This window comes from Scardinius erythrophthalmus, assembly GCF_964197995.2.
Source record: "Scardinius erythrophthalmus genome assembly, chromosome: 7".
NCBI classification, from domain to species: domain Eukaryota; kingdom Metazoa; phylum Chordata; class Actinopteri; order Cypriniformes; family Leuciscidae; genus Scardinius; species Scardinius erythrophthalmus.
The window spans coordinates 23,524,174-23,737,512 of NC_138227.1; the positions used below are offsets into that span (position 1 = coordinate 23,524,174).

The 213,339-nt window shown below is 37.5% G+C and overlaps 6 protein-coding genes across 8 annotated transcripts; 4 read left to right on the forward strand and 2 right to left on the reverse strand.

The window, feature by feature from the left end:
* Positions 1–11,171: 11,171 nt before the first annotated feature.
* hmgb1b (high mobility group box 1b) lies at positions 11,172–14,466 on the reverse strand. 2 transcript variants are annotated; one of them, XM_081370139.1, is made up of 5 exons: positions 14,318–14,466; positions 12,581–12,736; positions 12,278–12,423; positions 12,021–12,195; positions 11,172–11,927 (listed from the first exon to the last, which is right to left on the reverse strand). In XM_081370139.1, the coding sequence occupies exons 2-5, from the start codon at positions 12,725–12,727 to the stop codon at positions 11,802–11,804; spliced, it is 594 nt and encodes a 197-aa protein (XP_081226265.1). In that variant the 5' UTR covers positions 12,728–12,736; positions 14,318–14,466; the 3' UTR covers positions 11,172–11,801. The 2 variants fall into 2 exon arrangements, with proteins under 2 accessions (XP_081226265.1, XP_081226266.1); XM_081370140.1 differs by lacking the exon at positions 14,318–14,466 and adding an exon at positions 13,775–13,882.
* A 3,848-nt stretch (positions 14,467–18,314) lies between these two features.
* Positions 18,315–23,695, forward strand: tex26 (testis expressed 26; the record flags this gene model as incomplete). Its single annotated transcript, XM_081370854.1, is given in 9 exon segments — positions 18,315–18,357; positions 18,360–18,420; positions 19,659–19,676; positions 19,678–19,718; positions 19,852–19,903; positions 20,803–20,936; positions 22,218–22,267; positions 22,271–22,379; positions 23,562–23,695. Coding segments are annotated over 9 exon segments (642 nt in total).
* Positions 23,696–24,657: 962 nt separating this feature from the next.
* On the forward strand, positions 24,658–45,091 carry wdr95 (WD40 repeat domain 95; the record flags this gene model as incomplete). Its single annotated transcript, XM_081370855.1, has 28 exons — positions 24,658–24,966; positions 28,156–28,209; positions 28,303–28,386; positions 28,556–28,621; positions 29,152–29,382; positions 29,495–29,580; positions 29,925–30,017; positions 30,322–30,367; positions 30,453–30,499; positions 30,797–30,914; positions 31,129–31,198; positions 31,960–32,182; positions 32,367–32,472; positions 33,394–33,545; positions 33,704–33,806; positions 34,572–34,678; positions 34,767–34,846; positions 40,235–40,289; positions 40,379–40,424; positions 41,434–41,493; positions 41,602–41,770; positions 41,906–42,004; positions 42,084–42,142; positions 42,253–42,391; positions 42,467–42,506; positions 42,651–42,739; positions 44,694–44,872; positions 45,008–45,091. 28 exons carry the CDS (start codon positions 24,658–24,660, stop codon positions 45,089–45,091), a joined length of 2,994 nt encoding a protein of 997 aa, XP_081226981.1.
* Positions 45,092–46,484: 1,393 nt separating this feature from the next.
* On the reverse strand, positions 46,485–77,430 carry hsph1 (heat shock 105/110 protein 1; the record flags this gene model as incomplete). The annotated part of the gene is given in 30 exon segments (XM_081370856.1): positions 46,485–46,640; positions 46,929–47,090; positions 51,485–51,555; positions 53,424–53,530; positions 53,901–53,991; positions 53,994–54,009; positions 54,335–54,381; positions 54,384–54,460; positions 56,809–57,116; positions 62,921–63,058; positions 63,274–63,319; positions 63,321–63,376; positions 69,847–69,977; positions 70,099–70,208; positions 70,301–70,407; positions 71,991–72,216; positions 73,180–73,196; positions 73,198–73,200; positions 73,204–73,317; positions 73,321–73,437; positions 73,523–73,551; positions 73,554–73,652; positions 73,735–73,830; positions 74,145–74,231; positions 74,234–74,270; positions 74,273–74,298; positions 76,378–76,439; positions 76,767–76,871; positions 76,873–76,939; positions 77,409–77,430. Coding segments are annotated over 30 exon segments (2,730 nt in total).
* Positions 76,883–172,719, forward strand: b3glcta (beta 3-glucosyltransferase a). 2 transcript variants are annotated; one of them, XM_081371272.1, is made up of 15 exons: positions 76,883–77,866; positions 92,018–92,064; positions 121,927–121,966; positions 137,777–137,886; positions 145,013–145,089; positions 146,186–146,297; positions 149,238–149,374; positions 149,734–149,797; positions 151,389–151,520; positions 157,272–157,341; positions 158,105–158,218; positions 161,972–162,071; positions 162,199–162,318; positions 163,607–163,751; positions 171,659–172,719. In XM_081371272.1, exons 1-15 carry the CDS (start codon positions 77,632–77,634, stop codon positions 171,815–171,817), a joined length of 1,662 nt encoding a protein of 553 aa, XP_081227398.1. In that variant the 5' UTR covers positions 76,883–77,631; the 3' UTR covers positions 171,818–172,719. The 2 variants fall into 2 exon arrangements, with proteins under 2 accessions (XP_081227398.1, XP_081227399.1); XM_081371273.1 differs by having other exon boundaries at positions 162,199–162,270; positions 171,659–172,707.
* A 3,150-nt stretch (positions 172,720–175,869) lies between these two features.
* On the forward strand, positions 175,870–203,548 carry rxfp2b (relaxin family peptide receptor 2b; the record flags this gene model as incomplete). Its single annotated transcript, XM_081370857.1, has 18 exons — positions 175,870–175,963; positions 179,404–179,541; positions 184,388–184,465; positions 185,508–185,613; positions 187,897–187,968; positions 191,371–191,442; positions 191,847–191,918; positions 192,897–192,968; positions 193,202–193,276; positions 194,488–194,559; positions 194,804–194,875; positions 194,998–195,069; positions 195,202–195,273; positions 195,524–195,595; positions 198,239–198,468; positions 199,620–200,030; positions 202,857–203,075; positions 203,304–203,548. The coding sequence occupies 18 exons, from the start codon at positions 175,870–175,872 to the stop codon at positions 203,546–203,548; spliced, it is 2,244 nt and encodes a 747-aa protein (XP_081226983.1).
* Between the last annotated feature and the right edge of the window lie 9,791 nt (positions 203,549–213,339).

Sequence of the window (213,339 nt, forward strand, 5' to 3'; positions counted from 1 at the left end):
ATTATTATGTGCTTTATAAGTACTAATAAACAGCCAATATCCTAATAATATGCATACTAATAAGCAACTATTTAATAGTGAAAATTGCAACCAAAACTAAAGTGTTACCAAGTGAATTTAGGCATCACATCATTATAATGTACGGTATGAAAAATGCCTTTGTTTTTTATATTTAACAGCATTATTAAATTATTCATGTTTTTGAAGATTAACTGAATGTAAGATGATGGCGAAGGTGACGTTAATAATCATCAGATCTGCATACAAAAAGTTTGGTAATTTAGTAAAAGGCTTGTAAAAAGGACAGAACTTCAATCCCTGAGGCGGAAAGCAATTGTTTTGGTGTTACATCTCCAATAAAGAGCATGTCTTTCTCCAGAACAAATGAAGTGTCTTTTCAAACACATCTCAATAATCTTGGTCACTCTTGTTGCTGTTAAAGCTTGTGTGTAATCCTGAACAACTTCCTAAATGGATTTAAAGGAACAAAAATGTGAATTTCATTGTGCACTTGTATGTGGAAGGAATACATAATATGCTTCAACCTGAACCTGAAATAAGAGAAGCCAAGACAGGGTGTTCTCCATTATTAGCAGTAGCCAGCATCCCCGAGAGAGGACCCTATTCATCGTCTCAGGACACTTACAAAGGAGAAATGACGTAAGATTTAATGAGACCACTTAATGAGAAGCTTTTCAAACGTGTGAACCTGGAGGTTTTGTGCTTAAAGGAAAATAAAAGCTGACCGGTACCATCCATTGTGCTAGTTCTATATTTACTAGATTTAAGTATTGTAATACATCCACACATTGCTTGAATGTCTCAATTTGGGTAATGAAGGAGATGTAAAAACCAAACGAAAAAAGAAAATATTTTCGAAGACTAGACTTAAACAAGAATCTTATGAACACATGATCAATAATCGTTCATGCAATAATCTCTTATGCTCACAAAGGCTGCATTTATTTGATCAAAAATACAGTAAAAACTGAAATATTATTACTATTATTAATAACTGTTTTCTATTTTAATGCATTTTAAAATACTTTTTACTTTAAAGGACTTTATTCCTGCAATGGCAAAGTTGAATTTTCAGCATCATTACTCCAGTCTTCAGTGTCACGTGATTCTTCAGAAATCATTCTAATATGCTGATTTGCTCAAATGACCATAATCAGTGTTGATTATGTATTTTTATTGAAATCACAGTGCATTGCTTTCAGGATTCTTTGGTGAATAGTGGTGAATAAATGTTTTACTGTCACTTTTGATCAGTTTAATGCATCCCTCCTGAATAAAAGCATTCCTTTCTTTGAAAAATAAACAGTAGTGTAGTGCAATGTTACCTTCATCTGGATCTGAAACATTCAGACTTAGGAAGCACATTCCAACAGGTGAGTCTTCTGGTACAGAGGCAGAAAAGGCTTTCTGGTTGAACACTGGTGGGTTGTCATTGACATCGATCACATTGAAGTACACCCTGACCCTGCTGAGCTCACTGTCTCCCTGCTGAGCTGCAGCAGTCAGGATGTAGTAGCGTTCCAACTCAAAATCCAGAGCACGGGACAGGAGGAATTCGCCAGAATGTGGATTGAGAAGAAAGAGGCCGTCGCCATCATCCTCCTGAACAGAGTACACTGAGGTTTCATTCTCTTTACTATATACTGCCTCCACATGTCCCACAATTGTCCCTATGAAGGTGACAGACAAGGCTGAATTTATGTAATATTAGAGAAATATAGAAAAAAAAAGTGTTTGAAATGTGCTCACAAACAGATATATATATATATATATACAGTCCTGGTCAGATTATTGGCCCCCTTGGTAAATATGAACAAAGAATTCTGTGAAAAGATATCTGCATTGTTAAACCTTTTTTTTTTTTTCACAAAAATCTAACCTTTCATCAGAGCCGCCTTAACCTAATGTTAGGCCCCGGGGCTGAGAGGTTTTGTAGGCCCCCCCATCCCCTCGATTTATAGAGTCTCATTTTAAAAAAGTGTAATATCTAGGTCATCTACATCACATAATGCATTAGTTTCTTTCGAGACCTACAACAGTGAGTTTTTTTTTTTTAATATTGTTTTCAATTTTAATATTGTTATTAAAATATCACTGAGCAAATAAACACAAGAAACTTTATTTAACAACCACACACAGCAACTAAATTTCAACTTTATGCAAATGAGAAGCGATTTTCGCGAGCGACAACCAATAGGAAAGAAGCCTTAAGTGGAGCTCAGCTCCCGTCACCGTCTCGAGTGCAGGAGAGACAGAAGAGTTCGAGGGCGATTTCACTGTTTTATATGATTTGACAGTAACTAACCACAAGCATGGATATAATAAAATGATGCATGGAAAAGAAACTGTCGACAGTCAGTGAGTTTATTCTGGATTTAGTGCGTAAATCATTTTGTTTACAAATGAGATGCTTTGCAGTTGTTATATAGCCTACATGTTAAAGATTTTATTTTGGATGTGTTCATTGTGATTATATTGGCTGGGTTTATAAAAGTTTATAAAATTGAAAGGATCATTGCTTGGTGCATTTGGAAACAAAGCTTGTCTATTTCTAAATGTAATCGCGTGCATCGCTGATGATTATAGGCTACTGTGTGTTGAAAAAAACGTCGATTAAACACACTCGCAACAGACACCCCAAAGCGGAGACGTTAGTGGCACTGAGCGGACACGAACCGCAACGACTCATTCGCGCCGCGGGACCTCTAGACGCGCGTAAACGCGTCTTTGCATAGACTTAACATTGAAATCACTCGCGCCAGACGCTCTTTTCGCGTTTGGTGTGAACGCACCATAACAATAACATTAGAGCGACAGCACTACCAACGTCCACAAGCGACTAGCGACATACAACGACAAAATCTGACAAGTTAAAGGTGCATTGCGCAAGTCTCTGAGTTTTTGCAGAACTATGCCCCCTCTGGCGACAAGCGAAACTGCAACACTGCAACTGAACGCGCATGACGTCACGCCCAGTCTCAAATTCCGACCCGAATCCCTCTTATTTACCAGGGGCGTAGCCAGAATTTTATTTTTGGGGGGGCCCAACTTAAAATGAGGGGGCAACTAATATAGCCTACAGTAGGCTATATATATACACATTATAGCCTATATATATATATATATATATATATATATATATATATATATATATATAGCCTAGGCTATAGCAGCCTACGACATAGCTCGGCGATTATTATCTTTTACATGAAGTAGGCCTACAAGGGCGATTATAAAAAGTGTCAATGATGTCATCTTACTCCGCAAATAAGAGTTTGGTTCCAAAACGCGATAAACGTTAAATATGTAGGCTATATATATTTTTTTAGTTCCCCCAAAAATCTGTATTGTAGGCTATCTGGTCGGTGTTGAAAAGTCCATTTTTAATTTTACGTAAAATACGATATCCGCGCAGTCAGCGCACCATTCCACGCTTTGTAAACCGCAACGGCGGCGCTTTGAATAAACCCGGCATCCTAGTTTTCCTTCTACTTTGTGATCCACAAAAAAAAATAAAAAATATTAATAATAATCATTTTGACGGCATTGGTGACCCTGTGGTGGGGAAGAAACGTGAGCCATTGAAATCATTTAGGCTATTTGAGGAGATTAAGAAGATGACTGAGGGAGGAGGAAAAATCTCGACTGTTGCTTGTTCTCACACGACAGCGTCAAACTTCTGTCACGCTGACACTTTAACCCCAGGGGATCTTTTGAAAAACTTTCAATTGTTTTACTCAAAGTCAACGAAAACCGAGCAGGACCAAGCCATTTTACAGCTGATCGCCGTAAAAAAAAGTTCAGGAGGTATTTCTTAGCGATGGTGATTTTAATGTCGGCTATTTTTAGTCCAGTGCCTGTAAGTTATATAATTAGTATTGACCAAGTTCAGAGGCTGTCATATGTGGATCAACTTACTTTGTTGTGTATTTCAACAGTTAAAATATGAAAAATAACTTTTATATTGATTCAATGGATTAATTGCATTTTGGGGAAAAAGTGTCATGAATTTATTGCATTTTGGGGGGAAACTAATCCTTTTTTATAATAAATATTTGAAAATCAAAATATGGATTTGAAATTGTTATGTTATTATAACCTAAATATGCTATGTGAAAGTTTGAAACAAAAAATAGTGGTTTTAATCTTTCCACTCTCTTGGTAAAGAAAACACATTATTACTCAAAATTAATCATAATGAATTTATCGCGTTTTAAAACCAAACTCTTCATATACAACAGATATAGGCTATACAGGAAATGTGGTCATCACTGGTTGTGAAGGCGGTTCATCAATTGCAAACAAGTCATTGCGCATTATTGTGCCGATCTGAGTCGAAGTCTCACCGCTATTCCTGTGATGAAATATACGTTTCTGTCTCCTAGCCGCTTCACTCGCTGTCGTCTTGTAGTAAGCTGAAGCAAACTCAGATGTAGATGGCTTTTCTCCTTCTCGCTCATCTTTTCGTGCGTAATATTGTACTTTGCACAAAGCTGCCATTCACCGCATGAACTCTCACGCGAAGATGACAGCGTAGGTTATGCACAACAAGTCAAATCAAGTTTGAAAACAGCCGCATTTTACCGCGCAGTATTTTGATTGGTTAACCTATTAGTTAGTTCAATAATTTCTTATTTTTATTAATTTATTTTAAGCCATCAGAAATCTGAGGGGGCCGGACATATAAATGAGGGGGCCTAGGCCCACCCAGGCCCCCTCGTGGCTACGCCACTGCTTTACTGTACAGGATTACAGAGGCAATCGCAGTGATCAGAGAAGGGCTCATTCAGCCCATCAGGCAATTGTTTAAGCATGTATGGGTTAGAAAAACGGGTATTTTTAACATGAAATGTTGCGCAATGCACCTTTAAAACAATATGACCTTTTCAGCTCATCATAAACCTGAACATGGGAGGCCCCTGAACTTGGGAGGCCCCTGGGCTTCAGCCCAGGTAAGCCCGTGCATTAAGGCGGCCTTGCCTTTCATTGAAGTAAAACAATTAAAAATGGGGAAATCTCATTATGAAATAAATATTTTTCTCTAATACACGTTGGCCACAATTAATTGCACCCTTTTATTTAATACTTTTTTGCAACGTCCTTTTGCCAGGATAACAGCTCTGAGTCTTCTCCTATAATGCCTGATGAGTTTGGAGAACACCTGACAAAGAGATCAGAAATCATTCCTTCATACAGAATCTCTCGAGATCCTTCAAATTCCCAAGTCCATGCTGATACACTCTCGTCTTCAGTTTTCCACAGGATTCAAGTCAGGGGACAGGGACGGCCATGGCAGAACCTCCATGTTTGTGTTGATGTTTGCTTTGGATCATTGTCCTGATGGAAGATCCAACCACGGCCCATTGTAAGATTTCTAGCAGAGGTGGTCAAGTTTTGATTTTTTTGACAAGATTTCCAGGACTTCCAGCAAAATAATAGGCTCACAACATTAATGATCCAGCAGTATATTTAACCGTGGACATGGGTTACTTTTTTATCCCTGCATGTGAGCACCAAAACCATCTGGTGGGTTTGCTGCCAAAAAAAAAAAAAGCTATTTGTTTGGTTTCATCTGACCATAGAAACCCCGTTTAAAGTTCCAGAAGTGTCTGACAACTGAATATGCTGGAGTTTATGGAGTTTAGATTCCGCAGATTTGTAACATTTCCTATTGACTGGAACTTTTGAATCATTGGCCTGGCTATTTTCTTACAGCCACTCTCTATTTTGTGAAGCTCAACAATCTATAGCTTCACATCAGAACTATATTCTTTGGTTTTACTCATTGTGATGATTCATTAAGGGAATTTTTTCTTTGTGTTACCTCATATTATACTCTTGTAAAACTAGAAGTCATGGCAGCATATCATGTTCCTAGTAACCCTGGCGTGCAAAAAATTGTAAATGTGAAGTAGAATATACTTCAGAGATGTTACTCGAATTTCTAGGGGTACCAATAATTGTGTCCAACGTGTATTAGAGAAAAACATTTCTTTCATAATGTGATTTTCCCCCCACCTTCATTAGTTTTACTTCAATGAAAGGTTAAGTTTTTGTGATTTTTTTTTTTATTAAATATCAAAAGGATCAACAATGCAGTATTATTTTCACAGCCTTCTTTGATCATATTTACCAAGAGTGCCAATAATTCTGACCATGACTCCATATAGAAAAGAAATGCTCACCAGGGGGTGTGTCTTCCATCACTTCAAAGGAATATACAGATTTGGAAAAGGATAGCTGTGAGAAGCTTCTACTACGAACTGGAGCTAAGCCTGATTTGCTCATAGATGGCCGTGGTGATATGTTGAACCAGTTCTTCTCATTACTATTACCTATCTCTTTTCTTGTTGAACTGGTACAGCAAGCACCATAAGCAGTAAACCTGAAGAAAATCTGTGGGATAAAAGAAAAAACAATAACTTATAAATTAGCCACTGCAGAGAAAAACATCATATCAAAGGTGTGGAGCAAGAAACATGGAACAGTTTCAGCCATTAAATCCCATGACATACAGGAAAAGGCTCTTTATAAGAGACCTTTTCTAAAAGCGGCAACAGTATACCTTGATTTGTGTAAGGTCTGTGCTTTGAGAGCTCTTGTGGTTCTCCCCTTACCACAGTGTCCCACGCCAACCTGAATATGTTTCTTTATTTGGGTTGCCAAGGTACCTGCCTTTGTTAAGCTCTAAAATGTCAATTTAGATCTGGACAATCTGGTATCCAATGAGTGGCTCGGTGAATAAAAAGGAATGTTCTAATCCTGTTTGGCTGAACGGACTATAAATTTAAACCATCAGTTCATTTTTCATTTTTAAATTGTTTTTATTTGTTTGTAATATTTGTTATATTGTTTTATTTTGTTTTATTTCGGTCCTCTTGCAATATGTCAAGTAACTTACACTTTCATTTATTCATTTGTTTTATAGGTACATTCATTTTTCACATTATAATTAATTATATCAATTTTATATATATATTTATATATACATAATATATAAAGTATATGATTTACTATGCAATTAATTATAGGCTAAATACATGATATAAATATTTCATTAAATACATATCAACAGATGTATGCATGCATGTTCATATATAATTATTAATATATTTAATAAAATATTAATATTACCTATTTAATGTGTAGGCTATTTAATTAAAAATTACATACTAAATCAATGTGTTCACAAATTTTATCACGGACATGCAGACCATGATATTTAGGAAACTGTACATATCTTGAGCACTTTCGCAAAACTTTTCACAAAAACAATAGGCTACAAGTTTTTTAATTGTAAAAATAATAATAATAATAATAATAATAATAATAATAATAATAGGCTACTCACCGTCGCGTGAATGAAAAATATACAGAGATGCATTGTTCCAAACTTGTTCATCTTTGCTCGTATCCATTTACCAAAATATGAACATTTCTCGGACATAACACATATTCGAAGAACTTTGTGTGCACCATCTCTCTGTCCACTGTGAAGTGGTGGGCAGTGTGTGTGGGTGTAGATGTCCCGTGACGAATTTTATTGGCGCTGCCGCGCTTCCAGTCCAAATACACCGCCTCCAACTGTAACGCCAAAACGCGCAGGTAACGTCACTAAACTAAACTTTAATAGTTACTTACCGGTATATCAAACAAAAATCCCTAAAGTTATAAATAAGTTCCCCTGGTACATGATAATAATATTGTCTCTATTATCTAACTTAAGTAACAAAGACTTTAACATGTATTAAGTTTTGAGTGACGCAAGCTGTGTTTACAAGTCGGTTGGTCTTCCAGTGGCTTGATGCCATATCCTATGCCCACTTTTAATGTGAACTGACAATGATCTATTTAAATGTTCCCCCTCTCATGCGGCAGCAAAGAGATCATGTGTACTGTTTCTGTCTCCATTTGAATTCACAGGATGCCAGCATGGCACTCGCCCAAAAGGTGAATGAATGGAGTGCCGCTGTAAAAGGGGAGCCACCAGACAACCATTAAACAGTACAACAAAAGACAACTACAATTTCGGGAATATTAAGATTGGAGCAGCTTCGAACCCTTTGCGAATTTTGTTTCGAACCAGTGATTCGGAACTGCCAAAGTCACGTGATTTGCACTGAGACTGAGCACCAATGACTGTTTCGAAATGTTACGAAATTTCAATGGTTCATGAGATCTCTGTGAACCCATGAACCAGTGTCTATGTCTGATTTTTTTTTTTTTTTTTTTTTTTTGGCTGAGCAGTTGCTTCAATTGATTCAAAGTTTCAAAAAGCTAGTTTCTTCCATCAGGTTTGTAAATACTGGTTTTACCCTGCTGTATTTTGTGCAGTCGAGTAAATCAGTTAACAAAAGGCTTGAGTGCAGGGGATACTTTTTTTCCCCATTCCAATAGTTAATAGCCTAGTGTCTGGATGAAGGAAATTTGGACGAAGGAAATTTGTTTAACTAATGCCCCAACGCTTGCGCGCATTGAAACTTTTCTTCGTCTTCATCTACATAGCCTACATAATTGACATTCTGCTAATTGTCCGAATTGCTCTGCGTTGTTGGTGGCAGTGTCACTGCGACCAAACTGCCGCCTGTTGCCTGTTATATATTTGCCATAAAGGTGCATTCATTTCACGCCATGCCATAATACCGTAATTCTGACTTGTAAAAAACATTCACGTGATTGTAGAACTCGCAATTACAACTTTAGATTCTTAATTTTCTGAGAGCTATGACTTTGTACCACGTGAGTTAATGAGAAATGTATAAGTCCGAATCCAAGGACATGAACAGCTCCAAGTACAGTGTCCATGTTGTCATCTCTTATTTACGGTAATTACGACATAAAGGCTTGTTCGACTTCATGCAGTGCTGCGCAGACAAATCGGTGGCTGACTGAAGCAGTGCATGCCGGTTAGAAATTGTGTCCAACTTGAGACAGTGCCAATGCCACGTGATTGTGACGTATGCCATCAAAGTACCACGAGAGCGATAAGACTCTAGTAGTAGTAGCAGCTAAGCTAGTCATGAGATGTCAACATGGCAGAGCCCATGAGTACACTGTAAAAAATGAGCATGTGCAGTTGTTGCTTTAGGAAGGTATTTCTACTTGATTCTACCTATTCATTCTAATTTTGTTGTTGTAACCTAATTCAATCAGGCGAATGTAACATAAAACAATGGAATGCTGTTTTAACTTAATTGAGTTACATTGACCCAATATACAATTTCCAATAAAGCTCAACACATTAGACACATGCGTATAAGGCAGTATAGTCGTGACTCGTGTCAGCTACTGTATACGAGACATCTGCTCTGAAGCACAAGGAAGAAAATGGGTTTGTGTTTGGCAGCTTCTTGCTGATCGGCGAATTTTGCTTCAATGAGAAATTCTGATTTGAGGTTATTATTATACACATTATGTTGCAACAACGTGAAAATCACAATTGTAAAACAAATATACACTCAATTTTTGTTCAGTTTAATTAATTAAAATGAGCTTAAGTAACACAATTTAACATTTTGTCCCAACTTAATTTAATTGTGTTCGATCAACCTAATATTTAAATGTGAAGTTTACTTAATTAACTTGTGTTAAAACTACATGAATAATTTTTATTGACATTAAATGGGCAGTAGATCTGTAATTCCCAGCATGCTTTGCAAGGGATTAAGTGTTATGTGCTTTTCAGTAAAGGGAAAGATGTTTATGTTCATGTTTAATATTCAGTTATGTTGGACATTTAGAGTTGTTTCTGTTATTTAATTTTGTGGTTACCATTGTGCTGAAGAGTAGCCCTTGACTGCTTACGCTGTGGGCACTCAAAGTTTTATGCTCAGCTTAGTGGTTCATTTTATACATTGTGAACATTGATGCATGACATTTCATGATTGATAAGTAAACCCTAGTAAATCAATTTAAAAAAATAGATTGGACCAACATAAATGTAAAAAAGTTAAGTAAAACATACTAGAGTGAATAAAGTTCACATAAACCAACTAATTTGTGTTGACCCAACTAAACTGATTTATTTTGAATTAACTAAATTAAATTGTGTGTAAAACATTTCTTTAATTAAATTAAGTAAGTGTAATGGATTCAGTTTTTGGGTGTATTTACATCAAGGTGGAAAAGGACTTTCATCATTATTAAGTAGCTTTACCTTGCCGGAGAAATCAGGTTATATCTACTGACAGTTATGTTTCAGTAAAACCTTGTTTTTTTCAGGTTGGTTGAAATTCAGTTATAATAAGTAATCTTAAATTATTTATTTCATTTCAACAAAACCACTTTTTGCTTCACAGCTTTGTCAACTACAATCAAAATGCTCCATTAGCCACAATATTTAAACTGATTGGGGTTGCAATTAACTGTCAACGGCATCCCTAAAGCGCCCTCTGGCGGAACTAAACAGAGTCTGCGTTATTTTTTATGGCCTTGCGTTGTTTGTTATTGTCTTTTTCCATCTTCCAGATATTTGTCTTCAGGTCAAGTAATTAAGTCAATTATGCAAACAAGTACTGTTTGATTTACAAATGCGTTGTGGCAAATATGAAAGAGTTAAGTGCTTGTCTCTTATGGACTTGTGATCTTCCCTTTATCTTGAGTAGGGCTAATCATTATCGCAACAGATAAAAAAAAAAAGAAATATCAGACGTCATTTAACCCCCAAAAAATGTAGATACAATGCTTTAAATGGGTGCTTTAGCATACTGTTATTTTGTCCTTTCTTGCAGTATTGGACCTTGTAAAAGACGTCAAGGTGAAACCTGAATAAGATGACATCATCTGTAGTGTGACAGTAAACATAGCAGTTACACATCACGGCCACAGGGCGTCGCTGTATTTACGTATTCCTTAACATAGTCAATGCTCTTGTTCAGTCACATATATAGCTTATTTCAAGTCATTAACCAAAACATTTAGATTTTTAGGTTACCTTCATGCTGTCTGATAAGAGTGAGTGTCTAAATTTCCATTACCAAGTAGGCTACAGTCTTCTCTTCATTTTTGATGGCACACTCCAATACACTGAATTAATTCATGCCAGACCACGACTTCATGCAACACTGGGTAAGGCTTTGTGTGAAGCAACATTATGAAATTCATTTATATTGTACATAACTGGAAAATTCAAAAACGTTTAGAGTCTTAAATGTGCTGCAATGTTTAATTGGCTGATGCAGATAATTTCTTTGTTGATTTTGCAATATTAATTAACCAGTTTATAATACAATGCATACATGGACCGATAACTTCAGATATTAAGTATAATATCCAAGAACTCTGTCACTACAGTAGCTACGGAAGAAAAAAACAGGACAGTTTTCTAAAAAAAGAAATGTTTACTTCAGACACATTCTTAAATGTCAAACAAAGCTGTATTCTTGTAATTAGAGTGGTATTCAAAGTACAGTTAAAGGACCTTATGACGGCAAATACGAAAAATATTTGTAAAAACTAATATGATAGTGCACTACAGATCTACATGAACCAGATACTTGTGCTATGCACCTTCAGAGAAACAGTTCAAATCATATTCAACCTTACGCTGTTCCTGGCAAGAACTACCACTAACGGAAAACAAAGATAAAAAAAGAAAAATGTAAAGACTGAAGACACATAGTGTTAACTTTACAAAAGGAGAATAACACTGTACATCTTAAAAACGTCGCATATACACAGCCTAACAATTCTTGTTTCCGCTGTATTACGTTTGAAGATGTGAATCGTGTACAATTGGTTTTATGGCATGAACAAGAACTTAGGCTATATCAGGAGCTAATCTACTCATCATCATCCTCATCTTCCTCCTCCTCCTCCTCCTCTTCGTCTTCGTTCTCATCATCATCCTCCCCACCATCTTTTTTGGACAAGCCTGCAATTCCCTTTGTGCGGTATAGGGCAATATCCTACAGAAGATTCAAAAAGTTAACAAATAGTTTGAGAGTTTGAGAATATTAAAGAGTACTCAGGGAGGAAAGAAAAAGGAAACTATACACTACCTTGTCGTACTTCTCCTTAAGCTTCGCAGCTTTCTTCTCATAGGGCTGCTTCACCTCAGCCGCTGAGCCGTTCCACATTTCTCCAAGCTTCTTGGCAATGTCTCCGATGGAAAGACCTGGGTTCTCACCTTTAATCTTAGGGCGGTAGTCACCACAAAAAATGAAGAACGCCGACCTTGGGGGGGGAAACATGCATTCAAACCAAACCGTCTTGAAAAATGCTTTATTTTCAAAAGCAGTGCAAAGCTTGAACATACGGTGGTCTCTTGGGCGCGTTGGGATCCTTAAATCGCCTCTTCTTCTCTCCCTTCGGTGGGATGTAGTTCTTCATTTCTCTCTCATAGCGAACCTTATCTTGCTTGGCCATATCCTCAAACTTACCCTTCTCTTTGGCAGACATTGTCTGTTCAGAACGAGAAAAGGCTGTATCAAAACATGCAAGTTACATTACAAAACAGATTTTTTACAAAGATTTTTCTAAGTAAGCCTGAAAGCACAACAAATATAATATTTATGCAATATAACAGCATAATTTGCATCCACGTTTTTCAGAACAGTACCTTCCATCGTTCTGAACACTTCTTGGAGAATTCAGAAAAGTTAACGCTGGCTTCAGGGTGCTTCTTTTTGTGTTCTTCACGACAGGTTTGCACAAAGTAGGCATAAGAGGACATCTTTCCCCTGGGCTTCCTTGGATCTTTACCCATCTTTACTCTCTGTGAAAAAAGATATTCTTAACTAAATGAAGGTGACAAAAGCTATACTCATTTTATAACTTGTAATCTTGTATAATTATATATTATATAATTATTTTTATATATTCAATTATATTATTATCTAGTGCAATAGTTAATGTACTTCTAAAATGTATTTGTTCACTACAATTTAAAATGAATTTATATATATATATATATTATTATTATTATTATTATGTACTGTGAGGGACATATTTGCACTAACTAAAAAAATGATTATCATAGTGAAAATCATATTATTGAGATGGACGGTGAGATGCACAAAGACCCCCTCAGGTTCAGGGTGAAAGACAAGGACATCCTCCATTTCGTGAATAAAATAACATATTTAATATTAATTCCCACTATTTTATTTTCCATTATGTGTATTTCTCATTAACGGAACATTGATAGCAGCATCGATTATGTGCGGGCAGACAGATTACATAGGGCCCGCCTTAAAATGCCTAAATGCTGCAATAATAATATTTCTTCTTCCATTTTGAAAAAGCCGTCTTCATGAGAGAAAGTCCCCCTCAATTGTCTCCTCCCACATTCCTGGGTAATTTCTAGGACCTAAAATCGCCGCACTTTGTCCGTTTTTCGCCCCTGTCCCGCCGCCTTCCGATATTTCGCCTCCCCTATGGAAGAAGTCGGTCGGTCTGGACACAGTGTCTGTAACTATAAGCGCAATGCAATGGGAGTTTAGCTCTCGTAAGGCCGCCGTTCAACTGGAGCCACATGAGCACAGCTAGCAGAGCCAACATGGCTTCCTCTCGCTCTCTCCCTTTATGTCTGCTAGCCAGAGCCGCATACACACACACACACACACACACACACACGACACTGGCGGTGGGAAACAGTATAAATATAATTTTATCCCCTTTTTCTCGCTCGAGTTCTCTTTGAAAACACCGGAGTTCCCTGAAATAGACCCTCGGGCTTTTGTGCGAGTTGAAAAAGCAATGCAAACGAGCTCGGATGAATTTCATTTTATTAGTTAAGTTGAATGTCGCTTACACCCCGTCCGTCTCCATCCCCCGCCACTCACAGGCAAAACGCAGAGTATATCCTCCGCAAGCCAACGACCATATTATATTACCGAACACGGCCGCACACGTCCCGTTCAGAGAGAAAAATGCACAAAATGACGAGTACATTCCCTCGGGACTGGTAAATCTATCCGAGGTGTTATTTTAGTATTTTTGTGTCAATGCCAAGCACGTCACTGACTGACACAATAACACCCCAAAAAGACCTCAAAAAGCTAACTGCTTTAGCTGGGATGGCTACCTGACAAATATTACAGCCCACCCTAATAAAGACTATTCTAATACTGTCATTTCACATGAAAAATGCTATAATTTTTAATCTTCAGACGATTTTTCCATTCAGGACATTTCACTATGACTGAATGACTGGCGAATAGATTCTGACAAAGATTGCTCGCCCTGCGTTCACGAAATTACCACGCAACTACCAAGGTAAATGTGTTGTAATATACGACGCAATTTAAAAAATAGTTTATTAAGGCCTTGACAAGCATATTTTGACAAAACTCACCAGTCTTCTCTATTTGCAGCTTCTGTGGATGTCTAGATAATGGGGCTTTGAAGTACAATAACACCGATGCGCGCTCTTCCAAGTGCTTGCAGAACCCTCCGCTCACGAGAGACACAGTATACAGTCACGAATCCTATTGGCTACCACCAAGTCCTGAGCGCCCGTGATTGGCTGCCGGCGCACTATAGTCCCTACGAGAGCTGAAGTGTGGTTGGCTGTTCATCGGCAAAACGTCACATTTTTTCAACGGCGCGTGAATATGAAAAACCATACATTGGTGCAAGTGCAATAGTTTCAGACACCGTTTTGTACTGCTGTGAACAGACTGTAGCATATGTAAGCACACCTTTGTCGTTGAAGTAAAGGTTTCAAATTGTATTATAAATATTTGCTTTAAAAGCAAATAGTATTTCAAATATTTCACAGCACAACCGCACGCTGATAACTGTCGGAAGAGAAAAAGAAGAAGAGTAGCCTATAGGCTATACTTTCTACCAGGGTGCAAATTACAGGAGTTTGGAGGGGTCTGGACCCTTAATGACTGTTTTAATCCCCCTAGATAATTAACACAAATTGTTGTGAGTTTTACAAAGCATTAAACACATTTAATTCTGTATATTTGGTAAGGAACGCTTCAATAGCATTATAAATTATTTTTGCCGCAAACAAAATGTATTGCCTACGCAACCATACAGCAACAGTGGCCTACGCTCCGCCAAATTTTCTGATGAGAACGCAAAGCATATATTACTGTCAATATTTATCACTCAATTGCATATTCACATAGGCTATATTTATTGGCATGCCTGTTTTGAAATCGTGCAAATGCAAAAGCTGATTTAGATCCCTAGTTGCACGAATTTTACATTCAACAAACTAGTGAAAAATGTTATTACAATAATTGATCATGCATTAATTCATTGTTCATTTTGTTTCTTTTAGAAAATTGTTATATAACACGCGGATTTAATAAACGTGACATAGCCTAGATGAATCACAGGCAATGTTTTAGGACTTTATATTTTAATGATGTCATCGTTGTTGGTTCTGAGTTTGTAATGGTAATCTTTAAAGTATCTGTGACATGAATAAAACAAAAAAAACACTGAGTATTATTATCAATCTTTCACTGCTCCTTGACAAATCTCACAAACATCGTTGTAAATTCTCCAAGAACTCAAGACGGTAAACCTGTGCTGCCTTTTTAATTTATTTTGATAAAGGATGCAATATATTTTGTCAAGATATTTTTATATTTTATTATTGTTGCTGTTATTATTATTATTACTATTGTTATTATTTATAATTGGTGCTTTTTATTCCTCACATGTAACCTACTATATTATTATTACATTTCCATTCCTTATTCGTGTATGTTTTGTGAACCCTGGCAATAATAATAGGCTAATAAATTTTTTTTAAAAATCTTGAATTGCATTATATCATGTTTTCCACTGAGCGGCGCTATATACCCCCAAATAAAACCGAACTGGCTCGATTCTGGGGGAATTTAATGATTCTGTTTCTTTAACGGTTACGATTTTTTAGTATTAAGAAACGTGATAAAATAAATAGCCCACAGCTTGTAGACTATATAATCCTAATGCATGAACATCCTTTGCATGTTTTAATATTTTGTTTTGCATAGCTAGTATAGGGCAATTTTTTTCAGTCAAAATGTAATCATATACCTGGAACATAGACTTCAGTGTGCTGTCTCTCCAACCTCTTTGGACGCTTGACACTGGTTTGTGGGTTTCCTCGTACGTGGAGAAGGACCATAGAAGGACCCCTGCGGAGCGTCAATTTGCTCTCGCGCACCCGTTGCTGTGCGTTTCCTGTAACAACGCCATAGATAACATCTGATTAGATGGGCATTCATGCACATTAATATGCTAAAAAGTTTATCTTCTTGATTCTCACTGTAAAACGACGGAGATACTGGAACTGGACACATTAATGTCGTTTGGACAACAGTCAGATATTTCACATCTGTCAAGACAACCATTGCAAATTATGGTTAGACACGTTTATTGTGATTTTAATAGGCTTTTTTTATGTGTTTTTTTTAGTTCATTTTCAGTGTTACTTCAGTTTTTCTTCATGTTTTTTCACTGTGCATTTTAATCTAGATAGTAACAAAAAATGGGATGTGTATGAAACTTCTCATAAAAGATATTTCATCAATAGACTTATCTCATCTATTCCAATTCTAATATGGTGAGTTTTCTGTTAACAGAAATGATGCAAAATGTCTGAGTTTAGAATCATCTCTTTTTTTTATCTGTTTCAAACACAATATCATCTGGCAATATCTAGAAATGCATGCATTGGATGATCCAATGGGAGCAGGCACGTGCACAGGTAGGGCTCAACCTGTGCAGAGCACATGCCCTTTTTGCCCTTACACTCCAAAGTGCCCTTTTTTTTTTGGTGGTGTTTTTTATTTTTTTACTTTTTATTATTAATGCTATTGGTCACCCTTTACGCCTGTCTGTCTGTTTTACAAATATTTAGCCAATGAAAGTTCTTAAAACGAGCTTGTGTAAATCTTATTCGATCCTCAAGCTGTCAGTAAGCTGATAACTCCGCCCCCTCTATATTCACTGAATCAACTGAATTTCCGCAGCAGCCGCACAGTAGACAGCAGCTGAACGAAATTTTGCGAAGGGTTAATAAATATCTTGTTGTTTGAATAAATACTACAAAACACTATGTCTATAAAGGCTCATATTTTATTTATTTGATGTCTGACTCACTGACTGAGACATGTGGGACGTCGCCTGAGACTGAGAGAGAGGTCTAGCATTTGCCATCTAGTCATAGCCAATACATAGCCTACACTTAAATAGCCTGTGCATACAGTAGCATTTCATCTTTTATAAAATGCGATTTTGGCCAAATGTATTTTACAACAGGATAAACTGAGCGCCCGGCCTATATACGTTAGCTACAACAAACTAGTTTGTAACCTGTTGATGAAAATGTAATGTGATGCCGCCGGCGCCGTTTTAATGACTGACAAAAAAAATGCACATTTGCACACATTCGCTGGTCAAAAACTATATATTGATAAGTAATACAACAACATATAATTTGTTTTTTTACCATCGGAAAATCATAACAGGTGCGCCCCCTGTACTGGAACTTACTCAAAGCGACGAGTGATCCTTGTCACCTAGGTAACATATATTTCTAAGAGGTAAGAAATTTCTTCTATGATTTATGATTGCTGATACACTTAATTTATTAACATTTAGGCTAATCATGTTATGGTAATAATATTAAATTATGGTTAATTCAAGGCTGTTAATATGCACGTATTTGCTATCTAGCTAATTTTTTAATCGAATTTTAATAGAATTCTATACTCTAGTCCTCACATATAAAATGTTTTTACTACAGTAATGTTGTAGTAGTAACAAACATTACAGAAGATCACTGTGAAATCTTTATGTTATCATGCAGAATGTAATTCATGATTTAATTCATTCCAAGGCTTCATTTATTTGATCCAAAATACAGCAAAAACAGTAATATTGTGTAATATTTGTACAATTTAAAATAACTTTTCTATTTTAATATATTTTAAAATGTAATTGATTTATGTGATCAAAGCTGCATTTTCAGCATCCTTACTCCAGTTCAGTACTCTTCAGTGTCACGTGATCCTTAAGAAATGCTTTTCACTGCAGCTGTACTTTTCACACTATTTTATATATTTTTGTTCAATGCTGGCTTATTTTAGGGAAAGTGTAGTGAATAAAGAGATTTTCAAGAGACCAACATCCCTGGCTCACAGAAGGTTGCTGTTGTAATTAGATTTAAAGAAGCCCTTAAAACCCTGTTTATCTATATTATTATTATTATGGTTGTTATTAATCATGAATAAATCTAAAGCTTTTGAGACTATTATTTTGTGTTATTGAAAATGGGAGGGGGGTGCCCTTTTTCAGTTTCAGCACATGCCCCTCAAAAGGTCTGTGCACGGCCCTGAATGGGAGCAACTGCATACAGTGAAGACTTCTGCTGGAAGCCTGTGTCAAAGACTGTATAAGGTCTGCCACAGCATCAGGAAACCGAAGGAACAACCCACACCCAAGGTAAATGCCACATTTTGTAATTTGCTGTGTTTGTATCATATAATTTGAATGTGCGTAAGCCTACTGTTAAACTTAAAAAAGCACAGCAGCACTATATTTGTGTGTTCTATGTCAGACATCTTTGGAAAAACATTAGAATGTACAATCTTAAAAATAAAGGTTCCAAATGTCTTTATTTTCATTTTATTTTTTCAAAGATTCCATATAACAATCTTTGGTTCCACAAGAACCTTTTTAGTGAATAGTTCTTAAAATAACCATTTTTATTTCTTAAGGCCCGTTCACACCAAGAACGATATGCTAACTATAACGATAAAGATATCTAAAAATCGTTCTCTAAATTAAAGAATAGCAGAGTTCACACCACAACTGTAACGATAAAGTAGGAGGAACGATATCGTTGGGATCACTTTTAGAACGATTATTTTTCCAGCTGTCGAAAGATAAAACATTGACAGCCAATCAGAATCCACTCGAATTCAAAGGGCTCGTGCATTTAAAATGCAGACATTGTGACATTGTGGGGAAGTTAATCACCAAGGTACAGAAAAATCCAAGTCAAAACCCCTTTTCAATTTAAAAGAAAAATGGATATATGGATTTATACCCTTGTAGCCTACCCTTGGAATAAACGGTGAGATCATAATGCAGGCTAGCAAATCCTAGTGTAACAAAATTACCTCAGGTAGCCATATGCAGCGCTAGTTTCGACAACATTGTATTGTTTCCTTTGAAGTTGCAGTGAAAAGGGCGTGGTACACACACACACACACACACACACACACATATATTAGCCTATATATATACACTAGCTAGCTAGATATCTGCTGCCTGGTAAAATACGTGTAAACAAACTGATATTGATTAATTCGAAAGTATGAAAAAAAAATACATCTTCAAAAGACGACAACTCTCTAATCAGAGTGACGGTGTTGTGCCGAATTTCGACCCCCTGCCAAATTATCGTGTGCTTAGAATAAAAAATCTGTTATCGTTCGTCGGTGTAGACGCAAATATAGCCTAGTTATAGTTAACATTCTTGGTGTGAACGGGCCTTAAAGGGTAGTGTGAAGAACATCTTAATCTGAAGAAACTTTTTCCAACATTGGAAAGAGTGTACCATATTTGTATCTCTTTTATCACAATTGGAATTCATGGTGTGGAGACATAGGCCTAATGCAGATCAAATTAAACAGTTTGATGGTAATTCCTCTCTTCAACTTTCTTTGACAAATCCAAAAGGCTCTGAGTGCCCAACAGGTCAACCTACCAGATTGACTTTATTGGATTACCTCAAGGTGAGTTCTAAGAATTACATTATAGGTGTATACACTGAATCTTATTTAATTTCAAGGTATTGTGGTTCCAAAGATATCTTATGACTGAAGCATCTCAATGTCTTTGTTATATTCAGTCCGAATTCTGTCACAGGGATTATGAAGAACCATGCAATCTTTGCTCCTTTTAACCACAGTCTGTCACAGTTCTGCAAGAGATCCAAATGCAAATGAGCAGACAGGGTTTTTATTTTATTTTATTTACAAGACAGAAGACTAGAGACAGCAGGGAGAGTGAAGCGTGAACCACAGCTCAAACAGTAGGGCAGGGCAGACAACGACAGGCAGGATGGGTGACCACTGAGACCGTCAGTAAGATGGTGATGACGCGAGTGAAATAGAGGCAGCTCCAAAGGAAAGACCAGGCAGGAACTCGCAGCTTGATGTAGACCTCAGATGTAGCAGTCTTGCCACCAGGTAGAGGCTCACAGAACCAGAGGCTTGACACAGGGGTTAGATAGCTGCACCAGTCAGGCTGCCAGGCAGTTAAGAGTCATTGGCCAGGGAACTCGGAATACAGGGCAGGAGCTCACAGAAAAACATACAAGACAAGACAGAGATATAGCAACAATTAAGAGAAAAAAATTAAACTGATAAGATCAATGACTAGAGGAACAAAAAGTTGAGAAATAGATATAACAAAAGCAAACTAACGAAAAAAAGTAAAAAAAAAAAAAAAATAGCAACAAAGATATTCTGATACTGGGAATAAGATACAAAACTAGAGTAAGCGCTAAAATAATTTCAAGAGCACAAACCAGAGAACACCATAAAGTAGCCTACATACACAAAACAAACCAGCAAATAGGCTACATGAGGGAAAGAGGCACAATATAAAGGGACCAGAGCACATGAGGATCAGGTGAGCACAATTAGTGAAATGAGGGCAAGACATGGACTAAAAAAGGGGGCGTGGTATCAGGAAACAAGGAGCACATGGCAAACATAGACCAAGACAGAGCTATGTGCTCAAACACAAGACAAACGTAGAAACATGAAGCAAAGACAACACAGACAAGGCTGCCAGGGCAGAACCCTGACACAGTCATGCTGTCCACTACTATACCCAGACTGAAATGAGACATAACTACCGCCCACCTCAATCAAAACCTGAGCTTCTGGGGAACAACTCTCGCTATGGGTGCAATAAGCTGCATGATATAGCAGCAAGGGGTATTGGTAAGCTTTGGCAAACCTGCAGCACTTCTGTTTCAACTAGGCTAAAATACCAAACTACATTGTTTGAAATTTAAGACAAACAACCCTGTCGGTAGCCAAGACACAATGCAAACACAAAAAGTAGACTAGACATGCAATGAATTACAAGTTGAATTGCAACTTAATTGACTTAATCCATCAGTTAGTTGACAATTACAAATTACACTATAATAATTCAATTATTGTTAAATAATTGCCTTATTATTCCCTTTTACAAAGTCTTGAGGGTCTTAGAAGGGTCCGGTTTTCATGGTAAAAAAAAATAATTGTTTTTCACATATTTTACATTGTTGTAGCACCTCTCTTCCCAGTCTGTCAGTAACGCACTATTTACTTCCTGTCTCTATGAAACCCCTCCTTCCGAAAAGTGCAATGTGCTCTGATTGGTTGGCTGGACCATTGTGTTGTGATTGGTCAACCAATTTGAGCATGTTTCAGAAATATCACACCCCTTACCATAACTGCAAGTCTCAACACACTATTACTCAACCAAATCAACCAGGCCAAAGTCTCTTTCAAGGAAAGTCTGTTCACTTTGCGGCCATATTTGCAACGCCTTCGGGCAGCTATTTTGGGCATCCAAGACCAAGTCCTATCTATTTGAATAGGAGGACTATTTGAATTATTTATTTGTATATTATTTTAATACACAAATAAATAAAATATTTCAAATCAATCAACAAAATCTGACACGAACTGTCCCATAAATGTTGTTTCTTATAATCAAAAGCGTTAAAAAAGCTTATTTTCAGGCTAGAACAGCCAATGCGCATGTGCAGTCATAAGCGCGAGCTTCTAACAGCAGCTCCAGTGACGCAATGACTTTATCAATCAGTGATAGGCTCTTTTACTTACAAGGCGGCATGTATTCCGCCATATTGTGCATTGCAGTTTCTCCCATTCATAAGTAATAGGAGTGAACTGTCTTTCTATATCTATAGTCTTTGTAAATGAGGGACATTGTGACGTGGACGTTTCTGGAAGAAAACTCAAAAGTATAATCGAGGCATTTCAGGAGGGAGTTCAGAAATGGTCCTTACTGATATAGAGAATAATTCCCTTGTGGACTTTGTGCTTTGTATCTTTGCAGACCTTTTTCATTCTCAAACAGCAACATTTACACACTAAAGAAAGCTGAAAATGTTCAAATAAAAATGAATAAAAAGAATAATAGGTCATCTTATGGCACCAGTATGGCACACAGATTAGAGAAGAATGACACATTTTTCTTTTACATTTTAGTCCCAACAGTGATTCACAGCCACATCAATCATCAGGAAAACAGCAAACTGTAGACCACCTACAAAAAGCATTTTGGAAGCAGACATACAGATGTCTCCTCAGTGCTCAAATCAATCCCACCTCAGACGTTTCTACAGATTTGTAAGAAATTATCTGATAAAGGTGAGAAAGAGTGATGCTGTGTGTTCTTACTGAATCTTTAGAGTACTAGTTCAACTAAATTATTAAATTACATTTTTACTATTAGAAATGTATATTTCCCCCCCCCCCTGATTTTAAGATTTCTGTGATTTTAAAACTTCACACTAAAATCAAACAAATTAGATCAGTCATAGCAAAAGTTGTTATACTTCATTATAATATTGTAATTATATATCCTTCTAGAAATCCTACAGATCTTGCTTGAAAAGCAGAAATAAATAGCCTACAATTCGTACAGTGTAGCCTGTTACTGTGTTAAGTGTTGTATGTTTTTTATTTTATTTACCAGAAAAGAAGAATGTGAAGACATTGGACATAAGCAGCTCTAGATGTAAGGTAAAGAATATTGGTGTATTCATGCAAACCCCTTCCACACTGGAGAGGATGTCTGCCTGGCCTGGGCCTTTATAAACATGGCATTTTGAATCATGAAAAGCTATATGAATATTTGTGCAGTATTTTTTTAGGGTTCTGATTTTCTTCCAGGAGTCAGAACACTCCTAATATAATGATATGCCTTAATGCATCTTTAATGATGTGCTTAATAAAATACTCAAAATAAACTGAAAACAGAAAACACAATCATTTTTTACTGTACACAGTTCTTTTTTTGTTGTTGAGATTTTTACTACGATGAATATACATGGAAAAAAATATCATTAATCATTTGTCTCTTGAGAATAATAAATCTCTTGAGATTTTGTACCGGAGAATAAGGCCCTATAGTCCTCCTGAGATAGATATTTTATGTATTTTGACTTTATAAAATAATAAAGGTATAAATCAATAACATCAGGTGAACTGATTTATTATGCAGAGCACAATAAAGAGATAGGGATATGCACAGCAAGCTGTAGAAAAGACACACACAAAAAACAAACATTTAATTTCACTTTAATCTTAATACCACGGGTATCTTTCTCATTAAGTTCAAAATTGAAAACCGAAGAGTGAAAAGTTTTCTTCCCCCTGAAAATTAATAAAATTAGTTTGCTGAACAGACGTTCAGCTTAAAAGGTATTTTTAACATTATGAAATTTAAAAGTGGTTTTAAATGTGTCTCTCATCACAATGCATGCGTAGCCACTCCACTCGGATGTGTGTATCAGGTAACCTGAGACTCAGGTGTGCTGTGTCTCTAAGCTCCTTTGCAAAACAAGCAAGCAGTCTCTAAAGAGAACGGAAGCCAAGCCGAAAAAGACGAGATACTCTCAGATCTCTTCAGTTATGCCGCTAGGCAAGAAAATTCGGGCCTCATCTGCTGGAGCCCAACTTGAGACTCATAACAAGCCCAGGTAATCTGCTTTATGTTTTTCATTTATCTATATCTTGACATGGCTTCCAGTTCCCATATTTAAGCATTTAATTTGCTCAGCACCACTTTGAAACAGCTCCTGATACAGAGACTAATTTGTTCTGCTTCATGACTTTCATTTCAGTATGAGGACTATGTTTCGTACCACATTGGTATTCGGTTATTTTCCAGCTCCTGACCTTGAGTGTCACTCCTCCTGTTGTTCATGGTGTTTACTGTTGCTAGGAAATATGGATAATGCTTTTGCCATTCTGGAACCAGCTTGTGTCCTTGAAGCTTAATTAATTTATGTTTTGACAGACAAATATGAAGATATTACTTGACTCTAATTTGATTTGACCTAACATACACTTGGCTTTCGCTTTGCAAAATTTAATTTTGGAAGTGTAAAGTTCTCCCTATAAAAACAACAACAACAACAACAACAACAACAACAACAACAACAACAACAACAACAACAACAACAACAAAAATGGGCAGCTGTGGTTGACAACATAATTCCGTAAAAATACAGTAAAATGTACAACTACAATTTTATTATTTAAATCTGTAATTTACACACACACACACACACACACACACACACACACACACACACACACACACACATGTTGGGTTTTCATGTTTTATGGGGACATCCCATAGACATATTACTTTTTATACTGTGCAAACTATATTCTATTCCCTAACCCAACACATGTGCGTGTTTGTGTGTGTGGTTACTCATGACACATAGCAACACAGCTAAAAGGATTGCTAATATGTTAGATCTTTTATTGTAGTATCCTACTTTTACCTGTTGAGACATGTCGTCACAAGCACCTGTAAGAGGTATATGCGATGTTTGAGTTTGCTGTTGGGCGATGCGTGATGCGCGAAAGGGCCATTTGCAAGGTTGTTTTTGATAACTTAAATGAAAAAGAAATGATAAACAAATTATTCAATGCAACACTCTTATGCAGTATTTCGACAGATTTTGGACCAGTGTATGGAGCGGCTGGACTGAACCAGAAGCAGGGCACGCGGTACAGACAGCAGGCTGACGGGGTTCTGCATTCTACGGGGTCCATATTAGACCCTACTGAGAGGAGCCAACAGCTTCCAGCCTGGCTGGAGAGAGAGCTTTTGAGGCAAGAACCCAGACGACACTCTTTTGCCCTGGGAGACGATGTTAAACTTAGCATGCGAAAACGCTACAGAGCAGATCCTGCTGGGACCCTCTATGAGCTCAAGGTAAAAGTCAAAGGGTCACACTTGTGCAGCATCTGCTGCTTTGCTGCATTTCCCAACAATTATTTTCTACCTAGATTGAATGCAATGCTTAGATTGGGGCAACTTGCCCCAGCATCATCTCTCACTGGTCAGGTATGCAAATGTTATAATGATAAATAAGGGAGTTGGGCAGCTGGACTGATGCACTTCGTAGATCCATAATATTGGATATGAAATTAGAGTCTAATATAATGTTTATTATTTAATATATTAGGTTATATTTATTGTGTAACCCCGCCCCCTCCAGCACAGAGCCCGCCTTATATGTTCTAATCTTGTTTTGAATTTTTTTAACTGATCTGCTCTAACCGACCAGTAAACAGACCACTGAATTCAGTTTTACATCAACTTTAGGTATGTACAGAATATGTTTCTTTTCATATCTTTTGTCTGCTCTAAATCATATCATATTTAATTCTTCAAAAAGCTATTTATTATGTCCCAGGTTTTGATGTAGAAGTAACCAACCAAATTGTAACTGCTTTTAGCCAACCATCTTTCAATCTTAAAATCTAGAGGTGTCAGTGTAACTGTTAGTATAAGAGGTCACTCTTCTCATACCAAAGCTTCATTAAATTTGCCAAAACCAAATCATTAACTTTCTGCAGGACAAAATTGTTGTCTTTTTTCAAAAATGACATTTTGATTCCCATTAATTCATTAGCTGGATGACCTTTGGATGGGCATGGGCAACCATTGCAGGGTAATCTGTCATGACTAGCGATTGACTGAAATGACACAGTGGACATGCATTATTTATTTCAACAGAGTACTTGAACTTGCTCCCCAGAAAGCAAATCAATTTTTTTTTCCTTATCAAGCCCAAATTTGTTTGTGCTGGATGTAATTTGCCATCTGACTGCACAGTGAAATAGGAATGAAAGTTATAATCTGTATTTATCAGTAGGAGAGCAAATAACTAAAAGTAAGAACACCTCTAACTACATTTTTCAGTTGTGTAACGTTAACCGTAGCTCAGCTGTTTTCAGTGTTCATTTTGCTGTTTAATGCTGTCACCCTAATTGAAATCGTAATTGTTTTTGTGGCAGATGCAGTACTTATTATCAATTCCTAGGCCAGACGGGAAGGCTAATTTACCTTGGGTTCCCTCTGCAATTTCCAATGGATTTTTAGTGGCGATTTTCAATTTGTGAGTAAATTGAGGTCTGTTGTTATTCTAAAGAGACTGTTGTATATCACAAAATACAGTCTCAAACATGAACTTTAAAAACTTAAGTTGCTAAAAATTTGCAGAGATTTTTTAATTTATAATTGCAGAGGAAACCCAAGGTAAATTAACCTTATAAATAAAAAATACTAATCTAAAATCCTATTAACAATTGTAGAAGAAACCCCCTATCTTAGACTGGGTAAACCCAGCCCGATCTGTCGGCGATTTGATTTCGGCCTGCAGCTCAGGCTGGAAATCTGTACATTCTTCTGTCCTGCTTCCGTTACAAATTTGCGGGGACCAATTACAAACTGGCTTATCCTCCTGGCGCGCTATTGGTGGGTTTAATCCAATCCAATTTCTTTTAACCTCTCGACGATGCCCAATGGCTTCTTTAGTTTAGCAAACAAATCGCTCGAGTGGGTGTAAATACCACTCACTTTAAAGGAGAACTCCGGTCAATTTTAACATTGAGCTCATTTTTTTGTAAATTTGGAGTGCTGTCAGTACAGAGAACAACAACAAAAATCGGTGTTGCCTACACCGTGTTATCCTCTTTTTAAAATTTGCACCCTGTTGACTTCAATGGGGCAAGTTTTAAACCTGCTTTTAGCCTCTTAACATCCTTGATGTGTCATTACAAGTGCCTAGGTCATGTGAGTGATTCCTTCGGGGTGAACGCGGGTTAATCTGACTGCAGTAGATGTGAAAGATATGAATAAAAATGATGTTATTTGAGCCAGCGCACATACCTGTATTTACATCCTGTTTTCGGTCGAAGTCCACAGTAATCGATTGTCGAGTTCACGCGCGTGATCATAGGTACTAAACCTATGCGAGTGAACTCAACAATCGATTACTATGGACTTCGACCGAAAACAGGATGTAAATACAGGTATGTGCGCTGGCTCAAATAACATAATTTTTATTCATATCTTTCACATCTACTGCAGTCAGATTACCCGCGTTCACTCTGAAGGAATCACATGACCTGTGCACTTGTAATGACACATCAAGGATGTTAAGAGGCTAAAAGCAGGTTTAAAACTTGCCCCATTGAAGTCAACAGGGTGCAAATTTTAAAAAGAGGATAACACGGTGTAGGCAACACCGATTTTTGTCGTTGTTCTCTGTATTGACAGCACTCCAAATTTACAAAAAAATGAGCTCAATGTTAAAATTGACCGGAGTTCTCCTTTAATGTTTTTTCTTTTTGCACAACCTGCAAAAATCGCTCAATGCTATTGCTGCTTCTGCAAACCGCTGATCAATGCTCCAAACCAACACGCTTGTTGACACATTTCCTGCCTGGAGTTTTTCGCTACAAAGTACGTCACCCGGATCGTTGGTCTGATTGGTTGAAGGACTATCCAATTGTGTACAGAGTCATTTGAACTATGCCCGTTGATCACGCCTCTTGTGCAGTAGAAAATACAGAGCAGACTCCCCAGACTAATGTTCAGTCTTAAAAGATTGAGCTTGGTCTGGTGATAGCCAGACTACCTATATCTTATATCTTTCATCAATTCATCATATCATTCCTTTATTCATGGTAGATGGTTTGACTGATTTGACTGGCATGTAATCTTGTCTGCAGACTGATGAAGCATGTGGGTTTTTAATTCACAACAAAGTTTAAATTACATCATGTTGCAACGAAGCCATTTAAATTTCAAGTGAATTTATTATTGTAAGGAGGAGCAGAACATGTGACAGCAACCTGTCGAAATCCAGCAGCTGTGTAATTTTTTGACATGCTGAAAGATGTTTGATCATCCAACAAATGTCAAACAACACTTGTCGATTTATACTATGTTGAAATAGCATCCGTCACAGTGACTTTATGATGTTAATCTTTGTTAATCTTTTTTCTTACAAACCTCTCTGTAGAGACTTGCACATTTAATACATGCTCCTTCCAACTCACATGTTCTGTGAGATTTTTGCCTTTTTTAATTTATTTTTGCTGTCCAACCTAGATTGAGAAGATGGTGTCCATTGATGATCTAAAGCACATTAAGCTGGCCTATGATGTAAGTATTCAAAATGTGTAGATTATTTGGAAATCTAATTTAAATGATTAATTAGACACAATATGATTTTCCTAATTCCGTTCTCTTCAGCAGGAGTTTGCAAAGGCTGGCATCCATATGTTGGATTATTCACAATTCAAATCTGTTCTGAAAAACTGCCCAGGTTTGAAAGGAGTTGTAAGTACTGTAAAAGTACTGTAAGAGAGGTTTATGTATTCAGTTATTTCCTGTTGCTTGTGTAAATGGATTAACGGAGACCTAAAATCTTAATATGATTGTACAATCTTTTCTCTCTCACTGTCTTCCAACCCATTACTTTGGACTAACACTTTTTGAAACGTCACAGAAAGAATCTCACATTCACCAGCTATTCATGAAGATCGATTACACTTGTGATGGCAAAATCAAATGGGTATGAATAATTCACTGCTTCCTCTTTAAATCTCAAACTTGCTCTCTTAGATGAACTGACAATTTGTTAAATGCACAGTTGCATCTGTTTTTGAGTCGATTTTTTGCATATAAAAAACCTTTGCGGGCAAGTGGTCAAAATGGGTCTCATTCAGTAACTTTGAATGCACATATTTGTGCAGGAAATTGCTTGCAAACATGTTCAAATAGAAGCCATGATTGAAATAAAGTTTGCAAGTAAATTTATCCCTAATTTCCAAACGTGTATGCAAAAATCCAACTCCTGATGACCTTAATGTTTTTTTTTTATATATAAATTATATTGTTGTATTACATAATGATTACATACTATACTAATTTCATTATGTTATATATTGTATGTTTTCATAATATTATAATATGGATATCAAAATACAAAAATATGTGTATTTACATGATTGGTGAATGAGACTCATAACCTTTACATTAAATATTGAACACACTTCTATAACAAATTCTATTAAAGTTTAAGTCTTACTCTCTCTATTTTAGCATGAGTTCTGCACATACATATACCTGGAGTACGAAGCAAAGGAAGAGACTGTGCGTCGCAGTAAAATGGCAGCTTTTATATTGCCGGCTAACATTAAGTTTCTAAAACGTGGGAAGCCTGTTGTGAGAATCCACTTGCTTTCTAATGGAACCGTTATGACTCTAAGAGAAGATGGGGTTGTTAACTTCTGGACCCCCAAGCTTTATTTGAAGAGCAAGAAGAATGTGTTTGTGGGTAACATTTACATTTTATGTGTTTACTTCTGTATTCCTGTTCCTGCTCTCCTCCATTTTTCAATCAACCAATATTTAATTTGAATAATTTCTCTGTTTCTATATCCAGCCCGAGAGATCCATCAGTCGAAAACAAAAATGGTCTACTGATTTTGTGCCAATGTCAGAGTACAACAAACTGATCATTGGAACTGGGTAAACTGCTTTTAAAATACATTTATTTTTACATAACAGTCTTTATAATACACTGTAGTGTATATAACTTTCTAATGAAGATTTTTCCCTGTGGCATGCTGTTTCAAATGAAGATGAAGTAGTCAATTTGCAGATGCTTTTATCCAAAGCAATTTACATTTATTACAGTGAAGATTCCCTTGGAGCAGCCTGGGGACTGCTCTGTTATTCTGCTCAAGTATAGGCCTACCTTGTAACTTTGTAGTGTTCTTGGGGAAAAAACAGTTTTATATATAAAACAGCCACATCTGATCTCTGCCTTTCCTTCAGTCAATCCAAACAACATATTTTCTCCCACTTTACAGATCCAGAGAGATCCAGTTTTATGAGCTTGCCTCTTTGGAGCCTTGCTGTCAGTTGAGTGCACTAAAAACTGTGCCTTTATACCTGGATTACTGGTGAGCAGACTTGATTCATGTCAGACATGTTGATGTGATTGCTGTTTTGTGAAGTTTGGGAGTTTTATTCACGTTCAATGTTTTCAGATATGATTTTAGTTTAAAAAACAACTTAATTTGCTCTGCATTTACAAAGTAACATTAGAAAACAGATCAAATAAAATAATAAGGGTATGTTATGTTGGCTCTTGCATTTTTTTGTGTGTGCACTAATATATTTAAGAACAAGAACACTCAATGCTCTTTGTTGATATGTCAATGTTTGCTTTTCTTGTAATTAAAAAATATACTCTGGTTTTGTTAGCTCTACTGGCCCAGATGAATGTATCATTGTATATGGTGATTCTCAGGTAAGTAAACGAAGGCAGTCCCACACATATGAATTCCATGAAATACAATGTGTTTAACTAATCACAAAGCTTTTTGGCACTCTAGGGCTGTGTGAACATCCTATTAATAACATCGTTCAGGGATAAACTGAGGTAAACAAGGTTTCTTAATAGTACAAATTTTCCATGTGCAGTTTTGTAAAATAAAATTACAATAGCATGTCATGCAGGCGTGTTCTAATTTTCATAAATTAATGAATAAATTAATTAGGAAACATTGATTCTGTTCTCTGGAGAGATGTGAAAGATAACTGGCATGTTAAGAATATTATATTACCTTGCTCACTGTCTGACACTGTGCATGATATTCATCTTATTTATATATCCTTTTTATAGTATATTTTATGCATGGTTTGTAAGCTTTTTTTTAAGAATGCATTTATGCCCTAGATTGTGGAAAAGATTGCCGATGGTTGACAACATTCCAAACATAAGCCTCGACCGTGCAGTTCAGTCTCCAGAAATTACATTTATCAGATGGAAAGTCCACCAAGACTGGGTGTCAAAGGTTAAAAATGTGTTATTATTATTATCATTATTAATGTATGTATTTTTTTTTCTTCTTCTCATCCTATGTTGTTCTATTGCTGCAATGCACATGGATATACATTGCAATCAATTGTAAATATTATCAGTGCATTAGTGTAAGATACTGACTGTGAAATATTTTACTAAATTAGTATTTTATAATTTTATGTAACAATATTTTATTATCAATTCAGGTGAAATATTTTCAAAGCTTCCCTGCCATTGTATCCTCATCAGGACATGACGACTCTGCCCTTGTTATAGGTAACATTTAAAAATGACTTATATTGGTTAACTTTTTGCAGGACAGTGGGATAATTTTGATAATTTTATTTTCTCTCATTTAATAGGATTATATGTCACCCCAAAATCAAAAGGAAACATTAGAAATCATATTTTGCCTGAATAAAATTAAGTCTAATTTTAGACTATTCAGTTTTTTTGTTTGTTTTGTACATTTTTTTTTTACATTATTTCATGGCACTTAAGCACATTGTCTTCCTCATTATTGTATTACAGTAATGAGAATCATAATTAAAAATAATGAGAAATATAAGCAAGAGGGAAACAAGGAATAAGATAATGAGAATAGGGGTCGAAATGGGCTTAGTTGAATGAAAATAATGTCACAGAGCAAAACATCTTATTCATCCTAAAAATTGCGTTCATTTTATTTATGCAAGATATAATTTAAGATAATTTTACTATTGATTTTAGGGTGAAATCTGACCTAAACATTGATATAAACCCATGTGTAGAAAAAAGTGTGTCCTCCTTTCTCACTTCTTTCTCAGTGATGTCTGTTTAACATGGCAGAAGGAAGAAAATAGCTACTCTGGCGTCTTGCATGTTTAATGCCAGATGAGAGATGTGTCAAAACTCTCAGTGCAATGAAGCTTTGGTTAAACTCATTTGAATAACACACCATGACTCAGAAAGAGGGGAAACGGGATCTGAATCTGTCAGCTGTGATCTGTTTGAGTGGATATGCGTGTATGAAGGTTTGACAATCTGTTTTTAATTAGGATTCATTCATCCATCAACCTACATGCGAGAGCAGATGAGAGAGATGGCAGAAGTGAGCGAAAAGGGAAAGTCTACGAAAGTCACACAGAGGGCAACCGACAACCAAACAATCTTCACCGTTCCTAAAGGAGTCATGACCTTTGATTTCTGTGAGAAGCGTAATCTTTTGGTCACCGGCGGGTTGGACAGGCTGTTGCGCATGTGGAATCCTTATGTGCCTAAGTATGCCTTATATCTTTAGGGTATCTTCTTCATAAGTGGCATCTCTCTGATTTTAATTATTTTGGACAATTTCTTCTCTGATCTATATAGGTGTCAGAAAATATGAAATATACATAGATAATACTGTGTTATCAAATACTGTTGTTAAATGCCAGGCTAGTAATTTTACATTTCGAAATGGCAGTAGACCAACAGGGATTTTGAAAGGTCACGATGCCCCTGTTTCCTACCTCTGTATCTGCTCAGAAGATGGGCACATTTACTCAGTCTCCACAGACAAGACTGCTAAGGTGAGGAATTGATTCATCACTTAAAATCCAAAGTCAAATCTGGATTTATTATATCAAAAAAGTGTTTTAAATCTTCTCAATATGAAAAAGCCAAACATTAAACTAAGCTAAAGTTAAACTGAATGTTCATAATTAGTAAAACCAAATGCAACATTTATAGACTGCACCACTTGTTTATTAAGGGATAGTTCACTCAAAGATTGAAATTAATTTACTCATTCTCAAGTTATTGTAAACTCGAATGACTTTCTTTCATCTATATCCTGAACACAAGAGGGGGATTTTTTAAGCAAATGTATATCACTCTTGTCAGTATAATGAAGGTGAATAAGGACTAGGCTGTCAAGCTGCAAAAAGCACCACAAAAAAAGAAATAGTTAAATCCACACAGTCTCTCCTTGATGCATTCATGAGAAAAGCAATGTCCAGTGTGTGAAGGAATCATCCTTTGAGTTAAATTGTTCTTTTCTATGAATCAGTTGATCTAGTCAACTAAACCTGTCTGAAAACCGGTCTGAACCGGACTGATCTTACAGACTCAATGATCCGGTCACAGTAAACAGCCCACTAAAGTGAAGATTAGCATGGAATAGTCTGTTCATCACGCAAAACTATTCAGAAGACTTGCAATGTGGTGTGTAATTCACAAGGACCACTTTTATGAAACTATTACTTTTGAATCCGTTTCAAAACTTGACAGCCTCAGTCCACGTTTACTTTCATTTTTTTGACAACAGTGGGCAGAATATTGTTTAAAATTCTCCATTTGTGTTTCACGTTAGAAAGAAGGTTTGGAACAACATGAGAGTGAGTAAATGATGACAGAATTTTCATTTTCTGTGAAATATTCCTAGTTATGTGCAACCATAAATATGAAAGTGTATTATTTTTTTTTGATGACATTTTTATATTTTTTTATAGATATGGCACATTAAGGATGAGACGTGTCTGTTTACTGCCGATCCAGAGGCAAGTAATATCCAGGGAGAATTGTCTGTGTGCCTCTACTCCTCAGCTGTGAAGGGGCTCTACATCGCCACAGATTCTCTCGCCTTACTATCCCTTCAGACAAAGTATGTATCTTAGATGTTATATAACAAAGATTTCAAAGCCTATTACGAGTATCAGTTGGCTGTAAGACATTAGATTGTGTATTTAGCTACAATTTTCTTGTCATTTTAGTTGTCATGCATTTTTCTTCCTTTCTCCTTTCATATACCATCTGTTGTAGACCACAGCCTAAGGGCAATCAGATTCTGTCCCATGAAGAGCCAGTGTTGTGCTGCGCATACAGTGAGGAGTTTAGGCAGGTGGTGAGCTGCTCTAAGGGCTCGGTGAGTGCTTTTGACAAGTATCTGTTTGAAATACATTGAGGACACAGATGCTCTGTTCCTCATGCTCATAGATCGGTTTTTGAAAGAAGTCTCTTGAGCTCACCAGGGCTGCATTTATTTGATTAAAAATACAGTAAAAACAGTACTATTGTGAAATATTATTGCAACTGAAAATCACATTTTTCTCTTTTAATATATTTTAAAATGTAACTTGCTCCTTTGATGGCAAAGCAAATTTTTCAGCAATCTTCAGTGTCGCTTGATCCTTCAGAAATCATTCTAATATGCTTGATTTGGTGCTCAAGAAACATTCCTTATTGTTCTCAATGTTGAAAACAGTTGTGCTGCTTAATATTTTTGTGGAAAACATGATACTTTTTTCAGGATTCTCTGAATATAAAGTCCAAAAGAAAACCATTTATTAGAAATAGAAATATCTTGTAACAGTGTAAAAGATTTGACTGTCTCTTTTGATCAAGTTAATGTGTCCTTTGCTGAATGAAAGTATTAATTTATTTAAAAAAACAAAAAGCTTACTGACTCCAAACCATACATAAAAACATACAAGTACTTCATACGTCTTGTGTGCTATATTCCAGTTCTTATAAAGTCATATGATAGCTTTGTGTGAGTAACAAATTGAAATTTATGGGTACAGGTTTGTTTGTCTTTTAGTAGGGTTTTTGGTTGAAGTTAGCTAAATTGTGACTAAATTCACTTATTATTCAAATTACTCAATAAAATACTTATTATTATTCAATTCAGGTTGTCAAAGTCTGGGATGTGGAAACTGGATCTCAGATGTTTGAGTTTGGAGGTGCTCATGGAGAGTCTGCAATTACCTGCATGGCTCTTGACTCTAGCGGAAGGAGGTTGTTAAAGCTAATTTAAATATATGACATTGCATAATATTACTGGTTTGTGCAGGTTTTTTTTTTTTCTTTCTTTTTTTTTCACCAGGCTAGTGACTGGTGGAAGAGATGGCTGCCTTAAGATGTGGAACTTCAACAATGGCCAGTGCGTGAAGATATTCAAGAGAGGTCAATAATTCCTTATAGTTCTTCATGTGCATTTGATTGATTTGCTTTGCTCCTGAGTAGGGTTGGGAACCGAAAATCGGTTCTTATCCAGAACCGTTATGCCTGGTTCAGATTACACGTTTGTTTTGTCTTATGCGATAGTCGCTGTGTCAGATTACACGATTTTGACTCCTAAAATCTTGTCGTGTCGTGGACAAGAACCATGTCAGACTACACGTTTCTTCCAGTCATCACGTGCCGTCTTTGAAGACGCGCGTGAAGGCTAAACTAGTAGCGCCTGACTTCCGGAAACGAATGTTTCAAACAATGGATGAAGCGGCGATTTTCGTATTGGCTGTCTTGTGTTCAGAAAAAAAAAAAAAAAAAAAAAGAAAACCCGACAATGGACACCTTCCTGGATTGCACGAAGAGGACAGTATGGACTGTCAATCCTTCAAAGAGAACTTGAGGTAAAATATATTTTTTTTATATAACGTTAGGCCTATATTTGTAGGCTACTTTTAGCCAGTAAAAAAAGTAATTTAAATGTTGCTAGCTTGCCACAACGATAAGATATTTCAAAAACAGACTGTTAAAACAATTATTTGTTCACCAATTGTCACAGGTGATAGAACCCGTTGTGGAGGACCGAAAAAAAATTAAACATGCTAGTCTTTTTGTCGTGGTGTCGTGAAGCATCGCAGACGCAACGTAGGCTGTCGCCCGCTATGACACACTATACGAGATGAAACGATCGAATCTTGCGTCCCGACTCCCGACGCCCGTTGTCGTATACGAATTCCCACGACACTCTAAAGGCGGGCATACACTGTGCGATTTTCGTCCGATTTTGAGCCGAATTCTGACTTGTGCGACTCTTTTTCGGGTTGGGCCGATTTTCAGCTTTGTCGTGCGTCGTTTGTCGTGCCGTGTTCGTGCAGTGTACAGGGGGAAACGAGAGGCGATTAACCTCTCACGACCGGCAATCGGATGGTCGGATGAATTTCAGGCATGTTAGAAATTTTGGTCGCTCCTCGTGACTATATCGCACAGTTGAAGCAGAGCTACGAACCGATTGCCCTAAACTCAGTGTTTTTTCCCTCACTGCGCCTGCGCGAAAACAGTTTTATCTGCAGCAAAAAAAAAAAATAATAATAATAATAAAAAAACGAAAAAAGGGAGATCTTTAAGTTCTGTAGTTCAAAGCTATTACTGTTGCTTACCTCCAGTTCGTGTTGCAAAATGGATTAACCATTACCCACTTCTTCCAAGCCACCTGCGATGTACACTTTGCCTCTTTTATTATTAAAAAAAAATTTGAAATAAAGCTGTTTTTAATTTTCATTGATGAATTATTGCAGTGTTCGGACATATTATAGAGTCTATAATATGTCCGAACACTGCAATAATTCATTGTATTGTATTTGTATTCATTGTATTCATTGTTCATGGTTATAGACTGTTAATAATTAATTATATGTATATAATTCATTGTAATCGACCTAAATGTTTTAGACAATTTTTAATGAGCAGAAGTAAAGCTTCTATGTAGGCTAATATTTTATTATCCTCACAGCGCGTTGGTTATGCGGTGATGCGCTATGAAATTTGTTGCATGGCTATTTAATTATAATAGCCTGTCAGTTTAATAATAAAAGTAGCCTTCCCTAATAATAATAATAATAATAATAATAATACAATAATACTAGCCTACTAATAATTTAATATATAAATTGGAAATGCTAAATCTTCTTGATATTGATAGCTGATGCTTGTTTTGATAATATCTCTGGATAGGCTACATGATATCGTCCATAGGCGCAACCCGGCACGAGGATTTATCGCGCTGATTCGCGCATATTTCACACGTATAGTGTGAGCAGTCAAGTCGCAGCTCGACGTTCGGACCGTACAGTTAAGGCGAGCATACACTGTGCGATGTCTGTGCGATTTCAGCAAGGAACCTACTCACACTGAACGAGTAGATCGCATGCGATGTAAAGCCAAAGCTCAGGATTTATGTGCTCACACTGTACGGTCCGAACGTCGAGCTGCGACTTGACTGCTATCACTATACGTGTGAAATATGCGCGAATCAGCACGATAAATCCTCATGCCGGGTTGCGCCTATGGACGATATCATGTAGCCTATCCAGAGATATTGTCAAAACAAGCATCAGCTATCAATATCAAGAAGATTTAACATTTCCAATTTATATATTAAATTATTAGTAGGCTAGTATTATTGTATTATTATTATTATTAGGGAAGGCTCCTTTTATTATTAAACTGATAGTAGGGATGTTGCGGTGACGGATTTTTTCCACCGGTTAATCGACGTGTAAAAAAACCGGTAATCCCGGTGTCACCGGGGTTGCGTGTCGGGGATTTCGGGTGGCCGAAAATGCGCACGTGCACACGTCTCAATTTACTTTCACTTTAATTAGCGGCAATTCAGTAGCATTTGTTTGAATTAATCATGGGTTAATTTATTTTATTCTTAATAAAAATACACAAAACAATAAGACACTCGCTTGTATTACACACATCTTTATTGCAAAATGAATAATAACTTAACACACCATGTAAAAACTAAACAAAAGCACTTATGAAACACCTTTAAAGTGCATTTATTAACAAAACGAACCACTGCACACATCGTGCAAGTATCAAACAAGAAATTATATATAAAAAATCACTATTCGTTAAATAAAGTGCCTGCCTTTTTCAGCTAAAAAAAAAAAAAAAAAAAAAAAACACCGCACAACCATCGAATATGAAACGAACGAACATCAAAAACTTCGTTAAATAAGGTAGCCTACCCGAATAATCACTGGACACTTAAGTGCAAAAAAAAGCTAATATAAAAATTAAACTCACGTTTGCATTTCTCTTTGAAACCAGATCTTCCGCCATCCTTTGCCAGTTAGCTCGCCTCACTCTCCTCAAATGATAAATGAAATCGGACACCTGCTGCTTTACTGCGGCGCTCGTTCCGCTTACGCTAAATTAAGAAGGCACATAGTCACTAACTGAATTAAGTGCTTTATTACTATAGGCTAAAACTTCAACACGATGGGGACGGTGACGGTGGTCAAGTGCTATGACCGGTAGGTGGGTTAAACACCGTGTATCACCGGTAACACCGACTATCGCAACAAGCCTAACTGATAGGCTATTATAATTTAATTATAATTAAATTAAACGCAACAATTTCATAGCGCATCACCGCATAACCAACGCGCTGTGAGGATAATAAAATATTAGCCTACATAGAAGCTTTACTTCTCCTCATTAAAAATTGTCTAAAACATTTAGGTCGATTACAATGAATTATATACATATAATTAATTATTAACAGTCTATAATATGTCCGAACACTGCAATAATTCATCAATGAAAATTAAAAACAGCTTTCTTTCCAAACATTTTTTTTAATAATAAAAGAGGCAAAGTGTACATCGCAGGTGGCTTGGAAGAAGTGGGTAATGGTTAATCCATTTTGCAGCACGAACTGGAGGTAAGCAACAGTAATAGCTTTGAACTTAAAGATCTCCCTTTTTTCGTTTTTTTTTTTTTTTTTTTTTTTTTTTTTTGCTGCAGATGAAACTGTTTTCGCGCATGCGCAGTGAGGGAAAAAACACTGAGTTTAGGGCAATCGGTTCGTAGCTCTGCTTCAACTGTGCGATATAGTCACGAGGAGCGACCAAAATTTCAAACATGCCTGAAATTCATCCGACCATCCGATTGCCGGTCGTGAGAGGTTAATCGCCTCTCTTTCCCCCTGTACACTGCACGAACACTGCACGACAAACGACGCACGACAAAGCTGAAAATCGGCCCGACCTGAAAAAGAGTCGCACGAGTCAGAATTCGGCTCAAAATCGGACGAAAATCGCACAGTGTATGCCCGCCTTTAAGCACACAAATCCTTTGCTTTGGCTTTACATCGCATGCGATCTACTCGTTCAGTGTGAGTAGGTTCCTTGCTGAAATCGCACAGACATCGCACAGTGTATGCTCGCCTTAAGTCAAACGGATCGTGGCAAAATCGGGCTAAAATCGTGTAATCTGAACCAGGCATTAGTGTTTTTGAAAAATACCGGAACCGTGCGAAATTCCTAAGTTTCAGTTCCGAAAACGGTTCTGGTGCGATGTGTGGGCGAAGTGCTGGGAGCTTATCCTTTAATAGCAACGTCTCAGCTCATGAATATTAAAATAGTAATGAATGCACTGGCCCTCGCACTACTCATATACGTTTTGCGTCAGATATCCACGCAGAGAGAGTATAAAGACAGTAGAGCTGCACGATTAATTTTGAAACGATCTCTATTCAAACACCCACGCGATCTTATTCCTAAATGACAAAAATTTCACACCAGAACATTCAAATCTGTTTGCGCTGTCGTTCAGAGAGCAGTTGTCAATATATATGAAACAGCTTTACTTTCACAGTCTTTTCAACCACACAGTATCGATATTTCTGTGTAACAAATATTCAAATGATCACAGAAGTACTGAGATAAAAGTTTATAGTCGAGTAAATCACCTTTTGAAAGTCGTTGCCTTCAAATAACGAGTGTATCGATTACATCTGATGCTTCAAAACATTCATAAAGACGACTGTTAAAGCTGCAGTCTGTAACTTTTTTAAGTTCAGAATTTAAATTTATATAATGAGCGAGTACATCATGAATGCCTTTTTTCAAACCGTGTTTTTGTCTTATCCTGATTCACCACGCCACGGTAAGCCTGTAATAAGACTCGGTCTTCTTTACACCGGTCGAGTCGGCAACAACTGCGGAGTAGCCCAGTGCCTGCGTGACTCACCCGCATCATAGACATAAACAGAGAGAAATAGGTCCGGCTACAATGTTCTTCCGCAAGACGCATGCAGTTCTGTTTATTAACTGCTAGAGCGCTGATTCATCGGTCTGGATCTTACATGTGTTCAAGCATATTCTACCCTTTCTGAGAGGGTATTCTCCACTGCTGGAGATACAATAAACTATAGGAGAGGTCCCAAATTATCCTAGAGAATGCAGAATTGTTTATTTTTCTTCAGATTTTTTTTTTTTTTTTTTTTTAATTGCTAAATAATATGTTGAATTTGTTGACATTACCAGTCTGTTAAACTCATTTGACAAGTATAAGAAATAAACTCAAAAAGGATTGTGCATTTTCCCCTTACTACTATTTTTTATTAGTTGTTTTAATAATTGTTATTGAATGGGAACTGGAATCGAAACCGGAATCATTTGGCGGAACCGGAATTGGAATCAGAACCGAAAAATTTCTTACGATTCCCAACCTTATTCCTGAGTATGACTGATTATTCTGAGTATATTATATCCCACATTCCCTATAAAGCTGTTGTGAAGCAAAGCCCTTCATTATGTTTTTTCCCAGATGGAAAATGTGCAGAGATTTGTGACTGCCTCTACCTGACACTGCACATGAACGCGTAAGTCTGCTGACTGCAAGCGCCATAATCTTCATGGATATTATTATCCTCATTTTTTGGCTGATTCACTTTTTTATTTCTTTTGGCAGATTTGTGATTTCTGTTGGTTGGGACCACAGGATAGACATTTACTTGGTGAGTATAAAGTGACCAGCCTGCTTCCCTTATGACCCTTTTTTTATATCAGCATAATTCCCCAGATGGCTCTCATAAAATGGTTGACTGCCATGACCTGTTTCTTCCCCCTGGTACTCTCGCCTTTATTGCTGTTCACTCCATTTCCATATTTCATTTACTTCAATGTTTCTCCCTCCTCAAAAGTGCTTGAGTGCTGTTTGGTGTGGTTTATTCTCCATTCCCTTCTGACAATCCATTATTCCATCTATTACAAGAGCTTTTGTTCACTTTAGAAAAGAGAATCCGAGCTTTGTGAAAAAAGATACCCTAAATACATGATTTTGACACCACTTTGACAATACGTATCTCATTTTATTAAAAACTTTCCCTCCCCATCTATTGTCAATTCTGTATTAAGTCTTCAGAGTACTATCTATCTATCTATCTATCTATCTATCTATCCATCCATCCATCCATCCATCCATCCATCCATCCATCCACGATTTTGGTGATTTTATTGCTAAATGGCATGTAATTAATGAAAAAATATTGTATGGTTATCACGGTTATGAAATATATATAACATTGTTCTAGTTGTTTTTGGATATTTTAATCCAAAAATCGATATTGTGCCTTTAAATGAATTAATTAAAATTATTCTCCAAATGAAAAATTTATTATATTAATCCCATAACTAACAAAATACATGTACTTGCCGAGGGACAGTTTATGACAACAAAAAAAAATATTTTAAAACGTTCAAACATTTTCTGAACTATCTTATTCTCGTCACCAAATTACATAAAATCAAGGATGTGTAATTAGTACTTTAACTTGTTGGTCAGGTTGCCTTATATCTGAATGGACCATTCTTTGCCAGATTAAGCCACAATATGGACCAAATTTAATGCCAGTGATTTAATTTAATTCAAGAGACTGTGAACAGAATAGTGCAGAATTGCCAGTGATTACTTTTGAAGCTAAACACGTTATTTATTTATTTATTTATTTATTTATTTTTTGACAGGACTCCAAAGAGAAAAATCTGTACAATCAGAGACCAAAACCTTCTTGGCAGGACGATGTGGTATTAGCATCCTCCACAACTCACACCCATGTCTACACACATGTACTTTGAATCCCCTTCAAATATGCAGGGGCACTTTGGAAAATGTGTTGAATGTTTCACACACAGAGGAATGGGCACAAAGCGGATATTCTGTGCACTGCTCAATGCACACCACACTTCCTGGCCACTGGCAGCTACGATGGGGAGATCATCGTATGGAATGTAGTGTCTGAACGCATACTGTCTCGCTTCCAGACTCCTCAACAGACCCCTCAACAGAGCAGCAGTTATCCTGGTATTCCAATCTTCCCATGAATTTTCAGTTAATACTGATTTCAGATTTGCTGGTCCTCAATCAAATCTGTTATATGAAAACTTGGTATATTATGCACAACTCATATGGATTACTTTAAATTTTTTTTATTGATAGTTCAATGCACAACTGTGCTGAGCCTCATCTTCTTAAAGACCCGGGCGTTTGTTCCTGAATTGTTGTCTTCTGCTTGGCTTGTATCTTCAGATACTGAAGGTAAACTGGTCCTTGCGATGAATAAAATGATAGAAATCAGTTCACATACAATTTGCAGAACGTATTTCATCTTTCAAAGGTTATGTTCATTTCTGGAGTGTTCTGAATGGTGGGAAGTTCATCACATCTTTTCAGGCTGTGAGTAGTATATTCGTATATCTTATATATCATATATTTCCTCAAGTTTGATTATAAATTCAATGTCAACAGAATGAGACAAAGGTTCTAATTGAAATCGTATGTTTAAGTCTCAGCATCAGCAGGCGATTATGAAACTGGCTTCAACGCAGGATGACAGCATGCTTTTTACAGCCGATCATGTCGGCTTCATCTACGTTTATGATGTCAAGCAATACGCCCTGGGGCCTGAACAAAACCCTCCTGAGAGTAAGGACAGTCCTCATTTTATTTTTATTTTTTTATGTTTATGTTGAGTCTTGATGTAGTGTTATTCATTTCTAGAGGTGAACTTCTGGCGTGCACACATCAGCAGCATCACTAGGTAGGTTCAAAAAGCAAATAAAAAATGTTTATTCAATATTCTTACTATTATTTTATGTATTTTCCTGTCATTTTTTGTTTAGTATTTGTTATAAAAAAAAAAGACATCTCATTAACATTATTACCATAATTTCCTCTCCTCAAGTTTGAAGATAATTGACAAGGACCAGTTTCTGCTTACCTCCTCATTGGACTTCTCAGTGCGGTTGTGGAGTGTCCATGGGGAGTTTATAGGTACATCTACAAGTTGCTTAGATGTTTTTTTTTTTTTTGTTTTTTTTTCAGGAAGTAATAGCTGTGGCATGTGCATTCTTTTGCCAATGTGCATCATACTAAGTATCATATTAAAATACTTGGACAGCATTTCCTGCGATACTTATTCAGCAGTTCAACAACGGCACTACTAATTCTACGTAACCAGTGTAGTCCGATTCCGGAATAATGACTCTTGAGTTGGTTCTTTTTAAGTGAATCAAAAACTTTCAGGTCAACCAGTGCAGTCCAACACCTGAACGAATAACGCTAATAAATTGGCTCTATTTTAAGCTGCGATCTGTGGGGTTAAAATCACTGGTGGACGAATCAAGTACTTGAGTAAATGTACAGTGTAACAAATTATCTCAAAAGGGAAATATGAATAATTAATCATAACTTGTTATTATTTATTATAAATATTTGGATCAGTTAATCGAATTAACTTAATGTAGCTGAATTAATATTACAGTCAATTAATCTGTTCGTCCAGCGAACACTCAGTATTGATAATCTATCAATTCTCAGAAAGGATTTTTTCGTGGCCACAGAAAAATAACTCTTTCTTAGCATGTAGCAAGCAGGGAGCAGAATCAACACTCAGCTAAAAAAACTAAATCACAAACACATAACTAATCTAACCAAACACATGCACAAACACGCATGCATGGATTAAATGGAAAGTGAAAGTAAATGAAACCAGAAACAGAAACAGGGAATGAAGCTATGGAAAAGAGTAATTTAACCATCTAAAAGAACCAACAGTTTCTTAGTTTAAAAGCACCTGGTTAAAGGGATTTACCGCTTATACTGAACCTCTAGTTAATTGTACAATACTTGCAATGACTTAGCCATTGAACGAGCATCGAGATGCAGTCCCAGGAGAAAGTCTTGATGATTCCATGAATCTATGGTGTTGAAGATGCAATCAGTTTTAAAAATCAAAATTTATGAACTTTTATCACCAAAACTTATTATACATATGTATTATTATTGTTATTGTACACTATTACTGCAGATTTAGATCACAAATAACTGACAGTCATGACCTAAATATGATTTTCCTTTACAATAATAATGTTAATATTCAGAATTAGTGACTTATTGCGTCAGTCAAGCTACAACGGTACAACATTTTGACCAGATCACTGAATCAGTGAGTTGTTGATTTAAGAACAGCTGCAGTTAGATTAGTCAGATTCATGAATGAATAGTTCAGTGCAATTTGTGAACCAATTCAACAGGTTCATTGGAAAGAATTGGCTTGTTCATGAATCAATCTATCGCGTCTCAGCTTGGGTATCAGGTGGCGATTTCTTCAGTTCAAAGTAAAGAGGAACGATATATTTTTATGAAATGAGGTAGAGTAAGTATGATATTTTGTGAATGTGGTGAAGTAAACATTTCCCAAACGAAAAACAAAATACTCAGAAAAAGTAGATACTTGAAAAATGTACTTGTCAAAATCAATTTACAAAATTTGTCACGTTGACCACATTGCTACAATACTTACAATAGATCTTTTTTTTTGTCCGCAAAATTTTGCTAATGTGACTGCACCTTTAGTAGACCTACAGACTACTACACTGTAAAAAGTGAACAGTTGGTTCAACTTAAAAAAATTACTTCAATTGGTAAGACCTAAAGAAATTAAGTTTTCTCAACTTAAATTATCACATTTTTCACGATAAATTGGGATAATTTAAGTTGAGAAAACTTCATTTCTTTAGGTGTTACCAATTGAAGTATTTTTTTAAATTTGATCCAACTATTCACTTTTTACAGTGTACTTGAAATGATAAAATCAAAATTTTCAATTTGTAGGTTCACAAGACATACGCTTTATGTGTTTGATTTACTGAAAAGAACCAATTAATTAGAGTCATTTGTTCAGGAATCAAATGTATGACAACCTAAACTACATTGAACTCTACAGGTACATTTGGACAAAATGAGAGTTGGAGCATTGACACACCATCTTCTTGGAAGCACCCGGCTGTTCCCTCGGAAATCCTCATAGATCCTTTAAGCATGCCTTCTCAACCCATACTGGATAGAGAGACCGATCTGTCAGATGTCTTGGACTCGGTGGAAACTAAAAATAAAAAGAGTGAGGTAAAATATTTGGATGAAGCCTGGTGTGGTCGGGGGTTGTTTCATAAAGCTCTGTTTTCCCCACGAATGGATCAGGTGGTGTTTCTGAGATTGAAAAATGGCTTCTAAAACAATCCTAATGTGCTTTAATTGCAGCTGGATGTCCTCATCGATGAAAGTGTCCATCCATCAATCCTCAAAGAAAACGAATCTGCACAGAGCAATTCCAGGTGTGTCTGAGCCTGGCAAGAGGTTAGTGTATATTTTCATTCAGACCAAGCACACATCTAAATGTTAACCAAGTCGCCTTATTAAAGAGTAACAAATTGGATTTTCTCCAATTTTTTGGATCGCAGACAGTGCCACACAATATTCAAACGGATCAGAACTTCAGACAGAATGGGTCTCAAGGACTACCACACTTTTGAGGACTCATACCTTGTTATTAACCTTACAAAAATTAAAAATACAGATCTCTCCAAATTCCAATCCAACAATGCAGATGACTAGTCACGTCAAAGTCAGCGTGCTAAGATAAGGACAAATAAATGACATAACAGTACTATCAAAGGAGTGAAGAGTTGTTTTTTCTTTAGATATCATCTCATGATTTAAAGACATGCACTTTTCATGTTTATTTTCATGACAGTTCAATTTTTTTTTTTTTTTAACCATTTTGAAAGCCTTTAAGGGAAAGTCCAAACCTAAAGAATACCGTTCCAATTCTGAAGAATGTTTAAACTCTTTTTCTTTTTGTCCATACAATGGATGTCAATGGGGTCCAAAACAACATTTTACATCATATATTTTGTTCCAAAGAGAAAATTCATTAAGGTTTGGAATGACATGAGGCTGAGTAAATGATGACTGAATTAAAAACATTTGGGTAACCTATACCTATAAGAGATTTGCTGAAAAACATGGATTAGAATTTTTTTGAAGTGTTTATTTTATTGCGATTTCAGCAAAAGTTTCAGGTACAACACAAAGGAACAAACAACAATTCACTGCATCAACAAATTTCACAAGGACAGCTGGTGCATTTCCACCTGCACAGATTGTCAGTGTGCGCTATAAATAAATTGCGAATTTAACATGACATATCCTATTGACTGCACAGCGAAAATAAAGCGAAACGCTCAAGCGTATAGCAGCAGCCCTTGTACATCAATTTCTGAAATTGCAAGCTTTCACTTTAGTGCCATAGTTTCAGCATGAGCTTTCTTTTAGTCACTGCTAGGCAATGGCAGTTTCAGCTCCTTTTGCTGTTCTCTTAATATTGTTGTTAACTGCTATTACATCTACATCTATTCATTTCTTAATCCAAAACAGCAATATCATTTTTTTTTTTTGCATTCATAATCAGCCAATGGTCTGAGTCAAAATTTTAGAAACCAGACTGAAACTGTGGAGAGAAACAGTGGGAGCTTTAAAGATTTCAAACTAGAGATGCTACATGAAGATTAACTAAAAGTTATCATATCAAAATAAGAAACAAGGTTCAAATGTGCCTCTTAAAATCAAATATAAGAAACAAAAAAGATGAATTTACCTCTGTTTGCATGACTGAATGACCAGCAACCACTATATTACATGCAATACAGCTATATTGAATTTCCAATATCACAAGCTGCTAAATATTGACATGGTTGTTTTTTGCTTCATTTTGAACAAAATCAGTGTATTCCATCGTCACATCTTCTGGACTTTGCTTGTTGTGTGGCTGCTCTGGTTGAATGTTGTCGTCCATTGGAGAGTCAACCCATGGCTTGGGTTTGCTGTTGAGTGACTGGAGAATTATAAAAAAAAAGAAATTTTAAACACTATTGCAAACAAATGCAAATATAATTGAATTATTTATAAATTAGGTTTAATAACATGCTCACTAATTTAATAACATGCTCACTATGACTTTTTAAAAAATCTTATGAATGTTGAAGCATGACAGAGAAAAGACAGCTAACACCACCCCTGTGTGGGTGTTCGTACATAGTAATCAATACTTGTTACATAAGGTTATTCTTAGATCTGTCTCCCCCAATGAATTGCTTTCATGATGCTTTTAGGCTTACCTCACCTGTAATTTCGCCTGGATCTGAGTGCTGTGTATGGCAGGATCATGATCAGGTGTGTATTTATTCTGAGAATCCTGTATGTTTGTCATCCACACTTGAGTATCTTCAACATATACTCTGACCTTGTCCATGTCTATGCCATCAATATGACAGTAACTGTCACTCTGGGAGACAAAAGTGTGCAATATATAATAAATGCACAGGGTTTCTGCACATTTTTTAAAGTCAAATGTATAATGCTATATATCTATAATTTTAATTTGGCAAAGTATTTATATACATCTAAGCCAAAGTGTCATCTAAAATGTATGTCATGTAAAAAGACTTTTTAAGACTTTTTATGGCCTTAAATTTAAAAAATCTAATTTAAGACTTTTTAAGGATTTGCGGGAACCCTGATGCACTTAGGAGTTGTTAAACTGGTTTTAAAACTACCTTAGATTTTAAGGTGGGTTAAAGGTGCAGTAAGCGATTTCTGAGAAGCACTCTTGATATTTGAAATCAATCCAAACAGACACGCCCCTCCCTCCATTGCTCCGCCCCCAAATGGACAGACAGGCAATGCAAGAGTGCATGTCCCTTTATCATTGATAAAGGGAAGCAAAATAATGATTCACGAAAAATAAAGACAGAAAATGACACTCAAAACTGCGTTTGTACTATAGCTAACATTACAAAAACAGCATATCTTGGTTATGTGAAACATAACAAAACCAATGTTACTCACGTATGGAGCAGAAACAACGCGGCCTCAGCGTCCGTTTTCAGGCTTTCCCACTTAGGTCTCTCCAGCACTGGAAAGCTTTTCTAATATCAACGCGGGTCCTTAAGCTCTTGCCTGATCATAACCCCCCCTTTTTCCATAGATATTCCTTTGACCTTTTATCTTTTGTAATGCCTCTCAGCCATCTCTCTTTCTTCTTTCCTCTTGCTCACTCTGTCTCCTCCCCCATCATGAGTGTTTACACCCCCTACTGCTGATTGGCTACAAGTGTGTTGTGGCGTTCGGTCCACTTTAAACAGTGTTTCCCAGAAATCGCTGACTGCACCTTTAAAACAGTGCGTTTTTTGATAGGGATGCAATGATTTTAAAATTAAGATATTAAAATTCTATATATCGGTCTAAATTAATTAAAACATTAATAACTAAAATCAGTAGTTTTAAATTCTACAAGTAAATTTAGGCATCACAACATAATATACAGAGATTTGCTAAAGATTACATTTAACAGTGTTTCAAAATATCTCTTTAAATATTTACTGTGAGCAAGATGATGGCAAAAATAGAGGAAATAAGTATTAAATATGATTTAAAAACCCTCTAAAATTGTTCGGTGACCGATATGGCAACAATATATTGTGTAGGCTATATACATTAATTAGGGCTGGGGGGAAAAAAATATTTTTTAGATTTTCTTCTCCCTCTCTTCTATATAGCGTACAATACATATTTTGCATTCGCCAAATCTTCCTTCAGGGTTTCCGTAGAACTGCGGCGCAGCCCTCGATGCTTCACGATATCACGACAAAAAGACTAGGGGACTGTTCGTTATTTATTTAAGGGGCCACCGGAGAAGTTTTGAGATCTGTTGTCAAAAAAGACATTACCCTCCCTTCGCCAGCAATAATTTTTTCTATGACCCTCCAAAATGATTGTGAAAAAAGGCATGACCCTCCCCGATAATTTATTGATTAGCCTACTTCTGTACTGGTTTGTGCTTGGCAAAGATGTTCAGATAGCCATTGTTTGTTTGTTTTTTAAACCATAAACTCTTGCTTTCTCATCTTACTAGGGCTGTAACGATAGATCAAACCTACGATTCGGCGCTTATCACGAAAAAAAAAATCATGTTTTCGGTGCTGATGCGGTGTGACGCGTTCAACATGTGGGTGGCGTTGCGAATAAAGCATCTAAAAGCTGTCACAAAGAACCGGCAAAAGTAATGATTATTAATATGTCATAAATAGCTAGGAGACATTTTAATTGTTTATTAATAAACAAGTGTTTTCTGTGTCTACTGCAAAGATGAAGTTGACGATGCGTCGCGATCTTCTCAGGACGCGCCAGAGAGAAATGCACATTTCATAAGCAGAGAGCAGTCTGTTTTCTTTCGTTATGAATTGTTCTGTTTAAAAGTAGACATTTCAAGCTTTCTATATATTTCTCATGTCTGTGAGGCAAGTAGCATACCTTACGCTGAGTTTCGGTTCATTTATGAGACAAGAGTCCAGTTCACTCGCCCGCGCCTCTGTGTCATGATTATTTATTTTCTACTATATTTAGACTACTTCTTATTTATTAAATCCAGATGAAACATTGATTAAAATTAAGATAAAATTAATAAAAAAACGAAATTCACTTTAAAGAAAGACTTTGTGCTTTCTGTTTGAGGTCTCTGTGAAATTTTTAAAGTCGCTTCAGAGCAGTCATGTTCGTAATGGAGAACTGTCACGCCCGTAACATTTTTTTTTTCTTTTTTTTTTTCTTCACATAAATGCGAACACGAAAAATAAAATAAAATAATATAATATTTTATGTTCTGTGGAGGCCGATCTTTATTCATCCGGTGGGTATATATTTTGGTTTGCACAGTGTAATTTATAGAATTACTAAAAAATATTTTGCTACCTAAAAGTTAAAGATTTTTTTTGTGTCACGTCACATGTGTATTTCCCCTCATATTAAATATAAAACGCATGTGTAGACTGATATTTTTCTATTGTTTGACTCCTTTCAGATGTTTCAAATAAATGCATTTTCTGAGAATTTTTATTTTAAGTTTTGACTGCAAATGTCACGTCCATAACACTGGAATCGCCCAATTTTAACGAATTTATCCTCAACTAGTTTTTGTGGTGTAGGTCTATGTATTTTATGTTAACTTAAATAATACTAATAGTAATTTAAAGATGTGGTAGCGCTGCGAAGATCGCGAGTCGTCAACTTCATCTGTCTAGCCGACACTGACATAAAAAATAACTGTTTTATTAGTAAACAATTAAAATGTCTCCTGCTATATTGAACATATTTGACTGTTCCTTACAAAACACTGACAGTGGGGTTTTTGACTGTTTTTTTTTTTTTTTTTGAGCAGCTGCGGACAAATTATTTCGACACACACACACACACACACACACACATTATAAATAAACATACATAAAATGTTAGTATATCACTTGCTAATCATTTATGAATTCATGAGTTCATCATTAACTAAGCATAACTTACTTACAACTGAGCGTTATAAGTGTTACCCTCACTATAAAAAACTAGACAACACCACTATACACAGGTATTATATGTTAAGTCTCAAAAATCTTAATTTCAAATTGTAATAACAGTGTCTGTGTCAAAGTGTTCTCAATATTTTGTACATATACACCAAAATCATTACCTGGTTTGAGAGGAATATTTAGATAATATACAGATAGTTGTATTCATACACATTCACATCATGGTATGTAAGGTCATAGTTGTATTCATACACATGCACATCATGGTATGTAAGGTCATTTTTTAGAAAATGATCAAACTTCATATGGGCATTTATTTATGCCAGAAAATAACATATATGACCTCCGAATTACGGGGACACTGAGGTGTCCTCATAAACCTAGGTGTCCTCATAATGCTGGTGAGTAACCTGACATATTGTCCTTGTAAACCATAAACACAAGCACACACAATATTGATAAACAGGATTTTTTTTTTTTGCTTTTTTAATACAATAAAAAATTAATTTAATTTATTGTTTAATAAAATTATAAGCCTATTATTTTTAGTTTATTAACAGCAACAACAGCTGTAAAGATGAAGTTGACGATCGCCATCTCCGTAGTAGTGAACACGCCTATAGAGAGAAATGCACATCATTATTTCTTTTCGTTTTAAATTGTTAAAAAGACATTTCAAGCTTTCTTAAGATATATTTAATGTCTGTGAGGCATACGCTGAGTTTCGTTAAGTTGAGATGCGCTCCTGTTTACGTGCAGTGCAAGTGACCACGCGGGCGCCTCTATGATTGTGTTGTCTGCTATATTTGGTATTTGGCAATTGGTTGATATTTTTTTTTTTAAATTAAGATACAATTTATACAAAACGAAATTCACTTAAAAAAATCGTTTTCTGCAAAACAAAACTTAATTAAGTGGTCAAAATCATGTCTGACCCGCTCCATGTCTCTCGATATTGCGTACTCGTGTGTGCGGTTCACTTTTCATAATCAACATAGATGAAAAAATAACATTATTATATTTTAACAAAAATGAAACTAAATGAGCTTAATTAATGGTAACAACACAGTAGGCCTACAGACTCTGTATTTGTACAAATTGCTGCACATTCATTTTATTCTGAATTTTGCACACACAAGTTGAAAGGCATTTGTTTGTGCATGCATGTAAAACATATCTGCAACATTTATCAAGTTCACTGATAATTATGCGTGCATTTATTAATTATTATCTTAATGAATAATGTAACAAGGACGAAGCATGTAAATTGTTTGTTTAGAATTTGGATCGATCATCGCAAATAGATCCGAATGAAGAAACGTACAAAACCATAGTAGAAAATGGGTGGGCCCGGACCTAAAATGCCCAATGGTAGCGCCGCGGCTGGTGGTAGCCCTACATTTTACACATCGTGGAAACAAAATAAGAATGGAAACTAAAATATGCAGTATCGCCCTACAGCGCACATTCTATCAGCAGTTCTGGCGCCTCAGTCCCAATAGCCTACTGTTAAACTCGACGTACGTTCACATCACATGTTAATGCAGCGGTAGAGTTACACTCACAGGACACTGTGCACTTAACAACAGTTCATTATTTGCTCGTGTTTTAAGTCTTTGCCGGGTAAACATTTCTTTGGCATTCTGTTCTGACATGATGCACTTTTTCTAAGCACGAACTGAAGTGCGCGCGCACTGTCAAACAGCGCCAAACTGGATTTTTGTTGGGTCAGACCCATCTGATATCGAAGGGGGGCTGATAACGCGAGATCAACATGGAGCTAAATGGAAAAAAATAGCACCAAACAAGCCACTTTGAAATGTTGCTGTTTTAATGAATATAAAAGTTGGGTGACCCTCCCCCTAGACTAAAAAAAGTTGGATGACCCTCCCCTCAACAAAGAATAAAAAGACATGACCCTCCCCTATTTTCCTCCGGTGGCCCCTTCCATAAATACCGAACGGTCCCTAGCATGTTTAATTTTTTAACGGTCCTCCACGACGACGGCGCGCGAGTGAGAGAGTGAGTGAGAGTGTGTGTTCGCGAGTGAGTGAGTGTGACTGTGTGTGCGCGCGAGAGTGTGAGTGTGTGTGTGTGTGTGTGTGTGTGAGAGAGAGAGATTGCGTGCGTGCGTGTATGTGAGTGAGTGTGTATGTGCGAGTGAGTGTGCACTGTGTGTGTGAGTGAGTGAGTGAGTGTGTGTGTGTAGGCTATGTGAGTGAGCTTGTGTAGCCTATATGTGCGAGTGAATGAGTGTGTGAGACGGCTCGCGATGACTGGTCGTAAAACAACGTGTAGTCTGACATGTTTCTTGTCCACGACATGACAAGATTTTTAGGAGTCAAAATCGTGTAATCTGACAGTGACTATCGTAACAGACAAACAAAAATTTGTTTATGTTGATGCACTTTAATTAAATACAATAAATATATATTGTATTTATAAAATCGCAGATTTTTTTATGGGAAAAAATCGCCCAGCTCTAACATTAATTGACATATTTAAAAAGGTTTCTCTAGGAAAATATTCAAATTTTTGACTATAAGACAACTATTGATGCCTTGCTATACTTACAAACTCTAGTGTTTCACTGGCTCGTAATTTTCTAGTCAGTTTAGAAACTTAAAAGTATTGTAGCATTTCTGATATTAGTCTCCTTAGGATGAAGTGCGGTGTTGTTGCATCCCTCATTTGTAAGGTGCTTTGGATAAAAGCATCTGCTAAATGAATAAATGTAAAAGCAGACATTCTTTATAGTCAGTGATTTCACTTATGACTGAAATCTGACTGCATAACTGCATGGGATCCATTATAATGTAAAAAACAAATTAGCATAATTCCTCCCGATGCTATAATGTTCCTTGCAGAGCATCATTGTTTTAAATAAGATGTAAGATATGACAGTAAATGAGAGCAAAAACTTACTCCATGCTTGTATTCCTCCACAATAGTCATTTCACTAGTTCACACTTACAAATAAGTTAGATAGAATAAATGCGTATTTGGCGTGCTGTCCGAGGAGAGGGCTCCGGGCTCGGTATTCGGCCCGAACCCAGAGTACTCCCCCCGTATTCCTGGCTGTAAAGATTAAGCCAAGAGTGAGGAGTCGGGGTGGTGGAGGGATGCTGAAAAAACTGTCAAGGAATATTAGGTGAGTTGACAGTGTGGATATATATATACTTCTTGTCATGCTGATTAGGGTAGACGTAATTGTTTGATGACGAGTAGATTGGATTGCTTATTTGAACGTGCTCCTCCCGAACTTTGTTTATAAAACATCATATAACTCTGTATTTTGTCTGACAGTTCCTCAAACATTGTGGGTCTCCTTATGGACTCCTGGTTTCTGTTTTGCACAGGCAAACCCAGTTTTCGTTGAATAAAACAAAAGGCTTTAATTCATCACTGTTTGCAAGCATGAATGCTTTTGTTTGGTTTGCAGTACACAGCATCCAATTAGTGCTCTTCCTAAAGTGCATCAGAAGGGTTTTGAAAGCTACACAAATGACTCGCCCTGCCTTTAAGCGAAGCACATGCCATCGCAAACGCTGCGAGCTGTCAAGACAGCGCAAGTCAATTAAACCACAAAACTGTGGTCGCATATCAAGCAGAGTGTAATGTTAAACCTATTGCAGTGTACAAGTCTGGCTATCTCTGAGAGAACACAAAATCAATTTGTCATGGCACACAAAGGCTAACCTATGATCAAATGTGTTTGTTCATCAAAAAGGACAAACGACTCATGTATTTCTGCCAGCTTGTTAATGTACGTCTGCTTATCTTGGTCTGCTCCCTCATCATACTGCCAGTTCTCTGTGCCATTCAAAAGGCACAGAATGTCTGATGGTCCTAGAGAAAAGCAAAAACCAGCGCTTGTTTAGCAGTATTTTATGCCGCATTTACATTTGTGGTCCATTCAACTGCATTTCACCAAAGAGCTCATATGAACGACAAACTAATTTGAATGAAAGTTTGTTTCATTTATGCATGAGCTGAAAATGGCCTTTAGAGATTCAGCAATCAGGAACAGGCTTCTGAAACATGAAAACATTAAACGAGCGCTATGAATAAATCACAATCTGTTGATAACAGTTCTTGTGAGCTAAATAGATTTCATGTCACTCTACAGGTAATGGCGTGTTATCTGGGAAAAGCTGCACGGAAGATACATTACTTGAGCGTTCAGAAACGTCTGAAAGGTGCCCTCCAGGTTGTGTCTGTATAATAGACATCCTCCTCAACTGCGTTTTTAGCATTGTTACGCTCTTTCTCCTGGCAGTCTTGCTGTATCTTTTTCGCTCTGTCAGAAAAAACGAAGAGGAATTTAAGAGAGTGCCAGATGGTGAGAATGACTGATGGATTTTTGAATAGCTTTGATACTCAAAAATCTACCAGAATGTCTTTATTTATGTTTATGGCTTCATACATTGTCAAGATACCAAAATTACACTTCTTAGGCTAACAAAATATCTATCACAGCTTTTGAATCATCTTTTGAGCTTTACTGAAACAATCTCATACAAAAAAGAGAACTATATTTGTTTTGCTTTCATCACTTAAAAACTATTACATGTACAGTGGGGGGTAAAAACTATTTAATATGGCTTATATAACTATGCATTTTATTACTAGCATTACAATTAGACTGAAATTTTTAATTAAAATGAGTTTCAAAATGGCTTAGTGTGATCCTCTTTTCAAATATCACATGACCTATATACTAACTTTCAAAAATATGGGGTCAGTAAGATTTTTTTTCTAAATATATATAAATGAACACTTATTACATTAATTAAAAGTGACAGTAAATGTTACAAAATATTTTGTTTTCAAATAAACACTTTTTCAAACTTTGTTCAAAGAATCCTGAAAAAACATATCAGTTTCTACAAAAATATTAAGCAGCACAGCTGTTTTCAACATCGATTATATTTGATCAAATAAATGCAATCTTGGTGAGAAATGAGAGATTTCTTTCAAAAACTTTTTTTTTTCACTAACCCAAAAAATTGTCTATTTTTTTTTTTTAAAATCCATTTGCGACCTAGGAATAGCGCTGAATCTTAAATATTTCTTACTCATTTTGTTTCGTAAAATGACTTGTTTTAAATGTTTCAACATCCTAAAACTTTATCCGGAAGGATAAAAGGAGCGACTACAATGGAAGACAAGACAAGACCTGGGACTTTGCGTTGATGTTTTATAATGTTTATATGCAGCAGTCGTCCGTGAGGGGCTATTGCTTAGTTTCGTTTGGTTTATTTTGTTATTAAAGGGATAGTTCACTTTGAAAATAAATTTTGATATGTTTTAGCTTACCTCAAGGGCATCCAAGATGTAGGTGTCTTTTTTTCCGCAGTACTTTCAATTTGGATATTTTTAGGTCAAACCGTTCTTGTCTGTCAGTCATATAATGCAGGTCGATGGTCACTGTATCAAAACACAAGCACAGAGTCCAAATTAAAACAATTCCCCATCGTCCAAATTAAACAATTCCCCATCGTAAGTACACATTGATGGCCTAAGACACGAAACGAGCGGTTTTTGTGAGAAAATGAACAGTATTTATATCGTTTTTACCTCTTGTAGCACAGCACGTCCAAATGATCTGACGGCGCGGGCGGGTATAGATGTATACATAGATGTCGCCTTGGCTACGGTTCTCTTACGAGAGGTTCTCTCGTATTGCGTAGTTGCTTACGCTACGGGAAAGCCTTTCTTTCTCGAGATACTGAAGCCAAAAATTATCCTTAATTTTTATAATCTTGTCAACGCAGTGCGGCAGCCTGCAGACCTAGGGCAAGCTAACTAGCGTGCCCATTGGCTGCCCTGCGGCAACTGCAGCAGCCTACCGCTGAGCCCTTGGCGTGACGTCACGACCAATGAGCGCGCTTGGCGCGCTTAATGCGTCACAGCCCGCGAAAAGGGGTGTGGCTTAGCGTATATAAACAGGGCTCGGAGGCTGCTTCTCTGATTTCTGTCTTTTCAGCGAAGCTCTTCGCATCGCTGCTCTCTGAGGAAGCCGCCGTCGAAACAAGCGACCAGCACGCCGAGGATCTCAGCCTGAGGACGCCGGCCGCCTTCGCCGCCTTCAGCTTTCCCTGCCTGCTTCGCTATCCGGCGATCATATCCTTTACTGCTCTGTTTTGTATGTGTTTGCCCCGCGACACACTTTTGCATCTAAAAGAGCGCGAGGCGTTGTTGCAAATGCCTCGCTCATCCTGTGGCTCGTGCAGAGCCCCGCTCAGCGATGGAGACCGCCACGTGGTTTGCGCTCTCTGTCTGGGCTTCGACCACGCAGCCCGCGCCCTCTCCTCGGGCGGCTGCGAACAGTGTGAGGACTTGCCGATGTCGACCCTGCGGGCTCGACTCGCCATGTTTGACGATCCTCCACCTTCCCCGGCTGCCTCTTCAGGGCCGCGTAAGAAGAAACGCCGCTCTCAAAGGCCTCCAGAGCCGGTGGTTATAGCTGAGCGCTCGCCGGAGCCCCTCCCGCGAGCCTCGCTTTCTCCTTCTCCCCCGCCCTTCACCGACGCGCAGCGGCCGGCTACTGCCCGCACTGCCGTCGCCTCAGGGGATGAAGCAGATGACGCCGCTGACAGCTGCTCTCTGCTTGCTTCGGACAGCGAGGAGTGGTCGGGCTCTCACCGCTCCGCCTCCTCGACTCCTGAGTCTGGCAGGTCCCGCTCCAGTGTCGACGCGGAGCTTATCCGCCTCCTCACCAAAGCGGTTGACCGACTGGGATTGGACTGGTCCCCACCCAAGGAGCCTGCGCCTAACCGACTCGACGGGTGTTTTCTGCCTAGCCGCCGCCAAGCGCCAGCCTCTAGGTCAGCACCCTTCCTGCCTGAGCTCCACCAGGAGCTATCGAAGTCGTGGAACGCGCCCTTCTCCGCTAGACTCCGCTCGTCTGTCTCCTCGGCTCTCTCCCAGGTGGACGGGGCCGCCGAGAAAGGCTATACCGGCATCCCTTCCGTTGAGGAAGCGGTGGCAACGCACCTTTGCCCGCCGTCTGCTAGATGGCGCTCAAAGTCTGCCCTGCCGTCTAAAGCCTGCAGGACCACATCAGCTCTCGCCGGCCGCGCATTCGCCGCCTCCGGCCAAGCTGCTTCTGCCCTGCACTCGATGGCTGTTCTTCAGATCCTGCAAGCCGACCTCCTCCGCGAATTGGACGAGAAGGGCTCGGATCATACAGCCTTAACAGATCTGCGCAGCGCGACGGACCTTTCGCTCCGTGCTACTAAGACCGCTGCACAAGCCATCGGCAGATCTATGGCCGCGCTCACCGTCATCGACAGACACTTATGGTTGACGCTGGCGGATATGAGTGAGTCAGAACGCGCTGTCTTCCTCAACGCCCCGCTCTCGCCCACCGGCCTCTTCGGCCCTGCGGTCAGCGGGATTGTGGACCGCTTCTCTGAAGTGCAGAAGGCGTCGCAGGCTATGAATCTCTTCCTGCCTCGCCGCTCGAGCCCAGCCGCAGGCCGCTCTCAAGCTCAGCCTCCTGCGCGCAGCTCCACACAGCGCTCGTCTCGGCCACCAACCACTTCGCAGCGACGCCAGGGCGGCCGCCCTAGGTCGCGCTCGACCAGCCGTCACAGACCGCCGCCCCCCCGGGGTCCGCGTCCCAAGATAACGCTGAAGTCTGAGCCCGCGAAGTCCTCCTAGCACCCGCAGGGAGGAAGAGATGGCTGAGTCCCGCTGCGGCCGGACCGCCATCAAAACGCCCAGCTCTGTCAGTCCCCTCAGTGCAGGCTACTGCAGCAGCTTACACCGCAGCCAACGAGCCAGTAATACCACTCGCTCGCCTGCACACAAACGCCGTTTTTACGGCGGCCCAAATAAATCTCAGAAAGAGTGTAAATTCGGGCTTTCCGGCTCCGGCCGAAGGTGTTGTAAGTGTAGAAAATGTGCCCACTCCCACGTGCTCACTGCTTCACACAAACACGATCCCCATGGTAACGCGTTCAGAGCGCTCTCTCATAAAGCGGTCACACGCCGCTCGAGTAATAAGTGTAGTAAATGTGCCCACAACTCTGTGCTCACATCTACCTGTAACTCGCTCTGCCACTTGGTTACCCCGGGCAACAGCGGCTCAAGCCGAGGGTGTTATAAGTGTAGAAAATGTGCCCACTCCCATGTGCTCACTGCTTCACACAAACAGGGTCCCCATGGTAACGCGTACAGAGCGCTCTCTCATAAAGCGGTCGCAAGCCGCTCGAGTATTAAATGTAGGAAATGTGCCCACAACCTTGTGCTCACACCTACCCGCTGCTCGCTCTGCCAGCCAGTTACCTTGGGTCACGGATCCTCTAAAGCTCCCAAACACTGGCCGTGTCATAAGTGTAAACCCTGCGCCCGCTCACGAGCACGCGCACTCACTTGTAGACATGATAATCCCCACGCCTCTCTCGCGCCTGGGTTGTTTGACAGCAAATCACGCTCCATCCGATGGGACCGAGCTACTGAACGCTGTACAGTCGGCCAATACTGTTTACCAGCCCCCGTGTTCGAGCACCAGCGGCGCGCGCGCCGCGCCTTTCTCTCTGATACAGGCTCCCCATCCCGCGCAGCGCGGCGATCTGAGCCCAGAGACCATTCGACCCCTAGCTATGCATGCGGAAGCATGGGAAGCGATTCAGGGCGCGTCAGAATGGGTGCTGAAAACTATAAAACACGGCTATTCGCTTCAATTCGCTCGTCGCCCTCCGCGCTATACAGCACAGACGGAGACGAGAGTGAGTTCAGAAGCGGCGCACCTGCTTCAAGCAGAAATAGCGAAGCTGCTGCGCAAAGGGGCTATAGAACAGGTTCATCCTTCTTTGAGCGAGTCGGGCTTTTACAGCCGCTACTTCCTCGTGCCCAAGAAGGACGGAGCGTTCAGACCTATTTTAGATCTGAGACATCTGAACAAAGCCCTCATGAGACGGCCCTTCAAAATGATCACAACCAGAAAAATCCTCGCGCAGATTCGCCCAGGAGACTGGTTTATCTCTCTCGATCTAAAAGACGCATACTTTCAGATCCAGATAACTCCCCGTCACAGGCCATTCTTGAGATTCGCCTTCGAGGGTCGAGTATATCAGTACACAGTCCTGCCGTTCGGCCTGTCTTTGGCACCCCGTACATTTACGAAATGCATGGACACGGCCCTCGCTCCCCTGAGGAAACAGGGAATGCGAATACTGAATTATCTGGACGATTGGCTTATTCTAGCGCAGTCAGAGACGGAACTTGTGTCTCACAGAACAGCGCTTCTCAGCCATCTGGAGGAGCTGGGTCTCTCGGTCAACTGGACCAAGAGCTCGCTATCACCCCGTCAGTCAATTTCCTTTCTTGGAATAGAACTGGACTCGGTGGCTATGACGGCCAGACTGTCGGAGCAGCGCGCGCGCCGCATCCGCCTTCTCGCCGCATCCCTCCAAATAGGCAGCCGGGTTCCGCTGAGGACATTCCAGCGTATCCTGGGGCATATGGCCTCAGCTGCAGCAGTGCTCCAGCTGGGTTTACTGCGCATGCGCCCGCTCCAACGCTGGCTGAAAATGCGCGTGCCCCACCGAGCCTGGGCGGCCGGCGGCTTGCGAGTCAGAGTGAATCAGGGATGCATTTCAGCCCTGCAGCCCTGGCTGGCAGCCGATTGGTATCACACAGGAGTGACTATGGGAGTGATTTCACACCGGAAAGACAGACGCTTCCAACCTAGGTTGGGGAGCGCTCTTCGAAGGCAGACCGGTCTATGGCCGCTGGTCAGACCAGGAGAATCTCCTACACATAAACTGTCTAGAGATGCTCGCGGTCGAGAAAGCGCTCAAACACTTCCTCCCATTCCTCCACGGTCACCATGTTCTAGTCCGTACGGACAATACATCGGTAGTGGCCTACGTGAATCACCAGGGCGGTGTCAGATCAAAGATGCTCTGCACCCTGGCGGAACGCCTCCTCGTGTGGGCTCAGCACTCTCTGCGCTCGCTGAGAGCCGCGCATGTGCCTGGCCACCTGAACGAGGGCCCCGACAGACTGTCCAGGGACAACGTTCCCCCTGGGGAGTGGTCTCTACACCCCCAAACAGTCCAGTCACTGTGGCGACGGTTCGGCAGAGCGAAAGTCGACCTTTTTGCGTCAAAAGACAACGCTCACTGCCCAGAGTTCTTCTCGAAGAACGAGGACGCGCTGGCCCAGATCTGGCCCAGCGGCCCGTTGTATGCTTTTCCCCCGGTCTCTCTGCTGCCTCAGGTCATCGAGAGAATCAGGGAAGCGCGCCACTCAGTGCTCCTCATAGCCCCATGCTGGGAGAACCAAGCTTGGTTCCCGGATCTAATACAGCTGGCAGACTCAGCCCCCTGGCCGATACCGGTGAGGAGAGACCTCCTCTCTCAAGCACGCGGATCGATATGGCATCCCCATCCAGAGCGCTGGTCTCTGCATGCGTGGAGCCTCAACGATTACACGCTAATCTGCCAGACGGGGTCATGAACACGATCATACAATCCAGAGCCCCCTCTACGAGGCGGCTCTACATGTCGAAATGGTCAGTGTTTAACACATGGTGCACTGCTAAGGGGCTCGATCCACAGACATGTGGGGTATCGCGAGTACTGTGTTTCCTTCAAGAGCTACTGGACGCGGGCAGGTCCCCCTCCACGCTCAAAGTCTATGTTGCGGCCATTTCAGCGCTCTCGGTTTCGGAGCAGGGCCGCGCATTAGGAAGGAACGAGCTCGTCATCCGCTTCCTTAGGGGAGCCAGGAGGATGAACCCCCCGCGACCCCCCTCGGTTCCTATGTGGGATCTCTCTCTGGTCTTGGAGGCCCTGAGAGCGCATCCCTTCGAACCCTTGGAAACTGTGGATATGAAATACCTCACGCTCAAAACCGTTTTTCTGATAGCACTGTCGTCAGTCAAACGAGTGGGAGACCTTCACGCGTTATCTGTTAACGCCGCGTGCCTCGAGTTCGGACCTAATGACTCCAAAGTCATTCTCAGACCGAGGCATGGGTACGTTCCAAAAATTTTGGGCACTCCCTTCAGAGCACAGGTCATTTCCCTCTCAGCCCTGCCGACGCACGGCAGCGAGGCCGATAGTAATCTCCTCTGCCCGGTCAGGGCGTTGAGAAACTACATTTCACGGTCCGCCGCTTTCAGGCGCTCGGATCAGCTCTTTGTTTCGTTTGGTGGGCGCACCAAGGGTCTCGCCGCCTCGAAACACAGCCTGTCCAGATGGATAGTGGACGCTATTGCTGCTGCTTATGCGTCTAAAGACCTGCAGTGCCCATTGGGCGTTCGAGCTCATTCCACTAGAGGCATGGCCTCGTCGTGGGCATGGTCCAGCGGGATTCCCATTCATGACATTTGTGCAGCGGCAGGCTGGGCCTCCCCCTCCACGTTTGTTAGGTTTTACAACCTGGATGTTCCCGCCTTGCAGGCGAAAGTCTTATCAGTCTAAGTCTCGCGTATGCCAGCCCACTATCTGTGCGCGGGCTACGTTGTGTGATTTAGCTCTACTGGTTGAGCTGCACTATACAGGGAATTGGCAGTTAGGACCGGCCGTGCCGCTCCTAACCCCCTAGTGTGTGCTTATGTACGGCGCTAGCCCTCTTCGGGCTGCCCGGCTCTCCGCTATCACGTTCCCCGGGCTCTCCCTGGGACTCATTCAGTGGATGCTGGGCGCGCACGGCGTTGACAAGGGCGTTCCCGTAGCGTAAGCAACTACGCAATACGAGAGAACCTCTCGTAAGAGAACGTTTCGGTTACTCACGTAACCTCTGTTCTCTCTAGAAGAGGGAACGAGTATTGCGTAGCCCGCCGTGCTCGCGCCACGAGCTCATTTCGCTTCATGCGACAGAAACCAGAGAAGCAGCCTCCGAGCCCTGTTTATATACGCTAAGCCACACCCCTTTTCGCGGGCTGTGACGCATTAAGCGCGCCAAGCGCGCTCATTGGTCGTGACGTCACGCCAAGGGCTCAGCGGTAGGCTGCTGCAGTTGCCGCAGGGCAGCCAATGGGCACGCTAGTTAGCTTGCCCTAGGTCTGCAGGCTGCCGCACTGCGTTGACAAGATTATAAAAATTAAGGATAATTTTTGGCTTCAGTATCTCGAGAAAGAAAGGCTTTCCCGTAGCGTAAGCAACTACGCAATACTCGTTCCCTCTTCTAGAGAGAACAGAGGTTACGTGAGTAACCGAAACGTTTCATTCCAATGAACTGCAGTAGCGAAGGCGACATCTAGTGTATACATCTATACCCGCTCGCGGGTGGGTATAGATATATACACTAGATGTCGCTTGGCTACGGTTTCGTTCCAATGAACTGCGTAGCCAAGGCAACATCTATGTATACACATCTATACCCGCCCGCGCCGTCAGATCATTTAGACGTGTGCTGTTTTCAAGAGATAACAACGATATAAATACTGTTCGTTTTCTCACACAAACCGCTCGTTTCGTGTCTTAGGCCGTCAATGTGTACTTACGATGGGGAATTGTTTAATTTGGACGATGGGGAATTGTTTTAATTTGGACTCTGTGATTGTGTTTTGATACAGTGACCATCGACCTGCATTATATGACTGACAGACAAGAACGGTTTGACCTAAAAATATCAAAATTGAAAGTACTGCGGAAACAAAGACACCTACATCTTGGATGCCCTTGAGGTAAGCTAAAACATATCAAAAATTAATTTCAAAGTGAACTATCCCTTTAAAGTTACGCTTGCTGGTTCCCGCCTCCTTCCCCTATCAACGAACTTAGTTACTTTTAGTCACTGATGTAATACATGTGGCATTAAACAAACATTTAGTCAACAGTTGGGTAAACATCTCCTCAATAGACAGAACAACATGCTTGACCTTCATCTTGGCTTTTTTAGCATCAGGGGGGTGATGGTTTACTTCTCCATTCAACTGTAAATAACAGACAATGTCTATTTGCATAATGGTGTGACAGTCAGTCAAACTGACAGTCAAAATGTCCATATTAAGATATGTAACAAGACATGCTGTGAATAACGATTTTTTATATAAACTAGATAAACATCATCATGTCCATTTCATATGCACATACAGTCTAAAGCTAAATGTACTGACCAAGCAGCAAGTGAGAGATGTAGCTCACTTACGCTCAGTGCATCTCTTTGATTCTGCTTTTCCATGGGGGGAAACTGCTATTGGCATGTTTTCTTTGTCTACCAAGATCTGAAAATTTGGCTCCAGTATATTGTCCTAGAAATCACAGTACCAGGGTTACATTAGTTGCATTCAATGTTACTGCATCACACAACAAGGAGCCAATCTCTCACTGCCACCCTCATAGAAACCCAATCAGTCAATGTTATTGATCATATAAATCATGAGAACCACACATTTTAGCTAAGCTACTGTAAATTAAAAAAATATATACAGTAAATATATTCCCACCACTGTGTGTATGTATTTCATCACTAAAAGGTTGAGCTGTTCAGTCATGATGTAAATTTGTAGACCATCCTGGAAGGCTAATTTGCTTGGGTTCCCTCTGGAATTTCTAATGGGATTTTAGAATGGTGTACTTTTAAGTAAATTAAAGTACGTGGTTACATTCCTTGAAGAGACTTTCCTGGTTTGCTACATATATTAGAGTCTTGCCTTTAAATCAATCAGGGGGCCTCAACAAACTTCCAAAGGGGCCTCGAGGTGGCTTAAAATGATTTAAATCAATCAATTTTATCCCTTAAAACTCATCCCCAAAATGACATATTTAAATCTTTTTTTCCTGTGAAAAAGAAATATTCCTGCCTTAAAATAGCTTGAATGTAACTCTACACCCTTGCTTCCTTAAGTATACACAGATCCATGAATATGCAAATGAGCCCTGCTTCCACTCACTCATACAGGGTCGTATATAAGTCAATGTATCAGAATGGTTAAATGTGTTTTATGTATCGCTCTCTACAAGGTCGGACACATAACGGTAATTAATATAGTATTTTGTTTGACTACATTATCAAACAGCTAATAATGTTGCTAATTTTACACAAACCATGTTCCTGTTCACCATCTCAGTCTGCCTTCTAAAAATCAGCATCCTTAGAAATGCTTTGAACAACTCAGAACGTCAGTGGAGAAAGGCACAGTTCATCATAACACCATATACATAATTCATCTGCTACACTGCTAAATGCACACGATTTTTCATATCAACAGAAAAATATACCGCGATAACCTGGCTTCTCTTGAGTCCTCCCTGCTTCACAGTTAAAGATATGTTAAAGCCACATGATTGGTTACAAGGTAGTTTGTGGCGTAAGAAACACAGTCGATTTCAAACTGCATTTTTGAGACTGTCTTTTTTTTTTTTACTGCAGTTGTAAGGAGAAATTACTCCGCAATGGTGTTGACTTATGAATTTGCACATGGTTTGTCTTAAAGGTGCACTGTGTAGTTTTTTAAGTATTTTATTAGCTAAAATCAATGTCTTTATTCATATGTACTCATTGGTGTAAAATTACCTCTGCCTATGATCTGACTTATCCTCGTAAGCGAGGAATTTCTTATCTTTATTTACATGGGGCGGGTAAGTCCATGGAGGATTCCATGTCGTTCTGCCATCTTGAAAAACTATAATAGCAGAGAGGGACAGAAAGCACTAGGCTACCTCAACGCGTTTTCGTTCGGAGCCAGCGTCACATGACTGAAACCAGCTGAAAAGGACAAGGAGATCAGTGAGAGGCGTAAAAGGAAACGTGACCGGCGATTTAAAAAAAAACGTGGGTTAATGTCGGGATAGCTTTTCCCAGGTGGAAAGAGCTAATGAAGGAGAAAGACTTTGAAAGGGATGCTGAAGCCTGCTTTCTTCTCGACAGGTAAGTCAATGTTACGGTCTAAATTACAAGCTTTTTTTCATTGATTGGTTGTGTACTTTATTATATAGGCAGCATAACAGTAGAACATGTATAGTTAAAAGCTAAACAGGCTCTTTGATGAATAACAGCATAGACTGTTTGTAATAAGAGTTGCATTTCATGCATGTGATTCATACTGTAACATTCGTTTGTTCGCTGTGTGTCAAGTTGCAGTTTGTTTGAAATAACAAACCTCATCACCTGAAAGAAAACTCGATGAAGTGCTATTGGAAGACATGTTGTTATAGCTTCTTGGTACATAATGGCTAGTTGCAACACACATTTGAAAAAGTGAGGCGCTAGAGAGCACTATTCATTTTGATGCAAAATACAATTTCACTGTTAGGCCGTGTGTCCACCAAAGCGTTATTAGCCAGCTGAAAACGCTAGGCGCTCTGCTACAAACGCTCAGCTGTGGGCGCTTGAGAGCGTTTTGGCAGCGCAGCGTTTTTTCAGTTGAGACGGTTGAGACCGAGACACTTTGCTTGTTATGATACGGAATATCCGCGAAAGTCTTACTAGTATCTCATTTCACACATATTTTGTTTCTGTGTTGATTCTATATTAAAATGTCAATACAATGTAATGTATTTTATCTGGCTCTTGATTTTGTTCCGTTATTATGCTTCTTGTTGTCATCTGTTGACGTTGTACAAGCAGAATCATGTGGCGGACGCGGTTGGTCGGTGTGGTATTAGTCCCGCCCCTCCTTCACTGTGATTGGACGGTTGGGTAAAAAGTGACAGTGATGAGCGCTGCGTTTTACCAAAAGTTGAACATTCTTCAACTCTCGGCGACCAGTAAAAAACGCCGAACGCTCAGCGCTTCAGCGTGAAAAAGACGCTCAGCGCCTCGTTACGCTCATGGCGTTTTAAAAACGCGGCGCTCCCATTGAAGACAATTGAAAAAACACGCCAGCCGCGAGTAAAAACGCTTTGGTGGACACACGGCCTTAGATGGGAGACATTTCTACACAGTGTACCTTTAAAGCATATTAAAAACACCACATAGACATATACAAAATTTAAAAACTTGATTTTCACCACAGGGGGTCTTTAAAATGGCAAAACAAGCATGACAAGCTAAAACAACTAAAAATCTATATATTTCTTATTATTTGGTTACTTTTATAAAAAACACACATCTTTCTAGTTATGCCAAGCTCTAAAATATTTAAATAGGTAGAAAGTTGTAAGTGAAGAGGTGCCTTCAAATATTGTTATGGATACACCAGCTCAAAATTCACTATAGTACTTTTATAGCAGTCTTTATATTTTAAAAGTTAGGTATGATTGTGTATAAAACTAAGCTCTAGTGACTTTATCTTGACATGTACAACCATTTTTACAAAAAAGAAAAACCATCAATAGAATACGTTTTATAACATCCTCTTGTTTATAATTGAATAACATCTGAGAAAGAAAAGTATAACAAAAACATGGTTTGCAACAATACAATGTATTTGGAGCTGTTGAGTGCTTGTTATAGTGTGTCACGACACAGAAGGGAACAGACGGTGGATGTAAAATAAACAGTTTATTGACAGAGCGGGAGCAAAACACAACAGGTGAAGATGGTATTACTAGACAACACGTAGCACTTAGCTGACTGTAATGCAAATGAAGATGAAGGAAGTGAGGTTGATGATGTAGATCAAGGAACGAAAACACAGGGAGGTAATGAGGATCTGCAGACAGATGAAGATGAAGAATGCTGGTAATCTCTGGTGAGCAGGGCTGGACTGGGACAGAAAATCGGCCCTGGCATTTTGGCCCAGACTGGCCCACTACATATGATCATAAACACCACCCATCTTTGCACGCCTTTGAATATGTTTTTGTTTAACTCCTGTTCATTAAAACCGCTAATGCCATGTAATGAGTATAAACGAGTGAAAGTTAACAGATGAAATAAGTACAAAATTGTAATTTATTAATACAGTCGAACTATACTCCACAGTGATGAATCCAAAAAACAAGCTATAAGCTGCATTGACAGTGTTTCTCAAAGGAATTTTGGTAAAACTGTGGTGGGTGGACCTCTAGGGGGGTTTGGGGGCATGGTCCCCCTAAGAATTTTTTTTGCATTTTAATGTTAAATTCATCAATCTGGTGCAGTTTGAGGGTTCAAAATTAAAAGCTCCAACCCATATTCAGTGTGCAAGTATAACAAAGAAAACAAATCAAACCTCTTTTAATAACAGTGTCTGTCTATATTACACTACTACATAATAATAGTTATAATATTAATCTCATGATAGTAGCCTATATATTGTAAAAAATAATGCACCGAAAAATAAAGAAAACTTTCATAATTAGTTTTGTACTAATTTCTAAACTTGAAAGAGATAAGCACATGATCTTTTATTTTGACGGAAACTGCATCGAGCTTTTATTTTGGCGGAAAACATGGATACAAACGTGTCTCATTAAACTTCTAGTAAATTGCTGTAATTGTCAACTATGCAGATGTGGAAATAATCTGTAACTGGGTTATGGGTTCCTACACTCATAGCCAAAGTGTTTTGAAAGTAGTTCTGCTTACCGCGGACTCTACGTTACACTTTCTCATCTCTCTCTCCTGATCCTCCTCACTATCCTCATCATCAGCCACTGGAGCTGATGAAGGTCCTGCTGCTGCAGAAAACATATATATCTTGACACATTTTACAGCGTCTGCTTGAAGGGCCTGTATCTATTTTTCACGCTATTTCTCTGCACATTCCTTGCGTTTCCTCTCCATCTCTCAGACTATTTTGACAGATACACACTTGACACTGCACGCTCGCTCAGAGCCCAGAGGGGGAGGTGTTTAATGATGTGATTGGGCCAGCCCAGTGTCAATCAAGATAACAACCAATGGGCCGCTGATCTACGCGTTTCATGGGCCGGTCTGTCAGTGGAAAAAAAACCTAACGCTTACCTTTTTTTTGACCAATGCATTACACCGGCACTAACCCAGCGCTGTCAATTAAACAAAACAAAACGAATGGGCCGCCGATGTACGAGTTTTATGGGCCGTCAAAAAAAAAAAAAAAAAAAAAAGTATGAGATGTATCGGCCCAAAAGCACGTCGGCCCACCGGGCATTTGCCCGGTATGCCAGATTACCAGTCCAGCCTTGCTGGTGAGAGCAGGAAGAGTCTGTGTAACGTGCGACAAGACCAGACAGTGAACTGAAGGGAGTGTAGGCTTGATATATTGAGGCTGATGAGGGTGAACAGGCGCAGGTGTTTAGAATGGGCGGATCTGGTGCTGATGGCTGAGTGGATGGTGTGAGTGACTCCGTGACAGTGCTTATTTAGCAGTAATTATTAATATTAAAAAATATATATTTTTCAAATTCGGTATGAATGTGTGTACAACTAAGCACTATTGACTGTTTTTCTTGACATTAGCTTGTACATCAATTTTACATAAAAAAAGAAAAAAAAAGAATGATTATATTATAGAACATCCCCTTGTTAAAGGGAACGTTTACTCTAATATGAAAATTAAGTAGTCATTTATTCACCCTGGTGTTGCTCTAATGTCGTGTATTTCAAGTGTACTGAGGTATACGATAGGGTTTGGTGAAAAACAACACCAGGCTGAATAAATGTAGAGTAAACTATCACTTGAATTATTGAATAACATCTGAGAAAGAAAAAATATCTATAACAAAAAGATGACAAGAATTAAATGGCAAATAAATTTAGCTTTTGCTGTTACCCATGGTTATGGAACACAAGCCCAATGTGGTACCCACCTCTATTTCAATATCATCAGAGCCACTATGACTGCAAATCTCATCTATTTCTGTGGTTTAAAGGGGTCATATAATGCCATTTTTGTACAAGCTAATATGATTCTTTAGGGTCTAAATTAAAAGTTTGTAATATACTTTAATTAAAAATTCTCATTAGTATTGTAAGAAAACACTAATTTTACCTGGTCAAAAACAGCTCTGTTTTTAGCACGCCGTTTCAGTGCATGTGTCTTTAAAAGATAATGAGCTTTGCTCACCCCGCCCCTCTGTTCTGTGCATACACCGTTTTTAACACAATAACCAAGCGTTGTTCATTATAAACGTGGGATTATGAATTATATTAAGAACGTCGTACATAGAAAACATGCCGTAATGTACCCTGAGTGTAAACCTTAGACGCATTCATCGTGAAGCCTGCAGCAAGGTTTGCAAATTTCGCAAAGATTAATATAAATACTAATATAAAGGTTATTAAAACATTACACTCACATCTTCTGGAGGTTCAGCAGGAACAGGTTGGTACCGATCCGTTTTTTCTCGTTTGTAAAGCTGTCTGGTGTGAAATGATTCGCGTAAACATGAAAGCATGGACGATTGTGGGGAATCCCCGTGAGGGAATCCCCGCGTCAATCCTTTGGGCATATCGCTTCAAAAACAAAACTCAGCCACTGCATCTTCAACGGCTCGGATTTAGGAACATCCAAATGACTGCTGTGTTCCTTATTACATCTAAGAACTGAACACCACAATCGCTTAGACGCCATTCTGCTCCAGCATATCAACAATGGCGGACTACTATGACGACAGCTGTCACAGCTCGCTCAGGGCGGGTCTTTTGTTGAAACACGGCTGTCACTCAGCAATCGCGGGAGGGGCGTTGGATATTATGACGTCACAATATCGAACGGCTTGATTTCAGAGAGGATCAAACATATAAGGAGATTAAAACAAAACCACTGGATGGATTTTTATCATGATAGGATGGTTGTGTACAGGCACTGCCAACAGACATTTCAGTGCAATCAACTTGTAAAAGTGCATGTACCATTATATGACCCCTTTAAGATTTGTCTGAGCTGATCCTCAGGACCATAGTAGCTGAGCTCACACTGACTATACCACTGGTGTTTACTTGAACTTTTACTTTTACCTTTTCTTCATTCTCCTGAGGTTGAATGTTCTGCACTTTATATTCACCTGTGGAAGCATTGCACACATGCATAGCATTAATTCACTTTCAAAATATGATTTCAGTTTCATCTGTATGCTGCAATATAAACACTATTATGGCCTGAAGGCCAAACCTTTTGATTCTCACCAATCTTCGCCTCAGGAGAGGGCAGAAAAGCTTGCAGAATCAAAGGCTTGTTTCTGCAAAACTTAATCATTTTGGTTGATGGACAAGGATGATTCCTGCCAAGGATGATACTAAGCAAGGTTAGTATGTGAGATGCACAGTACAGCTTATGAAAACAATATGCTTGGTTCTGATAAGTGAGGTAGTTAACTGAGAGGCTTACAATTTGCCTTCATCTGCTTCACTTGTCCAGGAAAGAGAAACAGGGAATGGGATTACATATGTGATGGAGAACTTGCACACTCTGAATGCAGGAGAGAACATGGCGCACTCTGGAAAAATCATTATACAACAGATTAACTTTTCATTCCATCAGTATCATTATTTTTGTATAGATTCACACTAATTTCAAATTCTGTATGAAATTTACTGTGCAACATGCCTCAAAACACACTACTGTTCAAAAGTTTAGGGTCAGTAAGATTTGTTATTAATGAAATTACAATTTTACAAAATCTTCTTATTTGAAATAAATGCTGTTTTGAACTTTCTTTTCACCAAACAATCCTTAAAAAAGGGTTTCCATACAAAAAGCCACACATCAGTTTTTTTTTTTTTAAAGTTGATAAGAATAAGAAATATTTCTTGAAATCAGTCTATTACAATGATTTCTGAAGGATCATGTCACTGAATGATGCTGCAAATTCAGCTTTGCCATCACAGGAATAAATTAAAGTAGTAATTTACAGTATTAAAACAAAACAATTTTTATAGTAAATTGTGATCAAATAAATTCATATTTAGTGAGAATAAGAGACAAAAAAAAAACAACTTACTGATGCCAACATTATAAATGGTAATGTACAACATTCCATTTTAGGATTCCAATTCATCTACTTTTTAAAGGGGGGGTGAAATGCTCATTTTTAGTCAATCTCCTGTTAATCTTGACTACCTATAGTATTGCATCCTTCATATCTCCAAAAAGTCTTTAGTTTTATTATATTTATAAAAGAAAGATAGGCTGTACTGAGTCTTTCCGGAAAAAAACGAGCGTCTGGAGGCGGGCCGTGTGGGCGGAGCTAAAGCTGTGCTAACGCACCGAGCTAACAACAACACTAGACATTTGAAGCTTTGAACTTGAAGTTTTACTCACCGCATGCGACCGCGAACCTTTATCATTGTGACTGCTCCATCCTTAAGCATTAGACGATCTGCAAATCCGTCGATCTGGGCTTTGTTTATAAAACAATCATCTTCGAAATGCAGGGAACAAACAGTCTTGCACAAAAACAAACAGTCTCTGAAAAAACAAACTCCATCCACGGGTCCCTTAGCGCTGGGTTCTTTGGGAATCTGTGCAGGGTTGTCTTGCCCTGGCAACCAAAAACACACTTCTTTGGTGACATTGACTTCCAAAAGCCGAGCAGAGCGCTTTGATGAGGAACTGCTTTCGCTCTCTTCTCTCTCTGCCCGCGGAGAAGTGCCCTTAGGACCCATATAAGGAAATTCCGCCCCATCTTACGTCACACAGACCCATACTCGAAAAAAAACTTTCCGAAACTTGTGACAAACCTTAAGGACAATTTTTGGCACAGAAATACTCCTTCAAACGTACAATTTAGTTTTTGAAACTTTGTCCATATTTAGCATGGGAATCCAACTCTTTAACAGTGTAAAAAACTCAGTATGCATGAAATAGCATTTCACCCCCCCTTTAAGAATTTCTGGTTCTTAAAGCTGAAGTGTGTAATCTCTGCGCTACTAGCATCAAATTATAAAAAAAACTTGCAGTTGTCTCTGCATATTCAACTAGGCAAGGAGATAGCATTTTAACATAATATTATGTGCTTCAGCTTTAGATGAACCACATTATGCTATCTGTTATGTATTATAAAACCCACTTACAGTACGTGTAATGCACAGCCTCTGGCCACTGCTTCATCTGCATTTAATGTAGTGTTCACATCCCTCTTGAAGAACTTACTGATCTGGGCCTTTACAGCAGGGATCTGTGTGGCTCCTACAATCTCCACAGAACTGATGTCCTGAAGCCGCACTTGAGCCTGTTCTAGAGCCGCCATCAAAGGAACCACCATTCTCTCGAACAAGTCAGCACACAACTCCTCAAATTTGGCCCTGTGTGGAAGAGGAAAGCATTTACTTATCTTGGCTTCTCCATTGAAGCCCAATTGCAGTTCTGCAATAACATTATTGGTGCTTTGTAGACATGCATTTAGTAGCAAATAAGGACAATTAAATATGACTTGTGTAAACAGATTAAGATGTGAATTTAAGCATGTTACAAACACAAGCGGGGGACTCTTAAATTACAGAATTAGGGGGTTGGGAAAACCATAGTCACTTAAAACTTGCATCAAATTGCCTACTATTAGAATACAAGCCTGTGTCACTTAAGCAGATAAGACTGCTCCCAATATAACATGAATCTTATGCAATGAGTATTTGATTATTTATTAAATAATAGAATCATTATGAATGTACTTTCAAAGTAAAGGTACCAATATGCAGATAAATATTTTATGATTTGTATATTATGCCTGATAACTGATGAACAGTCGATATTAAGATTCTATACTATTTTGTTTAAATAAGTAAAAATAAAATTAATCATTCAAAATGCTAAAAGTAAATTTAAGCATCACAACATCATAATGTACAGTACAAAAAATATGTCCATATATATGTCCATGTTATCCCTGTTAACCAATAAATAGCTGATATTAAAATTCTACACTATATTAAATAAATTACAAATAAAACACTAAAAACTCATCAACAACAAAAATCAATATGCTCCAAGTGAATTTAAGCATCACAACTTTACTTACTGTATGAAAAAATGAATGTTCATTCTGAACTTTGATAAAGACTACATATAAAGTGTTAATAAATTATTAGTGTAGGAGGAGTGAGGAAATGTAAATGTAAAAATTTAGGACACTGAGCATATACAATTAAACATCAATATCGACCAATAACAATGAAAAAACAATTTGGACAATAAACTAAATGGAACAGATATACTGTGCACCCCAAAACAGACTTCTGCGCTCTACGTAATACTAAACAGTCACGTACCTGTTCATTTTCCCACATAGGCTACGTCTTTATGTCTTTATCATCCATAAAGCACTTGATGTTGAGGGAAATGTCCGTAGAGTTGCTGCTCATCGGTTTCTTAAGTTTCTGGCACTTTTGTGTCAGTCGCAACAAAGCTTAAGCCTTGGACTTTACATCCATCTTGTACCTGGACTTAAATCCGGCACAGAAATATTCCACCAGCCTCTGATCAAAGTCTTTCCCTCCCAAATAAGGATCAAAGGCGGTAGACAGCACCTGCAAAGAACAGAGCATGCACTGATGAGCGTGAAAATGCAAAGTTGGTAATCTACACAGACGTCTTACTTTGACTGAGACTCACCTTAAGTTTGCCTTTGTTGAATGCACAGAGACCTGGAGGAATGAGTGGCCCATGTCCACAAACGCCACTATCTTTGGATTCTCATCGCAGCCTGGAAGATCTTCCTTATATATGCCGTAGTTTAAAGCCACTGGAATGATAAATTATACTGTGGACATTGCTTTAGACGAGGCAAAGGCAGTTGTAGTGAGTTTCATTAATTCAAAGGATACCTGCAGTGTTGTCATTCATTAGCTTTAGGCAGTTCAAGCCAGCAATCTTGGCAGCATCCAGACCGGACCTCCTTTCTGAATCAGTGAAGAATGAGGGATCATGCGAAATCATTTGTATGACCAAAAAAAAAATAACACAAACAAACAAACCATTGGATTGGTGGCTTGCACATTAGTGATTTACATACAAATTAAAAAAGGCCTGGTTAAAATTTCCTGCTGTATGAAAGCGAAGCAAGGCCTTTTCTTTAATTTATCATGATGACAAGCCTATAAATTACTATAATATATATTATCATGTGGGAGAATTTCTAATGAACTAAAACCTCTATTTCTGGTACACGCCTCTGGTGGTATCTATTAAATATAAAAAAAATATATATATTTTCACAAGGCTCCAGTGCAAAAACGTATAGAGATGACACACTCCACCAGTTTCTTCTGCAGATTTGCCTCTGCGATGTCTTTCATTTTGGTCAGCAACATAGCTGTGACTTTACCTTGACTCTAACCTTCCCATCATTTAGTGGTACCAGACCAGTTCATATGGTAAACTAGCCTTCTCTGCACAACATACGGTGGCCGAGAGAGCTCAGCGCGCTGCAACTGAAGAAAACACATGCAAGTAGAAAAAAAAACACCCGCAAATTAAGAAAACATCTTCATCAGTTTCACAACACACGTGTGCTCCAAATACTCACAACACAACCCAAATACAGAAACACGCTGCAAAAGTTCACATCACTACCAATTACAGAAAAGCGCTGCAAATAGCACAGACCATGGAAATGTTTCCAGGGGACCCCAATAAGTGACAAACCTGGCTGGGACGTGCTTACAGCTCAACATTTTTACAAAACATACAGAGATGACATGTTTATGACATACAAAATTGTATACAATATACAAAATGTAAAAATGTATTAACAATATGTTCAATGTCATCAGAATACAAATGAGAAAAGAACAATGAGCTGAAAACTAAAATAAATAAATAAAAAGATAGAGAAAAAGAACATGAGTGAAAGATATTAATCTATACATAAGTTACATTGTACAAATTTTGTCATGTTATGTTTAAATTTTCATAAAGAAGTGTTTCATAAGAAATTATAGGTAATGCAGGGTCCAAAGTTTTAAAGTTGAGACACTCACACACAGCTATATAACGCATATTTTAAAAGCTTTTTTGTAAAAAAAAAGAAAGAAATTTTATATTTATTTGCAACCGTTATGTTAACAGCATTAATAAGATATTTCTGTCCTAAGAACAGCTATTCAGCTGATGGACACCGTGCTGCGTTGTCATGGGAACCATAGATGAGAACATCCGAGGTGAAAATAATGAGGAAATTATGTTGTCTTTCATTGCTCCCTTCATCAAGTGTGGTCCAAACGGCTATATAATGGCACACAAGTGCCGTACTCCCTCCAAAGTCCGGCTCTGCCGTCTACCCTTCGAAGGGAGTAGGGCATAGAGATGCTCACGAGCAATAAGGGCCCTGTCCCAACTGGCACACTCCGGACTTGTGGACTTCCTCAGAGTCCACACTTTGGTGACGTCATGTAGTGCAGACCTATAGGGCCCTTGGCGCAAGTCCACAAGGGCGCATTGAGAGGTATTTTTGGGACAGACTCGATCATCCCGCCGGAAATAACGGCCTGGTTGTTGTTGGACAGGGGAAATCACATTTTTGCGCTCCGACGACTTATCTCCATGTCAACTTCACAGCCTGCTTTTACAGTTCTGTATTTTGATATTGTGTATATCACCTGGGCATTAGACAATGGATACATCATGCTTATTTAAATGATGTATACAGTTGTACATAATAATACATAATGTTCCAACGTACAACTGGTAAAATGTACATCTAGGTCATAAAAACCGTAATATTTTCTTCTCAGCCATGTCAACAATTATCCGTGAGTGAAATCTCCTCCCATCCGTTGTCTGATTGGCCTTTCGCAAGGATTCCTGGGTAGTTAAAGTGTGTGGAGCCTGCATCTATGTGGGCTTTGCGGAAGACCGCTTCAAGGGTACAAAGGGGGCGCTGCTGAGCACACTTCAGAGCATTAAAATGCTGAATGGGACGGCCTACGGACTCGTAGACTCGGCGAGCACGCGCAATTTAAGTCCACGAGACCGAAAAAAGTCCACATGAAGTGCGCCATTTGGGACAGGGCCAAGCACGTCCCAGCCGGGTTTGTCACTTATTAGGGTCCCCTGGAAACATTTCCGTTGTGGTCTGTGTTATTTGCAGCGCGTTTCTGTATTTGGTTGTGTTGTGAACTTTTGCAACGCGTTTTGGGTTGTGTTGTGAACTTTTGCAGCGCATTTCTGTATTTGGGTTGTGTTGTGAGTATTTGGAGCACACATGTTTTGTGAAACTGAAGATGTTTTCTTAATTCGCGGGTGTTCTTCTATTTGCATGTGTTTTCTTCAGTTGCAGCGCGTTGAGCTCTCTCGGCCACCGTAACAACATGATCCTGAAACAATCTGCCATGAGGTCTCATGAGACTCATGACGAGACCGTGCTTGCAGGATTGGTTATCATCTAGAACAAGTGAAAAAAAGACTAATGGTGTTACATGACGCTAGATCATTTTCAATTCATAATCATCAGATGAGAACGGGGATGCCTACCTGGTTTCTTGCAGCATTACCAATGATCCTGTTCTTTGAACTAAATGATACAACAGCTCTAAAAGAAAACCGTTCAGGCATATTCAATTCTGAGGGGCCCAAATTGACAGATAATATAGGTTTCAGATGTTTGATATTGACAGGTATATGAGGAACCATGAGTTCTGATATTTTGTGATGTATTTTTATTAAGACAAAAATAACAGCTTATCAATTAGACTTTAGATCCTAAAGTGTGACTTATGCTTGACTAGTAGTCTTTCAGCCTGGGTGGATACCAAATGTAGAGTCAACATTCATCTGATACGTTACATTGATGATTCATGCAACGCAAGCTCTGTGTATTTTTATGCATTCAGCAAGAACAGAATCAGCATCCACTTACGGCCTGCATCTGTCTGAAAATTCATTGGATTCGGTCTCGATGCCCCCGCTTTTGACCACAGCTATACAGCAGTTTTGAAATCCCACATCAAAGCCCACGACAGCCATCCTGGACCTTCCTCGGTACGCGAGCGGTGTTAAGATCAGATAAACAAACGAACAAACCCGCCTGTGCTTGTCAGTCCAGTCAATGTTGGTAATCCAAAACCGTATCTCTTTTCGGCGAACTTTCCAGAAACTTCCAAACGCAGCAGCAGCAGCAGCCAGCGGCGCAGCTCGGTCCAGTCCGCGCAGATTGCGTTGACATTTCCAGAGCTTTCGGCGCTCAACTCAACACGGAGCGTCCGAAGGGTTGCTGTGGTAACTGGTAACCGCGAGAGAGTGTTCTGCTCTTCAGCTAAATATAGCACACATGTATTGATTTCTTGTCGTTATTTTAATGTTACAGAGCGGTACGGCTGGATATTGTTATCTACATAATTTGTTCAATCGGTCAGTTCGTATATTAAGCGTGAAAAAGACTGCATACATGTTAGTGGAGGTGATAGTCATGACTCTCTTGACTATTAAAAATGTGTTTTAATATATAGCCAGATTTTAGGTGATTTCATAACTGAAGCCAAATTATGACGTGATTGTTCACATGTTCTGTCATCATTTGCCATCTTTCAATGAACGTGAATGAACTGTCGTTCTGCCGTTCTGTCTTTCACGGAACAAATTAAGGTTTTGATCAACGAAGATGATGGCTGTTACATTTGTTGTCATTTTCATCTGGCGATTCTGTCCAACTATCCCTTTAATAAACATTTGAATCGCACTTGTTATGTTAGAGACAAGTACTGCCCCTTTTGTTGTAGTTAGCGATGTGGCCACTAGAGGCCGCAGCCGAGGCGCGCGTTCAACAGGAAATGTCCTCGCAAAACAAAAGCTGTGTAATGATCGGCGGGCACTGTAGTGAGTGTTGGATAGAAGATCAGTGCAAACATTCTGCTACAGCGAGCTGGCTGCCTGCGCTATCCGCGCTTCGTATTACTATGCTTCCCATAAACTCTCAATACGGATACAGTGTTGCCCAGTATTTCTTGCTTTTGTCGCTTGGTAAGTATTTCTCTACTCATTTAGCCTACCAAAATGAAGTTTTTCAGCTCGAGAATCTTACATTTATTTCTTTTGCTATTTGTTTGAGAAAGGCAGCAGTCTAAAAGGATGTTTACTTCTTTTACTTATGGAAAAGCATATGCTGAGTATAACCGTTATTAGTAACAAGGGTAAAGCTATTTTAAATAAGCTGCCACAAATGACACTTCCTTCTTTTTTTGTAACAGCTTTGCTGCTCTGTCAAGTTATGGGGAATGCTTGAGACTGATCTTTACAACTCCATTTGACAGTTGAATGAATTAAACTCCCAAATATTTGAAGGATACGTGCCTTTTCAAACTTATTTGTCTAATAGATTGAATGAATGGCTGAGCTGGCTAGGCAACGTTTTGGCATCATATGTGTGATTGGCCGTTTCAAAACCTAGAGAGCTGCGTGTAGACAGCATATCTGTGCATTGTAGATATCATTGATTGTTCCTCGAAAACCTAATGAGCTGCCAATCTTGACGATATTTTTTTGAGCATCATAGGTGTGATAATCTGTCACAAAACCTAGTGTGCTGCTTGTCTTGACATCATTTTTGGGCAACATGAGTGTAATTTACTTTGAGTAAGCTGCCTTAACCAGAGTATCTGGTTGGCATTGTTAAAAATGAATTGAAGAGAAGGACAACAGTTTGGAGTAGATGCGTGCAAATGTGAAGTATTGTTTAACTGAAACCTTTTTCTTCTCCCCCTTCCTAGTTGAGGTCTATGTGCCAGGCAAATGAGTAATGTTGCATGTTTCATACAGAGCACCAATGCAGATAGAGCCATTTTTAATGTATTGATCAATGCCTATAAAGACAGTTAAAATGGACTTTTGTGGATATTGGGGTCATAAATCAGGCCTAACCACCCGATTGCATGAATTGTGTGTTTCCGATGCAGTTCATGTAAGATTGCCCTACATGCCAGTCACGTAAATGCAATTCAGATTGTCGGACTGAGGATGCCATCCATTTGTATTGTGTGTGTATATATAGAGCACGTGGGTCCTAATGGGTCTGAACACCTGAACCACAGGCAAATGTGCACTGTCTGATAAGAAGTATTGTCATTGCCCTATATTTAGTCAATTTTGCTACTGAGGTATAATTTGCTACTTCTCAAAGTGCCTCAATTTGTTTTGGCAATTTGTTGAGATATGTAGAGAAAATAAACTCCTATTGAGGGCTTCTTTTAAATTCAAGAAGTAGGCTATGCTGAAAGATCTCACATAACTGTTCATGGAATTATTGATGTGCATTGTGCACGTAAGATATACCTCGTTGTTCAAGAATGAGACTTGTTGTGGTTGCTAATATCTTGAGGACTGACCTAGTTTTAGTAGTACTCGCACCTGCAGAGTTCAGCAGTTAGGACGACCCCGCTGGTCCGGGGCACATGTGAGAGAGTTTCCAGGTCAGTTGACAGAACCGGCATCTGCTATTTTGGGCTAGAGGTACGTTATCACTACATCTTACATTTTCCGATCTTGCCCATATGATTTTAGATCTGGCGGATTTAAACATATCATATCAGTTTAGCTAAGTGACATGCGGTTTTGTCAAAATTGCAAGAATTATTATGATGGTCTCGAAAGTATAATTTGGAATGTTAATGTTTTTTTTTCATTTGCCATTGTTTATCAATATAGCCATCATGGAGTTACATTATAGCTCTATTATTTCTGTTAGAAAAACAAAATAATAAATTCAATATTGGACATTTTGTGACAAAAAAACTAATGGAAGACATTATCACAGCAAGATTTTTATGGAAAAATGGGAAAAAATACAAAAATAAATATTTTATAAATATAGAATACAAATAAAATAATTAAAAAATAAATTTCATTATTGCAAATCAAAAATTTTTTTTTTTGTGACGAAAATGTAAAATTTAAAAGAAACAAAAATACTATTCCCTGTAAAATTTCCCTGTAAAGAACTTTTTGTGTAAGGGTTTTATGAAGATATGTCAAGATTATATCAGCGCTGTCCTGCTGCATTATTTATGATGTACAGAATAAAACCTTGAGAAAACATAGGCCTACCTTTTGTGTGAACCTGCTGGCAGAAAGAATGATCAGTCACAGATAAAAACAAAGCCATTTAAAATGCGCAACAAATATGTTTTGTTATGATGAGTTATACTGCAAGATTTAGAATAATTACAGGTATTTTAAGTCTTTCCCACAGATGTTATTCTGTTCCCATAGAAGTTAGTCCATTGCTTGAGTCAGGAGGCAGTTTAAGCTAGCAGTTTTGAAAGATAAAAGTGCTGTTTACACCTGACAGTTAAAAAGATAAACACACTGACTGTCTGGAAAAGTGACTGTCAAATACAAATCTTAAGGTATGCAGGGAGCGCATGAATCCATGGACGGCATGAAATCACCTTGGCGGTGTGAATACTTGCGCTCTGTTCTGCTTATCATTGAGAGGCAGTCTTAGGATTTGGCTTGGGATTGAAAGCCATGGGAGATGGAGACAAATCGGCATTTATGATGAGCAAATAAATGCCAATGCATGCTCGTTTTCTTTTCTCCCAACTTTCTATCTTGTGCTAAAAGGACATCTCTTCTCTTGCTGTGACGTCTCTCTTCTCTACTCTGATGACGTGTTTACTGGCGTGAGGGCGGGACAACCTGTCACTCACATGAGGTCATAGACAAAATCAAGTCCTGCCAGACATTTTTTGCTGTTGTTCGAGAAGCCGTTTCACTCACATAAATGTCACAACGGGGAAGAAAAGACTATCGCAACTTGCGTTTCATGTCGACTTAAATACTCAAGAAGTCTAAGTCCCCCCTGTGGAAGAGAGAAGTCTGTCATTTCACCGGAAGGTTGAGTTACTGTATGACGTTTTAATTGAAAATTACTAGGCCTATGTGTTGCAAAAATAAACTGAAACATGCATAGATGAATCGATCACAATAAGATAAAAAAATCAATGAATTTTAATTTCATGCCCACTTTAAAAGCCATTCTCAGTTCAGTTTTGAAGAGTGCACAGCCAGAGACATCGTCACACAGTGGGAGATCTTTTTAATAATGAAGTTGTAGTCTGCTCACATCTTGTTGTCATCTAACTGCACTTTCATCATGTTTCGATCTTTTGAGTGATCAATATTTGTCTATTTAGAGAACTGAAGACCCGTCATACACATTTAACAACAAACTCTTGATGTGATTATCAGGCCCGCCGAGTGCTTTTTGACAGCTTCTTCTCCAAAGTTTTCCTATTTGTTCTTAGACTGACAGGTCATCAGAAAATCCTTTTCTCTAGCCACCCGCTTCCAAAGTGAGATAGTGAAGTGATGTGAAAGATGAAGAGAGGTACTTTTTATTCAAGAGAGAAGTCATGCTCCTTTCAGGTCATATTAGTTTCATAGTGCCATGGAATTTTGTGTTTTAAAAGCATTCACTCATCCACTTTGAATGAAATGTCAAGAGAGGGTATAGGTTTAATACAGCTCACAAGCAATAATTTAAAAGGGATCTCTGATTGACTCATGTTTTCGATTGGATTTGGATTTTGTGTAGTGCTCCTACTGTTTGTGGTACTAATCATCATCACAGCAGGGTCTAGTGCTCAGCATAAGAATTAATACACACCAGCAGAATACAGAAGCAGATAACAGTCTATAGCATTCGATGTTATCATTTAATGGCTGTAACACCATTCAAGTGGCAGTGGTTGGTTTGCAAGTTTCTAATAACTAATGCATTACATTAATATAATTCTCTCAGAACAGCTTTGAGGTCTCCTCTGAGTGCCTATTTGATAAATATCAGTGCGCCTTTGTGATTTATGGAAGGAGTAATGACTAATAACTTGCTTTGTTTGCTTCACACTTGTGAATTTCTGACACTTTTTATACATTCTGTCTTTTGATTAACACTTATAGGTTCATTATCAACTTGCAGAGTATATTGAGTACAGCAAATGACTTCTCGCACACTCTAAAAATGTAATTAATTAAAAAAAAAAAAAACGTATTAATATTATCATGTAATTTGTGCTGCTAACCACTTGATGAGGCAGTGAGCATAATGTGCAGGAAAGGTTGTGGAGACCTGGTAATGAAAAGAACTTCAGACTTCAGACACAAAACGGCACGCATGCATGAACAATAAATTTGGCTTCCGGAACCAAACCAAAGTGACTGCTCTCATTGTGACTCTGAGACTTTGGAATCCCATTTCCTTCATATAAAAGCCAATGCTGACAATAGTTTTGTTTCAAATAAGTGCCAGTTACAATTCTGATTCAGGCAAAAAGTGGCTAAATTTGGAAATGGTTTGAGGTGTGGTTGATGGAATGAGGCAAATTAATGCGTTCTTGATGAAATTCAAAACTCCATGTTCACCATCCAAAGCTAAGTAATGCAAATTCCTGTACTTTCAAAGTACATTTTGAGTTTGAGGGAGAACTCAGGGATGCACAATATCATCAGCATCAGCAGCAGCAGCAGCAGCTGGTTATAAAAATTAATTAATAAAAATACATTTTAACAGACAATATTGAATGTTTTTTGTACAGTTGTTTTTTTTTTACATTTTTTGTGAACTCTTCTTCAAAAGCTTGAATAACACTAAAAACACTGTTAAATGTAATCTTTAGCAAATTTCAAAATTAATATCCATTTTTCATACTGTAGCCTATATTATAATGCTGTGATGCCTAAAATTACTTGTAGCATATAAAGGGGTTATATGTAGAATTCAGAAACCCTTGTCATTAGCGACACCGGTGGCTGTAAAGTAAAATGCAGCCAGCAACCTATTACTGAGACAATGTGATTCAAGGCCACGATATACTTATGGCGAAATTCTTTGAATTTCATGATCGTTTGAATATAAAGTATATGGCAAATTCCATGTCAAAACAAACAAATTTTGGAAACTTCCCCGGCTCAAATTTTGGATTTTGGTCATATTTTTTTCTGAAGTATTATATTAATATTAAATGTGATGGATGTTTGTTTACTGAGTAATCCATTATTTTTTAGAGGGGGTCAAAATGACAATTTTCACCTGAGATTTGGAGCCAAATTACAGGGGAGTAAAAATTACTTTAGAAAGATGGCAGCGTCAGTATTTTATTTTTACACAGAATTGGTCTATTAGTTAAATCTGTTGTCTTTAGCAATCTTTGTTGCATTATAGCCTATGCCAACGGTGAAAGTCCCAACAGAAATGGGGAAAAAGCACTTCTTTTGTTTTTTGCCCCAAATTTGCATGCCTGTAACTCAAGAAGTAGGCTATTAAAGTTAATATCCTTTTAGATTCTGTTTTTTTTTTTTTTTTTTTTTTATCAAACTTTCCTAACCGTCACATCCTTTGGATTTTCCTGCTGAAACCGGCCCGAGTCCTTCACATAAAAATCAGTTTACAACCTACGAAGTCAGGGAAGGTTTTTCGTTGCAAGCTGTTCACACATTGGCAATACAAAAAGTGTAACATACATTAAAACTAAAATGAAAATGAGTTGGAAATAACTTAGATAGTTATACAGAATAGTAAGAAAAGATGTAAATCCATGTATTAGGCTATTTATTTATTTGTTATTAATTCATTAATTCCTCTAGCTGTATCAGCCTCAATTTTTAATAGCCTAGTGCTTTTTATAGTAACATTGGTCATTCAGTTATTGTTTTCTATTGTGTATATGATGAATACTGAGTATTCAGGCATGCTGCTGATTTGACATACTAATTTTTGCAAACTGTGTAGCAGGCTCAGGGATTAAAGTTCTCCGTTGCTACGACGGATTTCCGTTAATTGCAGCAAGTCTATGACGGATTTCCGTCAATATGGTTCCAGTCTGTCCTTAATGTCTTAAATTCACTTTTAATAATTTTAAGGCCGTAAATAGGCTTTCGTTTCTCAAATAGTGTAATAAATGTCTTAATTTTAGTTTGAATAGGTCTTTAAAGCTCCAGTATGTGATTTTTTTTACCACAAGAGGGCGCAGTTTCCAACAATAACAAAGGCGAAGCTTGATGACGCTATGAAGGAGGTGACGATGGGAGATGTCGTTTTTAATGCGTTTTCACCATCTAGCGATATATCTAAATGAAATTAATGAATCATGATCACGGATGAGGTAATTTATTCGTTTTTGTATTACCTGTATGTCTGATCGTATTATTTTATGTCATCATAATTAATGAACTGCAAGGAACGTGAAATGTTATGCTATATTATCCCGTTACAACTTACAGCTATTTGTCAAATGAATTGTTGTGCAGTTTTACGTTTTTATGGTTAATGCCGTGTTGTTTAACGTGTTCAAACCAATATCTAAAAGTAAATTTGAACGAACATTTGCAAGTAATGACTAAATATATTTTTTTAACAACACATATCCGATTGTATTTAATTGTACTGCCATAATCTCGGTCACCACACGTGATAAAAAGCCTTACCGAAGTACAAAGAGCAATATAACTTTGTTTATAAGTGCTATTATTGACAGTTGCATGTCTTACCTGTCTATCAATACACTCGCGAGAGAGTCTCTGTCAAGTCCAAGATAGTCGCGCAGCTCTCTCCATCTCGAAAACGCCTGGCCGATATTTATCCAGGTTTTATTCCTTCGTTTGTCACACAGTCTGCGTGTATCAGAATATGTACGCTTTCGTTTTGTTGGCACTTCAATACTCGCCAAAGAGTAATCGTGATCCATAACAGCTATAACCATCTATAACCACCACTTCCGCATTTGACCATGTGATATTCCGGTGTGGTGGGTCATATTTTTTATTTTATTTATTTTTCTTCTTTGTCAGACGTCGTTATTGTTTATTGTGATAAGAAAAAAAACTCAATAAAGTTGTTGTAAAAAAAAAAAAATCCGGTGTGGTGGAATATCCGATCACATGGTCCACACGGAAAACAAGGATAGAGCGGACATTGCGTCACTGAGAGGCGACGTTTCTTTTCCGGGACGGCCAGTTATTTAAAATCGGAATTTCTCTGAAATCTTTGGAGACTTTTGAAATATTGTAAGTACACAACTGGAGGAAATATATCACACTGTGCAAGTTATTTTCGGAAATTTTATTACAAAATTCCTACATATTGGAGCTTTAAGGAAAGACGAGGTGTATTCACCCTGCTGAAGGGGATGTGATCAAAGCCTGGAGTGGAGCAAAAGCACGTTCCTCTCTCCACTTGAAGCGTTCTGTAATCACTTCGCTCATGGTCCACTCCGGGTTTTCAATTACCGCTCACGGAAAGTGCATGTCAGGCTACAGCTGAATAGGTAGACAGGTAGAATGGAGACACTTATAATGCAGGTAGGGCTGGGCGATATCGATATAAAAAAAATATATCGATATATTTTTTAAATGCGATATGGAATTAGACTATATCGCATATATCGATATAGTTCAAATTTGCGCTGTGATCCTTGCTCCCCGCGCCCCCGCTCCTCCTTTTCCACTCTGCGTGCGTGTTTATTAGAGCATGTTGTGTTATGAGAGGCGAATCATGACTACTTCAGAAAACCCAGCACAATAGGAAACCAGGCAGTGACATAAGTGTACGCTGAAAAAAAGTTTTTCACCTCAGAAAAACGGACTTTCTTGTCCTATCAGTTCTCGTAGCGCACACTCAATTGCACGCGCAAATGCAGCGGCGCGCGTTGTATCGCCTCACTGATCAAGCTAGTGCAAAAGAAACTACGAGCATGCAACGCCGTTACGTTGTAAATTACCCGAAATAAAAGTAATGCAGGGATGATTTTCATTATATTCACCAGGAGCAGTTTCCATGTTTCATTAACAGTTATTGTTAATATTGTGTATTCACCATGGTAACTGTCGTTTCCATATTAACCCCAAAATGCCACTATTTTTCTTTGTATTATTTTTTATATTTTTAAATGACTGTAGTGGCTCATACCAACATTGTATTAACAAAAACTAGTTTGGGACTGCTATTTAATGGCTTTCTAGCACCATTATAAACATTAGCATAGGCCTAATGTTTATAGTACTAGTCTTTACTATTAGTCATATTCTTACAATTTATGTCAAGTAAAGGGGAAAAGTACTTGTGTGTGTTAACAAATTTTGTGTAAACGTGTTATGATTTGCCTATATATATAAAATATTTTCCCCTTTACTTAACGAAAGTTTAAGTAAAGGGGAAGGCTTAGCGAAATGGGGGGAGAATGGCAAGCCTTTTAGTTCGTGGACTAAAAAAATCAAACAGCCAGGTACGTGTCTTTGCACAGTATGTCACAGGAGACTTCAATATGGCAATAATGGTGCTAGAAGGAATAAAAGTGCTAGGTCACCATCAATCAGAAGCTAGTCACAATGCTGCCGTTCGTGCTCTACAGTGTACAGTACACATGCTCCCTGTCTGGTTTTCATAGATTAAAATAGCTTTTAAAATACGCCTACTGGCAATATTAAAGTGGTTTAAAACGTCTCCCCTTAAAATGCTATTGGTCTCGACTATGTAAAAAGTTAAAGGAATATGACTTGGCCTAAAAAAAATTCAGTCAGAAGAATTTGTTTCACTTTAATCCCTGAGCAGGGAAGTATTCATATTTGTTCATAGGAACTGTGCATCAATCTTTCCTAGCAGACTTTGAAACACCTTTAATTACACAAGTACAGCTTTCATCCAAAGCTTCTAATTTCACTAATTTTTCCCATGTTGTTTTCCTTCATCTGAAGGAGCATCTGTTCTTTGCATTTCTCTACTCTAGAAGACATCTGAAAAAATTGTACACAGATGTCATCAGTTCAGGCAAATGATTTTCTTGCAGTATTTTATCAAGAATATAGCCAGCAGTTGTTAAAAGCAACACTGGCAATAAAGAAGGGCACTTTATAGTGTAGTTGTCTCAGCGGCCATGTGCAAGCAGAGCTTACAGAGCTGGTAAATGGCCCTCGTGTGTGTCTCTCCCGCCCTATAACATCCTCAGGGGACCGGCATGAAAAGATTGAAAGTTTGCGACAGATGCCAGAAAATGAGGAGTGAACTTGAATGCGTTCCTGCAAGAAGCCAAGGTTTTCAAGCCAAATGTTGCATATTTAATCCACTCTGACAGACTCCAGTCCATGTGAGAATAGCCTGCCTTGCTGCTGAGAGAACCACTCTTTTCTTTGTTAAAACCCATTTTCTTATTTATGTGGAATTATTTATTTAAAATTCAAGATGGATCCAACTTTTTTGCTTGAATATGTTTGCTGAGTGAAACAGTGCTAGTGAATGCGCTCGGCTCTTAATATTAAACACATATTTCTTGCATTTTTACAATCGCTTTAATGGCGCGCTCAGGGAGATGTAGTATTATGAGCCTCCCCTATTGCTTTTCTTTTGTGATCCTGTCAGAGCACTAATATGGAATATTAGATTTGAGGTGAAATTGTGATCTATCTTTTTCCGCTATAAAACTAGTGAACATTAGGGAAGCTATCCTGATGATAGGCAGTACCAATGTTCATTTTTCAACCGTAAACAGCCCAATGCTTGGGTGAAACTGTTAAGGGAATTATCTGACAGCAACAGTAGAATTATATATCAGCTCTGGCCTCGGCTCATCCTGCCCACTGATATGATATGAAAATGCCTTGGTTCTTTATGATTCAGCCACAGTGGGAAAGATAATGTTCAGGGCAGAGCAAATCCATCCACTCATGGGTTATTTAGTATTAATGGCTTACATTTTGTAAGAAAGAGGGAAAGTGATGTCCCCCTTTAAAATGTGTTGGAAGATCATCTTAAACATTTGGAAGTTGTTTAACATGAATTAAGTTGTGTGACCATGGTGGTAAACACGGACACCTTTATTTAAATATTAGATAGATAAGCAGGTTAGTTAGTAGTGGTCAGAATGTTGACCACTGAAATGTGGATATTTAGAGATCATAGGGCCAGATTAAACATACTATATGGGCATTTTGCCACATGCCTGTGGGCACTATCAAATTGACACAATGCATTCATAATTTTTTTTATTTATTTATTTATTTCGGCTGCGCAATGGCAAAATATGTATGGTATGGTATATGTTTACTAAGATATTACCCACTACTGTTTAAATGTTTGAGGTTTGGCAAGATTTTAAAAGAAATCCCTGATGCTCACCACGGCTGCATTTTTATTTGATCAAAAATACAGTCAAATTTTATTGCAATTTTATTACAAGGATCAGTGGCCTGGACCTGGGGGACCGCTGGGGGGTTAATTTTTGTTTTGTTCATTGTGAAGAAACCTTTGGGCAATTGTATGTGATCCTGTCTATGAAAAATCCATTCAAACAATTGATCAAAATATAATAAATAAAAAATATTGTAAAATATTATTGGGATTTAAAATAAGTCGTCTACTTTAATACATTTTAAAATGCAATTTATTCCTGTGATGGCAAAGCTGAATTTTCAGCAGCCATTATTCAGTCGTCAGTATTACATGATACAGTACTTCATAAGTAATTCTGATGTGTTGATTTGGTGCTCAAGAAATTCTCAGTGTTGAAATAGTTATGCTGCTTAATATTTTTATGGACATTGACAATTTCTTTCAGGATTTTTATTTGATGAATAGAAAGTTTAATAGAACAGCATTTATTTGAAATGTACATTTTTTGTAACAATGTCAGTTTACTAGGCTTGTTGCATTAGTCAGTGTACCGGTCTTACGCAGTGTTCGGCCGTACAGTGATTACGTTACTTTGCCCACCATGGCACCACCTCTACTGTCGTTTTGCTTTTTTCTAGAAATAAAAAAACATTTAGTTCAGTTAGACAACAGACACTACAATTATAAACTGAAATCATCTGCTCTGCTCCACAAAGCATTGGTCATTCATTGACAAATATCTTGTAAAATGTGCGGTCAGTACCGCCGTTCCTTATACTCAGGGTTAGGGCTGCAACTAACGATTATTTTGATAATCGATTAATCGGTCGATTATTTTTACGATTAATCGGTTTATGTACTTATATTTTAGTTTTGCCCATTTTTTTCCCAAGTAAATTATTAACAAAGGGTCTTTATCATTCAACATAGACCTTTTAGAGATTTTAACCATTTTGCATTGTCATATCCTCATCAAAAAACATACCTGGAGTTGTGTTTTATTATGTGTTAGTAATCCTTTGTCGAACTCTTCTGCAATCAAAACACTGACCCATACGTACTCTAGCAAATTTCACAAGGAGATTTCAAATAATGTTTTCACCATGGCTGTCCTTAGGGCTACTAAAGTAGTTTAACATCCCGAACAAAGCTTATTAAGGAATCTTTCAGAACATATTTTCACGAAGAATAAGAATAAAACACAATAAAACTGCAGTAAAAAGCATTTTATAATTTTTTTCCTGTAAACACACAGCTTATACCTGGGAAACAGCTTTATAGCTTAGTTATGCTGTGAAATTGTAAACAATCCTTCGAATAGTGCCAATGGCATGAAACCTGAATGGAACTCACATTTTAAAGTAAAATTTAAAGTAAAATCCATCAGAAGGTTGTCCAGAAAAAAAATTGGACACACACAAAAAACCTGCTGTGTGAAAAAGAGACGTGCATACTTAGAAAAAAAAAGTGCATTTCAGATACATTTACCCGCTCTCATTCAGTCATAATTAGGCTGCAAGACTGAATTATGAACTGGTAAACCACAAACTGATCACAAAACATGTTTGTAAAGCTTTAAACAGCAGTGTTATCAGCTTTTACGACTAAACATTTGCAAACAACATTGTACTGCAGAATCTGCGTATCAATTGATTTTGATAAATATGCGCGAGGGAGAGAGAGCAAGACAGCGCTCGGGTGAGTGCGCGCGCGCGGCCGGGGCGCTCTCTCTCTCTCTCTCTCTCTCTCTCTCTCTGCTCGTTCATATGCCCTGTCAAGCGCGCCCTGTTAAACTGGCAGGACTTAAAAGCACATGGAAATGATACACTGAGAGAAGCCAGCTTCCATTGAAAATGAATGACTTCCGATAACTTTGGAAGCTCAAGTCGGTAGCGGTGTGAACGTACAGTTACTCCACTGCCGCTTGGCTCCGCCATCTCGCTGAATGCTGCAGAGACGCTGTGCGGGAAGCACGTGACATAAAACGAGGCCAGCTATTGGCTATTCGCTACTTCTCCTGCTGTACTGGCTGAGTAAAACCTCCGGTGGCTCATTGCTGCCACACTTTGGTCACTGCAGATTTAAATTATGCACGAAATGAGCCGCTTACGGTAAATAAAAGTTATTTAGCAACTAATCGATGACTAAATTAGTTGACAACTATTTTAATAATCGATTTTAATCGATTAAATCGATTAGTTGTTTCAGCTCTACTCAGGGTACACATGATCTCGAATTCGCAGTGAAACTACAGTGAAACCTACGCATTCAAAAACGTTGTCAGTAGCCCACATATCGTTAGCGGCTCCCTGATATATACGTAGAGTTCTCGTGCAGCGAATTCTCAAGTTTATTTACCGGTGTAAACATTTCCTCATTGTGACATCCCTAGACTTTACTGTTACTTTTGATCAATTTAATGTGTCCTTGTTGAATAAAAGTATTCATTACTTTGAGGAAAAAACAACAACTTCTGAAGTGTGAACGGAAGCCTAATGTATTTGACAACAAATGAAAATAATGATAGCAATTGAAACATACATAAAATTGCTAATATTATTAGATAGAGAGAGTAGCATTTAACTAAATACTTTTTTTTTTAATAAAAAATAACTAAAATGCTGCACAGGGACTTTTTAAGCTTGGTTTATTCATAATAAGCATTCAAACAAACAAACTTCATACATTTATTTTCCAATGATCCATGAAAAGTTTAAGTGAGTGTGTCAGTTTGTTCCCTGAACTCTGCAAAGCTGTTTGTGCAAACAGTGTGGCATTAATAAAAATAAAAAGACAACTAAGCACACATATAAAATTATTTATATAATTTTTTTCAGCAGTATTAATTAGATCCACAGAGCCACTCGTGCTGTTTAGGTCTAATGAGCTCACATGACCTTTTGGTTCCCTTCATTTATGATTTTGCTCAATGTTTCCTCATTTCAAAGTTAACTTGGAATTTTAATGTTGCCCTGTGCCCTGATTTCTTTCCACTTTTCTCTACGGCTATGTTTACCCATCATCATCTTTTTAACAAGTGTAGCCTAGTTTTCATCGATGTCTACATTAATGAATTTAAAGATGTTTTCACTTAAGCAGCCATCAGATATTTCTAGCATTGAGCCATTCATTTATGCATATTTAATTTACTTAGCATAACACTAGGCCAAGAAATAAAACTTATTTTCCCCTATTACTTTTGGATCTTGCCATCATTTCTATGTTTATACAATTTTTCTGCAGGCTTCTCAACAGTTTTTTTGAGCATCTACAGAGAACTGGACTTCATTAATAATTAAGTTACAACTTACAAGCATACTGGGCCAGGGATAAAGAAGCTAAATAAAATTCAAACCAACTATTGGCCCAGAGGTGTAAACATCAGCCTCATTAAAGATTTCACAGGTTGCAAATGGACTTGTGAAGTAGCAACAAGCAAATGCCTTTTAACCCTCACATGAGTTAATCCAGAGTTTTAATGCACACTTTCAGGGCTCTGCTCTGATAATGTCACCCGAGAAGCGGATAAGTAAAAGGAGCAATTATGAACTGTTCCAAGGACAGCATAATGGCCAGAAACCTGTGGTATTCTCAGAAGCCGAAACTCACTCGCAATGATCTCACTGGCACGGAAAGTCATCTCTGCATCTGCCGTTTTGACGCTCAGTATCGATTTTGAGGCTCCTCTCAAAGCGACTCTCTTCTCGGGATCAATGGATATGTAATTTGAGAGAAGCTTCTCCAGCTCTAATGAAAAACTTTGCAAAATACTTGTGGTGCAGATGTCCCTAAAGGCTGGTACAGATTAAAGGGGAAAAGATTCTCTTCTAATCAGCTGGCTTTTAACTCCCTCCTCTAGATCTTAAAGGAGCAGCACTTAGCCTAACATTTACATTATAAAGTCATGGGCATTTAAACTATTGCCTATGTGTTGCAGTTTTGCCAACATGTTAAATGGATTGATGATGGAGCCCTCATTGTTGTGACCTGATGTTTTCTGTTTGGTTTTATTCCAGTGCCCCTCATCACTGCAAAAGGAGATGATGTGGAGAGTCACCAAAAGGTAAGGGTTGACGGCATGTGACAGCAGTTTGATTTTAAATGGCAGATCTGTAATCTCCTGTTGTTTGCTTATCATACATGGCTCAAGACCTTTGTACAGGTTTTGTATCTCCAGCACCAGAAATGCAAGCTACAGCTATCATTTTTTTCTGCTGAAAGTGCACCAATTAAAGCCAAGCATATATATAAGTTTTCCACAGCATGCATGATGATTTTTATCATAAGCTTGTTCTTTGTAAGCTTAATTTTAAAGTGGCCTGTCAATATTATAGTAGACATTTTTACATAAATAATTGCATTTTGCGACAATTAGGGTTGCGCAATATTGGGATAAAAAACTTGACAATGCAATATTGTGATTTTCTGCAATATGGAAAACATACAAGAAGTTTCACCACATGAATTGAATAACTCCATTTGAAAATTATTTATTCTAAAATGATTGAAGTGATTTTGTTAGGGAGTGCATCGGCATAGAAAAAAGAGCAGAAAAATGACTTTTTGTGTACGTATGTGTGCGGAAAGGAGGGGTTTAGACAGACTGGATCATTGGACGATTCGTTTGAGAATCATTGAAAAATGTGGTGATGTGCAATGTATATTATGAGAAAATGTAACTTTTTTGACATTTGATGCATTTAAACCCGTTGTAGGAGACCTCCAAAACAAAATTAGGAACCTTTAAAATAGCACAATGGGGCACTTTAAATCACAGCCTGCGCAATTTGACAATGGCAGTAAGCCATATCACAATATTGATTTTATATATATATATATATATATATATATATATATATATATATATATATATATATCGTGCAGCTCTATTGTGCATGACTGTTAATTCCCTATGATGTTTTTACAGATTTCAGATTTGATTATTAGCATATTTCAAAAATTACATTTACATTTATGCATTATCCAAAGCGACTTGCATTGCATTCAAGTTCAAATATATTTGATCAGTCTATGAACTTGGCGTTGCTACTGTAGCTCTTTGCTCTACTGGAACGGTCTTATGCAAATTATGAAAACCACCAATATGTCAGTCAATTAAAAAGCAGTGGTTATGCTTTGGTCAAATCCCATTGTAATGTCCATATTCTAGAGTTGAAAGGGTTGCAAACAGAAAGAAAAAGTCAATTTATCAGTTATCTGCCATAACATGCTGTTTATTATCGGTTATTATTGGTGCATCCCTGAGGTAATTTAGCCTCTGCATTTTAATCAATACGTGTTTCTTATTTGGTTCCAGATCCATCTTCAACTTGTCAGGCTGTGTCGTTGTCTTGCAATAAGCATTACATTGAGTTTGTCTAACTCTAAGGGACTTTGACGGGGGCCTTCACAGCTGAAATGCTGCGCATATGATCCTCGCTGCAAGTGACATTTTTCTCTTTTATTGCGTCAACCGTTTCTGCTTTCCGCCGATAGGTTTCACAGTTAATGCATTCATTTTCTGGTGTAGCTTTTGTTGAGTTTTAACCAGAAAGGCCACTGACATTCTGGGTCAGGAGAGGGAACAAAGGACAGAGAGCAAGAGGAAGCGAATACATTAGAACGCATAGGACGCTTTAATATGCTTGTATTTAGACCTTGGACAGGGTTCAGATGTGCTTGTACATCTGGGTTTTTTAGCAATTTTCCATTTCTTTGTTGATATTTCCTTCTCCTTTTTACAATCGATGAAATTAAAAGTAAAATAGTACAGTTTGTTAATGTTACCCTCACTATGGTCGAGGTTCACACGGTTGATTGAGTGTAAAAGTGGACATTTTGATGAACAGATCTCTCTAGGTCCTTTCAGACGCATGGAGAGGAGAAGAAATAGACATGAAATAGTGAAGATGCCTCTCTTGATATGCACAGCAGGATGACAGGATGGAAAATTGTGCAGTCCCTCCTACTGTTAAATCAATGCTCTTCAAAGACAGCACATCCTTGTGCTCCTGGGGTGAGAGGATTGACTGGTTCCAATCAAGGATCCAAATGAATGTTGCTGTTGCTGTCATTGAAGTTTATCTTTTTCTGCCATTTCTTTTTGTGCGTTTAGTAGGACTGTCATTCGCCTACAGTACCGGTTAAATGATTGAAAACATTAGGCTACTATTTTTAATGGTTTTGAAAGATGTCTCTTATGCTCATCAAGCCTGCATTTATTTAATAAAAAAATAAAAATACAGAATACAGAAAAAAACATTAAGATTGTGAAATATTACTACAATTTGAAATAAAGATTTATGTGATGGTAAAGCTGAATTTTCAGCATTGTTACTCCAGTCTTCAGTCACATGATCCCTCAGAAATCATTCTAATATGCTGATTTGAAACAAGCAAATTATCAATGTTGGAAACTGTTGTGCTGCTTAATATATATATATATATATATATATATATATATCTCAAAACATTTCAGTTCATCACAGAAATAAATTATATTTTAATATATTAAAACCTTTATTTTAAAGAGTAATAATATTTCACAATTTTTCTCTCTTTTTTTCTGTATTTTTGATTAAATAAATGTAGGCTTGATGAGCATAAGAGAGTTCTTTCAAAAACATAAAAAATAGTAATGTTTCTAAACTTTTTACCGGTACTGTACAGTGAATCGTATATAATAAAAGTAGTTACATGATGTTGTAATTAAATAAATCACAATTGAATGTGTATATCAATATTTGCTAATACATAATTAAATGACATTCAAAGCATTAATAAGAATAACATAAAAATGCGTCCGTAAAACCCCACTGGACCTCTAGCTTGAAAAATCGTCAATGCAAGTGAATGTGAGAAAATAATTATTTTCTGGTCCCGTTTGAATTGTGTCATGAATGTGAACATATGTTGTCTGTGAATTTTTTCTATAATTTTTCATGTTACGAGTTTGACAGTATATTGTATGATTCTTTGGCTAGCAATTGTGGAAAAGACATAACGAGAAAGACTACATGTCGCCTATGTGACGTCACCCCCCATAACACATTTTCCCTCCACTTGTCAAATCACGGCGCTAATGCTGCGATAATCTATGGAGACAGATCGAGATGCCTGTGTGTTTTGTACCCAAATGTCACCATTCAAACAAAATGGGCTGTTCTTTCTTCAGATTCTCGTCTGATGTAAAAACTATTTGTAGTCCACAAAGTGCTCTCACACAAAGTCTAACCGTATCAAACTTCTACCCGCTAAATTTTAGCATTCTTCACACGAAAAATTATATTAAAAATTCACAGACAACATATGTTCACATTCATGGCAAAATTCAAACGGGACCAGAAAATAATTATTTTCTCACATTCACTTGCATTGACGATTTTTCAACCTAGAGGTCCAGCAGTGGGGTTAGCGGAAGGGGCGGGACTTACCAGCTCTATATTGACTCAATATATAGATTTTTTTGTATTTCCATATCATTGAACATAGACCTATCATGAGTGTTAGATAAGCATTTGTTCTGTAGCATCTTGCACCAAAATGCTGAATATTTTACACTTTTTTTTTTTTTTTTTAGTTTTGATTTTGGCTTTGTGTCAAGTTAAAAACCAAAATCAATGCTGTTGATTCTGTTTTATTATTTTGCAGACCTAACAGCTGTTTTTTAATCACAAGAGCGTGTTATGTGTGTAACAGGCTCTGTAATCTCATTCCATGCTGAATATTCTCAGTCAGGAGATATGTTTAAATACATTGGTTCATTTGAACATACAGTACTGTGCAAAAGTCTTAGGCATGTTAATACCCCCCTAATAATACCCCCTAATAATGTAGTGCAGGGGTGTCAAACTCAGTACCTGGAGGGCCACAGCCTTGCAGAGTTTAGCTTCAACCCTAATTAAACACACCTGATCAGCTAATCAAGTCCTTTAGGCTTATTTGAAAACTGCAGACCGTGTGTGTGTTGAAGCAGGTTTGGAACAAAACTGTGTAGGGCTGTGGCCCTCCAGGAACTGAGTTTGACACCTGTGCTGTAGTGTGTCAGTAGGAAATATCAGTTTACATTTCCAAACATTCTTTTTGCCATTAATTGTAATAATCCAGTGAGATTTGTGTATGCACAAGGAGTCTGACAAAAGCCGGTATGATCTGATCTCACCATCATCGAGTCCGTCTGTGATTACATGAAGAAACAGAAAAAACTGAGACAGACTAAATCCAGAAGAACTGCGGGAACGTCTCCAAGATGCTTGAAAAAACCTTCAAGGTCTATGTCCCTTCCCTTCAGGGTTTCTCTGTAGATTGCTGCAGTCCCTCCGCCTCTTTTTCCGTTTCTAGTTGAAAATGAATAAGTAAAGTCGGGAGGACAGGTCTCAATCAGAGAGTTTTGTGTTTACGTCCAGTACCTTAGCTCCGGGAAAACAGTGCACTGCTGCTTTACTTCCGTGGGAATTGAGTGAAAGTCCCCGGATGATAGAATCACCGATCACCACCGTAGAGACAGGCGATGGCAGTGTACTCACCACGACACTGTTGCAAAGCATGTTGCACAAAGTCCTTTTCGAGGCTTCTTTCAGGTGTTAGGAGGTTTTTATTATAAAGATATCCTAGTTACAGGTTAGGTGCTTTACAAAATCAGATTACTTTATGGAAGTTTTCTCCATAATATTAGAAATTAGATATTTTTTTCTTCCATACAGTGGAAGTCATTGGGGACCAATGTTGTAAATTTGTACCCTATTAACTTTCATTATATGGACAAAAACGGTTCTCATTGTATTGTTGTATTCTTCTTCAGAATGTAATTTTTTTTGTGTTTCCGGATGTAATTTTGGGGAATTTTTTGGTAAACTCCCTTTAAAGACCCATAAGTCTTGGGAGACCCTAAAGACCCCCTACATTTTCATTTATTTACAAGCAAGGTCACTAGGCCTATGCGGTACACATGACACCATGTTTGTACAGGACAGTGGCTGCATGCAAATTATGATGTTGGGCTTTACACTTGTCCTTGATCTTGGATACAGGACAGGGATTACAGTTTGGCTTGAAATATGGAAAATAATCTACAACCTACAAGTCATGTGATTTACAACACATCCAAGGCCTCATAAAAGATACACCAAGGTGCCGGTTTCATCTTCAGCTTTTTAGTCTTGCATGACCTTTGCTGTCGACCTTTTTCTCAATAACCGGCCACATTGGTCATGCAGCTCGAGGAGAGGCGCTGGACTCGGAATCTCAATGGCTCGGGGAACAGAGGCCAAATGAGATTCAACTGGTCACTGGTGTGTGCTGGAATACTCTAGTCTACCATATATCACAAGGACAGAGAGAGCGAACCAACCTTGGTCTGTGTATGGAAAAATGAAAGGCGGGTACAATCAAGGATTTTTCTGAAGATTTCCTTGATTGAATTGCTCTGGAAGCCAAGCACACACATTAAACCCAACTCCAATTAAGCTCGGCCCTGTAATTTCAAGCAGCTTTTCCCATGTGAATTGACTGGTGACTCATTTTTACCTCTTCAAACAGGTTCAGTCCTGTCAGTGCTATAGCTGAAGGATATCGAGAGCCAGCTGGCAAATGTCACTCAAGCTAGCTACTTGCATTCTCTGCGTGTTTGTATTGGCAGTTCTAGACTTTGCCATTTGTGCCAAACTGTCCTTTCTGAAGATTTCGCAGAATCTCGCAAAAGAGTGTTTTTAACGCACTTCTGGGCTTACATGGTTCCTTCTCTTGCAGGAGGATGAGAAATGGCAATCATGAGGGATTATCATTAGACTCGTTCCTCAGATCAGGGACAAACAGGCTCCTCCAATGAGTTTTGTGACAACAATTCCTTAAACTTCAGGATATATATGGGACAGGATGGGAAGTTAAATCTTTCTCTGCCATTGGCCATTGAATAGTAATTGGTTCATTGACAGTTGTACCACTGGCGAAAGAGGCTCCCGGCAGCCCTGAGATGCCACAGTGTGTAGAGTTTATGATGTTCTCGTATGACCTTGTGAAGCAAGAAAAAAGATTTTCTGAGTCCCACATGTCTTGTGCTTTTTATTTGATATTCTTAGCAATGCCCACATGCAGCCATTCTCTTCTGGTGCATTGTTTTTGTCTCTGATAACCCCGTGTTGGTGGGTTGAGTTTGTCCTTCATTCTCTTTCAGTTTTGTCTGTTGACTATAATTTTCTTTATTTTGTGTTTAAAGAACAAACCTTCCTCTGAGTTCTTTTAGGGACGTCCTTACTGGTAAAAAATAAATGGTAAATAAATAGTATTAAATACTAATATGTAGTTTTAATCATATTTTGAATTGGCTTTTATTTATTTTTTTATTTTCAGCTTTCATTTTAGTTTAGTTTTAGTACTTTTATGTGCTTTTTTAATTTCTATTTTTTTAAACATTTAACTTTATATTCGCTTTAATTTAACTTTAAATTTCAGTTTTAGTAATTTTAGTAAATTAGTTACTTAAACTTAACATCCCTAAGGCAGCATTTCTATATTATCTAATATTAATATTTTAATATTTTAAGTCAGCTTTATTTCAGTTAACAAAAATGTTTTTTTTAACAATTTTAGTCATGGTCCATCCAATTGGCCCAGTGATGGTGTCCAATGGTGTGGTTGAAGGTTTCCTGCATGTTCTGTCTTTTTGGTGCAGAAAGTAATTAAATTCCATTTAAACTTGTATTAGCCTACTTCATTTTGTCATGACCTCGAATTCAGGCTGGAATGCCAATTGATTATTTGCCATTTATATAATCATTTATGTAGACATTTGATTATTCTATTTAACTCTATTTAACTCGGCTTCAAAGCATGATATGCTAAAGACCGCCCTCACATTGATGTTATTGATTACAAGGTAGTTTGTGATGTCAGAAGTGCCGTCAATTTCATATCACATTTTTGAGTCCTGTCATTTTTTTCACTGCAGTTTTAAGGAAAAAATACTCAGAAATGGTGTTTATTTATGAATTTGCACATGGTTTGTCTTAAAGCATATTTAAAACACCAAATAGACACAACATTAAAAGCATGATTTTTCACCACAGGGGGTCTAAGCTGCCCATGCTCGCAATTAATTAAATAGTAGTACCATAATCAGAGGTTATGGCTAGTACTATAAAGTATTTTTGTCTGCCAATACCAAATAATACAATACAATACAAAACATCAAATGCTCAGAAATAAAGAGTAAAGGTGCATATCTGACATCTGAAAGATACATAATGCTGAGTGTATAGAAGACTCTCTGCATTACTGGATAATCTGGCTACAGAATCAGAGCCTTTTGCAACATTTAAATACCCAGACCAAGACAAAACATCCTCCAAATGGAGGAATGAATTAACAATTGAAATTTGCATTAATCAAGATCCCAGACCTGGGTCAGAGCATGTGAGTGGACTGGAATAATATTTCCTTTCTGAAGATTCCACTCCGCTCGCTGAGTCCGCTCAGGGCCGCTCACTCAAACCAGAATAATCTTTGTGATATGCTGGTTCGAGAATATGTGAAATAAGCAATAGGTCTAAGGTTATGGAGTTCAAATATTGTTTTAATGAAGTTGTGAACCTTATACATACTTAGCCTAAATGCACACTTAAACATCAAAATTAAGAACGAAGGAGAAGAAATTGAAAGGAAGTGTGAAGGAACTGAGTTTGCAAAGATTCATATATACTAACAGCGAAGTTCTTTATCGTTTTTCACTTATGGATTAAAAGTTTGAAATACCTTTGCAGCGCTACTGTTAACAAACATCCCGCAGCCACATTGATGAGAGCTGTTACTGTAATTGAGACATTTATGCAAGCGTTACAAACAAAAGGACGTCTATAGTACAGAGAAATTTAATGAACGGGATTTGAGCAAATATCGTTTTACCGGTAAGCGTGAGCGGTGCATGAGTGGAGCGTTCGCTCGGGCCGTGAGTGATTGAGCAAAACGCTTTGGCATAGTGCCGAATATTAAGCAGACCGTCACACCACTTTGCTCACATGCTCTGAACTGGGTAGTTTACACCTTTTTGGGGACAGAAGGTAATTTACATTGAAGACCCTGGGAAGCATCTCAAAACTCTCTAACTTGTATTACCTTTTGGTCTATTTCACTGGACATGAGACCATTGTACCAGTGACACTGAGACATTTCAAATGATAACGAACATGACTGTTAATTCAATTAAATTGACATAGAAGACTATATTTTTTTATATAATCATTCTGAGTGAACTGAGTAAAGGGAAGAATGGGCATAGGAAAGAAAATGGGGGAGAATGAACCAATGTTGAAGGAAGGACAAGAGGGAAAGAAGCTTTTCCACATCTTCACTCTGTTGGGTGTGGTGAAAAATGCCTGTATGTGTCCGCATTGTCTGTATCTCAGGAGATCAAAGTATCTGATGTTCTTTCAACCTTACAACACTGGGAATGAACAGCACTTTTCAGATTATAACTAATTATAAAAGCCCTGATATACTTCAAGTGAAATTGAAGAATGACCTGATGTGAAACAAAATGAGGCCAAACAGCTTACCAAAACAAACTTTCTGGAAAAGTTTTCTCTTGCTAGTTAACACCTTTGTACTACCATTGGTTCGTGGCGATTACGTAGTAGGTAGGTGTGCACTGAATCTCCTCCTCCCTTGATGTGGAAATCTTCTCTGGTTCATTTCTTCTGTTCAGTCTGTTGAGGTCGGACGTCCTCGAGTGAAAACATGAACACATTGGAGAGCCGCTTTATAGTACAAAGTGAAGTTGTAATTCTGATTAAATGAGACACTGGCACTGTTTTTCATGTTTAATACTGTAAAGCTGCTTGCTTTTAAGCAATCTATTGTATAAAGTGATATATAAATAAACGTCACATGATGTGCCTTTACAAGACTGCCGAAATGCAGAGCTTGTGCAAACATATCACAATGCTATGATCAGATTTTTATGCTTTATTTAAATAAATGCTTGCTGTTCTCTGATTTTTGTTGTGTGTTTATTTTGTTATTGAGAGGAAAGCGTTCAGCACATATTTATATATTCATCTAAACTCCGCTCTTAGCAGTGTGGGTGGCTTCGGGATGTTTGCTAACAGTATATCGCTGCTATGTAACTTCTTTTTACCCCTAAGCGAAGAACGAAAAAGAACTTGCTGTGAGTATATCAGGGTCTTAACTGAAGCCTATCCCTAAAAGATAACATCTTTAAATTTGAAGTTGATTAATAATAAATTAAATTAATTAATAAACAATTATTAGACAATTTATTACACTTTATTTATGTATTAATGGGGACAATTTAAAAGTCCCCATTTAGACATATGTGTATGGAAGTAAAATAATGTCAAATGTTTTTGAAACAAAAAGCCTGTTGAATTGCACTACTTGAAAAAAAATAGGCATTGCATTAATCATGCTTGCATTTTAATGCATTGTATTTTTAGGGCTTGCATTTTTATGGGCTGAAATTCAACATGGTTGAATATTTAAGATGTGAATATTTCAATTAAAAACATTTCAAACACATTTTCATTATTAAAAATTCAATAATCCATATTCACCTTTCATATTTCACTTCCAAAATATTCAAACTGTTTAAAAATACAACCTATAATATTCAACAGGCAATTTTCGGTCCATTTTATTTCGCTTTGCAAAATTCGCTTCCACAAATTCAGTGGTTCAAATTCGACAGTAAATTCAACGGAACTGCAGGAAAAGCAATAGACTACCGAGATACTCTCCATCTGCTGTTAGTCGACCTCACCAGCAGGGGGTGCAAAAGCGCTTGTTGTTGACGAAGACAGAGCAACAGTTAGAGCAAGCCATTCATTCATAAAACTCATTTAACAGCAATGCAAGTGTATTTGTGATTATTATGACGGCGGTTTTATGTTAAATTCAGTGTCTTCACGGTTACTCTCCCTGTGTAGCCTACAAGCATCTTTCTCTACCGTGAACAAGATTATAATGTTATTCCCCGATGCGGATATACAGATCCAATATTACATTTTTGAGATTGACATATATTTCTCTTGGTTGTTTAGTTGCCTTAACTTTATATTGTGGCGATGTGCTGCATGCAGGCTATTAGGGTTTCCCTCAATACTTAAGGATTCCCCTGCTGGACATAAACGCTTAACGTATAGCTTAATGGACTAATTACAGTGATATAAAAGACCAAACTCGCAGGCAAGCAGATTGACTCAGAATAACGCGCAAAGTTTAATGCTGAGCGTTTCCCCAGTGATAGACTGGCATTGACGTTGGACATTCGCACATTTAGGGACCGTCTCTAAAGTGTATACTACTTTGGTATGTACGTTCCTAACTTCAATATCATTTGAATAGAACGACTTACAGTCATAAAACCAACTGTAAAGTGTTCATGTAGTGTCAGGCATAATGCGCACCCTTTGGATTTTTGATATTTATTCAAATAAATTAAAGTTTGCTATTGAAGTTAGAAACGTGTATGCCAATGTTTTATGCAACTTTTGAGACGGTCCCTAAATGTGCGAATGTCCAATGTTAAGCCAATTTTACATTTATTAGGCTACATTTGGTCATTTATTTAGCAGACGCTTTTATCCAAAGCGATTTACAGTTAAACTAACAATAGGAGGACAACAATATCCAAGTGCTATGACTCTTCCCAGTTTAAGCTAATGCAATACACGTAGGCATAGCCTATTATATATATAGGCTATATGTAACCCAGGTTACCAGTGGACAGAGACAAAATGCACTTCAAATTAAACAGAGTTAAAGTATGAAAGATCATACTTTCAGATCAAATATAAGACTGCAAACAAATTAATTAAGTATATAGAAATGGATAAATATAAAATATTGAATGTTATAAATATGTCCAATAGCGTTATCTCCCTTTACATAAGCCTCCAATGAGATCGCATTTTAAGTGACGTCATGGAAAATTCCGCTATCGCGGCACTTTTAGAGAGCAGCGCCTTCTAGAACTTTCTTTTTCTCCGTGACCCTCTGACGCGAGCAGACGCTTGTTTTGCTCCGGGAGATTTGAAGCTCCGATTGAGTCGAGAATTGACGTAAGAGTTGTATAAATGCTTCTAAATCATTTATATGATGACGATGTAAAAATAAGTTGCAGTAAAATGAGTTGAAGTGTTATGTTTGTTCACGTTATGTGTTGACCGCATGTCAATGACGCAATATTAGCACTAGTTTAAAGCTAATATACTGTGTATGTATATTTATCCCTAACGAAGGATTCAGAGAGGAGCAGTTTATGCTCAAATGACATTTTGAGAACGTGTTTCATCTGGAACTTCCCTGGTTCTTTCGATGTACATGTAAACGAGTTCCTTGGTGAGTTAATATAGTTTCACTAAATTCAATATTGTTCAATAAGGTTCATTAAGGATCATATTAAGTGTGTTACATCAAATAATTGTTTATTTGTTGCAGTATTAATGGCAAATACAGCCTTAAGTGTAAAATGAAAGATGTAATTAGGCCATTTATGTGAAATGCCATGAAATGCAATGTGTGTGTGTTAAATAAGATGCAAGCAAGTATGCAAACAAAATGTATTTATTGCACAGAAATTTATTGCATACAGACAATTTATTGTACAGATTCCTATAAATGAACATTAATTGCTGTGTTTTATGAGAGTTGTGTATAATCTGAATTGATTTGTATATAGTGTCAAATGCTAATTGTTTTTTTTTGGCCTTGTGTCTTCAAGGCCAGGTTTTTTTGTTCTTCTGCTTTTGTTTCCACGTGAGTGCTGTGATGTCCAGCTGATGAGTGTGATCCATTCTGCATGTGAATCGAACGAAGTGTGAATCATTCCTGAATTGTGGATTGTCTCAACTCTTCCTGTGTGCGTAACGGTGGGGTTGGACTGGCGAGCCGCCCATTTAGCGAATCCTTTGATTTCCCTGTGAAAGAGAAAACTTGCTCATCTTTGAACGGTAGGATTAGAACCACACATCAAATTATTCTGTTCTATCCAGAGCAGAATAGGACGACTGAATTAAGTGCCTCACGAACTTTTGGACTGAGTTTACGAACTGATCTGTTCATTGAGAAACATCCAACTTTTGGACTTTCTGAGTATTTACATTCAAGAGTGAATGAAATTTTGTTTTTTTTTATTTGTTTCATTTTCTATTGTTTTCCTTACGCCTGTGTGAGGTTATATGGGTCCATGTTCAACAAATTGATTAATCATTACAATCTAACAACAAGGTGAAAAGAAAGAACATATTCAGTAAATTCAAACTTTTCCTTACCTCATCCTTTTGTTGAGTATTCACTGCTGCTGTATCATCTCTCTCCCCGGACGAACCTAATCTTTTGAGCCCACTGGTCCGTTTATAAAGTTGACACAAATTTATCACGTGTACGGGTTACAAGTGAAAGTGGCGAGTGCCAGCCAGGAGAGAGATTGGCCTGCAGCAATAGTGACAATATAAATATATTATTAATTATTTATATACTCAGCAGAATATTGACAACATGGATATTGTAAAAAGAGAGAATATAGATGTCTCAAATGCCGTAATAGTCAGCGGCTTAACATTAACTGAAACAGATCAGGACTTAGAAGCATGGTTGTTGAGATATGGCAGCATTAGTCGTAACCTTCTCATTGATGACCCAAACTCCGAATTCCATCAACATGCCATTATAGAGTTTACTTATAGCTCCGCTATGAAAACACTAATGCCCCTTCTGCCCGTAACAATGGTCAGTACATCAAACCCAGATACAACTTTCATAGTACGTGCCTTAAGCCATGTCTACACTCAAGTAGCTAGTGACAGTGCCACTAAGCTGTATTTCGAAGAACTACAAACTATTGCTAGCGCTAGTGGAAAGTCAATTGAAGAAGTGCTCCAGGAGGAGTTAAAGAGGATGAAAGCTGGCTGTTCTGTTGCTGAGCCCTTATCTGCTTCAGGTGAAAGAGTTAACTATCCACATGTTGCAGACTCTCAAACTCGTGATAGCAGCACCACCAGCTCACTGGATGGACCGTCGTCCCCAGCCAAATTACAGAGAGTGACCACAGAACAAGTAGCCCCTCCCTCAAATGAATCTGAGACATCACAAAACCTGTCCAAGGAAAGACCCAGCAGTAGAACTAGCCATCCTGCACCTACAGTGTTACCCCATCCAGTACTTACAATGGACATGATTGATCCACCCAGCGTGCAAAAAGTTGTAGTTGAACACATCGTCAGAACCAACGACACTGCTACATTACAACCTACCTCTTTCCGTCTCAGGTCTTTCTCTGGGAAAGTTCCTAGGCCAGTAAACGAGCCAGACTTCGACACATGGCGGGCAAGTGTTCAATTTCTTTTAGATGATCCCTCCATTTCGGACTTGTCTCGCACAAGGAGAATACTTGATAGTCTGCTCCCCCCGGCAGCTGATGTCATTAAACATGTGAGTCCCCAGTCTTTACCTTCAGTTTACTTGGAGTTACTAGAGTCAGTTTACGGATCCGTGGAGGATGGAGATGAGCTGTTAGCAAAATTCATGACCATGCTACAGAACCCAGGGGAGAAGCCCTCCAGTTATTTGCACCGGTTGCAAGTTATGTTGAGCACTACTGTAAGGAGAGGTGGCATTGCGGAGAGTGAGCAAAACCGCTGTCTGATAAAGCAGTTCTGTCGTGGATGCTGGGATAATGGGTTAATTTCCAGCTTACAGCTAGAGAAGAAAAAGATCCACCCACCTTCTTTTGCAGAGATGGTAGTGCAAATTCGCACAGAAGAAGACCGACAAGCCTCAAAAGAAGACAGGATGAGAAATCATTTTGGATTGAACAAACAGAGTAATGCCCCCAAAATGAGAACTGCTACTCATCAAATGTCAACATACTCCCATGATGCAGTTGGTGGAGCAGCTGAAGAGGTGGATACTATGAGGGTTCAAATATCTGAAATTAATGCTCAGGTTGCTGCTATGCAAACCTCAACTTACCAGAAGTGCAAGCCTGATTATTCCAAAAATTCTGAATTGATCCAGCTAAAGAAAGAGCTAGTAGAACTACAAGCAGAAGTAGAGGCTATGAGAACATCCATTTCTGGTAAAATGCCAAAAGAAACCCCAGCAGCTAAGGAAATAGCGGGACTGAAGAAGCAAGTGGCAGAGTTAAAGGCTCAGTTGTCAGCCCCTGACATACCACAACATCGGTCAGGCAAGACTGCAAAATTCCAGCATAGGCAAACTGAGAGGGATGAGAACAACCAATTCAGAAGTGGTTCAGTGACGTTCACTCGTCCTCGTCCTGGATACTGTTTTAGATGTGGTGAGGAGGGACACCTTGCCATCAACTGCGAAAATGAACCGAACCCTTCTAAGGTAGATGAGAAGAGGCGCCAGTTGAGAGAAAAACAAGCCCAGTGGGACCTAAAGAACCAAACCACTACTACTCAGTTAAACACCAGGCAGTCTCTGTAGCAGGGCATATGGAGACTTGGACAAAGCATCATTGCCCTAAAAACCAACTGCCAAAGGGACTAATTGGAATGAAATGTACTGCCCAAATCTATGTTGACGAAATCAAAGTGAACTGCCTTTTAGACACTGGTTCCCAGGTGACTACAATCCCCTTCTCATTTTACAAAAATAATTTGTCTCATTACCCCATGAAACCCCTGGAGTCTTTGCTGGAAGTGGAGGGAGCCAATGGACAATCCGTGCCTTACCTTGGGTATGTGGAGTTAACTTTAATGTTTCCCAAAGAGTTCCTAGGAACAGATACTGAGGTTACCACACTAGCACTGGTGGTTCCAGATTTGGTAAATGTACCACAAGTCCTCATCGGTACAAATACCTTGGATGTGCTTTACTCCAGTTACGTTCAAAAAGAGACTGTCAGCCCCAAATCAGCTTCTAAAGGGTACGCAGCTGTACTGAAGACACTTGATGTGAGGCATCGACAATCATGTGCCAAAACCCTTGGGTGCGTGACATTAAAAGGGGCAGTCCCTGAAACAGTGCCAGCAGGATGCACTACTGTTCTTGATGGAGCTGTCTGTCTGAATTACCTTCCAGCAGAAACACTGACTGTTATAAGTCCTCCCACCATATCTTCTCTGCCAAGTGGTCTTTTAGTTGCTAGTGGATTGCACGCCTTACCTGTGAAACGTTTCTTCTCCTTGCCTGTGGTAGTCAAGAATGAAACCCAGACTAACATAGTAATCCCTCCCCGGTCTGTGATTGCAGAAATGCATGCTGTCCAGCAGGTGATAAACAAGCCATTAACAAGTGATGTTTCTGAAACACCAGAAAGTCCTCAGATAACTCTCGATTTTGGAGACTCCCCACTTCCCTCCGAATGGAAAGAACGGATATCAGCCTTGTTAAACTCTATGCCTGAAGTTTTTGCTTTGAAGGAAATGGATTATGGACACACTGATAAGGTGAAGCACCGAATTAAACTGAGTGACGAAACTCCTTTCAAGCATAGAGCTCGTCCCATCCACCCACAAGATATTGATGCCGTCAGGAAACATCTACAGGAGTTGTTAGCAGCTGGTATTATACGAGAGTCTGAGTCCCCATTCGCATCCCCCATTGTAGTGGTCCGAAAAAAAGACAACTCAGTGCGGCTATGTATTGACTTTAGGAAGCTAAACTCTCAAACCATACGAGATGCATATGCACTCCCAAACCTGGAGGAAGTGTTCTCCATGTTAACTGGTTCCAAGTGGTTTTCTGTTCTCGATCTAAAATCCGGGTATTACCAGATTGAGATGGATGAAGCGGACAAGCAGAAGACAGCATTCGTATGCCCCCTCGGGTTCTGGGAGTTTAACCGTATGCCGCAAGGGATAACCAATGCGCCAAGCACCTTCCAGCGGCTCATGGAGCGCTGCATGGGTGACTTAAATAGAAGAGAAGTCTTAGTTTTCATCGATGATCTCATCATCTTCTCCGAAACCCTTGAGGAGCATGAGCGCCGACTGATACAAGTCCTAAATCGTCTAAAAGAATACGGATTGAAGCTCTCACCCGAGAAATGCAAATTCTTCCAAACATCTGTGCGCTACTTGGGCCACATTGTCTCCCAGAACGGTGTAGAAACTGACCCATCAAAAATTGAGGCCATTAAAACCTGGCCAAGGCCCCAGAACCTTCGGGAACTAAAATCTTTCTTAGGATTTACAGGATATTACCGTAGATTTGTTAAAGATTTCTCCAAGATTGCAAAGCCGCTCAACAATCTTACAGCTGGCTATCCTCCGGTTCGAAAGGGAAAAAGGAAAGATAAAGATCATACTTACTTTAATCCAAAAGAGTCTCTGTGTGACAGATGGACTACCGAGTGTCAACAGGCATTTGAAAGCCTCGTGGAAAGGTTAACCTCTGCTCCTGTCTTGGGGTACGCAAACCCGTGTCTGCCTTACCTATTGCATACAGATGCTTGTGCTACAGGACTAGGAGCAGCCTTGTATCAAGAACAGCAAGGACACATGAGAGTCATAGCATTTGCCAGCCGTGGATTAACAAAGTGTGAAGCCAAGTATCCTGCCCACAAATTGGAATTTCTGGCTCTCAAATGGGCAATCACCACAAAATTCCATGACTATCTGTATGGGGCAGACTTCACAGCGGTCACTGATAGCAATCCCCTCACCTATGTCCTTACGTCTGCCAAACTAGATGCTACTAGTTATAGATGGTTATCCAGTCTCTCAACCTACAATTTTAAGATCCAATACAGAGCTGGAGCACAAAATCAAGATGCGGACGGATTGTCTCGTCGTCCCAATGGTGAACCATCAGATGATTGGGAATCTAAAAAAGAGCAAGAACGAATCAGACAGTTCACTCTACATCATCTTGGGGATCTTGAAGGCAACACCAAGACAATCTTACCTGAAGTAGTGGAGGCCATCTGTGAAAAACATCAAGTCAATCAATCCCATGATTTTCAGTCTTTCCCTTTGACCTTGGTAGAGTCTCTGAGCATGAATGAAAAGGCATTACCTCCAGAAATCCAGGAAGAAGATGGTCATGGTCTCCCAGAGATGCCTTGCCTGTCTGAAGAGGATCTGATCAGGAAGCAGCGAGCTGACCCTGAAATTAAAGAGGTAATTGAGTACTTGGAGTCTAACAACAAACCTTCAAACTTGAAATTCCACTTACCTGCAGTAACCTTGTGGATGAGACAATGGAACAAACTTGAGCTGAAGAATGGGTTGTTATATCGGAAGAGGATGGACGGAGACAAAGTGTTGAACCAACTGGCTTTACCTGAAGATCTTCGAGGAATTGTACTTACCAGTCTTCATGATGACATGGGGCATCTGGGTCTGGAGCGAACTCTCGATCTTCTCCGTTCCAGATTTTACTGGCCGAAGATGGCGGCTGATGTGGACAAAAAAATCAAAAGGTGCGAGCGCTGTGTTCGTAGGAAGACTCCTCCACAGAAAGCGGCTCCCTTGGTGAATATTCAGACTCATAGGCCATTAGAACTAGTTTGTATGGATTTTCTGTCGCTGGAACCAGACAACAGTAACACCAAGGATATCCTGGTCGTCACAGACCATTTTACCAAGTACTCTGTTGCTATTCCTACCCGTAACCAGAAAGCACAAACAGTTGCTAGATGCCTGTGGGATAATTTCTTTGTCCATTACGGTTTTCCAGAAAAGCTGCTCAGCGATCAGGGGCCAGATTTTGAATCTCATACCATCCAAGAGTTGTGTAGAATTGCTGGCATCCGAAAAGTGAGAACCACCCCCTACCATCCTAGAGGGAACCCGGTGGAACGCTTTAACCGGACCCTCTTACAGATGCTAGGCACCCTGGAGAACAAAAGCAAAGCTCATTGGAAAGATCACGTCAAACCATTGGTGCATGCATATAACTGCACCAGGAGCGATGTAACGGGATACTCACCATATGAGCTAATGTTTGGGAGGCAGCCTCGACTGCCGATCGACCTTGCTTTCGGACTTCATACCAACTTCCCATTTCAGTCCCATTCGCACTATGTGAAATCCCTAAAGAGTAGATTAGAGGAAAGCTACAGAGTTGCTTCTCACAATGCATCCAAAATAGCTGACCGGAACAAAAGACGTTTTGACAGAAATGTAGTTGCCTCTACACTTGAATCAGGTGATCGAGTCCTTGTGCGAAATGTCAGATTGAGAGGGAAACACAAGTTGTCAGATAAATGGGCCTCTGAGATCTATGTGGTAGTCCGGAAAGCAGGTGACATGCCAGTATATACCGTCTGCCCAGAAGGGAAAGATGGACCAGTCCGCACACTACACAGCGATCTGCTACTACCTTGTGGGTTCCTACCCCTGAATGAAATCGAAGGAACAGACCCTCTGAAAGTTAGTCGTAAGCCTAGAACCAGATCCCACTCTGCACGTGAAGCAGTTCCTCAAGAACATCTGAGTGGTCAATCTGAATCAGAGGATGACTCTTATATTGGAAATTCAGGACGCCAATTGGAGTTTAGTACAAAAATTATTTCACCTCCAGAACATCCTATGACCGTAGAGAACTTACCTGAAACTGAGTTTCTCGATTCCCCTGCTGCTGTGGTAGAACCTGTGAAAGAAACCTTACCTGACACTGGAACCCTTCCGGCTGCCGTAGACCTTGTAAAAGAAACCTTACCTGACATCAGACTAGAAGAAGACTCCACAGATAATCAGTCAGAACATGAAGAAGAAAATTGTATACTTGTTCAAGATGGAGACACGGTTGAAGTGGAGAACTGCAGAAGCAAGTGCATTGAAAGTACTGAGCCCCCAGAGTTGTTAGCACCTATGAATGGGAATGTGCTGGAGTTTTCAGGTCGGTCGGACCCTGTGACGGAGGAAACACAGTCCAATGACACAATCTCACCTGCCCAGGATGTTACAAGTAACCAGCCCGTTGCAGATGATGACCTTGGAGCTATTGACCCTAGACGTTCCAAAAGGCAGCGTGGGCCTCCTAACAAATTCCAGTATCATAAACTAGGAAATCCCCTAACACTAGTTATCCAGTCCTTACTGCAAGGGTTAAGTTCTGCACTTACCACTTCCTTGGAAGACTCCACATCCATCAGTGATCAGTCCCTGAATATGTCTAGTGCTTTTCCTATAGTGGTGACAAGTCAACCCCAAGCATGCCCGAGGACGTGCCTGAATTCAGAGGGGGAAAGTGTAACCCAGGTTACCAGTGGACAGAGACAAAATGCACTTCAAATTAAACAGAGTTAAAGTATGAAAGATCATACTTTCAGATCAAATATAAGACTGCAAACAAATTAATTAAGTATATAGAAATGGATAAATATAAAATATTGAATGTTATAAATATGTCCAATAGCGTTATCTCCCTTTACATAAGCCTCCAATGAGATCGCATTTTAAGTGACGTCATGGAAAATTCCGCTATCGCGGCACTTTTAGAGAGCAGCGCCTTCTAGAACTTTCTTTTTCTCCGTGACCCTCTGACGCGAGCAGACGCTTGTTTTGCTCCGGGAGATTTGAAGCTCCGATTGAGTCGAGAATTGACGTAAGAGTTGTATAAATGCTTCTAAATCATTTATATGATGACGATGTAAAAATAAGTTGCAGTAAAATGAGTTGAAGTGTTATGTTTGTTCACGTTATGTGTTGACCGCATGTCAATGACGCAATATTAGCACTAGTTTAAAGCTAATATACTGTGTATGTATATTTATCCCTAACGAAGGATTCAGAGAGGAGCAGTTTATGCTCAAATGACATTTTGAGAACGTGTTTCATCTGGAACTTCCCTGGTTCTTTCGATGTACATGTAAACGAGTTCCTTGGTGAGTTAATATAGTTTCACTAAATTCAATATTGTTCAATAAGGTTCATTAAGGATCATATTAAGTGTGTTACATCAAATAATTGTTTATTTGTTGCAGTATTAATGGCAAATACAGCCTTAAGTGTAAAATGAAAGATGTAATTAGGCCATTTATGTGAAATGCCATGAAATGCAATGTGTGTGTGTTAAATAAGATGCAAGCAAGTATGCAAACAAAATGTATTTATTGCACAGAAATTTATTGCATACAGACAATTTATTGTACAGATTCCTATAAATGAACATTAATTGCTGTGTTTTATGAGAGTTGTGTATAATCTGAATTGATTTGTATATAGTGTCAAATGCTAATTGTTTTTTTTTGGCCTTGTGTCTTCAAGGCCAGGTTTTTTTGTTCTTCTGCTTTTGTTTCCACGTGAGTGCTGTGATGTCCAGCTGATGAGTGTGATCCATTCTGCATGTGAATCGAACGAAGTGTGAATCATTCCTGAATTGTGGATTGTCTCAACTCTTCCTGTGTGCGTAACGGTGGGGTTGGACTGGCGAGCCGCCCATTTAGCGAATCCTTTGATTTCCCTGTGAAAGAGAAAACTTGCTCATCTTTGAACGGTAGGATTAGAACCACACATCAAATTATTCTGTTCTATCCAGAGCAGAATAGGACGACTGAATTAAGTGCCTCACGAACTTTTGGACTGAGTTTACGAACTGATCTGTTCATTGAGAAACATCCAACTTTTGGACTTTCTGAGTATTTACATTCAAGAGTGAATGAAATTTTGTTTTTTTTATTTGTTTCATTTTCTATTGTTTTCCTTACGCCTGTGTGAGGTTATATGGGTCCATGTTCAACAAATTGATTAATCATTACAATCTAACAACAAGGTGAAAAGAAAGAACATATTCAGTAAATTCAAACTTTTCCTTACCTCATCCTTTTGTTGAGTATTCACTGCTGCTGTATCATCTCTCTCCCCGGACGAACCTAATCTTTTGAACCCACTGGTCCGTTTATAAAGTTGACACAAATTTATCACGTGTACGGGTTACATATATATATATATATATATATATATATATATATATATATATATATATATATATATATATATATATATATATATATATATATATATATATATATATATATACATATATACTGTAGAGAGAGAGAGAGAGAGAGAGAGAGAGAGAAAAGAGAAGAGAAAGTGTTAGTATTGATCAAGTGTTGATTTTATGCCAGTATATCACGAAACGCTCAGCATGAAACTTTGCACGTTACGTTCATATTCTTAGTCCATCTAGCCTATATAGTAGCCTACAGCCTACATCCCCAATAAGGTGCAAGTTTGGTCTTTTATATCTCTGTATTAGTCCATAAACTACGTTAAGCGTTTTGTCCCGACAGAAGGGGAATCCTCGAGTGTGAGGTATATTGAGGGAAACCGATTATAATCCTGTTCATGTAGAGAAAGCTGATGACATGCTACACAGGGAAAGTAACAAGTTATTGAATGAAACATAAACACAGCTTTTGTGTCTTTATCATCTTTTCCGTATATGGCCCAATGACATGACGTGCAATTTTGATGTCCAAACCCCTTTATGAAGTCAAAATAAGGAAATATTTAATAAAAAGCACATTTATTGAATCTATTGATCTCTGTTTATCAAATGATATGAACATATATTGAGGGTATTACAAAGTGTAAGAATTATTAGACATTATAGTCACATAATGTCATACCGGATAACTGTCCGGACCTTAGAGTGACATACAAAAAAGCCAAACAAACTGTAAAAAATCTAATAAACCCTAACATCTCTGCCACAGGCATTACTGTATGAGTCTTGACAACAATATATTTAAATATTACAAAGAATATGACATCCAGTTAATTGTTATGCTTTGGAGCATTCTGTCCCAAAACTGGCTGTTAGCCAATGTCATACGGGATAACAAGCAAACTGGAGCAATTTTATTGTGAATTTTATTTTGACACGATGTGAGACAGCATGTTAAACAATCAGGAAGACCCTAAAGGGCCCCCAAACAATGGTGAAAGGTAAGTATGTCTTTCATAAAATGTGTTTAACTAACCCTTTTTCCTCACTAGCACACTATGTAGTAAAATCCTGTGTCATATGGGATAACGCTAAAATAACATATATAATGTGGATTTTATGTAAATATGTTTATTTAGCATGAATTTACATATTTGGAAGTTGAGGGTAAAGGTTGCAGATTTCTATAGGTAGCCAAAAATACTGCCTGATTAAGATTTAAACTGAGTTTTGTCATACCGGATAACAATTTTGTCATATAGGATAACAGTTATTTTCTGTTAGCCCATAATGTCATCCGTTATCTTGGATGGCATGTGTTTGACAATATATTCTTATACAGTTTTCAGCTTTAATTTGTATCATTTCCATTCAAATTGTGATATTAACATATCATTAACATTGTTTAGTTGAATAGGCCTATTAGCAAATTATATAATTCATAATAATATTTAATTACAATTGCATTTAATTATTGTCCAACCTGTAATATTGGGGAATCCGCCCCTTTAAGAACAGGCCATCCACTCTAGTGACATCAACATGCATTTTTGCTTGATGGGCATGTTCGACTCATGGCCCAAGAGGTATGTAAGAATTTTGAAAGAAATCGGCCACTAGTTGGCGCTAACGAGTTTTACGGCTCTGTAATCACGTGGTGTTGCACACACCCACACAATATGCATATCATTTGATAGATCTCCTCATGCTGAACAACTTTGCCTCAAGAACCACTGCTGTCAATCAAACCGTTCATTAAATATTCGTGAATATGTTTAAAAAAACTACTTTTGCGAACTAGTCCTAGGTTTTTTGCCCGATCGGAACCAGACCAGTCTAGGACAATTCTCTGGACACTCTAGATCAATAATTATTGAAAAAAAGTTTAACTTTTGCATTTGGGTGGCTGTAACAGGGTAATTTAGAAAAGGGGCTTGGCAAAATACGCCTATGTGACATTTTAAAAAAAGCAAGCAAAATTTTATGGAGATCGGACCATAGGTGGCGCTATAACTGTCAAAAAGCTTTGAAAACCACATATTTCCTAGTAAATTGCCTGTATTGGCTGTAAATGGACTTTTCCATCTATTTTTTCAGTGGTTAAAAGCTTGCTAAATAAAACTTAATGTCTTAAATGCTTATGTGCTTAAAGGCCTTAAATGCTTGAACCCCAATAAATGCTGCTTGCAGCTTTAATTCTAAATTCTGTTATTTTAGACAATGTCTATAAAAAATGTAGTGTTCATTTAATGAAATTTAGTGATTCAAGGTATTTCAAACCATTAATAAGATTTTTCTTTATAAATATGTTGTTCAATAACATGCTTTTGTAAATTTGTTGTTCAAATAAATGATGTTCAGTGAAATGAGTGAAGATCGCCTATACTCTAACCTTTACATTATTTATGAATATTGATGTAGAGTGACTATGATCATCAATAAAATGGTTCAAGGTACATTTCAGTACTAAATTAAACCTAATGTTGAAAAGGTGTGCTGTTTTGATATTCATAAACATGACAAAAATTGTTTAAATGTATTTGTATACTTGCCAAATCTTGGAAGAAACCACACTGAGTTTGTGTGTAACAGTTTACATACTGAAAACCACATCTGTATTTCTTTACAGCCTAATTAATTTCCTTAGAAAAACATTGCATAACATAAACATTAATTATTTATGAACATTATTATGTGTAAGTGTTGTAAAAATGACAATTCATGTGTTAACTCATATGGTGTCATACCGAGTAACAATTTAAGTCAGGCGGGATAACGCTGTTTTTTTCCATTGAAATGCATAATTTCACTTCATGGAGTTGAGGAAACAATAATAACATGTTACCAAGTCCTGTAAAACATTTTCAGACATTTTGCATTTTAAATCACATTGCAGTGTTAAAATGTGGGTTAAAAACTTGAACAAGTAGGGTCACATTTAAAGAAATCACAATATAATGAGAATAAAAAGTTGTGCAAATTTTTTTTTTCTGAGCTCTAAATATTGTTTACTGCATCACTTTATATATTCATTAAGTATTATTGATTTGAAAAGTTTTAATATCATAATATTTAGAAAATGCATTAACGTTATCCCGTATGACATTTTGACTGGTGTCGTCACATGATTCTCAGTTAAACTGCTTAAAATACATTGTTTAAAATTGAGATTTTAGTAATAAGTAAAAAACATCCCCATAAAGATAATAACTACTTTGATGTGCAGTTTTAACCTATTTGAATTTTTTATCAGTTGAAAACCTTATTTGTCACTGGCCCATATATACTGACACAGCTCATTTTCATTTTATGAATGAATGGCTTGCTCTAACTGTTGCTCTGTCTTCGTCAACAACAAGCGCTTTTGCACCCCCTGCTGGTGAGGTTGACTAACAGCAGATGGAGAGTATCTCGGTAGTCTATTGCTTTTCCTGCAGTTCCGTTAAATTTACTGTCGAATTTGAACCACTGAATTTGTGGAAGCGAATTTTGCAAAGCGAAATAAAATGGACCGAAAATTGCCTGTTGAATATTATAGGTTGTATTTTTAAACAGTTTGAATATTTTGAAGTGAAATATGAAAGGTGAATATGGGTTATTGAATTTTTAATAATGAAAATGTGTTTGAAATGTTTTTAATTGAAATATTCACAGCTTAAATATTCAACTATGTTGAATTTCAGCCCATAAAAATGCAAGCCCTAAAAATACAATGCATTAAAATGCAAGCATGATTAATGCAATGCCTATTTTTTTTCAAGTAGTGCAATTCAACAGGCTTTTTATTTCAAAAACATTTGACATTATTTTACTTCCATATATGTGAGTGTAAAAAATAGAGAGCTAGTAGATGATATAGTGGGAATGTGAACGTTATAATTTTCCAGCTCAGAAGTAGAATTTGGATAGAATATATATATATAATTTTTTTTGTGCTGTAGACAATACAAGATCATGTTTGTGTAAACCACAAGTAGCATGATAAAGCCACCTCCACTTGATTGTATTTAAACTGTTATCCAGACGACAACAGTAGCAATGGCCCATTTTCTCCTGTTTAGTCCGCTTCAGAAAGTATGTGACGAGGAGAAACCCTTGAGCTTGATAAACCACAGAGCCTAATTAAGTCAGTGCCTTCTACCCACCCCTGGCACTGATTTAAATCAGTTCTGATGTGGTCCTTTCTGCCCATGCATAAATTTTCCTCTCACTGAAATCAGATCAAAAAATTTGACTAACCATGCAGACATTTTGCCTGGCATCCTGTTATCCACTTACTTCAAACAGATTTATATTCGTCCCCTGTCGATTATATGATGAAAATGAGAAAGCATGCGTGTAAATCAGAACTTTCTGTGTGTGGAAATATTGGTGCTGTATGGCACAATATAAGGTGGCGTATCTCTATGGTTGGTGGCAGAAGATGTGTTCAGTTTGACATGCCTTATGTTATGTTACACTTTCATTTTAAATGAATATGCAAAAATAGGAAATTGAATGTTTTTTTTTTCTCTACGTGGGTTGAATTTAGACGCGTAACCTCTCATAAAGGCTTTTAGCATGCTGACAGTCAGTTAACCCTCTCCAAAAAGTTGCGTGACTAAATTCATACCCATTAAACCACCACCTCTACAGCCAGCAAGGGCTTTTTTTTTCTTCTTTTTTTTGTAACAAATTCACCAGCCTCAACAGTTATGTCAGATTTCAAATGTGTGAGCAGAGTTTTTTATTATGCATGGTCTCTAGGAGTTTTTGTTGTTGTTGTTGTTGTTGTGAGGACTAAGGTTATAATTAAAAGTTATAGTTAATAAAATGTTATTGTTATTATTTTGCCTATATTTGTTCAATATCTGTCAATTAACCTATTTGAAGTCTGCACTTAGCATCCATTTATCCACAGAAGCACATATGATGGTGTCTGCTGGACAAAAACCAGCCTAATTATACAGGGCTTTTTGTCCAAGTCATTCAGACAGCCCACTGACTAGTCGATTTTGAAGATATGTAATTTTGAATATCTTTTGTGAGGAAGGAAGCAATTTTTTTCTTGTCAGAACCCACTTACTTAAAGAGGTCATGCATTTTTCTTTTCTTTTATAATGTTCTCTGAGGGCCACTTATAATTTTGTCAGGATGTTTACATAAAAAAAAATCCTAATTTAGAAGTAATTATTTTCTATCCTGTTTTTTGACCCTCTATATGAAACACACTTTTTTGATGGGCTATGATTGGGTAACAGTTTTACATTTTAAAATAATTTTCAATGGCCTGCCATTACATCTCGAAAACTTCCGATGTTGAAAATATCTCGTTAGATTGTTGAAACATATGCCAACAATGTGAAACATTAATGCGTATTGTATATGTTTTGGTTAAGTCTTGGTTGTGACAAATAAAGTTGAAGTACTTGGAGTTACCACAGTTATAATTGACAAAGGATGACTTAGTGTTTTGTGTAAATGGAATTATGAATGAATGAATGTGCCATTGCTAGTCACCCTGTCATTCTTATAGGCTATATTCATCAGGCTATTCATTCAGGATTACAGCGAATGGCTTGGATCAAAACAATAACAAAAGCAGCGATCTCAACATGCTTTCTTCCGTACCCGGCAATCTCCCCCATTAACCCCATAAATGCCGAAGCAAAGGAAAGAACAGCCAATCACAACAGCATATCACATCTATTCACAGTTTGACTGCGGCGCTACAGTATAAATAATATAAATCAGACTCCCATTTTCCACAAGTTGATATGATTCTTTAGGGTCTTCATGTAAAGTTTGTAACATACAAACCAATTCCTCAATGGTTGTGTAAAACAACATCCTTTTTACCTCCTCAAAAACAGCTCTGTTCACAGCGACCCTTTCGGTGCATGTCTCTTTAAATGAAAATGAGCAACTGCTCACCCCACCCCTCTCTTCCATGGGGGGTGTGGACACAAGACACATAAAGTGCTGCCTTGGCAGACAGTTTACAAATGGCTGAGGGTGGAAATATGCTAATACGGGACAGTCCGTCAGTGGTCATGGGCGGAGCATGAGCAATATTGCTCAGAAAATCGAAACGCCTGAATTATTGAGTGTTTAGGCTTTTTGAGGATAAAAAAAAGGAGAGAAAGGATTTTTTTCATTGTTTGGTGGTTGTGTCCACACACTGCAAAGACACATTTATATGCAAACACCATATAAAAGTGAATTTTGCATCCGATGACCCCTTTAATGTTAGGATCACAAGGAAAGCAATGCAAAGACTGTGTTTTTCCGCAACTTGGCACTTCAAAACGTCTTGTAATCATCAGAGGCATCACTATGGTTTTATTGCAGGAGTAATCCTGTGTTTGCTCTTTCTCGTATTTACTACTACATGACGTGTGAATCGGTGGGCAGGGCTAAAGAGGCAATGATTTAGAAGTGGGTGTTGATCTTCTTCTGCAGAGGCAGTCTTTCGTCGTACTATAACGTAATAATAACGTAAATAATAATTTTAAGTAATTTTTTGATCATGGTTTCAATAAAATCTGGTTTTGGACTAACAAGGAAGTTTTGAGTTCTGAAAGGATATTTTTACAGTACAATGACCTCTTATATGTCAAAAGATGAAGGAAAATTTGATTTCTCAATTAAAAAAATGACTGATTGACATTTAAAACTCCAGTTTATTTAGTTTGTTAAATCAGCGCAGAATGCGGAGAGAAACCAGCGCACATTTCACTGACTCCTACGCAGCTAGTGAGCTCCAAACCTTATTAAATAGGTTTAAGACAGTGACTTACCGCCACCTACTGGCTGTTTTAGTTTCATATTTAAATGTACAATTTAATTGATTCCATCATTTCATATTTCTATATTCAAATGCGCTGGTTTCTCTCCGCATTCTGCGCTGGTGTGCGAGTCTCATCGACAATAAACGCAAGCCAAACGCAAGCTCTTATCAGCCCTATCCACCGCATTTACATTGTTATTAATAGTGGATACTTTCATGCGCTTCCATGTCCAAGTGTCTGCTATCAGACCCGTTGAAGTGCAGTTTCTGTTCATGTGTGCTATGTGTTAACCCTATATAGCCTACCCTACATACAGTTAGGGTGATATTACATGACTTAAAATGTGATATTGTCCGCACACCTCTTGCGTTTCGTTTGGTCACACCACAAGGTGTCACTGTGGCCTCAAAGCTTCAGCACTGCCACTCTGAGCTCGATTGCTGATGTCTGAGGTAAAACACGCCCCCCTCATTAGCATACGGACAAAGAAATGTAGAAATAAATAAATGTGGAAATAAATAAATGTGAAAATAAATGTGGACATAAAAACATATATACATAAATGTGGAAATAAATAAATGTGTGAAAAAATACAATTATACATAAATAAGGAAATAAAAGTATAAATACTCATTTATTTGTACTTTTTTTTACATTTCTTTGTTTATGTATTTATGTACTTTTGCTTTTTTACATTTCTTCGTATATTTATTTATGTATTTATTTATTTATAATTAAGTCAGCTTTGGCATTCCATACCTTTGGGGTTTCAGAATCAATGTTTTTCTCCTCTTCGGGTTGCCGTGGATTGAATCTCTAACCGTGCCATGATTCACTACGTCACCTTGATGATTCAGCCTCTCCCTCTCACTGTAATGATGTGCCACTCTCTGCCCGGTGTAAAGATATATGACTTGTTTCTCGAAGGGCTGCTTGGAGCTCAGGACTAGAGTAATTGTTAGCAGAGTGGTTGCAATAAATCAAAAGCCATCTCCTTTTTTCCTCGTTATCCTTTAATATACCACAATACGAGTAGGGAGAGCATCGAATATTGCTCGAATTTGCTCTCTTCTCTCTTCATGTCCCTGAGGACGTTAGATTTGGTTTGAGTGGGGAAGGCTTGTTCAAAGTTCGCAACAGGAACTGTGATCGATTCGCTCTTTCCTCCACAGTCGACTGGTAGCACTGACAGCTCTGGTGGCAGAATGAGTTTTCTAATACCCTAATTGAGCTGAGCACTCAGGGTTAGAACAGCATCAGCTCTGGGCACCGAAACCACACAATTTGCAGTGAACTAATGACATGGTGAATCATGTCTTGAAACTTATGCTCTTTTATTTGTGGTTGATGATAATTTGTTTTACATAATCAGAATTATAAACAGAATATAACATGAAATAAACCGAAATAACAGAAGAAATATAATAAATGGCAAAAGTGTAGGGCAGGGGTGCCTAATCCTGCTCCTGCTGATCGACTGTCCTGCACAGTTAATCTCCAACCCTAATCAAACACCTTTAATTTTCAAGTGATCCTGAAGACCTTTTATTGGTTGCTTCAGGTGTGTTTGATTAGGGTTGGAGATGAACTGTGCAGGACAGTAGATCGGCAGGAGCAGGATTTGGTACCCCTGGTGTAGGGTCATTCCATGTCAAATCAGCCAAATTTCGGAAACTTTCCCGGCTCAAATTTTTTATTTTGTTAATGTTTATCGGAAGAAAGACAAACATAAATGAAAGCCAAAATATTAAATGCAATGTAATATTAAATGTTATTCAAATATCATGAATTCATTTTGAAATTTTACATTTCATTATAATATTAATAAATTAAAAGATTTCTGTTTATATTTTTGTTCTATTTGAAGTCCCCGATTTTCAGTGTAATGTCAGACTTTTTGACCCCACTAAATGTCTGTATTTTGTGTTGCCTACAAAAATGTTCAAATGCAAACAAATAAATAAATTTGCCATAGATGCCCATTGCATTGTAATTTAGATATCTGATCATGTCAGTAAGAACTTCCCAGGAGGACTTGATGACAACATTACATTTAGAATAACCATTAGTTTGTTTAGTCTTGGGAAAGGTTCTGTCTCATACATCTCTCTCCCTTAGTGTTTAGGTTGTACTTATTTGCTTGTTTTAATAGTGCTGAATTTTCTTGTCAAAACGAATGATGTTAAGAGTGCCTCCAGGTTGGACTTTTATTTACTTGCTGGTTAATCTGTAAACACTGCCTCTAATGTTGTCTTTCTCTCAATTTCTCTTCTCAGATCCATGACGCTGACAAACCTTTCTCTGAGAGTCAGCTCGGTGAGTATCCAAGCAGCTTCTGTTTCCTTTCACATCCTGCAAAAGTCAACCAGAGTGTGAGGAGCTTTCAAAAGACACCAAAATCCTATGGAAATAATTCCTGTCAGAAACTTCAAGTTGTATTTTAGTACCTTTTCAGTTTGGTAACACTATGTTCTTATCACATTTCATATTGTGTTTCTTCAGACCTACTGTAAATATCACTGATGCCTCATCTAAACAGAAAATGCTAAGGTTTATTTTAGATGGCTTTAGTTGATGTGGCTCTCCGTGCCGCAGGATTGGATTTTAGGGCACAGCTAATTGATTTGGGTCATCGTTTGCAGTGTGCTGTACGTGTGTTTGATATTTCAGTGTAGCGAGGCAAATGAGAGTAATCCGGCATGGCGTGGTGGAATGATCAGATCATAGGGGTTTATTACAATACCCGTAATTTAGGTCCTCTTGAAATTGCCACAGTAAAACATTCGAACAGAAGGTGCGAAAAGTTTTGGATGATAAGAACGTCATTATTTGACCTCTTAATTCCAGCAACCATTACAGCTAAATTGATACTGGTGTTTTGCTTTTCTTTTGTCTTTAAAAGGCCTATGCTTGAGCAATCAGCATACAAATGACTCTAAAGGTGCAAAGGTCAATTATGATTGGCTGTCGCTGCTTAACAAAGGAAATCTCAGTGGATGAGGCAGAGGAAGAGAGAAATGACAAGGGCATGTTAAAAGATGAAAGTAGATCAACAATTATGTACAGGCATGAAATTAGCCTTTATAAAAAGCAGAATAGAGTTAAACATGGTCTTTTTGAAAATTTTCTTTGTCTGACTCAAAAGCAGGCAAGTACGGCAATTAATCAACTTCATGAAGTGGATGTGGAGTCTGTCGAAATGTAATGACTTTCATACATCAAACAGTTGAAGGAAGCCTGAAGTGCAAAATTTTCACAGAACTCTCACTTTCAAAAAAAGTCCTTCATATGCTTCAGCCTATAGTATGATTACGAATATTCTCAGAGCCTCTTTTTGCACCAAGCGTGTGACGCAGAACAATAACCTTTATGGTTTTGAAGTTCTCTTCCATAGTCTCCCAGAAGTGTTTGGTTGCCTGAAGCGCTTTATGCGTATATGTCAGAGAGGCATTCTTTTGAGCTTTGTTTTCTCTTGTAATGCACTCTACAGATAGCGAAAAGTCAAGCGCACTAGCATAATCTCTAAATTATTTCTGGATATTGTCTGTGCAGCTAAAAATACTGTACTTCAGACCAAAGTCGACATCATATGGGAATGTTGAGAAGTTAGAAGTAGTTTGAAATGCATCATTCCTCCCAGAATAAGCTCATATGGAATATTTGAGTGTGTTTAATCTTAAATATTGTTTTTTAGAATGGTTTGAAGGCCTGTATGAATTTGATTGCAGTCGAAGCAAACCGAGGATGCTTCCCTCATCCACCACTCCAGAACTGTAGTACCCGATGCCTCTTCATCCCTCTGCATAACAGTCACTTAACACAGTCACGGTTGCCATGGTGGTGACTTGACATCGGCCCTGTCTTATCTTTTAGAAAGTCAGGAGCCTTTTTTTATGTAATGAAGCATTAAGAAGAGTTGGATGGAGTGGTTAGGAAAAAAAGGATGATTTGAACATTCGAAAAGGGATAAAAGGAAAACTATCTGATTGAATTTAAACTGGTTCAAACTTCTTTTTTTAAACGTGCCATTTGTAAATCATCTCAAAACTCTCAGTTGGTGCATTAAGAAGATATCAGAGGCTTTCAAGAGCCTCAGGAAGGGCGAGATAACAGTTCCTCTGAGTTTCATTTTCAAATTGGAGATTTTTCAAGGGTTTTTAAATGAGGCTTTAATGACTACAGCTTCTGAGTGCGAGAAAGAAAAAGGATATAAATCGAAATGACACCAATTGGTGACTGTTTTATTAATAATAGCACAATAACTGATATTTATAGCAAATTTTAATGGACTAGTTATATATACTGTAATGCCAAACAATGAATTATGCCATTACTTACGCACATTGCTTTATCCAAACTCTGTATGATTTCTTCTATGAAACTCAAAAGGAGATGTTTTTCAGAATACCCAAGCTGCTCGTTTACATACATTGAAAATGGACAGAGATTCACACTGTTGCTCCAAATTAAATAGCAATTAAATAGTTTTCTCTCCTGTATTGCCTCGTCTTTTAACATTAAAACCGACACAGCTCGGACATTCTGCCTAACATCTCCTTTGATCGACAACATGCTTCAACAGGGTGAGTAAATGTTGACAGAATGTTTTTTTTACCCTTTTAATAAAAAAGTATGGGTTGAAAAACTCTAAGTGCATCTCAAGTCTAAAATGAAATGCCTAGAAGATTTTCAAAGACTTGTTTTACTTAAAAAAGGAACCTTGCCTCAGTATCAGTGACTCTTTTTTTTTATTATATTCTTTTATCAGATACTCTCTTCATCGTGGTTACTCTCTGGACCATCTCCTAAAGGATCATTCACATGAAAAATAGCTTATGTAGATACAAGCCAAACTGTAATGCTTAATTAACCCAGCTTTACTTCTGCTTTATCCAGCACTGATGACACTTAGGTTTCATAACACAACACCTTGGATGTGCTGCTGTGTTTGTGTTGGCGTCTCTGATTTCTAATGTGATTACGTCTATAAATATGATTAAGACCTTAGTCATTGTTCATAGTCATACTGCAGCGATGTCAGGTTTTATTACTTGGGCATGTGCCAAGTTATTAGGAGTCTTTGCAATTTCTGCATTGGTTATGATCAAGATTATTCTGCCAGAAGGCATGCAGAGCATGGCTCAAACTCTGTAGTTTAGTTTAATGATAGGCTTGCTTAGATATATGGGGAGATTGGGGTAAGATGTGTCAGTGTGTGAGCTATGTCACCACTTCAATCTAGCAAAGTGCACCGTTTTTGTCGCATCTATCTATCTATCTATCTATCTATCTATCTATCTATCTATCTATCTATCTATCTATCTATCTATCTATCTATCTATCTATCTATCTATCTATCTATCTATCTATCTATCTATCTATCTATCTATCTATCTATCTATCTATCTATCTATCTATCTATCTATCTATCTATCTATCTATCTATCTATCTATCTATCTATCTATCTATCTATCTATCTATCTATCTATCTATCTATCATCTCAACTATACCTCTTCCCAACTTTCTGAATTATCCCTCTCTCTATTTATCTCTGCAACTATCTATCTTGACTATCGCTCTCTCTAACCTTCTCTGTCACTATTTCCACTATCTCTCTTTCTATCCTTCTGTAATCTTCTCTGTATCTAACCATCTATCTTTACTAACTTTCCCTCTCTTTAACCAGCTGTCCCTCTGCATCTATCACTACTTACTTACTAACTAACTAACTAACTAACTAACTCTCTGACAGTTGAGTGCTACAGATGTGATCATTCCTGTGACATGAGACATAAAAATAAGTTTTCTTCCTCCTCATCCTAGATTTTTTCACTAAATCTCTCTGAACTCAAGTGACCCGTATTCTTTTCTGGTATCTGCTTGGAAAATCTCACGGTGTTGCCTCTTCTGAACAGTTTGTCTCCTAGAAATGCGAAAACTCAGATGCTTTCTGATTAATTAAAGCGCAACTCTGCTTTTTTAAAAGTGGCTGAGATCATGTTTACTCAATCCGCATCCTTGGAGCGTCACTCAGTTTAAGACCTGATAATGAGGCTCACGGATTTGGAATCTTTTAAAGTGGAGCTGCCTCCAGGCCTTGAATTATTGATGCAAAGTAGGAGGTTTAAAACTGCCTTCAACGCTCATTAGTTTCCGGGTGAGATGCACTCAGGGACTGCAGCTTTATAATGAGCATGATTAAACCAGCTCGAGCTCCCTTGCCTAAGTTCAGGTGTTGGAGTCCAGGAGGTTTTGTGATGTCCAACCCTTGCTGAGAATCCTAATGAGTGTTATTCTTTTTTCTGTTCTGCCAAAAAGTGCCTACCTCTCTCTGCTTCCTTCCCTACAACTAACACTCTTCTCTCTTTTTTTAAATAGTTATTTACGTCATTGACCTTTCCATTGGTGAGTTAAGTTATATTGACCATTTGTGCTGAGTATTTAAACAGAAATTCACAGGTATAAAATGGTGGATGATTATACCATTAATGCAAATATTAATATTATATAATATTCTTAAACTATATTAGACATATTGGTTGAATTTACTAGGCAGTTAGTAGGGTCGACTAGTTAACAGTTTCTAGATTTTTTTTTCTTAATAAATTTAGCATCAAATCTTTAATAGGCATGTTGTTTGTTAAACAGTTTGCACGTTAAAACCATTTTAAGTTAATTCCTTTCAAAGTACTGCCACTTCAGAAATGCACTATTGTTCAAAATTCAGTAAGATTTTTATTTTTTTTTAAATAAAATGCATTAAATTGATCTAAAGTGACAATTTCTTTAGAGTTTTAGACATTTACATTGTTGCAAAAAATTATATTTCAAGTATTCATAAAGCCATCTATTCATCAAAGAATTTAAGTATTTAGCAGAAGTGTTGTCAACATTGATAATAATAATACATGTTAATTGAGCACCAAATCAGCATATTAGAATGATTTTGTATGGTAGTGTACATATTTGGATGTCTTTAGCCGTTGCATTGCACCTCACCTCAAATGATGGTGTGTCAAGTTAATAATCTCAAGAATCCTGTATTTTGTACTTGAGAACATGTCTTATGTAAATGCAAATGATTGAGTCAGGTGTACCCAAACTCAGCCTAATTATACAGTGTTAATTAGTCATTAGTCGTTTTAAAAAAATATATCTGTAGATGCACATCCCTAAGTCATATTCTCTATGGAAAAGCTTTTCATCTTAAACCTAAGATGGTTGTATTTTTTGTTTTTGCATTAATGTCCTTTTGAAGCACCTGCGGGGGCCTTAAATCTAAAGGGCTATTTTTGCTCCAGCTGATATAGCCAGCCTTTTTTTGGTGTGAATCCTCAAGTTCGCTTTTCTTTGCTCCCTCTTTCATTCCACCTCTCCCGTCTTATCTTGTTTTTCCATCTTTTTCTTCCCTATCATCCTTTGATCCTTTTCATTCACTCCCTTCTTTCTTTCCCTTCCTTGCTTTCTCTCTTCTTTGAACGACATGTTACCCTGGTGAGTCGAAAGGGATTGGGTAGCTTTGCATACAAACTTGGAACACTCCAAATCGTTACATCTACAGCAGCACAATGATCTGAGTCACTGGAGCACAGCCAGTTCTACATTGAAACAATCAGCTCTGGGCCAGGATGCACAACGCCACCGCTCATGGAAATGAGCCATCGACAGTCTTTCTTGTCTCCCATCACCTGCCACTGAGCGTGCAAAATCCACTCTTGACATTTTCATTGTTTCTCCGTACGGCTTAATGGCCCCTCTTGTGTGGCTCCGTCATTTAGAAAGATGTCTGTTATTGTTAAAGCAACATTCAAATCAGGAGTAGGCGAAAAAATTGTGCCATTATTCTTCACATTGCTTTTAGCTTTCCATCTGGTACTCATTGTCATGCATGATTGACTTGATTGACGGAACAAACTCTCTCTCCAGTTTTTTGGGGGGCTCCCCCCCCACCCCCACCCCCCAGTTATTCCAATTATCATTGTTGGTAGACTGCTGCTTATTTGTACATTTGCCAAGTCTCACAGGGATAGTTCATCCAAAAAAGAACATTTTGTCATTTCTCACCCTTCATGTTGTTCCAAATCTGCATGACTTTCTTTCCTCAGAGGAGGAAATGAAATTATGAAAACTGGTTGCTGGTTGCTCTTTTCCATTCAATTACAATACAGTTATTGAAGCTTTCAAGCTTAAATTAACTAAACAAAAACACACACACAAAAAAAAAACACAAAAATTCTAAATCAACCTCAATGTATCAAATTTAATAAATGAGACAAATGCACTATATTCCTTTAACTTTTAAGTTGATTTAAATTAAAATTTTACTAACCAGTTTTATTTACTGCAGCCAAAATGTAATCGATTCAGTGAGTTGAACAAGTAAACTGAATCAGCCCAAATTGTGAAACAACAGCAATTTCAGACTGAATCAACTGAATTATTTGTTCGAGTCAGATCTTTTCAATAAATCATTCACAAATCAAACATGGCTACTTCAAAGAGAACTAGGGCTGGCAAGATTTTAAATGAGTAAGAAAGACCACTTTTATGATCATTTATAAAAAATACTTTATAATACAGATTTTTGTGTTCCTTTATTATCCTTTATTGAAGCATAAAAACTTCAGTACCAATTCATTGTAAATCGTTTAAAAGAATGACAAGCATAATTTCAGAATTTCTGTTGTTTTTCCACGAAAAAAAGTAAGACTTACAGGTTTGGAACATCATGATTTTGAGTCAAGACTGACATAAGTTTCTTTTTGGGGGGAACTGTTCGTTTAAGGGTGATGGATTGAGTTCTCTGCAGCTGTTTTGCTGACATTCAGAGATTTGACAATCCTCCAACGGGGGCACGAGGTGACTGTCCTTTACGCTTCCCCCGGCCACCTCAGGCAATGCAGACTGTCAGCAAGGGTTTGTGCCAGGTGGATGGACTGCACCACCACACGGACAGCACATTCGTTTCTCTGCATTCAGTCAGGCATGTGCACGGACTCTTTCTATAGATTTGTTGACTAAATCTGTCTCCGTAACCTTCCGAGTTGAGACTCATTGATTGCATGACTCCAGTTAATGTTGGAAAAGGCTTGTCTCTGGACTTTTTGAGTCCAAAAATGGAGCGATAAACCTGGAATGGTAGATACTGTTGGTTGGTTAATCATTGCATTTTGTGCTCCCTACTGTTGTGCCCTAAAACATCACCTCAAATTACTGTAATTCAGTGCCAATGTTCTCTAGTAGATGCTCTGATGGAACTTGTGAGCACCCTAATCGCTGGAAAACTTGTCTTTTTTTTTTTTTTTTGCCTTTTTCACACTTAAGCAACTGCCATATGTCTTCACTGCTCAGTCTCACATAATTTTTATTTTTGATTTAAGGCGGTATGAGTGCACAATGAAGACTTTTAGCTTTTTTAGCTGATCCAAGCACAGCACACAGAGAAATTCTTGATTGCCTGTTGGTTGGTCGTGCAGAACATTTTTAAATGTCCCCAACCCCTTTGTCTACAAATATTATGCCACCAACTGTTCAACTGTCTTCTGGAAAAGGACTTATTTTTATGTACTTGCATTCTGGGTCTTTCTCTTTAGAGGTAAAATTGCCATTTGGATTCAATTAATAGTCTGCATTGAGATATATTCCTCAGTAATCAGTCTGTTTTGTCAATACTCTGTTTTCATTCTTACATTTTATTCACCTCAGACTTGTACGTGATTCACCAGCCTCTGGGTATAAATGTGCTATTTTCTCCTTAACTTTGTAGTGCTCGCTTACTTCCTTCTCCCTTTTCTGTCACCTCTCTTTCCCTCTTTCTATTATCATACATAAGCAAACAACATCATGTCTGACTTTGTTCTGGGTTGCTGTAGAACTAATTTGAGTTTCTGCTGTCATGTAGTTCCATCTTGTTGTGTTGCCGTGGGACAGAATCTGATTTGAGTTTTGGTTCCTGGGTAGATGCAATACCATCTGAGGTTCATTTTTAGTGGGTTTCCTCAGTGTGACTATAATGATACACTTGCTATCATCAGATGCCCCTTCCTAGTCTTAATATCTGCTGTGGTTGCCAGAGCCTCTCTGTAAAATATGATGACAATGTTTCTGGACGTGTTGTGCCTATATTTTTTTAAAGTTAATAACCATATATTGACAGTAAATTGGTAAATCAGATATACAAACCCACTTAAAGTACTTGTATTCAATGTTGTTTTAGTATTATTTATATAGGCTACTGTTATATTTCTATTTAGCTTTAAATTATTTTTATTTTCATTTTAGTTTTTGTAATATTAGTACACAGCTTAAACTTTTTTCAACTTTTGTTTCATTTAGTTGCCAAGGCAACATTTTTCAAGTTTAAGTTTTTCATCTAATATTTATTCTAAGTATTGATGTTTATATTAAATATTTATATGTTAGAAGGAGGGATGTTTTCATTTACCGCATGAGAAATCAGTTACATTTTAAATACATACATTTGTTTTTTTAAATCAAATATAATTAAATATGACATGGCACGCAGGGAGTTATGGGAATGTCCTAAAAGTGTGTTGTCTTGTTTTAGGGGCCGTTCACGTCACGTTTTTTGTGTGCTCATTATAATAAGCTCATAATAAGTTAATTATTTTAAATGTAGACGCATGACAAGTACGCTCATATAGAGAGCAACGCCATTGTGCCACTCGTGTTGTGATGCACTCGCTTTTCTCAGGTGCGTCTACACTGCAGCGAGATGAAAAAATCTCACCTTTTTAGGTGAGGTCATGTGACAAGAACCAGCCTCACCCTTTTTGTAATAACATTGAAAGCTCAGCCAAAATGGACGAACAGCTAGTGATACCTGTACAGGGTGTTTTTTTTTCTTTCTCATCTCCATAATAAATATATCTAGTAGCAGAGCTCATGCATAGGCTGGAAATACATTTATCCATTGCTGAAACTTCTTCGTCTTCATGGAGAACGCTGCTCATGATTGCTTGGCAATGGCAGACACCACGGGAGAGCAAGCTCCCATGCGCTTTTTGAAAGGAGAAGAAAGCGGTGCGGCGGGCGTTTTCCACGAGTTTTTAGACCTGACAAGTGAGCTAATTCCATATTTTATTTTATTTTTATTTTATTTATTTATTTTTACTGTTTGTGTTATTCATGCTTTTCTTCCAAAAGCAGCATGCAGCAACATTGCATCTTATTAGGTACTAGTGTTTCTGCAAATTAAGACCCCTGGAGAGTGACCAAACCCTGGAGGGCGTGATGAAAAAAACCCCAAAAATCAAGCAGAGGTCATAGCTTTGAAGGTGATACTTTATATGGGGAAAACAATTCACAACAATTCAGTGACTGAAGCTCAATTCTCCAGCGTCTCATTCAATAAATCTCCCTTATCCAGAAGATTCAGTTCCTTTATCTTTCGATTCACCCCTCCAGTAGAATACAGGATGAGCAGAGAGAGAAGTGAGAGAGGACAGAAGAAACCTGACGAAGGATCACATGCTTCTAAGCCCTGTAATCAATTGATACCTCACTAAATAAATCATAGACCTAACTCAAGTCATCAGCCACCTCTGTCTCCTCTCCATGTCAGAGTTTGATTTGCCTTCTCATCCAAAAGTAGTCTACACTGACAGTTTGAAGAACCGTTCTCTGCATTTTTACAATTCAGTGGTGGTCCGCAGTGAAGATATTGCTGTTTTAAAGCCTTGTGTAATAATTCAATACATTTCTTAATTGCTTACTTAGCTCCATCACGCAGAGTCCTCGTCCGCAAATTTGGTGCGTGCAAAAGTGATGGTGACCAAGCTTAGAGAGAACGAGGCTGATGTAAGGTCAAAAAGAGAGACAAAATGTCAAGGCTTTTCCTTTTTCCATCCCTCTGCTGTTCCGTTGTTTAATGATTAATCGAACGCTATTAGTGGAGGCCACACCATTTAAATTCAGGTTTAATTAGTTTCTTTTTTTACACACTGCTCTGTGCTTTCATTCTGACATCACACAGGCATAGAGACACAATGAAAGATTGGCAAGCACCTTATCATTGACGCTTGCCGGGACCGGATAACTGTTATTACTGTGGCACCCCACAATGCCAGAAAAGAAAGACTAGAAAATGTATATAACTGTACACCTGCACAATGCCTGTCAGACATACACTTAACACACGCGATCACTCTGTTACGAAACCTAGCTGCCTACATGTTTGACTCCAGAATCGTTATTTTACCCGTCGATCAGATATAAAAATATATTATTTACAAATATCATGTACATTGGTTGAGATTTTTTTAAATGTATTTCAATAACTTCTAACCCTTACGAGATGACTTTGTTTTTGGCCAAAAGAGGGTATTTTTCTTATCTGGCAGTGGAGAAGGGAATCCCATACATTGTGATACATCCAATGAAAAAAATTCTATCTGATTGAATACAATTTAAGTTTATTTTACCCAGTGTTTGCATTTGCGTGTGTTTTTGTGAGTATTAGAGGATTTTGTTGCTAGCTTAGCAACAATCTAACAGCAAACTTTACTGAAAGCAATTGTGAATCTTGTCTTTTTGAAGCACTATTTGTGTGGAGTGTGAAGTTATGTTGTCGTTTAATATAGAGCCTATGCAGAGTGTTTTACAATTTTCGGTGCAAAAACGGGCCATTGTCATTAGTGCTCTGACTGATGTATTGAAGCACAGCTCACACAGAAGTCACTTCCAAACCAAGCAGCTTTCTGTTGGTCAACACAGCAAATCCACCTGACCATCTTAAGGCGAGACATTAGGCAAAAACAGTTTTTGCATGCGTTTGTCAATTTTGAGATTTTGGGCTTTTCATAAAGTGTTTTTTCAGACTAGTGGAAAGAAAACTTCCAAAATACACCTTTAACTGTATCTTTTAGAGCACTTTATCTATTTGCGTCTGTAGTAGATTTCAATTACAGTCAGTATCTCCTCGTCAGTAGCACTTACATGCACCAAACTTTACAGTTTTATTCTTATCTATATTTTGAAGGTTTGAAGATTTTTTACAACATTTAATTCCCAAAATAAAATGGTGAAAATCTATTTATTTTTTGGCTGTTGTCAGTGTTTTCTGATTTGTGGAGTGAATCAAAAGTTATCCAGGGATAACGCGATGATGTATTGTGCATGACTCTTTAGCTCCGCCCACGACACGCCTCCAGGAGCTCGGCTGTTTTCGGAAAGATGATGCAATACTACTCAATAGGTACTCAAAATGTACATGAGATTGGCAGAATCTGTGTGTGTTATGTGCCCTTTAAACAAAACTTGTGTGGGGAAATCGTGAAATTCCCAATCGCATGGATTCCTTCACAGAACGTTTAAATTTGGCCGCCCCTTCCGAAGGCAGCTTCCTATGTAGACAGAAATGCAGTTCACTTGGTTTTAGAACATAGGATCAACTTTTGTTACCATGGAGGCATTGACAAACCCAAGTGCTCCAAAATTCATGTATACTATAAATAGATCTCGGAAAAGATCCTTTCTCACATCCGTATGCAGACACGTACACGTACATGCACACAAACTTGCAAGCGTGCTTAGCACAAAGGCTTTTAAAAGTGGGATTGTGCCACTGAAACCTCAAGGATGTGAATGGGAAGCTGGAGTAAACGGCATGTACATTTCTTTATAAGTCCCTGTCATTCCCTGAGGCAGGCAGATCTGTAAGAGATGGGCACGCCGTGGTTTAGGAGGTAAATCCCCTTCCCATCAGAGCCGGCAGATCAATAGCAGCTTTGAGGTGGAGAAGGACAGAGCGGAGACGGCAGGCAGCAATACTAAATAACAACAGCATGACAGTACATAACAGATCATGCCCATGGCCCTGGGCTCTCCAGCCCCTAAGCTTTGCGTGGACAGAGCGTTCAAGCACAATAACTGTAGCTTTCAGTCTACACAGACTTAGGCCCTGTTTACACCTGGTATAGAGATGTGTTTTGGTCGATTAAATAGCAAGTGGACGACGCTAAATGCAGATGTAAACGGGTCAAGGCTCGACAGTGCGAGCATTTAATGCGTATGTGTGCGAACTGTAAAATGCTTTTAGGAGCATGAGTGCGAATAAAACTTAAATAACAAATACATATATATATATATATATATATATATATATATATATATAAAACAAACATCTTATAATTTTAAGAGGTTTTCAATTAATAATAAACTAATCCACTCTTGAAAATGAAGACTCTTATGTTCACTCTTACATCCAACAGAACACCGGGATTGCTTACGAGACATTGTCACTACAGCTGTTTGAGCGCGGAGAAAATGGTGGATAGTGGATAATGCAGGACTGTCAGTCAGCAGCCGTGGGCGGGGCCTGAGCAGTATGATGTCACACTGCTCAGAGAATCAAAATGGCATGTCTAATGAGACTGCTCTGGTTTAATAGGGATTTAAAAAAGAGTGGGCGGATTTTTATCATTGTAGGGTGATTGTGTACTGATTTTGCATAATAGGTGCGCTTTAAATATGTGTAATGCCTCATTTGTTAACATTTGCTAACAAACTAACAGTGATCAATATATTTGTACAGCATTTATTAACCTTTGTTAATGTTAGTTAATAATAATATTCATGTTCATGTTAGTTCACAGTGCATTAACTAACGTTAACAGATACAATGGATTTTGGATGGATTTTTAATAATATATTAGTAAATGATGAGATTTAAAATAACTAAGATTAATATATGCTGTATTTTTCATCCTCAGTTTATGTTATTTAATGTAGTTATACATATATAAATTTTTTATTATTTATCAAAAAGTATACAGAATATTTCTTTTTATTATCAGATTTTTATTTGCATAATATCCGGTGAAGTGAATATAGCATGGAGCCGATGCTCACTAGTTTGTACAGTGTATTTTGGGAATTTTTAAGAGAGTAAATAGTTCTTTGCATTGGAACAACTTGGACAATGGGACAGCCCTAGAAACGGCTGAAACCCTGGGAAGAGGGTTTCCGACTTAACTAGGGAGCAGATTGAGGCATAAAGAGATTGTTTGCTCATGTCAGCTGTTTTCCACATTCTCACTCTTTCGCAGCCTGTCTCGGAGGAAGATTACGAAGCTGTCGCTTTCCTCATACTCCTCGTCTCATTTGTGTTGACAAATGAGCCTCATTTCTCAGAGCTGCTTAAAAACGGCATGAAGGAGAAAACTCGGTGTCCAATCATAATTTCCGATGTGTAATATGCACTGTGTGGCCACATTTTGCTGCAGATGTTTGAAAGAAACCTAATAAAGAGATCCAGAGTGCTGTGGCTGGCAGAGAGCCTTGTACATGAGCTTGAGCTAACATGCAACAGAGCTCATGATGAAGTGACTGCAAGACTTATTAAAGAAGTGGCGCTTCTCATTGGCATATGGGTTTTATTACATGCCAGAGCTTTCTTACTTGGGAGAACATATGAAAGCAAAGTTAATTCTCTTTACCAGCCTACAGATTTAGAGTCTGTTTTCAATGTGTGGGTGTTGTAGTGGAATGAAGTGGAATATGAGTGCATTTTGCTGGTTGTTCCTTACAATTAAACTACTGTATATAGTTTACATTGCACCTGCATCAAGGATTTTTAATACCTCCTATTATGAGATTTAATGCTGTATGTTTTTTTATGATTAGCGTGTGGAGATAGATATCGAATATCTCTATGCTTCCTGCAGTCTGCGCTGCTTAAAAATAATATTTTACCCAAATATTGTTTCTAACCAAATATAGCTTTTCTTTCATCATTTACATACCCTCATGCTGTTTTCATCCTTTATTACTTTCTTCTTTTGTTGTATCAAAAAATAGAGATTGAGCAAAATGTAAAAAAAAAAATTCCATACAATGAAATTAAATGGGCACAGAGCTGTCAATCTCCTAAAATATATATATTTTTAAATCACTGATAAAGCAAATTCCCCATCCATCCATCCATCCATCCATCCATCCATCCATCCATCCATCCATCCATCCATCCATCCATCCATCCATCCATCCATCCATCCATCCATCCATCCATCCATCCATCCATCCATCCATCCATCCATCCATCCATCCATCCATCCATCCATCCATCCATCCATCCATCCATCCATCCATCCATCCATCCATCCATCCATCCATCCATCCATCCATCCATCCATCCATCCATCCATCCATCCATCCATCCATCCATCCATCCATCCATCCATCCATCCATCCATCCATCCATCCATCCATCCATCCATCCAGAAAATGATCATGTGATGATGTTTCCTGACTGGTTTGATGATAAATATAAAGTTCATGAATAGATTCCATGACTGTGACATTAGACAAATGCCGCAGATTCGTATTCGGTGTGATCAATGTCTCAGCATGTTAAATCCGAGTCTAATTACACCACTCACAGGCCTTCAAACGAGTCATTTTCATCAGGTCCACACTCATGACTTAAAGCCTCTTATGACACATTTATCAATGAGGTGGTCTTAGCTAATTCTCTGTTTTTTAAACTCATTATAAATTAATCCTTTGTGAATTATTCAAGAGACCATGCCGTTACATTTTTATGTAGTACTTAGCTATTGTAGATCAAGAAACATACTCCTTCTCGAATCAGGTCTTATCTGTTTAGTAACCATGGTGATTTCAGTTCTCATTTGGAACATTGAACTTGCCAGATCTTAACTTGAGACTTGAGATAGGAAGTTTCTGTAATACGGCCCCAGAAGCATAACTGTACGAACTTGACCTAAAGCCCAGAGAGTTCTGCTCTATAAAAACATTTTTTTTTATAGATTTCAATCTTGTAGCACATTCATAAACTGACATGTGCGCCATGCTAAGCCCTATCTCTTCCCAGGGCAAAAACCCTCCGAATGTTATCGGTTTAGAAAAAAAAAAGGATGATTATTTTCAGGGCTTTTAGATTTATTGAACAGAGATAGTAGATAGAGACAGAATACACTGGATAGAGAGCAGGAATTTGAAACCTGCAGGAACCTGCATCTTCTTTATTGGCACCAAGGTTCAACGCTAACTGAGGAACATATGTGATAATCATAGTGCAATGTTTTTATTCCCTCTTTAAATATTGTGCTCAATATTCTGCATGTCCTTCCTCTGCTTAGAGTTTAGAATGAATACTGTCCATAGATATGCTTGCCTTTGCAACAAAATAATTCTTACCCAGCCTTAAAGGGGGGGTGAAATGCTCATTTTCACTCAATCTCCTGTTAATCTTGAGTACCTATAGAGTAATATTGCATCCTTCATATCTCCAAAAAGTCTTTTGTTTTATTATATTTTTAATTGAAAGATTGACTATACCGAGTCTTTCCGGAAAAAAATGAGCGGGTGGGGGCGGGCCGTGTGGGCGAAGCTTAGCTGTGCTAACGCGCCTAGCTAACAACCCACAGAGACATTTGTTCAACAGTTTTACTCACCGTTCCAACGCACGACCGCGAACCTTTATCATTGTGACTGCTCGATCCTTAAGCATTAGACGATCTGCAAATCCGTCGATCTGGCGTTTGTTTATAAAACAATCATCGTCGAAATGCAGGGAACAAACATTCTTGCACAACTCCGTTTATGCTCAGGAAAACAAACTCCATCCACGGGTGCCTTAACGCTGGGTTCTTTGGGAATCTGTGCAGGTTTGTCTTGCCCTGGCAACCAAAAACACACTTCTTTGGTGACATTGACTTCCCAAAAGCCGGGCAGGGCGCTTTGATGGCGAACTGCTTTCGCTCTCTTGCTCTAGTCTACGAGTGCGCGCGCGCCCGCGATCTTACCGGAGAAGTGCCCTTAGGACCCATATAAGGAAATTCCGCTCTATCTTACGTAAGACAGAGCCATACTCGAAAAAAACTTTCCGAAACTTGTGACAAACCGGAAGGAGTATTTTTGGAACAAAAATACTCCTTCAAACGTACAACTTAGTTTTTGAAACTTTGTCCATGTTTAGCATGGGAATCCAACTCTTTACCAGTGTAAAAAACTCAGTATGCATGAAATAGCATTTCACCCCCCCTTTAATGTCATCACTCTCAATGGGAAAGTGTGGTATGCTGTGCAGGAAGCAAATTAACAGGGATGACATGGTGAGTGTTTTCTCTGTTTGTTGTAGACTTGAAAGAAGTGGTGTTTGTCATCCAGAGCCAGAGGAACTCTTTCCATGTGCAGCAGGCAGAGAAACTCAGAAAAGACCTTCTTCAGCAGACACAAGCTCTTCAAGAGGTATCAATATTTATACTTTTTTTAATTCACATTTTCACTTCGGTTTTTCATGACCATTTGACCTCATGCCTGGCATGTGTTCACATAATTTACTCTCATCAGTTCAACCCAAAGAGAAATTATTTGTGCAATTATGCTCCAATTTTGTCCATGACTCTCTGGACAATTACACCCATCTGTTATGAATTTTTTTGCTAAGCCAGATTTACAAGACCAGTCAAAAGTTTGAACACACCTAATTATTCTTTATATATATATATATATATATATATATATATATGTATATATATATATACATATACACAGTATGTACACGTCCTCCTGAAAATTCTTATTTTAGGAAAGGCGAAAGGGCAAGGACAGATCATGAAGTGACATTTTCTCTAAGTGAAGTGGTGGGATTGACATTTCAAATGTTAAAAGCTTTATTTCAATGAGAGAAACTGTTGGGTTCATCTTCAATATTCCACCCTTGATAGTGTGTTCGATTCATTTCTCAGCATGGCGACCATCCTCTGAGAGTGAAAGTGTAATGCAATCTATTTTTTCCTTCCCTCACATCCTCACCTGATAGTTTACAGCTTTTGTAGACAAACTCTTTCCGACTGCTTGTTCTGAAAATCTGGAGTGGCAAACCGCAATAACCTCCGAGCTCTGCACCAGTTCACTGAGCTGTCACCCTCCGATCCAATCAAAACCAGATTAAGAGACCGCCCTTATCCTGCACTATATCCCTTCTGCTTCCTTTCTTTCATTCTCAGGCTCTTCTTTTTGCAGAACGTCTTAGCCAAAAATTTTAAATGATGTACAGTACAATGGATGTTCGACAGTGTGTTGTATATTCTTTCATCTTTCTCATATCAGATTAGATGCCTTTTAGCAACACTTTGTGAACACAAATGAAGTGGGGAAAAATGCAGTGCAATTTACAGAAAGTGCAAAAGTGTGTGATACCACATAAAAAGTTGCACTTCACTCAGTAGAGTGCTGTCAAACAGGACCTTCGTCTAAGAATTCCTGCTTTTGTGACAAAGTTGAGTTTTTTAAAAACACTCACCCTCAAGCAAACAGCAAATCCATAGATTATTTTAGATATGTCAGTTTTGTTCTCAAATGCAATGTCCATGCAGATATTTTTAGTCAGTGGTGGTTCGGTGATTTATAAAATTCAATGAAACCTACTTCCTTTGTCCTTAGACAAGGACACAAAAACTAATAAACAATGCAATCAAATCCCACTTTAACTTTTTAATTGTAGGGTAGGCAATTTCAGAGAGGAAAGTATAAGAAAGTACCTTTACCTATGAAAGTATAAGATCCCTCCCTTCAGAGCCATGCCTCCTTCAAAACACAACGTGTACAGCAGAGTCTGTAAAGCGTCAAAGACTTTAGATGGCATTAAACTACCTCATGTCTCAAAGCAAATAACATTACAATAGTAATGAATGTAAACAACTTACAGAGCTCTGACTTGTGCCACCTGACTGCTGCAGATTCATTTTGGCGTTGATATTGTTTACTTGGAAACACATAAATCTGAGAACGTCACGGGTTGCCATCTCGTAGTTACGGTTTCTACATTGCATGAATGCAGCATAGGCTCATTGTTTTGGTTCAGGAGGAACTGTAAAAGGCTAACTGTCTGTCTTCAACTCTGCGTAGCCTTACAGAATGCTCTGATGACGTGTGATGTCTGCGCAAGCAGGTGCGTGGTGGGATGGAAATACATACAATGACAGGCTGGTAGAACATCATATCATTGCATTCGGACCGAAAAACATTTTTGTCCTGAGACTTTCACAAAAGATATATGTACATGTTTTAATATTTAGACCACTTCTAGTATTGATTGCTATCAAGATGTGTAGAGAGTTTTAATCAGAAAGTGTTTATAAAATAAAATTGTCTACCCAGCCTTTAAGATCATATTATAAATGAATGAGGAACTAGGCCATGTACATGTTGTCAAGAGTTTGAGTCAATTTTATCCAGATGAACAAAAAAAGGTGTTTAATTGTATTTATTTAGCCTTTTTTATACTGTATATATACGTATTACGTTTTCCTTCAGTGTATTGTTTAATTTATTTTATTGAAAAAATTATTTTATTTAAACTTTAAATTTAAAATGAAGTATACAAATATTATAAAATATTATATTATTAAATGTAATATTTATAAAATATAATCTATTAAATTAAACGTTTTCTTCTTTTTAATAATAAACATTATATTATATATGAATTTGTGTAATTGTATTTTTATATAATTATAATTAATATTTTATGCTTTATTTTTATTTCATTGTATAAACAAACAAACAACAAAACAAAAGTCATTTTTTATCTTATTTTTTGTTCCAAAGAAGAACGTCATTAATAACAGAATTATTATTTGGGGGGGAACTGTCTTTTTAAATAATGGACCCTTTTCGCATTTCCAGGTTTCTCAGAAGCGGAAGTTGTGATAGTTGGGTAAACTTCTATAGCGGTAAATAAGAGAAAACATGAAATATATATTTTTTTTGTGTGTTAAAACGCGTCATTACAGTCTGTGAAAAGGGCCCATACACTAAAGGAGAGCTTATATAGATGAGACTGGATAACATCAGAGATATATGGAACGTCACTGTTCCTCTGAAGGAAGTTACAGCTTACCTTCAGAGTCAGACCTTTGTTGGAAAATAGAGCTTGCTGCTTTATGCATTGCCACAAGATGTCAGCACTAGTCTGAGACATGAGAGAGTTGATTTCTGATGCTTAATCCGTGTTTCAGTGGAGCAATTTGTTTCTCTTTAGTTGGACTCATGAGGCCTAACACATTCGTCACAGAGAAATACTCATGCAACATGCTCTACATGGATGTGCACATCAATTCTCACCCTCTCTGTCGGTCTGTGAACCCTGACAGCTTCAGTATTATTAGTGTAAATTAGACTTCAGATTTATCACTCTTGCCCTGTGTGACTGTACAGTGATCACTTGCTCATTTTAACACCCCAGTGTGCAGCCAGCAATGAATGTTATGTTGTAAAAGCTGTGGGATGTTTGTTCCACCACTGGGGGGCTGAAGCAGCAGAACAGTGGAGGCGTTTACAGCAGAGAACAAATTCAATAAGACCAGCAGTCTGTAAACACTGAGTTATTCATTTCTAAAGGCCTGAGAGGGCACAGAACAGAAGTCTACAAACTATATGGCAGCAACTGATATGAGCTGGACAGTGGTGTATAGTAACAAAGTACAAATACTTCATACAGTACTTAAGTGCAGTTTTTGTATATTTGTACTTGAGTACAAATGATTTTGTTGACTTCTACTTTTACTTGACATATTAAAGAGAAAATTGATACGTTTACCCCAATACATTTGTCCAGACCCTTTCGTGACATTTGCAGCTGCAAATGCAAAAGTGCAAAAAATAACAGAAAGCAATATTTGCAATTCGGTTCCTTTTAAATTTGTCAAACTAGTTCACGAAAAGGTGTGAGCAATTTGTTTCGCAAATCACAAATATAAATTTTGAGAAGCACAAGCACACCAAGCAAATCGCAACGGCTCTCCACTGGTGATCTAAATTGAAGACGCTGTTTATCAAAGTACATATGTTTTAGGCTTAAGTAAACATTTTGAAATTGTGATTATGTGTGATACGATTGTAAATGTATGTGCCATAGGATATATGACCGAACTCTCTCGCAGTTGGTAGTGATGAAAAGCTTAGTAAACATGCCGGACATCTTTGACCGTTGTGCCTCCTTATTTCCAATGTCCTGCATCTTGTGTTTTTAAGACCAAACTCATTGTCTGAACAAATGTATTCATCTTACTGCAGTTTTATCTCTAAAAAGTATTTTGTTGTATTGTTATCACAGTGCATTTGTAGAAGGACACTCTCATTTAATTGTTCAGTTCTTGAGTTAAAAGTGACAGTTTACCCCAAAATTCCATTGTTTACTAATACTAACCCTAATGTATGCATTTATAATATGGAAAATACATATATTTATTTATTTAGTTAGTTAGTTAGTTAGTTAGTTAGTTAGTTAGTTTTGGTCAATACAATGAAAGTCACTGGGTTTTTATATTGTTTTGGACCACTTTCATTATGGAAAGAATGTTTTTTAAAAAATATATCTTTAGTTTTCTGCAGAAGAAATTCATACAGGTTTGGAACAGAGTGAAGGTGAGTAAATTATGATGTTATTTTATATTTATATTTATATTTTTTTTGTGGGTGTGGACGATCCCTTTAATAACTCTTACATCACACAGCATCTCAGTGCCATTATTTATAAAATGTACCTGTACTTTTAATACTTGAGTACTTTTAATACTTGAGTACTTTTAATATCAGTTACTTTAATGCTTTTACTTAAGTGTTTTTTATGAGCAACTTTAACTTATACTCAAGTCAATTTCAAAAACTGTACTTTTATTGAGTATGACAATTGGATACTTTATACAACACTGGACCTGGACTGTTTCCTTTTGTTGATGTCATTTACATTGCTTTGCAGATAATTACAGCCTTAGTTCAATCTTAAATTGTGTATAAATTTTAAAAAATGTGAGTAAAGAGAATATATTTGTCTATTCTCAACTTATAACGCTTCCTGATTCATATAAGTTGTAGTGGAAGGAGTTCTATAATTGCAAAAGACTTGGAAAAGACAACTTGGTTATTCATTACAGACAGTGGGGAAGCTGTAATTAGTTTCATCCATTAGCTTAAATTTGCCCTAATTAATTACACTGATACACACACGAGCACTCTTTAGCAGAGCATTACAATATAATAAGTTTGTCCCAGTCTCTATGGTAATCAGGCTGAATGTGCAGAGAACATTAGATAAATTAACCTGACCTCACAACTGAAATGCATCCTCATAATAAATTGTATTAGTTTGACCTGACTTGCAGCTTTTAAAATATTGTTTATGCTACCTGCTGGCTTGTATATTTTATGACATTAAGTACCCAAATCGTAAAAAAAAAAAATAGCTTAATAGGTATATTGACCATTCTCTTCTGTAGTTATTTTTTTGTTGCTGGTCAAAAACATGATGCTAGCAATCGTATTTAATATATGCAATGTAAGTGTTTTTTTGAAACTATCAGTCAAGTTGTTAGACCAAGCTTAGATGGCCAGTCTTACCAAATTGTTTCATTTAACGTCCATGTTCTCTCAAGGCAATATTCCATCCAAAGCCTGACATTAAAGTAGGTTTAGATTAAAAGACATTTTCCACAAACAAAATGGCACCCTAAGAATAGTGCAAAGGTTGATAATTGAACCGTTAAATCAAAAGGGACCTTTTTTTGGTGATAGAAAGAATCCATTTCTTTACCAATGAGTTAAAATTTGAATTGAAAGGACAAACTAAGGTAATTGAACTCGCTAAATGCAAGCTTTGGTCTCTTTTTGCTTATATGTCTATGACATAGGACAGACAGATCAGACACTTCTAAGAATCAAGTGCTAATTTCTCAGCTTTCTGGTCTCTGGCTGCCTCGTGATTGAGCCAGGGCAATCATCTGTGGTTACATAAGGTAGCAAGGTCACACCGACCCCCATTTTCAACATCTTTAGTCACAGTGTGATCACAAACCCTTTTTTCTGGTCGCATCCTAATGAGCTGTATCAAGACACAATGGGTGTCTCAAAGTTCTCAGTCATTCGTGTGTCTCTTTGGAGATAAGAATAACGTTTTTGTGAGCACATTTGTGAATGTATTAAGGGGTACTGAACTTGAGCACTCCTCATCTGATTCATTGTCACTCCTATAAAAATCACAAATGTGAATTGACTTAGGATAAAAATGTTACTCTTGAAGGGATGTTGCAAACTTTTTTTATTGCATATAGAACACTTTTGTAGCTCAAGGTTATGATTCTTTACAGCCTGATGATATAATTGTCCAATTTCAGCTTTTTCTGCAATTGATTCCTATTATTAGGGACAGAAAGCGTTGTGACTGCAATCTGATTAAAAAAAATATGTACAATAAGGCTCTGTCTTCATTTATGCAATCTTATAAGTGTACTAAAATTCAACAGTTTGGTTGAAATATGGGTGAGGTAAGTACGTGTGGCTAATGTGAAGTGAGCGAGCAATTTTAAGTAGCACATCTTTTTTGTTTTGTTTTTGGTATATTAACTGATGTTGGAGTTTATGAGTCGTGAAACAATAGAAGTAGAATAAATTATTGGGTAATATGCTTTAAATTATTATCAATATCAGATTAATCTCAAGATTTAAGATTCATATTAATATTAATAAGCACCTAAACAGAGTTACGCATCTACAGTAGGAACTACCGGTATATTTAGCAGCCATATCAGAATATACTACACAAGTTTAGTCTCTTAAGGGCTATTTAAACGTATGAATGAAGTCTATCATCTAATCCTCCATAATCATTCTAATTTAATGAGAATAGTCATGTCCAACGCTATGCTGTTCAAAAGTTTGGGGTGAGTCATTTTTTTTCCAAAGTAATTTTTATTCTGCAAGCATGCATTAAATTATTAAAAGTGATTAAAAATTATTAAAAGTGACAGTAAATTAATAAATAATAACAATAATGTTAAATTATTTATATTTCAAATAAATCATTATATTCATCAAATAATCCTGAAAAAAAGTTTTCATGGTTTCCACAAAAAATATTAAGCAGCACAACTCATTTCTACATTGATAATAATAAGAAATGTTTCTTGAGCAGCAAATCAGCATATTAGAATGATTTCTGAAGGATCATGTGACCCTGAAAACTGGAGTAATGATGCTGAAAATTCACTGTAATACATGACATTCTAAAAATATATAACCGTTATTTAAATAATATTTCACAATACTACTGTTTTATGGCTTTTTTTGATCAAATAAATGCAGCCCTGGTGAGGATAAAACACTTTTTTCAAAAACATTAAAATGTGTGTGTCTTAAACTGATCGCTTTTCTGTTCTCTCTTTGAAGTCCATCCATGATTTTGCTGGCTGTTGTCCTGAAAGTAAACTACTGTCTCAAATCAGATAAACTCACTTGATAGCTGGCAGTTCTCGTGGTTTCTTCCCATTTTCTCTTCGTCTGACAGTAGCTGTAATAGAGTGTTTGTCTCTTTCAGAGTCCCCCTGTCATCTTGCTCCTGCACACACTGTCAGACAATGAGGGAGACTGGAGCATTCTCCCACTGCTGCCATAGTAAGTGCTGTAAATACTGACATTACAGACATTCAGCATGGTGAAATCTCAGTGTTAAAGGTTGAAGTGAGCTTTACTTGGGTTATTCCTTAGAGTTAATTCAATGATAGTACTGATTGAATATCAATACAGCTGTGATTTTGCTATAAGCATTAATTATTGATGTTATATTTTAATATTATACAGTATTAGTATAAATATTTCATAAGGAGTTACATTTTACACTCACTTTTGCCAGTTACTTTATGTATTTTTACTCTGCAAAATAAAATGGTTTCAAAAGCCACAGCAGAATCAACTCTTGTGCGTCTCCTGGAAACGCACACTAGTTGTCCCTGAATGAATCAGTACTTTGAATGATTCAATTGAGTAAAAGATTCAGCGACTCACTTGCAAGGACAGTCACTGGCTGCATTCGAAATCGCATATTTGAGTAGGCAAAAGTAATTAACTCAAGTAATGACTTTGAGAGTGCTTAAAAAGTATATGAATGTGTGTAGTATGAATGTAATCCGGACATACAGTACTAGATTCGTCATTTTGTTGTTATCATGTGACCAACCAGCGTCAGTTGTGTTGCTTCAGTGCCATTCATAATCCTCTCCCGTGGCCTCATGGGATAGTAAAGTGTTCATTGTATGCACACTTCAGAATCTCGACGGAAGTAGGTAGTCATCTGGGGACTTTACCCTACTCTTTTATGAGTACTGTGAATTTGGGCAAACTTATTTTGTCACATACTGTTTTTCACCTGCTGTATAGTATGGAAATATGTGATTTCAGATGCAGCCTCTTATTTCATTCCTGACTGAATCAGAACAAATTGTTTGAGTGAATGATTCAGTGACTCACTGGTAAAACAGACACGTTTCCATACTGAATGAATCTGGGTTTTTGAACAAATCTGTTGAACGATTCAGTGACTGATTCATAAGACTCTTGTCGCCACCTACCGTTGTAATAATGTTACTTGCAGAAACAATTAAAAAATCTCCACCACTAATGCACAGACTGATTATGAATGTTTGTTTTCTGTTTGTAATAACTGGTTTGTTTCTATAAAACTTTTGATAATGCAGAATGTTTTTCCCTTCAGCTTGTCGTCACAGTTTGGAAAGAACTCTTCTTGGATCATGTTTCTGGAGGAGGACACCAGAGTGAAACTCCAAAAACTTAATAAAGTCCTCAAAAAATTTGACCGCAGAAAAGTAAGAACTTTTCATAATGTGCTGAATGTGATTTGCACAGGATTCATGTTTAGCACTATACTTGATGTACTCACAGTCCCTATGAGTGAAAATAGGCTGACAGCAGGGCTCCAGACTGCGACCAAATGGTCGCATTTTGCGACCAAAATTTGAGAATGTGCGACTGAATTTTACATCCAGTCGCACATGTGCGACCAGTAATTATTCTTTTTTTTACGTTAAACGTGGAAGGGGCGCGTCAAAGAATCCGGAATGTGTAGCAGGCCAATGAGTGTGAGAAGAATAGGGAATGGCCACTGTAACTGGCTAATGTGTGGAGGGGGAGGGTCCTAGAGATAAGCGAGCGCGCGTAAGTTAAACGTCTGTGGGAAGGAGACGGAGACAAATATCAATGTCACGGACAGACCTATTTTTTTACAGTCTATGGGACAGACACAGTCGGTCGGATGATGATAAAGGCCTGAACCCACTATTTTCGGGAAGACTGGCTACGAAAATTCAGCTGGTTGAGGTACTGTAAGTAAGGTGACGAACTCCATAAGCTGCGAATGTTGCAGTCGCTACCCCAGAACTGCGGGGAAATAGAAGTTTGCAGGCACTTCGCAGTTTAAACACAAAACGCATCTCAGCCTCAAGCAGAGTATTCCGTGACATGTTATTAAATAAAATGAAAAAAACTGCGCTGCGCTGCGCTACTCATTTCTACTTCATAGACCGTTTAATAGTTCGAACCAATAATAGACAGCGCAGAGCTTCTCTCGCCAGTCGCGGGCCGATCGCGATCACGCGAAACAGTTACATCGTGGAGATCCAGTGAAGAAATCCATTGAGTTCGCGACAGAATTAATAACATTGCTGCGAGATCCAGTGAGAAACATTCAGATTTGACGCAGAATTCTCTGTTATAAACCATATATCAGATCAAACAGCGCTGACATGGAAACCAGGAGAAACATGTGCAATGAGCGAACAAGTTATAGAAGGCTTTAGGTCCACAGATCAGCAACATTCATCTTGGATTTAATGTAGTAACACCACTTACTGTAACTATGGTATATCGTGGTTATAACAGTAGCCTACACATCTTTTTCCAGCACTTCAAAACTATAATATCATATTTAAATGTTATTTTTAATGTGTTGACCAAAACATTTTTTGTTCATCCTTTAAAGATTGTCCCTATTTATAAAACTAAAAGTTTCAAGAAGTAGGAAAACTCACACTTATTTAAAAAAAGAAAAGAAAAAAATATTAAATTACTATTGTAAACATAGCTGCAGAGGACGCTTATTGGCTATTTTCACTCCCTAATATCTATTTTGTCGCTCATTTTGCTTTTGAATTATTAAGACATTATGAATGATAATAATTAAAGTTAACTTTATCTATACACCTCAAATTAAGCTCAGTGCTTTGTCATCCCACAGTGCTACCAAATACTTTCTGTAGAACTTAGTGCCGCTGCCCTCAAATGTTAGTCTGGAGCCTGTGATCTTAAAATAAAACTGCACCATACTTTCTGTACGTTAAGGCTATTTATTATCAAAGCATTTGTCAGTAATACAGTTATTTTGGGGGAAAATGTGAATAATTGCATTGTAAGATGATTTAAGGTGCGCCCCTAAATTTTCTGCTTGTGCTCCTAAAATTTTAAGTCAGGGGCTACAGCGCTCCTAATAAAAAAAGTTAGTCTGGAGCCCTGGACAGTGTTTTCTTATGTGTATTCCATCTTGCTGTTCGATGAATACTTATTCCTGTAGATATTCATGTTCATCATGAATTTAAAGGATTAGTTCACCCCAAAATGTCATTTCTGTCATCAACTACATACCCTCATGTTGTTTCAAATCCGTAAGACCTTCGTTCATCTTTGGAACAAAAATTATATTTTTGATGAAATCAAAAGAGCTTGCGAGAATACTTTTTTTGCAAAAAATAAATAAATAATAATAAATCCAAAAATAACAACCTTTTATTTTCTTTGGTGTCAGTCTCTGATGCTGTTTAAATATATGACCAATATATTTTGAATTGGCACCACCCACTTCTATTATGAATGAAACCTTAATGTTTTTTAGACTTTTTAGACAACATTAATTATTTTGAATGCCTTACTCAATAGTAAAAGCACTTAATGCTGAAAGCTGATTTACATCTTGTCATGGAAAAGTGAAAAGATGTATTGTGTATGCACTGAAAGATTCTCCAAGATGCTACTTTATCAATCAATTTTAACAACCCCCTAATAGAAATCTCATTAAATCGCAAAATATATCATAGCCCAGAAGTGATTATTCATGTAATTTGCGGTTGTTATTCTGAAAAAAAAAAAAAAATACATAAACACATATAATATAAATACACACTACCAAGCAAAAACTCAACTACTTCAACCTATTTTTTTCATATATGAGAGTAAAGAAGGGAAAGAATTCAATGAGTGAATCTTTTTCACCTGAAATATGCCACCTGCCATTTTCCACATTATATGTTATACTGTAATATAAAAGTTTTTTACAATTTTCATATTAATGAAATTTGACATTGGAAGCCAGTTACAGCTGCCATACTAAGCAAGTGACTTGTCACAGGTTTCCACTTCATTCAAATCTGTTCACCTGACCCTTTTCAAAATAACACCATGCATAATGTAAACTACATTATGATGAGTCGCTTGTGCAGTGCATTCAACGTGACAATACAAGTAAGAACTTTTCTTGGAATAAATTTGTTACATTTGTTTGCTTTTGTCTTTATTATTATTATCATCATTAACCTATGGCAATATTATGTACAGAGCCGGATTAACTGTAAAAACAAGAATGAAAAGTTAGTTAACAAGTTTGAGACTGTAATGCCCCCCACAGTGGCAGCTGTTAAGGTGTGATTTAGCCTGAGATGACCATCATGGTGTCATTACTCTTTACGTTTTGCCCTCAGGAGTGGTTTCTTGGCAAGGCACTGCATGATGAAGAGTCCACCATCATCCACCATTATGCCTTTTCTGAGAACCCAGTGGCTTTCGAGTACCCAGACTTCTCTGCAGGATGGGCGCTTAGTATCCCTCTTGTTAACAGGTTTGAATGCTGCCCTCAGCTGAACTGACTAACTGTCTCAAAGCAGATCCAGGGATCAAGTCTTCCAGTATGATGTTTTAGATGTTATAGATTAGGTTTAAGTTAAATTCTAAAAACTATTCCATTTTATTATTCATGCTATTTTGCTGAAAGGTTTTTCAAAGCAGGATTCTTTGCATTGTTAAAGTGATTATATCTTAGATTATGTCAGGTAGTTTTATAGATTTATACTATGGTACTGAAAAATTACCATCTTCATATACTATTACATGGTATTACCATTTTGCCATTAGAAATGTTATGTTTGAGAAGGTATTTTCCTTGTAGTTCACTAATTTTACTGTGATTTCACATTTTAGGTTGACAAGCAAAATTGAAGATGAGCCTTTAAAATCAGACTTCACCATAGATCTAAAACATGAGGTAAGAATGTTTAAGGTGTATATTTTGAGATGACTATGGGCTCACTTGACATTATTATGTAAATTTTTTTATCATTTTAATTTTAGATTACATTAAAGTGTCCATTAAGAAACAGTGCACTAAAACAGTGGAAAACCATCACTCTAGAAACAAAACGAATACTGCGAATATTAACGTTTAGCAGACTTTACCTACACTATCGCTCAAAGTCTCTTATGCTGACCAAGGCTGCATTTTTCATTGAAATCAAAATTACAGTAATGTTGTGATATATTATTATAATTTAAACTGTTTTTCTGTTTTATAATATTTTTAAAAAAAGTCATTTATTCCTGTGATTACAAAGCTGAATTTTCAGCATCATTACTCCAGTCTCCAGTGTCACATGATCCTTCATAAATTCTAAAATGCTGCTCAATAAACATTTCTTATTACTATCAATGTTGAAAGTAGTTGTGCTGTGTGATGAATAGAAAGTTCAATAGAAATGTTTTGATCAATATAATGCATCCTTGCTCAATATATAATAAAATGATATCAGAATTTAAATATTAAATATTACAGAAGAAAAACTGGACCTTGTGTGCTAAACTGAAACATGGCACAAAGATTCAGATAATATTCTTTTTAATTATCCTCAGTTTAACTCATACAAATGTTCGGAGTGTCTCTGCGCCCCTCACTACTGCCATAGCAACAGTCTGCAGGCCTCCAAGGCAGACTTTTGATCGGAATTAGCAGATTTGTAGTCATTGTTGTGTCTCAAATTTGAGAGAACAAAGGCCTTGTGATTTCAATGGTTCATTTGTGTCTCCGTTGTCCACCTCTGATTTAGGGCTGTCTGATCATTGGCTATCTTTTTTAATATGGAACTGCCTGACATATACATTTCCTCTTCTCGCATCATTAACTATAGCTAATGGAGATCTATTGAGCTCTCTGATTTCACTGATTCTATTGATTCTTCCTTAAGTTGTTTTTCTCCATCTGATGCACTGGAGGACAAAGTTTCTATGTTAAATTCAGTTCTCTTGACTGGCCTGAACTCGTTTGCTCCTTTAAAAATCACGAACTGTTTCCTTTGTACGTTCTGCTCCCTGGTATAATGATGAACTGCGTGCAATGAAGGCATTTTGTCGTAAAATGGAGCGTAGGTGAGCATATGTCTGGCTTGACTGTTCATAACCATTACTAGAATATAAGGCTGAGATTGCAACTAGGGCTGGGCAAAGGAAATTGGGGAATCTTAATAAGGCAAACCAGGAAAAAGGATTGTAAACAATGACAAAAAAAAAAAATAGAAAATAATAATAATAATCTTTAATACACTTCCCTCAAAACATACTTTTTAGTGTAGCTTTATTGATTGATTTGTTTTACTTTCTAACTATCTTCTTCTAAACTATTTACTTCTTGAATTGTTTTGATAACATGTTTTTATTTTTGTATTGTATATCTGAATGTACTTCACATTTATGAATGCATTTCTTTTATGTTAATGTATTTCTCTTTTATTTAATCATATTTTTGTAAAGTGCTTTGAGTAATAATAGATTAAATTGCATTTAATTCTATTATTACTCTCCTACAGGTGGCGCTATACATCTGGGAGGACGGAAAGGGACCTCGACTGACAGGGGTTCCAGAACTTTGCACGCTGCCAGAGCAAAATCCAAGAGCACAATATTGTGCCACCACTGTCAGCAGCCATTCACCACTGTGTGTAGGTAACCTCCACATCGAGCGCTTAACACACTTGTCACACGCACCTCATCAGCATGTGGAGAAGGCTGACAAGGGAGAAAGTGCAAACCTTCTGGTACGATTTAAGTTGAGACTGGACACTGCTATAAGTGATTCATTTGATTCGTGCTGGATATAAGTTTTGGGTAAAACCGTTTGCGAAATGGGTAAATGAAATGGAGTTTCAGTGTCAGGGTTTGGTTCGTGTACCTTCGTATAATTGTTCTCGTTTTTCTCTTCAAAATGGGAAAACGAAGAAATCGTTAATTTATCTGACCCTTCTCATGAACATAAATAAACTAATCTCATGTGGGGGGGGGGGGTTTCTTCAGATTTTTTTTTTTTTTTTCATCACACTTTGTTTTATATTGCCACACAATAAATAAAACGAAATAATACTCTATAAAACCAAAATGCATAAAGCGCTTGAATATTCGATCTCTACATGGGTGAGAATTAAAGGGTTAGTTCACCCAAAAATGAAAATTCTGTCAGTAATTACTCACCCTCATGTTGTTCCAACCGCGTAAGACCTTCATTCATCTTCGGAACACAAATTAAGATATTTTTGATTAAATCTGAGAGTTGTCTCACTCCTCCATAGGCTTTCAGAGGGACTGAAACTTGCTGGCCCAGAAAAGTTATTAAAGAGATCGTTAATATAGTCCAAGTGACTACAGTGGCTCAATCTTAAGTTTATCAAGCGACGAGAATACTTTTTGTGCGCAAAAACAAACAAAAATAACGACTTTATTCCACTATTCATTTCCTTCTCTCTGGGCCTCTAGTTGGTTCACGTAGTGTTTTTGCGTAGCGCGTCTGTGTTACACGTAGGCTCACAATTGGCCGAAGCTGGTCATGTGTGTGATGTGTGATGACGTGCAACACAGACGCGCAGCGCAAAAACACTTCGAGGCCCAGAGAGAAGGAAATGAATAGTGGAATAAAGTCGTTATTTTTGTTTGTTTTTGCGCACAAAAAGTATTCTCGTCGCTTGATATACTTAGGATTAAGCCACTGTAGTCACTTGGACTATATTAACGATCTCTTTAATAACTTTTCTGGGCCAGCAAGTTTCGGTCCCTCTGAAAGCCTATGGAGGAGTGAGACAACTCTCAGATTTAATCAAAAATATCTTAATTTGTGTTCCGAAGATGAATGAAGGTCTTACGCGGTTGGAACAACATGAGGGTGAGTAATTACTGACAGAATTTTCATTTTTGGGTGAACTAACCCTTTAAATGCCCATTTCCACTGATTGGTCAACCAAAGATCAAACCGTGCTATATCATCAGTTTTGCGCTACAGAAATCAAGCATAACGTTAGTTCTGGCTGTTCGCGTTAGTCAAGCTCACATCAGCTGACTCTCAGCTGATCCACGTCTACCTATAGGAATATGACGCCTATCACTGTATTCATAAATAAGCTCCTTCAGTATTATCAGCAGCTATCGCGTTTCTCAAGAGCTAATTACCCGCCTCCATCCCCAGCTCCTCTTGTCAGTCAGGATTTGGTATGATTTCCCTTTGAATCAGACTCATTTCTCTTATGTTGTACATTAAAACATTGACATTAATGAGATCTGCAATACATTCATGTTGGTTCTGTTCTGTCACCCTAAGGGGGGTTATTGCTGCTGTCCCTGCTCTTATCCATGCTAGACTGCAGAACCATACCGCCAATCCTAACTGTATGCTAATTGTCAATCATCTTTGATGATAGTGGTCCTGACAGAATAATAGTCATCTGCTCTTCAGCTGTACAGATTCTTAAAGCATTTATTGCAACTACACCTTTCCTGAGGTGTTTCACCTCTTTCTCATCAAACAACCAGACTAATGACTTGGCACAAACCGTACCGGGGCAGAGCCTAGACAAAGCTTTCTTCTGTGTAGACATACATTCACGTGCTGTGAAATATTAGTTTATCTCATAAATATTTATTTACTTCACATCTGCACCTATAATTATCCCTAGGAGGTAATGTAGGATATTTGGCAAACTGCTGACCAACTATCAAAATCTGTGTGACAAAGCTGTGCGATGCACTAGACAGCATGGGGCGAATCCATTTAGGCTACGTTGATGAGAAGTGCAGACCAGTATCGATTCAAGTACTCTTTGAAACAACACTTTGAACAAAGTCAGAGATGAAGAGTGTTTTTATATTTATTACCATTTTTTCCAACCTTACCCTCTTCTCCTCTTCTCAAAAAACAAATTATAATTAAGGTATAATAATTCAGTCTCTGAACATCTGGGTTTGATCCCAACCAAATATTATAAATCAAATTAAAAATCCATTTATCCTAATCCATTCCTGGTCATTTCATCCTGTTTCAGTCTGAAGACGGTGACCATGTGTTCACTTCATAGTTGTTATGCTTCGAACGTTATGCAAATTACTATGAATTTGTGAGTTTGGGCCGTTTGCAACACCATCAAGCGCATTAAAGCATCTGTCGCCTGTTCCATTATGAACCATTAAAATCTCATTGATGTTAAGTGGCACTTGTGGTTTCTTTTTGAAACATTATATTACATAATTCATAAACTGCTGTGCTTGAGGCTATTTTACCTCCTTATTTCCATTTTTGTAACTTTCTTTTTTAGAGACAGATAATTGTGAATGTTACACTGCGTGTGTGCGTGTTCCTGTGTGTACATATTTTAAATAACCATGCCTATTTTCAGCATGATATCAACAGACATCTTCACTGCAGATTATTCTAAAATGTACAAACTTTATCAGGTCATTTATCAGCTCGTCTCCTGCCCCGATGCTTTTTCAACATCCGGAATCTCCTGGTGTTTAATATTCACAGCGTACTCAGATCAAAGCATTATCTCCCTGTAGCAGCGCTGAGCGCTCTTATCTCAGTTACGATTATCGGGCCTTTGCATGCTCTCCTCAGATTTAGAACCAAAAACGTAACCAGAAATACATAAAAACAAACATTAGCATAATACAAAAAGAAGTTGGACTGCTGTGTCTGTTGAAAGTGTGAAAATCACAAGTTTGGTTTGGAAGGGCAGATGTTTTCATTTGCCTTTATTCCAATCTGAGACTTTTAAAGCATGTATCCACATTATTCCTACGCCCCATGACGCTTTGCGCGAATTATGGGTGTAACTTCCGTTAAACCGTAAACAATCAGTGAAAGACGCAATAATATATTTTATATATACTGTGTACAATGACATTACATTATTCTACTCATCCTTCAACCATCTAACATTAAAAGGACATTCAAAAGTGTAAAAGCATCAACAAGGTACTTTAAACAGACCATGAATAACCCCAAAAGCGTGAATCTTTCCACAGCAAAATCGGGCGGTTAAATATGACTGTGGTAATCTGATACTATTTCAAAGTGATTTCAGTCATTTTGACTGATAATAAATTGTATTTACCTGTGAAAACAATCCTGGAAAGAGACGTGAGGATTTGGGGATAAAAAAAGACAGATTTTTCGTGCATTCCAGTGAATTATAATGGCATATACTGTAAATTAAATCAGGAGAACAGACCACAGATGTGCAGTATATGTTGACCTTTTTCATACTTTAAAGGGATAGTTCACTTTGAAATTAAATTTTGGTATGTTTTAGCTTACCTCAAGGGCATCCAAGATGTAGGTGTCTTTTTTTCCGCAGTAGTTTCAATTTTGATAATTTTAGGTCAAACCGTTCTTGTCTGACAGTCCTATAATGCAGGTCTATGGTCACCCCCTCAAAGAGCATGCACAGAGTCCAAATTAAAACAATTCCCCATCGTCCAAATTAAACAATTCCCCATCGTAAGTACACATTGATGGCCTAAGACATGAATCGAGCGGTTTGTGTGAGGAAACGAACAGTATTTATATCGTTTTTACCTCTTGTAACACAGCCACATCCAAGTGATCTGAGGGCGCGCGTGCATCCTGGTGTGTGACGTGTGCGCAGACTGGTGCATAGATATATATACACTAGATGTCGCCTTAAAGACATTCGTTCCAATGAACTGCCGTAGCCAAGGTGACTTCTAGTGTATTCTATGCACCAGTCTGCGCACACGTCACACACCAGGATGCACGCACAAGAGGTAAAAACGATATAAATACTGTTCGTTTTCTCACACAAACCACTCGTTTCGTGTCTTAGGCCATCAATGTGTACTTACGATGGGGAATTGTTTAATTTGGACGATGGGGAATTGTTTTAATTTGGACTCTGTGCATGCTCTTTGAGACAGTGACCATAGACCTGCATGATATGACTGTCAGACAAGAACGGTTTGACCTAAAAATATCAAAATTGAAACTACTGCGGAAAAAAAGACACCTACATCTTGGATGCCCTTGAGGTAAACTAAAACATACCAAAATTTAATTTCAAAGTGAACTATCCCTTTATCAGCGGAATGCAAAAGGAAAACAAGGAAATAATCATGAGGAAAAGAATGCAGTGACTGAAAAGAGCTCTTGCCATAGATAGGGCCTATTCTTTGTTATAACATGTCACGTTAAAATACCAAGTGTTATTCTTAAATAAAACATGAAAGAAAACTGATAGCTTACTGAGTCAAACTGACGGATAAGCTTTATTTGTAGGGCAACCTTATGATTTGAAATGATTCATTTCAGTCTTTTTGAATGGAAGTTCCCCAAACCGGAAGTGCCATCCATAATTCAAAACGCAGGAAGTTCATCTGGAATAAGGTGGATAGAAATAACAAGTATAAAATGCAAGTAAAAATTACTTAAGTGAGCAAATAGACTTGGCATTGTAAGTATGATACTCTAATGATTTGAATGGTTTGTAAACACCTGCTGTGATTCAAGGTGGCAAATTAAGCATTAAGCATCTGTTAGGGGTGACTAAACACATTAAAGCGCAACATCCCTCACATTAAGCCTCCAAAATGAAAATTGTGACCGTCTTCACAGCTGCAGTTTTACCAGTGGACACTGACTCATCTCTTACATGGTGCTGCGAGTTACAGTGACCTGAGCTATTGTCACAAATATGTAAGGAATAAGCAGCAAAATAATGTCCTAGTTCCAAATATATATATATATATATATATATATATATACAATATATATATATATATATATATATATATATATATAATTTTTTTTTTTTTCTGGAATTAAAATATATTCACCCATTAAATTTAGACATTATAGTATTCTCTATTTGCTTACTTGCAAAGATTTCCTATGTATATGCTTTTGTCATTTTTATTAATGTTCTGTTTAGCTTTAATTAAGTTTAATTTCAATTTCAGTTTTAGTCATTTTAAAACTTCAATCTAAATGATTTATGTTATCAATAAAGTAGTTCTTAATAGGAAATAGTTCTTAATAGTCTTGACGATATCAACACTGCTTAGCATGATGATACTGTGTATTGCTTATGATCAAACCCATTCTGGTTATTGAGGATGGACCTAAAAAGTGCTTCCTTTTTTGTTAAACTAATTTGAACACAATACTAATTTTAGCCCTTGATCTAGTGGTAAATGTAGAGGTGTACTAAGCTTTCTTACTTAAGAAATGGATATTTCTGTATATAAAAGCACAATTATTGCCAATTCAGTGTCTGTGTCTGATTATGTTGAAGAAAAAAACACATTTTACATGGGGTGTTCTTACTTTTCACAGTATGTACTGCTGAGCACTTTCAACATGTTGTTGAACATTATGTAATCTGTCAAAACTTTCTCTTCATCTGTGTTCCCAGGGCCAGCCTGTTGATTGTGAAAACATCTTTGTAGCAGTGAAAACTTGTAAGAAGTTCCATTCTGACAGAGGTGAGTGGTACGTCCTTTATAATCCGTGCTCTTAACACATACGTCGCCGCCTCCCTCTCAAGGGTCCCACCTGTTCTTCACAAGAGCACTTAATAAGTAGTAGTAGTAGTAGTAGTAGTAGTAATATAATGTGTCTGAGGTTGTGCGAAAATTTAAAAAGTTATAGCTGATGACACAGTCTGACGTTTTCTTTTGCTTTAACAGTTCAACGAGCGTCAATGTTTGACCTCCAAAGCAACTTGGTATTTGAGAGATTTTTGGCCGAGTGCCCCATCACTCCAGTCTTCTCTCCATTATTAGAGCCCTTCATGGCAACTCTGGGCAGTTGCTAAGTACCAGGCATTAATTCAAACTTAACGAGACAGATAAAGTGTTGCAGTTTGAATTCAGAGAACCATCTGACACATCAGTTGCATCTAATTGCTCTGATTATCATAATTATATGATTATCATATAATCTTGCAAGTCGCTTTGAAGCATTTGGCATTTGGAAGAACACGATATTTCCCCTTCAATTATTTTTAGATAAAACTGCTCCTGTTGTAAATGAAGCATTAGTATTACAGTTGGAATAGCTTGTTACAAATAGGTATATTCATTTATGAAGTAGCCCACTTGAATCATGATTGCATATTTTCAGTAAAAAATGGCGAAATTTCATAAAAAGACAATGCCACCACCACCCACCGCAGTGTTCTGAGGATTGTGGGAGTTATCTCTTATGTGTTGAAGTACTGATTGATTCTCTATTCCCACACAACAGTTCCTGTGGTGAAGAAAACATGGGGTGAACAAGCCTCACTGCTGGAGTATTACAGCGATTACGCAGATCCCTCTATACCGACCGTCAATCTGGGAGTGCCAAACACAGAAAGGGGTGAGTGCTCAAATCTGTTCTCATACTTGGTATATTTGTGACGTGAGATCAGTGTCTAGGTCTATTATTGGAAATAACTATATTTCATTTCGGTGTTTCAATCTTAGGTACTGCACACTCATAGTCAAGCTGTCACTGACACTTTCCAAATTTGGGTGCAAAATTGGGTATAAATTCACCATTAAAAGGTTTGGTGTTGGAAATGTTTTTGACAGAAGTCTTTTATGCTCACCAAGGCTGCATTTATTTGACCAAAAATACATTAAAAAGTAATATTTTGAAGTATTATTAAAATTTTAAATACCTGTTTTCTATTTTAATATATTTTAAAAAGTAATGTATTCCTGTGATGGTAAAGCTGCATTTTCAGCATCATTACTCCAGGCTTCAGTGTCACATGATCCTTCAGAAATCATTCTAATATGCTGATTTGCTGCTCGAGAAATATTTATATGATGAAAACAGTTATGCTGCTTAATATTTTTGTTGATACCGTGAGACATGTCCTGATTTTTTTAAGTAAAGAATGTTCAAAGGAACAGCATTTATTTAAGATAGAAATATTTTATAACATTATAAATGTGATCAATTTAATCCACCCTTTTAAAGCATCAATTTCTTTCAAAATTCTTTCAAATCGTACTGACCCCAAATGTTTGAGCAATATGTTATTTTTATTCTAAAAAAGTTATAATAATAACAACAGCAACCAGAATAGCTAACAGGATTTTAACCTTGCGATGCTATTCATTGGGACACAATTTTAAATACAATATTTTTATGTATTTTTATTTATATTAATATTTTATAGTATGTAATGCATGCAGAAGCCCATTAAAATGACTAAAATAGCTTTTACTACAAACAATTTAATATCAATTTAATAATTATGTCAAAGTGGTACTGTACTGTTATGATTTTAATTGTTGAGAAGGCCAAGACCTCTGACATGTATAGAAAAAGTTTAGCACTGAATCCAGTATTGTATTGAATTTTTGGGACTCTGATTCTAAGGACGGGTTGAATAGAGGTGTAATATGGATGTGAATGCATAAGTCTTCTAACCTGGTGAATCATGTTTGTTGTAAACCTCAGCTGGAATGATTAAAAATGTCTGATCAGATTCTTTTCTGGGAAATTCGATATCATCAGAATTTTTCGTCTGTTTTCTGATGATTGCATAATGCCCTAATTAATGTAAGATGCGGTTAGTAAATGCTGTGTGCTCTAGGGACAATTTCTCTATCAATCTCTTTCCATCGCTACCAACCCACAAGCTGATAAGCTGCACTTCCATGGCAGTCTGTCACTGGTGACCTATGCGAATGTGATCATAATGCTTATCTTCTGATAAGAACAGGAAGTCAAATGCGAGCCACAAGTTTTTTTTTCCTAACATTCAAACTATTTGAAGTACCTCCGATGGGTCAATCTTTTTTGATTACCTTCTCCCTTTTGTTTGATATTCTAAAATGCTCTTGACACATTCTGTTCCTCTGTTCTCTCCACTTGTTTATTCATAATGATATTCATTTGACATAGGCCTAATGTCTGTGACTAAAACCCTCTTCAGTAGATTAAATTAATTCGCTCTCTTAATCTCAAATGATGTCAAAGCAAAATTAAATGCGGATTCTTGCGTTTATCATTGGCAGATAGTGACGAAAGTGAAGCTGTATATCACTGTTTAAAGTTAAGAGGGATGAAAAATTCACTATTTACTGTCACTACAGTATATCTATCTATCGATCCATTTATTATATATACAGCTCTAGAAATACTCAAGAGACCATTGCAAAATTAGCAGTTTCTCTTGATTTATTATTTATATGTATCTGTTTGAGTAAAATGAAGATTTTTTTATTTATTCTACAAACTACTGACAACATTTCTTCCAAATTTCAAAAATAAATATATTGTCAAATTAGAGCAGTTATTTGCAGAAAATGACAACTGATAAAAATAATGGAAAAAAAGATGCCATGTTTTCAGACCTCAAATAATGCAAAGAAAACAAGTTTATATTAATTTTTAAACACTATATATTGTTTTGGGAAGCGTTCAGAAATCAATATTTGGTGGAATAACCCTGATTTCCTATCAAAGCTTTCGTGCGTCTTGGCATGCTCCCTATAAGTCGGTCACATTGCTGTTGGGACTTAATGCCACTCCTGGTGAAAAAGCTCAAGCAGCTTGGCTTTATTTAATGGCTGGTGACACTCTTGCTTACATTCCAGAGGTTTTCAGTGGGGTTCAGGTCTGGAGATTGTGATGGCCATGACAGGGTATTGATCTGGAGGTCCTCCATCTACACCTTGGTTGGCCTGGCTGTGTGGATTGGAGCATTGTCCTGTGGGAAAAACCAATCCTTCGAGACGTGGAAGCGTGTTTTCTTCCAGGATAATCTTGTAGACGGCTTGAGTCACGCATCCTTCACAAAGACGGATCTTCCTGATTCTGATCTTTTCTGATGAGTCCAGTTTTCATCTTCTCTAATGGTTAGACGGAGACCTGGAGAGGCCTACAACCCACAGTCTCTCGCACCCACTGAGTAATTTGGTGGAGGATTGGTGTTGATCTGGTGGTTCTTCTGTAAGGCTAGAATCTGGCATATACGTCTTTGAGAAGGATGCGTGACTCAAGCCACGTACAAGATTGTTCTGAAAGAAAAAGTGCTTCCTTCCCCAACTCGAAGGATTGTTTTTTTTTTGTGCACGACAAAAAATGCTCCAATTACACAGCCAGGCCAATCAAGGTGTTCAGTCCTGTTCCTGTCAATCTAAGGGTATGGCCAATTTAATTCAAATTCACACTTATGAATTGAAAGGGAGCAACTTCTGAATTTTGCACAACTCTGTTTGACACGTTCCTGTCTAATTCTTTTCCCTAGAATTTGTGCCATTTTTCCAAACATATACACACAGTCACTCTTGTTCCCATCATTGTTGTCTTGAGGGTGGATTTAACTGGTGGCTGCAAGCTATTCGATGGCCGGCACATTACAGGGGCCACTGATATTTGTTGTGAAGGGGGTCCTGTTCTCCCTGTGCAGTCTGACAGCAAGCACATCCTGTTCTGCTCTCTTCCCTTAGCCTTCATTGTCACTGCCACATTCATGCTTTTCTCGCATTATTGTCACCAGTGCAGTTTCTTCGGGGTCTTTCTGCTTACGGTGGAAATTCTCTATTCAATATCAAAGTCTGATTCTTGGCTTAGGAAAACATTTCCAGCTGATATCACATCATGTCTGCAGTACTTATCCAAAGGGTACATAACTGAGATATAGAGTTCCGTTCTCATTGCATTTCCCATTCAGCCTGTGGATGGACAGAGTGCATTCATTTGCTGAGTTGTAAAGCTCTCAGCAAAGTCAGACAAAGTCAACTGACCTCTGGGTGTTGAAAAAAACAACAACATGATGCACAGTATCTGATGGAAGACATTGTTTAGAAGAAATGGTGTTTAGGAAGGTGCCGCTGACATTTATTGTACGTTCCGAATGCAAGTTATAAATAATCAAGTTATAGACTCGGAATTGCGAGAAATAGAGTCAGAATTGCATGATAAAACTATCAATTCTGTCAATATTCTGTCAATATAAAAACTTGCAATTCGGAGAGGAAAAAAGTCTGAATTGTGAGATATAAACTTGCAATTGTAAGAAAAAAAGTCAAAATTGTGAGATAAAGTGTCACAATTACCTTTTTATTTTTTTATTACTTGGCGGAAACAAGATTCCATGTCTGTTTGCAGGTCACTGTGGAAAAACATTCGCCATCTTAAGAAGATTTTTGAGCAGTCACGTGCCCAAGACCGATTGGCTGTTGATTGTAGATGATGATACTCTTATAAGGTAAGGCTGTCTGTTTCTGCACATCCAGGCGAACATACTGTATTCCTGTTGTTTGGGAAATTGCATGTTTTTACAAGGAGTCAATTTACACATTTAGTGGGTGGCATAATGTGTTTTGTTCTCACAGCTTACCCAGACTGCAGGCCTTGCTGAGCTGCTATGACTCCAGAGAGCCAGTGTGTCTGGGAGAGCGCTATGGGTACGGACTGGGTCAGGGAGGATACAGTTACATCACTGGTGGTGGGGGGTGAGTGATTGATTGATATCAAATACCAAATTTCGGGCCGTTTACACGGCACCGTTTTCAACTAAAAGCAGAAAACTGTTTATGCTTTTGGCCGTTCATTTACATGACAATGGCGTTTTGGGGAAAATGCTAACTTTTGAAAATGGGTTTCCATCTCCATGTAAATTACAAAAAACGTGGTGTGTGTGTGTGTGTGTGTGTGTGTGTGTGTGTGTGTGTGTGTGTGTGTAGACAAAATAGAATTTGAATATCGGCCATTTATTATATTTTGGCAATAGAATTAAATAATTATTGGCTTGATGGAATTGCACACAAGTTTAATATCCAATATTTAAAGTCTAAGACCACTGACATAAAATAATTTTTGACATGAATACATAATTTGGTGTAAATACAAACAGTTATCACTGCCATGACGACAGTCTAATCTTACAATTCATAGTCATGACGACAAAGTGCGCTAACCACAATTGACCACAATCAGCTCTCTAATTTGGCCCCCACAGATAAATGCACACATGCGGTGCAATTTTCTTGCATATTTTGGCAGCAGTTCCGTCAGAAATGAGCTTACCGTAAGAGACTCTGGAGTTAGTGCACATGCAACCACCTGGTATTCACAAACTTATAACATTTTACAATAAGCTCTCATTTGTTAGCATTAGTTAAAGGGTTAGTTCACCCAAAAATGAAAATCCTGTCAGTAATTACTCACCCTCACCCTCATGTTGTTCCAACCCCGTAAGACTCTCGTTCATCTTCAGAACACAAATTTAGATATTTTTTATGAAATCTGAGAGCTGGATCACTCCTTCATAGGCCGAAGATGAACGAAAGTCTTACGGGGTTGGAACAACATGAGGGTGAGTGAATACTGACAGAATTGTCATTTTTGGGTGAACTAACCCTTTATTGTGTTAACTAACTTGAACTAACAATGAGCAAATACATTTGTTACAGTATTTATTCATCTTTGTTAATTAAAATTCTGCCATTTATTGTTTGTTAATGTTAGTTTATAGTGCATTAACTAATGTTAACATTTTGATTTTAATAATGGATTAGAAAATGTTGAAATTAACATTAACTAAAATGAATAAATGCTGTAGAAGTATTGTTCATTCTTAGTTTATGTTAACTAAAGTTATTAATTAATGAAACCTTATTGTAAAGTGTGACCCACAAACCTTACAATGGCAAATCAATAGATCAACGTATGTTTTTTAAATGTCCTGCACTGAAGAAGTCACGTACTGTACACAGTGCTGTTGTGTTGTGTATTGAACAGGATGGTGTTCAGTCGAGAGGCTGTGGTCCAGCTGTTGGCCAGCGGCTGTAAGTGCTACAGTAACGATGCTCCTGATGACATGGTTTTGGGCATGTGTCTCAATGCTCTACGAGTTCCTGTCACACACAGTCCCCTGTTCCACCAGGTACACGCACACATTTTTACCTAATCTTACTATAGGCTATTATATAATTGTATTATTTCATAAGCATTTTTGTCTCCAGAAGAATGTTTTTCCTACTCAGACAGTGTTGCCTAGCTATCAAAATTATTATTGCAAAAATAAATATTAGTACTTTTATTATTTATTTATTTATTTATGTATCTATTTATTTTCAGACTTCTCCGGATTTTTTTAAAAACATTTTTGTCATCAAAAGTATAACTAGGTCATGGCACATACACAGACTCCTTCGGGACTTAATGACGTACCCTGTCCTAATGTCAGCACACAATGTTGTGCTGCCATGTTTTGTCCAGTTATCAAAGGTACAAAAGGTGTTGGCTGCACAGCAAGTGCCCCAAATTGTTTTCCTGTTGGTCTTCATTTTTCAGTGCACTAGATGTCTAAGATTATGTTCTGTGTGTGCACAATGATTTTGTGCAATTTTTGAACAAAACTACATTTTCCAATGTAGGATGGACAATACAGGTCTCTGTATATTTCCTAGATAATTTAAAGCGCTGATCTTTGCAGATAGAATGATGGCACGTTCATTCTGAGTTATTTACGGGGAAAAAAATTGATTATAATATTGCTTTTTCTGCCATTTCTAAACTCATCTTCCTCATTGTACTGCAAGAAGCAGTCCGGATATGCTCTGTATATATATATTTTTATCTTTCTAAGTAAATTATGCTAGCAGAATCGTTGTCACCAAAGGTCTCAACTAGCAGTGTTATGTAACCAAAGTTTTACTGATAACTCAGTGGTTGCTTTAGACTCATTTTGATGGACAGGGTCATACAAATTCTGTCATAATCTATTATTACCCTTCATTTTGAATTTCATATTTTAATGATTATAGGCTTTTGTTTGAGAACAGATAAACAGAGACTGCATCACTTTTCATGTTCAACACTACATGAAGCAGATGAATGTTTGTTTGTTTTCTCTGCAGTAACAGCGGAGGCCACTAAATCATGACCTTTGTGTCTGAACAGGCAAATATGAACAACGCAATATTACAAAATACAATTACAATTAAAATATGAACAAATCACATAATTGATTAACGGAACTAAAGTTAGTCGATTATGTGCCTGAACTCAAACCTTCCTCCTGGTCCTTCTGAAATTGTGATTACGAGCTTGTCACATTCAAGTGCTTTGTTGTCTGAAAGAACAGGAGTCATGGATGACACCAGGTTTATTCTTGCCTATTTATTAGGAAAATCGTATTAAAGCCAAAATGATATTTAGCGTCCCAATCATTGACAACAATATAGACATTCACTGCTCTATCTAGATAGTCAGCTTGCTGATCGACTATTCTAGAATTTAAGTCAAATACAGGCTATTTTCGCTGTGTATAAAACATAAGTTTCAAATGATTATTCATGTATAAAAGTATGCATTACTTAAATGACAAGACAAGGTGATAAAGCTGATGTGGAAAAATCTAATAAAGAATAGCCATCACAGCAGCAATCGTTCTCTTCTCCGCCATGTTTAAAGTTTATGGCATGCCCAACTCGGAAACTCGGGTATCATATGAGTTTCCCATTGGTAAATACGACTTGGGAGGGTGTTCTTGTCCAATTTTCTTACTAAGATACTTGTATTTACGATAATTCCGGCAGCACATGAAGGCAGCGTTAAACTGGGTGCTTGTGCTGGTGACAGCTAAACATTGTTTTTTTTTTTTTTTTGTATTTCATCGCATCCGCATCAGTCCCTCTTTTTCACGTCTTTTATCAACGACATCACAACTATTTGGCCATTTGAAGAAACTTTTCAACTCAGCTGCTGTGATATTTTTGCAATTATTTTTAATAGAAAAGTCCCTTTCAGGCATTTCATTTGACAGCCAGCTTTGAAATGCCTCTCGGGCAGCTATTTCAAAGTCAAAGTCAAAATTTATTTATATAGCACCATTTATACAGACAAGCTGACCAATGTGCTTTACAAAGCAATAAAATATCACACAACAGACAAAGCAAGAAAAATTCAATACAAATTACAAGTTATTAAAAGCAATTGAATAAAAGTGTGTTTTCAAGCGTGATTTGAAAACTGACAAGTCAGATGCAGAATGAACATGATTAGGCAAGCTATTCCATAGTGTCGGGCCCGCAATGGCAAAGGCACGATGACCTCTGTGTTTTAACCTGTACCGTGGTATAGATAAAAGTTTCTGTGTACCTGACTTAAGATCTCTGGAAGGATTGTATTGCTCTAAGAGCTCAGATAGATAAAGGGGAGCTAGGTTATTTAGGCACTTGTAGACAAATAAAAGAATTTTAAAATCAACCCTAAAACGAGTGAAGGGATGCTAAAATCGGGGTAATATGTTCACGTTTGCGAATGCCTTTTAAAAGTCTCGCTGCTGCATTTTGGACTATTTGAAGACGTTTTAGAGTTGTTGAATTTATTCCATAGTATAAAGAATTACAATAGTCCAGTCGAGATGACAAGAATGCATGTATCACCCATTCAAAAGCTTGGGGACATAGAAAAGCCTTAACTTTAGTCAGCATACGTAGATGGAAAAAACAAGATCTGACAACAAAATTTACTTGCTTATCCAGTTTCAAGAAACTATCTAATGAAACACCAAGATTTTTCACACTGGTATTTACTGGCAAAGAAAGAGTATATGCTTCAGGGAGGTGGTTTAATCTACTTTTAGAAGGACCAAAGAGTATAAGTTCCGTTTTATTTTCATTTAATTTTAGGAAGTTTGCTGACATCCACTTCTTTATTTCGTGTAGGCACGCCAACAGGTGCTCGAATGAATTTTTTCCTGCCCGTTTAATAGGAACATAAATCTGAATGTCATCTGCATAGCAGTGAAACGACACATCATATTTTTTAAATATGGATCCCAAAGGGAGCATATAGAGGGAAAAGAGCATAGGGGCCAGGATTGAGCCCTGAGGGACACCCCCCCCCCCCCCCCCCCCAGATGTCATTAAAAACCTTCAATAGTGCTGATTCAGTACTGTGGAGTGCTCGAAAACCGGATTGAAACTTCTCATATATAGAATGTAAATTTAGATAAGAATGTAGTTGATTTGGCAAATTAGAGATAGGCCTATAGTTATTCAAAACAGCAGGATCAAGGTCTGGTTTCTTGATTGATGGAAGTACTAAGGCATTTTTCAGATCAGCTGGAAAGATCCCTAAACTAAGTGATTTATTAACAAGGGTGAGTAAACTTGGTCCTAATGTGTCAAAAAGTTGTATTAAACTACGAGGTGGAATAATGTCTAATGAACAAATTGTAGGCCTAAGATGGGTAATCATTTCTTGTAGATGTGAGATAGAAATAGAATCAAATTCATGACAAACTGAGGAGCATGGAGGTAGCATAAACTGAGTGTTTTCAGTGTCATAATTGTTCTGAATTTCATCAGTACCTGGCCTTTGATTTTCGATCTTATTAGAAAAAAATCTAAGAAAATCATCACCATTTAGGTGGGAGGGTACCGGATATGCTTTAATAGGTGGATTTAAAGCAGAGTTTATAGTAGAAAAAAGTAACCTTGGCTTTTGTCTATATTTTTCAGTTATTTGTGAAAAATACTGACATTTTGCCGCCTTAACTGCATTTTGAAAATTAGAAAAAGCATCTCTCAGTACTTCGTGATACACCTGAAGTCTATGCTTTCTCCATCTTCGTTCAGCCTGTCTACATAGTCGTCTAAAACTGTGTACAGACTCGTTCAGCCATGGCTCAGTTTTTTTCTTTAAGCGTTTAGGTTTAAGTGGAGCAACAGAATCTATTGTCTGAAGTTTAAAATCATTGGTTACCCGTAAGCCAATCACATAACGTTTGGTTATGGCCAGGGGCGTAGCAGCCATTATAAAAGTGGGGGGGACAAAAGCTGTATGTGACCATAGGACGTGACCCAAAGGTGATGTTCATTTTCCTGGCTCAAAACGAGGCGGAGGTGGTAAAATCCTAATAATGTTTAATAATAAGATAATTAAATGTGTAATTTTTTTGTAGATCATCATACCCTAATGTGTTTCCCACATTATTTTTGTTGGTGGAGCTTGTAACCTCTAGGGGGGTCCGGGGGGCATGCCCCCCCGTAAGAAAATTTTGTACATTTTAAAGATAAATTCATTAATCTGGTGCACTTTGAGTCACCTGAATCCACTGTTAAAAATAAATAATCCACCCACAAACCGCCCGATGATATTCTCTGATTTAGATATCTGCATCTGATCATCACATTACAATTATTCAAATTCTGGTATCAAATTATTCAAATTATGGTAACATATCACACTGAAGTAGGCTGATTTAAAATGAACATTTATTTAAAATAAAAGTTCTTCTTTTGGCAAAATTATTTCCTTATAGCCTTAACAGAGGCTTTACTCCCTTCAAACTTAAATTGTCAATGTTTCATTACATCACTGTTTGAAAACACAATTTTTTTTGTACCTTTTATAAAGGCATTTCCCCCCTAATTTTATGCTCCATCTTTCATTTTAAATTCTTAAATTTGATCAATATATTCAATTAAAATAATAAGACACTAGGCTGTTACCAATCAAATTAAATAATTTACATTGAAAAATTATAACTGTATTAAATTAGACTATTTTAAATATTTTTGAATATACAAATAAGGAATGTTGAAAAGAATGATACTTTATGAAACTAAACCGCCAGTAGGAGGCGGCAGGCAACCGTCTTAATGAGCGAGTCATTGAGTCATTCATTCAAACGATTCGTTCAAACGGCTGATTTATTCAGAATGAGGCAGTTTATGAATGGGTAATTGAATCTTTGACTCAACCGATTTGTTCAAAACGCTGAATCATTCAGTAATGCAACGAGTGTTGCTGTGAGATGCGCGTTCTGCTGTGATCTTTGTTTGGGACTATTTTCGCTGATGAAACAGAGCAAAAACAGTCATTGCGACTAAAATGTAAGTGAGTACATTTTTGAGTACATCAAGTAAAATTAATGTAAGTTAATTTTAACTGTTTGTTTATTGAACTGTTATGAAACCAGTCACGGTTTCAATCTTGATGGCATTCAGGAAAACAGCTGGTCGTGTGTAGCCTTAGGCTATATATTGTTTCTTAACTAGGCTATATTGTTTCTAAAATGTTATAACTTCACGAGCCTCGACAGCGCACATTAGGCCTATATTATTATCAACTATAGGCTATCAATCGCCACTTACATCAAATGAAATAAAGGGTGGGAGACATGACATGCAATTCTACCCGTCCATGATGTCATAACCTAATAAAAATGGGTATTTTTTTAAAATATAAATCTTCATGTTGTTCCTCAGACAAGATATTATTACAGCATACCATACATGTAGTTGGTGTATAAAGACCTCTACTTCAAATTTTTATCTAAACATCAAAATTGTCATGTGGTGTGACTGTCCGGGATATGTGTGACCTTACTAATATGACAATATATATCAGCAAAGTATAAATAATTGATAGATTTACAGTTTAAGTAACAGAATTAGGCCATTTCAACAGACACAGAAAGTGTTGATGTCTGTGTATGATTTTAAAGCAAGTTCTGGCCAAATACATTTTGTCCGTAAAATGGGCTTCATATGATGAGACACTGCAATCTATATTTTGAATGGATAATAATTTGGATATCATTATGATGAAGAGGTCCACACTCATCCAGGAAGTTGCAGTTTCATCTCTGGAGTGGTTTGCAAGGTCAAGAGTTGAGTTCTGGCTTTTTAATTTTTAATTAAAAAGCTCTGTATCTGACATGCTCACTAGTGGTCAATGTTTTGTGTCTTATGGTGTGACATTATTTACATAAAAATGAAACACTTTTATACGAATTTTACTTATTAATTCTTAAAAATCATTCCTGCCATGTGGCAATTTACATGCTAAGTATAAGCTAGCTGTTTTTAGTTAACCAAGAGATTAGCTTAACTGAGCAAAACGTCATATGGTGTGACACTCTATCATATGGTTTGAATGTTTTTCTAAGTCACACCAAATGATATTTTTGTCACACAATATTACATACACCTTTTTTAATGATAAATAAATAACTATTCAAAACATATTCAATGATAATAGTGAATGTTTAATAGTGATCATTAAATTACCTATACAATGAATGTATTTCTTTTCAATTTCTTTTACTCAATTTGATGTTCTTGAAGTGAGATGGTGTTTGATTTACTCATATTTATGAGTTTCTTATAATTTTAAAAGTTTTAAAACAATGTTAGTATGTTTATTGATTAATGTTAACTGAATTGAATTAATTGAATGTTGAATGCAAATAAAATACAGTTTTTTGCATTGACAAATTGTGGAGTGGTGCAGTTTATCATATAGCGTGACACTATATAATTTGGTGTGACATTCAGAATTGTGCCAGTAAAAATACTTTCTTAATTATAAATCATAAAAAGGTCAACAGAACACAAGAGAAATAGTATCAGCAAGAGTCACAAGCATTTTCATAGATTTATAACTGGGTTTAACATAATTAATCTAAAATATCTGGAAAGGCTGAGGAGAGATGACTTACTTTGCATGATGGTTTAGAAAAACAATACAAAATCTAATGAATCTGCACAAAAGAAATGTTAAATCTTAAGAGAGTAATGAAAACTATTTATGTTGAAGTTAGTTAATTAGGGAGAGTATATCCCATTTTCATTTTATATAGAATAACTTTTATGTCACACCATATGACAATTTTAGGCACGAATGCAACAAATTGGTGAATAAATCCAATTACAAATACAAAATCTAAAAGACCACATATATTGTGGGAAAAGCAAGAGTCAGTACAACACAACACAATATTTTTTATGCCTAATATTTGAAGTAAAAAATAAAAACTTTTTTCAGGCTTATATGTCTCCCACCCTAAAACAGAATCATCCATTCCTCACGTTTTCGGTGATTGCCTGGTTATTTTTTATTTTTATATTAAAAATTGTTTTAATCAGGGCATTTGTCCGAGAAAAAAAAAAAAAATGCGGGGGACAGAATCACCGGTTTCTAAAAGTGAGGGGGACGTGTCCCCCCCGGTTGCTACGCCCCTGGTTATGGCGTGTGTTATGCGCATGCTCAGCCGCATCTAACTTCCACTGTAAACACATGTATGATGCGAAAACAAAACCATCGAGCGAAATACCGGAGTGAACATGGCTGTGAACGACTTTTGCAGATTATGTGAAGTAAATCTACGCATCCACAGTACAATCAGCGTCTACGTCACGGCTCTCAGCCCGCCCTCTGTTCGTTGATTGGCCGGCTGTTTTCAGGCCGGAGGAAAACGGAAAGCTATTACGCTGTCTCAGACTGAGTACAGAAGCGAAATGAAATTGAGCGGAAGTAAGAAGTCTGACGTAGTCAGGCTACAAATAGATCACCCTTGCTGGAATCTGTCAAAATGATAGACGCCCTTCACTGCTAAAAAAAAAAGTTCAGTCAGTGACGGAAAATATTCAATTAACTTCATTTGTTAATTCATTTTAACACTGCTTTCACTACTCTTTTATAAGCCATTTGGGTTCAATCAAACATCACATCATCATTTTATTTATTAAGTCGAGCGCACTATTTAATATCTCCCGTATACAGGCGTTGCCAAGCAACGTGGCCACAGCGACCCGACCGCAGCAGTTGATCAGTGAGTTTGAGCCAGCGCAATCATTTAGAACTGTCATCAGGCAAATTGACGGGACGCCTTTCCTAGGTGTCCATTATCACTTTTTAACGGACACCCTGCAGCCAATCAGAATCGAGTATTCACCCAGACCATGGTATAACAGGAAGTTAGTAACAGTAGTAGTTTCACTTGGTAACACTAATCATATCTGCACCTGTGTTTATTTTTGTATTCTGTCTCAGGCTCGTCCAGAAGATTACGCTAAGGAGTTCTTGGCCCACCAGACCCCCATTTCCTTCCACAAACACTGGAACATAGACCCTATTGTGGTGTTTAACAAGTGGTTGAAGAACGGCGAACACACAGAAGGACTACAGAAAAGCACTAAAGAAGAATTATAGTGTTTGTGTGTGTGCGTGTGTATGCGCGAGTAGTAGTGAGAGTGTGTATGTCTGGTCTGACGTGCAAAAATGTTATTGTTCGCTCTTCATTGTTACATATGTTTTAAATTTTGTGAATCTTGCACAAACATGAATGGAAGGATGCCTTCTGATCTGTATGAATGTCCTTAACAGTGTTTTCTTGGGAGTTGCATGTCTCAAATGTCTGAAATATGAATATTCCACAATTAACCCAACCTGTCCAATGTTATTTGTAGGTTTATTTTTAAACACCTTTGTTTTCTAAAAGGTTTGAATTATGTGTGAATTATAATATTGAAATTTATGATAAAATGCAAATCCTGTTGCCTTAAATTCATTTTTGCAGTGTCCTGATTTCAGTATTGAATGCAAAACCAACTGCCTCTTATAACTAATGAGACTGCATTGAAGCCTTTGTCATGAGGTTATTTTTGGCCCGCGCTGGTGCACAGAGCCAGAAAAAATAGAATATATTATGAATCACTTAAAGGAACACTATTATCTGGAAGTTGTCAAAAGATGTTCCCATGGTAATGAGTTTCTCAGTCATTCATAGGTTATTCACTGAGATCAAACTTTGCATTTAAATGTCAAGTGTGGAATTTATATGCCTAATGATGACTGTTTCCAAACAGTTTTTTTCTGAACATCTGTTTGGTCAGACAGGTGGTCCAGCCTAAAATCAACTTCCAGTTATGCTCATTTGGATTTAAGTAACTGTCAAATCTCAATGAAATCTTCAATAAAATGCTGGTTACAATTTTGCTACGGCCAAAAGCTTTGGGAGAAAAAGCTTTTAAATGTAATTTACAAAAAGAATAATTCAGGTTTGTACATTTTGTTTAGGATGAATAAAACATGACAAGATTAAATATCCTGTGCAAGCTTGTCCTGGACAAGTGCTTTACCTGGGCTCTGTGCTCTCCTCGAAAAGAGCCTACTGAATTTTAATCCACAACAAATGGATGGGAGTGTGCACTACTATTGCAATGTGAAATTGATCTGTTACCAGTTACTTCAAGGAAAGATTGATGAACTGCTTGAAGCAAATGTAGTTGTGTCCGACAGCTCGTACTCAGAGAGAGAGAGATGGAGAGATAGACAAACAGATGGACAGATAGACAAAGATAGATAGGCAGAGAGACCGATGGATGGATGGATGGATGGATGGATGGATGGATTATGTATGAATAAGGAGACTAACTTCAGGTTTTGGTGGTAAAACAGAGAGGGACTTGTGGTTAAAGCTCTCAAGGATTAAGGAGAAAGAAATCTCTCCTGGACATCCCCAATTTTGTCTTCAGATCTCTTTGGCACCTCCGTTGAGACAGTGGTCGAGAGATTCAACGTGATGGTTAGTGTGAATAAGTAGAGTTTAAGCTCCTCTATAGTCATTAGAGGGTGAGTTGAAATGCGAGGAAGTCTTTTCTTTTCATGATTTACATCCCTTTGTGATGAAAACGAGAATTAGGCTAATTTCGTCCCCTGAGAAGTAGTGGTAGATCAAAGGTTGTAGTCTACTTTGAGCAGCAACTCCCTGAAAGGCTGTGTCAAGTTTTTGACATAGCTAATGATGGGCGATGCTCTGAGGGCACTTGGGTATCTTTACCTGCCCTGTCGGGGAGGAAGGTTTTTCAAAAAGGCCGTGACTTTTATAGTTAGTCCAGTAAGGCAGGCACTCCCTTACCATGGAAGTTCCACTTCGTAAGGGAACGTCTCAGGTTACAACTGTAACCTTGCTTCCATGCGAAGGGGAACGAGATGTGGCATCTCGTTGCCATGCATCGGGTTTGCCTGCACGTCTCCTTTGTCCCACGGGTCAATTTGACCCGAATCTCATTTTAAAAAATTGAGTGGTCTTCTGAGTGGTCCAAGACCTAAGGACTTTTGTCACACTTGAACCACAAATACTCAAAAATATTGACTGGATTATTTGAGGAGTTTATGTTGTTGTAATAAAAATGTAACAAATCCCTCCATCGCGGTATAGGAATGAATGTAATGCGAGGAGTGCTTCAGTATACATAAAAAAAAAAAACTCAAAAATGCTCAAAATTAAAACAAAAATGCTAAAACTTCACCGAAGTAATTTTATAATGTGTATTCTGAATGCAAACTGAAGAGATAAACTCAAAAACTGACTTTAGAACCCAGTGGAACAGCTCATTTGCTCCATATAGATCTATTGGCAAGAGTCATGAAATATCAGGTTATATGATTTTTTTCCCACAAGAGATCGGCAGACACACCCAAATTGACCCAATGTGAGATATTTTTAGCTGATTTGAGCTGGTTATTGCATGTATTGGAGAATTTAAGTTGAAAGAATGTGAAACGTGCTTAAATTATATTATTTATTGATAAAATCTAGAAATTTAAAGGTAGGGGAGACTGGGGATGGTTGTAACATGGGTTAGTTGTAACAATTCCAATCTGTCCAATCAGGAACTAGTTACAAATCACCTGATTCACTTGCACATGCTCAGTTTAGTCCTTATTCCACATTTGATCAAGTAGAGCCCTGTGTCAGACAGAGCAGATGTTAAAGTGGAAAAAAACATTTTAAGGTAAGAAAGTAACTTTTTTTTACTTTGTTTATTTATGTTATGGGAATTTCTGCTTTGTACTTAAACCCCAGGGTATGTTAACCCAGACTATGGGGTGAATTGTAACATTTCACTCCTCGTGTTTGAAAATAAACCATGCATTTTCTGTGTTGCAAAGATAATAGCTATGCCATTTAATAGCAGACATTTGTAACTAGTTTGAATCACATTTTGAACAACTGGCTTAAAAGTACTCATATAGACAGGAAGATATAGACAGGAAGGTCAAAAATGTTACAACCATCCCTGGTCTCCCATACATAAAATAAAAAATACATAAAAATTCTCCAAAAAATTGCATTAAAAAATAGGAAAAATGATTTAAAAATTAAATGATACAAGCTTTCTGAATGAAAAAAAAAAAAGTATAATTTTAGGGCTTTGGGTCTTTTTGACCCGTGAGGGAATGATTTGTTACAGGATGTGGGGGAAGGATGAATGTCAATAATCCTTTATCTGACAGAGTTCTTATGTGCTCTAAATCTCTCACAGATCTTTTGATAATTCAATAATCTTCAGTTTTTACAAAATATTAGTTGTTTTCATGCCTTTTGCAAGACATTGCACCATTTCATGCTTTTCATCTTTAGAAAGATCTTTCTTCCTCCCCGTATTGCAAGACAACTTCAGTGATTTGCTTGTGGAACCCCTCTTTAAGTAGGCTAGGTTTTCCATTTACCTAAGCAGACCTGGCAAACTAATTAACAAACCTGTCTGAGATTAATTACAAACAAACACTTTCTTTGAAAAACTAAAATCTGAATGTTTATTGTACTGAAATTCTACTGATATGTCGCTTGCATAATAATGTGGTTAATATATTATCTAATAACAGATAGATAGATACTGTATACGATAGATAGATAGATAGATAGATAGATAGATAGATAGATAGATAGATAGATAGATAGATAGATAGATAGATAGATAGATAGATAACTATAGTTATAACAGTAAATTTATAATTATAAATTTGGTTTATACTGGTTAATTTTGTTAAAACTGGTTAATATTGTGGTAAGTTGCATGTGAAGCCAATGGGTAATCAAATTCGTTTCCGTTTCAAATTAGACAAATCTACGTTTTTATGTAAATGTTATGAAAAGATGAACAGAACAACTGGCCACAGGTTTCATAGTAACCACACAAGATGAGGCTGACGCACAACAGAGTTCTCTCTCTCTCTCTCTCTCTCTCTCTCTCTCTCTCTCTCTCTCTCTCTCTCTCTCTAGACAAACTTTTGCCCTGTAAAATGTGTCAGGTGTCCACCTGTATTGACGATTTTGAATTGCCCGTGAGACTCATTGTTGCTCGTTCATTCACACAATAACGCGCTCTATTTTTAGGAAGCTCTACTGAAAGGAAGCTGTAAAGAAGACGTAGGCTTTGTAGTATGTAGTAGGCTACGACTACCACGAAGCCACAATGAGATCGGATCAATCTGCTGCTGTGAGCTTTATTACATTGGATTTATGTTTGATATGGATATTGTTCACTATATCGATAACAACAATCAAAGGTAAGACATTATAAAAGACAGAGCTGGGTCATCTTAAATAAAATAAAGTTATTTGTTGGTGTCCTTAGTTTCATAAATATCATTATCATATCATTCGTTTCACAGTAAATTTAATGTGTAGCTATACTGTATTTATAGTAAGCCTATAGCCTATTTATACACATTGTAAATTGTGCGGTAGCCTACCAAATTGTGTTGAACACTGAAATCCAACATTTTAAAAATTTATATTTCTGCTGTTGGGTTTTGATAAGGTTATTGGCTACATACATTTTAATTTTAAGGGATGATGAATAGTCTTGAGAGAGATTTCAGTATTATGTAGCCTAAACTGGACCCGTAGGCTACGTGGTTCTGGCGCTTAAAGAACAGGGGTGTCAAACGATAACACTTTATAATAACGTTCAGTTGTAAGTCATTTATAAGTGGTTAGTTAATGATGAACTAATCATTTACAAAACATTCATAAATGATTAGCAAGTGATATACTAACATTTTATGTAGCCTATGTTTTGTAAATTCCGTTACAAGTCATTTACAGTGATTAGTAAATGATTGACTAATGCATTCATAAATTATTAATAAGTGATATGTTCATTATTTTATGTATTTTTTTTAGATTCAGTTATAAGTGATTTACATTTGATTAGTTAATGATTAACTAATCATTTACAAAACATGACTATGCGTTTCATAATACATTTAAAAAAATGTTGTGTTTAGCTCACATCACATGCACAGTGTTTAAAGACTCTGTGTTTCAGAGAAGACAGCTGTCTATACCCTCACCAGTCAGCACTTGCACTGCAGCACACACTATAGTGTTCAACACCTGTTATAGATGATGTGTAAACGCATGAATAAATCATTTCAACACTTTCTGCATCCCCTAATCTAAAGTGTAAACTATTCATCACTTATAAATGTGTTTCACATCATTACTTACCTGTTACAAATTATCTGTATGTGTATACAAGGCATTTACAACACTTTCTGCACCCTCTAATTGCTTCATACATACAAAAAAAAACAAAAAAAACAATTTATTAAACATTTATGAACCGCATTATTCATGTTTTGTAAATGATTAGTTAATCATTAACTAATCAATTGTAAATGACTTACAACTAAATATACAAAACACACATACAATAATGAACCTATCACTTATTAATATGAACGCATAGTCGTGTTTCGTAAATAATTAGTCAATCATTTACTAATCACTTGTAAATGACTTGTTACAGAATTTACAAAACATACATAAAATGTTAGTATATCACTTGCTAATCATTTATGAATGTTTTGTAAATGACTAGTTCATCATTATAAATGACGTACAACTGAACGTTATTATAAAGTGTTACCCACAGGATGTTTCCAATACACAAGATGTTCAATCTTGTGGAAAAGTAACAATTATAACAATGTTATATTGGAAAAGGTTCTTTAGATCATTAAAATGTTCTTTACACTAATAATATAAATAATATAATAGTAGTAAAGTGGTTCTTTTAAGAACGGTTTACTGAAACCACTAATGGTTCTTCTATGGCATCACTGTGAAAATCCCCTTTTTGAGCCTTTATTTTTAAGAGTGTGAGCTATTCGGTGTGACATGGGAAGATGAGATTTCCTCAAAATGTTGATTAATAAACTTCCAACCGAACCAAAACCAAACAGCCTACATCTGATAGAAAAATTCATAAAATTACGATTCAAGTAGTATTGATTGTTAGGCTCATGTCAAGTCACCTTTATTTATATAATGCTTTATATTGTTTCATCCCAGATGCAAACTTCATCAAATATTCAAATCGATAATATTACTGAATATTAAGGTTCTTATAAACCTCAACCAAATAACTGACCTAAACTCTGGTGATAGATATGGAGAGAGAGAGAGAGAGAGAAAAGCTTGGAAGAAACCAGACTCAGTTCTCCTCTGGCCAAATGAATGAACATGGTGTTCTGATTCCAGGCTCCATCAAAAGTCAGATTGTATATTGATATCGTTTCAATTTTTTGTCCATCTCCTTCTGCTCGAAGATTGGAAATGTCGAGCTGGCACTAGGCATTACAGTACAACATCCTAGAAGGGACAGCAAGTTATTTTCTTTTTCCTGTGATTTCACTGATGGCATAAAGTCTTGTCTAAAACTCGAACGCTGAGTTCTTATGAAGACATTCCAAGACACTTAACAGAGAGTTACTACAAGACACTTAACAGAGAGTTACTACAAGACACATGACAGAGGTCATGGAAAATTCACCCTGACTGAATTCATCAAATTCTCTCAAATGCATTTTTGCCTTTAAAAGTCATGATTAAGTATTATAGGTTTAAGAAATCTATAATGTAGTATAATGGACCTGTTTATGATTTGATATATCTCTCTTCACCTCTCTCTTCTACTCTCTATTTTACACCTAATTACAGCTATGTCACATTCAAAAGTAGATTTGCATTACAGATTTGCGCTCATATGAATTATTCCAACCTAATGTTCTTGTCTCTGAAGCATGTGCCACCATATATACCAGTGTGAGTCTATTATCTAACCCTCAAAGAAAATGTATTTATTTTTGACAATCTGAACAGTTTGTCCCTTTCTCAAGGCATTTGGAAAGCAGATTAGATTTAACCCTCTGGTTCGGCGCCCAGACAAAATCTTACTGGAATCTCTTTTCTTTATTTTTTTTAGATCAGTTGTACAGTTCCACAGTTTTAGAGTAAAATGTGTTTTGGAAAATATATATTTCATATAAAAATTTAAAACAGTGTTTTTGTGCAGTTTCCATAACAATAAACTTAAAATTATATTACCTTTTGTAAGTTCACTTTTTAAACTTTACATTTACTTTCACTTTTCATTTTTAGCAATAATCTGTGTCATCTTTAAAAAGAGACCAAACTTAAACCTGTGCTCCAAAGCATTACAGTAAATATTTTCAGGTCTATGCTCAAAAACGAGTATATATATATATATATATATATATATATATATATATATATATATATATATATATATATACATATATAGTACATTTATTTCCTTAAAATGAATAAATAAAAACAGTAATTTTGATCGCCACGCAAGCAGGGTTAAACGAAGGCTTGGATCACAGGGCAATAATTGTTACAGAGTGCTTATCATTTATGTTTTTACTAAAGCCTTAAAAGCCCCAATATCCTCAGTAAACTATAATGTCATTATAGTTCAGTATTGACATGTAAAAGTTCACATGCAAACACATGCTCAAGGTCTTGGAAGAAAAACTAGAAAGACAGTATTATAGCTGCATTTATACCACCCGACTGGATCTTTCTATCTGAATGACATTATTAAATTGCATTTTACCTTAACATATGAAAGCAGAAGATTAACATAAGCATGAAGTGTTGAAAGTGATTTCTCACTTGTATATTGTCCCAGCAGCAGGGCTGGAGCGCAGGCCTTCAGAAGACTGTCAGCTGGGTCACTTTCCATGTGGCAATATGAGCATTTGTCTGCCACAGGTTCTGCAATGCAACGGACAAAACGACTGTCCCAATGGAGCTGACGAAGACAATTGTGGTAAGAGCTTTTTTACAAATACAGACATCTCACATATAGCTTATATATATATATTTGGTCAGAGTATCTCTGAAACGGCAAGGCTTGTGGGTTTCTTGCGGTCTTCAGTGGTGAACCAAAAGCGATCCGAAGAGGGACAAACCATAAACTGGCGACAGGGTGTTGGGCTCCCGAAGCTCATCGATGCACAAGGACAGCGAAGGCTATCCCGACTGGTCCGAGCCCTGTATTTGCTCCCCCTGGCATCTATTTAAAAAAACATGTCTCTTTTCATCTATGCCGATGATAACCAGCTTTCCTTTCCCTTGCAACGCAATAATAAATGTTCTCTTCAGCCACTATTACATTGCCTGAACGAACTTAAGTCATGGCTTTCAAGCAATTTTTACACCTAAATGAAAAAAAATCTGAGTTTATTATGTTTGGCCCCAAGGAAAACTGTGTTTTTGATTTTGATCTTGGCTTCCTCACCCCATACACAGTGTGCGAGGAATCTGGGCTTCCTATTTGACTCCCGTTTAAAGATGGACAAACAGATCTCAGCTGTTGTCAAGTCATGCTTTTAACCTTATCTTCTCAGTAAAGTTAAGCCCTTTTTATCAAGGAGCAATTTTGAAACAGCTATTCATGCTTTTGTAACATCTATGCTTGATTACTGTAATTCGCTGTACTATGGCATTTCTCAGGCTTCCATCTCTCGTCTGCAGTTGGTTCAAAACACAGCTGCTAGACTGCTTGAAGGGAAGCGAAAATATGACCACATCAATTTTAATGTCCCTGTAAGGTGTAATTGTCACCTTATTACACTTGTGGTGTTCCGGGTCAAAAATGACCGGCCTACAAAAAATGACTTATAATCTCTCATTATACTATATTATCACCCAATATTGGATCTGATTAATCGTAGGCCTCATGTATCTGAGAGTAGGCATCTGATGGCACTCTGATTGGTCGGCGGTCACACAGCCCGATAGGCAGCAGAGTGCGATGCACAGTGTGTTGTGACTCATTCCTCCCGCAACCATCATTACAATTTTGTCTGACCTTCTGTAGACGTTCTGTCGGCTCAATCAATCATTTATTTCTAGAGCATGTTTAAAACACAACCAAGGTTGACCAAAGTGCTTTACAAAGAATAAAAGAAACACAAGAAATAAAAATAATATACATACATAACAAACAAGGCAAAATAAGTAATAAGCAATCAATAGAATAAAAGAGAAACCCAGGATGACAAACTATGGAGTGTTTAAAGCCAGGATGCATAAGTAAGTCTTAAGATAAGATTGAAAAATACTGACAGATGGGGCATGCCTAAAGGAAGGAAGGCTATTCCACCAAGTTTTTTTTTTAAGTTTTACTATCTGAGTGTAAGCATCTCATTTTTTGAGTAAAAAAAAAAGCATTATTTATGAATAATTTTGGAAAATATTAAATAAAATCTGATTTTTTTCAGATTTTATTTAATATTTCCAAAATTATTCATAAATAATGCTTTTTTTTTACTCAAAAAATTAGATGCTTACAGCCCTTGGACCTGTGCATGTGTGGATACATGCATACACACGCTACCCAAGCACACACACACACACACACACACACACACACACACACGTTAAAACACGCAAACTATTTTGAGTATTACACACATTCTTTTTCACAGAGAGAAACTTGATCCTACCCTGAACTGCATCTAATATCCATTCATCCATCCATGTGACATTCACACACACACACACACACACACACACACACACGTTAAAACACGCAAACTATTTTGAGTATTACACACATTCTTTTTCACAGAGAGAAACTTGATCCTACCCTGAACTGCATCTAATATCCATTCATCCATCCATGTGACATTCACACACACACACACACACACACACACACACACACACACACACACACAAATACACACACACGACGTGCGCACATGCAAACTGGTTTAGTCTGCAGTGACCCTGTTTCAAAAGAATCTTTCATGTTCTTTGTTTCATCAGTTTTCAGACAAAATATTATGACATTGTGTTTTGGGACTTTGATGTTCTCACAGAAAAAGACGATATTATAGCAGAGTTATAGCACAGACACATATAAATGCCTCACAGAGCCTTGCTTGGCATTCATTTTGTAGCAGCACAATGGTGAAGAAGCTCTCTGTGCATGATGTTCTTCGTCAGATCATTGATCAAGATTCTATTGAGGAGGAGGTGATGCAGGATGGATCTCAGAAGAAAACCTACTTTGCCTCATTGGTGGGGATGAAGACCAGGACAAAGTTGCATCTTTCGACCAGAATTTAACCGTAGCATCAGCTAAGCCCTCATCATCAGAAGACTGCTGCTCATCAGTTGTTTTAAGGTCTCTAGCATCTGGTGGCTTCTTCTTCTGATACATCTTCTATTGCTCCTTCACTGCAAGATCCATCCTGCATCGCCTCCTCCTCACTAGAATCTTGATCAATGATCTGATGAAGAATATCATGCACAGAGAGCTTCTTCACCATTGCGCTGCTACAAAATAAATGCCAAGCAAGGCACTGTGAAAAATTGATGTGTCTGTGCTATAACATCTATATTTGTACATTTTAGTCCCAAAACACAATGTCATAATATTTTGTCTGAAAACTGTGATGAAACAAAGAACATGAAAGAAAGATTCTTTTGAAACAGGGTCACTGCAGACTAAACCAATTTGCATGCACGCGTGTGTGTGTGTGTGTGTGTGTGTGTGTGTGTGTGTGTGTGTGTGTGTGTGTGTGTGTGTGTGTGTGAATGTCAGATGGATGAATGGATATTAGATGCAGTTCAGGGTAGGATCAAGTTTCTCTCTGTGAAAAAGAATGTGTGTAATACTCAAAATAGTTTGTGTGTTTTAACGTGTGTGTGTGTGTGTGTGTGTGTGTGTGTGTGTGTGTGTGTGTGTGTGTGTGTGTGTGTGTGTGTGTGTGTGTGTGTGTGTGTGTGTGTGTGTGTGTGTGTGTGTGTGTGAGTGTGTGTGTTTGGGTGGCGTGTGTATGCATGTATCCACACATGCACAGGTCCAAGAGCTCGATGTTTGCAAGCACACATGCACATATGTGACCCTGGACCACAAAACCAGTCACAAGTAGCACAGGTATATTTGTGGCAATAGCTAACAATACATTAAAATTATCGATTTTTCTTTTATGCCAAAAATCAGTGTAACTTTGTGCAATTTTGTACAAAATAAAAGTTTTTCAAAACAAACTTCCTGGTGAAACATAAAAGTAGACTAGTGTGATCAACAGTGCAATTTGTTTTCAGATTTTATTTCATATTTCCAAAATTATTCATAAATAATGCTTTTTTTAAAAATGAGATGCTTACTCTCAGATAAATGAGGCCTACGATTAGATGCAAATAGAAAAATAAAACCAGTCCTAATTGAAAGGGAACAAGTTGACAAAAAGATTGAATCCAATATTAGGTGATAATATAGCATAACAAGTGATTTATAAGCTATTTTTTGTAGGCTGGTCATTTTTGACCGGGAACATCACAAGTGTTATAGGATTTTGAACACAACACAAGGGCGATAGTAAAACTTAAAAAAAAAACGTGGTGATCGCGCTTTCGCCACTGTTGGACCAAAGCTGTGGAATAGCCTTCCTTCCTTTAGGCATGCCCCATCTGTCAATATTTTTAAGTCTTATCTTAAGACTTACTTATTCGTCCTGGCTTTAAACACTCCATAGTGTGTCATCCTGGGTTTCTCTTTTATTCTGTTGATTGATTATTACTTATTTTGGCGATATATATGTGTATTATTTTTATTTCTTGTGTTTCTTTTATTCTTTGTATAGCACTTTGGTCAACTTTGGTTGTGTTTTAAACATGCTCTAGAAATAAATGATTGATTGATTGAGCCGACAGAACGTCTACAGAAGGTCAGACAAAATTGTAATGATGGTTGCGGGAGGAATGAGTCACAACACACTGTGCATCGCACTCTGCTGCCTATGGGGCTGTGTGGCCGCCGACCAATCAGAGTGCCTATGATGACGACCCCTATACACCGCCGAAAGCGCCTACAAATGGCATGTGAGCATCAGAACTTGACCTTGAAGCAGTGGAAGAAGGTTGGTTTGATTAGTGTCATTTTATTTTACACCACATGGATGGCCATGTACGTGTGCATTTACGATGGCATTTACCTTGAGAACTGTTGGCACCAGGAAGCCAGTGGAGGGAGTGTGATGATCTGGGCAATGTTCTGCTGAGAAACCCTGGGTCCATCCATTCATGTGGACATAAATTTGACGTGTGCTACTTACCTAAAAATTGTTGCAGTCCAGGTAAACCCCTTCATGACAATGGCGTTCCCTGGTGGAAGTGACCTCTTTCAGCAGGATAATGCACCCTGCCACACTGCACACATTGTTCAGAAATGGTTAGAGGAACACGATGAAGAGTTCAAGGTGTTGCCTTGGCCTCCAAATTCCCCAGATCTCATTCCAGTTGAGCATCTGTGGGATGTGCTTGACCAACCATTCTGATCCACAGCGGCTCCACCTCTCAACCTACAGGACTTGAAGGATCTGCTGCTAATGTCTTGGTGCCAGAGACCACAGGACTAGTTGCCAAGAAGAAGTCTGTGTCTTTTTCCAAGATAAACATGGTCCTAAATAAAAGTGTAAAAAGAGTGACAACTAGCCCCTATAAACTGATCTACAGTAGCCTATATTAAAATGGATACAATATTGTATCATTGTTTTATCAATAATGAACTTATGCCTGTATGTATGTGTTTTGTTTAAATGTGTTTGTGTGCTTGTCTCATGTTGACGTCTATCTCATCGCTGTCCATCTCTCTGAAGGGGATAACAGTGGCTGGGCAGACCTCTTCGACCAGACATTTAAAAGGGTTTATCCACAAGAGCTTTCTACAGAGTGCCGTAAATATACACCTAATCCCTAATCATTCATCTCTTGAGTTTGCTGTCTTGCAGTCTCAAAAACGCAATTTAGACAATCCAGTTCTAGACAGTACTGCTTGTATTAGTACAAGCTTTTCCTAAACTAGGCCTATGCCAAATATATCAAGTGCAGTTTTTAATGTCACTTTCAATAGAAGTTCATTATCCACATTTTCCTAAGGATGCTGCATTTTAGATTATGGGAGGCACTTCTGGTTTGTAGAAGTTCCACTCAAAAAGACTGAAACAAATCATTTCAAATCGTAAGGTTGCACTATAAATAATCATTATCCGTCAGTTGGACTGAATGAGCTGTAAAATGTACTTTTCTGAAGTCAGGACAATAACATAACACTTTTATTTTATTTTATTTTAATGTGATATGGTATAACATTTAGCAAGAGCTCTTTCAGTCGCTGGATTCTTTTCCTCCTGTTGTTTTAGTTTTTTCCTGTGTGTTCCGCTGTAACAGTATAAAAAAAAAAAATAAAAAAAAAACTAGCCTATACTGCGCAGTTGTGGTCTGCTCTCCCGATATAATTTATGATATAGCTATTCCATGAATAATTCACTGGAATGCACAAAGAATCTTTCGTTTGGGGTAGCCTGGATTTCATTGTCTGTTGTAGTTTATGCTTAACTTTTAAATTTCCTTTTAATGTTCGATGGTTAAAGGGTGAGTAGAATAATGTCATATTGTACTCAGTTTTGGAAAATGCTTATTATTGCATCCATACAGCAAACCTGCAAATTGTTTACCGTTTAACAAAAGTACTTCCATAATTCATGAAAAGTGTCAAGGGGCATAGGAAAAAGGTGGATAAGGTCAACTCATAATTAAACTTTGAAATATATTTGAAATGTAACCTTAATTTAAAATGAATTTTAATACACTTTTCCACAATGTAAATCCGTGTTCATTTTTAACTATATTTTGATTGTCACTGCACAGAACTACTGTTGAATTTGAATGAGTGTATGTCTGTGTGTATATGTATCTCTTTCCTATTCTACCTTGCAGAAGTGGAGCGGTATCCTGATCGTTGCCAGTGCATTAACAATGAGATCCACTGTGTGCATGTCAGCTTGAGATCCGTTCCACAGGTGTCAGCGAATGTTACCTTCCTGTACGCATCCTTCCATTGCAAATTTGTGTAGTCAAAATGTACAGTAGCCTAGTTCACTGATTCAAAAGATTATGAATTGTTGAAGGTTTAATGCTGCTTTCACGTGCAATTTCCTACTTCCCACTTCTAACGTTGTGATTAGGCTACGAGCTCATCGCATTTAGTACTTTGTTGTCGGAAAGAACAGGAATTGTGGAGGACACCAGGTTATTCTTGCCTAATTCTTGGTAAAAATCTTATTAAAGCCAAAATGTATATAATATTTAATTTTGAATAAAATGTAGCTTCCCATTCGTTGACAACTATATGAAGAGTTCAGATGCAAAAGTCTCTAAGTGCCATCTGAAATTTTCTTCTAGAATGATAATTTTTTATCAAGCTCGTATATTTAAGTTCAGTAGCTAATTTCACTTAAATGGCAATGAAAATTACCTATGAATTGTCAATTGTTAAGTGAAATTAATGAACTTAAATATACAAACTTGATCAAAATGATCATTCTAGAAGAAAATTTCATATGGCACTTAGAGGCTTTTGCATCTGAACTCTTCATATAAACATTCACCATTCTATATAGATAACCAGCTTGCTGACAATTCTGGAATTTATGTCAATAAAAAAGTGACAACGAAATACTGTATATACTAATTACTTAGATAAGTTTAGGCTATATTTTTGGAGGGAAAAGCTTAGTGTTCATGTTTGCATGGGTAGCAACTTTTATTTAATTTCATTTTTGGGATATACTAACTTTTCATTATGTGACCTGTTGGCTGAGTTTGAGTGGTGAATGCTGCGCATCGAGTTGTTCCAGAGGTAACGTAAGTTTCTGAAATATCGACCTCTTTTGAATTGTCAACTGTCTATATTGTAAAATAGTTGCTATAAAGGTGGTAGCGATTCACTACCGAACTAATTAGATGCTACATTCACAGCTGGCGAAATCGCGCTAGCTAACTAGCAAGCAGGCAATGCTAGAAAATTGGTTGAAACAACCAAGATAAAATATAAATAATTACGCTGTGCATATACAAATGAAGACCAGTATAAGCATCGCAAAGGGCCTCTGATACAATATAGACAGTTGACAATTCAAAAGAGGTCGATATTTCAGAAACTTACCTCTGGAACAACTCGACGCGCAGCAATGTAAATTAATGGGGTCCAACGCCCAAATGACAGTGTTTGGAACTAATCCGATATTTAAATCCCGGAAGTAGGCGGTTAAAAGCGCCGCCATTTTTTACAACGGAGGTCTATGGGAGTGTCGCAACTCTTTCTCTCTATGGCTCTGGGCTATACTATTTTCACTGTGTAAAAACATACAATACTTGAAATTATTATGCCTAGGCTATATGTAAATATGCACTACTTCAATGACAAGACAAGGCGATGTAGCTGTTGTGGAAAAAAAACGAATAAAGAATAGTAGTCAAAGGAGCAATTATTCTTCCCTCCGCCATGTTTAGAATTTATGGCATGCCCTACTCGGAAACTCTGGTGTCAAAATCATATCTGACTTTCCCAGTGGTAAATACTTGAGTAGGCGTACGTGTCCAATTTCCGACTAAGGAAATCGTATTTATACGATCATTCCGATAACATGTGAAGGCAGCCAAAAAAACATAACCCAGTAATAAGCTCTAGAGCAGGGTCACGGCCGTGTGGTGAGTTATACAAAATTTCAACTTGAATATCACTATAGTAGTAATCATAAACAGTCTCCTCTCTGGACGTCTAATGGGGTGGGGATAATCCAGATCCTCCTCTCTGGTCATCCAATGGAGTGGGGATAGTCCAGATCCTCCTCTCTGAATGTCTAATGGGATGGAGGGATAGAGTTGTGGGTAGGGTTAGGGTTTGGTTGGATATTCTAGCTCCACCCATTAGGCCCAAATTACATTCGCTCCTCCTCGCTGGATCTCTAGTGAGGAGGAGCTCCACGTAAGCTCCACCCATTTGCTCTACAGTGAGCAGCCTCTCGTCACATTGACACATGGCAATAGCGGGAAATGCGTTATTTGAAAGAAAAAGAGATTGTTTTATTCTTACAGCTATGGTCTGAAAAGTATATTCAGTAAACCAGCAGTGACATGCAAACATGACACGGCTTAACAATTTGAAGAGTGGAAAGACCTTTAGTTTGCAAAATACACTGGAGTAAACAAAAGACAGTATCAGTATAGGCTACAAACAAATTTTCTTTATCATTTATTTTCTTCAGCATACACAAATGAAACACTACTGAGTGTTAAATTGACTATTTGTGTTGCTTTTGGACAGATCATTGAAGAGCAACGAGATTTGCATGTTACCCGATAAAGCCTTCATCAAAAACATAAAACTACAGAGGCTGTAAGTATAAATAAGCATTCATTTCCTCTGATCCGAAAAATGCTACTTATAATTTTTGTCACATAGTGATTGATTTCATAAGACCTTCTCAAGACAACTTTGGTATGCATTTAAGGAGATGCTTTGCTAAGCCGCAAATCAATACAGAGGCTTGTATAATGGAGCTGTCAACCTGTACAGCTAATGCTTGTTTATGTGGTACAAAAACTATTGGTTCCTGCATGAAACTGATTAACGTTTCTGATCAGCTTTCTGTTGAATCCACTGAAGCTTTTATGATGAGGCCATGGTCACCTTCCTTTAAATTGAGCTTGCTGCTGTTTATTAATCTCAGTATTGGCAGGTTTCTGTATAGCATGCCATTAAAGCTGGGATTTTATGTGTTGCCTTATGTTGATTAATGCTTTCTACACTGACAGGCGTGAGGATAGTGGCCACAAGCACTTACAGTACTGTAGATATTTATTGTCAAAAGACATCAGCGTTACACCAATAGAGAAGAATGTTTTTCCTTTTTACAAATAATTTTCATAAAATATTTTTTGTAAAGTCGTCATGATTAAGATTTTGCCATCTTTAGAATGTTTTAATGGAATACACACTATGTTCATACGTTTTGGGAATATAAGCTCACAAGGCTGCATTTATTTGATCAAAAATACAGTAAAATCAGTAATATTGTGAAATATTATAACAATTTAAAATATTTTAAAATGTCATTTATTCCTGTGATGGAAAAGCTAAATTTCCAGTGGCCATTACTCCTTCAGAAATAATTATAATATTCTGATTTATGCTGATTATTAATGTTGAAAACAATTGCTGCTTTATGTTTGTGGAAACATTTCTAAACGTTCAAAAGAACAGCATTTATACATTAATGTAAAAGTCGCCGCTGTTACTTTGATCAAGTAAATTAATCCCTGCTAAATAAAGTTATCAATCTCTTTTAAAAAAACAACAACAACTTTATAACCCCACATTTTTAATGGTAGTGTAATTTAATATACTTTTGTAATTTAATAGATTTTTTAAAATATACAGTAATATAAAATAATTTAGTTTTCCCTATCCAGAGATAAAAACATCAGTTAGAGACCATCCAATGGACCAATGTCCATTTCATGCTTTTTGGCACAAGACAAAACATAAAAAATATTTGTGATTTACATATTGCTTGCAAAAAAAAAAAAAAAAAAAAAACTAGACATACAAACAGCTAGCCTAAACTGCGACCCCTCGACCCACTGATGAGAGTGATGGAGGTAGGAGGGATAGAAAAAGATCAGAAATTACATAGAAAACTATTACTGGAGATGAATGAAATGATTTTTGTATTGTGAGTTATACCAGAGTACATGGTTATTGAACACCAGGTGCATTAAGTCATTGCCATTTTCAAAAATACTGAAAGTGCTGCTTTTAATAGAAGATTTTGATAGTTTAAATGTTCAACTTATTTTAGAACAAACAAAGTTATGCAAGCTATGTAATTACTTCATTTTGCTCTTTTCTTCCGCCTGAGGAGGACTGGGAACACCACTCTGACATATTCATAAAAAAAAAAGAGACAATCTTGTAAATGGATGTTTCAATGCTCTCAAGCCTTGAAATGGCTTGGCATTAAATCAAACAGTCATTGTGCAGCTTTTTTGTGTGCTATTTCAGTGAATCTGTTTTTTTTAGTTCTGTCAAGGAGAAAAGCTATTTTGTCGTATTTATTTGCAGTGTTGGGTCTCAGAAACGGCACTGAGAGTAGAGTTTTACCATTAGAGCTGTGTGTACAGTAGATACACTTCAATGTTTAGGTTCTGTTCCATATAGGTTAATGGAGTTTTTTCTTATATAAATGATACATTTCATGATTAATTATCAATGGCCCATTCCCTAATTCATAATTCAAATCCCTTAAATATTTAATATTGTAGGTGACTGTCAACTCGAAAACACTACGTACTTGTGCAGTTACACTTGTGTGATGACGCTCACATGTCACAGGCAGAGGATGTGGAAACTGCCCTGATGAGGCATTCATTTTAGCGCCTCCAATATTCCAATATTTATACATTCTTAGATGAATTTTTGGTTGAGGACACTTAGTTTTGGATACAGTACTGATGGCAAAGGATGGCATGACTATATGCGAGTTGTTCTAGTATTCTGTGATATGATGGAGGTGTGGGAGGTGGAGTAAAATACATTTGCGGAGATTTATTAAAGATAAATAAAGGATATGAGGCAGGCTGAAGGTACAGGCGTTGGTCAGAAACACAGTGAGGCAATCTATTGTCATAAAAGTGCAAATCAGCAATCCAAAAACCAGTCAAAATGGCTTATCACAAAGTGTTTATGATAGTTTAGTCTATGGCTCGAGTCCCTCCTTCAACAAACATGATTTTTTTTTTATATACAGTGCTATGCATACGTTTAGACACCCATACTAAAATTGACTAAAAAGAGGAATAAAAAATCATCTTTTGGAAACTGAACTTAATGCCTTAATTTAAAAAATTAGGAAAAATCCAACCTTTAATGACACCAATTTTCTTTGTGAATGAATAATGTATCGTAAATAAATAAATATTCTTCCTTAAAATACAGGGTGCATAAGTTTGGACACCCCTATGTTAAATTCCCATAGAGGCAGGCAGATTTTTATTTTAAAGGCCAGTTACTTCATGGATCCAGGATACTATGCATCCTGATAAAGTTCCCTTGGCCTTTGGAATTAAAATAGCCCCACATCATCACATAGCCTTCACCATACCTAGAGATTGGCATGGTTTTATTTCCGTTAGCCTAATAGCTAGTTTGATTTGCATTGAGAGATGATCTTATGGAAAGTACTCCATGCCAATATCTAGGTATGGTGAAGGCTATGTGATGATGTGGGGCTATTTTAATTCCAAAGGCCAAGGGAACTTTATCAGGATGCATAGTATCCTGGATCCATGAAGTAACTGGCCTTTAAAATAAAAATCTGCCTGCCTCTATGGGAATTTAACATAGGGGTGTCCAAACTTATGCACCCTGTATTTTAAGGAAGAACATTTATTTATTTATGATACATTATTCATTCACAAAGAAAATTGGTGTCATTAAAGGTTGGATTTTTCCTAATTTTTTAAATTAAGGCATTAAGTTCAATTTCCAAAAGATGATTTTTTATTCCTCTTTTTAGTCAACTTTAGCATGGGTGTCTAAACTGCATAGCACTATATATATATATATATATATATATATATATATATATATATATATATATATATATATATATATATATATATATATATATATATATATATATATATATATATATATATATATATTAACAGTTTGGTTAACCTGTTAAACACAACTAGCTGTTGACCAAATTGCTGATTGTTTTGTTTTCTTCCTCAGGTTTCTCCAGGATAATTGCATTCTCACTGTTTCCATTCACGCTTTTAGTGGACTATATAAGCTGCAAAAACTGTAAGTGTTTTTGTGTGTGTGTGTGTGTGTGTGTGTGTGTGTGTGTGTGTGTGTGTGTGTGTGTGTTTTAAGTGTAATACTGTATATAAAAAAAATCACATTAAACAGACAGGAATAGTCAAGTCACCCTTATTTTTTTTTATAGCACTTAGATTGTTTCAAAGCAGCTTCACAATACTAAACTGGAAAGTATTAATGATGCAAACAAACGTCATCAAATTCTGCTGTAATGCAGCTGTAGCAAGATCATACTGTTATTATTCAGCTCAATTCAGCTCAATAAAATTCCTCAATTATAAAAAGTTCAATTCAGTGAATAGCCTACAACAATATTTTTTTGTCTTTGTTAAAACTTCCCTCATTCTGAGTAAAGCTCAACATCATTTATTGTTCTCGTGTTGCAGATCTTTGAGCCAGAACTGCATCTCCTTGCTTTCACCTGGAGTCTTCAGTGATCTTCATAAACTCAAGTGGCTGTGAGTACAACCATCAACAAGCTGTAAATGCTGATGTTTATGCTATATAATGCTTAAATTAAACTGCAAACATCCAAAGTCCTGATGATTCTGTTGTTTACATGAGTCATATAGACTATCTAAAATGTTTTGCAACAGCAGTATATCCCTTTTCTTAACTTAAATTTTTGTGCATAAGTACACAATACATATAGAATATTTTGACCAAGAATAAAATCTGTATTAAAGGGATAGTTCACCCAAAAATGAAAATTCTGTCAGTAATCACTCACCCTCATGTTGTTCCAACCCCGTAAGACCTTCGTTCATCTTCGGAACACAAATTAAGATATTTTTGATTAAATCTGAGAGCTGGATCACTCCTCCATAAACTTCTAAGGGACTGAAACTTGCTGGCCCAGAAAAGTTATTAAAGAGATTGTTAATATAGTCCAAGTGACTACAGTGGCTCAATCTTAAGTTTATCAAGCGACGAGAATACTTTTTGCGCGCTAAAAAACAACAAAAATAACGACTTTAATCCACTATTCATTTCCTTCTCTCTCGGCCTCGAGTGAGTTAACGTAGTGTTTTTGCGCAGTTGTAACTTTTATTGTTGTAGTACATTAAAATGGATTCAAAATTCATAGCATATGTTATTACAATTTAGGGTTGTTAATATTTAGTCTCTTAAGCTTAACAATGCTGTATATTTTATCAAAAAAGTTGACAGTACAGTTCCAATAAAAACAGTCATATTGTGAAATATTATTATAATTTAAATAGTTTTTACTGTGCCTTTTGATCAGTTTAATGCATCCTTGCTGAAGGATATTCATTTCCTTTAAAAAAAAATACAAATAAAAATCTTAAATTTTAAATGGTATTGTATCTGCACTGAATCTACGAGTTATTCATTTATTAAATTAATTAGTCCATTAGTTTGGCTGGTGGTTCAGGAACATTTTTGCAAGTTTTGAAATGTTATTTTATCTTCAGGATTTTGGATGACAATCCCATAACAACAATTACAGCCAACACATTTACTGGTCTGAACTCCCTCTTCTTTCTGTAAGTCTTCATCCATCCTCATCTATGAAGTGCTGTTGATTTCCTTCTTTTGTAATAACAAACCCCATTATTTGTGTGTGAAGCGCTGTCCTTCAGAATCAGTGAGTTTTAATCAAGTTGCTTCAGTCACAAAAAATATTGCTCTGAAAAATATATTTGCATTTTAAATGATTTAAGTCTGTGCACTGTAGTTTTAAGTGTCTGTGGCTCACCTCATCTGAACATCTGTACAGGTCAATGGTAAATACCTCTCTAGAACAGCTCCCCCCCGCCAGACTCTGCACCCATATGCCCTTACTCAGCTGGCTGTAAGTATCCACTTCTCTTTTACGTACTATAGCTGTCATGGTTTACAGGATTTTGAATTCAGTTCAGTTAGGAAGATGCTGGCAGCGAGACAGATCATGTTTGAAACTGAGCTGGGTCACTCCGAGACAACTCAACCTGAGGTCTCCGGCTCACATTTTTTAATTTTGTTAATATTTATTTTTTCTGAAGAAAGACAAACATTAATAGTAATGAAAGTCAAAATATCAAATGCCATGGATAAATATTTAGTTTATTGAGTAATCCACTATTTTGTCGAGGGGGTCAAAATGACAATTTTCACCAGAGAAATTAACTATAGAAAGATGGCAGCATCATTATTTTATTTTTACAAATAGATAGGTAAAATATGTTGTCTTTAGCAATCCTTGTTACCAATGGAGACAGTTCAAAAATAAGGAGAAGCATTTGTTATGGGTTTTGTCCCCTACGTTGGCATGCCTTTAACTCAGAAAGCAATAAAGATATCGTAATATTCAGTGTTATATTTTTTTGTTATTTATATAGCTCATTTTATACAAATTGGAAATTGAAAGTGCTTTAAAAGAAATCAAGTTTAAAGTTCATTTACCATAAGTAAAAATGAAGAACTGAATAGAGTGCTGCAGGGATGACGTCAAAACACGGCAAAATTCGCCAATGTTTCCCTCAAGATTTCCCTATGGGGTTTTATCAATGAATTAGTAAAATAAGATCTAAAGTAAACATAATGTGACAATATTTGAGCGTTTTATATATATATAAACATAATGAAACTTAGTAAAAAATATTTTGTGCATATGTGTAGGCTACATTTCTTCTTGCAGCATTAGTTTTTTTGTGGCTCTTTTAAGATCCCAGACAGGTTTAAATGTTACCTGGGGCTCATCCTTCTTGCTCTCATCTTTGTGTAGTACAAGAACAGCATGTACTCTGTCGCTAATGCAGCGTTATTCTCTCCTTGGCCATGGTGTCCGTCTTTGACAGCCAAGAGCAACAGGATGAGGCTGGATTTCACTGATATGCCGATGTGTTTAGGTGTAACCAAATAGTCTTAGGCCTTCAGCTGTCATGCTACCTTTTAATATGGTGTATATATGTCACATGTACATGTCAACATGCCTGTATTATATTTACTGAAATTTTGTATATCCAGCATTTTTATTTGCATTTTTAATTCTTACTCATCATTTTATGGCATGCTCTCTTGAAGGGATTTTGAGGGGAATCGTATTACGACGTTGGGCTTGTCAACTTTACTCGCTTGTGAACATCTTACTGTGCTGTAAGTATTATCAAATACGGTGTCCTTATTCAGCTAAAGAGAAGTGAACAGCAAAAAAGTTAGAAGACATTAGTCATTTTCAGTTTTAGTTTTATCCCAAAACTTTGGAGCCCACTGTATGTTTATGTTCTTAGTTTCTCTATTTTAAGCTTTAGCTGATAAAAGTTTAGCTGACAAGTTCCAAATCAGGGCCCTTTCAGTGAGGTTTATAATCTTAAGTCTTCTCATGCTTGGTGGTTTTTAGGTCACTGAGAGCCAATCTCATCAAGAGTTTGCCGGAGAAAACCTTCCGATCCCTGCGCATGATGGGAGACCTGTGAGTGACAATGAAACATTGTTGTGAATGAGTGTGTGCATGGAAATAAGGGAAAAGAGAAAGGCACTATGATGCTTCTAAAAATTATTATATCGTTTGACATGCCCATGTCGCTTTTGCAGAGATCTGTCCAGTAACTTGATAAAGGAACTGCCAATCAGTATTTTCAAGGATTTACCCTCACTGCAAATTCTGTGAGTAATAGAAGTTGGATGAATACATTTTATTTCAAATGTAAAAATGTAAATATGAAAATCTGGTGCAGATCTTTATAAAGTATATATACATATGTACATATTATTGGCCTGGTGTTTTCTCATTTGTAGGAATCTGTCCCAAAACCCACTGGACCACATCCACCCAGGCCAATTTAACCACCTAATTCAGCTCCAGTCTCTGTAAGTAACAGCGGTATCTAAGGTTTTCATGAGATTTTTTTTAACAATATATGTTATTACATTTTCTATGCTGTAGTAACCACACAACAAAAGTTGTTCTCCGAGTCGAGTTAGTTAACAAACAGCAGACCAAGCTATGTGCCAGATTGTAGTATTTACTGAAGCTTAGAGCTTGCAGGAGACTGGACAATGGTCAGCGGAATAACCAAAGGCTCTTGAACACTAAAACGTCAATATTCTGTTTCTGCAGTGGCCTGGAGGGAGTGGAGATCCCAAATATCCAGACAAGCATGTTCCGGACCATGGATAATCTCTCCCACATGTGAGTATCTCATTCTGCTTTGGATTTTTTTTTAATCAAACCTGCAAACTCACAAGAGGTGAAAATGTGACATGTTTACAAATTAAATCATTGTAGGCTGGTGTGGGGGCATCCCAGATGATTTTTTTTTTTTTGTGATTTTAAAATGTAAACAAGGCATTCTGGTGCACACTGACAAGAAAATAAAAATAAAAGACAACATTGGCTTCAAGTAAATAAAATAAAAAAACAGCACACATTTATTGACACCACTTAACTTGAACTGTTTGCCACACCGGCCACAACTTGCTACATCAATACAAATCTTGTATCTTGTCTGGTCTAGGGGTGGGCGATATGACAAAAATATCATATCACGATTTTTGTCAGGAAAAATCTTTTTCATGTTGGTTTTACTATTTTGCAAGTGACTAAGCATTACAGCCAAACGAATGTCCCTATTTTAAAAACAAAGCCTTACAAGGTAACACATTTTTTTAAATCTTTGTCATTATTTTCTTTGTTATTAAAAGATAAGAACAAAGATACACATTACATATACTCAACATATAATACAATAATGAAATAAACAGGGCTTTTTTTTATTTGTCAGCTACAGTAGGTGTATTTAACAGAAGCATTTAAGAAATAAATTAAATAAACAAATTAAAAATAAAACTCTACATAGACTTCAGTATAAATTATACATTGATACTTATTAAAGCTACTATTAAACTTCTCAGAGCAGTGAGTTATTTTCTCTTTGTTTTTTGTTGTTTTATTAACATTAAAGGGATAGTGTCATAATTTGTTTTAAACCCAAATAAGTTTCTTTCTTCTGTTGAAAATAAAAGTTATTTTGAAGAATGTGGCTAACCAAACAGTTGCTGGTCCCCAGTGACTTCCATAGTATATCTTTTCACATTCTTCAAAATATCTTCTTTTGTGTTCAGCACAAGAAAAGAAATTAATACAGGTTTGGAATTACATTAGAGTGAGTAATTAAGGACATCATATTCATTTTTGGGTGAACTATGCCTTTAAGGACAACTATCCGCTTTTACTGTTACTTTTGATCAAATTAATGCATTCTTGATTAAAAAAAAGAGTAATAATAAAAAAAAAAAAAAAAAAATCGTATTGACTCCAGACAACACCGGCACACGGACACGGACACACCGACATGGAAACATGGAAACCTGTCACCGTCACGGACAAACCAGTATGGATACCGACATCGGCACGGACACCGGCACAGGCACGCACACGGACATGGAAACATGGGAATGACATGGAAACCTGACACGGACACACCGGCACAGACAGCGGCACCAGCACAGAGACAGACAACAGCATAGACACCGGCACGGACATTGACACAGGCACTGGCACGGACAGCGGCATAGGCACGCATACCGATGTGGAAACATGGAAATGACATGGAAACCCGGCACGGACACACTGGCATGGACAAACCTGCACGTGCACCGTCATGGACACACCAGCACGGACACACCATCATGGACACCGACACGTACATTGGCATGGAAAATGGCACCAGGATGGACACAGATACTGGCACCGGAACGAACATCTGCACCAGCATGACACAGGCACGGACACCGGCACAGACACACGGGCATGGACACCAGCACAGACACCGGCACAAGCACGCACACCGACATGGAAACATGGAAACGACATGGAAAACCGGCACGGACACAGGCGTGGACATCGCCACGGACATGGACACTGGCACAGACATAGACACTTGCACCGGCACATACATCGGCACCAGCATGGACATGGACACAGGCACGGACACACCAGCATGGACACCTACACGTACATCGGCACGGACAATGGCACCAGGATGGACACAGATACTGGCACCGGCACTGACATTGACACAGGCACAGACACCGGCACGGACACTGGCATGGACACTGGGACGGACGCACCGGCATGGACACGGGCACGGACACCGGCACGGACAGCGGCACAAGTACGCACACCGACATGGAAGCGACATGGAAAACTGGCACGGACACAGGGATGGACATCGGCACGGACATGGACACTGGCACGGACATGGACACTCGCACCGGCACATACATCGTCACCAGCATGGACATGGACACAGGCACAGACACGGACACACCGGGACGGGCACCGCCACGGACACGGACACCTACACAGGCACAGACACGAGCACACCGACATGGAAACCCGTGCACAGACACCGGCACCCACACCAACACAACAAAAAACTTTACACATGTTTAATATACTGCGCATACAGTGGTGGGGGCGGGGGTTGGGTTCGGAGGCCACACACCACCACTGCATATCATGATAATAGTTGGTTGTCTTTAAAAGCGTGTAAATTACTGTCAAAATAAAAATATTTTTACATTTAAATGTTTCATTTATAATAATATAATATATGATACAATGAATAAAATATATTATACAAGTTAATAGTACTACCAGCTGTATGAAAAAGGTTAACTATTTTTTACAATTCCCTTAGGTGCCACTAGAATCACAGAAATTACACACATCAGTGTGAATTTGTAAACACATAACATAACATGAATATTAATATTTAAAATGTAAATATTTTAAAATATTAATTCAATATTGATATACATTTTTTCTCAGATATTTCAAGAAGTTCCAGTACTGTTCTTACGCCCCACATGTCCGGAAGTGTAAACCAAACTCAGATGGTCTCTCATCTTTTGAGGATCTGCTTGCTAACGTGGTCCTCCGTGTGTCTGTGTGGGTCATGGCTTTCATCACCTGCTTTGGGAACCTCTTTGTTATCGGGATGCGGACTGTCCTGCGGGCTGAGAACAACCTGCATGCCCTCTGCATCAAGGTTTTGTGCTGTGAGTACCTGACGTATACATTTTACCATTGCCCACATTATATTAAACACTAAATATGCTTTACAGTCTGAGTTAAAAGCATGTATACTTAAAAGGCCAAGTCTTTTAAGATACCAGCATTAATGACACCGGAGGGCACAAACATCTGTTTTCAGGGTTTATTTGTGCTATAATTGGCTGAGTGTTATGAAACCAACATGACGAAAGCAGAAGCAGCTGGCACTCCAAGAAGAAACCGTTTTCTAGGACACCAAGCTCTCAAAGTGTTCCTGCACCCATAATGTCTTCTCAATTACATCAATTACATATGGCAAGGACGCAAGCTATCTCTTAATTTTTCTATTTATCTTAAACATGATGTGGGTTTCGTCTTACTAAAGAACTCGGTCCAATTATGCTTTCCGCATTCAAAAAGGGATGTGTGAGAGCAGTTGACAATATTATTTCGAACTGGAAGAGCACTGCCTGAGATGTTTAAAAACCCTTTTCTCCAGGTCCTCTTGCTGTCTGTCTCCTTTAACCAAAGTGTCCCACTGTTGACATCTCCCGCCTGACATTCAGCTTGAAAGGCTGTTGTGATCAGACGGGAAATCTATAAACCTGTATAAGTTCTATTCACACAGGATTCCCTCTCTATTACAATCACCTTCAGTAATCAATTCTAACTCTGGAGTTCCTGGGCTGGTGCCATTAATCAATGCACCCATGTTTGGCATGGGAAAGGTTTCTATTTTAGCCTTCATTGTTATTACCATGTGCCTCGGTCACGCACCTGTGCTATCCTATGCCTAGTAAAAATTGATTTCTGGCCTGCTGGGGTTGTGATTTATCTTTTAAAAATAACATTTTATATGTGCAGGAAATGCTCCAACATTCTGGCACAAGACCAAATTGTAAATCTGGGTTTTTAGGAAGCTATTTGTTCATTAATGAGTTCTGCTTCTGTTATCCAATGAGTAATAGATAAAACTATTTACCACAATGCTTCTTTTTAGAAGCATTTAGAAGCTTTTGTGGTAAAGCTATTTACCACAATGCTTATTTCTGTTATCCAATGAGTAATAACTAAAGCTATTTACCACAATGCTTATTTCTGTTATCCAATGAGTAATAACTAAAGCTATTTACCACAATGCTTCATTTATCCCTAGGTGCAGATTGCCTGATGGGGGTCTATCTGTTTTTTGTGGGGGTCTTTGATATGAAGTTCCGTGGCGAGTACAACAAGAACGCTAAGCTGTGGATGGAGAGCCTGGAGTGTCGTACTATTGGCTTCCTGGCTATGCTGTCCTCCGAGGTTTCCGTCATGCTGCTCACTTACTTGACCATAGAGAAATTCCTAGTCATTGTTTTCCCTTTCAACCACCTGCGACCAAGCAAGTGCCAAACATTTGCCGTCTTGACCTCTATATGGCTGCTAGGTATCTCTATAGCTGCAGTGCCTCTGCTTAATGAGGACATGTTTGGGAATTATTACGGACACAATGGAGTGTGTTTCCCTCTTCACTCTGAGCGTCTGGAAAAGCCCATTGCACAGGGATATTCCACTGGAATTTTTCTTGGTGAGTTCTGGCAATGGTGAAAAATATTTGATTTAGTTATGAAGATTAAAGGAGTCATAGCTTTTATTGTTCTTTTGAAATAAAAAGTTACTCTAATCCAATAGCCTTCCCAGCACACATAGATCATTTATTGATTTTTGTTGTTGTTGTTGTTGTTGTTGTTGTTGTTGTTAAGAATATACCATTCAAAAGTTTGGGATCTGTAAGATTGTTGATATATCATGTAATATTTAATTTAGGAAACCTTAAAGGGATAGTTCACTTTGAAATTAATTTATGATATGTTTTAGCTTACCTCAAGGGCATCCAAGATGTAGGTGTCTTTGTTTCCGCAGTAGTTTCAATTTTGATATTTTTAGGTCAAACCGTTCTTGTCTGTCAGTCATATAATGCAGGTCGATGGTCACTGTCTCAAAACACAAGCACAGAGTCCAAATTAAAACAATTCCCCATCGTCCAAATGAAACAATTCCCCATCATAAGTACACATTGATGGCCTAAGACACGAAACGAGCGGTTTGTGTGAGAAAACGAACAGTATTTATATCGTTGTTATCTCTTGAAAACAGCACACGTCCAAATGATCTGACGGCGCGGGCGGGTATAGATATATACATAGATGTCGCCTTGGCTACTGCAGTTCATTGGAACGAAACCGTAAACCGTTCAAGAGATAACAACGATATAAATACTGTTCGTTTTCTCACACAAACCGCTCGTTTCGTGTCTTAGGCCATCAATGTGTACTTATGATGGGGAATTGTTTCATTTGGACGATGGGGAATTGTTTTAATTTGGACTATGTGCTTGTGTTTTGAGACAGTGACCATCGACCAGCATGAAATGACTGACAGACAAGAACGGTTTGACCTAAAAATATCAAAATTGAAACTACTGCGGAAACAAAGACACCTACATCTTGGATGCCCTTGAGGTAAGCTAAAACATATCAAAAATTAATTTCAAAGTGAACTATCCCTTTAACTAACAAATGTGTACAAAAATACAATGATAAAAATTGTGGAATATGGCCTCTTTAAAGGAACACTCCACCGTTTTTTGAAATAGGGCTTATTCACCTTCTTTCCTACATTTAGATGTGGACAAATGTATTTTTGTCTCAGTGCATGCATTGTTTTAGTTTGACAGGGTCGGCGCTGTCTTAGCTTAGCATAATGAATGGAATCCTTTGTTGCCAGCTAGCATGTCCTGAGTAAAAGTGATATAAAAACACCTAATTACTTCTTGTGGCCTGCGTATTTACAACGAGTACAAATAGCGATGCAGATTAACACTAGGCGATTTCCTAGGCAGATATTGACTTATATATCAAGGACTATATTAGGGGGAAACACAGGCGAAGCACTCTGCCCAAGTAGCCGGGCTTCGCCTGTGCTTCCCCCTAATATAGTCCCAAGTCAATATCTGCATAGGAAATCGCCTAATGTTAATCTGCATCGCTGTTTGTACTCATTGTGAATACGCAGGCCACAAGAAGTAATTAGGTGGGTTTTTTTATATTTTATATCACTTTTACTCAGGACATGCTAGCTGGCAACAAAGGATTCCATTCATTATGCTAAGCTAAGACAGCGCCGACCCTGTCAAACTAAAACAATGCATGCACTGAGACAAAAATGCATTTGCCCACCTATCTAAATGTAGGAAAGAAGGTGAATAAGCCCTATTTCAAAAAACGGTGGAGTGTTCCTTTAAAACAGAGAAATGTCTCAACCTCAATAGTCTGAAGAATGTCTGTCTTGTTTTTGTGCCACATTCTGTTAACTGCTGCTGATGATGGCACTCGTTTATTAATGAAACCAACCATACTGAATTGATGAAAGCTATTTTCCCGTGCATTGAATTATATTCTCTTAAATGGGGAGGATGCAGACCTGGAACAGGCAGCTGTAAGCCCCTGTTGTTCCTAATGCGTCCAGTAGGGGGAGGCTGTACAGTATGAGCCAGACCAAATCTAGAAATGACACGAATATAAGAGGTTATTAAAGGTGCTCTAAGCGATGTTGGGTGACGTCACTTCTTGCTGACGTTCGAAGTATTGTCAAACAAAACGGAGGCTAGCTCGACCCTCCCTCCTCCTCATCCCGTCCCTTCCCTTCCGTGCTTCCTGAAACAGGCTTTTCCAATGTAAATTCGGGACTTTGCGCGTTCCTTCTCCTTTTCCCTCTTCTTTGATATTTGTTCATCAGAACGTTGTCTCTTTGGTCGTGTGTCGGCCATATCAAAATTCAAGAGAATATAATTCTAACGTTAGTCGTTGTCTAGGACATCTCTCCTCTAACTTCCCTCTTCATGCTTCTCTCTCCACCACTCCCCACACCCCCCTTCATGTGTACGTGCACTAACCCCCCAACCCCCACCCCCAAATCATTCTTGTTGGTTATAGGCTGGAACACTGTTTGTTATGTTTCGTGGTCCAGGTTGGCCCAGTTTGTTTTTGTTGCCGTTTTTGGAGCCTGGGCCGTCTACAGAGACCGTGTTTTTTTACAGTGTGTTCAGGGGACAGGCAGCTAGCGGATAGTGAGGAGATGTTTGCTGGATGTGACAAAAAATGTTTCAGCCTAAAAAACGCATGACATCGCTTAGAGCACCTTTACCTAATTTGCTACAGTTATTGTTGTTCAGCAATCGTGCTACGTTGCAACATTTATAATTTACCGACGATTGCTCCAGGTCTGCAAGCCTCCCTTTTCTTGTATGCTCAGTTTTAAGAAACCTTTTAGTCACAGTACAGAAATGGCCTTGACCTGTTTTCATTATGCTTTGTGCTGTTTTTCAATCAGAGTTTTATGTTTATACTTGTAGGACTTAACCTGGTGGCCTTCCTCATCATTGTCGTCTCCTACTCCAGCATGTTTTACTCCATCTACAAAACAGGCATTGATGCCACAGAGCTGCGTGGACGGCTGCACAGGGACGTGGCTATGGCACATCGCTTTTTCTTCATCGTGTTCTCTGACGCCCTCTGCTGGATTCCCATATTCCTGGTCAAAATCCTCTCCCTGCTGGAAGTTAAGATACCAGGTTAGTTGGTCCTTAAAAAATTAAATGAAGAAAAAATGTGCGTAGGCTACATATAGAAAAGGTATACAAGCAAAAATGCATTCACAAATATTAATATGAGTAATTTATAAGTGCCACTTAGATTTTAGATTTTACTAAAACTACACAAAAGACTTACTAAACAAACAATACAATGCACTCAATATTTTACTTAAGTAAAATATCTCTTATCTTTCATGTTTCTCTCAGGAACAATCACATCATGGGTGGTGATCTTCATCCTTCCCATCAACAGTGCCTTGAATCCCATCCTGTACACGCTGACCACCAGTTTCTTCAGAGAACAGGTGGAACTTTTATGGTGCCATAGACAGCCAAGACTCAAACAGGACCGCAAGAGCTTCACCAGCTCTGTTATTTACATGGACCCTTCAAGGTCTTCTTACTACCACCCACAGACATCTATCTTAGTCAGAGATGCCAGTTATAGATGAAGATATTCTATATTATGGACATTGCATTTGTCTGTAGTGTATCTACAGAGTTTTCGGAGAGCCGGAGCACTTAAAGACGATGTCCTGGTAGAGCCTCTTTGCTGGTGATCCTAATCACAGAATCATGGACTGACTGTAATCAGATGCCGACTTAAAGACCTACATTAGATCAAATATCTAGCCTACATGTTATGGTTGGACAAGAATGATAAAACAAAGTGCAAGATAGCCTGATACTACTCTTGCAGTACATCATAAAAAGCTTTAAAATGGCTGAATGTGTTATAACCTTACTAGTCAATAGGTTTTAAGACCATACACTGATCTTGTAAGATGTAGCCTACTTTGACAGAAGGTTGGTTGTTTTTTAAACAGTGGGCATGCAGACTATTTGTATTTTGCATATGTAGCCTATATGATGTACAGTATTATTTCTCTTTTTTTTGTAGTGTATTTGTGTCAAAAAATAAAGAAAAATCCTGATTCACTTGCAATAGTAAATGGAGCCACCTACATCTTACTTCCATTCAGTCATGACATTCATCATAGCAGTGTAATATATGTAGAAAAATGATTACTATAAAAATATTTTGTGAAATATTTTTGTATAATGGCCTCTAATTTCACAGCTGTTTAATTTAGAGAAAACCTTTTTTTTTTCTTTTTTTTTTTTCGTTTTCACTTCACGGTATCTCCTTTTTTTTCATCCCAACGTTTAATTGCCGCCACCTTGTGACTCAAAACGGTTACTTCGACTACCAACTGCAGAAAGGCCTCGGATTTTGTGAATTTATATAATAATCAGCATAAAACTTTTGATAAAAGGATTCAGAATCAAGAAAACGGAAACATAACTCAGGAGAATAAGGAACCGGTAAGAGACACTAAAGGTGGCTGAGAATTAACGTTAAATCTAATTAAGTTAGTGTTGTCTTGTTGCATTAGACATTGTGCATTGTGATGAACTTTTTTAGATTAAGCTAAACGTATGGAAATAAAGATATCAATATTTAATGTCCATGTATTTATTTGTTAAGTACGTTAGCCGTGTAATAAGCGAGGTATAATTAGCTGGCCATTATCAAAACCAACCCATTCAAGGTGGAAGAGTGTTTATTTTTCTATATTGAACGGCTGACTGGATATCATTCATATATTAACACAACAACTTATAACTATATCGTTTTGGAGTAAGTTATGTTTGTGAAGTAAAGACACATTGACTGACAAATAGAAAATACATACCGGTAAGTTCGTTCCAGGGCTACCGATGGGAGGAGCTTAACAAATGGGAGGAGCTTACGACTTCACACTACTTGTTTGATTGACGAGGCAAAGGCTCCGCATACCTCGAGGCAAGTGCGAGAATTCATCGCATCCGCAGCAACTTTAGGATGGAGCAGTAGTCGAGAAAAGTCCTTTCTTCACAGGTACGTCTGTTCACTTATATTGGCGTCTGTCATTTGGAGCGGTTTATCTGTCACCTCTGTGAATCCACACTTTGTATTAAATATTCATCACGTGAACCCTATCCTTCACGTTTCCTGAACTACATTCCCTGAAATCGTTCTGTTGGGTATTTGCATGAAGGATTATAACAAAAGTTTACTATGGTCGTGATGAGGTTTGCAACATGTTGCGCATGTGTTTATTTTTGGATAAACTGGGACGCATCAAATACTGACGTATCTCCATTAACCAGGCATTAATAGCCTACTTCTGAGATAAAATGCAACTATTAACATTTTATCTGGTATACTATTACTGACCAATCCTTTATTTGTAGGTTTCTTTGACTACAGCTGTCCTACCAAAGAATATATATTGAATTACCTCTTTTTAGGGAGTAGATCAGAATGAAGAATATGAACAGACTTTGATGCTTTTTCATACATTCACTTATTCCTGTTAAATAAAGAATAGAATAGCACAATGCAACCCTTCTGTATGTAGGCGTGCATTTATGTAAATGATCCCATGCTGCTAGAGGGCCTGCCAAACATTATTATATAAAAGCTAAAAATAAAATAAAAATGGTTACAGTTTACAATAAGTTCCTATTAAGTAACATTACTCAATGTACTATTAGATTATTACAATCAAATGTTAATATTATTTAATAGAGCTGATCTAATTAACAATGATTTGATACAAAATTTATTAAAGGGATAGTCAAATAGAAAATAGAAAAATATATTTTGAAGAATGCCGGTAACCAAACAGCCGTGGGGCACCATTGACTTCCATAGTATCTGTTTTCCTTCTATGGAAGTCAATGGGGACCTGAAACTGTTTAGTTACCCATTTTCTTCAAAATATCTTCTTTTGTGTTCAACAGAGGAAAGAAATTCATACAGGTTTGAATATAAAAGAGTGCTGATTGATTGTGAAATATTACAAATAATTTAGATTTTAGACTAGAATGATCTAAAAGCAGTGTCGACTAATGCATTTTAGCGATCTTGGTGAAGTTGCATGTACAGTAGCTGCTTGTGGAACTGCAAAGTAGTTCAATAAATAATATAATAGGATATGCAACAGGTCTGTATGTAAGCGTGCTTTTATGTAAATGAGCCCATGCTGCTGGATTAAAAGTTAGTTGTTGTTTTTTTATATGCTAAAAGTCCTATTGAATGTGTGAACCATAAAAATGGTTGGGATTTGCTTATAACAATTTGTGTTGTCTTAGAATAGCTAATAGAAGTGAAGCTATCAGAGACAGATGGAGTTGACCTTTATGACAGTGCAATGATTTGCTGTAATTCACTCTCTTTAGCTGTCATTCCAGAGCTTATTGAATCATTCTGACAAGAACATTCCCAGACATCTGTTTGAAGAACATCCCACAGAAGCGTGTTTCTCAGGCAACCGTGCTGGTTTAGTACGCTACTATAAATATGCGAGAAGGTGGGCAGGAAGCTTTATGATCTGGCATCTTTACATAGTCATGTTCCTTCTCTATTTTTTTTTTCTATTCTTCATGTTCAACCGCCAACACATATGCGTTTCATCCAAAGGCACATGAAAGCATCATCTAATTAGCCTGAATCCTGTTCGCTTGCAGTTCAATTATGACTTGGCTTGAACGTTGCCATTCAGACAATGGCCGAGGCCCAGGGACATTCAAACACCAACGTCTTCATGTGTCACTTAAGACGGAGGGCGTCTTTTGTGAGTGTCAAACGCTTGATTGTTGAACCTGAGCCAACGGCTGATTTCCTTTTCCCATCTTGAAAGCTGAACAATGAACGTTTGTGTATACGTATCGATGCCGGGAACAAAAAAAGATCAGAATCACCTGGCCGTAACCAGATATGAGCAGCGTGACACCGGTGTCAGTGGCACCGGTTTTCTGCGATGCCATAGGGTGATGAGATGTAAGCTCCGCCCATTAGCAGTTTCTGACCTGTCTGATTGGATGTCAGAAATGAGCTGTGCCTCTGTTTGCTAACAGACAAGCAGTTAGAAGGACAGGTGCAGGGTGAGGACCCAGATGCCCTGAAAGACCCCATTATCAGTGGAGCGGAAAGAACCGGTACTTTCATACAGCGAACACCAGTCGCAACCCTAGAATGCTGCATTCATTGGCACCTTTATAGAATTATTTTTAGAATAAATACATTTTCTTATTGTATTATACTTAAACAAATAAATAAATATATTTAAATATTTTTTTAAATATTTTATTTTTATTTACAGAAATATTTATTATTGGCAAGTCAAGCCACTTCTATTTAAATTGCGCTTTATACAATACAGATTGTTTTAAATCAGCTTTACAGTGATCGACTGGAAATAATGATATAATGATGCAAACAGAATTCAGTTCTGCTGTAAAGCAGCTCTAAAAGAAAATAGTGTCATTGTTCAGCTAAGGTCAGTTCAGTGTTGATTCAGTTCCGTTGTAAAGGTCATTAATTATTAAATTAGTTCAATTTGACTAAAGGAGCTCTGTAGAAAACAGTGGTGTCATCGTCCAGCCCGGTTCAGTTCTCATCCAATACAGTCTGATCAATAATATTGTTGAATATTAAGTGTCCCCAACTAAGCAAGCCAAATGTGGCAGTGGCAAGGAACCTAAGCTCAATCTGTGACAGTATTGTATTATTTATCAAATCCCTAAACTTCATTACTATTAAAGTCGTGCTGCTTGTTGAGATGAGGAGTTATTTGACTTATGATTTTTGCTTGTTGGATGATTAAAATAATAATAAATAAAAAAAATCCCTTAGTCTGAGAAGACTGAGCCGTATATAAGAAGCATCATTTCATAGTGACTTGGGGATGGACTTTTAAAAGAAAAGTTATACTTTTTTTTTTTATTATTAAATAAAAAAACATCTAGCAACAACCTAGAACAGCCTGTTGTTAATCTTAGTTGAAACCAAAACAATTAAATTAATTTTCATTAATTGAAATAAATATAGGCTAAATAAAAGATAAATATTAAATGAAAAATATAATAAGAGATAAATATATTAGATAAAAGTTAGCTGAAATGGAATGATTGGTTTGAAGTACTAAAATGACTAAAACTGAAATAAAAAAGAATTAGATAGCCAAATAGAAATGAAAAACGACAAAAAATGTATTCAAATTATTGCAATATAAGCTTATTCAATATATTGATAAATACTATAATAGTATAAAGATGATAATACTGCTAAACTACAAAACAATGTGCTAAAAATCAGTCAGAACATGTTGTAATATAGCAACACATAGCAATGCATGAAATCAAGTAAACACAAAATCTAGTAAAGATAATATTTGCAAAGCATTAGGGCTAGTTATTAATTCTTATTCTTTTAATTAATTTTAAATCCCAGTATGAACTGCTTCAAAATCTACATGAAATCCTAAAACAGCCATGTGCTCAATGCAACGTGTCTAAGTGTAAAGCATGCGTTAAATGTACGGTTGAGCTTGATGTTGGGGTTTGTGTGTTGCGATGGGGAGCAGATAGATGCCTCTCTGTGGTCTCTGAGCTCCAGATGGCAGCTGAAGCCCTTAGACGGATGGATGTACACGAGATCAGGTTGAAAGAGCTGCTTTGAGTCACATGATATGTTCTCACCATCTCCACGCATTAAACTATTGCCTGGAACAATGCACGAGTCTGAAACTATTTAACATGTTTTCAGCTTTTTTCCCCTTAATGGCCTTTTGCTGTTGCTTTTCTCAGAAATCATTTGAGGAATTGATCTTCCAGAGTTTGTGTTGAACTACAGCATTTTTAACTCAATAAGCACATATTCTCCAAAGCGTTTGCACTGATGCAAATGATTGAGAAATATGGGTCAACAGAGACAAAGTACACACTCATCCAGTTGAGAGTGTTGAGTCGTTCATTTGCAGTGTGGCAGATGTTTGTTGCTGTTGTTTTCTCTGGAATTTACAGAAGGCACATCAGAGTACAATTAACTTTAAATGAGTTTATTCTAATAATAGGCGTTTATCAATTATTCACCAGGCCCTTCTCTGCGTATGTAAATTCAGATGTCCCTCGCCATGGCAACAGCTTGCTGAATTCTCCCAGTGCCCGGAGGTGTTGACTCTCTTCGCCAAACTCTCGCCTACTTCTCTCTGCCCACAGAGACCTGCTCTGCATTTCTGGAGCTTATGAAACAGCTTTTGACTATAAACGGAGACTGTCTTTAAAGCACGCTCTGTGAGCAATGAATTTATCACAGGCATGGCCTTATCTTCGTTAGTTTTTGATATGATATACTCAATTTGTAGGCATATGTACGACATGTTATCATGTCCTTTCTTATGGATTTTTTATGGTATTCTTTAAACGTGAACATTTGAGTTGCGAGTTGTGGCAGTCCTGCATATGCTTGTTTCTACTCTAGAGGGCGCAGTTGCCCCATTTTTTTCTTCTAGATTTCACAAGACCTTTTTAACAAACATTGCATTAGTGCAACTTATGATACAATTTACGTTAAAAGTCACTTTGAGATTGCTTTGTATCAAATCTGAAATTAAAACTTTATTTTTGAAATTCAGATTTGACAAAAATAAAACAAAACTGCCATATTCTTTTAAACAAGACATATACACTAGTTTGGGGTCAGTAAGATTTTTAAAAAATAATTTAATGCTTTTATTAAGCAATGATGCACTAAATTGATCAAAAGTGACAGTAAAGACATTTATAATGTTATAAACCATTTCTATTTCCAATAAATGCTGTTGTTTCGAACTTTGTCCATCAAAGAATCCTGAAAAAAAGTTTTCCACAAAAATATTAAGCCACACAACTGTTTTCAACATTGATAATAATAATTTCTTGAGCAGCAAATCATCATATTAGAATGATTTCTGAAGGATCATGCAACACTGAAGACCGGAGTAATGATACTGAAAATTCAGCTTTACACTCACAAGAATAATTTACATTTTAAAATATATTCAAATTTTAAATAAGAGATGTCTTCAGAGTAACTTACTGAACCCAAAAGTTTGACCGGTAGTATACATTTGATATAGCTGTTCATGCAAAATTGTACATCCTAAAAAAATCCATGAAGTTCTCTATACGCCCTCATATTCACTTTACTTTTTCACCGAAAAATCCTTTCATAGCTGTAATTTGAATACTTAAGTGATTTTGTGTGGTTACAATCCTCTTAATTCAATTGTGGTTTTCCATTAGGAACTTTTCACAAGCTGAACCTTTCCCTTATTTTATTCGCTTTAAATTTGAATAGGACAAATGTATTACGCAACATCACAGGGTGTGACTAACCCAGATCATGCTGGGGAAAAACACTAATTGTATTTTTCTTGTGGCATACAGTATATCTATTCTTCAGTGTACTAGCTGGCTAAACAGACTTACTTTTAAAACAGAAAACGCCTAGAAGTGCACACAAAGTGGGTTTGTATTTCTCATGTATGGTAACAGTGGAAAAATCCATTCATGTAGGTGTGGGCCATTTCTGGTGCTATTTCTAAGTACAAATGAGCGTCAGAAGGTAAGTTTTTTTATAGGGATTTCTTATTAAGCCTTTGAGGGTTTACACCCATGATGCAACAATTCCCATTACATAGTCTGTGCTGAGTTTTTCTCTTAGTGACTTAATAAGGACAATCCATATCTGAGCTTTCAAATGGCACAAATGATTCCTCCATCCCAGCGGAGTTTGGGGATGCCTCTCCAAAACATGAGACGTGCAAGGATCTGCATTATCTTTGGGGAATCCCACCCTCTGGACTATCACAGGATGAGGACTCAATTACACAGAATGACGGAAGCAGCTTATTTGTGATAACTATTCACAGACGGAGAGCTGCCCACTGCAGCATTTCCTGTGTCTCTTTCTTTTTCTCCGTTTTCCTTTTCCTTTCGTATTCTGTCACTGGGCGGCACAGTAATCCTACACCTGCCTGTTCTCATACGTTGTACTGTAACTGGCTGAACTGCTTTGACAAGCGCGAGGGGGTTAAAACACACTTGCAGCGTGGAGCCGGGCTCATATCTGGCTGCATCTCTCCACACCACACACACACACACACACACACCCATGCACACACTGGTATAAGAAACAGCCCAGGATCAAGACTCAGTCTTCTGTGAGAAGGAAAAGACGAGAGAAAGAGCAACAGAAGGAGAGCAAACAAACTGAAAATCACAAGTTCAATGGTCCCGCTGTGGAAAGCCCGACGTTAACTGGAGATGTCGATCGGCGAGCGTGGCTGCAAGGAGCTGCCGGTGCATCAGGAAAGTGATGGGATTGAAGTGGTGAGCATGGCCAGCTTTCCTGAAGACCTGATGCTGAGCGGCGACTTTCGCGGGAAGTTCAAGAAGATCCGGTCCAGGAAAAGGCCCACTATTCTGGCATGTAGGTGCTGATTGGTGTTCATTTGTTGTCACTGTCTGCTATGAAATAAGAGATTGGAGCAAAAATTAGAGGCTGCTTTGCTAGGGTGGTCAACTTCATAAGTTTTTCTGTTAGCCATGTGTGAAATGCCTCAACGTCTATAGATATTTATTTGGTTACCTCAAGAATCTGGCGTCATGTTTGTTAAAATAGACTTTGCTTTCAGATTATCACATTTGTATATGAGCCAACAGAATGTGTGCAGTGAAAACTGCCATAGTGATGTGCTGAAACGTGAGGAAATGGCTATCAAAGTGTTTGGTGGCATTCACCCTAATTTTCAGATGAATTTGGAACTGGATTGCTGGATTTCTGTTAACCTATGACAGGGTTGTCCTGGATCATCTCAAATGATTTGGCATGACTTGACATGCAGTGTGGTCTAAATGTCTGGGATTCAAAATCTGGAAATGTACAAAAAGTTTTATAAAAGTATAAACATTTCTTTTGATTATCAATGTTGAAAACGGTTGTGCTGCTTAATATTTTTGTGGAAACCACAATGTAAAAAGCGATAAGTTGACTTAACTTAAAAAAGTGAGGAAACCCATTGCCTTAAAATTATTAAGTAAATAAACTTCAGGTAATTGAAAAAATTAAGTTAAGTGAACTTGACAATTCCACATAACTTATTTATTTTCAATTAAGCATGAAGTTTATTTATTTAATAATTTTAAGGCAATGGGTTTCAGTTACAGTAAGTCAACTGATCACTTTTACAGTGCATTGATACAATTTTTTCAGGATTTTTAAACAAATACGGTAGAAAGCTCAGCAGAGCGGCATCAACTAAATACTAGGGCATTCTGATAACTTTAATTTTAACTTTTAACTCAAATTGTTATGCTGATCATATCTTTGTAATTCCGTAAAGCTATCAGACTTTTTGGACCCCATAGTATCTATCCTGATTGTTTAATGTGTGTTTAATGTGATAAATGACAGGACACACAGAGACCTCTTAGATTGAGGAGAGACACTGAAAATGTTACTTGAGCCTTGTGTGTTAGTCTTTGTGTGCCTTTCCTTGAAGTAGTCTGAAAAGGAGGATAAGGTAAGAGGAGAAAGAGGGGCCAGAGGGTGGACAGAGAGAGAAAAACAGCACAGGGAGGAAAAGTAGACAGAAAAAAAGAGGAGTGCGGAGCTGGTACTGATATCCACAGTGACGCCTGCATCAGTGAGACATGCCTCACATTCCATCACTTCATCAGAGCTTGAAAATGCTTTTAATAGGCTCTTAATGGGACTCAACCTGCCGGACAACCTGGTCATACTCCCCCTGAAGGCTTAAGACTAAATATTTACTCCTGACCTGCCAATGAATGCCTGTGATGAGAAAATTGATTTTTGTTTGTACGGTTATCAAATATCCCAAACATCCCAGATATAATCAGTTACTAATCAATTACTTTATTTTATTTTATTCTTTTATTTGATAGCTTGATTTCACGTGAGTGCTGTTTGAGTGATTGGCTTGAGCCATTTTCCAATACGATGCTTTCAGGCTTGTGGCCTTTAGCTTTTTGGACATTTCCACCCATCAAGCGCTCCATTTGCACCGTGGGGTGTTAATGGTCTGGTTGAAAGGTTGAGAGATAGTTCAGCCGGGACATTATGTAATATTACGTCTAGCTCCTCGCTGTGCCATGCAGCTCCAATCTCATAATGTTACCGTTTCCGATCTGTGTGGGTTATGTTACTGGGATAAGTATATATTTTGAGTTTACATTTGGAATAAATGGTTGTTCAATTTCCATAATGTTATCACTGTAACCAACCGTTGTAGCAATGTTTTAATGTTTGAAAGATAAACAAAAACAGGGAAGCCCCGAATCCCTTGTTCCCTGTAGGCAAATTCTAGTTGTGAATTAAAGTCAGAGGAAAATATGTGCACTGTTGACA

Excerpts from the sequence above, each read along its gene's own strand:
- hmgb1b (XM_081370139.1), bottom strand. The coding sequence starts at position 12,727 with ATGGGTAAAGATCCAAGGAAGCCCAGGGGAAAGATGTCCTCTTATGCC. Across the intron at positions 12,196-12,277 it reads AACGCGCCCAAGAGACCACC|GTCGGCGTTCTTCATTTTTT; the intron begins GTATGTTCAAGC and ends TCCCCCCCCAAG. Across the intron at positions 11,928-12,020 it reads TTAAGGAGAAGTACGACAAG|GATATTGCCCTATACCGCAC; the intron begins GTAGTGTATAGT and ends AATCTTCTGTAG.
- b3glcta (XM_081371272.1), top strand. The coding sequence starts at position 77,632 with ATGTGGCCACTAGAGGCCGCAGCCGAGGCGCGCGTTCAACAGGAAATG. Across the intron at positions 92,065-121,926 it reads ATGTGGAGAGTCACCAAAAG|ATCCATGACGCTGACAAACC; the intron begins GTAAGGGTTGAC and ends TTCTCTTCTCAG. Across the intron at positions 158,219-161,971 it reads AGTGCCAAACACAGAAAGGG|GTCACTGTGGAAAAACATTC; the intron begins GTGAGTGCTCAA and ends GTCTGTTTGCAG.